At 44.7% G+C, this 288,358-nt stretch overlaps 1 long non-coding RNA gene across 1 annotated transcript; it reads left to right on the top strand.

Moving 5' to 3' along the window:
• Positions 1-135,530: 135,530 nt before the first annotated feature.
• LOC138468464 (uncharacterized) lies at positions 135,531-269,580 on the top strand. The gene is made up of 3 exons (XR_011268265.1): positions 135,531-135,670; positions 224,947-225,003; positions 268,727-269,580. It is a non-coding gene; the product is annotated as an uncharacterized lncRNA (long non-coding RNA).
• Positions 269,581-288,358: the final 18,778 nt, after the last annotated feature.

Here is a 288,358-nt window from a genome sequence, read left to right as displayed (position 1 = left end):
GCACTAACAGTCTATAATTCATTGGATCTATTTTCGATCATTTTGTATATATCGGTACAATGTTTGAGGTTTTTCCACAACACTGGAGTTTGCGCACTTATTAAAATTTGTCAAAAGCTAAATATACATTATTTACCCTTAAATATGGTTTATCTTTAAAATTCCGATTGCATTGACCATTAAGGCCCGGCCACAGAAATGACTACAATTTCTAATAACCCTCAAAATATCCTCCACCTGAAAACCCAACACCCATTTTCAGCCGAGTGTCATAACTGAATTGTGAAAATAACTGTGTGTAATAATCAATCCAGGTACATTCAAGAATTGGATTTTCTTGGATAACCGACTGCAATACATTCATTGAGTTGGCTAATTTCCAGAAATTCATGTCTGATTTGCTAGACAACATATTCAGCATGATTTCTTCATCGAAACGTGCCATCTTCCTGGACAAGGCTCTGACTTGATTTTTATATTTCTGTCAAATTTTTCATAGACATTCAGTTTACTATTCCTCAGTAAGCAAACAATTTGTAACCAATATTATCCAGTTTTATATTCCTCAGTAAGCATACTATTTTTAACCAATATTATCTGTCTTCCCATCATTTTCTTATTTTCCTGGATCTCTTTATTGAATCTGTGCGGTCTCTTTAATCTAGGAGATTGATATGATACATTCTCTTCAATAATTCATTTAACAAAGCATGGAAAATCAACATGGGAGTTGAAACAGAGCTTAAGCTCAAATGATGTACTATCAAAAATATCTCTTAAAGAAAGATTGAATTTTCAATGTTTCTCTGATGCCAGATAATGGTTTTCCTCTTCCCATCTATTTCAATTTCAGGCATTACTCTAAATTTGGAAACCTTACACAGACTACCAAAGGTTGCACTGATCATATTATGATCAGTCATTTGAGAGGAGATTATCTCCAATTTGAGGCAGCGGTTAAAAATAGTTTCCGATGTATATATGTAATCAATATTAGAAGGTTGAGTGTTTCTGTGCCGTGTCTTCTCCCCCCAAAAGTCTCCCTTTATATTGCAATTTAAACAAAATAAAAAAAGGAATCCACTGTGTTCCTCTTATATCTAATTTAAGTTGGTGTATTGACAGCTGCCCCTATTTCTATTATAAGAAGGGTGATCCATTAAGCAATTTGAATTCAAATCTCCTGCTACTATTATAAATTAATTCCCAAATGTCATAACATATATTGTGAGGATTACTGCTAGATTACTGTGACAAATACCAGGGTATTGTCACTATTTCCATAGGGGAGCCCCTTCCCTTGAGGCCAGGGTGGTGAGGCTGATACCCGATAGACCCCCGGGGGTGGTACTCAGTGGATGGATCTCATGGGAGGGGAGACCCCCTTTGGGACCAGTGATGATCACATTGGGAGAAGTCGGTATTCCCACCCAACACATGACCCTGGTGCCATTTTCCAGAATTGCCGCACCTTTCCTTCCTCCTCTCATTCCTCTTCACACTTACAGTCACATCCCATCTATTTTTCTAAGGCCACTCCAATAGAGAATACTGAGACAAAGAGGAGTACTAGTGAGTTACCATCTCAATATTCACATAGTACTGAGACGAGGAAGAGGACTATTGAGTTATATTCTCAATACTCACTTAGTACTGGGACGATGAAGAGGACTAGTGAGTTATCATCTCAATACTCACCTGGGACTGAGAAAAGAAGGGAATGTGGAAGAATACAGAGTCCGCATTGGAACCACTTTCCACAGTCTAGTGGTTCACGGTCTGTGATTGGCAGGAGAGTGAACCAAGTCTACAGAAAGTGAGAATAACGCCGTAGAGGCGAGTCTGCGACTCGCAGCCAAATAGTACATGGACTTGTACTAAAGCTTGGCAGGAGAGTGAACCAAGCCTACCACAAGTGAGAATACCGCCGGAAAGGCAAGTCTGAGTCTTGCACCCAAATCGTACATGAAACTGTGAACCAGGTCTACAGTTGGAGGGATCATCCAGGCAATGCTTTCGCAGTGCATCGCTTGGTTAAAGGGAACCAGGTCTACACCAAAGGGTCAGGAATCTATACAGCTTGGAGAGAGAATCCAGGCCATGTTTTTACACTGCATCACTCAAAGAACCCAAGGACCAGGGACCCATACAGTACGACGAGAACATCCAGGCGATGCTTGTGCAGTGCATCACTTGGTGAGAAGGAACCAGGTCTGCACCCCAGGGTCAGGGACCCATCGAGCTTGGAGAAAGCATCCAGGCAAGACCTTTCAGTGGATTAGCTGGCAAGAGTATGCCGAACCTTCCAACCAGGGTTAGGACCCCAAGGAAAGGATTTGTAAGCCTGAGGAAGGCTGGGGAAAGACAGACATTTCTCTGTCAGCCAAGGAGTGGCTGGAGTTAGATAAAGAGAAACTGACAAGATCTGCCTTTTGTCCAGGGGAAGGGAGATACCCCTCTGAATCAAGAAGACACCTCCTTTTTATTTAGTTATCTTAGTGTGGAAGGAACAGAGTTAGGATTTTGACATTGGACAGCATGACTTTTACTTTGGACATTCTGCACTAGTTATTTCTGTGGAGTCAGGGAACCCCACCTTAGAGTTAGGGCAAATTAGGAGTGTATTTTCCCTTTGCACCTTTGAATAAAGGTTTATAGCCAATACAATGACCCATCAGTGTCAGAGTCTTCTGCACCCTTACATTATCCTAAAAACATATAAAATTTCATGGAAACTTCATTATAACACACATTAATCACCATAAAATATGTACAGCAGAGAACCAAGGAATATTGTCATCAAAAGTAGTAACTTGCCAGCACCCCCGAAATCCAACACCAGTCCTGAGAATTGCTGTCTCTTATAGATTAACTGTCCATCATTTTCACCTTTCGCACAGGGAACACAAAATATCTAATCTAGATAGGCTCAGGTTATGATTAGATAATGTAAATTAGATAATGTATGGCCTATCAAGGGGTTAAAATGGAATGCTGCATCCGTATGCAAGATTATTTCAAAACCCTTTTGTCAAGATACATCCTCGGATGATAATCAAATATTTCAAATTATGGCTGATGGAACAGTGATAACCACTATATCCATTCAACAGGCCATTATGAAGTCTACTAAGACCAAATCTCGAGAAGTGATCAATCGTAGGGAGGGGATTTTGTGGAACAGCTGCAACTGAATCCCCCGGTTCAGCACAGTCTTGTAATCTTAGGGAAACATAGATTTGATCCGTTTCTTATCCTCCATATTCTGTTGTCCAGTCTGGGCAGCCTGTACTTGCTCCAGGTTTCACACTCATTCAAGATTTTTAATATCCATAGATTGCAACAAACCCTGGGCCTGTGACCTGATTCTCCTCTTTCCTCCCTTTTATTTCTGTTGGAATCTTACACATTTGAGGAATTATCATAACATTTGCTCCATCAGTCTGGACACTCGTAAACACTGTACTTGTTGGGACTAAGGATATTTTTGGGGCATTTGTTCTCTTTTCCCTTTTGTCATAATTTGCCTCCTTCTGGCCGGTACCTTCAGAAACTAACTGTGCCTCTGATTTTCCTATGTCTTGAGACACTTCATTTACTGGACCACATCATTCATTTTTAATCTTTATTCGGATTTGACCTTTAGCACAAATCCTCATACAAAAAAAGAAAATACATTTTTACAATTGATGTTAATAAAATCCATTAGAATTATACAAACAATTAAAAACCCTAATTGACACATGAGTAAAACAAAATTTGACAGTGGATTTAAAACACAATTGATACTTAAAGTAAAGCAGATCACAATTAGCTTCTTCGGTATGAATTTACCCTTTGTGAGGAGAAAAAGCTTGCAACCCACAGTACTTTCAGAGATCATAAGCACACATTACCCATCAGCCTTGTTCTTAATAGCCATGCATGATGCACATATCTGGCAGAGGCAAAAACAACTTTCCATTCCACTGTACAAGTGCATGGCTTCTTGAGTATTTCTTATCCTTGAGTCAACCAAGGGATTTTGTAAGTACCTGCATCTCAACTCAAGTGAGGCTGGGCAAATTCACAAAAAATTGGTCAGAGTTTCATCTGCTAATTTACAGAGGGGGCATACACTAGAATTCAATACTGACCATGCGGTATGCAATATCTCCAGTCTGAAACAGACATATAGGGAACATTCATAAGGGGGGTGAATTCCATCCAGAAAAGGTTTACATGTCCCCATCATATTATGTGGTAAGAATTATGGGCTAATCTTCAATGAGTATCTTAATGTCTATAGGTTGTCCAACGCTTTTCCTCTTGCAGTTGCTTCAAGGTCCACTTTTGATGTTAAACGGCACTCCTGGAGGTTGTCCCAGAAAGATGTAGCATCCATCCAGCATACCATTTTTTTTAACATGGAGCTCCCAACCACAATTTCTCGCTCCTTCCGGTTGCAAAAAGATCTTCAATGCTTCTCTGTACGGAACCAAATCCTGAGAGAAGACCAAAGTCTTACCCAATAGACTACTCGTTTTAGGGAAATCTGCTCGGCTACAGGCCACGTTTGGAGTTCCAAATGGATTAATGAAGTCAGAGCATTTTTTGGAAGTAGCAGCAATTTCTTTAAGAAAGCATTCTCAATTGGTAGAGCACTTTTGTATTGTATATCCCCAAATCTCGGCTCCATAGAGAGGTGCTGGCAAGGTATCTGTATCAAAATGCTCAGTAGCCTGTGGAATTGCCCCACTACCGTAGCTCGAGAAGAAGGAGTACATTCCCCCTCTATATTTACACAAGTTAACCTTAGCTTTTAGCAGTTGATCGGTCCAGTTTCCCATTTCATTAAACCTAATCCCCAACTAATCAAAATACTTAACTTGCTCTAATATGAGGCATGCAACCTCCCTTTTCACCTTACATGGCTTAGCAAATGGCGGTTTGAAAATCATAACTTTAGTTTAAGCCAAGCTCCTTGCATTTCCCTCCAAAAATGCTAATGGACAATTTCAGCCCCTTTGGCGACTCGGCAAATATCTCCGCATCATTGGCAAAAAATAAGATGGGAAGAAGAAGCGATTCTGGGCGCATCCAAGACACCCTCCTCCAATGCATCCACTATTTCCTGGATATATAGTGAGAAAAGGAGTGGGGCTAGGACGCAACTGTAGCGGATGCCCTTGTTCACATCAAAGGTTTTAGTTTGTTCCCCAACTAACCCAAACTGAACTGATGCTTGGGTCTTCTCATGTGATAATTTAATTGCTTCTACTAAACATATTGGAGCGTTGCTTGCCTCCAAACCTGGGAGTCTCTTGGTACCAAATGAAATGCCGTTTTGAGGTCTATGATGATAAAATATAGTTTAATTTTGAGTAGTCTAGTATATTTATGCATTAGTAGAAACAACAGAAAACAGTGATTCACTGTTCCCCTGCCAGCCAGGAACCTCGCCTGAGCATTGATTATGATCTCAGTGTCATCCACCCACCTTTGTAACTTAACTTGGAGTACTTTCCCAAAAGTCTTCCCAACACAATCAAATAAGTATTTACGGTGAAAGTTTTCAGGTCGGTCTTTTCCCCCTTTTTTATACACTGTTACTTTTATTGCTTCCCTCCATATTCTAGAGGCTTCCCCTGCCCGGATAACAGCGTTAAAAACTGATAAGAATATTTGATGTCCTGGGTTTTAGTCTTAGCAGTGCACAGTGGTGGCGTGAGTTATGGTTGCTTAGCTTACCCTTACTGTTGAATTTCTGTTTATTTTCTCGATTTTACTTGGAACCATAGCGTCCCTTTAACAAAGTATTTTCACTGAATTTCATAGGTTTCTATTAGTGCAACTAAACCATAACATCCCTTTAACAACGTGTTTTGAATGAATTTCATAGGTTTTTAGCAGTGCGCCCTAATTTGATACAACTACCTAATATCATACTCACCCTCAATATAGCAGCATTTTCAGCCAATTTACGAAGTTTCAAGTGAAAGCTGTGCCATTGCCCACCTTCTAGCAAAATTCTTAACATTTCTAACAACATTCTGCAACTTTTTAAACTGTTTGTTGTTTGCCGACGTCCACGAATATCTGACATCACCGCAGACTTTTCAGACAGTGTCAAGTGACCACTAGTGAGCATCGATGTTGACACGTTCGCAAATGGGTCTGTGCTTCGCGGACATTTCGAAACTGCATTTTCAACCGATCTAGGAAGTTTCAAGCTAAATGTTTACCCTTGCACAACTCCTAGACCTATTCCGACTCATTTATCATCTGCAATCCAGGAGAGAGCACCTACTTGGAAGAGTATTAGCACACCTATTATTTAACTTAAAACATGGCATCAACATTGGCCATCCCTGTTCCCCGGGAGCCACCAACACCATCACCAGCTGGTGGGCCTGGACAAGAGAAAAGGCACAATTATTCAGCGGAGGATCAAGAGGACCAGGAAGATGAGATAGAGGAAATGCCTACCTTTAGCGCCCAGAGAGAATCATGGGTGTGGCAGTTCTTTAAGACTGTACTAGGGGTACCAAAAGCTTGGGCTACCGATGTTGAATGCATTGAGTGTGGAATCATACTCAGTCATGGACCACACCAGCAGGTCTCTTTTTGTACCACGTCCATGCGCCGTCACACCCTCTCATACCACCCAGATGCTCTGAGAAAGGCTGTTCCTTTCTCAAGAAGTAGTAGGCTCTCTTCCTCTACCTCATCGTCATCAACCGCTACTGCCACCACACAGTCGACTTCTGTGGGGCAGAAGATCCCACCTGCTAACTTGCAAGCCATAAAAGAGGTTGTTGATCCATATCTTTCTGAGACAACAGTACTCCATATATACTGCAACACACCACTCTGCACGCAGGAGCAATTCTGAAGTGCTTTTGAGGCTGTAATCAAAGAGCATGAGAAACACAACCTTAGATTTAAAGCACGCCCAACATTTCCCCCTTCCACCTGTTCCTCTATATCTGTGGTTGGTGCCTCTTCTTTCATTTACCTTACTGCTTGACCTCTCATGTAGAAAAAAACAAATAAAATACAAAATCATAAAACACCACCAAAAGGTTCCTTTTTGAGCCATCTTTCACAGTTAAAAACTAGATTCCATCTGCTTTACATTTTTCAATAAAGTAGCTAGACTCAATAACATTATCAAGCATTCCTATTATCATTTTGGACTATGCTAATGGAAGTAATGGACAATTGTATACAAGAGAAAAAGTCAAAAGGACAGGAACCCATTTGCTGTCACAAGTACTTTTCTCTAGCATATAATAAAGACCATAATTCATGGACCTTCATGACTATCCACGGTCTCCCCATTCCCCTTTCCAGGTCAGGCATCCATAAAAGATCCGAATGGTGCATGCACGCCATTGCACAGGACAGCCCTTCCACCCTTTTCACTTTTATGTTTTTAACACTCCCTCATTGCCTGCTTTCAAACAGTCACTCATCCATCCACCAATCACTTCCAAAAACTCTGCATGTAACCCTATCATCATTTTAAACTTCCACACACCAACTGTTATTTAACATTGGACCTAAAGAAAAGGTAAAACAAAGCATCTCAGACACTCCCTTGCACACACTGAGATAGACACACAAAAAACTTCCCCACCCCGTGTTAGTGAGCCACACCATCTACCAAGGCCACAAGTTCAAATTGATAAGGAGTATTTGGACATTGCCATACATTGCTGTGAATGAATACCGTTACTGTGGCTGAAGTAAATACAGAGATGTGAAGGAAAAAATGGATCAAGACTAATTGTAACATCCTCAAAAAGGAAACAAATAAACTATAGATCCGATATATAATAAGTGTAAGTTGTTGCAATAGGTAAAAAATTGAGTATAACAAAACATAATCTTCTGCATTATTAAACATATGTTTCAAAACTACAAGACAAATGCTTCCTGCTTGCCTATTCAACAAATATCCATTATGAAGAAAGAGGTAAACATGTGCAAACCATAATATTATAGTCTCATTATTGATCCGCAAAGTAAGCTACATTTCTCAGAGGCAATGTCAATTGGAAAGTGTTTGAAAGCCATACTACATGGAAGGTGCTGTTCAAGTCCACTATAAGCTTCATTAATAAATGAGACTTAAAAAGCTCTATGTGCCATGCTCTAATTTCCAACATGTAAATGAAATTCACACATGAACACTGTCCCTAAAAAACGAATTTAAAAATCAAACACAAGCAAAAATGAAATGTCTGCAAACACGTAAAAAGGAAATGAGCCAACAAAGTACAGTTTTCCCTTACCAAAACTAGAAAAATGAAGAACATTGCACTTAAAACATACAGAAAACTACTGATAAAAGACACATTCCCTTTTTTCTGTGAAAGTGATGATTTATGTTCCTAAGGTACAAAAGCATGCTTCACACCCTCACTCTATATGCTATAATCTATTCACAACACGTTATCATACATTTATCACAAAAAACATTAAATGCATAGTAAAATCTTATTTCAAATTGCTCCTGCTAAAACGTTAAAACTGTCCCTACCAATAAAAGTACATAAGGACATAAAACAATAAAACATGTTCAACAAGCATAATGGAAAATAATGTACATGAAAGAATGCATACAGATTAATGACACATCACACGCCCACAAACATCATATAATTCCTTAAAAAATAATCATTGATTGATGCCACATATGGAAAATTATTATGCAAAAATTGTGAATTCAATCTTTCTGCATGAGTGATGAAGAAATAAATGCAAAACTATGGAATCAAGAACACCAATATCACATACTTAACCAATAAACACACACTGGCAACAAAATAAGGTTTATATCTAAGCAGAATACAAATCTGAATAGTTTGGAGTTATATTCAGCCAATATAAACGAATGTAGCTGTTCAAATGTAACCCTTCAAAAATGCGACGTGTCCATAAACCACTCTTACTTTCCACTATTCATTTTCTCACATGTCCAAATTTGATATTTCATTTTCAACGCTTTGAATTGTAGTCCAGGCCTGCTTCCAAGAAGTCATCAAAACACTGAAAAAAGAAAACACATTACAAATGATTGAGCCTCTCTAGTTGAGCAAACACACTTAATAGGAAATCACGTACAGAAGGAGCACATCAACCATGTTCTCTGAAGTCCACACAGCAATTGACCATGGGTATAATCATAAAATTGTTAAAAGCAATAACCTACCAATCAAACACATGTTTGCAATTGCATATTATTAACTGAATCCCGGTAGGTTACCGGTACATTACCTTCACTATTACAAACATATACTTGCATAACAATCCATCCATTCGCACAATCACAAACACATCATCCAAAAAGGAAGCATCTAGTATCTTTATTAGTAATATACAAAAAAAAGTGATTCGTTTTTCCGATGAAAAATGTATGTAAATAAACACATACAAAAAGTTGTAGCAAATTAACTTACAACCATATCATTATATCCCCAAAGGTTCAACCACTTTCACTGTAGATGGCCAAATCGCAAAAATGTTAATCACTCTTCAAATATTATGCAGACACCAGCAGAATACGATGCAAAATAAATCAACTACATCTATACATAATTAAAAGATTAGGAGTACAAACACATCTGTCAACATAACTCCAATAAAAATGAGAAGACTTCCATAAAGAAATAGGGCTTTTTCAAGATTTTGACTAGGCAAAACTAACCCTAACGTCCCTTTAATTTAAGTGTTTTTTTAAAATTGTTTTAATTTGTTTATTTAGTATTAATCAGCCGATAAGCCGTTCAATGTAAGGAATATGAATAAGAGATGACAGTTATAACAAAATATCAAACAGAGTAATAACAATATGAAACCAGTCAATATAAAACACAGATCAAAAGTATAATAAAGTTAAAATGTTAATATGTCTAAAACCTCTTTGGTATAAATCCAGATTGTTGCCAAATAATAAATCGACAACACTTCAATACCCCCAAAAGGGTTGTTCCCATGTGCGTTCTGATTTTTCAGGATTGAGTCCTAAATGTCCCCCTTCTAATGATGAATAGGCTTTCGCAATGTAGCAACAGATTTTTAGTAGTCTCTAATGACCTCTTTCCACAGAGCTTATAGGTCTGAGATGTTTGTCCAGACCCATGCTAGTCCCAAGGACTTCAAGCATATTCACCTGATAAAACTGCAGTATTCAGTGATGATATGATTATTAGGAAGATCAAGTAAATAGCGAGGAGGAGCATCCCATTTGTTAAACTGTAAACTACATGTTTCTGCTGTATGATTTTGTTGCCAAATCAACTGTGGTCTGATTCAGGTCTATGGCATAACATGGATGCATAATGTCACCCACCCTACCCCACTCTCTCTACCCCCAACCACCCCGCGCCCACTCTCTCTACCCCATCCACCCACCCTACCACCATTAATCCCCATACTCTAGCCCCACCCATCCACCCTACCTCTAGTCTCTCTATCCGCACGCACCCTACCACCACTCTCTCTACTGCATAATTCAATTCCCAGTCTCTCTACCCCAACTCATTCACCCTACCATCACTTTCTCTACCCCCACCCACCTTAACTCAGTCTTTCTACCAACACCCACCCACCCTATCCTCACCCTCGCAACTCCCACCAGGACACACTACATGCAAGTGCTCTACCACTACCTTCACTCTCTCTACATAAATCAACCCATCCTACCTCCATGCTCCCTCTAGCCCCACCCACCCTACCTCCACTCTCTCTACCTCCTCCCATTCATCCTACCTCCATTCTCTCTGCCCCCACCCATCTACCCTAGGCCCACTCTTTCTACCCCACCCACACACCCTGCTCCCACTCTCTCTAACCCTTCTCTCTCTACCACCTCCCACCCTACCCCCCACTCTCTCTACCACCTCCCACCCTACCCCCCACTCTCTCTACCCCCACCCACCCTCCTTCCACTCTATCTAGTCCTCCCACCCATCCTACCTCCACTCTCTCTACCACCACCTAACCACCCTACCTCAACTCTCTTTACCCCAAACTCCACTCTTGCTAACCCCACCTACCCAATCCCCACTCTCTCTACTCCCATCTACCCTAACCCCACACTGTCTACCAAAACCCACCCACCCTATCCCCACCCTCTCTACCCTTACCCACCCTACCATCACTCCCTTTACTCCCACCCACCCTTCCCCCAGTCTCTCTACCTCCACCCACCTTACTCCCACTCCCTTTACCCTAACCCAGCCTTCCCCACTCCCTCTACCCCTCTCACCCTACCCCTGCTCTCGCTAGCTCACATACCCACCTTACCCCAACTCTCTCTACCTGCAACCACCCCCTGACCCCCACTCTCTCTACTCCATCCACCTGCCCTACCCTACCCCCACTCTATCTATTCTCACCACCAACCATACCCTACCCTCACTCTATCCACCCCCAACCACCCACCCTGCCACTACTCTCTCTAACCCACTCACCCTACTCCCACTCTCTATAGATCCACCCATCGCACCACCATCCCTCTCTCTACCCACTCACCCTACCTCCACTCTCGCTACCCCATAATCCCACCCACCCAAATTCCATTTTCTCGACCCCCATTCATCAATCCTACCCCCACTCACTGTACCACATCCACCACCCTGCCTTAACCCTCTCCAGTCCCACCCATCCACCCTAACTCCACTCTCTCTACCCCCACTCATCCAACCTACCTAAATCTCTCTACACCCACCCATCCACCCTAATCCCACACTCTCTACACCCACCCACCCTATCTGGGTGCTCTCTACCCTGCACCCACTGCCCCTGCCTTGACTCTCTCTGCCCCACTCACCGACCCTAACTCCACTCTCTCTATCCCAGCCCACCCTATTTCCACTCTCTCTAACTCCACTATATCTACACCCACCTGTCCACCCTAACTCCACTCCCTCTGCCCCCACCCACCCTGACGCTACTCTCTCTGCCCCCACCCTAACACCACTCTCTCTGCCCCACCTACCCACCCTATCTCTCCTCTCTCTGTCCCCACCAACCCACCCTACCTCCACTCTCTCTGCCCCAACCACCCACCCTACCTCCACTCTCTCTGCCCCCACCCACCCACCCTACCTCCACTCTCTCTGCCCCCACCCACCCACCCTACCTCCACTCTCTCTGCCCCCACCCACCCACCCTACCTCCACTCTCTCTGCCCCCACCCACCCACCCTACCTCCACTCTCTCTGCCCCCACCCACCCACCCTACCTCCACTCTCTCTGCCCCCACCCTACCTCCACTCTCTCTGCCCCCACCCACCCACCCTACCTCCACTCTCTCTGCCCCCACCCACCCACCCTACCTCCACTCTCTCTGCCCCCACCCACCCACCCTACCTCCACTCTCTCTGCCCCTACCCACCCACCCTACCTCCACTCTCTGTGCTAAGCTCCACTCTTTCTGCTAGCTCCACTCTCTCTGCCCCCACCCACCCTACCTCCACTCTCTCTGCCCCCACCCACCCACCCTACCTCCACTCTCTCTGCCCCCACCCACCCACCCTACCTCCACTCTCTCTGCCCCCACCCACCCACCCTACCTCCACTCTCTCTGCCTGCACCCAACCACCCTACCTCCACTCTCTCTGCCAACACCCACCCACCCTACCTCCACTCTCTCTGCCCCCACCCACCCATCCTACCTCCACACTCTCTGCCCCCACCCACCCACCCTACCTCCACACTCTCTGCCCCCACCCACACTACCTCCACTCTCTCTGCCTCTCTCTGCCCCCACCCACCCACCCTACCTCCACTCTCTCTGCCCCCACCACCCACCCTACCTCCACTCTCTCTGCCCCATCCACCCACCCTACCTCCACTCTCTCTGCCCCACCCACCAACCCTACCTCCACTCTCTCTGCCCCACCCACCCACCCTGCCTCCACTCTCTCTGCCCCACCCACCCACCCTGCCTCCACTCTCTCTGCCCCACCCACCCACCCTGCCTCCACTCTCTCTGCCCCACCCACCCACCCTGCCTCCACTCTCTCTGCCCCCACCCACCCACCCTGCCTCCACTCTCTCTGCCCCCACCCACCCACCCTGCCTCCACTCTCTCTGCCCCCACCCACCCACCCTGCCTCCACTCTCTCTGCCCCCACCCACCCACCCTGCCTCCACTCTCTCTGCCCCCACCCACCCACCCTGCCTCCACTCTCTCTGCCCCCACCCACCCACCCTGCCTCCACTCTCTCTGCCCCCACTCTCTCTGCCCCCACCCACCCACCCTGCCTCCACTCTCTCTGCCCCCACCCACCCACCCTGCCTCCACTCTCTCTGCCCCCACCCACCCACCTTGCCTCCACTCTCTCTGCCCCCACCCACCCACCCTACCTCCACTCTCTCTGCCCCCACCCACCCTACCTCCACTCTCTCTGCCCCCACCCACCCACCCTACCTCCACTCTCTCTGCCCCCACCCACCCACCCTACCTCCACTCTCTCTGCCCCCACCCACCCACCCTACCTCCACTCTCTCTGCCCCCACCCACCCACCCTACCTCCACTCTCTCTGCCCCCACCCACACACCCTACCTCCACTCTCTCTGCCCGCACCCACCCACCCTACCTCCACTCTCTCTGCCCACAACCACCCACCCTACCTCCACTCTCTCTAGAAATACCCACCCAGCCTACCTTCACTCTCTCTACCACATCCCATTGACCCTAGCCCCACTCTCTCTACTCCACCCACCCTTCCCCTTCTCTCTAGCCCTCTCACCCTACCCATCACTCTCTCTACCCCACCCACCTTACTTCCACTCTCTCTATCCCAGCCCACCCTACTTCCACTCTCACTCTACCTCCTGCCACACATCCTACCTCCACGCTCTCTGCCCCCACCCACCCACCCTACCTCCACACTCTCTGCCCCCACCCACCCTACCTCCACACTCTCTGCCCCCACCCACCCTACCTCCACTCTCTCTGCCTCTCTCTGCCCGCACCCACCCACCCTACCTCCACTCTCTCTGCCCCCACCAACCCACCCTACCTCCACTCTTTCTGCCCCATCCACCCACCCTACCTCCACTCTCTCTGCCCCACCCACCCACCCTACCTCCACTCTCTCTGCCCCACCCACCCACCCTACCTCCACTCTCTCTGCCCCCACCCACCCACCCTGCCTCCACTCTCTCTGCCCCCACCCACCCACCCTGCCTCCACTCTCTCTGCCCCCACCCACCCACCCTGCCTCCACTCTCTCTGCCCCCACCCACCCACCCTGCCTCCACTCTCTCTGCCCCCACCCACCCACCCTGCCTCCACTCTCTCTGCCCCCACCCACCCACCCTGCCTCCACTCTCTCTGCCCCCACCCATCCTACCTCCACTCTCTCTGCCATACCTCCACTCTCTCTGCCCCCACCCACCCACCCTACCTCCACTCTCTCTGCCATACCTCCACTCTCTCTGCCCACAACCACCCACCCTACCTCCACTCTCTCTGCCCACAACCACCCACCCTACCTCCACTCTCTCTAGAAATACCCACCCAGCCTACCTTCACTCTCTCTACCACATCCCATTGACCCTAGCCCCACTCTCTCTACTCCACCCACCCTTCCCCCTCTCTCTACCCCTCTCACCCTACCCATCACTCTCTCTGCCCCCACCCACCCTACCTCCACTCTCTCTGCCCCCACCCACCCACCCTACCTCCACACTCTCTGCCCCCACCCACCCACCCTACCTCCACACTCTCTGCCCCCACCCACCCACCCTACCTCCACACTCTCTGCCCCCACCCACCCACCCTACCTCCACACTCTCTGCCCCCACCCACCCACCCTACCTCCACACTCTCTGCCCCCACCCACCCACCCTACCTCCACACTCTCTGCCCCCACCCACCCTACCTCCACTCTCTCTGCCCCACCCACCCACCCTACCTCCACTCTCTCTGCCCCCACCAACCCACCCTACCTCCACTCTCTCTGCCCCCACCAACCCACCCTACCTCCACTCTCTCTGCCCCATCCACCCACCCTACCTCCACTCTCTCTGCCCCACCCACCCACCCTACCTCCACTCTCTCTGCCCCACCCACCCACCCTACCTCCACTCTCTCTGCCCCACCCACCCACCCTACCTCCACTCTCTCTGCCCCACCCACCCACCCTACCTCCACTCTCTCTGCCCCACCCACCCACCCTACCTCCACTCTCTCTGCCCCACCCACCCACCCTACCTCCACTCTCTCTGCCCCACCCACCCACCCTACCTCCACTCTCTCTGCCCCACCCACCCACCCTACCTCCACTCTCTCTGCCCCACCCACCCACCCTACCTCCACTCTCTCTGCCCCACCCACCCACCCTACCTCCACTCTCTCTGCCCCACCCACCCACCCTACCTCCACTCTCTCTGCCCCACCCACCCACCCTACCTCCACTCTCTCTGCCCCACCCACCCACCCTACCTCCACTCTATCTGCCCCCACCCACCCACCCTGCCTCCACTCTCTCTGCCCCCACCCACCCACCCTGCCTCCACTCTCTCTGCCCCCACCCACCCACCCTGCCTCCACTCTCTCTGCCCCCACCCACCCACCCTGCCTCCACTCTCTCTACCCCCACCCACCCAACCTGCCTCCACTCTCTCTGCCCCCACCCACCCACCCTGCCTCCACTCTCTCTGCCCCCACCCACCCACCCTGCCTCCACTCTCTCTGCCCCCACCCACCCACCCTGCCTCCACTCTCTCTGCCCCCACCCACCCTGCCTCCACTCTCTCTGCCCCCACCCACCCATCCTACCTCCACTGTCTCTGCCATACCTCCACTCTCTCTGCCCCCACCCACCCACCCTACCTCCACTCTCTCTGCCAAGAACCCACCCACCGTACCTCCACTCTCTCTGCCCCCACCCACCCACCCTACCTCCACTCTCTCTAGAAATACCCACCCAGCCTACCTTCACTCTCTCTACCACATCCCATTGGCCCTAGCCCCACTCTCTCTACTTCACCCACCCTTCCCCCTCTCTCTACCCCTCTCACCCTACCCATCACTCTCTCTACCCCACCCACCCTACCTCCACTCTCTCTGCCCCCACCCACCCACCCTACCTCCACTCTCTCTGCCCCCACCCACCCACCCTACCTCCACTCTCTCTGCCCCCACCCACCCTACCTCCACTCTCTCTGCCCCCACCCACCAACCCTACCTCCACTCTCTCTGCCCCCACCCACCCTACCTCCACACTCTCTGCCCCCACCCACCCACCCTACCTCCACACTCTCTGCCCCCACCCACCGTACCTCCACTCTCTCTGCCTCTCTCTGCCCCCACCCACCCACCCTACCTCCACTCTCTCTGCCCCACCAACCCACCCTACCTCCACTCTCTCTGCTCCATCCACCCACCCTACCTCCACTCTCTCTACCCCAGCCACCCATCCTACCTCCACTCTCTCTACCCCACCTACGCACCCTACCTCCACTCTCTCTATCCACACCTACCCACCCTACCCCCTCTCTCTACCCACACCCACCTACCCTATCTCCACTCACTCTACTTCCACCCATCCCCCCTACCTCTACTCTCTCTACCACCACCCATCCACCCTACCCATCACTCTCTCTACCCCACCCACCCTACCTCCACCCTCGCTACCCCATCTACCCGCCTTACTGCAACTCTCTCTACCCCACACACTCTACCCCCACTCCCTCTACCCCCACCCACCATACCCCCACTCGCTCTACCTCCACCCACCCTACCAACAGTATCTCATCCTTCCTCTCACACTCTCACTTTATTTCTTACCCTCTCACTCTCAACCTTTCTCAATCACATTTCATCTTGCTCATCATCAAGGGCACCCTTTCTCAATTGTTTCCTCCCTTGCTCTATTATCCTTCCTTCTCATTCTATTGCACACCTGCACCCCTTATCACATCCTCCTATGAAACTTTGTACTCTCCTCCTTACACCCTGGTGCCTATTATTGCAAAATGCAACGGTACAGTAGTAAACGCCAACACTATTGGCTTTGCCAATGCTTGTTTACTTTAAGTAGTTGATTCTCACCCCAGAGCTCTGAGCCATACAGTAGTGATGATCTGATTTTAGCTTTGTATACCTGAAGACTGGAGTCAGTGGAGTACCCACTATGTTCACTGGCAAACCGAATAGCTGACTACTGCAGTCCTCCTGGTCTCCACTACCTGCTATGAGCACCCATAGGAAAAAACAATCCTCATCTCTTGAGCAGCACTAGATCATCTGCAAAGCGAAGCCACTGAAGCCGATTCATGCCCAGCCTAGGTGGAAATATACGAGTGTCATTAAAAACAAGGGCTAGATCGGAAAGATGTAGATTAAATAAAGTAGGGTCAAGGATGTACCCGTGCTTTAAACTGATAAATGTGGGTTTGGTGTCAATAACCTCACCAGTTTTCGATTTTCTGACTTTCACCCTAGTATGGCTGTGCAGTAGGTCCAGAGGGATTCCCCCCTTCAATAGCTTAAGCCTAAGGATCCTGTGCTGCACAGCATCGAAAGCAGCGCTTAAATCAAGAAAAGCCGTGTAAGCACTTTGTTTCAAAACCTGCCATGAGTATTCAATGGTGGAGGTAAGTGCCAATAAGCTAGTGGAGGTACCAGAGCCCTCGCAAAAAGCAATTCCGTTCATAGGTATAATGATCTGATCCTGGGCCCAGTCATTAAGTCCGCCAAGCAGGATTGGTGCAAAGATTTTAGAAGGAGGGTCAAGCATCACCAAGATGCAGTACATTTGTGGGGTTATCTTGCATGCACCGGAATAATAATACTACGCAGCCATAGGTTTACCACTGATGCTGATGCTTGTGATCATAAATAGCCTTCCCCACACAAGAGGGTTAAGTTTAATTAAGGTCCAGGAGCGCAATACTGATTAACATCTCTTCTCCTCCAGAATACACCCAACTGTCAGTGATAACAGGGATGTCAGACTCTATAGTAATCGGGCCACCTGATAGCGTTCCCAATGTGAGCCTTCTGGTCTGTTTTGTGGGCTCGTCCCAATAGAGGTTCTTCAGAGGTTTTTCTGTAACTAATTTCCAGAACCCACGACCATCGTTTTGCCTAGCCACAAGGATTAGTGAGTTCCATTGCTGGACTATTCTCATCCTGGACATGCTCTGAGCCATTGTCGGTAATGAGATTTACATTGTTTAATTGCCCTAGAGCAGTCATGACTCTCAGACAGATTCTGACAGATCCAGAGCATGTCACTTCTAAGATGGCGTTTAGCAACAGGTATATTCCTGTCATATATGTTCCTATGCTTATTGCGAGCATGATAGATTCTCTTAGTGTGTTTGTTCGTATTGTTCGGAGGGAGTTCATTACTGATGCTGGTTACAATTTCACAATAGCCCATAAGAGTACGTCTATTGTATGATTCAAATCACAATTGGTGACGTAATTGTCATCAATAGTATTCACAAGGTTGTTACCATCGTTTGTTCTCTCATGGTCGCTGCTGATAAGAGAAACTAGAAAACACTGAATTTCAATGTTTTAACAATATAAAGTATCATATCTACAGAGCCCACTTTGACCAGGCCCTTCTACATGCACTCCACTTTGACTGCAGCAGTGCCAGGTACCCCAATACCACCCAGTGGGTACTTTGACAGTGCCTTCCCAGCTGCCCCAGTATAATGCATTTGCTTTGAACCACTTGTTCGGTTGCTTTGTTGTTATGTCTTATAATCTATTGCTGACTATTTCTGTTGAACCCGTTCTCTTGTCATGAGCTTTACATTTCTTCACTCTAAGTTCTCTTTGCATTGCTATACATCTTATTTTATATTTCTTTTTCTGTCAGTGCTTCCGTCCCCCTTCTATCACCCATTTGGTGTTTATCTTTTCTGCTCCATCATAACTCTGACACTACATCAGTTACTGCATTAATCTGTGTTTATGTCTCTTTAATGCCACAGCATTGCTCTCTCTACCACCTCCTTCTGTGATGGGACCTTGCTCACTCTTTTACTCTCAAGTTGCTGCAGAATAAGGTGCTAATATATAGCATGCAACAAATCTAGCTTTGCAATGGGGTGCATCAATAACTTGGTGTCCAGCACATATGAACGTTCATACTTTACATGTCTTCTATAGAATTACTAATGCATATTCCCAGACACATAGTTAATGTCAGATACGTATATTCGAATGCCACTATTTGTATTCAGGAGCCATATATATCTCCTGGTAGCTGTTTGTGTCAGGCTGACCAGGCTCTTCGAGGCCCTATGAAGGAGCTCATTAGCTCCAAGCTCCTAGCCATTTCGAACCCTGATATAATATAGGGGTGTACCAAACTTCAGCTTCGAGTAAGTATTCTGCCGAATTCCGGCTGAAAAATAGGTATTCGGCTCCAACCTAATTATTTCCTGCTTTTCTGCTCCAACCAAAAACTTTTTTTCTCATTTTAATGCAATGTAACAACTCAGAGAGGCAAATATGGAGTACATATTTCAAAAAGAGAATGGAATTAAACAATTTCAAAAAGCATCGCTGAAGACTATGTGTACTGGAGAGGAATGGTGAGGATGAGCAGTAGATGAGCATGTTTTTTTTCTCCAAGCAGGTAGTGGTGACCAGGAGGACTTCGGTTATGAGTTATATGTCAGTCAGAGTGCTATGTCCCTGACTAAGAGGCCTCTGAGGAATTTCATGTTAGTTAATCTCTGCAGTTACCTGGTGGGCCAGTCTGACAAAGAGAGTATAGCGACATCCGTGTGAGGATTCTGTATGGGATATAATCAAATAGGTATGCTCTTGTGGGGACATTGGTTGGAGGAGAGTATGTTTGGTAAGAAGAAGACTTCAAAAGAGGTGGCTGCCTCTTCTAGGTCAATAGGACCGGAAACAAGTAAACTACATGTCAGGCAGTGCAAGATGCAACTAACATTTCTCAGCCAATATTCACCTGTTGGGAGAACTTGCTTATTGGGAAATCTCTCTAATGTTATAGGCATGTCTGTTCCAATAGCAAATGCATTAGAGGACAGAGAGTAATAGAGAACATGTTATCTGCTATTGTTGTGGTGTGGAAGTTTGAAGAGTGTAAGATAGAGAAATACCTGTAGCGCTATGGGAATGAGTTGGGGTAAGTGGACATGGTTTGAGATCTGGTGGAATTGAGCGACTGCCCAGAAGGCAACTGCTTTCTTAGAGCTTGTAGGGTTTGAGCAGACTCTGGCACATGTCGACTTACCTCTGCTCTAACCCTGTCAGCCTCTCTCAGAGTGTCCTCTCCCATGTTTGGCGTATGGGGGAGGGAGTCCCGCTTCAAAAATAGTAAGGCGATTATGTCCATTGGCCTCACCTACCCTCGACTTGTATACTGCAAAAGCAGGCAGACACCATTCAACCATTCCTGTGAGCTGGAAGGAAGGTTCAAAATTCACATTCCACATTGGTGTCTTTGCAACTCACAAGTGATTGCAATGTGTTGTGCGCACATGTCAAAAGTAGTTGTAAATTTCAGTATTCATTTTGTTCAATGCAACCTAGCACTTTGCATTCGTGAAGCCTCCTACCTTGAATAGCATTGGTTTTGCATATGCAAGATCCTTCCACGCATATGGTTCCTGGCTTTTTGATAATCAGTTATTATCTGGAGTGTATCCTTTAAGTTTATTTCGAAACATAAGAATACAAAATACAATAATTCATATAAAAGATCAAATAAATCAGATCTTACAGTTGGCATAACATAAAAGTCAATAATAAGCAATTCATATGATTAATACAATACACGTTTACGACTCTTGATATAAGGGAAGAAAAAAAGTAACCAAACATATAATTAGTCCAATTCATATCTAGATATTGTTTCCTGATTTTGAGAGCTTGTCTCGGATATGTAGGTAGTTCCCATCCAACAACTCTGGTGTCTGCCCTTAATAAATTGGAAAACACAAACGGTGCATCAAGGCTAACCCACCCTTAAACACACAGGTAATGGTACAGGCCACAGCGGCTATGGTGTATTTTCCTCAGCCATTTATGATCAGGTTAATAATCAATCAGGATTAAAAAACATATGAACACAGTTCTTTGTGTTGTGTTGTGAATTAACTTGTCAGCCATGTTTTTCTGGTATTTGTTCAATCAGGATTAAAAAAACATATTAACACAGTTCTTTGTGTTTGTTGTGAATTAACTTGTCAGCCATGTTTTTCTGGTATTTGTTCATATGTTTTTTAATCCTGATTGATTATTTATCTAGAATAAACTTCATTTTAACAGTGCTCAACTTTGTTAGCCTGATCATAAATGGCTGAGGACAATACACCATAGCCTGCTGTTGGCCTGTACCATTACCTGTGTGTTTTAGTTTGGGGTAGCCTTGACTCACCCTTTGTGTTTTCCAATTGACCCATCCCTCGAGAGTCAGGCTCCCCCATTAACAAAAAAGAGGGTACTAAACCAATTTTTCAAATGCCCTTAATAAATAACATAATGCAGGCTGCATAGGCCTAGGAAATGGGGGATGCAAGGGGCATGAATCCCCCCACCATATTATGCAGGGGGGTACAATATGATTAATTTCCCCCACGGCCCCCCAGAATCTGGAACAAGTGAAAAAAAAGGCTGTTTATTTTTCCAATTGGGAAGCATAGCCTTCCTCTTAGAAACCTGCCCTTCTTTTCCCAAGTGCTAGAAATGTAAACAGACTGTGTTTTCCTTCCTTTGAATTGCCCATTAAGGTCACTGTTCTGTGCAGTAGGGGGTGTGTGGGTGTATAGCTGGATGCTGTCGCACCCCACCAATGTGAGAAATTATGGACATTCCCCAGAGCATCTTTTTAAAGATAGCGAAAAGATGTTAATGTTAAGCCCACAACGTCACTGAGTAATATTTTCTTGGTATGATTCAGAGTTAAAAGATATTAATATTCAAATAGAATGTCTGTAATTTTGAAATCTATTAAAAGCAAATAAAAGCCATTTAACCCCTCCTCACCCCGCCACATGCACTGATCTGCTACAAAAACAGACGGGGTGCCAAATTATTTCAGACTGGCCTTCCCCATTCACTGTTGAATTGCTTTATTTAGATTTAGCAAGGTGAGAATTGCTCTCCTGTTAAACACATACTGGGTAATTTTTTGGTGTGATGGATTGTAGAGGAGACCTGTGTTTTTGTACCAGCAGGATACAAAAATGTCACACTTTAAAAAAGAGGGTACTTTATTAGCAGTTCATGCTGAGGGCCTGACTTGAAATCTGTTGCAAAACTGATATTTCACAGTTTTCCACAGAGAGAAGATGTGACAATTGTCACTGCAAGACACATTTTTAAGAAGAGGCATGACTTTTCCTAACCTTTTTGTTTGGGAGGGCTATATTAAATGGGCAAAATTTCCTCTGCAAATCATAACACACGTACAGCCCATGTACACAATGAAAGAACAGATAAAAGACAGATGCTTGAGCAAAATGTAATTCACCACCTGAAAAAGAGGAGTCTTGGCTGAGCTGCAGTTTCCCAACCTGGACCTGCCTTTCAACTGAAGGAGCTTTTCAGTCCCCAGCCCTGGAAACACTACTCTTGGTCCCATTTCCTACTGTACCTACTTGCTTGCCCGTGGAGGAGAGCTGCTGCCTGCTACCACTCACCCCAGAGCAGGGATGGTGTCAGTTGAACTATGCCATGCCAATTTGGGGCCCAGGTGTAGGTGCCTCGGGTTGGAACAGAAAAACAAACATTTGAATTTGGGACATTGCAGACCGTGACTGCCTTCTGGCAGTTTCTAGCAATATTCTTAGCACTGTGTTGCCCTTTTATTCAGAATTCCCCATCAGTGGCACCCTGCTGTCGAAAAGCAAGTAATAGCTTTTCAGCTGACATTTAGTTTTTCAGGTCCTTGCTGGCTGCCTTTCCCGTGATAATATGCAGCTATCAACCACCTTGCTGCATTATTTTTACTTTATTATAATTTAAACAGCCCACTTGCCCCTCTGACTGTTTTTGCCAGGCAAAGGGGTCTCCCAAACATCATGCTGAAAATCCCCACCAGCCTTGATACATCTTCAGCTGACCGTGTCCCAATGCCACCTGCCAGGCTGACCCAAATTCTATAGAGCCCAGTTTTGCTACTTTGCTCATGAACACATGTAAACACAGTGAGTAAATGTGTGCTTGTACAATTTTGCGGAACATTTACTACATTGATATGATGTAGGTGGTAAAATAGCTTAGTGGGTTGATGCACCAACTGCATCTCATCCCATCGGAGCCAATTCAGACTTTCATCCTACTGAAAGTGATCAAATGCGTGCCATTGAATGGGTTTTAGAAATACTTGTTATTTACAAGTGTGCTAAGAATTTGCATGGTTGTATCAGGGAGAGATTAAAAAAACTAATGTTTTGACTATACATACTTTTATTTTTAATTTTGGCTGAAATTTGGCAAAGCGAAACTTCTGTGAGAAAGGTTTTTGTTTTTTGATTAGGTAAATGGAAAGGAAATGTGTTCTCAGATGTGTTCACCATTAAGGACCTCCTTTAGTTGCTAGAATTGACCAGGGAGATCATAGCACTGCACATTCACAAACACTGACACCAGCTAACACAAACCTGTTAGCGACATACACACACAAACCTCCCCAGCATTGAGTATACACCAACCCACTGCATAGCCACATCACCCAACACATGCACCCTACTCCATGGCACATCTGCACCACCAATCACTGTGCATACACACCATCCCACTGCACTGCACACCAACATTGCTCTAGACTCAAACCACCCACTGCACTCATGCACACCACCCAACACTGCTCTGCACATGCATCATCCACACAATGCATGACTGTACACAGTCCCAACCCTGGTTTCACACACTTCCTTCCGCCCTGCACTCACACATCCCAAAACTGCATGCAGTCTCACAGCCCCACAACTGGTCTGCAAACACTGTCTCCAGCACTCATATCTTTGAGTGCTGGAGACAGTGTGTGCAGAGCAGATACTTACTGCACACATGCTGACACACTGCCCACAGCATTGTACTATACACACAAATCATCCTCAGCACCATCAAACACACTTTTTCCACCAGCACATCATACACACATTGTCCCCAGCACTTCATTGTAGTGTACAAAGACACACTAACCCGTGCACTGTGCACACACTGCCCCAACATTGCACACACAAACTGCCCCAGCATTGATTGCATACACAGCACTGGTTCAGCATGCCCTCAGCACTAACCTGCATTCACACACCACCAGCCCAGCACTGCATACACACACACACACACGCACACGCACACACACACTGTCAGAGTACTACACAGACACCATACACAGTACTGAAAACTCACACCCCACGGTTCTGTGCACACATTACCTCAGAACTGCACTGTGCACACACACAATGTTCCAGCAGTGCACTCCACACATATCTCCCTGCAGCTCCCACTGCACCCGCACCACACATAATCATCCCACTGCACAACACATGAACAATTACAGATTATGTCTTTGCAGGGTAACAGACATACTGAGATCTGTGCTTACTCTGCTGGTGATCATAATGGTATCTTGATTTACTGTGATAAAAGTAAATAATGGAATTTGGCCTCAGTATGCTGTCTAGGTGCATTTGAATCCACCATGGCTTTTGACAACTTGGCATATTAGTATCTGCCCTTTCTGTGCATAGTGGACATAATGGAATCTGCCATTGACGTCTTAGTTGGGTGTAAAGGAATCTTTTACTGCTGCGATATCTAGACATCAGGGAACCTGGCACTGCCTCCTAATTGGAATCATGGAGATTGCCACTGGTATACTAATTGAGTACATGTCATGATGCCCGCTCCCGGGGAGCCGGTTCAAGCCCTGCGTCCCCGAAAGCGGACATCCAGTCCCCAAGGAAGGACCCAGCAACCCCATATAGGGGCCCTTTGGACAGTGTCCTGGCGCCTATGGCGCCAGGCTCATAAAAGACATCAGTCCTGGCGCCATAGGCGCCAGGCTCATTATGGGAGTGCTTGGGTGCACTTACCTGATGCAGACCATGCTGCAGGATCCCGGCCTCCTTGAGGCCTGAAAGGAACTACTTTACCTGTGGGACTAATTTACCATCCGGGCGTGGTGGGGGAAGGATACATACCTGATTGGAGGAAGGATACATACCTGGAACTTCTTCCAAGGCTATTTAAACCCCACCCGAACAGCCACACATGCTTCGCGTTGTTCTGCATCTAGCAGCTGGACGCTCACCGTGTCTGCTCCTGCATCCTGACTTCTGCCACGCCTGCCAGCATCCTGGATCACCTGCAAAGGAAGAGAAGAAGAGAATAGAAGAAGGAAAAGTCCTTACCTGCTAAATCCGCATCCCGGAGACATCTCGCCGACAATCCTGAAAAGGAAGACTTTTATTTAAAAGCTCATCGCGTCGATCGCTGCAGCGCCGCATTCCACTCACCTTTACAGGGCGCCTCCATGTTCAGCAGCGATCATCCGGATTCGCAGTCACGCCCCAGCGCCTAGGGAGAAAAAGACCAGAACAAAAGGTGAGAGAGAGAAGGGAATAAGGAAATCTAAATCTCCATGTTAAGACTTACCTGTTGATTCATTCCCTCTTCATTTCGGGTCCGCGCCGCATCCTGGCATTTCCGGACCCCGGCCCCTAAGGGGAAAAAGAGACATCAGCGTTAATGAGCGAATGAAAAGACATTACCAAAAAATGCTCATTAAAGACTTACCTGATTTCTACAAGGATTTCACCTCTCATCTCGGGTCGGTGCCTGTTCCCCGGCATTCCGTACCCCGGGCCCTAAGGGGAAAAAGACACTAGCATTAGCACATTAATGCATGGACACAAGGGGAACCTCTTATCAAAAAACTTACCTGGAAGCCAAGCAAGTTTGGTTCTCACCAATCCGAAAATCCAGTGAAGTAACTGGATACCAACGCGCCCCTGCATCAGAAGCAGGATGGAGAGCTCGTCCTTCCAGACCCTAAGGTGAGACGCTACGAGGAATCACAGAAGGGTTTCGAGGAGGGTGAGAGGGGAAAGTGGGAGGCCGATTACATTACCCCGCAGACAGTTAATCCCCTATTTTCGCCTACAGAAGGATACTTCTGCGAGCCAGACAAGCCAGATTTGGGGGGCCAGTCCAGTCCGTCTTCCGAACCCTGCGCATCACCTAGAAGAGGTCACAGCAGCGCGAACCAGGCCAGCGCCTCCGTGGGAGTCAGGTGAGCGTTACAGAACGCGAAGCCTTCCTACAAATTCCCACCCAGGCGCTATGGAAATTTCTGAGACTGATCAGTTGGCCCAATTACTGGGGGAATTACGGGCCGAAGTACATGCCGCTCGTCAAGAGACTAATGCCCTCAGGAGGGAATTAATAATATCAAAGGAAAGAACTGATGATCTGGCCAGACAGCTTTTGCAAGGTCAAGCTGGGCAAACTCCTCTACCCGGTTCCGGAGGGAACCCCGCTCCTGTGGTTTCCAGTAACCCTGTGCAGATTAATCTACCTGGAAACATGCCGCTGGCCCCACCCGAACGCTTTGCTGGGGACCCCAAACGATTCGCCGTATTCATGAATCAGTGTCGTTTGCACTTCCTATGCAGACCTGGGGCCTTCCCTAATGATCAGACCAAGGTAGCCTTTGTATTGTCATATCTCAGCGGCTGCGCTGCCGATTGGTCAGTTCCACTGGTTACTCAAGATGACCCGATTCTCCGTGATTTTCAAAGGTTTCAAGGAAGCATGGAAAGGTTATTTGCTCGACACACTCAGGGGCAGGCTCTGGATGACAAACTTCTATCCCTACGACAGGGCAATCAGGACCTCCTATCCTATATTGCAACCTTTAATTGACTAATTGTGGAAACGGGATGGCCAGAGGATAAAAGAGTCACGTTGTTTTATAGAGGCCTACAGGGAGAACTTAAAGATGTCTTGGCCCAAGTTGTAAATCCGCCCCAAGAATGCACAGAGTATATAGACTTAGTGGTCCAATTGGGTCACAGACTTCAAAACAGAAAAGCAGATCGGTCCAGGTTTGAGACCCGGGTGTTGGTCAAGACCCATGCTAATCCCAAGGGAGTTGATGTCTCTGAGCCTATGCAAATTGGAGGGGTTAAAGGACCCTTAACTCAAAAGGAACGTGAAAGGAGGCGGCAGTTAAAATTATGTCTTTATTGTGGGAATTCTGGACACTTTCTACGAGATTGCCCGGCAAAACCGCCCCGAAAGGCGGTAGGAGCCGCTGATAAAAACCATGAAGACTCTGTTTCGGGAAACGACTCCGCCCGACAAGTGTAGGGGTCCGCTTGCCGAGCTTGAAAACTAACTCTCAGACCTCGCATTTCATTGTGCCAATAGTTCTCGTAGATCCAGAACAGCCTAAGCGGTTTCATGCAATAAAGGCATACATCGATAGTGGGGCTATTGGAAACTATGTGGATCGTGAATTGGTCACTAGGATTAACCTCCCTCTTCGTCCTAAAACCAGCAAAGATGCATCACCACAGTCGATGGAACTGAAATTGCCTCTGGACCGGTAACACATTCCACTACTGAGGTGACTCTTATTGGTCTCGACGGCCATCGGGAGGGTGTTGTGTTTGATGTAATCAAGGCTCCACAGTTTCAGGTTATTCTTGGAATCCCTTGGTTAGAGACACATAATCCTCGAATTGATTGGCGAGCTAAGAGAATAACCTTCCCGGATTGTACACAAACCTGCTACCCAGAAAACCTGAAGGTTAATCTAGCATCTGTAACCTCTGCCTCCATGCAACTACCTCCAGAATACCAAGACTTTCAGGACGTCTTCCAAAAGGAACAGGCCAACACGTTACCTCCTCACAGATCGTACGATTGCCAAATCGATCTGGTGCCCGGTGCACAACCCCCTTGTAGCAGGATTTATGCCCTTACCGAACCTGAGAACCTGCATTTGAGACAATATTTGGATCAATACCTAGCTAATGGTTTTATTCGCCCGTCAAAGTCCCCGGCATCCTCGGCTTTGTTCTTCGTGCCCAAAAAAGAAGGCGACCTTAGAACTTGTATCGATTACCGCGCATTGAACCAGATAACGGTTAAAAAGTGTTATCCTCTGCCTCTGATCCCTGAACTCCTTGACCAGGTGAAGGACGCTTGCATATACACCAAGTTAGATCTCCGGGGGGCTAATCATCTGGTACGAGTTAAAGAAGGCGACAAATGGAAAACTGCCTTCCGTACTAAATACGGATTATTCGAGTACCAGGTGATGCCTTTCGGATTGTGTAACGCGCCGGCTGCCTTCCAATACTTCATGAATGATGTCCTTCGGGAACTCATCGATGTTTGTGTTGTCGTATATATCGATGACATTCTGGTGTACTCCTCTTCGGAATCTGATCACAGAAAACACGTCAGGGCAGTACTTGAAAAACTGCGCCAACACGAACTATTTGCTAAATTGGAGAAATGTGTTTTCCATACCACAGAAGTCGAGTTTCTAGGTTTCATCCTGACACCCAAAGGAGTCCGAATGGACTCAAGAAAAGTGGATGCCATCCTCAAATGGCCATCACCTAGCTCTGTAAAAGGGGTTCAAAGCATGCTCGGCTTTGCCAATTTCTATCGCAGGTTTATCCCGGAATTTTCACGCGTGGTACAACCCATTACTGCACTCTTGAGGAAAAATAAACGTTTTGAATGGTCTGAAGAAGCCGAGCAGGACTTTCAGGATTTAAAAGCTAAGTTTACCTCCGCACCTATATTGAAACACCCGCGTCCAGATCTCCCTTATGTCGTCGAGACTGACGCATCCAGCCTAGCCATGGGAGCTGTCCTGTCCCAAAGAGATCCCGAAACCAACCAACTGCATCCCGTAGCATTTTGGTCCAGAAAATTCTCGGCACCCGAGGTTAATTATGCAATCACGGACAAAGAACTGTTAGCCATTAAGTCCGCTTTTAAAGCCTGGCGGCATTATCTGCTTGGCGCTCGACATACCATCACAGTGATCACTGATCACCGGAATTTACAGTATTTGAAAACCACCAAGGCTCAGTCATCACGGCAGCTCCGATGGGCTTTGTTTTTCGCTGAATTTGATTTCGTGATTACCTATCGACCTGGCTGCAAGAATGGCAAAGCAGACGCCTTATCCCGAATTGGAATGGGAGAATCTGATACAAACTCAGAACTAGTACCAATAATTCCCGAACAGAGGATTCTAGGCATGACTTCGTTACAGACGCTTGAAGACATTCAAGCCAGAGTGAAACAACTCCTGGACCCCACAACCTTACAGGATTGGATACAAAAGGGATCAGACTTCACCATAGATAATGGTTTACCTTATTTTCAAGGACGCTTATTCCTGCCACATAAGGAATTACACAAACTAGTTATTTCCGGCTATCATGATACATTAATAGAGGGACACCCCGGTATTGCCAAGACAGAGGAAAAGGTGAAACGACAATTTTGGTGGCCCTCTTGGCGAAAAGATGTTAAATCTTTTGTGATGTCCTGTGGTGTTTGCGCCCAAAATAAAAGTCAAAAGAAAAGACCAGCCGGTCTCCTTCAACCTCTAGACATACCGCCAGCACCCTGGCACACCCTATCAATGGATTTTATTACGGACCTGCCTCCTTGTTCGGGGTACAATACTATTCTGGTAATTGTGGATTTGTTTTCCAAAATGGCCCACTTTATTCCTTTGAAAGGTTTACCTTCAGCTTCTGTCCTAGCCAAAGAATTCCTCGAAAATATTGTTCGGCTACATGGATTCCCATCTATACTAATCTCTGACCGGGGAAGCCAATTCATTTCCCACTTCTGGCGCAAATGTTGTCAAATGGCGCAGATCGACGTAAGATTATCGACCAGTCACCACCCTCAGACCGATGGTCAGACCGAGAGGACAAATCAGACCCTTGAGCAGTACTTACGGTGTATGTTACAGCAATTTGAAAGCAACTGGAAAGACATTCTTTGGATAGCCGAATATGCATATAATAATTCGGTACACTCTGGAACTGGCCACAGTCCTTTTTATACTTTGTTTGGGCATCACCCTCGAACCTCAAACCTTGACTCACCTCAGAACCTCCGAATGCCTGCAGTAGAACATCTGCATTCTACAATTACCCAAGCCTTCAAAGAGGCAACTACGCATTTACAACAAGCCAAGAGAAAATACAAGGAGAATGCTGATCTACATCGGAGTGAAGCACCTGCGTATCAGATTGGCGATCAAGTGTGGTTAGCTACCAGACATTTACCACTCAAAGGGCCTCGAACTTTTAACCCAAAATATCTGGGACCTTATTCTATTACGGCAATAATTAACACAGTGGCTGTTAAACTTGATTTACCAGCTAGTATGCAAATTCACCCTGTTTTTCATGTGTCACTTCTGAAACCAGTGGTACCCGGAACCCGACTACTCAAACCTCCAGAACCTATTCTAATAGATGGGGAGCCCGAATTCGAAGTGAAGAACATTTTAGACTCAAAAATGTTTAGGTCAAAACTGTTCTACCTAATTGATTGGAAGGGGTACGGACCTCAGGAGAGGTCGTGGGAACCCAGTGACCATGTGCATGCACCTCGATTAGTCAGGAAATTCCACCGACTCTTCCCAGACAAACCAAAACCCCCGGAGGGAACAACCTTGGGAGGGGCCTTGGGGGGGAGTGCTGCCATGATGCCCGCTCCCGGGGAGCCGGTTCAAGCCCTGCGTCCCCGAAAGCGGACATCCAGTCCCCAAGGAAGGACCCAGCAACCCCATATAGGGGCCCTTTGGACAGTGTCCTGGCACCTATGGCGCCAGGCTCATAAAAGACATCAGTCCTGGCGCCATAGGCGCCAGGCTCATTATGGGAGTGCTTGGGTGCACTTACCTGATGCAGACCATGCTGCAGGATCCCGGCCTCCTTGAGGCCTGAAAGGAACTACTTTACCTGTGGGACTAATTTACCATCCGGGCGTGGTCGGGGAAGGATACATACCTGATTGGAGGAAGGATACATACCTGGAACTTCTTCCAAGTCTATTTAAACCCCACCCGAACAGCCACACGTGCTTCGCGTTGTTCTGCATCTAGCAGCTGGACGCTCACTGTGTGTGCTCCTGCATCCTGACTTCTGCCACGCCTGCCAGCATCCTGGATCACCTGCAAAGGAAGAGAAGAAGAGAACAGAAGAAGGAAAAGTCCTTACCTGCTAAATGCCGCATCCCGGAGATATCTCACCGACAATCCTGAAACGGAAGACTTTTATTTAAAAGCTCATCGCGTCGATCGCTGCAGTGCCGCATTCCACTCACCTTTACAGGGCGCCTCCATGTTCAGCAGCGATCATCCGGATTCGCAGTCACGCCCCAGCGCCTAGGGAGAAAAAGACCAGAACAAAAGGTGAGAGAGAGAGAAGGGAATAAGGAAAGCTAAATCTCCATGTTAAGACTTACCTGTTGATTCATTCCCTCTTCATTTCGGGTCCGCGCCGCATCCTGGCATTTCCGGACCCCGACCCCTAAGGGGAAAAAGAGACATCAGCGTTAATGAGCGAATGAAAAGACATTACCAAAAAACGCTCATTAAAGACTTACCTGATTTCTACAAGGATTTCACCTCTCATCTCGGGTCGGTGCCTGTTCCCCGGCATTCCGTACCCCGGTCCCTAAGGGGAAAAAGACACTAGCATTAGTACATTAATGCATGGACATAAGGGGAACCTCTTATCAAAAAACTTACCTGGAAGCCAAGCAAGTTTGGTTCTCACCAATCCGAAAATCCAGTGAAGTAACTGGATACCAACGCGCCCCTGCATCAGAAGCAGGATGGAGAGCTCATCCTTCCAGACCCTAAGGTGAGACGCTACGAGGAATCACAGAAGGGTTTCGAGGAGGGTGAGAGGGGAAAGTGGGAGGCCGATTACATTACCCCGCAGACAGTTAATCTCCTATTTTTGCCTACAGAAGGATACTTCTGCGAGCCAGACAAGCCAGATTTGGGGGCCTGGTCCAGTCCGTCTTTCGAACCCTGCGCATCACCTAGAAGAGGTCACAGCAGCGCGAACCAGGCCAGCGCCTCCGTGGGAGTCAGGTGAGCGTTACAGTACAGCCTTGACAATGGTGTGGGTACCTGGGTATTGAATGGAAATGATGCAAGAACCCGGTTTGTTGAAGGCAGTAGCTAGTATGGGTATGCATACGTGGAATTCTGATAAGAAAACCTTGAAATGGTGAGTGCCAGAGCTCTTGATGTCATTACCTGCAAGATATGATTCATGGTGTGAGTACCAGAGCACATCATAACAATACCTGACAAACTGTGGTACTCTCTGGGCTCATGATGGGAATAGCTGGTAATTTGCATTAGTGCCTAGAGTTCTGAAGACAATGCCTATACAATGCTTAAAGATGTGCCAAAACTGTTGGTTTCATCAATACTTATTCTAAGTGGTGTCTAAAGTGTTAGAGCAGGCATGGTAATAGTCAAATGAGTAATGGGATCTGACGACATTTATTGTGCACAGTATACAAATGGGGTTCTTCATATCACACTTCATGTTGATGTCCAGCCTCTAAGCATGGGACCAGGTTTTGAACCTGTGCTGCTTGGTGTTGTCTTCCTTCCAAGACATTACATTACCCCTGAGCTATCTTCCCGGCCCTAGTATCTGCAGCTCCTCTCCCTCTCTCAAATGCTCTTCCACCTAAATCCTCTTATTTCACCAACACCATCACTCTAATTTGTTAAGAACTCTCCTCCTGACTACTTACTTCTTACACCTTCCATTCTCTTCCATTCGACTATTCCACCAACTAGAGGGAGGCTCTGAAATGTATGTCAATTACCCAGAAATCAAATATTTTCTTCTCTCTGGACAGTGAACAAACTTATCCTACATCAACAAGTATTCTTCAGTCTCAGAATGGGTAGACATTTTTTGGAAGGATCCTACCCACAGAAAGAGCTTTATCTGTACAGGTGAAGCCATTGCAGATCGTCTTAACTGTTCCAGCGTCGTCCTGTGAGGCGACTGAAAGCCTTGCTACATTCAACAGTGTCTCGAAAATACTGAATCATTTTGCTGTGGGGAATATACATAAAGATAACATGGATCTGGTAGAAATATAAGCAATAGAAAAAAATTGTCAGGCATATTGAATGCCACAAAAAACTTAACAAATGGTCATGATCCTCATTCACTATGAAACAATTTGTCCTTTTTACTATATGGCTATGCTAGTCTTCCAAAGTGAGATGGTGAAGGAGAAGGCGAAAAGCAGTCAAGGCGATGGGGCTGATCATCTAGATGGAATTTCATGTTTATCGTATTTGTCATATTGTATGTATTTTATATAATTGTATTTCTGACTTATCTGTCTTTATACCCTTGTAAATGAACCAGTGTGCTATATAGCACATATGTATGAAAACAAAATATATATTGTACAATGCAACCTATTTTGTGGTTCAGGTTATTGTTTATGGATAGGTGAGATGCTTTCTCAATAACCAGATCAGCACACACCACCCTCTTAGCGTTGCCACTGAATGTTTGTGACAATGCCAATGGTGTATGCATGTAAATAGCGTGGGAAGTGTCTGCCTTGATCTCCTCTCACTCACCATGTGTTATCGCCAACATCTTGAGTGAGGTTCCATCAGTAGTGTCCTGTTACTGCTCTGGGGCCCTAGGACTCTGAACTTCCTCCAGAACTGGCACCCCTTGCAACACAAATCACACTGTGCGCTCCTTCCAACTATGCCACCTTAGTGCTGTTGGACACCGGCAGCGTGGCTTTCTCCACCAATGCATTACCAGTAACATAAGACTCCAAAGTCGTTTTTGTAGCAATAGCTCCAAAGGGACATTTTAAATATGTGTCTGGATTATTTGATTGTTGAATGTAAAACTGAATTTTGAAACAACCGTAGCTTCGCCCTCCTGTGCCCAATGTTACAGGGGTCCAGCAGTGCAGAAACACATCTCTGAACCTCATTCAATAATTGATGTTTACTCTTTTTTGCATAAAAGACAACCAATTATTGTGACCCTTTGTAAAACATTCTTCAAGTGCAACACATCAGTTAAAATAACAATATAACAATATCAAATCCCCCTCACTACAACTACATTGCGTTCTTCAAAGAGATTCAGATAACTGTTTTTCCTTAAAATCCCTGTTAGATTTCAAATGGTTGAACATTTGTTTTGGCAGTGCACACATATTTTATTTATGTTTTGATAAAAATTAGAATCATCTTTACATTTGTGTCCCATAGATGAGCAATCTACCACTTATTTGAGGTGTATCTGTGTTTTTAAAACTTCTATTATTAGGTGTTCTTGCTTAAAATAAATCTAGCACATATGTTTATAGGGGCTTTAACGCTTTTGCACTTAACACTATGGCAGTTTGGATTGAGTCTGTATTAAAGTCCCCAAGCTGTCCCCTGTCCCCTGTAGATTTTGAGTGTCTCATATGCCCCTGGTAGGGTGACATTGGTGGAGGCCAACATCTTGTAAAATTAGTCTAAGTGTTCTAGCTCTTAGTTGTGAATAAGCCGGACAAAACAGCACAAACTGCAACAGGTCTTCCCTGCTTTCAAGACAGCATGGGCAATTTGTTTCCTCTGGGTTACCTTTTGAAAGTGCCATAATAGCTTTTAGAGGAATACAGTTACATTTTGCCCTACTGATTAGCTTTGTTAGTTTCCTGCAGTTCATGAACATAACGACCAAGGTGTTTTTCTTAAAAACAAATGCTGTAGTGTATGGGCCTGGTTAGAATAATGTTTTGCTTCAATCGTTCCTAATACGTCAGTAATGGAAATGTATTACCACAAAGAACATAAAGAATATAAGGATTCCACAAATTAATAATCTAGTAAAATCAGCTTTGGCATTGGACCATATGCAAAGCCAATGGAACACTGATTCTAAGCAAAAGTCATCTCTAAGATGCACATCTAAGCATTTGCCCACTCTTGACACATGCCTTAGTGTCCTGGTGAATAAGGGTGTCAAGCAAACCCCCTGGACATTCTGATGACTTGAGCACAGATTCAGTGCTTGTTCACTTGCTTGCTTGTCACTTGCTTGTCCCAAGTCCTGAGCGGAAGCCACTCTGTATTTTGGTTAAAATATCATTGTTGCTGTCCCATTTTTCCAATTTGTTCAATAATGCCTTGCCAAATATTTTAAAATTCGGATCCAACGAGATAGGTCGGTATGCCATTGGGCTATTTCTATTTCCGTTCTTAAATGTGGGGTCAATTACCACCTGTTTCCAGCTATCTTGCTTTTTACATGCTTTTAACATGGCATTGAAGGCTCTAGTGAGAGCTGGAGCCCAAATGTCATCCATATCCACAAATAAATTGGCTGGGATGCCATCCAGCCCTGTACTAGAATGGCTTCAGCAATTTCTTTTAAGGAAAGCAAGGTAGATTCCACGCAAAGATTGAGGGCATGTTTCATAACTGTCATTTTTTGTGTGGTACCATTTATTCTTGAGATGTGGTCTCCGTCTGTACACAATATAGCAATGAAAAGTGCGTTACCCATGCCTCATATTCTACAGAACTTTTGAGGTCTTTGGATGTATGATTGTACTTTGGGCCATGTTGCCACTTGCTGCCTGCACTTCCATTGTTTGTTGCCTTTTTATTTATTATTTTTGTTTTTTCCTTCTCGCTCCGCACTCTCCTTTTGTTCCCCCTTCCATGCACTTCTCCACCTTCCCCCTCAACCCTGCACTTGCACGTTCTCAATGTCACTGGGCCTAGTAAGATCTTTGTTTTTTTTCTCCCCTGTTCCCCTTCCCTTGCCTTGTCGTGCTCTGAAACACTTGTGTATGAGCGTGATAGAAATAAAATACCAATATCAATATCAATGTTAACAAATCCCAGAAAGTCTATGAATCATTCTTAGCACAGGCCATGGCCAACTCCAGCCAAGTAATGTTGTCTAATTCAAGCTTCCGTTTTTTGATTGTGAATGTAAACAAGGTACAAGCATGGGCTATGTCTTTTTTTGAGGACAGCTTCTTTTTCTGTACGAGAAGCAGACTTGATTTTTGCTTGTTTACTTTCCCCATCAAACCAACCTCAGTTTTTAGGTGTTACTCGATTTTCTCAACAATGTCTAATACACCAATAATACTGTTGAGTCACCAGCCTGTACATATAGAGTCAAATAATTTATGTTGGACTTCCATATGTCATGATGCCTGACAGGCTTGCCAATGGACTTCCATGTTACTCTCCTCCGAGAAGATTTTAATTGGTCCAAGGCTAGATGTGGTAGAACATTGGAGGAAGATGAACCGTCATGCCAATAGATAAAATTGGATGATGATCACTATATATGAATTCTTCTAGATAGAAGTCGGCAATATTTACCCATTTCGAGTCAGGAATACAAAAATAATCAGTGGTGCAGCAACCTTGGTGTACTTAAAATACATACTTTTCTGGGTTATCATTTGGTACTCGTCCATTAATATAGCACATATTCTGTTCCAAGAGCCATAAATAAAGAGTAAGACCAGTTGCGAATGTACGTGAATCATGCATGCAAAGCTCTGGAATAACCGGCAAATTATCTTCATTTTCGTCAAGTAGAATTGCCTGTTCTTAGGTTAAAATCTCCCCCTCAAAACGATCCAGCCAGTGCTTTCTATCCATTAAATAAGGATTAGATGTTGATCAAAATGAAAAGAAATAAATGAAAAACATGGGAAGACATATTAAAAATAGTGTTTTCTTTTTTTATCAGAAAAAAGTATATTTGTCAATATTGGAACATGATTTGTTAAATAAAACAACTATTCTGCTCAGATTATCTCCAGATTGTCTCGGGAGGATAGCTCAGGGGCAATGTGCTCGCCTTGGAAGCAAGATAACATGGAGCAACCCAGGTTTGATCCCCGGGTCTGCTAATAGAAACCTCTGGGTATTACGCGCGTTATAAATAACATATCATATCAGATTCAGCTTCAGTCAAATGCTTGACAAACTATTCGGAAATCGGACAAATAGTAAATTTGCTATTTGGCTCGGCCCTAAAAATATAATCCATCGATCCAAAAGCAAAACAATTTGATAACTAAATTAGTCAAATTTGCTCTGTAACCATAACTTTACTTTAACAAAACGTTTTCACTGAATTTACATGGTTTCTAAAGCATACACTTAACCACAACATGCCATCAACTAACTTTTCTTTACTGAGTTTCATACGTTTTATACCTGAAGCTCATGGAGTGGACATCTATTAGCACTTATCATGTAGATCTGCCTGAAATAATCAATTAGTAAAAGCAGGCAGATACCATTGGAATCCATTGTAAATGCTTTTCACATTTAAACTTTTCCACCGAGATTGTGAATAAGTGAAGGATAAAGGTGATTTTGCCTATGTTTCATTCTTGAAAAGTAGAAAATTGGAAATAGGGATCAACTTGCACTTAACTGCTAATAGACGTCGTCCTTTCCGGATATACGTAGTTTGACCGTAGCAGAATGTTTCACAGCGGAACTGACCATGGTCAATTTCGCTGCAAATACAAATTTTCAGCAGTCAAATCTGGCAAAACCTTGAGCCCTCAACCCCCAATACATCCCGCACGTACCTTTTGCTTCTCTGCTTCCTTCTGACCCTGCAGCATCAGTTCCGTCCCTCTTACGTGGGTCGGATCCGACAGTGCAGGGTATGCTTTTTTTTCCCTGTCCCTCGGCTCCAGTCCTCAGGAAGCGGGGGACACCCCCGACACCTCCCAAGGCAATCACTACCAAAAATGAGGAGCGGGCGACACCCCTTCAATCCCTGATCCTCATGTGCGGTATTGATTACCAAATTTGTTCAAATTTAATTGATTAAATGGTACTGGCCAAATTCGGCCACATTTACCATAAGATCAATTAAATTCAAACAAATTGGGCAATACGATTTCAGGCAGGATTGCATAGGGATCCATAGCATTACCGCAAGCATGAAAATCCACATTGTCAGTAAGGCAGCCAGCCGCATTTGTCCCCAGCTCTGCCTGAAAAATTCCCAAAATTGAGGCGGATCAGAAAAAGTGTTCGTAATCACTTTTACTGCCACTTTTCCCAAATCCATTTAAAAACTAACATAGGGGCTGATTCACAAAGTGTTTTTCAGTGGGTAAAAATTTCACTGAAAAAACGCTTTGCGAATCAGCCTTGTGATGTTGAAAGACGTCAAAGCAAAAAACACTGATAGTTAAAATCGTTGCTCAGGTGTGACTATCTCCGGTTTATAGAACATTTTATTTGCAGCCACTTTATTGACATTGTTTGTTTGTTTATTATTTATAATGCACATCATACCTGGGGGTAACAGGGTGCAGCAGTTACAAGTATATGCGAAGCTTAGTTACACAAATATATGCAGGATACATACAGGTACAAAATATATACAGAGAGGCATATTTACAGACATGATAGCAGGAGGAGAATATACAGACCATTCCCAAAGAGGTGTATACAAAATAGAGTCTGGGAGAGGGATACTTACAAGCTGCTGTCGTAGCAGTAAGCATAATATGATGGTGGTTAGGAAAGCTGGTTGTTGGATTTTAGCCATATTATGATGTTGGCTCTAAACTTGTGGTAAGTTTGGTCTGATCTTAGGCTAGGAGGCAGAGTATTCCATAGTTTGGATGCTTTCACCGGGAAGCTATTACCTCCAATTGTGGATCGTTTGAAGCTTGGTATGGCGAGACAATCTTTATTGGCAAGTCTTACTGGTCTAGTGGACATCTGCTTGTGAAATCTCTCAGCCAGGTAGATAGGTGCGGCATTGCTCAGAGATTTGTTGGTCAACGATAGAGTTTTTAGGAGGACTTTGTCGTGGGTTGGGAGCCAATTATTCTGTCGACTAGTCTCTGAAATAAGATCTCTTCTGGACATGCCTAGGGCCGCTCTAAGAGCATTATTTTGTAGAATTTGGATTCTTTTAATGGTGGCTTTGGGTGATCGTAGGTGAAGGGCATTACAGTAGTCCATGCATGAAAGGATGAGGGCTCTGGCCAGAATAATTCAACTGCTATCAGAGAGGAATGACTTACCAGTGCGTATCAGTTTGCACGTGTAGGCTGTGGAAGATGCTAGGGAGTTGACCTGCTTAGTGAATGAAAGGTTAGAGTCGAGGTAGAAGCCAAGTGTTTTTACCTCATGTTCTACTTTTATGATGTTGCCATCAATTTTGAATGATGAGTATTTGGGACCCCATTTTTTAGGTTGGACGGGGTGCCCAGGATGATGAGTTCCGTTTTATCATCATTCAGGCATAGACCATGTGTGGCCATCCATGCCTGGATGATAATATACAAACTGTTCACCAAGGCCAAATCCTTTTCATAACCCCCTGAAAGCGCGAGGAGGATCTGGGTATCATACTAACCCGTACACTGCGCACACACTGCCCCAACATTGCACATACAAACTGCACCAGCATTGATTGCACACACAGCACTGGTTCAGCATGCCCTCAGCGCTAACCTGCATTCACACACCACCAGCCCAGCACTGCATACACACACACACACACACACACACACACACGCGCACACACACACTGTCAGAGTACTACACAGACACCATACACAGTACTGAAAACTCACACCCCATGGTTCTGTGCACACATTACCTCAGAACTGCACTGTGCGCACACACAATGTTCCAGCAGTGCACTCCACACATATCTCCCTGCAGCTCACACTGCACCCACACCACACATAATCATCCCACTGCACAACACATGAACAATTACATGATATGTCTTTGCAGGGTAACAGACATACTGAGATCTGTGCTTACTCTGCTGGTGATCATAATGGTATCTTGATTTACTGTGATAAAAGTAAATAATGGAATTTGGCCTCAGTGTGCTGTCTTGGTACATTTGAATCCACCATGGCTTTTGACAACTTGGCATATTAGTATCTGCCCTTTCTGTGCATAGTGGACATAATGGAATCTGCCATTGACGTCTTAGTTGGGTGTAAAGGAATCTTTTACTGCTGCGATATCTAGACATCAGGGAACCTGACACTGCCTCCTAATTGGAATCATGGAGATTTCCACTGGTATACTAATTGAGTACAGCCTTGACAATGGTGTGGGTACCTGGGTATTGAATGGAAATGATGCAAGAACCCGGTTTGTTGAAGGCAGTAGCTAGTATGGGTATGCATACCTGGAATTCTGATAATAAAACCTTGAAATGGTGCGTGCCAGAGCTCTTGATGTCATTACCTGCAAGATATGATTCATGGTGTGAGTACCAGAGCACATCATAACAATACCTGACAAACTGTGGTACTCTCTGGGCTCATGATGGGAATAGCTGGTAATTTGCATTAGTGCCTAGAGTTCTGAAGACAATGCCTATCAAATGCTTAAAGATGTGCCAAAACTGTTGGTTTCATCAATACTTATTCTAAGTGGTGTCTAAAGTGTTAGAGCAGGCATGGTAATAGTCAAATGAGTAATGGGATCTGACGACATTTATTGTGCACAGTATACAAATGGGGTTCTTTATATCACACTTCATGTTGATGTCTAGCCTCTAAGCATGGGACCAGGTTTTGAACCTGTGCTGCTTGGTGTTGTCTTCCTTCCAAGACATTGCCTTACCCCTGAGCTATCTTCCCGGCCCTAGTATCTGCAGCTCCTCTCCCTCTCTCAAATGCTCTTCCACCCAAATCCTCTTATTTCACCACCACCATCACTCTAATTTGTTAAGAACTCTCCTCCTGACTACTTACTTCTTACACCTTCCATTCTCTTCCATTCCACTATTCCACCAACTAGAGGGAGGCTCTGAAATGTATGTCAATTACCCAGAAATCAAATATTTCCTTCTCTCTGGACAGTGAACAAACTTATCCTACATCAACAAGTATTCTTCAGTCTCAGAATGGGTAGACATTTTTTGGAAGGATCCTACCCACAGAAAGAGCTTTATCTGTACAGGTGAAGCCTTTGCAGATCGTCTTAACTGTTCCAGCGTCGTCCTGTGAGGCGACTGAAACCCTTGATACATTCAACAGTGTCTCGAAAATACTGAATCATGTTGCTGTGGGCAATATACATAAAGATAACATGGATCTGGTAGAAATATAAGCAATAGAAAAAAATTGTCATGCATATTGAATGCCACAAAAAACTTAACAAATGGTCATGATCCTCATTCACTATGAAACAATTGGTCCTTTTTACTATATGGCTATGCTAGTCTTCCAAAGTGAGATGGTGAAGGAGAAGGCGAAAAGCAGTCAAGGCGATGGGGCTGATCGTCTAGATGGAATTTCATGTTTATCGTATTTGTCATATTGCATGTATTTTATATAATTGTATTTCTGACTTATCTGTCTTTATACCCTTGTAAAGGAACCAGTGTGCTATGTAGTACATATGTATGAAAACAAAATATATATTGTACAATGCAACCTATTTGGTGGTTCAGGTTATTGTTTATGGATAGGTGAGATGCTTTCTCAATAACCAGATCAGCACACACCACCCTCTTAGCGTTGCCACTGAATGTTTGTGACAATGCCAATGGTGTATGCATGTGAATAGCGTGGGAAGTGTCTGCCTTGATCTCCTCTCACTCACCATGTGTTATCGCCAACATCTTGAGTGAGGTTCCATCAGTAGTGTCCTGTTACTGCTCTGGGGCCCTAGGACTCTGAACTTCCTCCAGAACTGGCACCCCTTGCAACACAAATCACACTGTGCGCTCCTTCCAACTATGCCACCTTAGTGCTATTGGACACCTGCAGCGTGGCTTTCTCCACCAATGCATTGTCAGTAACATAAGACTCCAAAGTCGTTTTTGTAGCAATAGCTCCAAAGGGACATTTTAAATATGTGTCTGGATTATTTGTTTCTTGAATGTAAAACTGAATTTGTAGCTTCGCCCTCCTGTGCCCAATGTTACAGGGGTCCAGCAGTGCAGAAACACATCTCTGAACCTCATTCAATAATTGATGTTTACTCTATTTTGCATAAAAGACAACCAATTATTGTGACCCTTTGTAAAACATTCTTCAAGTGCAACACATCAGTTAGAATAACAATATAACAATATCAAATCTCCCTCACTACAACTACATTGCGTTCTTCAAAGAGATTCAGAGAACTGTGTTTCCTTAAAATCCCTGTTAGATTTCAAATCGTTGAACATTTGTTTTGGCAATGCACACATATTTTATTTATGTTTTGATAAAAATTACAATCATCTTTACATTTGTGTCCCATAGATGAGCAATCTACCACTTATTTGAGGTGTATCTGTGTTTTTAAAACTTCTATTATTAGGTGTTCTTGCTTAAAATAAATCTAGCACATATGTTTACAGGGGCTTTAACGCTTTTGCACTTAACACTATGGCAGTTTGGATTGAGTCTGTATTAAAGTCCCCAAGCTGTCCCCTGTCCCCTGTAGATTTTGAGTGTCTCATATGCCCCTGGTAGGGTGACATTGGTGGAGGCCAACATCTTGTAAAATTAGTCTAAGTGTTCTAGCTCTTAGTTGTGAATAAGCCGGACAAAACAGCACAAACTGCAACAGGTCTTCCCTGCTTTCAAGACAGCATGGGCAATTTGTTTCCTCTGGGTTACCTTTTGAAAGTGCCATAATAGCTTTTAGAGGAATACAGTTACATTTTGCCCTACTGATTAGCTTTGTTAGTTTCCTGCAGTTCATGAACATAACGACCAAGGTGTTTTTCTTAAAAACAAATGCTGTAGTGTATGGGCCTGGTTAGAATAATGTTTTGCTTCAATCGTTCCTAATACGTCATTAATGGAAATGTATTACCACAAAGAACATAAAGAATATAAGGATTCCACAAATTAATAATCTAGTAAAATCAGCTTTGGCATTGGACCATATGCAAAGCCAATGGAACACTGATTCTAAGCAAAAGTCATCTCTAAGATGCACATCTAAGCATTTGCCCACTCTTGACACATGCCTTAGTGTCCTGGTGAATAAGGGTGTCAAGCAAACCCCCTGGACATTCTGATGACTTGAGCACAGATTCAGTGCTTGTTCACTTGCTTGCTTGTCACTTGCTTGTCCCAAGTCCTGAGCGGAAGCCACGCTGTATTTTGGTTAAAATATCATTGTTGCTGTCCCATTTTTCCAATTTGTTCAATAATGCCCTGCCAAATATTTTAAAATTCGGATCCAACGAGATAGGTCGGTATGCCATTGGGCTATTTCTATTTCCGTTCTTAAATGTGGGGTCAATTACCACCTGTTTCCAGCTATCTTGCTTTTTACATGCTTTTAACATGGCATTGAAGGCTCTAGTGAGAGCTGGAGCCCAAATGTCATCCATATCCACAAATAAATTGGCTGGGATGCCATCCAGCCCTGTACTAGAATGGCTTCAGCAATTTCTTTTAAGGAAAGCAAGGTAGATTCCACGCAAAGATTGAGGGCATGTTGCATAACTGTCATTTTTTGTGTGGTACCATTTATTCTTGAGATGTGGTCTCCGTCTGTACACAATATAGCAATGAAAAGTGCGTTACCCATGCCTCATATTCTACAGAACTTTTGAGGTCTTTGGATGTATGATTGTACTTTGGGCCATGTTGCCACTTGCTGCTTGCACTTCCATTGTTTGTTGCCTTTTTATTTATTATTTTTGTTTTTTCCTTCTCGCTCCGCACTCTCCTTTTGTTCCCCCTTCCATGCACTTCTCCCCCTTCCCCCTCAACCCTGCACTTGCACGTTCTCAATGTCACTGGGCCTAGTAAGATCTTTGTTTTTTTTCTCCCCTGTTCCCCTTCCCTTGCCTTGTCGTGCTCTGAAACACTTGTGTATGAGCGTGATAGAAATAAAATACCAATATCAATATCAATGTTAACAAATCCCAGAACGTCTATGAATCATTCTTAGCTCAGGCCATGGCCAACTCCAGCCAAGTAATGTTGTCTAATTCAAGCTTCCGTTTTTTGATTGTGAATGTAAACAAGGTACAAGCATGGGCTGTCTTTTTTGAGGACACCTTCTTTTTCTGTACGAGAAGCAGACTTGATTTTTGCTTGTTTACGTTCCCCATCAAACCAACCTCAGTTTTTAGGTGTTACTCGATTTTCCTCAACAATGTCTAATACACCAATAATACTGTTGAGTCACCAGCCTGTACATCTAGAGTCAAATAATTTATGTTGGACTTACATATATCATGATGTCTGACAGGCTTGCCAATGGACTTCCATGTTACTCTCCTCCGAGAAGATTTTAATTGGTCCATGGCTAGATGTGGTAGAACATTGGAGGAAGATGAACCGTCATGCCAATAGATAAAATTGGATGATGATCACTATATATGAAATCTTCTACATAGAAGTCGGCAATATTTACCCATTTCGAGTCAGGAATACAAAAATAATCAGTGGTGCAGCAACCTTGGTGTCCTTTAAATACATACTTTTCTGGGTTATAATTTGGTACTCGTCCATTAATATAGCACATATTCTATTCCAAGAGCCATAAATAAAAAGTAAGACCAGTTGCGCATGTACGTGAATCATGCCTGCAAAGCTCTGGAATAACCAGCAAATTATCTTCATTTTCGTCAAGTAGAATTGCCTGTTCTTAGGTTAAAATCTCCCCCTCAAAACGATCCAGCCAGTGCTTTCTATCCATTAAATAAGGATTAGATGTGGATCAAAATGAAAAGAAATAAATGAAAAACATGGGAAGACATATTAAAAATAGTGTTTTCTTTTTTTATCAGAAAAAAGTATATTTGTCAATATTGGAACATGATTTGTTAAATAAAACAATTATTCTGCTCAGATTATCTACAGATTGTCTCTGGAGGATAGCTCAGGGGCAATGTGCTCGCCTTGGAAGCAAGATGACATGGAGCAACCCAGGTTTGATCCCCGGGCCTGCTCTTAGAAACCTCTAGGTATTACGCGCGTTATAAATAACATATCATATCAGATTCAGCTTCAGTCAAATGCTTGACAAACTATTCGGGAATCGGACAAATAGTAAATTTGCAATTTGGCTCGGCCCAACAAATATAATTCATCGATCCAAAAGCAAAACAATTTGATAACTAAATTAGTCAAATTTGCTCTGTGACCATAACTTTACTTTAACAACATTTTTCACTGAATTCACATGGTTTCTAAAGCATACACTTAACCACAACATGCCATCAACTAACTTTTCTTTACTGAGTTTCATAGGTTTTATACCTGAAGCTCATGGAGTGGACGACGTCTATTAGCACTTGATCATGTAGATCTGCCTGAAATAACCAATTAGTAAAAGCAGGCAGATACCATTGGAATCCATTGTAAATGCTTTTCACATTTAAACTTTTGCACCGAGGTTGTGAATAAGTGAAGGATAAAGGTGATTTTGCCTGTTTCATTCTTGAAAAGTTAAAAATTGGAAATAGGGATCAACTTGCACTTAACTGCTAATAGACGTCGTCCTTTCCGGATATACGTAATTTGACCGTAGCAGAATGTTTCACAGCGGAACTGACCATGGGCAATTTCGCTGCAAATACAAATTTTCAGCAGTCAAATCTGGCAAAACCTTGAGCCCTCAACCCCCAATACATCCAGCACGTACCTTTTGCTTCTCTTCTTCCTTCTGACCCTGCAGCATCAGTTCCGTCCCTCTTACGTGGGTCGGATCCGACAGTGCAGGGTATGCTTTTTTTTCCCTGTCCCTCGCCTCTAGTCCTCAGGAAGTGGGGGACACCCCTGACACCTCCCAAGGCAATCACTACCAAAAATGAGGAGCGGGCGACACCCCTTCAATCCCTGATCCTCATGTTTGGTATTGATTAACACATTTGTTCAAATTTAATTGATTAAATGGTCCTGGCCAAATTCGGCCAAATTTACCATAAGATCAATTAAATCCAAACAAATTGGGCAATACGATTTCAGGCAGGATTGCATAGGAATCCATAGCATTACCGCAAGCATGAAAATCCACATTGTCAGTAAGGCAGCCAGCCGCATTTGTCCCCAGCTCTGCCTGAAAAATTCCCAAAATTGAGGCGGATCAGAAAAAGTGTTCGTAATCACTTTTACTGCCACTTTTCCCAAATCCATTTAAAAACTAATATAGGGCTGATTCACAAAGTGTTTTTAAGTGGGTAAAAATCCCACTGAAAAAACTCTTTGTGAATCAGCCTTATGATGTTGAAAGACGTCAAAGCAAAAAACACTGATAGTTAAAATCGTTGCTTGGGTGTGACTATCTCCGGTTTATAGAACATTTTATTTGCAGCAACTTTATTGACATTGTTTTTTTTGTTTGTTTGTTTATTATTTATAATGCACATCATACCCGGGGGTAACAGGGCGCAGCAGTTGCAAGTATATGCGAAGCTTAGTTACACAAATATATGCAGGATACATACAGGTACAAATTATATACAGAGAGGCATATTTACAGACATGGTATGCAGCAGGAGAATATACAGACCATTCCCAAAGAGGTGTATACAAAATAGAGTCTGGGAGAGGGATAATTGCAAGCTGCTGTCGTAGCAGTAAGCATAATATGATGGTGGCTAGGAAAGCTGGTTGTTGGATTTTAGCCATATTATGGTGTTGGCTCTAAACTTGTGGTAAGTTTGGTCTGATCTTAGGATAGGAGGCAGAGTATTCCATAGTTTGGACGCTTTCACCGGGAAGCTATTACCTCCAATTGTGGATCGTTTGAAGCTTGGTATGGCGAGACAATCTTTATTGGCAAGTCTTACTGGTCTAGTGGACATCTGCTTGTGAAATCTCTCAGCCAGGTAGATAGGTGCGGCATTGCTCAGAGATTTGTTGGTCAATGATAGAGTTTTTAGGAGGACTTTGTCGTGGGTTGGGAGCCAATTATTCTGTCGACTAGTCTCTGAAATAAGATCTCTTCTGGACATGCCTAGGGCCGCTCTAAGAGAATTATTTTGTAGAATTTGGATTCTTTTAATGGTGGCTTTGGGTGATCCTAGGTGAAGGGCATTACAGTAGTCCATGCATGAAAGGATGAGGGCTCTGGCCAGAATAATGCAACTGCTATCAGAGAGGAATGACTTACCAGTGTGTATCAGTTCGCACGTGTAGGCTGTCGAAGATGCTAGGGAGTTAACCTGCTTAGTGAATGAAAGGTTAGAGTCGAGGTAGAAGCCAAGTGTTTTTACCTCATGTTCTATTTTTATGATGTTGCCATCAATTATGAATGATGAGTATTTGGGACCTAATTTTTTAGGTTGGACGGGGTGCCCAGGATGATGAGTTCCATTTTATCATCATTCAGGCATAGACCATGTGTGGCCATCCATGCCTGGATGATAATATACAATCTGTTCACCAAGGCCAAATCCTTTTCATAATCGCCTGAAAGCGCGAGGAGGATCTGGGTATCATCTGCATAGTTAGTGTAGGTGATACTGAGATGATCCAGATCATCGAAGAGGGGCTTAGTGAAAATATTGTAGAGTGTAGGCGAGACGCATGAACCCTGGGGCACACCGCAGGTAATCGGTAGAGGGTCTGCGGCAGCTAGTGGAGAGAAGACCCTCATTGTTCTGCCATTTAAGAAGGCTCTGATCCAGGTAACAGCTTCATCAGAGAAGTGTGCTGCTGTATTTAGATGGTTACAGAGGATAGTATGGTCGACAAGATCGAAAGCAGCTGAGAGATCTAGGAGGAGCAGTAGTGCTGATTTCCCACTGTCTTTTAGCTCGTCGATTTGGGTCTTCAAATCGATGAGGGCAGTTTCTGTGCCATGCTGGCTGGGGATGGAAACCTGATTGTCTAGCTCATAACAAATGTTGTTGTTCCAAGTGTTTTTGAATTTGAGTGTATGCTACCTTATCCAAGATTTTTAGAAGGAAGGGGACAGTAGTAATGGGTCTATAGTTGGTTGGCGTAGATGGGCCGAGGGTTGTTTTTTTTAAGAGTGGGATTACCCATGATTGTTTAAGGTTAGTAGGAATAATGCCCGTAGTGAAGGACGCATTAGTGAGTTTGGTGATGAATGGAGGTAGGTCACGGGCAGCGTCCTTGATAAGCTGCGCAGGGCATAGGTCTCCCTGACAGTTCGAGGGTTTAAGGGACAGAATAATTCTTTCCACTTCAAGGATGGAGACCTTGGTGAAGTTGAATTGCGTAGATTCATCTCTGCTAGCCTTACCAGTTGTGTTGGAGGCAGGGGGGATCATTTAAGGCAATTCTTTTGCATGAAATTTTATTTTTTAAAGTGGGTATTTTATTGGCTAGGGCGTATTGGATATCTTCACACCATTTTTTATCTTTCGTGCATGTGCCAGGTAGTGCTATTGGAGTCTCTATTTCTTTAAGAATGGTGAACAATTCCTTTGTGTTGGATTTGGCATAGGAGATGCGTGTGTCAAAGGATATTCGTTTTGTATAGTATAGTGTATCATTATGTATCTTCCGTGTTACATGAAGTTTGATTTACTTTTGTAGTATTTATTTGGCTTTCTTGCTTACAATGTTGTTATTGCGGCATGTAAAAGCAGGAAAATGCTTGTTCAACCCAGGGTGTGTTTATTTTCCAAGTTTAGCTGCTATTTGCAGACCTTTCAGCACACGCTGCTCTATTATGTTTAAGACAGAAGCATTGCTTATTGCTAAATCAAAGCAGGCACAAGCCTGACTGTCTTCATAATGTCAAAGGTAACACCTAATCAAAGCCGAAGCATTACCAATGTTTTGCTTACATTCATAACCATGTGGTAGCCCTGTGCAACAATGAACTGCATTTGTTCTCCTTTAATGAACGGTGTCCTCTTTCCTTAGCTGAGGGCACACACATATGTTGAAATATTGACTCGAAACCTATTGGCATGCAGCGCTACTACATTTGTTGATGGTCTGAAAAGTAAAGAATGAACACCGTTCTTCCATGTAAAAGTTGTCAAAGACAACAAACATGTACGGGTCCAGAATTCGGGTGTGGTACCTTCTTTTGGGCCTCATTACGAGTTTGGGGGTGTGGTAAAAAAGTGAGAGTAATTCCATTACCATCACTTTTTTTGGCAGTAACAGAATTTTTGCTGTGTTCACCGAACTGCTGTTTGACCTTGAAGTTGAGGATTTTCCTCCAGCATAATCTTGGAGGTAAATCCTCCACTTTAGGGCCAAAAATCAGCAGAATTACCATGGCAACATTACCACATGTGGTAATTCTACCAAAATCTGCATGCAATCCAAATGTACTCTAAAAATGGGAATTTAGACTGTCCTTCAACAACTCGTAATCCCATGATAAATCCACTGAACCAAGTGGTGATAACCGTAAATGAATTTGCGTAACTCCCAAAACTCCCTGGTTTTATCAAATGCTTAGATACACAATTGGCAGATATTGCCACAAAATCATCGGTAACATTGGGCCTCAGTGCCAAAGCACTCACACCATTGTCAAGGATATGGCTACTTAGCCCAGCAGAGTCATGTTTGCCCCGAGCAGAGCAGCGCCATATTCTATTTTGCCCTATCAGGAGCTGTACCAAGTTCAATTATGCCTTCAACAGCGGCTAGAATGTTTCTGAGCACTCTTTTTTTAACACTAGGAATGTGTTACGAACATCTTACGAACGAACGCATTTGTAAATGGACATTTTCCAAGAAATGTTAAGATTAAGATCAGTAACCAAGCAGGATTCCTATAAACGCAGTAGAAAGAGGCTGATTCATGAAGCATTTCTGATGCAAGTGAACATGAGGCAGTAGGGTCTCCCCTAATTGGCTAGAAACTAAATATGCTGAATTGACAAAGGGCACCTGAATCATGGAGGCACACTTTCTGATGCCTCTTTCCACTCTGGAGCACACTTGAGCACATCCTGTTGCAGGTGGCATGCTGGCCACACAGTGCAATACACATCCCATATTCGGGAATGTGATGCATACATGTCTGCCGGTCCAGGAAAATTGACGGTAAAATTGCTGGTAATTCCGCACGGGCAAGTTCCCAGGACCAGCCAAACAAAAGTTTGCCGGTGGGGGCGATGATTTACCACCAGCCAAAAGCTGGAGGTAAATCAGGATCCCACCAGCAAATAAATGACTGGTGCCGGTAATTCCAACAATCCCCTCCATGCAGTCTTATGGGACTCCATGGAATGGAGATTTAACATTGTGTTATCCCAGAAATTCCAGATGTCAGGTACCAGTAATGTATGGGTCAGTTCAGTATCCCACCGGAATTATCGACGGTATACCGGCAAACTTGTAATGACACCCAAGTGTGGATTTGCATTCCCCTTCTGCGCCTTGTCTTGGAACATACTTGATGCTAACCATTGATGTCGTACATTGAGTTGCCTCCTTTCCACACAGATTGAAATGCTTTTCTTTTATTACTATTTTACCATGAATGGATAATTAAGTTATAACAACAGCCACACCAGTTTCTCCTGTCCAGGGCACCAGCTGATCACAACCAAGCCATTTTCAAGTTTGTACCAGCGTTATTTCTTTTCTGGATATCGCCTCTTTCTTTTATAAGAAAAATGGGTCTGCAGCACTTGCAAATGGGCTGCTCACTGGGTGGATGAATAAGAAAGCTGAGAGAGGGAGCAGGAGGAAGTGGATCATCTCCTACTGGTGCTACAAGCACTTGCTGTAATTTGCTCTTGACAGTCCTGCAGCTTGAATTTAGTTTTAATGTATTAGGTGGTACGTTTGTGCCACCTTAATGAGGCAAATGTAATGGCATTTAGTAGTGGGCTGACTGCTTAAAATAGGCGTAGCCAGGATTGTCTGACAAGTAAGGCCTGCTGTAGTTGGGCCCACCCAAGTGACATTAACATCTGTAAATGCCCACACAAGACTGCTAAGTGGGCATTTACAGATTTTGGGTGGGCCTTGCCTGCTCAGGCCCTGCCCTGTCCACGCCTCTGGTAAGCCTGTGAACTGCATTCCTGACACGTCTCTATGCTAATTTCCTGAGTCCATCAGACAAAGAGAAGGTAATATCCTGGCTTGGCATGGCAGAGTACTATTCCAAGTTTGATCCGGGGAGGAACAGTGTGGTGACAACTGATGCCAGTAACCATGGGTTTATTTATTTATTTAGGCATTTATATAGCGCACCTAACCTAGAGGTATCTAGGCGCAATTCTTGAATATTCCAGCGATGTTACAATGAGCAAAGACATTACACTACAGTACAGTTGCATTTTAGTTGACACGCAGGCGTGTGATGTTGGCTTGCGTTAGTGATATATAGAAATTTAGATTGCAGTCAGCAGTCAGCTTTAAAAAGCGCACGATTGTGGATGTCAGAATGTTACATTACAATTCATGGGCAAAGAGCCAGATTTTCAGATTTTTTCTAAAGGTCCAGAAGGTTGGTTCAGCTCTTAATGCTAATGACAAGGAGTTCCAGAGTTCGGCTGCTAACGCCAGGAAACTGTTGCCCCCTACTTTTTGACGTTTCTATTTCAGAATCGTTAGCAGATGTGCTTGGGTTTATCAAGTCGGTCTATTGGTTAGGTTTTTTGTAAATTTGTTCGCTAGATATTTGAGGGCTAAATTTGAAAGGCACTTATGTGTTAATGAGCTGGGTTGGGAGCTGTTCTCTCACAAAAGGGTGAGTGGAAGGAATATACTATTGCATTTGAAACAGTCACGCTCTGAAACACTTGTGTGTGAGAGCGATAGAAATAAAATATCAATTAAATTCAATTCAATTTGCTTACAGAGTTTTGAGAACTGCAGAAAGAAATTACTCCACAATAGAAAAGGAATTATTGGCCATCAAATGGGCAATAAAGACATTTCGTCCTTTCCTACGGGGTGTTAGGTTTACCATCAGGTATGACCATAAACCTTTAAAGAGGTTCTTACCACAAACATTGTAAAGAAAGTGTCATAAAGGATCAGGAAATGGGTTTCCAGTTTGAAGGATTACAACTGGGAAATGTAGTACTTACCAGGTATAAAAAATAAAGCAGCAGATTGTTTATCCAGGTTGACCAATGTGGTAGAAGATGAGAGTGATGAAGAAGATAAAGATCAGCAGGTTCTCAATGTCAGTCAGGAAGTAGTGACTGAGAATGAATGGTGTGAAGCAATGTTGGTTGATCAGGTTATGATTGATGTCAAAGAAAGGTTGGAGTCAGATATGAAGGGTACCATAATTAGTAGAATTAGGAGAGAAACTATACCTGAACCTATAAAAAAATGTTTTTGATGAACTTCTTATTAAAGATGGCATGATCCTAAAAAGAGACAACATTTTTCCTACAGTTGGAGTAAGGCAGCAGATTCTTAAAGTAGCACATGAAGGTCATCAGGGGATGACCAAGACCAAACAGTTAACTAGGCAAGGTTACTGGTGGCCAGGAATGGATCTACAGGTACAAAGAGTTATCAGCCAGTGTGTGTTTTGTGAGAATGTGGCCAAGTGCTCTGTTACGAGTGTAGAGCCTATGGCTCTCATGTCCATTCTGTCCAAGCCATGGGAAAGGGTTGGACTTGATAATGTGGGCCCGGTTACTTGCCAAGGAACACGTCGGTATGGCATAGAGTTAGTAGACATGCTCTCTCATTGGGTGGAACTGTCACGGGTAAAAAATGTGCATGCAAAGGATATGATCAAATTTATTGATGATGTTTTTAGGAGGGCTGGATATCCTACTTCCATCATGACGGACAATGGTGTGCAATTTGTTGCTGAAGAGATGAAAGAATTTTTAAAGGCGAATGGTATTGAACGCAAGACCAGTCAGTCTATCACTCAGAGACAAATGGAATAGTTGAAAGATTTAATCGAGTTATCAAAGAAAGCATAAGAGTAGCTATTTCAGAAGGATCTGGTTGTAAAAAGGCAGCAGAAGATCCAGTAGTTGCATCTAGATTGACCCCTCATGTTACCACAGGCATTTCTCCATTTGAAATGTTACGGGGAAGAAACACAACACTAGAGTTTGTCCATGATGGTTGCGTAGAGCTTGTCAAAAAGACATTGAGATGGACATTGTGAAGGAGAGGATTCAAGGTAAACAGATTATAAAAAAAAGGAAGTTGTGACATAAGGAATGCAGCAAAACAATGCCCAGTTAAGGAAGGAGATTGGATACAAAGTAGGTTTCCCATCAATAAAGTGGAAGGAGGTTCAAATGGTCTAAACCAATGAGGGTTGTAAACAAATGGCATGGTGCTGTGAGAGTGACAGATGGAAAAGTCTGAAATGTGAATCAAGTTTGTAAGTGTACCAGAATGTGTAAAGATGTGCAGGAAGGGAAGAAAGGAAATGATCAGAGAAAGAAGGATAGTGATCTAACAATGCCTAAGGAAGTTTGCAAACAAACTGATCTAATGGTGCATAAGGAAGGTTTTAAGGTGCATAAACGATAGCTTCCTGTTAGGAGATGTGGGAAGCCTTTGTGTCTTAGAGACTATGTGGAGTAGCAGCGATGATGATGTCAAACCATTTGATCGTTTGATCATTTGGTGTATACCATTTGCTTTCAGTTCATGATTACAATATGGTTTATGTGTTTATGTCTTTAAAATGATGTGTTATAGTGGTTTCTTCCAACAGTTTATCTCTGTACTTTATGCTCCATAATATTCACTTGATATAAATAAAATATCATATCATATCATTCTTCCCATGTTTCTACTGTTCATAGTGTACTATTTATTAGCATCAGAAATGTTCTTGTTTATGTTACAAAGTTGCCGGTCGTGCAGATATGAATACCTCCGTCCCCAAGTACCACACAGGCAATTTTATGAACACTGCCTGTGCAATCCTTGAGGCCACAGGTGTGGTAGTTCGTCGAGTCTGGAGTCAGGAACTGCCGGAAGGACCCTTTGAGCGCTGTAAGGCCAGGAGGGATTGAGTACAGGGCGAAATGCAATATTACAGGGTATACTAGGAATAGAAACTAAACGTTCTTACCTATGTGTACTGTAGGCCCACCCAGAAAGGAAGGAGAGTGACTGGACCTGAGTCCGGGTTCAGATGGGTTTCCCACAACCTCTGGTATGGTGATGGCAAGCACTGGACTTTAGAATGCTTGAACAGGCGAACGCCTAGTGAGAGGCTATAGGCCCAGGTTCCAAGGAAAAGTCGTGGTTCGTGGAGCAATCCGTTAGTCAGGCTGTGGTCGAGTAACCATGAGATTCAGAACTAATCAAGGCAAGTTCAGGGTTTAGAGAGAGCAATCCGTTAGGCAGGCCGTGGTCGAGTAACCAAGAGTTCCGATGATATTCAAGGCAAGTTCAGGGCGTAGAGAGAGCAATCCGTTAGGCAGACCGTTGTCGAGTGACCAAGAGTTCCGATGATATTCAAGGCAAGTTCAGGGCGTAGAGAGAGCAATCCGTTAGGCAGACCGTTGTGGAGAGACCAAATCCTGCTAAGTACAGAGCGTCGCAATGCCAGAGAGAAAAACCAGCTGTGAAGCAACGTTTCTGTGTTTCCGAATGCATTTTAACCAATGGAGAAGTCACGTTATGTTCAACAGGGAAACGTTGAGGCGTGGGGGTCGTCACGTGATACCGATTGTGTTTGGTCTCCTCACGTGACGATCAGGTCCACACGAGCAACGGTGATTGCGGCCAAATGGGAACCTCCAATTACATTGCCAACGGAGAGAAGGGCGATAGACACCAAGCCTGCCATGGCCTCCCCTGACATGACGGGCGCAATGGTGCCGCCTCGTCTGTGCGCCCGGAGGTAAGCATCGGGCCCTACGTAATGTGGGAGTTGTGGGCGTGCGGAAACGTGAGCCTGTGGGAATCATAGTAGTTCGTAAGGTAGAGGACGTGGAAGATATAACAGAGTCCCCCCTCAAAGGTCCACAACCTCGTGGGCAGGAGGGATGGTCCTTATGGAAGCGAGCAACAAGAAGTGGGGCCTGGACATCCGAGAGGAAACCCAAGAGCGCTCCTCCGGACCGTAGCCCAGCCAGTCCACGAGGTATTGGAGCCGACCCCTGTGTAGACGGGAACCCAAAATGGCACTGACCTCAAAGACATCGGGTGTGGAGACCGAGACAGGAGCAGGTGGAGTATGGACACGGGTAGGGGCAAGGTAGGGTTTGAGGAGGGAAGTATGAAAAACCGGGTGTATACGCCAAGCTGATGGAATAGAAAGGCGCAAAGCTACAGGGTTCAGGACTTTAGTAATTCTGTAGGGGCCGACAAAGCGGGGCAGAAGTTTGCGACAGCCCGGGATGTGTAAATGGCGGGTCGACAACCAAACACGGTCCCCTACATGATACACAGGTGCTACCGCTCGCTTCCTGTCCGCCTTCTTCTTCATAGCTGTCTGTGCCTCACGGAGATGGATCAGGGTTTGGGCATGAACCTCAGTTAGATCGCGGGCACAAACAGTAGCAGCAGGAGTGGCAGAAGGAAAGTCCGGAAGTGGAAGGGTGCGTGGGTGTTGGCCATACATGGAAGAGAAAGGAGAAAAGCCGGTGGCCGAGTGCCATGCATTATTGTAGGCAAATTCAGCGAGATGGAGCAGATCGAACCAGGAGTCTTGATACTGAAGGGTCAGGCAGCGCAAAAACTGTTCTAGAGCCTGATTCACCCTTTCCGTCTGTCCATCGCTTTCCGGGTGATAGGCTGAGGAGAAGCGGGCATTGATACCCAGGAGTTTGGTCAGAGAGCGCCAAAAACAGGACGTGAATTGCGATCCACGGTCCGATATGATGACTTGTGGGAGGCTGAAAAGACAAAAGACAGACCTAAAAAACAAACGGGCCAAGGTCGGGGCTGATGGTACGCCAGTGCAGGGAATGAAACGGGCCATTTTTGTATCGGAATCAACGATGACCCAGATGGTATCATACCCCCGTCTGCGGGGTAAGTCTGTGATAAGGTCCATAGAGACCGTGTGCCATGGTTTATGGGGAACGGGTAGAGGTTGGAGCAAACCCAAAGGACGTCCCCTGCGTGATTTACATTGGGCACAGATCGCACAGGTGTTTACGTAGTTCGCTACATCCCTTCTCATTGATGGCCACCAACACCAACTTCGTAGTAACTCCAAGGTACGTTGTTGCCCTGGATGCCCGTTGATGGCAGCATCATGAGACCAGGCAAGTGCCTGATTGCGTACATCGCTAGTGGGGAGGAATAATTTCCCTTGAATGAATGGCAGTCCCTCCTGAAGTGTAATGTCCCATTCAGTGAGTACATGCGGGTGTTGACAGGCCCAATTTTTTATAGTGGTAAGCATGGTTGGGGACGGTGTACATAGGCAGATGACATGGCCCCTTCCCAATAATGTGTCCGGGAATGTGGAAAGTGATACCCCCCCAGGAGAACGTGAAAGCGCATCCGCTTTACCATGAGCTAGAGCTGGCCTATGCTTCACCACAAAATCGAATGCAGCGAAGAATAAATGCCAACGCACCTGCCTGCTGTTCACACATTTCAGAGAGGCAAGATCCTGCAGGTTTTTATGATCTGTGTACACTACCGTTTGATGCTTTGCCCCCATGAGATGGTGACGCCAGGTTTTAAGTGCATCCTTAATGGCTAATAGTTCCCTTTCTGTTACTGTATAATGGGCCTCGGCTGCCGAGAATTTCCGTGAATGATAAGCTATAGGATGCAAGAGCCCAGTAGCAGAACAAGGTTGAGAAAGTATAGCACCTAGCGCGAAAGAGGAGGCATCTGCCTCTAAAACAAATGGGGTTTCCGGGTCAGGGTGTTGTAGCACAGGGGCAGAAACAAACCTGGACTTGAGTGCCTCGAACGCCCTTTGATGGTCAGGCGTCCAGGTGAAGGGGACATGAGGACTGGTGAGGGCGGTCAGGGGGGAAACGATGGCAGAAAAACCGGCGAGGAATCGCCTGTAAAAGTTGGCAAAGCCGAGAAACGATTGGAGTTGTTTGAGGTTGACGGGGGTAGGCCACTCTGTGATTGCACATACTTTCGTCTGATTCATGGACAACCCACCGGGTGTAATGTGAAAACCCAGGAACTCTACTTCTTGAGAATGAAACAGACACTTTTCGGGTTTGGCAAACAAGGCGTTTCTTTTGAGGCGAGAGAGGACTTCTCTTACATGCCCGAAATGGTCTTCCAGGGAGGATGAGAAGATCAGGATGTCATCTAAATAGACCACCACGAACACATCAAGGATGTCAGAGAATACATCATTGATGAAGCGTTGGAATGTTGCAGGAGCGTTACAGAGCCCAAAGGGCATCACGGTGTACTCAAATAACCCCTGTCGAGAACAAAAGGCCGTTTTCCACTCATCCCCACGCCGCATGCAGATCAGATTGTACGCCCCTCTCAGGTCCAACTTGGTAAAGATAGAGGCGCTCGTTAACTTATCTAACAGCGTAGAAATGAGTGGAATAGGATACCTGTTTTTAATGGTGATAGCATTCAACCGTCTATAGTCCACGCACGGGCGTAGATCGCCTTCCTTCTTTGGCACAAAGAATATAGGGCTAGCAGCCGGGGAACAGGAGGGACGGATATGACCTAGACGCAGAGCCTGCTGTATGTAATCCTTCAAGGCTTGTTCCTCGGCAGGTGACAACGAGTAGATCCTACTCTTTGGTATGGGGGCATCCGGAATGAGATCAATAGGACAATCGTAGGCCCTATGCGGAGGCAAACCCTCCGCGGACGCCTTATCGAAAACCATGTGGAAATATTGGTACTCAACAGGGATGCTAACCGTGATGGCCCCTACGGTATGTAGCGTGGCAGCCTCTGCTGTGTCATCAATGAGTCGGGAGGAGGCCATGGCGCCAAGAATCGTGGCAGGAGAAACAAGGGAGTCTGATTCTATCAGGCAAAAATGTTGACATAACTCTGACTCAAACGATACGTGTCCTGTTCCCCAATTGATCAAAGGGTTATGTTGCCTCAACCAGGGAATACCCAGAATGATACCGAACTGCGGTGTAGTGATGAGATCGAATGACAGGATCTCTTTATGTGTGCCTTGTATCAACACCTCAAGAGGGGCAGTTTGATGTTTGATCGGGCCAGAAGTCAGGGACGTGCCATCGACTGCTTGTACGGGCTCAGGATGTTCCTTTTTGATTAGCAGCAAGTTAAGTGTATGGGCTAAAGCAATGTCCATGAAGCAGCCAGTGGCCCCTGAATCGATCACAGGATAGACAGTGTGTGTGATCTCCCTGGTTGGTTTTAATAAGGCCTGCACTACTATGGGTCTGATTGGACCAAAGGCGGGTTCAGCGGGGGTCAATGAAGGGCTCGCCGGTGCCCCCTCTCTCATGGGCGAGCCTTCTGATAAAACAGTCTTGTTTCTGGGACGTCGAGGGCATTCTTTTAAGTAGTGCCCGTTGAGTCCGCAATAAAAGCAGGCGTTATCAGTCCTCCGACGTTCCCGTTCAGTCAGTGTTATTGGACTGCGGATCCCGCCTATTTGCATGGGTTCGGGATTGGTAGATGGAGGTGCCGAGGAAGAGTGACTAGTGAATGCCGCTTCTGCCTTCCGCTCGGATCTGCGGGCGTCCAACTGTAGCGTGAGATCAACTAGATCCGAAAAAACAGAAGGCAGAGCAGGAACCACCGACAGAGCGTCTTTCATGGCGTTACACAAGCCTCGGTAGAAAACGATCGCCTTTTTCTCCTCTGGCCAGGAAGTTTCTGCAGCCAATTGGTTGAAACGGGTGATATATTCTATCAGTGTTTGCCTACCCTGTGCGAGGTCAAGTAATTCCAGGTCCCGTGCCTGGGCCTTGTAACGGGTATCGAATACCTTTGCCATTTCTGCGACCAGCAGATCGAAATCGTATAAGGCAGGGTGATCATTTTCCAACAATGGATTCGCCCAAGTGGCAGCTACCCCGGACAAATGAGACAGAAGCAAGGCGGCCTTAGTGACAGAGTCGGGAAAAGCCTGGGGTTTGCATAAAAAATGTAATTTACACTGATTTATGAAGGTGCAATATTTCCGGGGTTCACCCTGGAAGCGTTCTGGTGCAGCAAGAGGGGGAGTCATCGGGAGCAGTACTGGAGTAGGAACGGGGGCTGAAGTCGGGGCAGGCTGGGCTGGAGAGGCAGGACCGGTTTCGTCATCATCACGGGGTAAGGAAAAACGTGTACTCTGGAGGGCATCAAGACGGTGGTGAATGGCGGTCGTGGCAGTGGCCATGTCGGTCCTAAGGGCCTCTAGGGCCTGCATTAATGCGGTCACTGGGTCCCCAGCGGAGGGATTCATAGTCTGGACGAACCGGGAAGGCTTCACAGTCTGTTACAAAGTTGTCGGTCGTGCAGATATGAATACCTCCGTCCCCAAGTACCACACAGGCAATTTTATGAACACTGCCTGTGCAATCCTTGAGGCCACAGGTGTGGTAGTTCGTCGAGTCTGGAGTCAGGAACTGCCGGAAGGACCCTTTCAGCGCTGTAAGGCAAGGAGGGATTAAGTACAGGGCGAAATGCAATATTACAGGGTATACTAGGAATAGAAACTAAACGTTCTTACCTATGTGTACTGTAGGCCCACCCAGAAAGGAAGGAGAGTGACTGGACCTGAATCCGGGTTCAGATGGGTTTCCCACAACCTCTGGTATGGTGATGGCAAGCACTGGACTTTAGAGTGCTTGACCAGGCGAACGCCTAGTGAGAGGCCATAGGCCCAGGTTCCAAGGAAAAATCGTGGTTCGTGGAGCAATCTGTTAGTCAGGCCGTGGTCTAGTAACCATGAGATTCAGAACTAATCAAGGCAAGTTCAGGGTTTAGAGAGAGCAATCCGTTAGGCAGGCCGTGGTCGAGTAACCAAGAGTCCGATGATATTCAAGGCAAGTTCAGGGCGTAGAGAGAGCAATCCGTTAGGCAGACCGTTGTCGAGAGACCAAATCCTGGTAAGTACAAAGCGTTGCAATGCCAGAGAGAGAAACCAGCTGTGAAGCAACGTTTCTGTGTTTCCGAATGCATGTTAACCAATGGAGAAGTCACGTGATGTTCAACAGGGAAACGTTGAGGCGTGGGGTTCGTCACGTGATACCGATTGTGTTTGGTCTCCTCACGTGACGATCAGGTCCACACGAGCAACGGTGATTGCGGCCAAATGGGAACCTCCAATTACATTGCCAACGGAGAGAAGGGCGATAGACACCCAGCCTGCCATGGCCTCCCCTGAGATGACGGGCGCAATGGTGCCGCCTCGTCTGCGCGCCCGGAGGTAAGCATCGGGCGCTACGTAATGTGGGAGTTGTGGGCGTGCGGAAACGTGAGCCTGTGGGAATCATAGTAGTTCGTAAGGTAGAGGACGTGGAAGATGTAACAGTTTATCATTTCCGCTTTATTTATTCTACAAAAAGAAAAATGTCTATTGTATAATTTGTGTTTCAATGTGTAGAAAAAGGGAGATGTGTAGCATTCTCCATCCATGGGTTGCTGTATGTAGGATGTAGAATGCGGACTGTGGAATAGGGAAGGTGAAGGTAGACGTTCCTTATCAGTTGGAAGGAGTTTGATGGCAAGTCCGGTGAGGTGTACATATCAACTGGAAGATATACAATAAAGAACCTTTTATTGCACGTACCTGTGTGGAAGAATCTTTCAACCTGACATCGGAAGTGAGCACTATTTGATTTGGATACCTGGTGTTGGAGTCGCTGGTGTTTGATGGCAATACCTAGGAGCATAACACGTAGACTCTCCATAATGGGAATATATGGCATATGGTGCGAATACTTGCTATAAATATAAATTGAGAATGTGCACAGTTGATAGTATTTCCTCATATGAATATTTCACTATGTAAAAGCCAAAACAGCTTGTTTCATTGAAGCATGGTCTAATTTCACATAACAGTTTTAGCTGTAAATGCTACTTAATGGTGACACATAGATAATAACTACTACTCAGCAAGTCTGTGGGACATTCTGACAGACGTATGGCACTTAAAGTGGGAAGACAATGTATTCCTTTGTACATACCTACTTACTCAGAGACCGAAATCTAATATGTACTATGTGACAATAGTCGGCCATGTACATATCTACTATCCCATGGCTCATTTGAGGGGCAGACAATGAGGAATACAGCTTTAATACCTGAAATGAACTTGCTTTGCCAGCTTAGAGGGAAAGCTCTTCAATGTATCTCAGGTGTTTGGGCAGTCTCGCAAGCGACTGTGCTATGGGATTAGTGACTGTCTGCACGTTATAGGTGGGCTGCCAGATAGAGTGCTGCAGATGTTTTGTGTTTTCCTCTACACTGAGAACAGACTAATTAGCCAGTGCCCTCCATCACTGTGAGTGGTTCCTGAAATCTGAGCAAGTGTTTGCTACTGTTGTTGTAAACTTTACATTTTTGTTGCTCTATGGCTCTTTGTACTCACACAGCTCGAATCACCCAAGGAGACAGTGGTTGGGATTTTCTCCACTCTACGGCTAAGTTAACCAACATTGTTTGAGAACGGGTAGCACATAATCTTCCTTGTACCCCAGTGTTCTAGCTTCTTCGGTGAAGGGATGCTCTATCTTAAATGGGTGGATACATAGTTAAGAATACGTTCTTTCGGATGTGGGAAGAGCCTGACCTATTAACCCCTGACTGTTCAATTATGCCATGGACAAATGTTGTCTCCCTTAAAGGGGCCCTATCAATAACTGCCAAATGAGTGTCCAAAATTCTAGCGTTGTTGCAAGATTGCTCCTCTTGTTGGCATAGGCTCCTAGAAGGAGCAGCAAATCATGTTGCTGTGGCCTGGCCATGGATCTGTTTCCCTTGGGGCTTACATTGATACATTGGTGGTACTTCAGGCTACTCATGATACCTGGTGGCGCTAGAATACAGTGGTACAAGGGAGCACTCATGGGTGGCTACAGTGCATCACAAACATTTCAAACACATACATTCACACTGGGTATGGAGGGGTGGGCCTGATTAATTAATGCATTTTCAAAGGGGAGGTTTCTCACCTGCAGTCTCCTGGGTTCCGGTGCCAGCCTCCGCTCCACTGACTCCCTCAATTGTACCGATGTCTATTAGGGTGGTCATCTGCTCCTCCCACGAGGTGAGCTCTGGTGGTGGTGGTGGACCTGCAAGTTGTTCACCCACTTCCAGCAGTCCTCCCTGTCCCTGGGCGCATGGCCCACCACTGACACCTTCTGGCTCACTTGTCTCCAGATCTGTGTTTGCCGCTGTGCACTCGTCTTACTCTGCTGTGTCCCATACAGCTCTTCTTGATGGCCCATGACCTACTCGACAAGTATAGCAAGTTCTTGGTCAGACAACTTGGATTTTCTGACCCTGTCCAAGGCCAACTTGCCCCTGGTACGCTCCTGGGACATTTTTCTGGGTTTTCAAGAGTGGATGGCTTCCAGGGGCTGCAATTTTTTGGCAGATTGCGATATCTAAAATGGCCGCAACTTTATTTTCATCTTCCGACGGTGATGCATTTCCTGCGGCGCTAATAGTGTGCGCTAAAAGCGCATGGGCTCGATTGTAGCGCAATGCATGCTGGATTTTTGCGTTTGTTGCCAGCTTTTCCACCGGATGATATTTGCGTTAACGCCAAGGCCATGTGCACGTGCACGCCAGCTGTTGTCTGGTGTTGCTTACGCTAAACATCACGGCATTAACGCAATTAGCGCTCAGCGGATATTACGCTGGGAATACCGCCCAACTCGACCAGAAATGTTCATGAGTTTTTACACAGCGTGCACACCCAACAATAAGCCCTGTGGTTGGTCACATTAAGAAGGTGGCTGATGTAATTTAGCAATATGCATCTCCCTTATTGTGAGTATCCAGTCCATTCTATTCAAGTGTTTTTTTACATGCATATGATTATGCATTAGCTCCCCTTCTGTACAGTTACATTCCTGAAGTATTTTCAGGGCATGAGATCTCAAACTGCAGAGGTTTCCATTTGATTTAGTGGGGAGACTGCTATTTATCTCCTCATATAGAGAATGTTCTATGGGAGTTAATATAAGCCTGTGAAATGATATCAATTTCCACTCAACATGTCAGCACAGAAATTGCAAACCTAGTTCATATCTAAGACCGGCCATGGGCAGACTTTGCGGAAGATTCAAGACGTTCTCCATATTTTACCCTCCAATCTTGTCCAATTCAATGTTCTGATAGACAAATTGGTGTCCTGACCATAGATTAGAAATGGAGCGACCTTGCTAGTGTAGAATTTGATTAGAGGTGCCAGGGAAAATGTGCAGTAATCATTGTTCAGTCTTTTCATCTGGCAACTTAGTTGGAGTCATTTGCCTTCAATGATGGCTTTCCAGTGTATCTCTTATGGGAAGGATCTTAATTTAAGCCCCACCTAAGTAACGGCACTGGCCACTGTTATTGGGTTCCCAAAAAGTCTCCAATTAAAGGGGGGTGGGGTCTTTTTGATGGATGCTTAAAGACCAGGATCTTTGACTTAGATGGATTTATTTTTAGTTCATTGGAGCTTGTGTACACCTCCAAGGCGTCCAGCAATTGCTGAAGTCCTATCGGCGTGTAGTCAAGCAACACAATGTGGTCTGAATAGGTAAGCCAGTTCATCCGCTCTGAGATGATTTTAGGGCTTGCTCTCCCGCACTTGTGTAGGGAGCTGGGCAGGTCTGCTAAATAGAGAGTATAGAGACATGAGGCAAGTATGCAGCCCTGCCTCATGCCTCTCCAAGTGCTGATCAGAGCAGAGAGATTCCCACGCAGATCTAGTCCCACCCAGAAGTGGGATTGTTCATGGAGTACCACTACTATCGATAGAAGTGGCATTGGTATGCCCCATTGTCTGATTTTCGAGCATAGTCGGGCTCTATTCACTGTATCAAAGGCCTGGGATAGGTCAATCCATGCTCCAAACAACGAGGAACCTCCTTTCTTTGCTGTGGAGTTCGAGACCATGCCTATGATCAAGCCATTTAGTGATGTTGATAGACCCTGACAAAAACCTATTTGGTGTTTTGATAGTATTCTTTCTCTGCAGAACCACTGTTCTAGTTCTTTTAACACTATGCCCGCAAAGGTTTTAATATTTGCATCAAGAACGAGATTGGACGATAGTTTATCAGATTACTCCAATCTCCCTTCTTGTATATTGGAATTATTGTGGCTCCATTCCAGGATTCGGATATGGTCATGGATTTGACTATTTTATTGAATAAACGAAACAATGTTAGGACAATACTAATATATTTGACTGCAATACTTGGTTAGAAAGCCCATTTGGTCCTGCTTCTCTGGAAGTTGATGATTTTTTATTAGGTCTGTTATGTCTTGTGAAAAGTGTAATTCCCATTTGAATCTGTTTGGTAACATTTTTGGATTCTGCAAAGGCAATGTGTAGAGGGATGAGACATGTTTAACCCACACTTCCTCCTCATTTACATTGCTTTGCATAATGCATTGATTGGCTTTTCCTGAGTTTACCAAAGACCAAACATTTCTCGAGTTGGTCTTGCCAACTGCACAGAGCATTTGTTCACCGTCCTTTTGAGAGCTAATGTATTTTTGTGTCCTTGACCAGTTCCTGTACGTTGCCCGTAACTTTTTAATTTTTAAGCTGCGCTCGTCTATATTTAGTAATTCATGTTTTAGTAAATGAATTGATCTTCTTAGTTCTTTGTTTTTCTGCTGTGTGTTTTCATTGTGTGCATGCACATGTGTGGAGATTGTTTTCATACTCATAGAAATGGGTGGATTGATGGCCCACAAGAAGTCTACAAATGTATGGGGATCAAAAAGAGAGCTGAGTTCAGACTCCCTGGATAATGGAACAATTTTTGATAATTCCAGGTTCAGTTTAGTTCCTCCCCCACCAAATTTGGCCACTCGATTCTTGCCGTTATTAACTATACATTTAAAGGATGTTACTTCTGATGGATTCATCTTCTGGTGGGAGAAGGACCCATTGAGCATATCATGATTGCTAGTGTCTTTCACTTTTATTTGGAAACTGATACATTCGTCAAACATGTCTTTTGACAAGAAAAGGTAGTCAATTGTTGAACCCTTATTGCTATGAGACCAAGTTAGTATGGGTGGGACATCGCCCTTGATATTTCTGTTGGCCATACATACATTCCACTCAGTCAAGAAAGAAAACCAGTGATTTTCATTGGGAGTTGGCATTTTGACTTTGTGATGTTGTACAGTTGTTTGAATGCATTGGGAATTCAGATCTCCTGTCAAGATGATACTAGTTGGCCCATGTGTCATTTATATTTGAGTAAGTAAATCTTCCAATGATGTTAAAAATTCCATGAGTGGGGAATGTGAAGGGCTCCAGTATATGTTAATAATGATCAGAATGCTGGTGACATTACTAGCCTTCAAATGGGCTTTTATGGCCAATATTCCTGAGACAGATCAATTCAGTAGAGGACATACTAGAGTTCTGTACTGCAATTAGGAGCCCTCCAGAGGGCCTTCCCTTGTCTTGAGTCTGTGCTGGTTGGTTCATGATTGTAAAACCATCTACATTAAATCGTAAACACTAACCATGCCTCTTGGAGGGCTATTATATCATAATTATTGAAGATCTAATTTCTGGTTGCTTTATTCTTAAAGGTACTAGAGTCCCTTGTTTTCCACTCAATGAGTATGAGCTATTGAATGGCTAGAGAGAATTCTTTGATAGCTCCATCTATTGAAAGACTTGCTAAATAATTCCAAGTCCAAGTAACCAAACATTTGGTTTTGGCTCAGTATGGTGTTTCACTCGTGTGATGTTCCTTTCCTCTGGCTTTGGCTCATGAAGAGACTTAGTGATGTTCTGGGCAAGCTAGTAGTCTCTTGAGGTTCATGTGTGATGTTTTTGACCATTCTATTATCATTGAGAGGTTCAGCTGAAACTTCAGTGCTTCTTTTTCCAAAGCTTGAGTGGCTGATATAATGGCATTGGCTCCCAATTTTGTTTTCAATCCTATTTCTACAACATGTGTGTTGAGGTAGTTGGGAAAGTGCACATATTCAATGTCAGTAGAGTGAAATACGAAGAAATCCGCCACTTCATTAAAGTAAAGTCACCAGAATTCTAGTTCTATTTAATGGTTATGATTGTTTGGCTCCGTTAATTCTTCTCCTCCATACATTTGGAATTGCATAGGGATTAGATGGTTGGACGGGTAGTTTGATATTTGGTCCAGAGACTGTATCACCCATACTCGTTGAAAAGATACACTTTCTTTTGGTAGTACAGAGCTTTGATTGCTTGTATCTGAACAGAGAGGGTTTCCCCTGCTGTTTGGGTGCAGATCACTCTTCACTGACTTATGATGAATCTCGGGTTTGTATTGAACTGTTTCCTGGGTGGGCAATTCCATCAAGCGTTGTATTTGACACAACTGGGAGGAGTTTTGATTTGCATTGGAGCTAATTTTAGACCAGCTTGAGGTTTTTCTGTTTGACTGCCTACACTCATATTTGGGGGAATTGGAGTTGTGGTATCTGATTTAGTTCCAGAGCATTGCTCCAGAACTTTGCTCATTGGGCTTGTGGTTGTTGACTTGGATGCGTCAGTTGAATGAGTTTGTTGTTCAACATTTCTTAACTTCTTTGAGCTCTTAACAGAATTTTGACCGGTTTTTTTTTGCCATAATAATGCCATGCACAAATGGAGCTTTTGCTATCTTTTTTTTCGGTGGTTTTTGATTCTTTGTTTAACGCTCTGTATTATTTTGGAGGATCTCTTCCTTTGATCTGTCTTCCATATTTTTTTTCCTCTTAGTTCTACCATTGAATTTCCATATTTTGATCTGTGGATCTCAGAGGATCTAGATGATAACTGCCCTTGTTTGACGCCCTCCTCAGATATTTGGCCAAGACAGATAAACTCTTTCATAATGGATTCATTGTATTTCTTCAGTGAGCAGTTTTACTCCACAACCAACTGACTCTGCAGACCTTTGTAATACTAACCATTGGCTCTGTAGATCAGTCAAGGCTTATGTTTGTTGATTGATGTCTCATTTTAATTCCACCAAATTGTTGCTTATGAAAGAATTTACTATGGTATTTAGGCCCAACATGGAGCTTTCACATTGACTTACTTCTTTTATCAGTTCCATTAGCAGGCCTGTATGTGTTTGCTCTTCGCCTTTTAGCAACTCAATACATTAACTAAAGAGTTTAGTACAACATTTAAAGCTATTATAGTCATTTCACTTTCCTGTTTGTAAATCGCCTGAGTGATTTTGATCGCATCTGTTGTCTCATGTGTTGAAATATCTGAAGCCACTTGGACGTTCATTCGAGGAATCGATGTGTGAGCCAATATTGGGCTTAATGATAGAGTGGTCGTTGGTGACGTCTGATGAGCAGTAGAGTCAACAAAACCTGCTATATTTATTTGAGCAGACGGTTTTTGCTTGACTCCTCTTTGTGGAGTGAAATCCTAGATAGGCATAATATTTGCCATTTCTGAGAGGTCCATTTGGTCCAAACAGCAACATCTTCTCCTTGGGAAGAAATCCATGATGGTTTTCTTCATGGTAGTAGCAGTTAATGTATATTCTAAACATCTGATCTGGGATGTTCTAGAACACAGGATATTGGGATGGTTGGGTAATTTATCCCATCCAGATTAGTATGTTGACAGATGTTAGAGGTATTAGGTTAATGGGATATATTTGTGGATTGTCTTTCTGTTAACGGGTCTGCCTTTTGTGAGCTGATACTAAGTTTGAAGTGGCTTTTCATATATTTGCCAATTGGAGTTGGTTCATCAAGTTCTGGTGCCCTTAAGTCGTCATCAAGCAGTGGGTTACGCAGAAAATGAATATGCAACAAAGTGGAAGTGCTTGTAATGAAATGTAGAGTGCACGCTCCTTAGTAATGTAATGAAAGGTTTCAGGGATTTAAAGCACTGAAAGGTGATTGTACAAATGGTCAATACTGGCTCAAAGGCATTAAATCGCCTGCTGCCACCTATAACACGTATGGAGCCAGTGGTTTGGCTCGAATGAAGTGGCTGAAATCCATGATTGTCAGTCCGCAGGAAGTGGCAAGGAAGTTACTTCAGTAGAGACGGATATCTCGCAATGTTTGTGTGGCAATTACGTGATCCAGCAGTGCCTGCTGAAGTAACTCTAACCTTCTGAGCATCATTTCCTGTTTCCCAGTTTCCCCTTATGTACAGAACAGTGTGTGCTCTTTGATAATGCAGTGGTTTGGACTCAGGCAGCAAATCGCTCGGAAAGCCTGATTACTTGCGTTAATTTGTGATTGTAATTATAGACCGGCTCAAAGTCACTAACAGCCCACAGTTACCGGTCAAAGGCTTGAAGCCCACAGTTCCCGACCAGCAGAAAGGATTGGATGAAATAGACACCGAAGTGAGATTGCGCATAACGTCAGTAAAGAGAGAGCACAATGTGATCACATTTCTTATTGTGTTTCTCACCTTTAAAAGTATTTGTCGAATTTCCGAGCTTTCCGTGTGGTGTCTCGCAGAGGGGCAGCTGGCATTTGGACTGCTTGGACTGCCTCTCGTCGCCTCTCTGCACCACTCTGCGTTGTGACGGGGAGTTTGTATGTAAGCTCCTCCTCTGGAAAAAAGGAATAGTAGAGATACCCGAGATACCCGAAAGCACAAAGGTTGCTGCTTACACTGCCTCTCGTCGCCTTTCTACTGATAGGACGTCAGTTAGCCAAAACCGAAGTATCCAATGACGGTGTCTTCCAAAGAGGAATAACCATAGCTTGCTTCAATTCTGCAGGGATGGTGCCAGCCTGAAAGGCCAAATCACCGCCCCTGTGACCCAAGGGATAATGGCAGGAACAAATGCCTCTGTCGATGAAGGACCAGGTCTACGCTGTTTGTTAATCTGGTCACTTAATGCTGCAGACTCTTCGGAAGGTTCTTCCTTTTATCCCTTCTTGCTTTCATGCCCCAGTGGTCTCCTCTCTGGTTCTTAGTAGTATTGACTTCTGCAACCCTCTCTACCTGGCACAGCCAGCTTATCTGCTCTGCCGTCTTCAGCTGTTACCAAACATGGCAGTCAGAGTGATTCTTCATCCTCCTTTTGGCTCTCGAATGACCCCACTTCTACACCAACTACACTGGTTCCCGGTAGAGAAACTGTTGTAAGTGGGAAAAGGACAGAGCCCCTTTAAGAGGGAAGTTCAGGACTATGGGAGGGAGCGGGAGGCAGGAGGAAGGGGAGGAGCAAGGGAAGGGAAAAGGCAGAAACGTTATGGGGGAATAAAGAGAAGGTTAGAGTGTACAAGGGCTCCTGTGCAGTCATTTGATGTATGTGAAGCGGTCCCATGAAGGGGGCTAATAGAAACTTGTTCAATTCAAGTCTGCATAGAGCAGTCTATAAAATTGGATCCATTCAGGCAAAATGTTTCCTTATATTCCAGCTAGAGTACTGCGTTCTCAATCTTCTCTGACAGTTAAGATCCCTTCTGTAAAGTGCTCTCGTGTAGGGGGTCAAGCCTTTTCCGTGGCTGCTGCGCAAACCTGAAACTCCCTCCCCTGAGCTCTGCGGGCTGTGACGCCTCATCTATCTTTTCGCTGCTTACTAAAGACCCATCTGTTTTAGGTTTGTCCCTGCTGTCACATTGTTCTGGTCTGGGCCTGATGGTCTGTAGTGCAAAGATGACTTTGGGTGTACGTTGTGCTTTAGAAGTGTAACTAACATAACATAACATAACAAATACCTTTAACATTTAACATTTAACATAACATAACAACATAGCTTTCAATGTGGCCAGCGGGATAGCATCAGAGGGGGAAGCAAAATTCAGTCACAAAGCTGACTGTGTGACCTCATCCACTGAAAATTCAGGAAATGAGGCCCACACCCTAGAAGGAGGATCAGCCGTCAGCAGATCCCACCCTCAATCTGGGTAGAAATAGTTTTCCGAATGTCCGCCACCTTTTCAACTTTCTGAGTAAAGAACAGTTGTTTAGCCGCCTCATTGTCATGATGGTATTGATTAGTAAGCTGTCGAAGAGTAGCTTTTGTTGCTGGGGAATAGCAACTTGCCATCTATGAACCATAACAACCAGGTACAATTGTTCGCACTCTGTGAGTTGCACCACCCCTTTTACATCACTAAGGCAGCACTACAAGTCACAGAATGGAAAGCCAAAAGAGTATTCCACTTCTAAGAGTTCAATATCAAGGAACTGCTCTGAAGCAAGATTACTTGTTATGCTGCAAGGAGGTCCACACCACCACCTCTAACCATGTGTCTGTCTCCTCGCATTTACTTATGGCCCAACTTGCGTACATAAACATGAGTCTGACCTGCCCTCATTAGACTACTGCAGAGCAAGGCTACATCCATGTTACATACTCACAACCACAGAAATGCCTGGCCCACACACATTTCCACTTAGGGTAATACTGTGAATTTGCACTGTAATGAAATGGACCGACCATTGTTGCAATTTCTTCTGCTCCATACATGATGCCAGATACCCCATGCAACCATGGCTGCTAGTCCCTCTTCAGAATCCAATGAAATCCAGACACACCACTACAATACCGCCAACACACCACCCACAAACCCAATGAGTGGGCATTTGCAGTCCTCAAAAACCACTTTCAGGGCCTCCATTTGTGATGCATTTATGTATCGGCAAGAGACGGTCTGTCTTTTCGTGGCCATGTGCTGTATGTTAAACAACATTGCCACCTGGTTCAAAGTAACCATGCCCAATGTGGGTCATAGGGGACCAGATTCAGATGATGGAGCCATGGCCATGGCGGGTAAGCACCTGGGCCTGAGCAGCAACAGGACAATGTTGATGGGCTAGTCCTGCTATTCTGTGATAAACCACTCCTTCTGATAAAGGTGAGTGCATAACTTTGAACATTAACATGGGCCTCCTCCCTAAACACCCCTTCCTTTGTGTGAATGCCATGTAGCAAATGACAATAACAAGTGAGCACCCTAGGTTTTAAGTGCACAGGGAAAGGTGGGGAGCAATACTGTAGCCCCATAGGTGTTGGAGGCGACTAAAAATGAAAGGCACCAAAGATACCATCATTAAAAAAAAGTAAAGGGTCCAGAGCAAGCTCAAAGAAACTAGAGTCAAGGGTCATGTCCATTAAGACCGGGAGGATAGCTCAGGGGCAACCCGTTTGTCTTGGAAGCAAAACAATCTGCCTCATTATAAGTGAGCGGTAAGGGGTTAACGGTGCCGGTAAAGGTGCCGACCACCTCATTACGAGGCCCCCTCGTGGCACCCGCTCAGGACATCTGGTCAGACCAGGGTTTTCTATTGTTTCTGTGCATGTCAGCAGGGTGCTCGCACATGGGGTGAGGTTGGACATAATACTTGCAAGCTGTGGAACATTGCTCAGCAGTAATGTTGTTTTCTGTGCAAGTTGTATCATGCAATTGTGGGGCAGAAAGTCTGTGACTGGTCATGTATTTGACATCATGTAACTATCCTCTATGTGTTTCTGCAGGCATGGAGGCAGAAGGGTGATGTTCCACTTGTTCAATTACCATTCCCCTTTCCCCTACAACACTGTGGCATAGATCTGTTTGTTTAGGAGGTTGAGGCGATTGTGCTGACAGGCAATGGAGGTGTATCGTATACCCATATTGCTGTGTGCCAATGCAGACTGGATGGATCAGTTTGGATGGATTTTTGACAGAAATCTTGATTACAGCACGCATGGATTTATAATTGTTATTTCAAAACTTGCTTAATAACAGGCTGGGACCGGGTTCGAACCTGTGTTGCGCTGCATTGTCTTGCTTCCAAGACAAACGTGTTGCCCCTGAGCTATCCTTCCTCCCCTTGATGAGACAAATAAATGCATGTTGCTGACCACTATATCCTGCTCATTATAAGGCTGCTTTCTCACCACACATTGCATGCAGTCACAATTGAGGATTGTTGCAAGGTGTTACAATGGACATATGTATGGATTTGATGAAATCACGTGGGAATTTAATATGGGACTGTTATGTTAAGTGGTTGGTCCTTTATAATAGAGACATCACTCATGTGAGTGTCTTTATATGCCAGGACCTGTCCATGTAGAGGTGACTTGTGACCCTACCCAGGGTGGTATCAGGACCATGGTCTCCCGGATGAAAAGGAAAGGTGGCAAGTGAGGGTGGGGAAAGGGATTAGTGGGATACTCTATGCAGAAGATAATTATATGGTACAGGCTACACTCAAAACATGTTGGGCAATGAACCCATAATGGTGAGTGGTGTCCATCTTTGGGATAAACATATTGTGTTCAGTGTTTCCAACACATGAATATGTACTCAACAGAAGACACAAGAGATTCCCTTATTGGCTTCCAGGACTATCATGTAGCCCATTACTGGTGTGGTTGTGGTGTTACACTGTCATGTTGTGTGCATGATGGCCTTGAGGAATGCTCAGGAGTTCCTAGGTGTTGTCAAGGCTACTAACCAGATGATCATATTGGATCCCCTCCTGCTGATTGCCGAACAGTATTCTGCTAAAGCCGAGTCTGCTAACAGAGAGGTCAGAGGCAGGTCTTGTTGGTGTGCAGAATGAGTGCTGCGGGACATCAAAGACAATCTGGAGACCCTGAGACATACCAGATTGTACTCTGATGGGGAAGAGGAAATATTGTCCTTGAATGTAGTGAACTGGCAAGTGAGCCAATGGAATGTAGTAGGAGAGTATGGCATCACAGATAAGATTCTGAAATGAAGCACGCAGAGTACCTGGTTAACGGAAAACCCTCTCATTAGAACAAAACTCTACAAGGGTTACAGGCTGTGTTACACCTTTGAAACAGCTTTGGCTAGGAGCATTGAAGTAATAGCCAAAGGAGCAGGAGAGCACACACTGGATTCGTCCCTATAGAAAAATAGAACATAGAACAAAATGTATACATATTTTTTTATTTGGTTGGCTGATTAATCAACCTTTCAAACTCATTATCAAAAAAGAAAAACACATTCATTACATTCGTATAAATGAATACATCTGAATATATACAAAATCAACAACAATTGCTAAGTTGAATTGGATATACAATAGCACTTCTTAATTCCATCTTGAGCAAGTACATAAAATAACAACACAATGTAATTTAGATGTAACAAGGCTACCAGCCATGTTTTAGCTTTCCACATGTCATTTGCAGCTGGCATGTGTTTAATCCAATCAGTGTCAAATGCAATTGAAATGGTTTCATATGTGTTTTGTGTGTTCTACATGTCTTGCAATTAAAACATGGCAAAGCCAATAGGTATGAATTCACATAGGAGTATGCGTATTATCTTTGCTTCAACGCATATATATGCATACAGTATGCAACATCTGCTGCAGTTTCCAGCCAAATCTGTCTCTTCATACTCATGTTCCCTTACGTCACTGTCTATACTTCCTTCCTATTGTGTTGTTTGCTGCCAGACTATCTGCCATTGGTAAACCTGTAATCTATTGAGAGTCCGAGCACACGGGTCATGTGGTGACTGTGGGCAACCTCATTAACTGATTATTCCTTAACGCTCTTGTCAGTCCAACTGATTTTCCACTGTGCTTTCGCCTCACCTTTCCTTGCCTCAATGCTGCATGCCAAAGAGAAGTTGTCTACTCCTGCCCTGTAAAAGGTGGTCTCGCCCCATTGGCCTCCTCAACACACCTCATTATCTCCTTGAGGAGTGTTTGGGAAGTATGTGGGTCAGCTCAGCTCACATCAGTTGCTGTGTGGTATTGGTAACTGAATGCCTGACAGTTTGCAAGGCCATTCTCTGCACCCAAATGGACGGATGTTTCCCCTGAGTTATGACAATGAATGCCTCTGTTGAATCAAGTTTAAGTAGACATATAACATGGGCACTCTCAGACCTCTGCTATGTGTGATTCTGTCATTTATCCTAGCTTTGCCAGCTCGGATAATAGGATAAATAGTGATTATGGGAGGGGCGGGGGATGGGGGGGTTAAAGGCCAAAGCCTCTGATTCTCGTTCGTCTATCCCCACAACCGGTCCACCTCCACAAATAGATAGGCTGACTACAATCTACTACCACCAGAGCACTCTTATAGTGATGGTCCGATCTGGGCCACCCGATTACTTAGTGAGATGACCCAATTCTTGGGAATTACTCTGTATTCAGAGCATTGTTCAAAAATATATGTGCTATACCTTCCCTGTCCTAGGCAAAAGGAGTTGAAATGCTCACACTGAAACTGGTTGGAAGAGGCATAATGGCCTATACCGCACTCTTACAGATACTAGTTTCAGATCTTATCTAGTCTGTGGAATATTAAATCACAGTTTTCTAATATGGGCTTCAGGACGAAATCTATGAAACCATGGCTCATGTATAACCTTCATTGACCATCATCGATGGAAGAGTTTATCAAATTCATACTCCAAATTGATCATTGAATTCAGGATGAATAGTCGGAATGAAAGTTCTGTGTAAATGTTCAAAATAAACCTTATGCAAAAATAAAAAATATAGGTCGTTAAATATATATAATATATAAACATTAAATACACTTCACATAATCCATACATACCACAACATCAATACTTCTTGTGATTCTAAAACGTTTTTTAACAAATCCAAGTTTAGAAATTTGATTAACAGCTAAAATGCATCTCCAAAAGGCTTCCTGATCCATCTTATTGAAACATGAGACAAATGTACTAAAATAACTATTCCTCAATTCATACAAAAGAGGGCATTGAACACGTATATGCAACAAAGACTAAACTTTCAACTTATTGTTGCAATAACAACATACACTATCCACATTAACTCACCCGCTCTTGTACTCAGAATCTCCTTAGTGGTTAACAAGTTAAGCCTACATCTCAAAAATTGATTTCTCCCTCCAGAAAATGTGGGTAATTGAATTCAATACCAAGGCATCATTCCTACCCACAACTTTGTCATTAAACTCAACTGATTAGTTATGAACATTTCATTGTCAGCCCCCACAAACTCTAGGATGTATACACAATTCTGATCAAACTCATTTAACACTCTAGATGATTTATTAGATACTTCTTGTGAAAGGCATTTATCGAGGGGGGCTTTTAAAGGGTCTAGAATATTTGTATACAATTGTAAATGCTTTCATTTAATCATTTTTGACCATGGTAACAGCCCTAACTCATACCTAGTGACAGAAATAGGAATACAATTGGGCAATGACAATACCCATCCCTGCAGAATTCCCTCTAGTTTACTTAATATAAGAATAAGTCCAGGTTCACCTGTGTCCAGGCCATATAAAATTTCCGGGACCATTTTCATGTTATTATACTTAATTAGGGGCAGCATAAAGAATGTTCTACATGTTTGGATAACTCTTCTCAAATAGGCTGAGAACATCGTAACCTTAGCTTTTGGTCTTATAAACTGTGCTCTAAAAGAAACAGTATTATAAATACTGAAACCTAGATAAGTCAATTTGTAAACCTGCTCTAGCTTTCCTTCAGCAATATATACCAAGCAAAATGTGCAGATGTATTTGTTCTTCTAAAGGTTATTACTTTAGATCTTTCAGGGTTGAATTCAAACTCATGGTCTGCTTTGAATAATTTTTTTTGAACACTGCAGCCGATTTGCGTATAATCCAGTAACATCAAATTGTCTGCATGAGCTAACCGAGGTGTTTGAAGCAGGCATAGGGGAGGCGGAAATTATCTATTTCTGATGAAACTTCTCCTAAATCATAGAAAAACAGATTGAAAATGCATGGATCCAATATGCAGCCCTGTTTGAGACCTCTTTCTGTAGGTATTGTAGAGAAATAGGCCCACTATGATCTAATCTTGCCTGATTTTTTGTGTTTCTAAAAGTGCAACCGAAATACTCAAGAGACCATGCAGAATTCTCTGTTTGGCAAGCTTAGCTAATACAATGGCTCTGTTGATGCTATCCAAAGATGCCACCAGACAAATGCAGGCAGCACGTACTGGTGATCCTGTGTTGGCTAAAGCTTTATTTTGAATTACTTCAACATAAATCCATTTATATTTATATTTTATATAATAATGTTGCTAACTACATTAAGATAGGCCTATATTTCTTAGTATTAGATATATCTTCTTGAATATTGGGACTATTTAAGAAAATTGCCAAGATTCAGAGAAACTTTATCTGGCTATTATGTGAATACACAGATATTTCGGCATATCAGCCCATAAGGTGGACGACTGCTTCAACATAACACTGGCTAAACTGACAGGTCTGCAAGCTCTTCATGGTTTCATGGTTTTAATATTAGCCTCAATATCCCCAATATCCTCAATTCTACAATTTAACATCCAAGTTACTACAAGGGAATGTAGAGATTGTAAATTGTTCCAGGCAGCAGAATGTAAGTCTTGGAAATGAAAACACCATTTTGCATCAGAAATTGGTTTGGCTTGTACTTTTTTCTGATCCATTCATTATTAATAAGCTCCCAAAAATTGTGTGTACAATTATTAAATACAACAGTCAACATTCCCTCGTTGATCCTTGGACTAGACATATATCTGTAATGCCTTTACTTTACCAAATGTTTAGAAGTTTGTTTAGCTTTTTTGCAAGCTTTTTCTCTGTTTTACTCAGCTCCACAACTGATCTTATATCATCCAATCTCTAGCCATAGAGATCTTTTCTTATCCTGCATAATGGGATCAAAGGTTCCATACCAAGATGCAGGGCCAATTCTATTTGTCACCGGTGGTCTGGACTGAGACAACATAGTTGTTTTAACAAAAATAGTTGCACAATTATCTGGCGACAAATTGTCCCATAAATTCTCCTTGGAGAGTGAGTTACAAAAATAGCAAGATCAGTATTCAGTATTCATTATTTGAGCGGGTTTCCAAATGTACCTGATTTCTACCTACATTGATTACAAGGACCCCACAACTCCTTACTATGAATACGTGGATGTGAAATTGTGCCTGTAACATATTATGATAACTCAATGAGTAGTCTGAACTCACTGTATAAATCAAATAAAGCACAAGACATGAAAGATGCAATCTATTAAGGTGGAAGATGTTCTTGGAGATCATGCAAATCTACTAGGAATACCCCCTTGTACATTTCCATTCACTTTTTCGAGCTCCCATATGTAAACAAATTTAGCACAGCATAGACCCCACATTTTTGTATCACCCTTTAATACATAGGGGTGCGAGGGTGTGCCATTGAATACATTAGGACAAACCTCAAGATGCAGGGCTTAACCAATATCGCAAATTAAATGTTCCAGTTGTACTTGCATAGGGTTGCAATAAATATTAACTATAATCAAAATACCCACATTCGTTAAGGCAGTATCTGATCATTTTATTGCTAGAATACCTTGGATTGCAATACTAAATAGAGTGAGGGCCCTTATGACTAATGACTAATGACAATAAGTATACCCCTGGCTAGACGACCGTAGGGCCATTGAGTTCAGGATGTAAAAATAATGTATAGCCATCTAGAACTGGGGGAGTCTCCAACCAGGCATTTTTCAATAGTATACCAAATAGAGTAAACTAAGGTGCCCTATATTGCAACATATACGATTGTTGAGGCCTCAGGAATTACAAGAACACATTTTTGGACTACATGTGTTAAAAGTTATACCTGCTTAACATGGGCTACTTAAATATCAAATTTAGTTGCCAGCCAGGACCAATCAATCTTAGTCAATGTAATCTGATTCGCCTCAGTTTTTTTACTGTATGGTTTCTTGAGCTACCATTAAGGCAACAAATCTGTAAATCATACTTCATATTATTTGTCATTTTAAGATCACTAAACCATGTCATGTTTGATTTGTTAGCTGTCTTGTATCTCTTGAACAATACGAATTGGAATGAAACAGTTTATAGCCCAAATAGATGAGATTTTCCTACTGGGCAATTAACAATTCTGCTATCAGGCTCATATTAACATGAATACAGACAACGTCAGTTCTAGTAATGTCTATAAATTCAATTAAATCAATGTCATTGGAATTTATATAATGTAATTGGGGCACCTCTCGAAAAAGAGCCAGTACATTACCACAATTTAAAATCTTTTTAGGAGTTCTGTTCAAAACAGCTTCCAGCCCACATTAAAGTGTATGCAGTCATCTCCACAAAGGAAATTTAACTTTATTGCAACAACCAGACTTCTGGCAGCACAGTTTTCACCACAAATATTTATTGTTTCTAATCACTTGGAAGAAGAAACATTGGGCAGTTGTTTCCTGACCAGCATATTACAGGTCTGCCTGCCGGAGCCGCCGTACTCATCTGGTCTGATTCTGCCGGGCACAGCGGCCATGGAAGGTAGACCGGTCACAGAAGCACCGGCACCGTTAGCAACGGTGCCGGTGCTTCCGTGTCCCCACTTCCATAGAGTCCTTTTGGACTCTATGGGAATGGGGACTTATATTTTACCGGTGACTGACTTTCTGGGCCGCCGCGGTTGTAATCTCCCGGTGGTACTGGGAAGTCAGGTGCCGATAAATATTTACAGTCCAGCGGCAATCCAGTGGTAGCACCGGCAAGATTACCACCAGACCCGTAATGAGGCCGATTTTGTTTACGCCTAGTACATTGTGTTACAGCTCAATAAAGTATTAGATCAGAAGCTTCAAAATCACTAGCAATGCTTTTAGGAAAGGACAGAATCTCATTCACCTAGATTTACACACTCTCAGAGTTGATGTTTATTTTCTTTGCCACCGACACACTTGAGCTTGAAGAAGGAATAATGAACGAAGTCCTACTATGCATTGGACCATAAATTACCAACAGCTTTTTTTCCTCTTTTTTCTTTGTTCCATTATCTGTAACCAAAGGTTTGTTGTTACTGGAGCATAGACAAAGTGACTAAAAAACCTTTTGTGGTGCCATTACCAGAGAAGAAGGAAGCTGATAGGCACCCAGAACCGTTCTTGAGGAACCTCTATACAGCTGAGCAAACTTGTTCTTTTTGTTTCATTGCATAGATCTTTCTGGATTCAAGTTCATATCTTTAGACTTTACATCATTTCAGAGGAGCATCAGAGGTATCAAGTAAGACAGTAGAGTTCAAAGGTGAAATGTATACCATGCTGCCAAATGTATCCCTTGCTAACTCACCTGTATCCTCAGTCTTTTTATGATATTTTCAATAGAATTTAAAGCAGACATGTGGGTTTTAACCTTTAGCAATGATATTATCATCCAACCTTATAAGCGAGCATAAGATGCAGTTTTATGCTTAGATTTAATTTGAGACTCAGTTATTAGGTTCTGGCGATAACGGATCTAAGGAATTAGAGATGAAAATTCTAATCACAAGCAAACCACTTAGCACTGAATATGATTTATCCTACATTGAGTAATTGCCTTCCTTGTTCACAATTTCCTTTTGGTGCCCAGTAGCGTTAGAGTTTAGGGAAGCAGAAAAGTTTTCAGGTGCGTGAAACAAAGCAGGGATTCCAGAAAGATTTATGCAAGGCTGGAGTAGAGAAACAGTGTATTCCTGCCCATTACTCCCCACAGAGGGAGCTGGTTTCCCATAGTGTACTACTGCTATAGTGGCAGTGGCAGAAAGTCTCATATTTTAGTTTTCGATGTTTCTTTATTTATAAGGGTTTGATTGCACACCCTGACAGCCTCCACATATCCTGGTATTTCTTCATTACACAATGTACCAGAGAATACTCGCTCCACTGCTCTAGGTGGTATCCAGTGATACTGTCGCCATGAAAATGGCCACCATTTGGAAAGAATTGTAAGGGTCAGGAAAAAAGTTGCCAACCTGCCAACTTTTTCACAGCGAGTTTATCACATGCAACCCAGTAGGCGTAGCCACATGCTTTGTTTTTTTACTTACCACTTTTAGGGTCGTACCAGTACTTCAGCCTGCTACAACTGAAGCACTCTGATCTCGCACACTGTGCATGTGCCACACGTTCTCTGGCTGATCAAGAATTCAGCTGGTAAATTATTCTGCCCACTGCTGTAAACATGGAAAAGATTCAGTATCCTTTTCAACCCTCGTTTCCAGGATCAATGCTACAACTATAGCACTCTGTTCTTGCGCTACATGCTCTCGAACTATTGAAGAAATAAGCTGGTAAATGGCTATGCCCACTGCAGGAAGCACCAAAAAGATGTGATATCCTTCTTGAACCTCATTTCCTGGACCAAGCTGCTACAAATGTAGCACTCTTCGATTGCACTCTGCTACAAGAAGAAAGCATTTGACCATCCCATGCATTGCCCATTTACCATTGGCTCATCTGGGCCTCCAATACCAATAGTCACTGAGGAGTCTGAGCCCTTGCATTTGGAAATTTTATCAACTCCGCAATCTGCTTTCTCACAGGGAAAGGAATAAAAGATGCATTAAAAATATATTTCTGTATTGTGAAAATAAAGGACTCATCATATGTGAATGCTAAATATCATTTTAATGAAACGCCAAAGCTCGAAGTTAAAGGCAAACTCACCTTTGGTCATTCTAGAGTTCCCATGTTCCAGAAACCGCAGCCAGTACTATCCACTCTACTGTCCAATTTCAATCTATATCTGCAGCCCTCAGAATTGCTTGCTTGTCTCATCACAATCCCAGCATCAACTGGCCCCGACTGCAAGTGACTTTTCCAACCCAACACTGTCAAACAAGTCTTCCAGGCTCCTGGAACCACTCAAAGGATTTCCGCGATAGCTGCTGTACTCACTAAAGTAGCAACCTCAACCAATCAGATACTGATGGAATAGCTCACTTTTGCTGATGTTTTTTCACTTATGGGAATTGACAACCTACCTCCGCTTTGCTCACATGACCGCTGGATCTGCCTAGTACCACATCAGAGAATCCTGCATAGATGGATCTACTTCCTGTCCCTGGAGGGGTAGCACACTCTCAACACTTATATAAATGAAACACTGCATTCACCTGTCTACATTATTTCTAAGGGGAAGAATAATTCTACTGCATATCGACTATAGGGAATTAAATTAGATCCCTGATTTAATTGAGCAAGTAAGATGCATCATGATTTACCAAACAGAGCATGTTGGGAGCATACAACATGGTGCATATTCGTAAAGAAGACAAATGGAAGGCCAACCTTAAGATGAAACATAGGGGCTCATTCCGAGATTGGTGGTAGTCATGGCGCTATTTGCGCCATGACTGCCACCAATAACGGGACCGAGTCCGGTGTGGTGCAATGGGGACTTACCGGTCTAGTCCGACCCTGGCGGGTAATGGGGAAGGCGCTATTTACGGGCCTGCTAATGGCAGGCCCGTAATTAGCGGCGTGGTCCCCGTTAGGGGACCTCGGAATCGGGCTGTAGGGGATTACCGGCACCGGTCTCCTTACCGGTGCCTGGTATCCCCTACCGCCCGACTCGTAATGAGGCCCATAGTCATTTTGTGTAAACAGTCATGACCGTCTGTCTCTACAGTGCCCCTGCAAAGCTTGAGCACTTTATCACCAGTGTGTTTCATGATTTGTGGGGAGTTTTAATGAATGTATATCTTGACAGCAGACTTATCTCCACTATTAAAAGAACATCTTGTCACATGCAGTATGTTTTGCACTGATTATGGAAAGTTTCCCTTTATGCCAAGGTGGCAAAATATCAGTTCCACACCAGGGAAGTGGAGTATTAAGATACTTCCTGACCCCCAAAAGGGTAAAACTGGTCCCTCCGAACATACAAGTCCTCTTGGCCTACACCCACCAAACTCACAGAATTTCAGAGATTCTTATGATTCAACAGCTTTGACAGGTGATATGTAACATTCATTTCTCCATTGGTGCAACCACTTAATCAGACTACTTGGAGGACTGTTCCATTCTTTTGGGATCGTTCCACGCTCGAATGTTTCGATAGCCTCAAGAATGCCTTCTGCTTAGAAATGGTCTTGTTTAAAAAAAAAATGCTTGCAAGCTGTTTGCACTGGAAGCAGATGCTTCCAGTTGTGCCTTGGAACTGTGTTGTCTCCAAACGGAGAAGATTGGTTACTACACCTCATGCCCTATCACTTGAGAAACCTGACCCTAGCAGTGTACAACATTTACAATCTGTGCTCTTTGTCATCAAGAATTAGTTTACTCAATGGCACCATCACCTGGAAGGAGCAAACACCTTGTGGAAGTACTCACGGAGCACACAAATGTAATATTCCTGACAAAGGCCTCAAAGCTCAGCATGGCATGCCCATGGGATGTTGTTTTTGAATCTTTTTAACTATATGCTGTGCTATTGTCCTGTGAAAATACAACTCATGGCTGGTGCTTGTTCTCGCACCAGTCACTGGTCCACTGACCCAGTGAAGCCCCTACCTATTCATCAGCTCATTCATTTAACCACCATTTGAGCTCTGTTGAGCCTAACAAAACAACCCACAGCATCTCTTCAAGCAGCCAAAGTCATCGAGCCCATTAAACAACACCAAGAGCTTTAACTTATTCCAGAATGTCTTTTGTACTTTCAAGATTAAGTGTACATACCCGTGTCAGTTACATACCACACACAGCTCAAATGTTGCCTCTATTTAAAGCTATGTGTCTATCCCTGGCAAAACAGGATTTGGAAGGAGGTAGTTGAAGGTTGAATCTGGTAGCATTTCTAGGAAAATACATTGAAACTATGTCCAAGACAGCAAAGTGTGTGCAAAGCAGAAGGAAGCTCAGCAACCACCCGGTAGCTTTTTACAACCTTTGGAGGTGGCTGATAGGTCTTGGGCGATTGTTTTATATGGACCTTATCACAGTGTTAACCCATCCTACAAAAACATTATAGTCTGGACAGTTGTTGACACCTATTCCGTGAAGGGAGGATAGCACAGGGGCAACGTGCTGGTTTTGAAAGCAAGACCACACAGAACAAGAGATTCGAATCCTGGATCAGTGCTTAGAAACCAAACTCAAGTAGGCATGTTATAAAAAAGCAATTACATTTAAAGATGGGGCTTTTCATTTAATTCTCAGTTTTGCGGGTGTAGGACATCAGGGTGGTGATTTCTTGTAACAGTTTGTACAACTTCATGCCTTGCACAATAGGGTCTTGGACCCTGGAACCCTGTTCATTGTTGAGTTTTGGCTTGCCCACTCAGAAGAACTGAGTTACCAGATTGATCATTCTGCCACTTTCCAACCACAAACTGGTGCTCAAACAGAGTGAGCTGACCATGTCACAGCACAGTATCTATGCTATTGTATTCTAAAAGCCATTCTGCAGCTCAGTAAGTTTGCTCACAATAACCACCATCAAGTGGTGAAGATTGTGCAAAGTAGAGGAACTGAAACCGTTAGAAATGGAGCTGAGAACATCAGGTGGTGGAGATGGGACTGAGCAAAAGGAGGAGAGCAGTCACGTGTCCAGACAGTCCCTGAAAGGTTTTGATGGGTCAGGTTTCTCTAGGCAAGACCACGAAGTGTGTAGAGGAACACATTCGAGCAGGGAGAATATGATAAGACTATGGACATACGAGAGAAGAAGTAAGAGTGAACCCAGTTAGGGAAGTCCTAAAAGAATGCCTCTCCAGCTGTCCCTGCAAACAACCCCCTTGACCCGGCTGCTAGCAAACATATGCATGAGAGTTTTTCAGGGGTACAGTATCCTGTAAAAGCCCTTAACTTCAATTTAATTGCATCTGGTCACAAATTGCTATGCAAAAACCACCCAATACAAACCAAGGTGATCTAGCACTGGTCTGTAAAGATGTTTATAAAAAACAAATGTTGTCTCACTCAGAACTGGGTGGATGTGAATCATCTTTGTTTCAATCAATGCCCAACCCAAACATACTTTTTGTTGCTACTGTCCCGGCCGGCTGGTTTCTCTGTCAACATCTTTGAGAAAGTGGCTGATTTAGTGGCAGGAATTAATCTGCTATACCCTTATCACTACATTTATCACCACATCTGAGAGATAATTTAGATTCCTTAAAATGTAATGTGAGGAGCCAGAAATGAGACATGGACACGTAGATCTTATAATTGTGGTCATAAACTTTTACTTAAAGTATTGAAGTGGTTGGAAAATGTCCCACTATCCCTAATCTAGGAGGCATTTCCGTACCCCAACCAAGACTAATGGGTATATCCTTTGCCCAAATATTGAAAGCAAAATATGTGTCTAAAATCCTATTCTGGCCCTCACACTCTAAAACTAATTCTAAAGTTGTGAAGATATTGTCTCTTGTTCTCAAAGTGCACAAATGTTCAGATCCAACACAAAAAGGGTAAATCCAACCAAAAGGTTCCAAGTGGATACTGTTCACAGTTCCATAGAATGGCTCCTCTTCCCAGATTCCTTTAAACAAAATGCAAAGTTCCAATAAAGAATAAGCCAAGGTCCTTTTAACCGCACAAGGTTACATCTCTCCTCTTAGTGGGTTCAAAGCACTCAAGGAAATGGCTCACTTCCCCAGGGTTTCCTTTACATTCAAAACAATTCAAAATCTGTAGGGCATGTGTCTTCCTTGGGATTCTCGTTTCACTGTTACAATTTTGGCGCGGGTCCCAGACTTGCAGATCACGTGGCATACTTTCCTGCCAGGCTCTTTTCCACCTTTACAACCATTACCAATCTCAAGGGTATCTTCCTTGAGATCATTATTTTACTGTCAAAAATGTGACTTTGCCTGGTATACTCTCCTGCCAGGTCTTAGATGCAATCTCTTTCAGTTTCTTACATACACTTGGCTTTGCCTGGTATACTCTCCTGCCGGGACTTCTAGTCAATCTTGCAGTTTCTTTACAGACACTTGGCTTCACCTGGTATACTCTCCTGACATGTATTCGGTGTCATCTTTCACTTTATTCCCCACACTTGGCTTAGCCTGGTATGTTCTCCTGCCAGGACCTTTATACAGTTTTCCAAACACTTTTTTGCAATTTCTTTGTAACCACTTGACTTTGCCTGGTATACACTCCTGGCAGGACTTGCAAGCAGTTACTCTCTCTTTTATCCACAAAATATTTGCCCAATGTTGGCTTATCGCCCCTTGTTTGAAAAAGTCTGGTTCAATACTTTCTACTTTCATACACAGGGTCTCTGCCACTTTCTCAAGACCATTCATATTTACTTTGTGGTTCACTTTGGTTTACTTTGGAATATGGACGGTCCATTTGTGGCATGATTCAAATATGTTAATCTCATCAGTGGTTTCCTTTTTCCTCTCTCGCGTTCATTTATTGAAACAGTGCACACTTTCTGGCAACCTGGTAACACGTATGTCTTCCCAGGGCTTACCGGGTGCTTCCAGCATCTCTCACATTTCTTGGCTTCTGTGCCCTCCAATCTGCTGGCTCAGTGTGAATCCCATTAGCCACTGTGTCTTTGCCATGTCCCACTTTACTGCGCACATTTCCCGCTGCCTTGTACTCTCAGACTGTGGGTTTCCTGCTCTCTTGTTCCTCTTCGTGCTATCTGCATTTGCTTCCACACCACTTCCCACAGCATGCTTTCCTTCAGCATTCTGACCGGTGTCAGTACAGGTCGCGGTACCAAAAAGCCTCTGCAGCTGTCTCTCCTTGATGTCAGCTGTTGCCGATTTAAACTTCCTAACATGATTGACTAATTAAAGAAATTCCCAGACAGGGCCTCCAGAGAAATCTTTCTTAGAATGAGATTGAGCTTGTTAAAAACCAATCAAACTAACCACATTCAAGGAAGATCTACTGTCAAAACTTGCCGGTTCTGTGTACCATCTGAAGAGACTGGTCGATCAAACATCTGTTGATGTCTTAAGATGGGAATCTCTGAGAGAGTTATATCTGTCCCCAATACTGAATGAACATAAAACAATGAACATAGAGGATTGTTGGAGGACACTCATCTGTGGAGAAAAAACTAGAACAACTATTGCTGTAACCTCCGTGATGAAGTCTATCATCTTAAATTTGCCTGAAATTTAGATGTCTAAGAGACTGTGAGAGGGTCACTGTCACGAATTATTCATCTCCTTTCTCAACCTCCTACTTTCTCCTCTTTGGTTCTTCTCCTATTTTCCTCTTTCCATGCAGTTTTTCTTTGTGGCTTCCTTTTTTCTTTGTTCTGGATGAAGAGGACACAGTGATGTCAAATGCTTTTGTTTCCCATCTTGGCACTGGATCAAGAGGAGTAAGTGATGTTGAATGTATGTTTGCAAAAATTGTTAAATCAATTAACTCAAATAATACAAATAAAAAAATTGACAAATTTTCAAAGACTAGACTGGTGTGTTAGTCATCTTCATTGCTTCATCCCTCTTTCTCGTGTCAGTTATTGCCACATTGTTCGTTGTATGATACTGAGGAAGCTGAAATTGGATCCTATTGAGAGTAAACATCACTGCTCCCTGTCTCTTCTTCATCTCAGTTGTTAACATACTATTTCTTGGGTGATATTGGCGAAAACTTGAAGTAGACATTGCAAGTGTTTGAGGGAGAGTGTTACAATTTGCCATCAGGCAATGAGGAATGGAGGAAACATCTCTAAAAGGGAAAAGGGGATATGTGACTTTCTCCAATAATGCGCCATCCCCTTGAGGGTTGCCCCCTCCCAGGTGGTCCTCCCTCATATAGCCACCCCCCAGGGGCAAGATCAGGTAGTGGCTGCTGTCCCCTGGCCACATGGGGAGAAGCTACGCCTGGGAAAAGAGTGATGAAATCATCCGATTCATCACATACCCTTCCCCTAATGTTTTGGCTTCCCGGCAAAGGGCTTCCTTTTTGATAATGATTTGGGGGTTTCCTTTTCCTAATTTCCCAAGCGGAATCAAGCCAGCTCTCACTGCTGTCTGTCTGCTACCAGAATTAACTAAAGTTTTAACCAGTATTAAATTTACAATTGCAAGCTCACAAGCTTTGAAAGAGGCAACCCAACAAAAATAATTTCTTCTGGTCTTTAGGAATCCTTCCTCAGGGAAATTGACTTGCTATCACTCTCTCAGTCATATAGCCAATTTTCATGGGCTCTTCATTTTTATTTAATGGCCACTGTCTAGCCCTGTGCACAGACTTTCAACAGGCGAAGCACACAGTTAGGGGTGGTTTAAATATTCACCCTTTTTCAGATTTTATTTCTCCAATTTCTTTGCCAATTGTAATTTTGTTGTCCCCCTTCCAGGGTCTTTTATCCCTGTTTTAGAGAAGCTATCCTGACTCCTGTCTCTTATGGTTGTCCTTTCTCCTGCAGGATATGGAGGACAGGAGAAACCTTTTGGATCTTTCCTGGCCTCCTCACGCTGGTGTATCGACTTTAATTGCTTATTGGCTTTGGCATAATTCTGGCTGGTTTCCACGGCCATTGCCAGGCTAGGTTTATTTAGCTGAAGGATGGACTTCTGCAGTTAAGGTGCTAATGAATTAATATACTGTTCTATTGCTAAGGCTTATAAAACTTCTAGTAGAGTTTTCTTCCCAAGCCATAAAGAAATGGTGTTTTGCACTCAGGCACCCAATTGTACAGGTGTTTCTCCTGGGTTTAGTTTGATTTCCCTTAACTTCTGCCTGTAAAAGATGTCTGTTTAGCCACTCCTTTGTAATAGCCCTTGTTTGATTTCATTAAATGGTGCTGCCCCTGGGGGTTTAAAAGTTGGTATGAATTTGGCAATTCCCCTCTTAATAGGGCACCCAACTACCAGGTCTTTAAATCATCCCCCAATGAAATTGCTGTGCCAACCTTTCGCAAATTGAGAAAAAAATGTCCCAAGTCTTCCCGATATCTATAGGGTTATAATACCACATGGCGGAAAATCGGTTTTTGTTGGGTGGCAAAAATGTGATCCAATCCAGCCTGAAACCATGTCTCAGCTTGGATCTGATGTGCTGTTAGTTGGGTCAATAGATTGTCTATGGTGGCCATTTTGTGGTCTAGGAAAGGTTTGGTCAGAAAGGCCTCAACGGTGGTGGGACTTGTAATGGGGCTGTTGCTGGAAAGATCAATATCCCCTTTAATGCTATAATGAACTGGAACCACTTGGCTTTGCCTGGTGTATTCTCCTGCCAGGACTTGCAAGCAGTTACTCTCTCTGTTATCCACAAAATGATATTTGCCTAATGTTGGCTTATCGACCCTTGTTGAACAAAGTCTGTTTCAATACTTGCTCCTTCTTTCATACACTGGGTCTCTGCCCCTGTCTCAAGACCATTCACATTTACTTTGTGGTTTACTTTGGAACATGCGCTCCGTGGTCCGTTAATGACAGGATTCACGGATATGTTTATCTCTTAATAGGCTTCCTTTTTCCTCTCTGCTGGCTTCCTATTGATTCAATTATTCTGTTTAAATCATTAAGCCTGGTCCATAAACAAAGAAAGCAGAAAGTCAGTATCTCTCACGCTAGATTTACTAAAAATGTCCTAATGAGAAATTTGGCATCCTCACAGGCAACCTCAGAAGTTGTGTTCCAATTCTGAAATGTAAAGTAGTTAGGAGAGTCTCCAGGATGATGGTGGCCTCCCCAATATCCCATTGTCTATCAACGTTTACACCACATAAGCCACTTGACCTTCAGAAGGCTCATAAAGACATGGCTGTTCCAGGATTTGCCATTATTTCACTTAAGAATTTGTTCTTAGTTCTATACCGCTGCTACACCATTCTGGTGGAACTTACCTGATGGTAGATTAATGCCTAATCAGCCTTTCAATATAACATAATGTAACATAAAAAAGATAACTGCTCCTATCACAAAAGAAAACAAGATTTCATAATGATGACAAACTTGACTGATTGGTGTAAAGGATAGACCGCTGCAAAGCTCAACACTATATCTACATCCAAAGATGAATAAAGGTGATAGGCAAAAAGTCCTGATAGTGAAATAAAGAAAATGACACTTCGTTGGGCAAAGCCTGCACCTCTGATGTGAACTTATTTAAAACTCCACTTCAGAACTGCCCTGAAACATGAAAAAGAGCAAATTTATTTCCAATTGTTGAGCAGCTCTGGAACTGGCATGATGGGTAGGTTGATCTCAGTTGTTCCAATACATTGATACTTACAGTGAAATGTTCTCTACCACTACCCTCTGTTCAAGAGCATGCCAATCAGATACAGTGATGGAGCCAAGGGGGCAGGAGGGTTTGTCACCTCGCCTAGATCTTCCGTGGTGCCCAATTCACCCCCTAAGCCTCTCATAGGGGAGGTGCAGTGCAAGTACAACCCCTAACAGCATGATGTGTGAGCCATGTGCAGCGCACCCCTTATACATGATTGCTAAGCACCAACCACAATGCACAACTGTTGCACTGGCGTGCCCTGGGTGTCCAAGCCCGTCCGGATTGTGCCGGTGCTGCGCATGTGGGATCTTCACACCTGGCGACTGCCGATGCTGCACCTGTACCTGTGTGTCTCACTCTGCTGGGCAACGCGAACAAGACCTAAGGTGAGAACAGTAGAACAGTGGGCCTCATTCTGAGTATGGCGGTGTGGGAAAAAAGGTGATAATGCAGTGGTAACTCTGTTACCAATGCATTACTGCCACATTACCACCGTACTACTTTTGCTGTAAGTTGGAGGATTTCCACCACATCACTGCTAAAAAAACATCAGAATCGGCAGGGGTACTTCCACTAAAATCCCCATGTCATACTATGGACTCCAGAAAATAGGGACTTACAGAAGCTACCAGCACTTGTAATCCCACGGTAAATCCACTGGCCCAAGTGGTGGTAACGGTAGTTCTTTTTACCGCCAAAATACCACCAGACTTGTAATGAACCCAAGTGTGTTTTGAGTGATGTGTATGTGTGTCTGAATATAAAACATTGTGTGCGTGTGATTTGTGTGATATGTTTGGATGCTTTTGTGGCCATTTGTGTCTGAATGAATTACATTGTGTGTGTGGGTGCATGTTTGTGTCTGGGCATGAGTGTGTGTGTGTGTGTGTGTATGCATGTCTTTGTACATGTTGATTGTTGACTGAAAATCCCTTTCAGGGGCTGCAGACCTATATAGGGTGTGTCGCAGCTTCATGCATGTGACTTACAGTGACCATTGCTGGGAAACAGCGATTGAGGCAGCAGCTTTATACATGTGCTTAACATTGACCATCAATTGCATAGATAGCTTCATGCAAGTGATTTACACTAAACATAGCTGTTATGGATAGGTTGTGGGTGGAAGCAGCCTCATGAAAATAGCATAAAGTGCTCCTGTATAGTGTACTGTCATTTTGGCATTGCATTTACTGGATTTTGTCATGTGTTACCCTAGGCAACCAAAAGTAAATTTAAAAGTGTTTTACTTCTTTTTTCGAAAATAATGTTGCTGCAAAATGCATTATTTTAGGCATTTTTCTTTTTAATTATTGAGGGGAAACCCTGCTCCCCTCATCCCCCATTATTCTGGGCTTCCTTGTTATGCTTGGTCGCTCACACTAATTCTGGGAAATATTTTGGCCACCCCGTGAACCTGAAAATATTCACCAGACATGACTGATCCTGAATCATGAAAGGTATTGGATAGTTTTCATGCTTCTTTAGCGAACCAATTGTTAATTATGTGGTTTTTAACACCATTGAGACAAAAATGTGCTGCAAAATTTATCAACTCAACACATTATTTTAAAACATTTCCACAGGGGGGGAACCCCGGAACGCTTGTAATTATTTTGAGCTTCCTCCTATGCTCAGTCACTCATTCAAATTTGAGGAAATATTTAGGTCCCGTCACTGAAAACAATCCCCACCCTTAAGGGGGGTCACCCATGAGTCACTGAGAATCCTGGTGTTTCTTCAAGAGCTATACGCCACCCTTGGTACCAAAAGCTCCTTCCGTCATTGTGGGTATCGCAGAAGGTGACATCATGTTTATCTCAGAAGGGATTCCATGTTAAATTAAACAATTAGTCCTTGAAATCCAAGAAACCTGCATGTGGTTCACTGCATTGTGTTAGGGCATGTCCTGGAAATATCATCATTCTTCCTGCTGAGCATTTTATGAAGATGGAAATGTAATGTCAAATTTAAACAAGACTCCATAACTCCCTTGGATTAGCGCTTTTGGTGCCTTTTTTGGCCATAGTCGTCTTCCAAGCAACAACAAGATGGATAGAAGGTAAATATCCTGTGTCTCCTAGGGCTGATCAGCTCATTGTGTTTAGGGCCACTGGAAACCAGGTCACATGAGGAATATTTAGAAGGTGTTGCTTAGTGCATAAGAAGGACAAGTACATACCAGGTTGATCAGAGGTAAAAACAAGAGTTCATATGATCTACAGGGGCCTGAAGCTGGATGTAAGCAACAAAATAAAGAAACACAGCAATCAAGCACAGATGCTGGTTAAAAAGGTTTGATCAGAGTGAGGGGCGTACTAGTATATACGAGGAATCCGGGTAGCTTAGGGAAATCCTTGGATTGAAAGTCGACATGTTATTTCTCACAGCTGGTTTAAGGTGTGACCGGAGTGATAAGTATACTGAAGCAGGTAACACTTCAACAGACTTGGTAGAAACAAAATAAGTGTTCCCCCTATCTGATCATGAGTGCAGTGGTGTTGGAGAGTGCAAAGGTGCAGAAAGAGCCTCGGCAAGCTTTGCAGGAAATAGTAATTACAAGGAAAATCGTGCCCCTGTTAACACAGCAAATACATGTAACTGAGTTATTAAAGGGAACATTGAGTACAGGAAACAGAGGCATCACTACCTCTACAGCAAATACATGGAAGAGAGACTACAATGGGAACAGGGAATTCCAGGTACAAGGAGGCACTGTACGAAATAGTGCATTAAAGACATAAAGGGATCACCTTGAACAGATGAAATACACGGAAGCCTTAAGCCAGCCAGGAAAATGAGGATTGAATCCCAGAGTAAGGAAACCATGAATCAGTCTGGCAGGAACACGGGAAGCCTGTAATCAAGAAAGACTAAAAGCAAATGGAGGGAGCGGCAAACGAACAACAGTAATCAAGAAAAGGGCTGACAGGGCAGCAAGGAAAAGAAACACCTGGAGAGTCACCACAGTAAACAAGTGAGGACAATGATCAAGATACTGTTAGGGAAGAACAGAAAAGCCTTCCAGATTCATTACACACAGGAAAGCTAACGAGTACGAGACTCGAGCACCAAAACCAAAACTGCCAAGAATAGCAGCTGATCGACCGACATCTGGAGCAGGTGGAAATGTTCTTACGTGGGCTCTTCAGCCTGCAGCCAATACACTGCTGGGCTAGCTGAAATGTGGAACAGATGAACATAGTTAAGATCTTTCCACCCAATCTTGGTCTCAAAGTGTTCAGGTTCCAAAACTTGTCACAAGCTGACAGACAAGTACACTGTCATGATATAGTTATGAGACGGGTATTGATGACATAGACAGGATCTTGGAAGGCCATCAGGGTCAGCTTGGTCAAAGGAAGGACGAATCCCTACAATTATTCTGAAAGACCCCCTGTAGTTTAAAGTTTGTCTTCCTAGTACTCAGCATCATTATATCAAAATCAAAATATGGGATTAGTTGTAGTTCAAAGATCTTGCCAAGGGCTAGAGGATGTGTTTCCTCCTCTGGGGACATTATGTGCTCACACATCTAATCCGACCATGAAAAGACAATCGTGGCAGAAGGGAAGACAGGGAACTAAGACTTAAATAGGATTACTTAATTATAAACTCTTCCTCTTTTAAATAAATATTTTTGAAACTAGAAGGACTGAGAGAAGTCAAGTTAAAGGTACGAAGGGATGGTCTCGGGACTCCATTCTCTGTCATAGTCCCACTTTCAGCTCTTCCTTCTCAAAGGAATTCTACCTTTCCTCGCCTTACCCCAGAAGCTCAATATTACCTGAGCCCTGGCTCTCTCTAGGCTTCACTATTGCAATAGCCTCCTCCTGAATCTACCTTCTTCCACTCTGCGACCCCTCCAGCTAATTGTGAATAGGGCAGCAAGACTTATCCTTGGCCCTAAGCCCAGGGACTGCATCTTTCCTGCCCTAGAGAAGTCTTCACTGGCTCCTGGTTGTGTCACAGATTAAATTCAAATCCCTCTGTATCATCCACAAGGCTGTCTGGGGCCAGACACCACACTATCTGCAACACTCTCTCACTAAATATTCCCCCTCTAGACCTCTGCGCTCCTCTGGCACCAACTCTTTGTGGGTAAGGTATTTCGCTAAACAGAGGGTGGGAGGTTGATCATTTTACTCAGCTGGCTCCCTTCTTTGGAATAGCCTCCCCCTCCTTCTACGTCTAGAGCTGGACTTTCTTAAATTCCAGAAGCTCCTCAAGACTTTCTTCTTTACCTCCTCCTCCCCCCTCCTCACATCGGCTAATCTCACAGTTGCTTGTTTGGTGTCCAGGGCCCTGACCTCCCACACTGAATCGCCCCCAGCTTCTATCTATACTCAGCACTTGCCTCGGCACAACCCTCCATCCTGGAGGCTCGCACTTACCAGACGTTGCACCTCACCTGTTGCTCACCCACGAGCACCTCAGCACCTACCACCATTCCTCCTCCCTTCTGCACTTGCTCGTTCTGAACACTAACAAGGCATATTAGCTTCGTCCCCAACCCACTGTATTTAATATTGTTTTATGTATTTCAATGTTTCTCACCCCCATGTCCCCTCCCTGCTGCCCTGTGGACGCTTTGAAACCGAATGTACTTGCTGTATAAGCACCTAACAAGCACACAATAAATAAATAAATAGAGTCAACTTTATTAAAGAAAGAATGAGAGGGAGCGGCACCGGCTTGGGGGAATCATCATTGCCTTAAAATCCACATTTCAAGTGCTATCACAAAAATGCCTGTTAACCACCAATACAACGGAGAGACTTTCAACAACCTTGCAACAATTAATGAAATTGATGAAAATAGTATTACCAAAACAGTATAATTGAAAAGAATAAAAATGTCTACCACCTTACTTACCAGCTTTCCTCCTAGAGAGCTGTACCCTGACATCATGAACTAGGAGCCTACCCCTGCTTCCCCATGGAAAAAAAGGGCAGATGTGGCTGATGGTCAGGTTAATCAGAACGTGGGCTCTTGCACATTCCATTCAAGCGGCAAGCCCATGTTCCGAACAAGCTCTCGGCCAACTACACCCATCGCTCCCTTTTAAAAATAAAAATGAAATTAACTTTTCATCTTCTCTGCTCTTCCTATGCCACCTTGATTCATTTATTTTGTAAAGCGGTCACACAGCTCGGGGGGCATCGAGGCGCAGTTACAGGAATATGTCTTAGTTGCGTACTTATAACAGAGCGTAGACACGGGGATGGAACCTGTGTTGTTTCATGTCGTCTTGTTTCGAAGACAAGCACGTTGCCGCTGAGCTATCCTCCTGAAACTGATGCTCCTGTTGTCAGCTGTATTGCTCTACAATAATGCAGAGTGAAAGAGACTACGGCGTCCTAAGAGAGTCAGACAAGGAGAAATCACACGGAAAGCCGTTTTGTTTTTAGATAGCACTGGCACCTGCAGATTGAATCTGTTACCCGTGGTTACTAATGGTGATAATACCTGGGGAGGTGGGCCGTCCTCGTCGGTAGTGGCCATGCCAAGCCCTTGTCAAGCATCCTCCCTTCGCTCGGGCTCTTAACTCAGGCGGTGGGTCATTGCCGATTTGATACTGACCAATCGCCGATGCTCTGACTCCATATCCTACACCCAAGTGTGTCCCAGCGCCTTCACATACGGCATGCCCACCACATTCACAGGCTCCCCTTCCTAATCCTTCGATACATCTTCTTTCAGTAACATTGCAGCACACACTGCCAGCTTCATTCACAAACAGTAGGCACAGCACTAAAGAAGGATACATACAGCATGGACAGGGTTAGTGCAAGATTCCATCACAGGCATCTACGGCAGGGTGAGAACAAGCAACCCTCCCAAACAATAGGGCATGGCAAGGGCAAGCAGAAGCTTACTCAAAATAGGCACAGTGGGGCAAGGGACCAGTATATTCTTCCTGCATAAACAGGTATGGCATGTGCAGGCCCGGTGCACACTTCCCCCAAACCAGTACTGCATAATAAAAGGCAGATGCAGGCTCAGTCACAGCCTGGCATTGGTACAGCATAGGCTAGGTGATTGCAAGTTTAAGATGTCCATACTACAATAATGAACTGCACGATTAAAGTTGAGTGTGACCTAGGGTTTCATATACAAGCTTTTTAGGCAAACGGTTACCACTGCTACATGAGTAGGCCATTGTAAGGAGGCCTCTAAAATAGTAAAACGGATGCATGTGCTACATGAGAATTGTCCATGACAGCTTCCCTGGAGGGCCCGATGAGCACATCATGGACAGTGCCAGTGTAGGTTTCCTTTGCAAAGAATACATAACGGATTGGCACAGGCTACTACGCAGCCTGCATGTTTCCGCATGTGCCAAGCACCCTGCTTTTGTATGGCCTGCTTCCTCCAGCAACTCTCACCCATGACCATGTATCTTGTGTAGTGAGGGATGTGTACAAGAGTGGCACTCCACAGGCAACATTGTTCCTGCATTTGTTGCCAGCGATTCCTCTCTCATTGTCTTCCTCCTTATGTGAAGGTGATGGGGGTTTGCTTGAGGTAGGTGGGGATGAGGCAGTTAGCACAACTGCGGATCCAATTGCTAAATAAATTAGCCCAGAGAGGGTATGCATTGCCCACTGCAGAAAGTCCTCACAGACATGTCTTCACCATCTACCATCTGCCTCCTAGCCAATCGCAGATGTCCTGGAGGAGGGAGGAGACTATGTGGGCAGTCCGCAGACTGCAGGGCACAATGGATCCCCTGAAACACAAATGGTCCTTTGGACCATGAGTGCATCACAGGCAAAATGCTGTCAGCTTTCCTGTTTTGCATTGTCACCTCACTGGCCTATTGGCTGCGGCAGCCTTGCTTTTAAGTGACCCAGCGTAGATCCTCTCTTATGCTAGTTGGGGGCCTGAACACATGTTCGGTGCTTCCCCTGGGCGAGTACAAATTCCTTGCATCCTCTTCCGGTGATAATAGGTATTCTGCCATAATAGGCAACGTGGCACTGATTTCTCTCACACCAAACTGATTCACGGATCCCTGTCGCAGCAGGATTCCTCCACCCGAACCCACAATTAGACTGTCAGTTAAACTTGTGAGGAGACCAGCCCACACGGATCGGCCATCATGGCAGAATACCTATTATCACAGGAAGAGGATGCAAGGAATTTGTTCTCGCCCAGGGGAAGCATGTGTTCAGACCCCCAAGTAGTATAAGGGAGTATCTACGCTTCAAATTCATAAAATTAGAAAGGGCATCAATTAAGGAGATTAATAAGTATTGGGAGATGCTCTCACTCAAGCATTACATCCAAAACAATCAGATACCACGTGGACTAAGGATTACAATTTTTCCAGATTTCTCTAATGAAGACCAACTGACAAAATGCATTAATAAAACATTTTGAACTGGCGCTTGTGTGGAGGCATTTTAATTGATTTACCATATTTAAGGAGTGCAGTGGGAGCACTCTAAACCCCCAGACAATGCGACGGGCAAACTGCATTGATTTCTGTCACATCAAACTGATTCACGGATCCCTGTCGCAGCAGGATTCCTCCACCCAAACCCACAATTAGAGTGACATTGAGAAAGAGGCTGTTGCAGTAGTCCATCCGAGAGAGAACCAGAGCTCTGGAGACAGTGAGCTTCTGGGGAAAGGTGAGAAAAGGGAGAATCCCTCTGAGTAGGTGCAACTGGAAATGGGCTTTCTTGGCAAGGTCCGTGATGTGGGGAGAGAAGGAGAGAGTGGAATCGAACATGACCCCAAGGATCTTTGCCTCACAAGAGGGTGAGGTGAGAGGGCCCAAGTAGGTTGGCCAGAGTGAGTGAGGAAAAGTGGGAGCAGGGATCCCAATGAGAAGGATCATTAAGGCAGAGATTGTTGGAGGCGCACCATGCCTGAGTAGCGGATAGACAGTCAGGGTTGAGCGAGGAGGAGGCTGAGGGTAGCCTGAAGGAGAGGTGCGTGTCATCCGTATAACACTAAAAGTTAGAGGAAAAGGTAGAGATCAGGAGGGCCAAAGGGGCCAGAAACATTGAAGAGCCAGGGTGATAGGCTAGAGCCCTGGAGAACACCACACGTGGAGAGAGAGAGATGGTGGAGAGAAAAAAGGCAAAGAACTGGTAGAGCGTGCATAGAGGAAAGCGCAGCATTATGTCAATAGAAAAAGTCTGCAGCTTGTCCTTATGGTACAATATGTGTGGCTCATGCTGATGCTACCTAGTTTTATCTCAGAAATGGTACTTTAGCATAAACAGAGGGAACCAAGGATATTGTGGGTAGAAGGGATGTACAAAACACAAACAGTACACACTGAACGCACCTGCATCAGAATGGGCTGGATTAGTGGCAGCTGGTGATAACAGAATTGACGGATACTCGACTCATCACCCCTAACCATGCTCCTTCAGCCGTGCAGGCCATCTTTCAGTTCTCTGTGCCCGAGACATGGGAGTAGGCCAGCACAGCCAAAGATGTGCCCGTCATTAGAGTCAAAACCTAGGCAGTCAGCTCAACAGACAAAATGGCCAACAGAAAACTGATGCATCAGAAAAGTTGTGAATAAACCCTTTTTTTAGAAGATCTACTTCAACATAGTCACGGACATAAAAATATATTTTATTATCAATATATTATGTGTTAATTAGTAGCAAATACTGAAAGAAACGTTCAGATACATTTCTAGATGTGCACAATGCATATAGTTTGAATATAAAGTCTTTTGTGAATGTGTTTAATTAGGTAAATCATTGATAAATAGGTTGTGCGATGAAGATATATCACCTGGTTATGAGACGGTAGACGGCTCTGTAACACTATTCTAGGCTGCATACAATCCAGGAGTGTAACAGAGCTGGGATTACAGTGAGGCCGTGTCAGCTCAGAACCCCGAGGAGTGCCATCAGAGCCCCCAAAACATCAGCTATGGCCCGTATGGAAGTGAGGAGGCGACAGCATGTCAATTCGCCTGAGACTGCATGCGCTCTTGAATGATGCCTGTAAGCTAGCAATCACTGGACCGGACCACATCTAAAGAGCAGTAGCTATTGTTTTAAAAGGGATCTGCAGCAAAAGGTAGTAGCTGCTGAAAAAACGGTCGACAAAGAAGCCTATCATCCCAAAATTGATAATGTGCTTTGTTAAAACCAGAAGATGAACTACATTTTCTAAGCCACCAATTGTTATGGAAACATTTGCAGAGTGAAAATAAACGCATCGAACGTGGTCAAGGCAGTCAGGCAATCATGTGACGGAAAGACATAGTTTAGCTGCCCCAAGGCCTCTGGGCTCTGTGTGTTCACTTCAAACAGCGCCCAGTGAAGACTTCAGAACACCAGAGAACAAGCTATCAGCTCCCAAGGCAGCAGCAGCCTGGCACACGATATCATTGGACTGTCAAATGCTTGACCTATTTATCTATCAACGTGACTGGAGCGGGAACATATAAACAGAGGTTGTCTCTATTTCTGGACCTTGAAATAGATACTGCGAGTTACCGCTCGTGACACTACACTTGAAGCCTTGACACGCCGAACACAACCTCTTTGTACCACACAACGGCACGATAAACCTGCAACAAAATGCGTTTTGTTTGCAGTTTTTCTAATGGCACTAACGCCAAAAAGTGGCTATCACGGTTCATTTACGGTTGAAGTAAGTGTTTTTTTTGGAATGACTCAGCTAGGAGATGGTTCGGTTTTAAGTTCTGAAAAGTTACTTTGTTCAATATTTTTGCATTTTACTTTCTATTATATATTTTTATGGGTGTTTTGTAGAGTATTCATGCAAGGCACACGAGGCAGATGAGCGAAAGGTTTGCAGTTAGGCCATTGCAAGGCACCACCTACAAACATAGGCGCTAACGCAACATCACTGTGATATTAGCTTAGGAAAGTGCGCGCGTAAAAGGCCCTGAGCATGTGGGCTACGAGATAATATGAAAAATTCAATGCACTTGTATGGGAAGAAAAAGTTGGCGGCAGCCAATAGCTGCTCAGACAATGTAAGACAAGTCAGCATGGGTTATAGAAAAACTAAGATTAAAGGGGGTGCAGCTTGAGAAAGAAGATGGCGGATGCAGAGAGAAAGGGCTAGAAAGTAAACAGAATTGAGAAGCAAGCCAGAAAAGGTGGGTGTTAACAATTCTCTTGAGGGTTCAGTAGAGTTCTTTGTCTGGGGGAGTCTGGGAAGGAAGTTTCTAGAATTTTGGAGCTTGCATGGCAAATGAACGACTTCTAATACAAGGTTACAGACCATGGGATGTACAAGAGTAGAGATCTAGGGACCGGAAGACTTTCAAGGTTGGTGCTTCTTAATGGGTGAACACAGAAAAGGCTGTTGGGGAGTACATCCAATGTACCCAACGTGCACGGAAATACAAGCTTCGAAGGTCTCTGTGAAGAAGCACGCAGCATAAAGAAAGCAGCCCCGTGTGAATTGAATTCCCTGGGCCTCATTACGACCTGGGAGGTAAGGGATTACCGGTACCGGTAAGGGCACCGGTACCGGTAATCCCTTATCACCCTACTACGAGTTCCCTTTGCAGGTCCTCCCTTAATGCCTGGTTTACCAGGCGTTAAGGACAGGACCCGCAAAGGGACCTTAGAGCTAATAACGGTACCGCAATTTGCGGTAACGTTATTAGCGCCTTCCCCATTCCCATTGAACCCTATGGGGGCTTAAATGGGAATGGGGAAGGGCCCTGGTGAATGTGGAATTACCGCCCCAGCCAACCTTGGAATGGGGCGGTAATGGCTCCATTCACCAGAGCGGAGTCGGTGAGGTTTTGGAGGCAGCCATGGCGCTAATAGCGCAATGGTTACCTCCAACCTCGTAATGAGCCCCTGTGTAGGCTCAAAAGTGCACTAGTAATCATGCTTCGGTAAGCAGTATCCATGAGAGGCAAGTAAGCCGTAAAGTGTAGACATTATACCTGAGTGTAGCTACATATCCTTAATAAGTATAGCAGCATTTAACATTTTTCAGGGAACCATTGGCACTCATAATGATAGTGAACATTTACAATATTTGAACGAACACCAGACCTAGGCCTCGAAACACATTCAGCTATCACAGAAGCATAAGGAAGCACACAATTCCTCATCCGCCTACAGAGAATATCAGACAGCTTCTCACAAAGAAGCCCATGTGCACCTTCCCACAGCAAGACTGAATGGCCCAGGGTTGGTTGTGTATCCCACAATGTTTTCTTATGTCCAATAGGATCTGGTGGCTGGTACGAATCTACCGAGGTGTCTCGAAGATTTTTTCTCTTCTTTATAGCAAATCTAGGCATTGCTAGATTAACAAACCCCACGTTTAGTATATGCCAGAGTTTGAGAATTGCTTTTTGAACTCTATTGATTTTATTAGAGTAACTAAACACAGCTGTGATCAGTGGGACACCCAGGTCTCCACCAGTTGTTGCAATGTCTCTTAGGATGTTTCTTGCCCATTTCCTGGCATATTTAATCATTTTCCCTGGGTATTCTATCTCACGTAAACGATTTGTGAGTACACCAGCTTGTGTCTCATATTCGTGTAATGTTGAGCAGCTCCTTCTGTACCTCAAAAATTTACCAAATGGCTAATTGTCTCAGAGACCTTGGTGGCACATTTTCAACAAAAAGGCCATGGTGCCCAAGACATTAAATGGAACATTGTTGAGAAGGTAAAATGCCCTAGGCGAGGAGGAGACATCTCCAGTATGCTGCTCAAAAGAGAGCAAAACTGGATATTTTGCCTGAAGACAGACCAACATGGTCTCAACAAAGCCATAATCTGGCAGACATTATCCATGCTGGTGTAAGGGCCTCCATGGACAAAATAATATTCACTTTCACTATTTGCCTCCTTTTTTACATCCCTTTCTCTTCTCTGCCATATTAGATGCAAGATGATGTAATTATAAGAATAATCTCCAAGATTGTGACAACATGGTGATGGCTGTCATATGGCGCATTGTTTGGCTACTGAGGTAATCCTTCAAAATGTAAAATGCCAAATGCAGCCCCTTCTCTCATAAAACCAAGCATAAATATCTGTTTACAACACATTTTTTCATGTATGTGGTACACGCATCAAGCATACAGTATATATGCATGAGTTGGCACCACCATGAGGAAATGGAGAAAATAAATAATCGGGAAAATTATCTGATAAAAATCCTGAGTTTCTATTATCTCCATTTGTCTAGCGCATGTCACAGAAGATCCGCCTGACCTGCCTGACCAATTAGGAGTCACGTGTAATGCGTGACCACAAATCTGATGATGCGATCCGATGCTATGCGCGACTATAGTAACCCACGAGTCACGTGGCCAGCATTACGTTGGGGCACTATCAAGTGATATTGCAGCCACAACATAATATGGTACGGGAACTGCCGAGACTGAAAAGTCAGCGATACTTGTAGGCGAATGAACATTGCTACGCGTGCCACACACTACAAGCAACAGAATACCCTGATTAAAAGTAAATGATCGAAAATGAGGGATGAGTGCTTGGCTTATACACCTTGGTTCACTGGCTAACAGGCGTCTTTTCGCCGACAGATAAACACACTCTGAGTATTATGGAAACTCTCCCATTCCATGTGTTTCATCATGGGAGTGGATGAGATCAATACCCAAATGAGCTTTTTGAGTCACGAGTGTTTCCTTTCTTTTCCGGTCCTGCACGAATCAAGTGGTGAGACTGAACAGATTATTCATTATCTATAAGGGACATTCTGGTGTACCAAACCCACAACTCTATGTCTGGCCCCGCCAAAGGAATTAAACAGGTCACTGCAGGGGTGTTGCTAGCTCTGGAAAGGATCGGGGGCTAGGCTAACGGTGGGACTGTGAAGGGTTTTGACCCATGTTGAATCAATAGACTGGGTAGATGTGGGGATGAGCTGTCGCCGCCCATTATTCTATCCCAGAACAAACCAAATCAATAGACTGGGTGGATGTGGGGATGAGCTATCGCCGCCCACATTCACGCCAGAATCCAGGAGAACTGCCCAGTTGGCACAAGACCACTCTAAAGATTCAACCTTCTTGTGGGGGGGTTCCACATAACAACTCAAATGTAAGGATGCCTATCAAAATAATAGCAAAAACCTCCTGTCAAATTCAAGACAACTCAAAAATGGATGCAATACCGGTACTCACCACTATCAGAAAGCCGGCGTTTTAAAACCACCAGACTTTTGTGTAAAACTGAACAGATGAACCCAAACCAGGCCAAGGAAAGACTTGCTAAGAGGTGGATACAATGTAAAACTATATTCTGAAATGACTTGAAGGAAGTAATTATTTAATGTATATGTAAAAATTGTAAGCTTGATTTAAACTGGGAACTAAAGTGACATTTAGCTGAATTCTGCCTGACAACTACCCCCGACAGGAGTTGAACTGGCTCAACAACTCTTCCCAGGCCTGGCTGCATCCTGCTGGCCCCACCAAAAGGAGATCACATGGCCCTGTTGATTGAAAGGGGAGTGGCACCTGGGGACTACAGGGAACTGAACAATGGGCCTTCTTTGGGCCTTCTTTGGCTCAGGCAAATGTTATATTGGGGGGGCTGTAAAGTGGCTTCCTCTTGGGAGAAACTGGGAGGGGCAGTGCCTCTGCTAGCAGCTGAGCTTGGGGGAAGTGGATAAACCAGTTATTCCACCCTGTGATCTGGGAAGCCACACCCCTTTTTGACCAGGGCATAATTTTAAAAAGATAGATAACTCATAGTGCGGACTGGTCAAAATTATATAATTAATACCCTTATTCTTGGGATTTTTCCATGCACATTTTAATAGGTGTTAGGACCCTGTGGGATGTTCGTGGGGATAGTAGCGGAGAAAAGGTTGTTACTCCAAATGTATGCATGTTAAAAATCTGACACTTTATCATCTGTAACCCATATCCCTGGTGCACATTTGTGTAAAATCTGGAAAGATTTAGAGGTCGTTATCTGGATGAAAAGGGGAGAATTCTGTCATCAGTGGACACAACATCGTACAAAGACAGGGATCGAATGGTTTGGTGCTACAGAAAATATGTTAACTGGACCTATAATATTAGAAACATGGTACATAGATAAATATGTATTTGGGTCAGAAATAGATTTGTGTGCAAATTGACCAGGGGAGGATCCTCTGACCCATAAACAGACCTCATCATGATGACAATCCATTTCCTTCCCCCAATCATAGGAGAGGGGAGAATTGGGCCAATGACAAGTAGAGAGGGGCAGGCTTAGCTAGGCCCAGGCACACACCCATTTTCAAAACACATAAAAAGGGCCACTGAAACCCAGGTAGGGAATTCACTTTCCACTTTCTTGCGGGACGCTTTGCCGGGAGACTCCAGACTTCAAATCCATCAACCTCCAGAGACCAGAGATCCAGAGAGACCAGAGATCCAGAGAGACCAGAACTGTGCAGTGCTGTGAGCAGAACCAGTGCTTGACAGACCCAGAGAGCAGAGCTGACCCAGATAGCCGGGACTTCAGAACCACCCGCCGGAAGTCCCGTCCAACCTGACCATACCTTGACGGCTTATTTCAAAAATATATTGTGAGTACTCACTGTGCCAAAACCAATCTCTTAGTTTAAAATAATCTAATCCCAACTATTTTAGCCTATTAGAACTGCCTCCTAGAATCGTGTCATTCTGTCATCTTTAAAACTGAAAACTGTCATCTGTCATTCTGAGCTTTAAAATTTAAAATCCGAAAAACTACTTTCACAAAATCGTCTGTATCTCTGGAACCGTTTGTGCTAAGAGCGAGATTTAACTTTTATCTTAAAGCTAAGATTCTAAGCTTTCCAACGAGCCCGACTTCCTACTCCTTATAGTGCCTCCGTAATCGCGCTCGACGCACGCGACTAAATTTGCCGCAATTTGACATTTTGCTCAATTTCAGCCACGTGTACAAATATTTGTCCTTGCTTTGCTTGCTGAAATTCGTGTGCAACCTGCTAATCATTCATAGAGTATTGTTAAAGTGATCCTGAACTAATATAAAGTAGCCATCACCTACCCTGAACCTCTAGAGGGAATTAAAAGCATTTTTAGCACATTTATCACTTCATTGTCATCACATTCAAAGCATTTGGGCCTGTGTTTTAAAACTTCTACCTGTTTTCCTCTAAGCTTGCTGGGGGGAACTGAATTTCGTGTTGTATTTGATTGCATTCCTGATAACTGTCTGCTCCTCCTTCCATTTCTTACATTGCATGGGGGGGGGTGAATTGCCAGAGAAAAAGTGATCATATTATCTTTTGCTAAAATCATATCAAGTTATTTCTGTATTGCATTTCATTCCTCATTGCTTTTCCCTTGAAACCATACAAGTATTTTCGCTGCCTTATCCATCCTATACCAACTCCTCATTGATTGTAAAGAAGTGTGCTAGTGTTAGGTTACCCTTTGTTGATCAACATTATATTCATAAGTGTGATATCAATTATTAATTTCTTATAAAAGTGTGATATATATATATTGTTTAATTTTTAAAATAAACCTTTTAAGTTTGCAAAACAAGCCTACTTCTTGGCTCAGTGGGGTCAAGGGGGATTCTAAGAGAGGGGTGTTATACAAGGGTTCATCATCCAGATTATAACTTGCCATAAAAATATATAAATAAGGGCTTCCCTTGGGCACCCCAGACAAGGCACTGACTTAGCGGGATTGCTTGATTGGAGTCACTTACAAGACTGTCGAGACCCGGGGCTAGCTAGTCTTTTGGTTGTATCCGCTGAGCTTCTATCTGGGGCTACAACCAAAAGACCCGGAGCTATAGCCCCCTCAGCCCGCCTCTAGCAACACCTCTGGGTCAGTGTGAAATGCCTGTACAGACGACATAATAATGTGAAATCCAAAAAGATAAAAAACGAAACTGGAACTGCAAACCCCCGCTGGATGAGCTGTGGACGATATGTGTGTGTGTTTGTCAAATGTGTTGTGCTCTGAGGAAATTCCTAAACTTTATGCATATTCCTTTACCAATTGTTTTGGGGCTGCAACTAAGCAGTGAACCTGCACTATCTTGTGTCTTGCAGGTTCCTTCTTGAGCTTTTCCCTTATATGGCGATAGGGGTGTGGCAATGTATAATTTATATAGCACATCTCTGTGTATTTAGTGTAACATACCACTAGAACCGTGTGAACACTGTCCTGAAGAAAGTGGTTTTATCCACATTATACCACTGAAACCGGTAGATGGTAGTTGCTACATATAGGAGGCTAATAATTCCTTACTATTATTTTAGCAATTGTGACTCTCAAACATACTGTTGACTAACAGTAACCATCTACAGAAAGTTGGGAGTTTTCTGTCTTCTTTTTATCACAATAGATGTTGCTACTGAAAAGCAATCACCAACCGGCTTTTTAACTAGAGAAACTCTGGGTAAAATCAGTAAGTCTATGGGCTAATAAAATGCTTTGTATTTCCTACCAGATTACTGACTATATGCCATAGGTGTTGCTCTTTTACCTTTTTCATTTTCATTTACATCCATATGAATGAAAGAAAGTGGTCTAGGAGGGAAAAGTTTGAAAACTTGCTCACTAGACTGACTGATTCCAGAAGCACCGAGTTGATAGACTTAATTGATTACTTTTCTTCTTATACTGTCTACTTTTAGATAAGCGGCACAGCAGCGCTTCCTAGTATTAGTTCATCACTAGGCAGCCTTAGATAGAAAATCGCTCTGTCCTTGTGTCTTCTTGAATAACCTTCAGTTCTCCCTATGACCACCGAGTGACTGAGAAGTATGTTGCAGAGAATTTGTACACAGATGTGTTTTGCCTTTTGTGTTAAAAAAAAAAAACAGTAGTATGGTGCCAACAGGTCTTTGGGAAGAATATGTAAAAGTTACTTCATTGTCACACTGTCACATTGCACACAGTGATTGGTTGAATTCTATTAAGTCACTCACTCCAAAAATACTACTCCTGGAATGGCCAATTAACTATTGAGTTTAGGAGATACAAAATTAAAGCAGGCAGCATCCAATCAGCATCATGGGCAGGAATATGATCTCAGTGTCACTTAATAAACTAATTTCTTGTCACTATAGTACACATGATGATGTTCAATCATAGGCTGAGGATTTGTGAACAATCTGTAACATTTGTTGTCATTTCTTTCCTGATATTTACTATAAATGCAGCCATTTTCTGTAGTTCTTTCAATGTTGATAATTGCCCAGCCTAGGCTGTGTGTATGTAATACACTTTTTTGTTTTTCTCACATCTTGTGCATTATTTTTTGGCTCATTGGATTGATTTTTATTATTTGATTTGGGACTTGCCTTACATATTTGGTGGCCCGTACTGGAATCTAAGTTTCTTCCAGACAGCTGTGAGCTCCTCTGCGGCACTCCTGGGCAAGCGAGGCCCACCTGCACAGAGCAGAAGAATGCACACACCACGAGGCGGCAGCAAGTGTCGGGGTTACCCAGAGGCTTGCCTGATCACTTCAGCCCGGCCTGTCCCCTTGAGTGCATGCCATTGGGGGAGAGGCTGCCCTGGAAGACTTTGGAGGACCATAGCGAGCCAGTGGACCTGATCCGAGGATTACAATGGTAGAGTGAGTATAAATGCGGAAGTAGAGTGAGTGAAGGTGTGAACTATGTGTTTTTTGTTTTTGCCTTGTTTTTTCTTTTTTTCATTAGAAACTAAAGAGGGCTCCTGTAGCAAAGAGTGGTGGCGTCACATTAGTTATAAGACTTGGTAAGTGCAGTGTGCACATCCCTCGATGAAGGAGGGAGGGCAGCGTTCCTTTAGGAATACAAGTGGGAAGTCCTGCATTAGTGAGAACGTTACCCTGTGTCAGTGGACGAGCAGCAGTGAGGTGGAGAACATATAAAATTGTGTAAATAAATATATTTTTTTTTGCATTACACAAAAATTATATGTGTGTGTGTGTATATATATATGGTATCGGGTGATTCGAGACAACTGGTTGATGTAAGGTTTTGAGCGTGGGGAAAAGATTGGGATGGAGACCATATTTGGTCGTGTGCAAAGATGCGTTGTGTTTTGTGGCTAAGTATCAGTGTTTTCTTGTATTTTGTGTTCAAGATGTGACTCAGTGGTGCACCATAGGTGGGTGGTCTTTAGGGGCGTTATTGCAATGTTTTTGATCTCTTAGGCGTAGTAGGTACTGGTCAGTTGTGTCTGGGATTTTTACTGTTTTAAAGAAAATGAGTAATACAGTAGAGCACATGTGCAAGGAGCTCCCAATTTATAGGGAAAAGATAGTGAGTGGGTGCTGGGAAATGAAGGGAGAATGTTCACAACATGGCCTGCCGAAGGCACACCTGAGGAGAATAAAATCCAACACATGTACACCCATTAATTGTCTACGTACAAGGGTAAAAAGCTAAAGAAGAGACAGAGCATATTATAATTGTGGAAATTGTATGAGGAAGTTGAGGGTGGAAATAAAGAAAAGGGAAATACAAAAGACACAGCAGTCCTGACCCCATTAAGTAGTGCATATATGACGCAGGCTGTAATTCCTGTGAAGTCGTCCCAGACAACCCCAGAACAATGCACCCAGAACAAGGCACAGACTCCAGCACCTGTGTAGCCGACAACCCTGCCCACAACCAGACTTTATCCCCTAAAACCTGCACCAGAGTATAAAACCCCCTGATATAAACCCCCAGCTTACTTAGAAACTAACCCAGTAAGGGTAGCAAGTGCACCTAGTGACGAGCAGGATCTGGCAATAGTAAAAACACAAAATAAAGCGCAAAAGGATTTAGAAACAGCAATATGCAAATCAGAAGAGGAATTGCGAAGGGTGACTAGAAAGAGGGAGGCGGCGTGCCCTATGGTAGGTGCCGAGAAACGGGCAGCAGGAGAAATACTATTAATTGATTAAGGCAGTGATAAAAGATGTACAACTAGAAACTGAAGAACCAGAGCAACAGGATGTAGAATGTGAATCTGAGGTGATTGACAGCGAAGAGGAGCAGGAGCAAAGTGTTAAGAATTGGGAAGCCAAAGAGGATCAGGAAGAAAGGACTACTTGGGAAAGAAGATTAAGACCCCGCCCTAGAAAAATGGCAGTGGTTAGAGGGAACAAGAAGGCTAGAACACATTGTAGCCCTAGAGGGGGTAGACGGTTCCCATTAATAAAAGTGAGGGTAGGCAGATCCCAATACATACCATGTTCCCATATGGACAAAACTAATTTGATAAAGACCCTACCACCTGTTACAGTGGGGGTGGGCAAGTGGATCAATGCATTAGAAAGACATACAGCAGTGGTCACTTTGGCAGTAGGAGATATGAAAGGTTTATTAGCCATCATAATAGGGGAACAGACAAACATGGTCTGGGAAAGAGCAGGGTACCCAGAGGTCTGGTCAGAGAGTGATATGCACTATGGAGCTCCATTCAACAACTGTAGAGCCCATGAAGCATATCCCAGAAGCCTAAAAATCCTCATTCCCCAACAGAGAATATCAGACACGCTCTCAAAAGAAGCCCACATGCACAAAGTTGCAACTTCCTACAGCAGAACTGAATGCAGCTCAGTGATTGGTCAAAGCAGGTGGAAAAACACATTCTCACGCCTGCATTTCAATAGTGAGGTCATGCAAAAGCATCAGCGAAGTAACAGACCCCAGAGTGAAGGGAGAAATACTGCCCATGGTTTGGCTGAAACACATCAGTTTAGCTGAGTTCCCAAGCCTGTGTTCAAGAGCTATATAACAACTAATGTTCCTAGTGAGTACAGAAAACAATTTCACAATGAATGTCACACTTTGGCCAGGATGAAACAATGAACAGTGCACAGTGTACATGGTCGGGAAGAATGATCAAGGAGCCACACTGCCCTCTGTAGGATAAGCCTCACAGAGAAAGATCCCTTTGCTAAGATAGGAAACATACAGCACATCATCAGACACAGAACAGAATTAATTATATTCCAATGATTTTTAGGGAATGTATGAACAATCCCAAGAGCAAATACACAAGATTAGTGAAGAGGATGTCTATGATATTGCAAGATACATATACGTATTCATACCATTCCAAAAGAATAACGTATGCAAGCACCTGAGCCCACAGCTCGTAAGGTCAAAGACAGAGCAAATAAAAACATGCACAAGCCACGAGAAATTAAATGTTGGAAGGGAAGCAAGTAATGTTTCCAACAAGGAATTGCAATATTGAACTGATGATGAACAGTTCAGAAATATGGGAATGGCAAGATAGTGCCAACCAATGAGGTCTTTGGGAAGAGGACGTAAAAGTTATTTCATTGTAACATTGTCACATCGCACAGTGTGATTGGTTGAATTCTATTAAGTCACTCACTCCACAAATACTACTCCTGGAACGGCCAATTAACTATTAAGTTTTGAAGATACAAAACCATAGCAGATAGCATCCAAATCAGCATCATGGGAAGGCAAAAACCTCAATGTAACATAATTAATAAACTCATATCTTGTCTTGGTCACAAGGGTAGGATAGGCCAAAAGGGCTAAGTATAGTATACAAATGATGATCACAGGCTGGGGATTTGTGAACAATTTGTAACATTTGTTGTAATTTCTTTCCTGATATTTACTATAAATACAGCCATTTTTTGTAGTTCCTTGAATATCTTTTGATAATTCCCGAGCCTAGGCTGTGTGTGTGTAATAAACTTTTTGTTTTTCTCACCTCTTGTGCATTATTTCTTGGCTCTTTGGATTGATTTGTATTATTCGATTTGGGACTTGCCTTACATGGCCTTTATGATGACTAGGGAGGCACAGGGTTTTGGAGATGCCGCTCGAAGAGACTAGGGTTAAAGGTTCATTCTTAAGTGCTTGATGGGGTTAGACATTTAACATTAGCCTAGCCCTTGTCCAGCATAGTTTAGAGTTTGTCCTGGAAGTTCAATGTAAAGGAAGACCATGATAAGAAGGATACATCTATTAACATACCAATTTCTTGTCAGAAACATCCCCCCATATCTAACCGCTCAACACTTTGGGATAATCCAATTTATTCAACAAACACTGGTGGACAACCAAAAACTAACTGTCCTATTATAGCATTCTAATTAAGAATAGCAATTTTGTGAATGCTTTTGCAAAGATGTACATCTTTTTTGGAGGAACATCTCCCAAACTCCCTCAGTGCACCCCCCATATACTAGCCTTTGGGGTTCCCATGAGTCTCCTCACCCTTCCTTAGGGCCATTCCCAGCTCCCTAATCTGGCTACAACGATATGCTCTGCCCTCTTGAGCACGTTGGGCTGCATCCCCCAGCAATGCAGTTCCCCCACTTCTGTTCGAAGCTTTCTTAGTCCTGCTGCAGTACATCAGTCCCTGCTAGCACTTTACCTTGCTTAATCCAGTAAGGCTCTATCTCCTCTAGACCCTATAGCATACCACACTAATTTTCATGCACCAATACACACAGTCAGTACCACACCATTCAGTGACACCTTCTTGCAACTTAGATGCAATCCTGCCATGCTGTCAAATTACCCTGACTAACAAACCTATTACTAGACAGTTCAAAAGTACACTACCAGCATTTTAAATCATACCACAAAACCATATACTTGACAAACAATATGGCACATTTCAGAGAAACAACACTTTACTTACCCGTCTGCATGTCTCAATTTACAATGTTGCAGGGTTGCAGGGATATCATTGGCTCCTGCATCATATTATATCTTCACGTGAAAAGCGACTCTGAATTGGGCAGAATGGATCCTCCCAGCCCTGGGGCCCTGGACAGTTACCAGACTGAGGGCTTCATTACGAGATTGGTGGTAGTCATGGTGCTATTTGCGACATGGCTGCCACCAATAACATGTCCGTTCAATGGGGACTTACCGGTGTAGTCCGACCTTTGCCGGACCGGTAAGTCGCCATTGAAAAAGCCATTCCCTATTCCCATTTGAGCCCCCATAGGGCTCAATGGGAATGGGGAAGGCGCTAATAATGGTACCGCAAACTGCGTTACCATTATTAGCCCTGAAGTCCCTTAACGGATCCCATCCATAACGCCTGGTCAGACCGCTAAGGGTACTCATAGTAGGGCGGTAAGGGATTACCGGCACCAGTCTCCTTAGCGGTGCCCGGTATCCCTTACCGCCCTACTCGTAATGAATCCCTGAGTGTACCTTCTCACAGTAATGGGAATGAACATGGAGAGGCTGCGTGTTCCATAAGGTTGCCACCCCTGATCACCTAAGCCTGGGAGAGTGCATTCAGTAGACAGCTCGTGAGCAACATCTTTCCACCTCTGGTTTGGTGGGAACAGCTTCTCTCCGTCCACCTCTAGTAAATAGGCATTGGACCTCATTACGAGTAGGGCGGTAAGAGATACCGGGCACCGTTAAGGAGACCGGTGCTGGCACTCCCTTACCGCCCTACTACGAGTTCCCTTAGCGGGTCCCTCCTTCGACACCTGGTTTTACCAGGCATTATGGACGGGACCCGCTAAGGGAGTTCAGAGCTAATAACGGTACCGCAAATTGCATAGCAAGCTTGGTATACGTATACTATGTGTCTTGCGGTTCAGCTTTGGCAAAGAATGTCACTATAGATAGAGATATGTATGTGTGTCTGTCATATTCCTGCGTGAGTCATAAGCATGTGTTTCGTGTCTATATGCAATAAGCTAATGCATGTTTGTGTAGCTTTGTGAATGCATGGCTATGTACTTCATGTCTAAATGCGTGATGTCGCTGATGATGTCATTGATTTCTTGATTTGTGGTCAGTCGACTTGTTCGATCGATGGCATCACCATCTCCTCCAGATCATCAACTCGGCATGGCTTGAATGGCTGTCTGAGAGAGTAACGTTTTTCACATTGGCGATACATCGATGACTCAAAAATAACACCCCCAGGAAGAAAAGATGTGGGAATGCATGCAAATATCATGGTGATGACTAATACAGATATAACAAGAGAGACTGTGCTCATACTTACCTGCTGACAGAGCGGCTTGATGTGATTCCCTCATAACCTCTACCGGAAACTGTACCTCCACATTTGTGAAAGGAGGGCCAGTGCCTGGCAGAGGGCATCGGACTAGGGAGGTGAAAAGGTGCAGGGTGGACTCCCATGGAGCGCTGTCACTGGATGAATCAGTATCACTGCAACAACATGAGACATGGTATGTCACCAGCCATAATACCAAATCATGCATACAGCACATATGTGGTTAAAGTCCATCAACCAATTGTTACCTGCACATGTTATCCTGTTGTTCTCAAGGCAACCATGGCAGTTGACATCCCTATGCATGGTTGCATGCACTCAACAATCCATTGAGAGGGCAACAGCACACCTCTCAAGGATAAAGAAAAAATAAAGTCCGTCTTGGAATGCGAAACAAACAACACATGCCTCCAACCATAGACAGGGGTAATAAAAAACAAGAAAAAATTATCCTTCACCATAAAGGGGTCATGAGAAACAAAAATCAGACCACACTGGTTGGGTAAAAATAAAGAAATAAGAAATATGGCCATCCTGCACTGGGAGTAAAAACAAATGTAGGGGGAGGCGTAGGATGCATGTGCAAATCCACATGAGTAGTCAGTAAAAAAAGTTTTTTAAAAATTCATCCCTCCATGGGCTCATGGACATCAGAGCAATGGTGGTGGAGGAGGAGTGGGTGTGCTGAGCCCCCCATCCTTTGATAGATCTGCAGGTGGTTGTGGTGGATCCAATCCATGCAGTGCCAAGGCCTGGACTTCATTGGCCAGGGCCAGCTGTGACACTGAAGCATGCCCTAGCATTCCAATGGCAGCGATGTCACAATGTGCTTCCTCATGGATGGCTACAGAGTCTGTATGCGCACTCACTCGTAACGCATCGAGTGGCTGGGTCAGTGTCTGCCTCAAGGCATCCATCTCCTTGTGTAGCTGTGTCCTTGTGTCTGAGAGTTTATTATGCGGTGCAGTCCTCAACTCTCCATCTCACAGCGATTTGTTCAACATCTCATGCCTCAGGGCATCTCTATGTGCCCCAGCATCTGCATGCAGGGACTCCTGCAGACACCTAAGATCAGACCATCATCCCTTGATGTTGGCCTCTACACCCAGTCTGTGGGAGCGGCTTGAGGATGGCATGATCTACAGCAGTTGCGCATCCCGGGTCACTGATGGGGACACGTTCCTGTCCAGTTGATCCACGCCCTCTGCAATGTTATACAATACATTGCTTTGTCGGATGACATAACACAACCTTTGCTGCTTTCCACACTGTTTCTCCAGCCTGCACACGTCCACCACATGTGCGGAGTCCACAGCGTTGTGATGCAAGGAACCAGACCCGTTGCTGTGGTGCCTCCCTTATTGACTGAAGATCTTCAACCCTCCATTGGACATCAGCCCCAGAACCTGACACCAACTCATGGGAGGGTGGCCTTGCAGCCGTAACCACCGCAGACGTGAGGTCCACCACTGTCTGGCCTTGTGAAGCCAGCTTCCCGAGCTGTACCAACAGCCCCATCTGACCTGAACGCTGGGGCACTCACCTTCTCCATCACCGAGTACACCACGTCTAGTTCTGCAACCGAATCAGCAGTCCGAAGAGGCCGGAACACGACTGATAATGGCCTGTAGCACCTGTAGATTTTCCCTTGACTGGTGGACTGACGTATCATCACCTCTTCTTCCTCCTCCTCCTCTGTATAAGCTACATCACCTGCACATGGGCAGAGATAGACATTTGTATTCATGTGTGTCCTGACAAACATGCAAGTGTGCATCACAAGGCAGACACACACAAAATGGCAGAACACCCATGCATCTGACATCGTGACGTGTCACACTGTGAGCTGTATGCCACAAATATATGGCATTTGCTGACATGCAGCACCTCCCCACCCCTGGTCCAGTCCATGCCGTCAGTTGACACATAGACATGCTAAAGTGGCAGACTCAAGGATGCAAGGGATAAGGTATGTGTCTGTCATGCATTGCCCGATGGACAAATACAGGGCTATCATGTCAGACAGGTGGGACAATTTAAAACCATAAGCACAGGTTTGTAAATTCACCATGCACCTACATGACATGCAATGAGACAGGCACCAGAATGTCAAGGAACAACTGAATACCTCTGCAGGAGACCCCACCCCTCTTCCTCCTATATGTTGGAAGCCTGAGACTGTTCCGTGTTTGACACCAGCCGTTGTGCCAATACCGCAGTGTGTGATCGAAAAAAGATACCTGTTGAGACAACCTTACCAAATGTATCCCCGAAGTGATGACAATCTAAGAGAGGAACTCCCTGAAGGATATGAGAAAGAGCAAAGAAAATAAGCCAGTGACGTCATAAAAGGTATGCATGATGTCCCGAGATACTGATTGAAGAGAATGTATAGATCCTAAAGAAACTAATGACAAAGTAAAGAATCAAGGGAACTTTTAAATACAAAAAAAGAAGATCCAAAGTGCACAAAGTGCTGCAAAAAATAAACCGTTCAAAAAATGTACAGATGCTGAAACGCAAGGTAAACTGAGTCATCATAGAAGCTGGTTATACGTAGTGAATAGAACACAGCCGCTATTATATAGAAGCTGTACATTCGTATCATGAATTTAGTAAGCCAGGACTCATGAAGCGGGAAGGGAAAACTCTGTCGCAGCAAGAATAAGCAGAACTGTGGAGCTGCAAGACAAGGTTGTCTGGCCTGGATTCAAGACTGAAGCAGCCAAGGTCAGCTATCTATTCTGGAAATGAGCAAACGTGCGAAGGACGAATCATCTCTTGTTAAAGTGCAAAGAAGGAACACCAGGAGGGCCAATTTTAAATCATTTAGAGCATTTAAAACCTGCAAAATGGACGAAATCATGGTCTCCTGTCACATGAGCCAAGGATGGAAATAGAGTTCGAACTTGGAGTCCCAGACACGATAGTGCGTGCTCTCACTCCCGTGCATTCTCAAAGACAAGGATACTTTGCAAGGCCAAGTACAAAGACAATCTTCAAGGCAGAAGGCATAGGCAATGAGAGATGCTGGGCTAATTAGGTGGTAGGGTAGTGTCAGGTGCCATCTCCTTGCACCTTGATTTGGGCTTACATGCTGCTAAAAGAACCGAATGTTCCAGGCATGGCACACCCGTGGCAACCAATTACATTAGTCCATATAATGAAGGACCTTATAGTTTGAAAACCATTGAGAAACTGTGTATCTAATGTTTCTGAAGATGACATGTTTTAGAGGTAGGCAGATATTGTCCACCTGATAGTGGACAGCCAATCACAATCCTAGCTCCTATAGAAAAGTATATTTAGTTGTTTCCCTTAGCAAATCCCGACCCTTGATAGGTTTTTCATTAGTGCCACGTAGTATGACGTCACTTCTCACTTCTTTTTGGTATAAAAACTATGTTTTGTGTAAAGATCACTGACAGACTGAGCGTATGTCTGTTGATGTTTGTTGTTAACTCCCTGTTTTAGATAATTGTTAATAAAACAGTACTTTGCCATCTTCCTGAGTTGGTTCTGTTATTTGGAATCAGAATTGTTCTGTATGATCCCATCCATTACATATGCACAATCCAAAAGGGCCGTAAGATAAAAAAACTCTGGCAAGGAACAATGCATGTGGCAATGTTTCCCACGATACACAGAGGGGTGCCCTGTGGTGAAATGTGCCTGTCAGGGATGCACAACATGGGGTGTGGCAAATAGCACATGTGTTGAACTACTTTCAAACCCTGCACGTATGTACTGGAACAGCTATGTGGGCCAGCCGGCGGTGATGTGAAAAGTCACGCTGATATATGCCACACATGTGGACCACACAGGAAAATTACTGAAGGCAGGCCATGTGACAGAAGTATACATGTTAGCAAATATGCATTGCCATGGATGGCTGCCAACTGCAGCTAGCTATACAGCTACACAAATATGGTTTGGATAACCATGACTGTCCACACATTTTATGCACAAAAATGCCACTCACCAGATGTGTCCTCAAGGGTCTCCACTCCTCCCACACCTTGCGCCTGCTCAATGCTGATGAGTTGACTTGTGGCCTCTTCAATTGGAGTCAGCTCCTACTCCTCTGCTGGCCCCCTTCCAGTGGCCAGTGCAGAGGCCGCATTGGTACTGAGCTTATACTTGGTTCTCTGTGTGAGATCATTCCACCGCTTCGGTGCCTGTCCAGCATTGCGCATCTCCAGAGTTAAGGCGTTGATGAGGTCAGTGATATGCCGCCAATGCACCAATTGATGTGCGGCTGTGAACATGTTCCCTGCATATGGGGACATCTCACGATGGGGTTCAGTCAAATAGTCAACGAGGATCTGGAGCTCCTCATAAGTGAAGCGCCTCTTCCTCTGTGGACCCATCTCCTTGGTCCTAGTGGCCCCAGGTGGTGCTGCTATTCCTATCTGGCTCTTACCACCTTAACATCCAGGTGCCGGGTCACATGTGGGCTGTGCCCCACCGCGTCTTCCTGGGGCTGGGGCTGGGGCGGATGTTTCCTCACCATGACCCCGACCCTCTCTACTCCTTTTGCCTTTTGGGGTCTTTCCACTTATTTTTCAGATGTTAAGGAGAAATGGAAGGCACACCAAGATATTGTTCTGGGTAATATGAAGAAGGGAAAAGTCTACGTGATGTGCTACGTAGATGTGTGGTCGGTCAAGTCTCTAGTGTAGCCCAGTAGCAAATAATATATGTTCACGATATGCAGAGGCACACCATAGCTCATACATTGCGTATGCAATACCCAGAAAGCTTCCGAATGGTGAAAAAAGCAGTACGCGATATGCAGAGGCACCCTAAAACCAAAAATTGCGTGCACAACAGACCACAGGCATCAAAATGGAGAAAAATACATGCCAGTATTCGCAGAAGCAACCCCCAAAAATATAAATGTGGTATGTGTTACCTGAAGGAAACGGCTTGCATAGCACCCCCAAATACGTGAATGCTATACTCAGCCAACTTGTACCTCTGAGCGCACAACCAGTGATGCGTGTAGCTGCACCTTATATTACACTGTCATTGCCGTGAGCTGCATAGTTGTGCTGTAGTAACTTACGTTTTAAGGGCCTTTTCTGTGTTATCGGCTGCTACGGATGAGAGACACACACCAGAGATCCTCCTGCATGTGAATTGGTGATTTTGCCTCCTCCAACCCTGCTTTGCTTAACTCACTCCTTATCTGCTGCTGCTTACTTGAGTGTGAGTGTCTGCTTGCAAACAGCTATGTCTTGGAGTGCCAGCTGTCCTACTTTTGCCTGCCTGTACTCCTGTGTTGTGCCTGTGACCACCTCTTCTGTACTTGGGACTTCCACCTCTCCCTGCCAAAACCAACACAGCTCCACAGCACCTACTCAGGACTCTGTTAAGCTATACCTGCCTCAGTGGTGCCATGTCAGGTCCATCAATTTCCTCAAAAGAGTGCAGCACCCTATGTTGAGGCAGAGGGCTGCCAACTTCACCTCCACCAAAGTTAGCATGCTGGTGGATCATGTCCTGGGAGCCTTTGATACCCTCTTTAACCCAGCACCACCGCTGGGCAGTGGTGCAAGGCTGAAGATCTGGGATGACATCACAGCTTCCATCAACAAGGAGGGCGTGGCAGACCGCACAAAAAACACAGTCTGGAAACTTTGGGATGACCTCAAGGCCTGTAGCCATTCCAAGGAACCCACCGTTGCATGCAATCTGCCACCGGTTCAGCCAGGTAGAGCTGCAGGTCTTCGAGAGGTTCTATCCAGATCTTCATGCCCAGATCTGTGCCTGGAGAAGCCGCTGGTGAATACCCATGTTGAGCGATGCTCTACAGTGTATGTGTGGCATGCATGTTTGCAGATGCCTCATTCTGTTTGCAGCTTGTGCGTGGTGTGAGATGCAGCAGCTTGCTGCCCCATGCCAATGATGGGCTTATGTGGCGTCAGAGAGTGTATACTGGCATATGCATTAGTATTGGCAGTTTATTCATCAGTGACTTGCTGGACTTGGACACATGCTGTATGAGATCATGGACCAAGTTCAGTGACAGTATGGCTGCAGGCATGCTATGCTGTGGGCATGTGAGGGACGTGCAGGGACGACACCTCCCTGTATGGCACACCTGCAAGTGCATCCATGCAGTTAAATCTGCTGAGGGCGACACATGTGCATGGATGTCTGTGAATGTCAAGTTGTTGAATTGACAACTCCCTCCAGGACAGGGATGTGACGTCTCATCCCACTGGATTTGGAGCACATCTATACATGTGTACATGCAATATGTGTATGCTGTGCCACACAACATGAGCAATTGATTCACAGATGTGTGTGGCGATACATGTTGCTTGCTTGCAGGTCATGCTGCCACATATGCATGTTGATGAATGTGTTTGTGTGGGCAGGCGGCCTAGTGCAGTTCCCATGCCGCTATACTTGTGTTTGTTGGTCAATGGTATGGTGGCGTTGCTTGTTTTGTGTAATGTGTTGGTGGCCACACAGCAATGTGCTGTGTTTACATGTGCGTGTGCCATGACTGTGATTCATCCTCCACACTACACTCATGCAACAGTTGACCTGCAGTTTGCATGGGCACGTACATGTGTGTGTGTCAATTCCTGGTTGCAACATCCTGCATGATTGGTGATGTTAATGTTGTGTATGCCACTCATGCATTTACAACGATAACTGATGTCAATGTCTTTTGTCCATTTTCCACAGTTGCTGCAGCACATGAAGAGGGCGGAGGCATCGCTGTGGAGCAGAAAGGCAGGGGCCGGACCACCTGATCAAATCGCATACCCCAGCCAGCCAACATTGAGAGAACCTCACCTAAAGGGAGAGTTGGCTGTGGGAGCGCATGTAACATTGGACAGAGTTGCAGGGGGTACGTCCCAGGAGGTAGTTGTGGTGGGGACTCCCCAGTGGCTGTGGGCCAGGGTGCAGTAACTGAGGGGCCATCCAGGGAAGAAGGCTCGCTGGTGGAGTCTTCCGTGGAGATGGAGGAGTTGGTGGAGGAGGAGGCATGTGAAGACCAGCACACAGGGCCTGGTGGGGACATCCGGGAGGGTGTTCAGGCTGCACCGCTAGGTCAGGGACGCGAGGATGTGCTGTGCATCATGGCGGTAGCTGCACAACCTCCTGTCCCTGGTCCATTTGCTGCAGCACTGCCCACCGCATGGATGCTTCCACCCAGACCAAGCCCCCCTTGTGCCCAAGGAAACTAGCTGTGAGTTGGTGCATGCCCTGCTGGCAAGACAGACAGCCATGATTCGTGATGCTGTGACAGCTCCTCGTAAGGAGCTGTCACAGCATCACAATTCCATGTGCCTCTACCTGGGCCTGCTGGCACATGTTCTACTCGTGGGTGATCTCTGTGCGCTGGCACATTCACCTGCCCCCTCCTTCACTGATTGCTCTGTGCCCCAGTCGTCCTCCAGGGAGCCTTCCTCGCAAGGTAACATCAAGGCACCCCCTACGCTTATCCCACCCACACCGCCCAGTCTGCCTCCGGTGAAAGTCCCAGCTACTACAGAAGCAGTGGTCACTGTGCCTGCCCAAGCACCAACACAGGAACAGGCACCAGTGGGACAGTTTACACCTCGGGACAGCGGGGGTACCTGCACAGCATATGCTCAGCCAGACAGCAGCAGATAAGGAGTGCCCAGAGGCAATCCTCGCAGGGCCATCCAACATTCAGTCACCTGGAAGGAGGAACGGAGGAGACTCGAATAAATGGTGTGCATCAGAATGGATTTCAGAAGGCAGCTGATGGCAGAGAGGAAACCGGCTAGGGAGGCAAGGATTACTAGGGCCAGGGGAGAGGTGGTGGAGAGAAGGACTCTGAAGTGGAAAGCCATCCTGGAGGAGGCTTGCAGGGATGTGGAGGAGGCGCAGAGCAGCCATCCAGGAGAGAACGGGCGCCTGCCGGCATGTGGAGGACGAGTAATGTGACTCTGCCCTGGAGGACGTAATTGTAATTAAATATTTGTACAGCGCTTATGCACAAGTGAAGTGCTTCAAAGCACTTTAAGGCAGGAAGGGAGCAGGGGCCTTGAAGTTTCCAAATGATCTAACAAAAAGTAACTAGCATTTTAGGCCTTACAGCATTTCCCCTAGTGCAAGTGTGTGAAGTGTAACAGGCCCAACCAGATTAAGGAGGGGAGACAAAGGAGGACAAGAAAGAATTTACTAGGCCTAGTAAATTCAGGACATGCAAAGGTACAGACAGAGGTGCAAGGGAGGGGGGACGGTGAAACAAGTGAGCCTAGTTTAGCAGGGCCCTGAGCTAAGTGCAGAGATGTTACCTCTCTCATGGAACATAGATGAAGTGCACTAGGGGTTGCCCCTCACATGGAAAGAAAGCTAAAAGTGCAGTAGTGCTGCTCATAGTGCAGAGGTCGGGAGGCAAGTGCAAGGACTGGCAGAGCAGCCTGGGACCTGTGAGGCTCTGGAGGTGACACTAGCGACCAGTCAGCAATAACTGAGCAGAGTTAGGGGAGAGATGGAGGAGTTAGGCTGGAGAGAAAGAGAGGGGAGGATAGCAAGGGAGAGAGGAAGAGAAAAGGAATGTCTTGAGGAGTGTCCGGAACTTAAGGAGTTCCGGCTCATGGCAGAGAGAGGCAGAGAGGCTGTTCCAGAGGGAGGCGCCTGCAGAAGATAAAGATCTACCCCCAAATCTCTGCTTGGAAAAACGGCTCACACGCAGAAAGCTGGAGGAGGCCCATCGAAGGGCTCTAGAAGCAGAGTATTTAGGTAGAGAGCATTGTAGATAGTGCGGGCCCCGGCCCCAGAAAGCCTTGTGGACTATGCATAGGGTCTTGAACTTTATTCTAGCAGCCACGGGGAGCCATTGGAGGAATTTCAGATTTCAGTGATGAGAGACTATGAAGCCTGCTGCCTGCTTATATAGTTATGTGTGTGGATTTCTTTTTTCATTTTTGTACATTCTTGCCCTTGGACATTTCCCCATTCCACGTAGTAGTTTTTCACAGTGTACATATGTTTAATACAGATTTGAGTGGTTTATAGTCAAATTTCGAATGCACGTTTTTCTTTTTTTTGGGGGGGTACACTCTCAAACCCCCGTTTTTTGGGGAAAAACCACTATTTTTACTATACAAAACCCCCAAAAAAATTAGATTAAAAAAATGCATTCGAAAAACATTTTTTCAGTGCTTTTGTTTCGAAACTATTTTTTTCTAAACTTTAACGGGACACCATTTGAGTTTCTTGATCACACGGTTGTCTCTTTGTTCATGTGCTGCATTTGGTTTACCATAGTTTTGGTGTGCATTTGTTCTCTGACTGTAACTGTAACGTGGGTTGGGGTCTCACTGTAGATGTGTGGGATACACTCATCACTTGTGCAGTCGTTATTCAGTAGGTGTGTCCCTCCCGATGCATGGCCACCCACTTACACACATGAGCTATTACCCAGTAAATGCTCTCATGTCATGCTGCACATCTGCCCCTCATATGCTCCATCTTCACATGTGAGTTTTTTAAGTCTGGCTGTAAACAACATCCATCTCCTTGGCTCACACACTCTCAGACATCCTTCATATCACCCAAACACATGCCTGTTCAACTTGTGTTAGTTGCAGGGGCTTTGACTGTTATGCCTTCCTACCTGACTCCCTTCATTCATTGATTTTCACATGCTACTATGCATACAAATTGCATGTGACTCTGTCCTATCAGTGATGTCTTGGGCGTGTGTCCCCCTAGGTCATTCACCTACAGCACTTTGCGGCCATTGCAATGGCACATGGGCACAATGATACGTCACATTGCATTACATTGCTTTACTATGTTAAATGTTCATGGTGCATTCACACATTCAGCTGTGTTGTTGCTGTGCAACTGTTTGTAATGTATGAGGGAGTCCTCTAATGAGCTACTGACATAGATTCTGCACCAGTGCCCCCAGTTGTTCAGGCTAGGGGTTGGCATGTGACCGTTGTGCTTCATGTTGGAAGCAGGCCAGTGGAGTTGAGGTAAGTTGTTGGTCAACATTGGACTGGTAGGGGTGTTATGTGGCAGGCCAAGGCTGGGGTAGTGTCAGAGGTGAGGGGTTCTGGTGGGTGGTATCAGACCTGATGGGCTGCCTGAGGATGGTGTTGGAGTTGAGGAGCAATGGTGGTTGGTGTCAGGGCTGCCTGGGGTGTTGTTGGAGGTGAGGGGGGTGGTGTGTGGTGTCAGGACCTAATGGGCTGTCTGGGGAGGGTGTTGGCAGTGAAGGGGGCTGGTGGGTGGTGTCAGGACCTGAGAGGCTGCCTGGGGGTGGTGTCAAAGGTGAGGGGGCTGGTGGGTGGTGTCAGAGGTGAGGGGGGCTGGTGGGTGGCCTCAGGACCTGGGGGCATGCCTGGGGGTGGTGTCAGAGGTGAGGGGGGCTGGTGAGTGGTATCAGGGCTGCCCGGGCCGCCCAGGGGTGGTTTCAGATGTCAGGGGACTGGTGGGTGGTGCCAGGACCTGAGGGGCTGCCTGGGGGTGGTATCAGAGGTGAGGGGCACTGGTGGGTGGTATCGTGACCTGAGGGGCTGCCTGGGAGTGGTGTCAGAGGTGAGGGGGCTGATGGGTGGTGGCTGGGCTTGAGGGGGCTGCTGTGCAGTAGGGGAATATGACAGCACTTTGGGTGCTTTTGGGAGTAGGGTGGACGGTTCGCAGTTTTGCAGGGGTGCAGCCATTACTTACGCGGGACCTCACGCTAAATAACAGGGGTGCAGCCATTACTCACATGTGACCTTGTGCAGATTGCCAGAGGTGCAGCTGTTTACTTACGGGGGACCTCGCACAGGTGCATGTAAGGCATGTAAGTGGGGGGTGGTTGGGACATGACATGCAGGTGGGTGTGGTGGGGTCTGGGGGGATGGTGTGTCTGAGAATCGGGAGGGGTGCACCCAGGGAATGGTGGAACCCAGGGAAGGGCTTTGCAGGGCTGAGAAAACACAGGCGGTACACGGTGTGATCTCGCAGTCGTTTCCAGCCATCTGATTGGCTGAATGCTATTCCCCGGGTGTGAATGCTCTATTACTAAAGTTACTTGTCCGCAAACAGTAACTTGCAGACTACTTGGAATATTTATGTAAGAATGATGATTTTAGGTGTGAGGTACAGTTGAGCCAGGGATGAACAAAGGTGGGAGGGGAAAGGCGTGAGCTAGGAGGGTAGGCAGTAGGCATTGATGAGAGTGAGAATATTGAAGTAGGGTGGGTGTAGATTAAGCTGAGGTAGCATGAGTAGAAAGGTAAAGTGAGGTGGCAGAGAGCAGGTGGCAGTAGAATGGGATGAGCTAGGGTGGGTGGGTTTTGTCTAGAGTAGGCTGCTATATTGTGGGTAGCAGTACAGTGAGGTAAGGTAGGGTGGGTGGGGTGGGGTAGATTGAAGTGAGGTAAGGAGGGTAGGTAGGTAAAAAGTGGTGACAGTGGGTGGTGATAAAGTGAGAAGGGGTGGGGAAGGTTGGAGTAGAATGGGGGATGGTCGGGTCTGAGGGTTTAGAGTGGGGTGAGGTAGTACAGGGGTTGTGTCAGAGTAGGATAAGGTAGGTAGAATGGGAAGTAAATCAGTTGTGCACAGCATTCTAGTTTTTAAATGAGAAAAACAATACAGTGCATGCAATTATGATGCGCCCATGCAATGTCGTCGTACCCTTTTTCGTAAACATGGTGGTGACCTGCGAATTCAGAGTAGACATCGCTGATAGGCCCCAGACCCCAGGAAATCAGGACTCACGGTGCTGACAAAGTGGAGGTTCAAACTGATTTAGGTGTCAGGGCGTCGTCACCGAGAACAAGGGGAATTCTGTGAAAGTTCACTGTACCATAACGAATGTTGCTGTGGTACAGTTACATATTCAATTACATCTCATATAAACCATGCTTTTAAAGTATACATGGGCTAGGGGAGCTAGTGTGATCTCTAATCAAGAAGGAAATGTTTGACACAATTCAGTTAATGAACAAAACCACATGAGGTAAGCATTTCTGACCAAAATAAATTATACATAAAATGAATTATTAAAAAAAATGGAAACTCTGCATATAGTGTCACTTTGGAGTACCCGACCCTGCGCCCCGTGCTTAAATAAAGGAACACATCCTGACCCATCCAACTGTATTGCCACACTAGTGGACCCAGCAAACGCCAAGACTGTATTTATGTATCTGCTTAGTGGAAGCATAAGCATAGCAGAAGCGCGCACTTTCTGAGGAGATGCTTGCTTCATGCAAGAATGATTAAAAGGGCACGAGCAGGAACTATCATCCACTGAACACTTGGGACATGGTGTGCTTAACGTATTACTCCAGTTTGAAAATGTCAATAATTGTATGCCTACCCATTCGCCAAAGAAACCTAAAGAGGACAACGATTGTACTAAAATATATTTTTCGTCACGAGGAGATCACTTTTCCTTGATGAGTTTCATTCCCATCTTCCTAATGTAAAGCAGGAAAGTGGTGGTGACTGCAAAATTCAGCGCATGGTTATATTCATAAGATGTTGGGCCTCATTACGAGAACGGCAGTAACGCGCTACCGGTGGGTTGCCGCCAGACTCGTAACATTTAACCAGCGCCTGACTTCTCGGTGCTAGCAGGACATTACAAGTCCTGCAGCTCTGGAAGTCAGACACCGGTAAAATCTAAGTCCCCATTCACTTAGAGTTCCATAGCACTCTATGGGACTGGGGACTCAGAAAGCGCCGGCACCAATGCTAACAGTGCCGGCGCTTCCCTGAAGAGTCCGCCTAACGTAGCCGCTGTGCGCGGCAGTGTCAGACCTGTTGGGCGCAGCGGCCCCGGCAGGCAAACTTGTAATGAGACCCATTGCTTTTTTTTTTAGATATCAATACTACTGTAAATAAATACGGTCCGGAAGAAGATAGAGGTGGCGATGTTATAGACCATCAAGCACAACGCATATAAACCCGTATTAAGCTAATTTGCACGTGCAAACTCGTGTCATAGCTGTTACACGTGAACCTCTTGTAATGTGTGCCATAGTGGACGAAATACGGTGTGGTGGAGCGACCTACATTGTATACTACAGGCGTCAGGTGAAAAATTAAACTGTGGTCTGGTGCAGCCAATAAAGTATTGTGCATCTCATTCGTTTTTGTCAGCGTAACTGCAAAATGTGATGACATTTAGTGTCATCTGTCCCATGGATTTATTATAATAATACAATTGGCGGCACAGTGGTGTTAGGCCGCCTTTGTGTTGCAGATTTACGCAAGCAGTAATTCTGCAACGTACATGCGATGATTTTTAGCAGTAAGGCAGAGGATTTGCTTTCAGCTTCACAGTACAGCAGCGCTGTAATGTGGAGCTCGTCGCGTCTGTAAACAAGTCCTGCCGCTTTACCACCACTTTGTATGCTACCCCTGTACTCACAGAGGCCCAAGTGATTAAAGCAAACCGCTGGCATTGAGTGCCTAATAATAATAATGTAGCATTCATATAGCGCTACATTCCTTCAGGCACCTGAGCGCTGTTTATTATTCACCACTGTGCGTGGTACTCATTTATCGACCTCAGAGGGATTCGAACCCACGTCTGCACGGAAATCAAAGCAAGCGCTCTACTCTCTGTGCTATCTGTCCTAATGAGTCGGACACTGTTATTGGCAAATAAGGGGTTATGTGGAAGATTTATTTTGGTGTTGTGAACTCAAAATAGCCCAATACTGAACTCAACTGTATGATACTAGAGGCCAATAAAGTAACATGGACGGTGTTCCAAATCCATTTATTTGCAGAGCCCATCTAGTTTTAGGTTAATCTGAACCAAAATCAGCTCAATCAGAAATACCAATATGGACCAGTAAAGACTGATATTGACCAGTTCAGATAAGTGTATTATCGTTTCAGATCTTCAAGGGCATGTTAGAAACACAGATTCATCCTAGACCTTCCCAGATCTTTCCTGATTGGTCCGACCATTTTTCCTGCTTAAGCTTAGCCTGACCTAACCTTCTGAGTGGCTCCTTACTGACGTTTTCTAGGCCTCATCTGGTTTCCATTTGTGAAATAGTTTGATTTCCTGCCTGAACTTGCTTGGTGACTAAACATGCTTGGTCCAGCCTGGCTTCTAGTTTTCCTGTTGGAGGCCAGTGGGTCTCCAAAAACCTCATTCATCTGGACTTCATACCTACTTTGGTGAAGGCTGGACTCCGTTGGCCCAAACGGTACTGAAAAGTCATGTACTTTTATTGAATTTAAAGAAACACAAGCCGTTAGGTATTGTGGCACAGTGTCTGCCCCCCCCTATAATATGGCTTAACTGTATCAAACAGCTACCAGTGACTTTAACAGAAATTGTATTAATTAACATCCAGTTTGCCTCTAGACATGTATGTATCATCAGTATTCAGTAATCAAGGAGAATAATTGTGTGATGTTTTAGCATGTTCTACCCGTTGTATATTCTAAAGGTATGTGTACTTATGTTGTTCCCATACGCACAATTTCTACCAACACATGGTTATTCATTCACCTCAAAAGGGATCCTTTTCTGTCAGAGAAACTCTTATAGAAACATCTAGCTGAGTTCAAATGCAGTTATTTCTTCCATGAAATATTCAAGATGATAGAAAATATCTGTTACCTCAAATTGCACATTCCCTTTACATATCTGTATTCAGCTCCAATTCACGAGACTGCTGTTTTACTAATTGGGAGATTAATTCAGAAGCATCAAAACCTCAGAGTTCATACTTTCGTCCATGGAATTGAGTGCCTAATGTTGTGCTTAATTCCATAAATGTTTTTGTAAAATTACCGGTTGCTCTGGAAACCACTAGAGGCAGTAGGCTCTCAATTGGACAAAGCGTCTTCAATTGTTCTGAAGAAAAAGAATGACTGGGACTACTATGCGCAGCCTCACAAAAAGTAATGACTTTAATTCTGAAGTCAACATATTGCTTCCAACTGTGTTGAGCCGACTTCTTTCCTTGGCCTCAACATCGAGCATCTACACTAAAAATTTCCTTTTTCTTAAATAATAATAATGATAATAATAATAATATTTGCTTCCACCTCTTCTTTTCCTCTAAGTATAGAGCACGTTGTATGCTTCACAATCAATGGACTCCTCACTCTTTATTCTTGCTCTTTTGCTTTTACTTTCATTAGTCCTAGACGGTGACTTTCTACCATTTTTTGCTACAATTCCTCTTTTAGAAAGTCACTGATTTGATTGTAGATGTATCTCAAAAAGCTTTGGTAATTTAGTGGTAATTACCACATCTGACACATATATTAGTTGCACTCTCAATCTCTGGCAAAAGACTGTCAATTTGGCTCGTCTTATCATTGAACTTCTGGAAATATCTTAAATGGGCCATATAACATTTCAAATATTGAGGTACCTGTTTAAAACTTTGAGCCGTTGGCTGCAAACTCCCCCGCCCTCAGGGTCCAGGCACATCATTAAAAACCTATGTTTGTTTGTGGTGTCTGTGACTTGAGGGCAGACAGATTGCACCTCTGCCCCGCATATATAGCCTAAGGGTAAAATGGGACAGATTTGTTCCATTTCAATATACATCCCAAGGGCCGTCAATGGTTTGTTTTCAACAACTCTGCTACGTATACTGCGATTTCAACTTTTCTGAAACCATGTTGAACTATTTATTGAACATTGTGGTAGGCTGTGAATCATGTGGCTCAAGATCTTCTATTCATTCAACACAAGATAGGTTGAGATTAACATCCAACAGTTTGGGGGGGCATGCATCAATACAAATAATATTGTTGGTTCTTAAAAGATTTGAGGGTCAGGATAAATGAAGTATAGTGATCCAACAGGAATTGTCCTCTCCCCGTTGTGGAATGTCCTATTCTTAAATGTCCTCGTCTCCTTGAAGTGTAATACCTTGTATCTATGAAATATATTTACATATATAGTTGTGGATTCATTTTATGGAGACATATCCCTTATGTAACACCCCCACCATAGCAATCCCTCCCCAAATATGGGAAACGAAACACACAATTTTTGATCTGAATGTTCTGTTTTATTTAAAATAATAAATCAACAAATTAAAGGTGGTCCCCTTCAATGCTGAGGAAGTCACCCACATATACATGCAGCTTGCCCACAGAAAAGAAAATGCAGCCTGCATGCACCAGCCTCACTTCTGTTTACATTCACAATACACACAAATATTCATGCAAAGAAAATCAAATATGAATAATTATTTTATGGGAAGAATAAAGGCATCGCCAATAGAAAGATGATAGTGCCATCTGTTGTTAGATTCAAAAAGATAACTCCTTTCTGAGAATCAGGTGTGAAACATAACAATTCACGTAGTTTCCCCTAAAACCATCAACACGTGTTGCCATGATGCAGAAAAGGAAGAGAGCCTGTTTGACAGGAGAAAATCATATTGGGGTCCAACCTGCATGTAGCTGTTGGAACATCTGCCTCAGGAGGCCTTTTTCAGATGGGGTTGAATGAAGAAGTCTTTCTTAAGACAGAACCAACATGCCTGAGAGGAAATTTGGGAGCAAGTGGAGAGACTTGAAGCAATAGCCTGTCTGGCGGTGATGCCCAGAGACGGTTGATGTCCATACCTGTTCAGCGCCTTTAATAGATGAATCAGAAGTGAGCATAATAATCGCAGATCATTTAAACCTTCACCCAAGAATTAAATAAACCCCAAAAAGCAATTGAAAGTATTTTTGGGGACCCCTGTTTAAAAGCTTTGTCACTGAGAGGGGAAATATAGTACAAGGTGAATATGTATGTTAATTAAAATTGAAAACCTGGATAGTTTTACTTTACTAAGGCTTTTCTCCAGCAATTTGGGATCTATGCGGGCCCTATACATCTCTGAATGAATATGTTAAATGTAAGCCTTTCTGACTTGTGTCTGCCCTAGTCAGTCTGCAACATTACATAATCACTGTTCGGAGCGTGCATCTCTTCTAGCTTACCCTTTACACTTTGAAAACAACTTGTTAACATAAAAAAACAGCTGATTAATGGATTTGTGAAGCCATCCCATCTAAGTCTGTTGGACAAAGCATATCTTCTCCTCTGCTATCTTGGGTATCTTGGAACACGGAAGGCTGCAAAACCATCTTGGGGTGTCCGATGGGCTTGACATCCTTAACATCATCATTGCGAATTTTAACATTGATGGCTATAGTGTTTTTTGTAATCATGCTTTGGGTTCTCATAGAGGTCGCCTCTTTGGCAGCTTAGTCATCGGAGCTTGCACTCGTTTTACCCTTGATCCTTTCAATGAACTCCATTCCCTTCCCCAAGTCCTTTCAGCTTCTCTTGCCGTCGCGCAGACAGATGAAAGAGTGCAAATTGTCAATGTATGCAACCATCCTAATGGTTTGGCTAAGTTGAAAATTCAGCAACTGATTGCATCTCTTTTACTGAAATGGTACAGTAGGTACTCTGGAAAATCTGACGGTGTCTCTCTGGCTAGTCCCCGGGGATCTGTCATCCAGGTGGCCATGGACCAGTGAGGGCGGATCACCTGGATGGGAGTCCTCGGGAATGGGAGTGGGACACCAACGGGTGAGACGTGGTATCCCCCTTCTTTCAACACCTTTTCCCCATCCTATCACATAGGATATTCCAAAACACCGCCCTCTGCCTTTTCCAACACGAACACTTTTGCACAACAAAAAAAGACAACAGACTAAGAAAAGAGCTGTTTACCTGACATGTCCCAATACCAAGGGTCAGGCAAAGTCAAGCAATTGACTAGGATCACACACACCTGACGGCCCTTTCCCTTCTGCACAGGGATAAAAGGTGGGGCACGAGAGCACAGGTCGAGCAAGGCAGATCGCACAACATGAGCGCTAACTCAGCAGGGCAGTTCAAGAGGAGGAGAAAGACTGTGCTGACCAAGAGGGTAACCAGGAGAGAAGCAACTTGCCCTTTCCGACCAAGGCCCGTGAAACCTTGGCAGAAGGAATTATAAGACCACAAACAATATCCAGCGTGTATTGCAGCAGATGTCAATGGTACATGAGATCCTTCCCTGCTGATTACCAAGCCAGGGAGAGACGCTTGTCTCTGTGGTACCAACCTTGACTCCAAAGAGGAAGAAAATCAAGCGGTTCATCACAGTCGGTGAGTCGAGGGGAGAGTCAATAACATATAGAACTGTGTTGAATGAAAAGTAGCCAACAGCTAATTTAAACTTTGAAAGGTTTCCAGCACCATGTGGGTAACCAGAAGGCCTTGGGAAGAGGTGAAAAGAGGCCAAAGTGGTCATACACAGGTCTTGTAAAATCCTCTGTACCATTGAAAGTCTTTGACCGCTAGATGATTGTGAAAGAAAGGCGTATAAATTCTGCTTCGTGAAATTAGCGCATGAACAGTGTGTTATAAAAGTTGGCAAGAGCTAACCCAGGTGGAGGGTTGCTGACAAAAATGGGTGAAGTCTGAAGCCCCTATGAACAATATGTTGACAGGAGTGAACCTGGCTGAGGAATGTCCACAGTGAATTGTTTGAAAAGACATTAAAACTCATAAAAATAAGAACAGCCAGAGTGAACCCGATGGAGGGAGGCTGGAGTTTGAATTGTTTAAAAAGACCAGTGATTCGTGAATGCAAGAAAAGCCATTGTGAACCCAAATGAGGGAGGCTGGCATTTGAAAAGGGGTCCAAATCCGAAAGAGGGAGATCTAGTGGTGGAAAGTTATCACCCAAAGTTCATTGAAAAGGGAACTGTATAAATGATTTGTTGAAAAGCGCCCAGAAGAGGGGGACCAAGGGGTGAAGCCATCACCCAAAGTATACGTGGAACAGAACTTTATGTTTGTTTGTTGAAAACATCAGGCCCTCAAAGGCAAGAGACTTTTGTTAAAATAGACTTAACCATTGAAGACCCCGATAGCTGGTACGGAACTGTTGGCTTGTGCTGGGAAAGCTCGAGCGTGTGTTGTGCTCCCAAGACGTGGGGAAAGGAGAACTCATGGCCGTCACATCCTGACTTATTATTTGTGAACACTTGTTTCTTTATTGAAAACCCTATCCCACACGTTTTCAATAATTAGTTGTAAGGATTTGGCAATAGGTTTTATTTTAGTATATGCCTTTTACTTTGACAAGAAGCCACAAGAACTGCCTTATTTTTAATTTGATGGTCAAAGCTTGATCCCATCTTAGATTTAGGTTTAGGTTTGGTGCTTTTCCACCCTGCATTTCCAGTTTAATAAACACCATTGAACTGTGATCACTTATCTCTGTCTTTACTGTTGCCACCATAAGTGTGGAGACATTTAAGTCTCATCCAATGTACTCTGTTGGTATTGCGGACCGCGGATGGCATCGATTTCTCATGGTACATGATCTAACATGCCTCTCTAGAGCAAATCCTTGCCTCCCTCGTTCCAAATATACCTTGTCAAATGGTTGCCACAAATGTTTCCTTGATTAAGTGGTAGTTAATGCTAGAATGCTTGGAATTTGTGAACCTTTAAATATCTCACAATGTGCGCACAGTGCACTTCCTAAGTAATAGTAGTAAACAAGAATCTAATCTTAATGTCAATGTCAATGGTAAAAATAGAACTCAAGGCGCGGGGGAGAAAGATTGATCCTGGCACATCGTTCAAAAATGCGAAATGCAAACAATAGAGTTCCCAAGCATAAGAGAACTCCCGTCACCTGCACTCTATCACAAGCTTATCAGAAAGCCAAACAGTTGTGAATATTTTTATACCACATATATAAAGACTATGTAACAAATATGCTTGTAAATCCATAATTTAAGTGATCATGCGATCTTTATGTGGCTTTCCAGGCTTGGTAATCCCCATATCATATCTTGCCTTACCACTGCAGTTAGTAAAAACCCAACCGGTAATGGCATAGTGTGGTCTGAAAAGAAGACCACAAATTACAACAGTGTTATTACAAAGGATCAAGATCTTTTGTTATCCTGGCTGGCAGACCTTCTTGGGATAGTCAACAAATGACTGTCAGCCTGGCTCCCCTTATGTGGACTAGAAACCATTCCCCATTGATCAAAATCGCCAAATACATTAGGGCTCCCTTTGACGCCCTTCTCCACCAGAAGGGCCAAAGAGAGGGTCAGAAGCCAATCTGCCCTCCTCCCTTACAAGAGGGAGTTGCAACTCACTTCCCTGACCACTCGCTAAAAAAATTGGTTGAAAGCACATACACACTCGTTAGATCATTCAAATTGGCTCTGGCTCTTTAGAACCGTGAGAAGTAATGACAATCCTATATTTTGGTCAAAGTTCAGGGGACATTTTGCTGGGGCGATCCCCATTGAATTACATGCTGTATCTGAATCGCAATGGGTAGCATATATTTCCAATTCATATTACATTAAACTTGATACTAAATTGGAAATGGATTTACATTTCCCAGCTCAGAATTTATTTGGAGAAAGTTTTGAGGTAGCAGAGACTATAATTAAAATAAGAAAGCTTAAATCTTCTGGGACTCCAGGCGCCGATTGCATGGGGAATGTAACTATGGAAGCAAATCCAGTATTCTGGGCATATGGGCTGCTAAACTTATTCAGGCAGGTGGAGAGAAGTGGCTACCTCTCGCAAAGCTGCCGTAAATCTATACTTATTCCGGTGCATAAAAAAGGAGACAGACACAGTCCCACTAACTATAGACTTCTAGCCATGCTCGATACGAGTAAAAAGATATTTTCCACCTTTCTTCTGGCAAAACTCAATGATGGGCATTAAAAAGAGAACTCTTAAAGCCGTTCCAAAGAGGTTTTCAAAAAGCAGAACGCTCTTTATGTAGTATATGCGCTATATAATACCTCATGGCAGAGGCTAGTGGTCGTCCTGATTATAACTTATATTGCTGTTTTATCGACTATAGTAAAGCCTTTGATTTGGTTTCTCACCAGCGACTATGGGATAACCTTGCCTCATGGGGGATAATCCCTCATCTATTGGTTTAACGGCTCTACAGGGACACAACTGTAGCCATTCGCCTGACTCAGGATGTTGAGATCACTGGTTTTATCTCTACGAATTCAGGATTGAAACAGGGGTGTGTATTAGCACCCTTTTGGTTCACCCTTTATATATCAGATATGTCTAATGTATTAGAGAAAGTAAGACATCCCTCCAAAACTAAATGGGGTGCCCCTATTATTGCTGGCTATGCGGAAGACACCGTCCTGTTTGATCAGACCCCACTAGGATTACAGCAATCACTCAATGTACTTGCTAAGCTCGCAAAGGTTAATAACATGCGATCAATGCTAAAACAACAAAAGTCATGTGTCTCGCAGGTAATCTGGCCAGAAAGTTTCCCTTCACATGGAAACTTGGAACGGACAAGCTCGAAGTGGTAGACACTTACATCTACTTGGGCTTCTCCCTTAAACGTAATCCAACTCACAATTTCCATAAAGAATTTATAGCCACTAGGATTTGGAGGAAGTGGTTGATCATCACGTGCTATATGGCCAGCAAAGAAGGTAATATCCTGTAAGGCCTGCTGACCATCTATCGAATGAGCATCATTTTAGTGATACTTTATGGTCTCCAGGTACTCCCCCCAACCCAGGTTAAGTGGCTTTACAAATTCGAAGCCAACATTTTGCGCTCAATGATGAACCTTCCTAGCTCAGCCAGGTCGAGGCTATGAGAATGAAATTTGGCCTTTGCTCCCTTATTACAACTTGGCTGGTACAGCTCTACATTCTCTACCTTAACATGATGTTTCCTTTGAATCATGTGAATGGGCTATTGAGCATAGTGGCTAATAATAAAGATGGAAAAAGGAAAAAATATTTTACCCTTGACCTGGAACAATCGACACTACACCTATTGACATCTTTAGATCTAACAATGGGCTGCATCAGTGATGCATCTAACAGGGATCAAACTCTGAAACATAAGGCCAGAGAGTGGCATAGAAGCAACAACATTGATAAACTGGCTCAGAAGAAGAGATATAAGATCTTCTCAAGTCAAAGCTTTCTTCTTAATTGGCATTGTGCCTATTTCACTAAACCCTCCTTCCTGGCCTTAAGGAGATTCATCATCTATTTACGTTTTAACCTTTTACCAGTGTTAGAGTATCAGGGTACCTGGAGGAAGATCACTGTGGAGACTTTGCCGTATTTGCCATTCGGAGATTGAATCTGATCGAGATACTTTAACTAGGTGCTCTTCCCTGTACCCCCTTTATGTAAGAGGCTACGTGGTGCATATTGAAAATGTCTAGACGGACCAATTTTGGAATACACTGTATCGAGCAGAATCTATTGTTATTACTGTGGCAGCCCATAATATATGGAATTGTATTACTAGATGCTTTTAAACTCTTCTGATTTTATACACTGATCACTGAAGAATTGATATTAATATTGATGTATTGTGCGTGAGCAAATGGAGAAATGGTTTATGACTATATTTTAGTAAGTATTACCGAACATTTTGTATAATTTTAAAGTGATTCAATTTTGTATGCAATGTAACTGGGTTTGCTTTAACCAAATGCACAATAAAGAGAAAAAAATCTTTGTGGGAGGTTTAAATGATGATCTGCGATTATTGTGCTCATTTCTGATTCGTCTATCAAAAGTGCAGAACAGGTATGGACATCAACCGGCTCTGGGCATCACCGCCAGACAGGCTATTGCTTTAAGTCTGTCCACTTGATCCAAAAATTCCTCTGAGGCATGCCGATTCTGGCTTCGGAAAGACTTCTGTATTCAGCCCCATCTGGAAAAGGCCTTCTTAAAGAGATGTTCAAAAAGGCTACATACAGGTTGGACCACAATCTGCTTTTCTCTTGTCAAACAGGTTCTCTTCCTTTTCTACATCATTTGATTCAGCAATTTGTGAGCGTAGGATAGGTTTCCTTCATTCACTTAAACCCATGAATATCCTCCACTTTAATTCGGTTGGGCCACTGAATTCTCTTTTTCATAAGGAGATATGTTGGCCATGAGTTACCCCACCCATTGGGAATGTGAAATCAAAATTGGACTGAAAAATGTATTTCCCTGATAATGTTCTAGTATGGACCTATGCCATTATTAAAAACATATACATCCTTTATGTTTCTTTGGTTGTGTGTCCAAAAAGGTCATTAAAATGTGAATAGTTCATAAATTGTAATGTATCATTTTAACATTTGTGGGTTATTCATATTGTTCTGCAGAATTCAAAGGTATTTTTGAGTTTCAAATCAGACAAGGGTCCGAAAACTAGAACCAAAAATGTATTTCCCATTTCTCCTCTTTAAAGGCATTATTCATTGCACACTTCTGTTGTAGAATTAAGCTGTGGAATGTTTCTTGCTAGCATTCTGGTATTATCAGAAACATACGTCATCGTGAATAAGAGGCCTTTTTAATAGGCTACTTTAATGGAGCAGTCATATTCTGCAAGAGGCTTTATGACTCTGCCAAATCGGAGGTCAGAGTCTGTTCGAGGCTGCTGCTTTTTGAAGTTGTCATTACCAGGCTGGCCTTCCAAATACACTTAAATAAATGTAAAATGTGAAATGGGTAATTTCGCTATCTTTGTTGCCGTCTAGAGGAATTGTTCCTGTCACACCGCTGGAAGCAGGAACCAAAAAGCAGACTTATAACTGCTTCAAGGCGTGCACAACGCGCAGCATATAAATGCAGACGGCAAGTGCAGTTGCCTTGTCATTACGCAACATTTGTTGCTGTGAGGAGGACTTTTAACCTCAACACTGCTGTAAACAGGAACCAAAAATCAGCCTTATAACTGCATTCAAGCCGCACACCATGCGCCGCGCATAAGTGCAGGTTGCAAGTGCGGTTGCTGCAGTTGGCACTGAGGACGTGCTGAGCCGACCGTCAAAGCCTTGGCCTTCAGGTGAGAACATTTGTAGTAAGCCCCCCTGCACCCATTCTACTCCTTTTGCCTTATTCACACCATTATATCATTCCCTCACTGCATTCAACTCTTTACAATCTCTGTAGTGCTCCTTTAAAACCTGCAGGTTCTGCAGCAGCCCATGCTGCCTCTCCACTCTTTCCTTTGGACTTAATGCTTCTTAATGAGTCTGTTTCTGGCCTGCAACTTGTGAACACCTCCTCTACCATACGAGAAAAAGGGGGATCTGGCAGACCTCCTACAGTACTGTCTATCCCCCTGGCTGCTGCCTCCTTGTCCTCTTCGTCTTCTGCAGTGTTGCGCATCAACTTAACAACTCTTACTGAGTGGCCCCTTGAGGACGTTGAGAATTCAATGTTACAATTATGTTTAAGTTTGGAGAGTGAGACAGATAGTGCCCTGAGAAGTGAGATTGAGTCCCTTTTAGCTACTCCTTCTCTTTATGATAATTCCTCTGCTGAATCTTCGGTCCTTGTGTACACAACTATTAAAGGTAATCGAGGACAGTTTTCAGGGGATCCTGTCTATCCTGCTTAAGACAGAGGCTCATCTGTACAAGCAGCCTTTTCTGTTCTTCAGTCTTTGGTGAGACTCTATGATGTTATAAATGGAAAATTGAAAGCAAATTCTTACATGTTACAATTTTTCCACCACCAATGCCAGCTGAGACGGTATCCAACAAACGCCTTCCCATGGTGGATGGTCATATTCCACTGTCTTTGGCTTTGACTTCCTCATCCCCTAGCCCCCATCCGTCAACTGTTGAGATCATTCAAGATATGGCCTCTTCCAAGTCTCCTTCGATAATAGTTGGAGGTGACACTGCATTTGAGTCTCAACCAGTGCAACCAGTGCAATAATTTCCTTTGGCAAATCACTGGGAGGCTTCCAAATCTAAACCGCGACAGAAAAAGAGGACTTCCCCCCTACCTGCTGCCAAACAGAGACATTCAAAAAGATCTTTTAGCTCACTAAATCCAAACAATTCCTGTGTTATGCTACTACCAGACACCATATTGAGTCCCGCGAAGATAGCTGTACCCATACGAAATCTTCGTAAAACCTGTTCATCAGTCTTTTGTGAGACTGTACGATATTTTAAATGGAGAATTAAAAGCAAATTCTTACATGTTATGATCCATATATAAAATTATGTTTCCACCACTGATGCCTCCTGAGACTGAATCCAATGAAGGCCTTCCCATGGTGGATGATCATAGTCCATTGTCTTTGGCCTGGATTTCCTCATCTCCTAGTCCCCTTCCGCCAACTGTCAAGATAGAGATCCTTCAAGATATGTCCTCTTCCAATACTCCTTTGATATTAGTCAGGGATGACACTACATGTGAATCTCAACCAGTGCAATCATTTCGTTTGTCAAATCGCTGGGGGGCGACCAAATCAAAACCACCACACAAAAAGAGAACCCCCCTCTGTGTGCTGCCAAACAGAGACATTCAAAAAGTTGTTTTAGCTCACTAAATCCCAACAATGTATGTGCTATGGTACTTCCAGAGACCATATTAAGTCCCAGGAGGATATCTGTGCCCATACAAAAGCTATCCCCAACAGCTGCTCTGTTAACTCGCCATCTCCTCTCACAGTGTCATGTGCCTCTATTTCACCTATATCTGCAAGATCAAGTGGGCATTACATTCTATACAAGCCCCTTCCATTAATGATCCAACTTCTGTTCAGCCTTCAAAATTGCCTTTAACTAGGGCTTCTCTGTCCCCTTTTGGCTTGCTTAATGGGTTTAAGGATCGATGCTTTTTAAGTCAAATTCGTTTATAGTAGCCTTTGAAGCTGTTTATAAAGATGCTGGTAATTTATTTTTAAATCGGGCTATGATTTTGTCTTTGTTGGCTGAAATTCCTGCACTGTGCCTTATTGACTCTCATGACCTACAACAGGTGATTTCGTGGATGGGTCCAGGACTGCTTTTTGGTTTTACATGTGTCCTCTAAATTAATCTCTAACCTTATTTTCCCAGAAATTGAAACCTTTTATATTTCTTATAGTCAGGGTATTTTTTAGTCACTGTCTGTGATTTCTGAATGTAATCGTTTAATTTGTAAGCATATTCATATGCAATCTATTTTTATCTTGAATAATGCTATAGATTCTACTTCCTTTTTAAGGTTTTGCAATTCCTCTCTAAATAATTGACGTCTTAACTGCCCGTCTGTAAGTAAAAGGAACTTTGTTAGGTCCCAAGTTTTTGATCGCCTTGTTTATGAGAGAATGCAAATGTTGCGATATTCAGTTGGAGAGGTTAATTGGTGTGCTGTGTCATCTGTGCCCCTTAAGATTTCTTTTATCAAAACCAAGAAACAAAATCACAGGAATTTGTGAAAACACTATTGCATGAATTTTAATATCGCAGATAGTCAATGTATGTTGGCCATTGCCAATACATTTAACTCATGCTCATTCTGGAAATTAGAAAGACATGTGCTCTAGAGAATGTCATCACTGAGGGCACATGGAGTGAGTATTATTCAAAGAGACTTGGGATCCCGATTGACACTGCGCTTTCGCTGAGGCCCTCTTCAATCGGATCCCGGCAAGGCCAGTTCTCTACTTTTGATATTGAACGTTTGCTAAGCATCTCGAGCCATGGGCCCTGATGGTCTTCCGAACCTAATTTTAAATAAGTATCACACTCTATGGGTGAAAACATATTGTTCAAATGATTTGTATATATCGTCATGGAGGGTACCTTTCCACATTCTTGGAGTGCCCATATTCCAAAAAGAGAACACCCAAGATCATGATAATTATCGGCCTATGACCCCTCTAAAATGTGTTCTTCTTTATTATTGGAGGCTCTGAACAAGTGGGCTTAAACCATTGGCAGATCTAAAGTTCTTCTGACCGGCTTCCGAACGCAATGTCGAACCTCTCTTAACAGTCTATTACAAGAACAGGCTCGCCGTAGGGATCAATCTTCCCTGTTCATGGCCTGTGTAGATCTCACCAGCGCATTTGATTAAGTTGACTGATTTCAATTATGGTACAAACTGGATACATGGGGTATTCCCATGGATTATTGAAACTGATAATAGAAGTACATTCTGGTAGTAGTATTCAACTTTGGCTCAAAACCTAAGAGAACTTGGGTGCGTAAGTAGATACCTGCATGGGTCTTCGACAGGGATGCGTACTAGCACCCTATCTTTTTAATCTTTATTTATCAGATTGCATTGATGAATTAGCCCCATGCAGATGACATTATTTTGCTGGGTAAAACTCCAATAGAGTTACAACAGCCCATGTTGACAAATGTTGAGTCATTTCCTCTCACTAGTGAGTCGGCATTGAGTCGGTTCAAAGTACAGATTCCTGCTATGTTGCGTCGGTGTTCTCAATGATTGAATCCATGTCTACCAATGGTTCGGGACAGCGGTTGTTCTGCTACCTGCTTGTGAGTACAATCATGTCTTTGCTCAGCCCCTCCCTCACCATGCAATACTCTTACTAGCTCTTCCTTTGTCTTCTACTTACTTCTTCATTCTCCTCTGCTCAAAAGAACCCTGGATTTCTTATTCAGGCCCTGCAATCCGTACTGCCCTTCATGACCCTGCCAACACCTTCATGTACTCTCCCCGCCCAACTCATAAGGGTGGAGTTGTTATACCGTTCACAACTTCCAAAATTCCTATCTCTCCTCCTCGCTTATATCCCACAATGTCTCCACAATCCTGCTTCCTATGGCATTCAAATTATATCTCTCTATTGGCCACTTGATCCCCCTGGTCAATGTATTGACCACCACTTCCTTCCTCCTCATCATCACCTCGTTGTCCCTGGTGACTTTAACCTCCCTTCTCTTTCTACTCCTCTATCCACCGACGTTAGAACTCTTTTCCTTAACCACTCACTCTCTTCTGTCCACTCTCTGCCCTCCAATTCAAATGGTAACTCACTTGACCTTATTCTCACCTCTTCTCTACTCTCTTCCTCTAATATCTCCACCACACCTTCTCCCTCTGATCATTCCATCATCTTTGCCTCAATCTCCACCCCTCTCTCTCCATCTACTACTTCCATGCGCAAGTTTCCCTCCTCCAAATTCCCCATCTACCTCTCTGACCTACACCACTCTCTCTCATCCTTGTAAAGTGGTTCCACATGTTTTGACTGTGATCATTTTCCATGTTTGCCCTTTATCTGTGGATTGTTCCCCGCAATCGTTTTGGTTGATTTTTTTTAAATGGGAGGCATACCCTCTAACACTCTATCTAACCCACCCCCACCACCTCACCCAGCCGCCCAACACCTCCCAATCCTGTACCCCAAACACACATCATACAAATATGTGTTCATGCACTGTGCACTTTACTCCATGCATCTTTGCATAATTGCAGATTTGCATAGACACGTGATTCGGGGCATGTTATTCACGCATTTGTTGACAGGTAATTAAATTTGCATTTTGCATTTTTTTTTAAAAACCATTACCCATTATTCAGGTTTTGACAGTACGGCCAGCAAGTGCACCCTGACCTGCATGCTTGAGTCACTTGGTTGAGAACGTAGAATCCGTTTATTTGGGTGCATACTTATCTTGATTTCATCCCTGACCCATTACATTGTGGGCCTTGTGTTGGCATTTTCTTTGGCAATTATGAAATTTTTGGAACTGAAAGTACCCTCGTTTTATGTCATCTATGTCTGTTAATCTTGGAAAGGATGTTCTCTCCTTGTGCCCATATTTGCATCCTTTTGATATTTGAAATGTAGAAGCAGGCAATTTGAGTGCTATGTGTGGATTGTGAATACCATGCTAAGATGGCCGCCATATTCCGCTAATCATAGAGTGGTACATGTAGAAAAGAACAGGCATTTAAATGAGCACTCGAGAGAGAAGTGCTTGTGTGGTCAAGCGCCCAGCAGGGCATGAAATGTGTTACATGTTTTTTTTCTGTCATGTTTCCAGATATTCCAATTGATGAAATAATAAACATTCTACTATTTGTGTACAAATTGTGGATTATTGAGCATTTATTTTGGATGCTGCAGCAGAGTGCGACCTATGTGTGATGAGGGGGCCGTGGAGCTGTGGGGCCGTGCCGGGCATGGAAGGCTGGAAGTGCTGCAGGCAAGCACGTAATGAAGGCACTGACACGCTGGCCCTGGTATTAGAGCAGAGAGTGCCCTTTGCGGGCTTTCTCCCTCACCTTTATTTCCTTTCCCACAGTGCTGGCGTCCACCAGTAGCTCTGTCTTGCGCGACATGACGAAGAATGCCATGGAAGGAACTTGGTATGGGAAGAGCCTTCCCTAACCAAGCGGCCTCTAACTGGAACAAATTGCCGAAGTACCTTAGATTCGAGTCCAATCATTTGGTCTTCCGCAAAAAACTAAAAACAGAGCTTTTCAAGTAACACATGTTTAGGACCCAATGAATCAGCCAACCTGTAGTTTTATGTATTTTGTCCTGTTGCTTCTTCAGGCTCCACCTTGAGCTATGTACATGTCTACATGTAAGCGCCCGATAAAATAAAATGGTTGCGTCGCTGGATAGCGAGTCTTTGATCTTCTGGAAAGCATTTTCTTCGGTCCCTCCCCAATCCCATGTTGGCTTTGCCTTTGTGAGCTCTCGCAGGAGAGTGGCAGTGGTGGCCAGGTCAGGAAGGAATCACCCGCAGTATTTTGCCCCACCTAGGAAGCTGGAGATTTTGGTTCCCGTGGTGGGGGCTTGCACATTTTTTACGTCTTCTACCTTTCTGAAGAAACCCTTTTCTCATTAAAGACATAACCAAAGAAAATCATTGTGGATTTGCTGGATTCGCATTTTTCTTTGTGTAGTGTTAGCCCTGGCGCTTCTAGTCGCTGTAGTGTGGCTGCTGGTCGGCTGTTGTGTTCCTTTTCAGTCTTACCATAGACCAGGATGTCATTGCTCACATTAGTGACTCCTGGGAGTCCCTGAAGCACTTTGCGTATTTTGTTTTGGAAGACTTCTGCTGCCGACGGGTTTCCAAAATTGAGCCGGCGATATCTTCTCAGCCCGAGATGTGACGAGAACGTTTTGATGTACCTTGAGTCCTTTGCTAGAAGACAGTGGCACCTGTCAAGTCCACAATCAGCTCATCCACCGTTGGTGTTATGTGTCTTTCCCACCCTATTGCCACGTTGGGCATGCGGATGTCAATACATATTCGCACCGGCAATTGGACACCTTCATCTGTCAAGAGCATTATACCAGGTCCTGATAGCATTCCTCGCAGCAAGGCTTTCTTTCCAATTTCCAAAACTGTAGGGTCCGTTTTTGGCGGAAAGAACTGCATGATAGCATTGCATCGCCATGGAAATGTACAAATGCAGAGACCATAAAAGTATCCTGCTATCAAAAAAGGTGGATCTTCATGAAAACTTGCCAAAAAAGCATTTCAAACACATCTGCACATCATCTGCACACGCTGTGACTCAGCAGCCCAGCATCAGAGCACGTGCCCGCCTGCTTCCAACCAGAGCCTTACACAGATTAGATTCAAACATATTTTTTTTTGTTTTGCATGGAGGATCTGATACAAGAATATGGGCCTGATCACGACCTGGGCGGTAACACTAACGCTATTAGTGCGGGGGCTATTAGCGCGACCACCATAGCCCCCGGCGCTAATAGTGCGGGATCACGAGTTGGGCGGACTTGGAAGTCCCCATTCCCCATTGAGCCCATTCGGGAATTCCCCATTCCCCATTGGGCTCAATGGGGAAAATTCACGCTCTTACCGCCGGCGGATTTCCCGCTGGCGGTAATAGCGTGAATTTTCGGCGGACCCTTAAATCCGGTGGTAATAGCGCTACCGCCGGATTTAAGGGTTACCGCCGAGGTCGTGATCAGGCCCTATGTCTCTTAGTTGCATATTTATAACGCGCTTAATAGCCGGAGGTTTCCAAGCGCAGACCCGGGGATAGAACCTGTATTGCTTTGTGTCGTCTTGATTCCAAGGCGAGCAAGCTGAGCTATCCTCTCGGGACAATGTCCCGGCACATATAAAGTTGTTCATAGGAAATACCGATACATATAAATAAACAATGATCGTTTCTGGTTGTACCTATCCTATGTACCTTTCCTCACATCAGCAACATGAATGCACTATTTGGAACCGTAGTTCGGGTTTGCAGGCTTCACCGCTGTTCCTGTTCCAGATTCAAGCCTATCTTGCAGACTCCCTGCTTCCAGCTTGAAGCATGCATGTAGATCCTCCGTTCTTTGGTGCCTTTTTCCTCCTGAAGAATCTTGCCATACTCTTCGTGTTTTGATGCCAGTGCCAGCAGGAAACGTGCTTGTAAGCTCTTTGCTCTTTTTTACTTGATCCCGTTTACTGCCTGGTCTCTTTGTTTGCTGAATATTTGCTTTAGTTTATAGACTAGTGTAGGTCACATACCTTATTAGTATATGCTGGGGAAAGGATAAATATGTGTAGAATACAGTATTAAGCAAGTGTGTTTGTTAACATTCAAAAGAGAAGTCTCATCTATTTCTACAAATCTCACTGTAAATTTAGAAATATTGAAATGACTCGGACATCCTGAGAATGGAGCACTAGTGCATTCAGTAGCAGGTTCTGCCCAGCACACTGGACAGATGTTATTGCATGAAGTATCTTGCAGTGTGGAAAACATACAGTACATCAGTGCAACATGGTGTCTGCTCAAGGAACCTTAGACATAGGTGGAGGCATTATGTCAAGGACTTGTTCCAAGTTAGTGGATCCTGTGTAGTGGGGGAAAGGAGCATGCAGCTTAGCAAGGCAACCCAAAGGGCCTGATCGCACAACAGCGGTCCCATCACTTGTGTATGTGTGCCTGTAACTAAGGACAGCAAGGGCAGAACTCATCATGTGACTTAGTCGGTTGCCTACCATCAGCTGTTCTTGTGGCACCCCTAATGGAATTCCCATGAATTCCTCTTTTCCTTTGCAGATGGGGAGCAATTGCAAGTGGATCTAGGTCACCTGGCCTAAGCCCCGCCCACCTGGTGCCTTACTGTTTGCTGCTCTTTTTCACCACTTAGCAAGCCCCGCCCTCCTGGTGCCTTCCTGTTTGACGCTCTTTTTCACCACTTAGCAAGCACCACCCACCTTCTTAGCCCTGCCTCTTCCTTCCTGCTCCAAACTATTAGATCAAGGGCGTCTCTTGCCCGGGCGTCCTAAGCGAAGGGCAGATGAAGAAAAGGGGAATTCCTGTTTGGACCTGTTCGGACCAGGAGGACCCATGGCCCGAACCCCTGCTCAGACAGCAGGTAGGCATGCACCAACATGTGTTACTCCCTTTGGTCCCCCCGTGATGTTCCCTTGTGCCCCCCCATTTTCGCACACAGGTGTTGCCTGTTTTGCTTGATTCTTCTACCCTGCTCCCCCCTCACGCCACTCAAGCCTACTTCTGCAGGAGGCTGCCCTGATACATTCTGGTTTCACCATCACCGTCTTGTGGACAATACTGGATTTGACTTTTATGGACTTCATTCATTCATGGTGCGTCACCCTTTCTCAACTCTCATGCTGAACTTCTTTTGCATCTTGTACTCATGGTGGTCCTGAATCATGCTGTTCCCATCTTCATCTTGTATCCTAGCTTGCAACATTATGCGTTACTACTGACTTCAGCAATTGTATTCACTCTCCCCTCTTGCTTCTCCACTCTTTTGACTGCTAACTCTCTGTTCTCTCCTCCTTTCCCTTCTCCCTTTTCCTATCTCCTCCCCTTACTTTCTTCTATGCACTTACTCTATCAGAATTGTCCCTGGACCTAGTATGATAGCAACCTTGTCTGTCTCCTCCTCCCTCCCCTTACTGTTTTTTTCCTCCCCAACCCCCCTTCAGCACTATCTGAAATGTCGTCAGGCCTAATATGATAGTCGCTTGTTTTTTTCCTCCCCTACCTTTCTGCACCCCTCTCCCTCACCTCTTGTTTTCTTTCCGGCTCTACCAGAAATGTCGTCAGGCCTCGTACGGTAGTCGCCTGTCTGTTTCCATTTCCTTCCCACTCTCCTCCTCCCTTCCTTATCTATTTCTTAGCTCTTGCACTATCTGAAATGTCGTCAGGCCGAGTACAATAGTTAATTTCACATCCTTACTGTTCATGGCCTGTAAGAATGTCATTGTTTTTCCCTTGTTCCCTCCCTTGCCTTGAAGCGCTTTGAAACACATTGTGTATAGGCGCTATATAAATAAACTATCATATCATGGTGTCCGGACATTTGGTCGAAAAAAAAGGTCGACAGGACAAAAGGTCGACACCATTTGGTCGAAAGCCAAATGGTCGAATTTCTTTTTTTATTTATATATATATATTTTTTAGGTTTTTGTTTATGGAAAAAAAGGGTTTTTTTAGAAAAAAAAGGGGGGTGCGGGGCCCAAAAAAAAAAAAGTGAAAATACAAAAAAAAATCGACCATTTGGTTTTCGACCAAATGGTGTCGACCATTTGTCCTGTCGACCTTTTTTTTCGACCAAATGTCTGGTAACCTCATATCATATCATACCATCACTCCACAGCAATTACCTGATGACTCAATGTCCGCCTCTCAACACGGCACATGTAGCGAATCTTATATGGTGGTGTGATAGAACAGTCAGGTCCACTTCCACTTGTTAGAAGTGAAAAGGCGAAACCAGGAAAGGGAAGTTGTGCATCAAGGAACGCCCCTCTCGATTCATTCCCAGGTCTCCAGACATTGCCATTGCTTCCACGTCACCTGTGCAAGGCAGAGATCTTGAGAGCACCTCTCTTTTATAGTCTTGTACATTGCATATGGTCAGGATTTCGCAGACCCACAGGGATAGCTTTCCATAACTTTTTCTAAGATAGCTGGTTAGACCACCTTTTCCCCCTGTCTTTTTCACCTTATGCTACAATGCTTTGGCTTGATGGTACTACTGCCAGCCAAAAGTATATTTCTTTGCCCATCACCCATTCTCTGGTGTGTGTACTGGAAAGTGCCTGTATGCTGTTGTGCATTTAGTCAAAATGTGACTTTTTACACATTTACATCTAAATCAATGGAAACAATGCTATTCAAAAATCTATTTGATCAAAAATCTTTCATAAAATATTTTCATTTCTACAAAAATCAGGCCTCATCTTAATAAATTTGCTAATTCATCAATCAGTTTTCCGTAATGCTGATAGTTTGATAAAATGTAATTAATTCAAAAACCTTTCATAAAATACTTTCATTTCAACAAAAATCATGGCTCATCTTTATAAATGTGCTAATTCATCAATCAGTTTTTGATGCTGATAGTTTTATAAAAATGTAATGCTGTACTTTCCAGAGTCCAGATGTCTCCTTGTCCACTCCCCCTCAAAAAACAAGCTAGCATGTTGAAGCATGCCTCACCACAGAATTACGAATATTTTTACCACATCACCCCCATGCTCAATGAGCTGCACTGGTTACTTCTACATCCTTTCAAGACACCTGGTATTTCCTACAAAGCTCTCGCAACCAAAACACCACTGCTTTAGGTCGAGAAACTAACAACCAGAAGTCACAACATGGAAAAGAAAATATTGCAAGAAGGTTAAATGTTGAAAGCAGGCCTTTTCCTACTATGCAACTTGTCTCTGGAGCTAGGTATGAATGCAGATCAGACTGCCCTTTTTAATGCCACACTTCAGGAAAGATCTGAAGACACCTACTACTCAAAGAACATCTCAACAATTGCCAATCTCACCGCTTAACCCTTCTTCTCTTCATGTACTCAGTAGTACCCCCTGCTCGAATCTCCGTACCCACACATGAACGTTTACTACCCCACACCCATCCTCTGGCCCCCTCGGTGCACCCCACATGTACAGTGTTCCACTGCTTCACAATTAGGTTGGTGCTTCATACATCTCAGTTCAACATTCCATGAGAGTAGTGGCAAAGAGAAGTGTGAGCAAGATCTAGTATGGTGTCTGTTGTGTTCCTGTTGTTGATTCAAATAAAGTGTCTGTTGTAAAACCCTCAAGCATAGGGTGGGTTACAACACACATCACAACAACCTATCAGGGCCACTGCATAGGACCAGCCCTACCCTTCAAACAATGTAACGCTCCGGAAAATAATGGTGCATCAAGTGATTAATATGTAGATTGCTCTCTGTTCTTTGATTGTGTATTCAATCCAATACTTTGCCCACATTTCTCTAGCAGGCAGGGGTGCGTCATACACGAGAATAACCTAGTAGTGCCTCCACCAAGTAAAACCACTACCATACAAACCGATTTACAATCACCTAAATAGTGTCACACTCAAATGCAAACATACTCTAGATTGCTTTGTACAATCTGGAGTATTGAATTAAGATGCCTTGTGCAGAATCCTCAGTCAGGCAAAATTGAACCCTGGGTTCTCTGTGCTTCCAACGCAGGCCACTTTTCTCATATCCAGGATCCTGGTTCACTTTTATCACAGCATGTCTATCCTTTTGTTCCTGCTCTACTCCTCTGTTCTGTTAAGCACAATAATGTGGGGGATAATACCGCAACCTATGCTTTGCCCTTGCCAACCCCACCATCTCCCTCTGTGTGTGGGGTAGAACATCGCAACCCATCACCACCATCTTCTGCCACATACCCTTTTCTCCTCAGCTGGCGCTTCCTGAGTTGTATCACTGGCTCACCTTTCTCTACTTCGCCGCTGGGCAAGATTTCCCCATGCACTACACACCCGGACCCATTTTACATTTTGCTACAGCAAGCTGTCTATGTATTATTAGGAACTGCCATCTGGTAAGGATATGAAAGACCTAGCTTTTTTAAAATGCTTATTAAGTAATATAATGAGGCAGGTAATTCCATCTCATAAAGAGTGGGCGGCTAAAGAGGGCTCTTTCAGAAATCTCCATGCTGAAAGGATAGTGTACTCCTGTGTGCTGCTGCCTCAGTCTCCCTAATCTGCAATTCCTGCTCTGCCGTGGCACATAGCAGGTTGAAAGGTCGCAGCTGCCCTGTTTGAAAGCTGCTGTGACAGCAAAGTCACCTCAGGCAGAGGTGGCATTAAATCTGCACAAAAAACTATGATAAACTATCGTCCGGTGGCAAGGCAATCTGGAAGTATAAGCCATACTTGGATTTTGGTATGGTGTCTGATAGTTCACATAATTATCAAAGCCACGTCTGATTTGTTTCATACTCATGTCAACACTATACGCCCAGGCCATGGACCCCTTAAAGGCTTACTTTTACCAAATCCTGAGCGGCCTTTTGCCTTTACAATATAGGGGTCACTCACTCCCTCACTAATTCATTTTGGACCTTCAAGGTCTTTAAGAAGAGTTTGTTTTGACCCTGTTAGGAGAGCAGTCCTTTCTAAAGGTATCCACTTGTGAAGGAAGCCAGGTGTTTCAAGGCTGTAGTGTTGGGGGTCCAGGAAGCTGACAGGAGACATTGATGACACTGTAGCCGGCAGGTATGAGAAGTAGTAAGCTTTAATCTTTATTACAGGAATTATGACTACAATAGGTGGGGAGCATAAGGTAGGCATTTATTTCCAGCTTCAGTTCTCATCCTGCTGATCCCAACTGTCATTCCTGGAACCCTCAGGGGAAATCAGGTTCCAGGCCACTCTAACACTCTATGGCTTACACTGCCTGGTGCAATGTAAGCCAACACTACACATCCCCCTCCTTCAAATGAAACAAAATGAAAAGGAAACACAAATCGTACAGGACACAAAACGCTCATCATGTACACCCAATGAAAACAAAACGAAACGTAAACTCAAATCATAGAGGTCACAAACAAAGTGTCCATCCCATGGCCATTAAAACAGAATTGCCATCCCATGGCCACTCAATAAACAACTTCCTTCCTCCCGTAAGAAACTATCAATGAACAATTCCATTCCTCCCTTGAGAAACCACTAGAATACTCATCTCCCATGAGTTGAATTCAATAAACATGTTCATTCAATAAACAAGATCAAGGCTTTGGGTCAGGCGTATGTGGCAGGGAAGGAAGGATGCAAGGTGTTTACGGACGGTTCGAAAGATCCTGTGTCTGGGAGAGTGGGTATGGCGTATTATTTGGAAAACACTGGGGAGTATAAAGTGGGGCGACTGACGAATGATGTGTCTATTTGTACGGCTGAGTTGGTGGCGATTGCATTGGCGATTGATAGGGTGTGTGAGTTGGGGTATGAGAAGGTGGTGGTGTTCTCGGATTCATTGAGTGGGTTGCAGGCGATTATGGCAGGGGATGGTGATAGGAAGGATGTGATTTTGGATATCAGGAGGAAGATTGATCAGTGTGTGCGTGGGGGAATGGATTTGGAGTTGGCGTGGGTCCCCAGTCACAGTGGCATTTTGGGTAATGAGTTGGATCTGGCGGCGGGTGAGGGTATGAGGAGGGGAGCGGTTGATGTGAGGTTGCCTTTGAGTGTGGATGAGGTGAAGGCTGTGATGATGAGACGGGTCATGGATGAGTGGCAAGAGAGGTATGTGAGTGGGGTGAGGGGCAGGTGGATGTTTGGTGTTCGTGGAAAAGTGTCGGTGAAGGTGGATGCGGGGAGTCTGGAATGGAGGAGGGGGGAGGAGGTGATGCTGAATCGGTTGAGGATAGGGCATGTGGGGCTGAATGACTGTCTGTTTCGAGTGGGGAAGCGTGAGTCGAGGGACTGTGCGGTGTGTGGGGTGCCTGAGACTGTGGGACATTTTTTGCTTAGGTGTGAGAGACATGTTGAAGAGAGAGAATTGATGAGGGTTCGGTTGACTGCGCTAGGTGTGGCTGAGCTGAGTGGGAGGACTTTGCTGGGAGGTGACGGTGTGAGAGGCAGGAGGAGGAGCAGTGTGATGTTGGATTTTGTGAGGCAGACGGGGCGGTGGGAGGAGTTGTGAGTTTATGTAAGCTAAGTAATGATTGGTGGGTCTGGTGCACATCATCCTTTAGGATGGGGAAGCACCTGCGTGGTCCGCCCACGCCTCCGATAATTGAAAGAAAGAATTTAATTCCTTCCTTTCGAAACTATCAATGAACAACTTCGTTCCCCCTTGAGAAACCACTATAATACTCATCTCCCATAAGTTCAATTCAATATCACAAACATACCAAATTATTCAATATTCAATTAATCCTCCCTTGAGAATTTAATTCCTACCTCGAGAAACTACTATTATAATACTCATCTCCCATTGATAGTAGTTTCTCAAGGGAGGAATTAAGTTCTTTATTGAATGAATAACTTCATTCCTCCCTTGAGAAAACCACTGTAATACTCACCTACCATGAGTTCAATTCAATATCACAAACATACCAAATGATCCAATATTTAATTAATCCTCTCTTGAGAAACTCTGAATTCAATAGCACGAACATTCAAAATACTGCAATGTTCAATTAATCCTCCTATGAGAACATCAAAAACTAAGGCACTCAAACAGATGAAATGTTGGAACCTTCTCATGCAAAACAGCAGATGTAACATCCCTTATAGCAACAACACTTGCTGGATTTAAACTTTATTTATATACGCCTACATATCCATGTTCTCTGTACCTTTCAACAACGTGTAGTTAATCATCAGATCGGAACATTTTCCCAGAACAAACTCACAAACTACTCACACACGGAGCCTTACCTGTATATGAACAATTCACAACCACACACACACACAGAACCTGATCCGACAAACCACACACACACACACACAGCCTCACCCGTATATATATATATATATATATATATATATATATATATATATACCCCTCCAACATGCACAGCAATCAATATGCTCTTAATGAACCAGGTGTTACTGGATGGACCGCGAAAGCAAATGTAAAACGCATCCTCATAAATATGTGCATAAATACAACATATATCCTCTAAAGAGCTTAACACAATGGAAACTACTTGCATATAAATTGCATTTTTTAATTCTATATGATTCAATACATGAGTGGTGCTGAAATCCATATTACTAAACTCATCTGCACGTGCGGTCACAAAACATGACCATAAAATACATGAATTCAATCCTCCTTTGAGACATCCATCGCACTCATTACCAATGAGTGTAGTACCCAAATCATTGGATCTCTCCTTCCAATACCAGAGGTGGCAACATAACAATGTGAAACGATATAGAACTATGTTCACTGCATCAACCTGTACAGAAATGTAATGCCCATAAATATCAGCAGGTCTCCCCTACAGAGACAGTAGTGATATGATACAATAATATCATAAAACCACAACTCAATTTCATGAATTGCATAAATTAATACATACATCCTCAAATAACCTAATAGATACTCCTTGCATTCAAACTGGCATTACACAATTCAATGGCCAATACCAAAACAGTCATCCATATAAATTGCAATTTCCTTCAAGTTCTGCATACTGTGGATGATAAACCACGAACAGAGAAGTTGTTGTCCCATCCCATCCTCGTCACCAAATTTGTAGTGTCGGGGGTACAGGAAGCTGACAGGAGACATTGATGACACTGTAGCCGGCAGGTATAAGAAGTAATAAGCTTTATTCTTTATTACAGGTACTATGGCTACAATAGGTGGGGAGCATAAGGTAGGCATTTCTTTCCAGCTTCAGTTCTCATCCTGCTGATCCCAACTGTCATTCCTGGAACCCTCAGGGGACATCAGGTTCCAGGCCACTCTAACACTCTATGGCTTACACTGCCTGGTGCAATGTAAGCCAACACTACAAAGGCAGATGGAAGCTCTGTTCCCTACCCATCTCCAAGACACATTGGGGCTGAACTTCCGTTGAACTAAGACTGCCTCTCTGCAGCTACACCGTTACCCAGGCCGCTCAGTTCGGTAAAGGACTTCTGCAGGTGCTAGCTACCCTTCCTGGGTTGTGATTGAAGAGATCAAGGTCCAATTTAGCCTCTGAGTCTCTGGATTAGAACTCACAGTACCAGAAGACGTAAACCAGCTGGTCTCCTACATTTCTTCTGCTTAGATTTATCCTCGAACTAGAGTCGACTGTGTCCAAATGTCATTGACTCACCAGGACCCACAATGCTGATTATGGCACAAATCTGAAAATGTTTCAAGCCACAGTTGGTCTATTCATCAAACCAACTCGACTGTCACACCATACCCATAGAGCATGTTGCCTGTTCGGGTCGAACACAAGTCACCACTGTAGAAGACTTTGAACCACAGCCTCTACGACATTTCCATCGGACCATCAGGATCACAGCTGCAAACCGACTGGATCTTGACTCGAAACCACTGAAAGCATCACTTCACTCGCTGACCCGACCTAGCGTTTACCAAAATCCTGAACTGGCTTGACCTTCGAACGGACTGTCATGAGCCCTCTAAACTGCATTGTTGAATGCTGCCTTCGAATCACACTGAGCTCTGCTTCAAACTGACTTGACCGCCATCTTTCTAGCCCATCTTGCTACACCTAAACATGTTTTGACTCGCACCTAGCACAACTCTAAGCCTGGTTTAAACTGTCAAGCCACCAAGAACTGAGAAAGGTGTATATTCTGCATTATTTCCAGAGTTTTGGGTTTTTGTTGGTGTTTATACAGTACAGTTATATTGCATATTATGCACTTAATTCAAATATATATATTTTATAGAGCCTTGATTGGACAGTTCTTTGTTTTGGACTGTTCTACTATTACCGTTTGGGTTGCTACTACTATGACATTCATGCCCCTCTTACGAGTATAGCCTGGTCCTGGCCCAGGTTATCACACAAGGCACTGGAGGTATACCTCTTGACTGTGCCTGTTTCACCTTATGATTGGGACCATTGTTGGTTTGTAGTAGTGTGAGGGCTGAGAAGGCAGTTTAGCCATTACTAATCCTTGTACCCCTGCAGAGCCCTAGCCAATTCTCACATGCAAATTTTACACCTGTGCCCTTTTCGATGAAAGAGGTCTGTTGGGAAAAGTTATCTGGCAAATGTGTGCACCTATTACCACTCCAAAACAATATAAAGTTCCTTGAAAGATGTGGTGAAAAGAATAGTGATCTAAATCGAGAGTGCTCTGTTATGTTACTGTGCATTGAATTCAAGCAGACGATGTTTAGATCCTCAATCACACCATAATAAACTATCAGTGTCAATGTTACTGCCAACCACCGACCAAACAATGCTCTCTCTCTCTCTCTCTCTCTCTCTCTCTCTCTCTCTCTCTCTCTCTCTCTCTCTCTCTCTCTCTCTCTCTCTCTCTCTCTCCCTCTCCCTCTCTCTCTTTCTCTCTCTCTCTCTCTCTGTAAAAGCAAAAAAAAACATATATTGCTGCTCTATTTAAACAATCACCCAGACCCTGCCTTTTTAGATTCTCCCTTCTAAATACACGTTCCATTTCAGATATTTATTTCTCACGCTGTTAAGATAACATATAACAATTTATTCTGTGTTGCTATAAACACGATTTTCAGAAGATGGCCATGGCAGCTCCAACTAATCTCTAAAACAACACGTAGTCCTCTCACTGCAAAGTTTCCAGAGACTATAGAAAAGTTGAAAATGCCTGTTATAACCTGACGAATCAGCTCTTTTATCTGAACTTCTTGAAAGTTGGAGAAGTTCTGCAAACCCTGTATACAGTGAAAGCTGCTGATTCAGCCTCCAGTAAAATTATTTGATTGAGCCGAATGACTGATCTCCATGTATGAGGTGCAGTGCTGTGTGGATACCATAATAATCTGTATGCAACTGTAGCAGAAAATCTGCTAGTTCATTGTCATTTTTCAGTGCATTTCATCTGTAAGTAAATCCCTACCGGTCATGTAGCCACAGGGGCATTTGGTGCAAGCTCCTCACCACTTTCCCTGTGGATACCCATGTTTCAGAAGTCAATAATGATATCTCTTTTCACCCCATTCGCAATTTGACGCTTAGATACCAATGCTACACTTATGGGTTCTGCCCGTTAAGTACAGGTAACCCTCAGCCCTTTTGAATAATTGTATAGTTACAATACTTTACAAAACATCATGTCATCATCATACTATGGGCCTCATTACGACCCAGGCGGTAAGTTACCGCCTGGGCCGTGACTTTACCACCATGGCCTAAACTGCGTTTACGCCATGGTGGTAGCGGACTTACCGCCCCATTCCGACCTTGGCGGGGCGGTAAATCCCCATTTTCCCATTTTCCCTTCCCCATTCCCATTTTGCCCCATAGGGCATAATGGGAGTGGGGAAGGCGTTAATTACGCCACCGTATATTACGGTGGCGTAATTAACTCCATGGTCCCTTAGCGCCATGGATTTTAACACCTGCTAAAAGCAGGTGTTAAGTCCGCCATGGCGCTAAGGGACCTCGTACTCAGGCGGTAAGGGTCGGCGCTGTTTACGCCGCCGTAAAACCCTTACCGCCTGAATTGTAATGAGGCCCTATATAATAAAAGGCCAGATGTATGTTTCCTCTGAAGCCTTCCTGCCTGCTTCACTTGTTATCACCGCTAGAGGGAGCTGTTGACTTATGTATAGAACAATAAGACTTCCAGTTTATCTTCCGGGCAAACAAAATGTGTATTTCATGTTATCACCACTAGAGGGAGCTGTTGCCTTACGGATACAACAATAAGACTTCAAGATCATCTTCTAGGCAGAAAATAAGGTATATTTCAACAATGATAACATAACATTAGCTGCAGAAAAAGCCCAAAACGGAGATACCAGTTAAACAGCATACTTTAAGTTACATATAATAAGAAAATATATACTTTAAAAAAACATATAAACAGAAATTAATTTGATTAAGCATTATTTCTCTAACAAAATATATTTTTTTTAAATGTACACATGTATTATGTAATTATTCCTTTTAATTTGTCTTGGTATGTAATATTATATCAATAATATTCTTCATGTATGTGTTAAACTTTGACTTCAATTTACCTTATTTTATTATCTATATTACTTTATTTTATGATCTAATATATTTGAGTCTGAAACCCGCAAGTGGAATCCAAGACAATGAGGAGCAGATACAATAATTGGCCATATGTACCATGTTGAACTTTCAATGGATTCTGTGAGATTTTGTTTGGGGTTACTACTCCTCCACGTAAAAGGAGCAAGATCCTTTACAATTCTTTGTCTATTAGCATAAATTACATTAAAATACACCACATACTATATTTAGAGTTTGAAAATGTCTTACTTTATGCCCATTAGCCTGTGTATACAGGCTTTTCCACTAGTATAGACATAATGTACAATGATTACAGTTATGTGAAACCTTGTGAACATTATCTGTTATTACAATATACAGCTATATTAACTGAAAAAGCATTCTATCTATTTCAGAGAAATCCTACCAGCAGTTAAAGCAAGGCCTTTTCTCCTCTCCTATGTAGCCCCTCCCTATACAGAAATCTGAATGTTGAAAACCCCATGGTTTATCCATTTTATTGCCGCACTTTTCTACAGATAATCTGCTGCATGTGGTTCCCTAGGGCCCTCTTAAATAAGGGCTGCGCTGACCCTTCTGCTTTTAAAATGACTGACAGCAAAAATCTCATATTATCACAGAAGGTAAAATTGTCCTTCTTCTGCTCAACTTAATTACAGGCTTCAATTGGAAGCAACGGGATGCTTGCTTCTCAACAGGGTTCCTCTTTTCAGCCCTTTGTTAATATGGCCACAGCTTGATGCAATATTTAATTCCAATGTATTGCCTGCTATGCCATGTAGGTACAGATTATTCTTGTTTAATACGCGGCAGGCCAGTCAAGGCTGTATTTTTGCTTTTGTTACATGGCTAAATACAGAGTATATGTGAAATGTAATTAATGCCTCTGGCGCTCGTGCCCCAGTTGAAATCAAGGCAATATTCCTTTGCCAATCACATACATAGTAAGAACCGTAGGTTAAGCAAACGGACACCAGAGCATTTAACTAAGCAATCGGAAAAAACAAATGTCACATGACCATCCCTTTGTAGCTGTTCTTGTACAGAGGATTTTCCAAGTATTGATCAAAGCATGACCCCAAGACGTGAATCGCCTGCATTATGGAGGCTGCTAGGATCTGTGCCTCACAAAGCATCTGAGGGTCCAGACTGCATTGGTCTTAAAAAAGAACAAGTTGCCGAAAGCATCCACTCAAAGCACTGGAATACAAATATTCATGATACATTGTGCCACTGCATCAAGGATAAAGAAAAACACATACATAATAAACATTTCTATTAAATGCCCCTATAGGACTGCAGAGATTGTATCTCAGGGATGACAATTCACCAAAAGGCCAGTGGTTTCAGAAGTAACACTGCCCGGCAGATGGAATCATGGGAAGGTGGATCACGTGACACGTGGCCCACATGACATGAGAGAAAGTGACAACACAGGATCTTTGGCATTTCAGGAAGTAATGTGCAGATGTGAAACACATCTTAAGTAAGCTTCAGATAAATAGAAAATAAATAGTTACTAATTCAAACACAAAACATACTGTGGCAAAAGACACCCTCATATTAAATTGCAGTTTATATTATATTGCACGGGATGTCCAAAGACTGCTCAAGTGGGTGGGCGAAGTCTGAGACTGCCAAACCTGAGGCTCTAAATGTGGGCCACATAGTTGGTTCAGCTAGCCAGGATGAACTTTGTTGTGTTGGAAACCACAATGGGGTTAGATTTGAAAGAAGCATTCTAATCCCATTAAAGACTCTAAATTGTCTTGGTAGTCCAGTCCTCTTGAAACCATGTCCTACAGGTAACTCATACAAGTGGGTCAATGGGAGGCAGTTCATCTCCTTTGACACCCTCAGAATGACATTCCAGATAGGCAATAAAGATGTGTGAAAATATCTACAGATCTGCCATTGTACCCAGTTGAGGCTGATCTAGTTCCCAATCCCTGGTAGCTATATGCAGTACTGGCAGGATGAAATGGAGTTTCCTGAGCATACCTACTAGGTGTGCACCGATCTTCAGCTTTGAGTAAGTATTCAGCCATATTCCAGCTGAAAAATAGCCCGTTGGACCCTGGAAAGTAATTCTTTGCTATGCGGTTCCAGCTGAATAATTTGTCATCTCATTTTAGTGCAGAGAGTCAAAAATTGCGATGGGAACGGAATCAAACATTGAACGCATTCCTGATTAAATGTAAAACTAAGGGGCATATGTTTTTGTATTGGAGGGGAGTGGTGAAGATGAGTGAGAGGTAAGCCTGGTGTATTCCCATTGGAAATGCCTACGGAAACACTTCAATTCATAACAGGAAGTGTAGACCAGTAGGGCTGCAATAATTATAATTGTTCTTTTAGAACGCGCTTAATAACAGTAAGTGGTTTCTAAGCTCTGGATCAAGATTCGAACCTGCGTTGTGCTGTTTTGTCTTGCTTCCAAGACAAATGCGTTGCCCCTGCGCTATCCTTTCTCCCCAAATAGTCAGACAGACAACAGACAGACTGATGTGGCCCACCTAAAAGGCCTCTGAGGAATTTCATGTTAGAAAATCTCTTCAGATCCCAGTCGGCCAGTCTGCCAGAGGGAGTATAGAAACATATGTCTGAGGATCGTTTAGGGGGCATGGTCAGAGAACTATGTACTTTTGGTGAAACTGGTAGGGGGGAGGATGTTTGGAAATCAGAAAATTTTCCAGCATGTTGGCTTACTCTCATACATTAATAAGGGATAAGGACGAGTCAGTTAAATGTCTGGCAGCATAAGCTGCAGCCAACATTCCTCAACCAATATTGACCTATTGGGAGAACGTACCTTTTCTGAAATCTCTCAACATTATATGCCTGTCTGTCCCAACAGGAAACGTGTGAGCGAGGACAGCGTGACAGAGAGCACTGCATCTACATAGGGCATAGAAAAGCCAGAGAGCATTGTATACTCTAGTGCAGTGGGAGGCAGGCGGGGTAAGTGCATGTAGATTGAGATGTCAGGAAACTGAGCGTTCGCCCGACAAGCTAGTGCTTTCTTTGTGCTTGCAAGATTTGGGCAGATTCCGGCACATATTCCGGATTTTCTACATGTGTTAACACATGCTCTAACCCCATTCGTCCTCTCCCATGTTTAACCTATGGGGGATGGTGTTAAAAAATAGTAGAGAGCAGGCGGTCCTCTTACCTCACATGTACCCTTGACTGGTGGGTGTCTAGGCATGAGGCTACAGAACCCATTTTATACATTTGTGAGTCAGCTGAAAGGAAAGTTCAAAATTCACTTTCCACGTAAGCTAACTTGATACATGGGAAAGATAACAATAAGTAAATAAATAAACGGCCAGCATGTGGCAAGTGCATGGGTAAGTGTGTGTCAAGGCAGGTGTCAAGGGCTGGTAGGGGGAATGTAGGGATACAGAAACAGTCCCCAAGTGTGGGGGTTGCCAGGTGGGCAGTGCAGGTGTGTGATGCTGGCGGCCGAGTGACGTGGCCCGAGATCAGAGAGTGTCCAGGTAGCCAGTGCAGTTCCGGTTACAGCCAGGAGGTCAGCAGAGGAGAGGAGGAGAAAAGGCAGAAGCAAAGAGAAAGGTTTTGAGGTGCTCCCGGAACCGGAGATGGTTCTCCTCAAGTTTAAGGGAGGCAGGGAGGCTGTTCCAGATGGAGACATCAGCGGAAGAGAGATATCTACCACCAACTCGTTGCTTGGAGAAGGGACTGACCCTGAGGGAGTTGGAGGCGGATGAGCGAAGAGCTCGATAAGGAAGATATTTAGGAAGAGAGAGTTAAAGGTATTGAGGCCCCAGGCCCCAGTATTTGCATGCTGACACAAAGATACAGGTCAGGCTAAACACAGAAGGCCTGATTACGAGACCTATTACAATGGGTAATGTATTAAGGCAGGGATGTTTATTTGCACCGACACTATTCAACCTATACATGACGGATGACGGGAAAAGTCTTGCGGAAGACCCTTTGTTTCCCACAAAATCGGTGAGACAAAAATTTCATGGGTCACCTACGCTACGCGGACCATTTGTCCTAATGGATCATACCCTCATTGGTCTACAAAGATTAATACATGCTTTTGTGGTCTATATGGCAGTAAATAAACTTAAAATAAATCTCTCTAAGACTGTTATCCTAAGGATGTCCAAATCTAGTCATCCTAAAAAAATCAAAACATATTGGAATCTTGATTCAATTAGATTGGAAGCACAGTTCAATATGCTCTATTTAGGAAACCCAATTATTGCCTACCCTCTAAAATACTTCTGTAGGAAATACCTGAAAGAAAAAGCAACAAAATTGGCCATACATCTAAGATATGTGGATAATAATCTGGTAAATTCTTGGTTTGCCCAATGGTTAAGTACTACATTGCCAAATTTCTACCTAAATTATTTTATGGCCTTGAATTATTTCCCTCTTGGATACTAAATGAGTTAGAATGGTACGAGGCACTTATATGGTGATCGGTATTGTATTATATCCCAAAATATGTCACTTTTGTTGCCATACGTTATGAATTGGGTTTACAATCTATACAAAGCATAAGAGTATGGAAGACATTAAATCTGATGCAGAAATTGCAAGTAGAATCAGCAAGTTCCATTTACTATCTGCTGGGTAAGGATGTAAAGGTCGGTAAGCTTAAAAAGGGTTTTGTATTTGAATTGGTAGAAGAGTGTACACGTTCTAAATTCCGCAGGTTTGTCAATAGAAATTGGTAGAAGAGTGTACACGTTCTAAATTCCGCAGGTTTGTCTATAGAACTACGTGTGGGAAATCCTGTAAAAATTAAGAAAATTCTTAAAATAAGAGACTCGGCCGACACCGTGGAGAAGGTTCTAAATACTAAACTTTTTGTCCAGGTGGTATCTGGGTTTAAAGCATCTTGCATGATTGAAACCTATCTTCAACGTTTTCCAAATAAGGAATTTAGAAATCAATTCATGCGTTTCAGATTAAATGTTCTTGTCGTGGTTCAAGAGGAATGATCTAGCAAAATATTCCCAGTATGAGATTGCAGGAACACAACAATTGCAATCTATTCTTCAGTAGACCGTAGACAAAGAAACCTTCCCCCCAAGAGCACGGCCTGCAGGATATAAACAACCTGACAGTCTGAGGGCTTAGGTGGAAAGTCGAGGAGCAGCAACAGAGCTAGAGAAAAAGACAAGGTTCGTGGATTACCACACAAGTCAGGTAAAGATCAACCAACTGCTCACCACACCTCCCCTGAGTCCCCCACTTGTACCTGCCAAGTCTTGTGAAGGAGAGGATAACCTAGTTGAAGAGGGAGACTCCAACAAGGGCCAAGAAACATCTAAAAGGCGTTCCTTAGTGCTGGGAATGGCACAGATGGGAAGATCCGTGAAGCAAAATAAAAATCCCAATGTCAATTCCTTGTGCAGCAAAGCGTCCAAATGTGAAATCCAGGAAAATATAGCAAAGCGTCCCAAAACCAATTCCTTGATACGGCAAAATGTCCAAATGTGAAATCCAGGAAGATACAGCAGAGCGTTCCAGAACAAATTCCTTGATACTGCAAAGCGTCCCAAGGTGCACTCCGAAAGTCCCAGAACAAATCCCTTGATACTGCAAAGCGTCCCAATGTGCACTTCTAAAGTCCCAGAACAAATCCCTTGGTTGCAGCAAAGTGTTCAAATATGCAATTTGGGAAATATAGCGAAAGCGTCCCAGACCAAATCCTTTAGAGAGTTTACCGGAATCTGAATACCGTGGGCAATATCCAGAGAAATGGCAAAAGAAAGAAATTGTACATGGACAAAAAGGAGGGCGAGTACTGGGAAGTAAACGAGCTGGAATCAGAAGCATCGAAAACAACCAGTTGAAGTGTCAGGCGGAAAGTGATGTCGAGAGAATCTAAATACCAGGAAGTCACGAAACAAGGAACCAAACGTCGGAAGCAGACGAGGGCAAAACCGGAGTCCGAATCCAAAACACAATCCAGGGTCGGAAAACCAGGAAGAACACAGAAGTAGTCGCGACTTAACTTGAAGACAGGGCAACAGTTAAGGAGCGTTGAACCTGTGTTCTTTCCCCATATTTGTAACAGCACTTCTGGTCGAACGGGAATCACGTCGCGTGTAAATCACATGACCAATCCCGTAGCAAGAATTTGGGGAAATGTAGTTTGCCTTTCGTTGCCGACGCTGTGTTAAACGCGAAGGCAGTCCCCTATATCTAGGAAAGACGGCACCCTGCGGTGGACGGAGGAGCTGAGTCATGACAGTACTCCTTTGCAAAGAACGGCCACCCTGGGAAGTACGGAAATGCTGTAACCAAAATGTACGAAGGAGGTGGGGAGCATTCAGGTTAGAAGAAGGCTCCCAGGTTCTCTCTTCTGGGCCATAGCCCTTCCATTCCACCAAATAATACCTGTCAGGTTTCATGGGGTTTGGTTGAATGTGGTGGAATGAGTGCATGATTAACATAAAGTATGGTTTGGGCCTTAACCTTTAGTGCAGAGTGTGGAGAGCTTCCCAAGCCAAAATGGAGACTTCCAAAAGGATCAGTGATTGGTCAGAGGTCAAAGAAAGGCATTGTTGGAACATTCTAAACCGCCTTTCATTGTCAGAAGCTCAGCTGGAAGGTCTTATGTTTGAAGCTCTTAAGATTTAGAAACTTAAGATAGGCCCTTGTGCCTAGGATTTGTTATTTGGATCAAGAAAGTGTTGGAGAATTTAAGAAGAAACTCAGAAACGTTCCGGTAACAGAAAGAAGCAAGTGAAGTGACTTTATTAATTTTTTACGGAACTTTGTGAAATTCAAGAAGGAGTTAAATTTCTATACAATTTATTAACTAGTTCCTGTTTTCTTATTCTTTGTTTAAAGAGTAGTTAGTTTTGTTCTTTTAAGACTTTATTTTTGGATTTCTTGAACAGTACTCTTATTTAATGAACTGCATCACATATTTTGCGCGTGGCAAGTTGGTGTGTGGAGGTCTGTTCCTCGTTTCAGCGTCATGTGTTTTTTCGGCCGTATAAAAATTATTGGGCATTGTTCCTTCTAACGGTAACAGTGCTTTCTTTTAACATTGGGCTCGCATTAGAAATCTTACACTGTCTGCGCAAGTGACAGTGTTATAGATACGCAATCCTGATACGTTATGTTTTAATTACTAACATTCTAACCGGGCGCGCATACCCCATTAAGCTGCCTCTTCAAGGATTAGTGTCCAGAACTAAGTAATTTCCTCTTTACTATTTGAACAAATAAAATTAAGGAGAGAGAAATACTAATCAACTACGCATGCGCATATGCCATTTTTGAACTCTATTTTCTGTTCCTATGCGCACACCATTTTAGAAGGAAAAGGAATATCTTCACGCATGCGCATAACTCTAGTCAAGTGAACTCTTCTTTGAAGAGCGATATTTTTACGCAAGCAAAAGATCCAATTAGTGAACACTCCTATCTTTCCACATGCACAAACAATTTTAAATGGAATATGCCAGAGTGTCATATTTGGAATTTGTGTTAAAGCTAGAGATTCATACAAAAGACGGATCTAGCATTTCCAGATGGGCGTGTGTGTGTTTTGGAATTTGAACTGCTAGAAGATTAATTCATGAACTGAGAGAGTGAGCTAAAGATAGCAGTTTTCCAATACTGAATTGAAGAAGTTAGTAAGAGCATCAGAGACTCTATTTTTTCTTCAGTAGAAATCAAACACTTCCTCTAGGTTATTCATAGAGGAAATTCAGGTATGGTGGCGTGTTATTTACTCAATTTGATAAAGAGAAGTCAGAGCCTAGGAAAAGAAAGGTTAGTGACTAAAGTGTATTTGTTGTTATTTTATCTACAGGTTAAAAGATAAAGAAGCTGAGCAAAACCTGAAGTTTATTATTTTGTCCCATTTTCCCCCTTTCCCTTGGGGATACTCTCAACTGAACTGTTTGTTACCAGTTAAGAGGTTAGCATCCAAAGGGGACTGCGGGGGTTCAGCAGCTTCCAGGGACAACATCCTGATTGAAGATAAGCCTGTCAATACTGCTTGCCACGATGAAGACGTGTGTCAAGAATAGCTTGGACCTCATACTCCTGTTCGCCCCGAACTTTGATAGGGGAAGGAACAGGAGGAAGCCGGGTACCAGGTAACACCGGATGTATTCGCCAACGAACCGGCAAGTCCAATTTAACTGTGACAGGATTGTGGCATTGTACGATCTTATAGGGACCCACGAAACAGGGTAACAATTTACGATTCCCATGCATAGACAAATGTTTAGTGGAAAGCCACACTTGACCGCCAACATGGTAAGACGGAGCTGTAGATCTGTGTTTGTCCGCCTGTTTCTTTGCCCGGGTCTAGGCATCACGTAGATGTTGAGCAACTGATAGGTGGACTGATACAAGGGTGTCCCGAATGAGACTGGCCGCAGGGGTTCGTTCCAAAGAAGGCAAAACGGGTGGTAGCATTCGAGGATGATGACCATACAGAGCATAGAATGGGGACCAACCCACCGAAGAATGCCTAGAATTGTTATAGGCAAACTCAGCAGCCCCCAAGACCGCTAACCAATTCGTTTGGTACTGTAGACACAAGCAATGTAGAAACTGCTCCATAGTGGCATTGGTGCGTTCGGTTTGTCCATCTGTCTGAGGATGGTAAGCTGAGGAAAGACGAGCATCAATACCCAAGGAACTGCTCAGGGCACACCAACAACGTGACGTAAATTGTGCACCACGGTCAGATATCATCACTGTGGGTAACCCAAAGAAGCGTACCACGTGATCAAAGAACAAGGCAGTCAGTTGGGTGGCTGATGGTATGTCGGAACACGGAATAAATCGTGCCATTTTTGTGAAAACATCTACCACAACAAGAATAGTAGACATGTTATTGATCACCGGCAATTCCACCACGAAATCTAAAATGATTGTGTGCCATGGGTGTGGAGGTAAAGGCATTCTAATCAGGAGACCCACTGGCTTACCGACTGGTCTCTTGCACTGAACGCAGGTAGAACAACGGGAGAAGTATTGCTTGATGTCTTCTTTCATTCTTGGCCACCAACAACACCGATGTAACAGGTCGTAGGTCTTAGCATGTCCAGGATGTGCAGTCAGTCGTGTATCGTGACACCATTCCAGGGCCATCTTCCTGGTATGTGTATCAGGCAGATATAATAAGCTGCGCACATATGGAAGTCCTGAGACAAGTTTGGCACCCAAACCATCAAGGAACGAGACATGATCCTTTGCCCACTATTTCAATTTCTCGGTAAGGCAAGAGGAGATGGAACAGACACAAACCACTGACCCAGTAGGTAATATAGACGGACTGGTTTTAGGCGTATCCACATCAAGACCGATGCGAGATAAAGCATCTGCCTTACCGTGCAATGGGCCCAGTCGATAGGTGACCGTAAAGTCAAATAACATGAAAAACAAATGCCAGCGTATCTGCCGAGCATTGGTGCACTTGGCATGTGACAGCGCTTGGAGGTTACAATGGTCAGTATAAACAACCACCAGATGCCAGGCCCCTAGGAGATGGTGTCTCCATTCTTTGAATGCTGCTCTGATGGCTAACAGTTCTCTCTCCATGATGGTGTAGTGACGTTCGGCTGGAGACAAAGACCTAGAGTAATAGGCCACTGGGTGCAAATGTCATGTGGTAGGACATACTTGAGAGAGAATAGCCCCAACAGCAATAGCAGAGGCATCAGCTTCCACAATAAATGGAAGAGAGTGGTTTGGTTGTTGCAACACAGGAGCAGAGGTAAACACTTCTTTCAATGCTTGAAAAGCCGACTGAGTATGCTGATCCCAATGAAACGGGACTGAAGGACTAGTAAGGCGCGTAAGAGGGGCTGTTATTTCAGAAAAAGAAGCGATGAAGCGCCTATAAAAATTTGCAAAGCCCAAGAAAGACTGCAGAGCTTTTACTGAAGTTGAAACAGGCTATTCTAAGACGGCTCGCACTTTGGAGGAGCACATTTGTACCCCTTCTACAGAGATGCGAAACCCCCTGAATTCCACTGAGGAAGCATGGAATATGCATTTTTCTAATTTGGCAAACAATGAGTTTTCCCTAAGATGCTGTAAAACAGAGCTGACATGTTGCACATGTTCTTGCATAGTGTCAGAGAATATCAGAATATCATCAAGATATACCACTACGTAACAATCCAACATGTACTGGAAAACATCATTGATAAAATGCTGAAATGTGGCGGGGGCATTACAAAGCCCGAAGGGCATGACACAGTATTTGTAAAGACCATATTTGGGCTTAAATACGGTTTTCCATTCATCACCCCTTCGCACCCGTACCAAGTTGTACGCTCCTCTCAAGTCCAATTTGGTGAAGACACAAGAGTAGGACAATCGGTCCAGAAGCGCAGATATAAGAGGTAACGGATATTGATTTTTTACCGTGATTTTATTCAAAGCCCTGTAATCCACACAAGGGCGTAAATCCCCCTCTTTCTTTGGCACAAAGAATATAGGCGAAGCAGCAGGAGACCGAGAAGGTCGTATGTGACCCAAGCGTAATGTTTTATCCAAATATTCCCTTAAATATTGTTCTTCTGCTTGAGTGAGGGAATATATCCGGCCATGTGGAACTATGGCCCCAGGCACTAAATCAATGGGGCAATCATAGCTCCTATGAGGAGGTAGTTTCTCAGAAAGACCCTGATCAAAAACATCAGCATATTCTGCATATGTCAAGGGCAACTCAGGAGCAGGCGCCCGCAACGTAGCACTAACTGAAAGAGCGTCCGTTACTAGGGCCAAATACGGTGAAAGTACAGGGGCTGGCTGAGACTGCAGACAATGTTACATGCAATATTCGGAAGAGAACTGGACGGTTTGCTTTACCCAATCTATGGCAGGGTTATGTGTTCTTAACCAGGACAATCCGAGTATAACCCTGAACTGTGGGGTCGAGATAAGGTAAAAAAAAATCATTCCCGAATGACACTCCTCCGTGGACATGGACAAAGGACCTGTGTATTCTATAGCATGTCTTGAGACTAAACAAGAACCATCCACTGCCTGTATCTCTTCCGGTTTGTCTTTCGGAAGCAAAGCCAACCCGTACTGCTTAGCTAGTTGAATATCCATGTAATTGCCACTGGCCCCCGAGTCGATCGTGACGGGACAAGTGAAAGAAACATGGACTGAAGTGGAAAAAGACATAACCAAGTAAACATGTGAAGACAAGAAGACCCCCTCCGAACCGTCCACAGAAAGACTGATCCTCCCGGTTCGGATCAATGACGAGTCTTGGCGTTTTCCGCAGGTTTAACCGGCCTTTTGGGACATACCATGATGAAATGACCGGTCTGACCACAGTTCAAACACAAGTGGTTGATCATAAGTCTTTCCCGCTCTGCTTTAGACAGAGGGCCTCTCACAGCCCCGATTTGCATAGGTTCTGGATCACCTGAGGGGGAAAGAGAGGGGTGTCCGATTTAGCTGAGCGCATATCAGGAAATCTTCTCTCCCCCCGTTGTTGCCGAATCCGGGCATCCACCTGTAATACCAAGTCCATTAACTCAGGAAAACCTGATGGAATGGAAGGCCCGACTGAAAGGCAATCTTTTAGCTCCTCAGACAGACCTTTATAGAAGACAGTCGCTTTCTTGTTTTCAGGCCAAGTCATTTCCGCTGCTAATTGATTGAAACGAGCAAGGTAAGGTAAAAGTTCTTGCTTTCCTTGGTTTATCGCCAGAAACTTCAGGTCTGAAGCCTGAGCTTTATAGCGGGTATCAAAAACAGAATTCATGACTCGTATCAAAGCATCAAAATCGTGCAGGGCCGGGTCATCGGCTTCTAGCAACGGGTTGGCCCAGGCTGCCGCAGTCCCCCCTAAATGGCACAGGGCAAAAGCCGCCTTAGTAGCGGCATCTGGAAAAGCCAAAGGGCGGCAAAGAAAATGTAGGCGGCATTGATTAATGAAGGTCCGATGATGTCTGGGATCGCCCATAAAACGTTCTGGGGGGGCCAAAGGAAACGGACCAGGAAGAACCACCGGGGCAGGAGTAGGGGGTGTTTGAACAGGAGCATGTGTGGCAGCTGCAGCATCACCAAACTCCTCATCAGGAGGTAGGGGCTGTACTAAGCTCTGTAAAACATCCATGCGTTGATTAAGTGCTGCATGGGCTGCTGCCATATCGGTGCGTAAGAAGGAAAAGGCCTGCAGTACGGTAGCCATAGGATCTGTCCCAGGCTCCATAACGGTAGGCAGCACAGGGCTCCTTAATCTGTCGTGGTTCAAGAGGAATGATCTAGCAAAATATTCCCAGTATGAGATTGCAGGAACACAACAATTGCAATCTATTCCTCAATAGACCCTAGACAAAGAAACCTTCCCCCCAAGAGCACGGCCTGCAGGATATAAACAACCTGACAGTCCGAGGGCTTAGGTGGAAAGTCGAGGAGCAGCAACAGAGCTAGAGAAAAAGACAAGGTTCATGGATTACCACACAAGTCAGGTAAAGATCAACCAACTGCTCACCACACCTCCCCATCAGTCCCCCACTCTTACCTGCCAAGTCTTTTGAAGGAGACGATAACCTACTTGAAGAGGGAGACTCCAACAAAGGCCAAGAAACACCTAAAAGGCATTCCTTAGTGCTGGGAAGGGCACAGACGGGAAGATCCGTGAAGCAAAATAAAAATCCCAATGTCAATCCCTTGTGCAGCAAAGCGTCCAAATGTGAAATCCAGGAAAATACAGCAAAGCGTCCCAAAACCAATTCCTTGATACAGCAAAATGTCCAAATGTTTAATCCAGGAAAATACAGCAAAGCGTCCCAGAACAAATCCCTTGATACTGCAAAGCGTCCCAATGTGCACTCCGAAAGTCCCAGAACAAATCCCTTGATACTGCAAAGCGTCCCAATGTGCACTCCGAAAGTCCCACAACAAATCCCTTGGTTGCAGCAAAGCGTTCAAATATGCAATTTGGGAAATATATGGAAAGCGTCCAAGACCAAATCCTTTGGAGAGATTACTGGAATTTGAATGCCGTGGGCAATATCCAGAGAAATGCCAAAAGAAAGAAATTGTACATGGACGAAAATGAGGGTTAGTAACTGGGAAGTAAAGGAGCTGGAATCAGAAACGCCAAAAACAACCAGTTGAAGGGTCGGACGGAAAGCGATGTCGAGAAGATGCCAGAATCTAAATACCAGGAAGTCACGAAACAAGGAACCAAATGTCGGAAGCAGACGAGGGCAAAACCAGAGATCGAATCCAAAACACAATCCAGGGTCGGAAAACCAGAAAGAACACAGAAGTAGTTGCGACTTAACTTGAAGACAGGACAACAGTTAAGGAGCGTTGAACCTGCGTTCTTTCCCCATATTTGTAACAGCACTTCTGGTCGAATGGGAATCACGTTGCATGCATATCACGTGACCAATCCCGTAGCAAGAGTGTTGGGAAATGTAGTTTTCCTTTCATTGCCGACGCTGTGTTAAAGGCCAAGGCAGTCCCCGATATCTGGGAAAGACGGCACCCTGCGGTGGACGGAGGAGCTGAGTCATGACAGTTCTCTCTACAAATGAAATTCTATATATAAGAGGGACGTCTGGTGTTGTTAAAACCGGGTGTAGAAATTGTAAAGACAATTCGTAAGTGGAAACACTGCCTCATTTTTTACTATGTTGTCCGGCACTTAGAGCTCAAAGAATAGTAAATGTTAGTACATGTGTACCAGAAACCAGAGTGGTATTTTTGGATTTGCTTTGGGTAAAAATGATGCACGGGAAATCAATAACACTGATGTTATCGTTTTGAGATTTTTTAAGTATATATATATATATATATATATATATATATATATATATATATATATATATATATATATATATATAAGATTGGTTAGTTGTTTAATGAGTTTTGAACAGAATACTGTATTTCATTCTGATGTTATAAATGCAAAAATTTGATATGTATCTATTAAGTTACCTTTATGTCTAATTCCTGTATGTTAAATGCTTCTATTTTTAATTAATTATATGTAATATATAAATCTGTACATTGTATTTTGTAAAGGTTTATTTGAACGAAAAACAAATAACAATAAACAAAAATAGATAATGATCAGTTGCAGGCAAAGTCAGCGTTTCCAAGGAAGACTGTTGACACAAGTAAGCATTGAGGATCAAGGGACTTCAGAGAAGACACCGTAGGAGGATTCAGCAGTGGTCCTGGATGAACTAGGTGGGTGACCTCCCAAGCACAAGAAACTCCCTGAGGCTACACAGGAATCACTAAGGCTTAAGATTAGTAACCACCCCAGCCAGCACAGTACCCTATCACGGAAGAAGAGTTCCAGCAAGAAGACTTCAGGATCTGCAGCAAAAAACCTGGTTGTTGAATACCTTTGTCATGAAGACAAAAGACAGGACACTGGAAGGACTTTTGCAGCAGGGATCACATGAAAGACTCTAGGCAAGAGGATAGTCGCATGGTTTACTCAGCACAGAAGAAGAGATTGCCATGGAAGAAACTCCAGGATCTATAGCCAAAAACCTGGTTGCTGAATTCCTTGTTATCAAGACTGAAGACAGGATACTGGAAGGGCTTCTGCAGCAGGGATCAACGGGGAAGGCTCCAGGAAAGAGTTTCTTTTTGGCTGGATGTGGCTATGTGGATTTTGGTGCTCTTTTCAGGAGCCAGAAGAAGACTGAATATCGCTGGTCTGATTCTCTTGGTTTGCAAGGTCCAGCAATCTGGTGAGGGGACTTATCAGACTTGATTCAAGTCTCTGGAGGCCCAGCAGGAGGCCTACAAAGTTTCTGCAAGATTTGGAATTCCGAAAACCATGCACAGCAGTAAAGGTGCACCAAATTAATAACAAGGTTCACTGCCACCAGCCATTAAAGGTAAGTTTGTCATTGTAACATAAATGTTGCATTTAGAATGAGGAAGGGAATACCCAGTATCTCCCCAGCACTCCACATGAGGTGGGGGGGTGCTGGTCTCATCTAATAAAATGTAAAAGGGAACAAACGTTCCTTTATACCCTTCAGAACTGTAGTTCTCACAAGGTTAGCCAGAGAAAGTTAAAGGGGAGCCCAAGGGCAACCCTGCACAGTAAAAAGGTATATACCAAAAATTATTAAAGAGGATAAAATTAAAAATACACTATGGAGAGTCTTAAAAATGACACCCATAAAAAGAGTAAAAGATTCTGTGAGTGTGGAAAAAGGTTTCCACTCACTGAGGTATAGGGAAAAAGAATCAATCAGTAAAGCAAAAAGTTCTGGGATTGACACAGGTCAGGAAGATTTGTCATTGCTATGAAAATCTAACCTAACAAAATCGAGCCAGTCGTGTCAACCCCACGAATATGCTGGAGTTTTAGAGTCATAGCCCTCAGCAAGGTCTCATTGCCAGAGGAAATGGACTCAGCAGTGGCCATCCTTTTCGAGGCCCCCTGATCGGCATCCGCCATGGACTGAGCATGCCCCAGGTGTTCCTGTGCAAAGGCCTCCATGCAGTCCTACCTCTACTCAATTCGGTGCAGTCTCTGCCATATCACATCCAGTGTTGTTGTGGGAACTGGCACTGGTGGGCCATGGGGCATTCCCCCCCCCCAGATGCATGTGGCCCACCATCTGTAGTGTCATCATCATCAGGATTGGAATCACTCTCCTGATCATGATGCCACTGCAGAATCTGGAGAGTGAGGGAAGTGTTGGAGAGTCCAGCTGATGGGGAGTACCCTTGTGATGGCAGGAGTGTGGGGAATGTTTGCCTCGATGTCCACTGCCACCCTTGTCGCTGACCTGATCTTTGGCACATCAGTGGCTGGAGCCACAGAGACAGTTGCAGTTGTGCCGGTGGTCGCCACTGTGACTGTTGTTGAGGCACATATGGTTGTGGTCATGGTGATGGTGGTTCTGGCACCAGTGCTGGCAGCTGCAGCTGCTGTTGCTGTCAGGGCATCTTGGACCATGTTGGCTGTAGCAGAATTCCTGCCTTTCTTCCCTTTGTCAGCACTCTGGTCTGCATCCCTGGAGGTGTGGCTGGACGGTGGCACTGTGGTTTTATTAGTAGTGCCACAGGTACCTGCTTTGCTGCTTCCTTCCTGTTGCTCCTGGTTGCCATGGCTACCTGTGAATAGATAAGTGACATGCCATCAGATGCAATGTTCATAAGGGGATGTTTGTGCATTGCATTACAGCGTTGTCCTTAGCCCACTCACACAATACATTTCACAGCCGGTCCAATAGCGCAGCGAGTAGAGCACTCACTTTGACATCTGTGCAGAGCCTGCTGATGCAGGTTCAAACCCCAGCAGGGCATACTCAGCCTTTCAACTTCCGAGGTCGATAAATGAGCACCACACACCGTTACCTGAGGGTTCGTAGCGCTATATAAATGCTAAATTTTTATTATTATATGAGGAAGGGTGTGGGTGTTTCACATGTAACGCCAGGGGATTGATGGCTTTGTACCATTCAACTGCGAAATGCATATTGACTGCCTGAATGCAGTAGGTGGCATGGCCATGAAGGAATTGTGTGCTGTCAGTGAGGTCGGTTGCAGCATTTCTTTGAGTATGTCTTCACAGATTTGTGCAGCATCCCTACAGCCCCTCATGAGACTTGCTTGTGTGTGGATAGGTGGCATATGCCCCACATATATCTGACCCATATCATTGCATATTTGCCTATGCATATGGTTGTGTGTGGACAATGCTGTTTGCCCATGGAAAGCAGAGTTGTTGGTCCAGTCAGGGTACATAGGGCTACTTATATGTTACACACACACTAATTCTTTTACATCATTGTATTCTTAATGGCATCAAATGTTCTTAGGTTTGAGTTGGCAGGTGATGTGTGCCATTGTGCATTGTATTGCAAGCCCCATAGTCAGCCGGTTGATGAGCAGTGGAGGCAATGTGAATGTGTTCTTTGTTGTGAGTCTGATGTTTCACGTTGCACTTTTCAGTCTGAAGTTGAGCTGCCACCTCTGTACTCAGCTGCTCCTATTACCTCCAGGCCGGCCAGGTGGAGGATGCTGCTGACTGTCTCCTCCCAGGGGTCAGCACCCAGGGCACCAGGGTGCCTCCTCCTGTGGCAGCTGGAATATCCTGGTAATATTGGGACATCAGGCACCGGTAACAGTAGGGTCAGTTTCCCGCCATTTGGGCATTCTAAATAGGATGCGCACCATTTTTGCCTCAAGCTTATTCAACACCACCGTGAGTTTAGACCCCCAAACTTCAATTCCATACAACATGCAAGGTATTATCTTAGCTGTGTACAACATTAGAATGGTCTTGACAGAGCAACCACCTTGGTTCCCAATTAAGTGACTGAACACATAGGCCATGTTCATGCACTGTGTCTTATTTTCCTCCCATTGTGTGGTCCAATTCAGTTTATAATCAATGTAGACACGCAAGTCTTTATAACAATCTACTATTTCCACATCATTTTTATCTATTTTCCAATTCATTCGATTCGATTTTTGGGTTTTTGCTTTTCCCATAAAAGCCCCTATTTTGGTTTTGTCAATATTGAAATGCAAAACGTTGTCTCCCGCGTATTTGCACAACGTGTCCAGTTTAGATTGTAAAACCTTTAGGGTGTAATCTAACAACAGCAGATCATCTGCATAAGCATGCCCATTCTATTTCAAGGTTCCAATCTTGACAGGACGCGTCCCTATATTGTTCATAGCCACTGCTAGAGCCACTAGATAAAGGTTAAAGAGCGTGGATGCCAGAATGCATCCCTGCTTGACACCGTCATCGTTGGAAATTGATTGGTCACTGTCCCCTTGCATCTAATCTTACTCTGACCATTGTGTCAGTGCATAGCAGCCTAATCATAGACAACAGTCCTTGAGGAATATTCCATGAAACACCTTTGTTCCATAGCCTATTCCTCATGAATGTGTCAAAGGCTGCTCTAAACTCTATAAATGTCCCATAGACTGGGAGTTGTCCCCTACCCCATGCATACTCAATGGAGGAAACCAAGGTCAAGGGATTGTGGAGAGTAGTTGATTCACCTCAAAAACCAGTCTGATTTGGGGGAAGAATCTGATAGTCTGTGATCCAATGGTTCAGTACTTTCAACAGAACTTTGGCAAAGATCTTCGCAGGAATGTCAAGCATGGCTAGCATACGATAATTGGTTGGATCTTGCCAACAGCCCTTTTTGTGAATAGGTAATATCCTGCTTTCTTTCCAGGTTTCAGTAACCTGTCCGGAGTTACCAATATAAGAGAATAGTATGTACAGAGCATGCACCCATAGTCCTTAGACAATGCCAGGTTTCATCTGGCCCAGCAGCCTGAGAGGGCGGAAGTACCCCAATCAACTTGGCTATATCACCCACTGTGGATTCACATTGCCATCTCTCATCATGATTTTCATATCTCCATTGGGTAATTAACAACCAGAGTGAGTCCTATACGATTATTTCACTTTTCTTCAAAAACACTATTGATCGACAGAATTTTCTGCTTTGACCCATTCACAGTGGACCATATGCCCCTATTATTATTACTTCTCACATGGTTAGCTAAGCACATCCACAACACATTTTTACTTTTGGCCTTATGGGTGCGCAGCCATCTGCAGTAATTTCTCTTTACTACATGGGGTAAAGCCTCAGCCGTCATTAATTTCCTCCCCAATTTGATGGTTTCAGCAATGTCCTGTCGCAGCTTCTTTTTAGCCCCTCGTAGTTGATGGTCATAGGGGTGCTTACTACTATTTTCTCCAGTCCACCGTTCACTAATGCTCTTATAGCTTCTTGTTTTTGCAGTGACATCTTGTATTGAATTGATCATTTTAGCGAAATCCTGTATTAATAGTGATTCATGGATATCACCTCCACAGCCCCATCTCTGCACAAGCAATTGGAGAGTAAATTCTGCAATTAACCTAGCCTTCTCCATATTGACTGGATTCCACCATATACGGTTAGCACCATTGTTTAAGTATGTGTCACCATTTAGTTCTAGTTGGCTACTGCATTTCCTTTTAGTTATTAGAGCACACACAGGCAGATGATCACTCTCTTCACGTGTCACTGTGGCCATGTCTAAACCTATATAAAGGCCAATGCCTCTTTATTAACAAATATATAATATATAATCCAAGGAAGAACAGCCATTTCCACTTATTCGGGTGAATGCTTTACTAGCATCACCCATGCAATACCCATTTAAAATTGTCATATTATTCAGATGTAACAAGGTTGCCCAACCTTTCTCTTGTTTATTAGATACAGGCTCTGACTCATCCACTTCATCTTGCCATGCTGTGTTTAATCCTGTTATTGCATTGGAATCTCCAAAAACTATGATAGGGACGCCACTTCTGCACTCCTCTAATATTGTTTTACCGTGGCTATATTTTCTTATTTGGCAATTGCATTGGAAGGATCATAAATGTTCATCACCAATAGATTGCTGCTCTGGAGCAGATCGCATTTGCACATAGCCGCTTGAACCATTGTCGTCGACCGTTGAGTTTCGGTTATTGTCCAAGGGTGGCAAACAGTGACCATCAGGCCACCTTTTGGTCTACCAATCAGCCCCTTTACTGCCTTGATCTGTTGGGTACTGTGTCTATCAATTTCACAGCATCCACATCCATTCTGTGCCACAATACAGAACAGATTCATGTGCGCCAGGAGACCTTCATCAGCTGACAGATGGGCACTCCGCCTGATGTTCCATGAGCATATCACATCTCTGTCATCAATGAGTTTTGGAGAAGCAAGCCTTGAAGGCCATCAGCAACCCTTGCCAGTAGCCCTCATAATCACACACTTCATCTTGGTTAGATATTGTTTCACCTTCTTCACCATGATTGTTCATTGCCCCTTTCTCGCTTACTCCACCACTTGGCATGCATACCTTCTGTTCTAGGCCCAAACGCCTTTCTTTCCTCCTCTCATTGTCTATGTCAAAGATCTTCCCATATTTGACTCTCTTCACCTGCACCTCTGAACAGGTGTAGACTAATTTAAAGAGTTCATTCTCACGTTGAAGAATGTATTCTAATCTGGATTTAGATCTACCCCACATATTGGACATCACATTAATTGTGTTATCCAATTGATCCACTATTAGAATATAATTGGTTGTTATAACCCGACGTGGGACAATTGCAAGCAGTATATGTTGTCTTTGGCAGTGCCTTGCCACCCAATGTCGGTGGGGCTACATTGCCATTGAACTTTAACTGTGTAACATTGATGGGCCCATCTATGTCAGCTTCCTGTTCACTGTCATCTATAAATATGCATTTTACTGCTTCTTATACACAGTCAAACACTCCTGCATTCTCTTTCAATTTCATTTTCCTAACTTTTTTGATTGATTGGCACCACCAGATACACTGGGTGTGCCATTCAGTCTATCCAGGGCTTCAGCCGTCCCCACCAAGTAATTTCGAATTTCATTTACTAGATTGTAATCTTTAATTAGAACACTGTCAGGGGGATTCTCATACTGATGTATTTCAGCAGCATGGCACCCCACATTATTAGACATTACAGTCAGCATAGACCCTTTATGTGCATTTTGAGAGCGCTTAGCTTTTTCCGAGATGTCACTCGCACCTCCCCCTTCAGCAGATATTACTATGTTATCTGAAAGTGAGATGCACCCATTAGCAATCTTATTTATACATTTAGGGCAATTCATTACTGCCTGTGAATTTTTCCTTTTCTGCTGGTTAGATTTCAGGTTACTTTTTTGAGCTTTCGTCTTGTTACGCTTATTACGTTAATTTCGATAGTCGTTTCTGAAACATTGTACACATTGTTCATCGCACTCTCACTAAGTGGCATAGCTTGCCACCCCACATCAATAGTGCTTTTTAGTCTATTGTATGACTTAGGTTCAGTGTTCGTGCTACAGTCTCTATAAGATTGTCTTCCTCTATTAATGCTCTTGTGTAACGGAACCAATTGAACATCAGTTTTTTTCTCTCCATACTTTCGCATTTTGTCACTAATAATGTGAATATGTTTTCAAACACCTCAAACATGGCAGACGCCACGTTTTCAAACACCTCAAACATGGCAGAAGTGCAGGTTAGTTCTAGTTCTACATTAGGCGCCTCTTCTGCTTCATGTATTGGGGATCTGCATATTCACCATGCAGCTCATTTCACAACAGGTCTCATCAACCCCATGTCTCAATGTTTCGTCTGTGGCATGATGGTTGTGACTTACCCTGTCACTGTCCCTGTGACCATGTTACCATTGTTATCAAATATGGGAGTGGACTGTGTATTCCAGCAGAATCCCCCCTCTGGTGCTCCTAACTCAATTTCTTGTAACGTGTCTAATGATATGTTATTCCCTTTAGATGATATGCTGACTCTCATTCGTTTTCCTTTCAATTCACCTAATTTGTTTCTCATCTCATCTACATCATTTATATTCTCTTTAAGATTTGCATGCATATTCACATTCTCATTCTCATTCACTTTTTAATTCTCATTCACTTCACATTTATTAATTTCAACTTGTGGGATTTGTTCAACTTGCAAGTATTCTTTCGTCTCAGCCACTGACCCAGAGATGGAACATGGGATCTCCATTTTACCAATATCCATTAGGCACTCCACTGTGTGCTCACACGAGGTGTTCATTAAAATAGAGATGAGCGGGCACATAACATTTTCAAGGAGCTTAAACCCTATGCATGGCAGAGATTCTCTGAGATCAACCACAATGGGCCTCATTCCGAGTACGGCGCTAACCAATGGCGCTATTAACGCCTTGGTTGACGCCGTACCCGGACCGGCAGCGCCTTGGTGGTTGGCGGAATTACCGCCCCATTCCAAGGTTGGCGGGGCGGTAATTCCCCAATCCCCATTTACCCTTCCCCATTCCCATTCTTGCCCCATAGGGCATAATGGGAGTGGGGAAGGCGTCAATTACGCCACCGTAAATTACGGTGGCGTAATTAACATCAAGGTCCCTTAGCGCCATGGTATTTAACGCCTGCTAAAAGCAGGTGTTAAAAGCACCATGGCGCTAAGGGAACTCGGAGTATGGCGGTAAGGGATTACCGCCACCGCTCTCGTTAGCGGTGGCCGCTATCCCTTACCGCCATACTCGGAATGAGGCCCAATCTCTTTCAATGCAAGCTCTTCCTCTATCGCATTGAGTTCCAAAACATTACCCCCATTCCTCTCATTTTTCTTCAGAAAAAAGTTAGTCATGTTTTAGGTTTTCTTGACATTTGCATTACCGGGCTTTGTGATGATTTTCTGAGTGCAGGCTCTACTCCCCCGGTCACTCGCTTGTTGACTCTACAGCTGACTTAACATTTGAGGTTGCATCAAGGGCTTCAGAGGGTTCCACCTCCACCGCCAGCACTTCCACACTCCTCATGGGAATGATTAAAGGTCTTAAAGGTATTTATCCAGGGAGTAGGGAGCACCATTCTGCTTAGTTTTACTCATTTTCACAAAGTTCTACAAATTTGGCATAACTCGTTTTACTCTTGGCACAGCTCTGCCACACACCTAGGCACGGCCAAACAGCCGACAAACAGGCAGACTACCAGTTGGCCAAACCTAACTCCGGCCCCTCGCCCCCTGCACCGTGCAAACAGCCAAACAGCACTTCCGGTGCACTTCCGTGAATGCGCGTGCATAGATGCACGCGGCCCCAGTGTTTTGTAGCTGCTTCCTGGCAAACAGGTGAGCTAGGCCAGAAGATCTAAAAACAAATAAAACAAGGGACAGATGTAAGTCTATATTAGGGGTTAAATACAAGTCAACTTTTCTAAAGTCCACTTCAGTGCTCTGGCTGGCTAATGTAAAGTAGAGGGGCAAATTCACCCCTTTCCAATTACAGTCTCTCACAGCATGGAAAGTCCTCCCAGCACAAACAGCACTTCCAGTGCAATTCCGTGTATTCACAAGCACGGATGCACATTGCCCCAGTGTTTTGTAGCTGCTTCCGGGCAAACAGATGGACGGGGCCAGAAGATCGTTTTCCAATTACAGTCTCTCACAGCATGGAAAGTCGTCTCAGCACAAACAGCACTTCTGGTACACTTCAGTGTGTTCTCCTTTTACTGTTTCATGAATCGGGTGCGGCTCCAGGACTCGCAGGTCACCTGGTAAACTACTCTGCCAGGTTCTTTCCATAATAACAATAGCTCAAAGTATCACATGTAGGATTCTTCCTTGGGCTTTCTTTCTACATAGGTTTATCACACATGTTGGATTATGCCTGGTGTACTCTCCTGCCAAAACTTGTGTGCATCTGTTTTCAGCACTGCGTACCAGTACATCTCATTTGCTCATATTATCATTCATGTATGCTTGGTACTTTTCCTCCGTTCATTCATCTTGTTTTACAAATATCTGGTAGACCTTTTTTTTTATCACAGTTCAACATTTAATGTCTCGCTGTGTTTAGTCACCTTGGTCTTTCCCATGGTTGTTTTGATGGTGACAGACCACAGTCCCACTGTCCAGGGCCTTCGTGACACTGCCTGACAGTGCTTCGGTGTTGCAAACTTTTCCTTGAGCTCACCAGCTTTCTGTGTATTGCATCTTAGCCTTCTGACTCCAAGTCAGGTGTTTCTATGGCTCTCGCAGCACCCCTTGCTGCCGTTGGTGTCTTCGGAAAGCGGCATCACTGCTCCCTGCTTCTTCCTCGTCTCAGTTGTTAATAACCTAGTTTTTAGGGGGTAGTGGGGAACACTGGAAGCAGACTTGGTTAGAGGTTCAGGCAGAGTGCCACAATATGCCATCAAGGCATGAGGAAGAGAGAAAACATCACTAAAAGGGAAGGGAGGGTATGTGACTGGTTCTGATGATGCCATGTTATTTACCTGAGGGTCGCCTCCCCCATGTGGTCCTCCTTCATATAGCCACCCCCAAGAGCAGTATCAGGTAGCGGCTGCCGTCCCCTGGCCAAATGAGAAGATGCTACAACGAGAAAAGGAGTGATGACATCATCAGATTCATCACATACCCTTCCCCTAATGACGCTGGTTCTTTCAACCTCTATTGGGAAATGGGAAAGGAAGTCTACGGTCCCCTGATTTCTTCCTTTTCGGTGTCCTTCAACAAAACTGTAACGCTTACCTCTGGTGCCCTGCATGAGTGCCTGGTCCGGATCCCTCTCTGTGTGACTCCTGGTGCTGTGCTGCTTGCCCAAACCACTCCTCACCCACTGTTCTGCTGAGAGGCTAATTTCCTAGAGTACAGCTAAATTGGGAGTGATTTGGAAGTCTGGAATAAGGTGAGGAATATGGTATTGTGGCTCAGGCCCCTGTAGAGGTATCTACAGGTGAACAAAAAAGAGGAGAGGGTAAGCGCTGTGGTTTTTTCTTTCCCCCAACCACCCTGACTCTCTCCAGAGCGCACTGGTTGGCAAGGCTGGGGTTGTGCTTACCTTTGTATTCAGGCTGTTGCAGAATGTCAAATGGACATCGTGTCCCAAATGCTTCGCTAGGAATGGAGGCCTAGACCTGCTGCAGCACTCGTGATGCCAAAGGAAAGTGTTCTGCCTTGCACGTTACAAATAGTCTGTGCGCATAGTTTTAATATGTTCTGCTTTGTGCGTTGTAGTAGTCTATGTGCGTAGATTTAAGGTTCTGCTTTGCACGCTACAAGAACAGTCTGCACATGTAGTTGCTGTGGCGTTGCCCCGCAAGGGCTGCGCACGCGGCGGCGTGACGTTGCACGTCGCCGCGTGCAGCTTTAATAAACGGGGCGTTCCCGGAAGCCGGCAGAGCGACCGGGGAGCCCGAAGCCAACAGACGTGTGTGAGTGTGCTCTGTCGGGTTGGGGGCTCACGGGCACGCATGGGGGGCCAAAGACCAACCCCCAACAGTGGCGACGAGTGGTGACGGATGCCCGGGCCCGGAGGTGAAAGGCTTCCGGAATTTTTCATCATAACGGAACGTTCACGGACGTTTCGTTTCACGCCGTGGCTGCGGACCGCACACGCGGCTGGCGGCCATTTTGGACACAAGGCCGCGGAACTTCTCGGGGCTCCGGTTTGGAACGAGAAGGTGATCCGGGTCTAATTTTTGGATTTCATGGTAGCAGACTGCATAACCTGCACACCCATGCCGAATTTGTGTGTTTAACTCACATTTTGGGACTGTTACGTCGAATGCAAGCTAGGACAAGGACTACTATGGCCGGGCCTGCTTAGTCCAGTCCACCCACACAGCTTAATTTTTGGGACCTCTACACTGCGGTGCATTGCTGCAAGGTGGCGACAAGGCACTTCCTCGCCCCTTTCATCATCAGGACACTCTCTCTTGATCCTCTTCATCATCACAAGGTAGTGGCAGTTGGTGTTTTTCTTTGTGTGCAAGACTTGGTGGGGCTCAGGGAAGGGGACACACTTCACCGTCGTCTCCGCTCTCATAGGTGGACCATTGCTGTGCCGGGCATGGGGTGAATCCACCTGCATGGTGATGGTGGGGATCTGAGTTGCGGCCCCAGGACTTCAATTGGGGGTGCCTGTGCGCTCAATCCCATGTACGACAGCGACCAGGACGGTGACGCTGCAGATCCTGTGGAAGACTCTCAGGACGAAGGTCAGGCGGCCCAGCCTCAGCAGGGCCCACAGCGTCCAGTGCAACAACCTGCATCACTGCAACCGTTGCCACCGGGGAATCAGGCGTCTGCACCCCAGGCATTACTAGGAGCGCAGCCAGCCGCTCCACAAGGGGCTCTCATCATGGCTCAAGCAGGAGCCCAGGCCGCCCTGCAACCGATACCAGAATTTGATCCAACGGGCCCCCCGTCCAGCCTGGATGGAAGAGGTGGGTGGCCCGCCTGGATATGTACTTTAGGGCTGCTCGGGTGACGGATGACGACAGCATGGTGGCCACCATGCTGTACTCAGTGGGAGCCGCGGTTCAGGAGATCTTCGAGTCGCTGACACCGGTTGACCAGACCTATGGTGAGGCCAAAGCGGCTCTCCTCGCATATTTCCTTCCCCTCGCCAACGTGGACTTCGAGAGGTTTGTCATGCTGTCGGCCAAACAAAAGGAGGATGAGACCCTGGACACTTTTTACGGCTGCCTGCGCCGCCTTTCCCAAGGGTGTGCGTGGGGAGACGCAGATGATATGATACGAACAATGCTGATCCAAGCATGCTCCTCCGGCAAACTGAGGAGACAGGTCCTCAGAGAGCCGGGGATCACTCTGCCCCGCATACTAGAACAGGGTCGATGTCACGAAGTGGCCGAGGCACGGGCAAACAAAATGGAGGCGGGATCACGCTCGATCAAGGCCGAAGAGGTGTGCGCTGTTTGGCGGGGCGGCCGAGGAATAAGAAGGCCTGGTGGAAGCCCCCGCGACAGAGCCGGAAGATCGGGGGAGTCATGTCAGAAGTGTGGCTATGACCTCCCCCACACAACAGAGTGCCCAGCCGCAGGAAGAACATGTGGCCGATGTGGACTGCCTGATCACTTCTCAAGAGTGTGTAAGTCGGCTCTCCCTGTTATGGTACCGAGAGGCCCTGCCCGGATCTGGACTCCACGCCAAAACAGGCCATACAACGTGGCCCAGGTAGATCAAGCGGAAGAGGAGACCCAGATGGAGGGGGCTGAAGAAGAGGAGGAGGAGAACATCTTTTTCGTCTCAAGCATGGGGGTCCTGAAAGGCAAAAGCAGGAGGCAGCCAAGGTGCGTGGTGGAGGTGAACCGCTCGCCTGTTCCCGTGTTGGTGGACACAGGGGCATCTGTCAATGTAATGGCGAGGGGACATTATGAAGCTCTTGACCCGCCACCCAATCTGGCTGTGCCAAGGGCTCGCATATTCGCCTTTGGTGGACTTGAGCCCATACCGCTGGACGGGGCGTTCGTGGCGAAGGTGGAACATGAAGGCTCGATGATCAGGGCTCGATTCTACGTGACCCCTATAAGCAACAACACCCTGCTAAGCTGTGCGGCTGCGGAGGCACTCGGGATAGTCAGTTTTGCGTACTCGGTATACCTGGAGGACATTTACGATCTACTTGGCAAGTACGCGGCCCTGTTCAACGGCATTGGGAGAATGACCGGTGATCCAGTCAGGCTGCACATTGATAATTCAGTACAACCCGTTGCCCTGAAACACCGGAGAGTTCCCTTCCATCTGAGGGAGCAGGTCGACAAGGAGCTGGATAACCTGGTGGCCTTGGACATCATCGAGAAAGTGGAAGGCCCCACACCATGGGTGTCCCCCATTGTCGTGGCCAGAAAACCAAAACAGCCGGACTCAGTTCGCATCTGTGTGGACATGAGGCTGCCCAACAAGGCCATCAAAAGGGAGCGACACCTGACTCCGACCACTGACGACATAATCGCTGAGGTGCAAGGGGCCAGATTCTTCTCCAAGCTCGACCTCAGAGCAGGGTATCATCAAGTTGTCCTCCATCCCGAGTCCCGGTATATAACAACATTCACCACCCACCGGGGACTCTACAGATACAAGAGGTTAAGTTTCGGGGTGTCGTCGGCTGCGGAAGTGTTTCAGAACATTATCCGAGGTGCCCTTGCTGATCTTGAAGGGGTGCTCAACATCAGTGACGACATTTTGGTGTTTGCCACCACGGAGGTGATCCACCTGAAACGCCTGGCCAAGACTTTCGAGAGACTGCAGTCATTGTGCCTCACCCTCCATAGGGACAAGTGCGAATTCCTGCGCCCCTCCATAGAATTCTTTGGGTTCGTGTTTAAGTAGGGAGGAGTGTCACCCGACCCGCGGAAGGTCCAGGACATAAAGATGGCACAGCCCCCGGAATCGGTGTCAGAGGTGAGAAGCTTTCTGGGCATGGCGACCTACTGCGGTCGGTTCATCCAAAACCTGGCCTCAAGGTCTGAGCCGCTCAGAGCTCTTACTAAGAAAGACACGGCCTGGCACTGGGGTCCACTGGAGCAGTCAGCGTTCGAGGACATCAAGAGCGCCTTAACAACGGAGGACACCATGGCGTTTTTCGACCCAGCGCTACCCTCGAAGATCATGGTCGATACCAGTCCGTTTGGCCTGGGGGCGGTTTTGACGCAGGTGGACCGGGATGGAAGCCTCCGTCCCGTAGCATATGCCAGCAAAGCGCTCTCGGAAACGGAGCAGCGGTACTCCCAGATTGAGCGGGAGGCCCTGGCGGTCCTGTGGGGATGCAGACACTTTCGCCTCTATGTGCTGGGGCGCCCGGTGACTGTGGTGACTGACCACAAGCCCCTGCTCCCGATCTTGGCGGGCTCGTCCTCAAAGCCCCCGGCCAGAATTGAGAGATGGATGCTCGCATTGCTGGAGTACGGGGTCACGCTGGTGTACCGGCCAGGAGCTAACAATGCAGCGGACTACCTCTCCCGGCATCCCGGAGTGCGTGGGGGAGTGGCAGGAGACACCTGCGCGGAAGAGGCGGACGACCATGTCCGGATGGTAGTGGAAGGAGCAACACCAAATGCGATGCCCCTGTCGGAGCTGGAGGCTGCAGCGGCCGAGGATGGGTGCTTCCAAATACTGAAGCAGTCGATGCAGAGCGGATCCTGGAAGTTCGTCTTGGAAGCTCTCGCGGGGCGGACCCATGAGGCGAAGGCCGCCCTTGAACAACTGTGGAAAGTGAAGGACGAGCTGTCATTCTCGGAGTCGGGACTCCTGCTCCGAGGGGATCGCATAGTGGTCCCCCACTCCAAAGTAGGTGATGTGATCACGCTGGCCCATCACGGGCATCAGGGTGCCGCCAAGACTAAGGCAAGGCTGCGGATGAAGGTCTGGTTCCCGGAGCTGGAGAAAAGGGTTGACAACTTTGTGGCAGCCTGCGTATGGTGCCAGGCAGCCTCCCCGGTGCAGAGAGAACCGGCCATCGAAGCCATGCCTCGGGGGACCCGGCCCTGGGAGGTCGTTCATGCGGACTTTGGGTCCACGTCCGTGGGCACCCACTTTCTGGCCATAGTAGATGAGTACTCCCGGTACCCCGAGGTGAAGTTTGTGGAGTCGGTGGCGTTCGAGCATGTGGTAGTCGCCGTGGAAAAGATATTTGCAACCCATGGATTTCCCCTGACGCTATGCTCGGACAACGGGTCGCCATTTCAAAGCGAGCGGTTCTCAGAATTTCTAGTCAGCTGTGGAGTCAAACATCGGAAGATATCCCCATTGTGGCCTCGAGCCAACGGTGACGCAGAAAGGCTGATGCGAACCCTGAACAAGACATTTCGGATTGCACAAGGACAAGGTCAGCCTCTCCAACGGGCTTTGTATCAATTCCTGAGAGTGTATCGCACCACTCCACACGCATCCGCTGGGGTCGCCCCGGCGGAGGCATTATTCCGGCGATGCCCCCGGGGGCTACTGCCAGAAGTACAGGAGAAAGAACCCGGTGTGATCAATGACCAGCAGGTTGAGGCCGACGGGCTGGCCAGGATCAGCCAAGAGAACTTGCGCCGGGGTCTTCGTCCCCAGCGGCTGGAACCCGGGGATGAGGTGCTCATCCGGAACCGACATCCTCACGGGAAGCTGTCCCTCCCTTACGAACCAGAGCCCCTGGATGTGGTCGCCGTGAAGGGGTCGATGGTGACGGCCTCAGATGGGCGATCGGCTGTCACCCGAAACGTCAGCTTCTTCAAGAAGTTGGGGGACTCGAAAACTGAACCCCCTCTGGACCCTGGTGTCGCTGAGATACCGGAGGATGATGGGCCCCCTCTCTGTGCCCTGGCCTCTCCGGTTCGAGGAGCTGCTGCTGATGGACTGCCGGTGCCGGAGGTGAGCGGGAGGTACCCCCAGAGGGCTGGGCGAGGGAAACCCGCATACCTCAGCGAGTATCTGTTGGGACAGTTGGAGAGTCATCCGGAGTGAGGGGACCCGGGTGGCTGACATTAAAGGGGCATGGGCTCAGGACGGGCAGTTTTGTTTTGTTGTGTGATGTGTCGTGTTTGAATAATGTTGCAATTGTGTTTCCTCCTGGAAAAGGAGGAGTGTGGCGTTGCCCCGCAAGGGCTGCGCACGCGGCGGCGTGACGTAGCACGTCGCCGCGTGCAGCTTTAATAAACGGGGCGTTCCCGGAAGCCGGCAGAGCGACCGGGGAGCCCGAAGACGACAGACGTGTGTGAGTGTGCTCTGTCGGGTTGGGGGCTCACGGGCACGCATGGGGGGCCAAGGACCAACCCCCAACAGTTGCTAGCGTCCTTTCCTTCCTCCGTTCAAAGTTACTGGCGATGCAATGCACGGTATGGAGGTGTCATTCAGAGTTCGTTTTGAAGTTTGGAATCCGTTCCATGCACTACTAATGTGTTTCTCTTTCTCTTTAGAGGCTGTCTGCAGCTTGTGGTTTTCGGATGGTGCCTACCGGTGAGGAATCAGATGGAGCAGAGAGGAATGTGACTGTGCTGCGATCGGAGGTAAGCAGGAACGCACCGGGGCGTGCTAGAAAGGCTCCAAACTGACAGGAGCTTAGTGAGTGTTGTTTCTTCTCTCGTAGGTGATGCAGCGCTGGATAAGAACCCTCCAGAGCGGATTCAGGAACTCCCACTGTGAGTGTGCTGGCTGGAACGGCTCCCTAGTCATGAACCGTAGAACAATGGTATTGCAGGAAAGCCACGAAGCACGTGGAGAGTTCTGTGGATGGCAAGCGTTACGCTGCTTGCACTCTGCAGCCAGAGAAAATGCTAAGCACTGGGTGTGGCCCAGGGCGGGGCTTATTTAGCCCTGGGCTGTACCCAGCACCACTAGATCACCAGGGTCACTGTAGATGAGGATTGCCAGGGGCCATCTCGGTTCCCATATGGCATCCTGCTCTGGGGTCCATTTTGGAGGTGGCAGTTGTCCACATAAACAGACTGCAACTTGTACCTGCGCCAGTCAGCAACCCTTAATTTCCAGGCACTGCCTACACTATGTATTCGTGTTTTGGGGGCCCTGCTAGGGCTCATGAGAGAATCAATAGGGTTGCATGTCTAAGAACCAGTGCATGACTTGTGCATTGTTGTCTTTACGTAGGCTCATCCAAGTCAATGGAGAATGATCGGTGGTGAATCTACATTTTCTGCCCGTAAAATAGTATTTGAGATACGAGAGTACAGCTTAATCATGGCATTGTTGTTTTTCTCTGGGATATAGTTATTGACTAATAAAGAGAATTATATGCTCTTTACCATTGTGATCTTGGGAAAGAATAGCCCCTAGAACGATATGTGAGGCGTCTGTCTGTATGATGAATTTGCTTTTAATGTCGGCTACTTTTAACACCGGCTCACTACCTAATATTTTTTTAAGTTTGTCAAAACAGGTTTGGCCTTTGGGACTCACCTTTATCTTTTGTGGCTCTACGTTCTAAAGTTTATCCATGAGGTGGGAGGTAATAGTGGAGTAACTGGGAATGAACAGTCTATAACACCCCACCAACCCTAGGAAGGCCCTCAAGTCTTTCTTGGTCTTGAGTATTGGGGTTGCTTACACAGCCCTCACCTTTTCACTTTAGGGTTGGGCAAGTCCATTTCCTGCAAAAAAACCAAGATACTTGATGGCTGACTGTGCCGAGTGACATTATTTTGGGTTGGAGGTAAGGCCGGCTTTCCTTGAGGCCCTGATAACTAAATAAACATGGTGCAAATTTTGTTCCCAGGACTTACTGTGAATAATTAGGTCATCAACATAAGCCCCACAAAAAGACGAGTATTGCTGAAGGATTTGGTCCATTAACCTTTGAAATATGGCTGGTACCCCGTGAAGCCCAAATGGTAACACTTTAAATTGGAAGAGCCTAACAGGGGTGGAGAAGGCTGTTTTCTCCTTGTTGTCCGAATTGACGGGTACTTGTCAGTAACCTTTAGTCAGATCGATTGTGGAGAGGAAAACAGCAGCTTCCAATCGATCAATTAGATCGTCATTCTTGGGCATAGGATAACTATCGAATTGGGACACTGCATTTACTGTTCTGAAATCGATACAGAACCTCCACGACTGATCTGGTTTGGTAACAAGTATGATCTGAGAGGACCAAGGTCTCTGGGATGGTTCAATTATATAAAAACTTAACATCTTCTCCACATCCTGTATGACTTCTTCCTTCCTTGCTTCAGAGATCCTATAGGATTTTAAATGGACCTTTGCTAGTGGTGTGCGGATCTATTGAAAGACCACTTTTACTCTCCCTGGTTCATTGTTAAAGACATCAGGAAACTGTTCTACTAAGTCCTGTAGATCCTGTTTTAGTGTTGGTGTTAAATGGGCAGGAATCAAAGTATCCCTGTCTGACTCTTCTGCCAAGAGGCTAGTCAGTACCACGGTTGTGTTTTCTACTGGATCCTCTCTCCATTCCTTAAGGAGGTTTATGTGATATATGCAGGTCTTATTTCGCCTGTCTGGTTGAGATACTCGATAATTGTAGGGGCCAGTTTGTCCGATCACCTCACAAGGCCCATGCCATTTGGATAACATCTTGTTTTCAGATGTTGGTAGAAGAACAAGAACGTTCTGTCCAATGGAAAAATACCTAAGTGGAGATCTTTTATTTTGGCAAGCCTCTTGTTTTCCCTGAGCTTTAGTTAGGTGGGTTTGAACTATTGCTCTTACGGTGTCCATGTGTTCTTTCAACCTTAGAGCTGTTTGTGAGATTGGCGGAAGGGCTTCATCTCTCTCCTCCCAGGTCTCCCTTAGCATGTCAAGGACCTCCTGTGGATCACTACCATACAGTAATTCAAATGTTGGAAACCAAACCCCGTGGAGGATTGTGGTGTCTTTCGGATGGAAAAAAGAGACCAGGGTATAATAATATCCCCATTTTTGCCCTCAGCGTCGACTAGTTTCTGTATAACATTTTTAAGAGTCTTATTGAAACGTTCCACTAATCCGACGGTTTTTGGGTGGTAGACAGAGGTCGTCAAAGTCTTAATGCATAGGATCTCTTTTACTTCTGGGATCTCTTTCGGGAAACCAACTCATGAAAAAATGGCAGGAGATGTTTCAAAATCTGTTGAGATGTGTTACGTAAAGGGAAAGCCTCTGGGTATCGAGTGGCATAATCAACCAATACTAAGATGTATTGATTTCCCAACCTAGATGTCTGAATAGGGGCCCCACTATGCCCAAGACTTTGCGAGAAAAGGGCACATCAATGATAGGCAAAGGTTGGAGTGGAGCTGGGAGAGGTATTTGGGAGCTACTTGACACAGGGTACAGGTGATTACGAAGTTCTTCAAATCAGCACAGATACCTGGCCAGTAAAATTGGCTCATGATTTATCCCTGGATCTTGACTGTTCCTAGGTGACCACAAGTTAAATTGGAGCGAGCAATCTCCAGTACCATCCTTTTATGACTTTTAGGTATCATAATCTGGGAGCACCATCAGGGGTGAGATGGCCTCTCTAAAGTAACCCAAGTCTCAAAAAGAAGAATGGTCTCTTTAACTCTCCTCTCTTCAGATACTGTGTGTAAAAGGGTTCTGCTAGCTAGAGGTCATTCCTTTCAGCAAAGGCTAAGTTGGAAATTATCTCCACTTCTTCAATGAGGGTTTTAGGTCTTTCTGCCCAAGATGTTGGGTTTTTTACAATTGCCTCCCCAAGGCCTTTTCCGCTCTCTCGGTTTTATCCGCCCCTTTTATTTCTTCCATTTTGGGGAACAAAGATCTTTCTAGGATTCGCTGAGCTATTTTCTCTCCCTGTTTCCCACTATTTTGGAGTAGTATCTTCATGTCATCTCGATTTTTGGGATCTATGATGCCTGCTAGGATGTCTAGGCCATTTCGCCAAGCCAGGTGTCAAAACTCTCACCTTTGGGTTCTCTTTCCACCAACTCCTCCTCTGGTAGAGACCTGCTGACAAAGGGTCTGGTTCTCTGCCTGAAGCTTCTGCATGTCTCTTGTATCTGTTCTGGAGTGGCCATAGTTCTTCGTTTTTGGCGTTGTATACTGTCAAATCTCTCACCTTGGGTTATCTTTCCACCAACTCCTCCTCACCTGATTCTTCGATGGATTCGGTCGGGGAGTCTGTCTCCTTTTTTCTTCTAGATTTCCTGGATACCTTCTTCTTTTTGTCCTTCTTATGATGTAAATAAGGACACGACTCCCCGGAGGCCACCGTGACCGGATAGGAACCAAATTCCAGGTGCCTCCCAGGAGCCAGTCCCCAAATTCAGGGAAAAAGCCGTAAGGCTGGAAAAAACCCTGGGTAGATTGCGTTCCTTCATGCAAACTGGTGAGTTTGTGTAGATTTGTCCAAAAGTTCAAAGGAGTAAGGACTCTGGTTCTGGAAGGCACAGAAGGGTGAGACTGCTCTGCAGGCTCGTTCACTGTTTAAACATGTATTAACATACACAACGGTCTTTGAGGTAATGGAACCGTTAACACCGGCTGAATGGAAATGAGGCAGATAGAACAGTCTCTGAAATGCAGCCAGGCAGAGGCGCCTAGGAACAAATAGCGCTCAACTGGCTGGGCAAGCAAATACCAGTGTGTCGTTATAGGCGACACAGTTGTGTTGATCCGTAGAGAAAGATGAAGCTGAAGCGCCAAAGAAACCAAAAGCACTAGGACCGCTAGAACGGCTTAAGACAGACCGTTCGAGCAGAAGACTGAAAGAAGCAAATGGAAGTAAGAGGCAAGGAAAACAAAGCAACAGCAGAAAAAGGTAAGAAATGGAAAGAGAGCAGTATAGATAAACAAACTAAAGTATAGAAACAAACAAGGAAGTGGATAGCGACTGAGGAGTACGAGAACGGAAATATTTGGTACGCAGAGATAGAGTTCCAAGAACTAGTGTTGGGAAAAACTTGAAAGTATTACGATACAATGCATCAGAGTACCTGTGTGTGCCACGTAAATACGTGCTGGAGGCCATCTTGGATGAGGCATAGACCGTTAAAACGGGTTTACAACCTCCATGTTAGGTGTGTCTCCAACGATACCAGACCTTCCACGGCTGGTGCATTACACCAGGCAAGACTTAGAGGTTAACTTAAGTTACATGTGTGGGGGTGGTATTAGGACCAAGGCAGTGGGAATTCACATCTGCTCCCCAGGTTGTACTAATTCATCCCTGCTACTGCAAAGGTAGAATCCAACAGATTTTTCTGCAGCTACTGTTCGGTCAAAGGCTCGGTTTCCTGGGGGTCTGCCAGTTTGTATCAATTGAGCCCGATCCCACTGCTGACACCACACCATATAGACAGAGCCAGGAAGGAGACGCAGAAACAAGGACTCATTGTTTTGGTTACAAACTTTCATTAAACGAAAAGAGGAGTGGGTAATGCCTCACTATCCCTAATCTAGTAGGTGTTTCCGCACCTCAACTAAAACAAATGGGTCTGACCTTTGTCAAGATGAGCCAAAGTTAGAATAAGTCCTGTGACCAAAAACCTATTCTGGGCCTCACACTCTAAAACTAACTCTAAAGTGCAAAGGATATTGTATCTCATGTCCATACGTGTCCAAATGTTCCAATACAACACAAAAGGTATAAATCCAAACCAAAAAGTTCCAAATGTTTAATGTTCACAGTCCCAGAGGATGGTTCCCTTCCCCAGGTTCCTTTCATCCAAACCAAAAAGTTCAAACCAAGAACAATCAAGTTTCTTATAGTTCGAAAGGATAGCTTTCTCCTTATGATACTGCAATACACTCACGCGGAAGTGGCTCCCATCCCCAGGTTTCTTTTCACAATCGAAAGCAGGTTACAATCCTAAGGGGATGTGTCCTCCTTAGAATTCTCCTTTTACTGTTTCACAAAAGGGTGTGGGTCCCAGACTCGCAGGTCACCTGATAGGTCATCTGCCAGGTTCATTGGAGATTTACAACAGCTCAAAGTCTCACGTGTATGATACTTCCTAAGCTTTCATTCTTCAGCGGTTTATCACACATACTGGACTATGCCTGGTGTACTCTCCTGCAGGACTTGTCTGCATCTCATTTCCAACACTTGACTCTGCCTGGTATACTCTCCTGCCAGGACTTGTATGCATCTGTTTTCATTTCTGCGTATTGGTACTTCTCATTTGCTCATATTATCGTTAATATCTGTTCAGTACTTTTCATCCGTTCTTTCAGCTTGTTTTACATATATCCAATAGACTGTTTCATTACGGTTCAACATATAGTCTCTCTCTGGTTTCCCTCCTTGGTCTGTCCCAAGGTTATTTTGAGGGTCCCGGACCCCTGTCACACTGTCTAGGGCCTTTGTGACACTGCCCGACAGTGCTTTAGCATCACAACCCTTTCTCTGGGGTCACCCGCATTCTGAGTATTGCTTCTCAGCATTCCCAACATCAAGTCAGGGGTTTCCCTGGCTCTCGTGGCTCCGCCTGCTACTGTTGGCATGTTCGGTAAGCTTCTACTCTCCAGACGGCATCCCCACCTCTGCAGCTCTCAGGAGGTACAACTTGTTTTCTTGCAATCCGCTCTGCATCCTACAAGCTTCTCCAATGCACATTGCTCGCTGGGGCTGCCTTCTCACACCTTGTAGCTGTCTGGACTCCTGCGTCGCTGCCAGTATCTTGCTGCGCCGTGAACTGAAGAACTCCATTCTCCTCTTCCTGGCATGGTTTTGAACCATGTCAGGACAATGGTCTTCTCCCAATGACTAGACCGCTGTTCAAGGTTCTTATGGGGAGTGATCATCATCACTCCTCGCTTCCATCTCGTCTCAGTTGGTGCAGTGTTTCTGATGCGCTGTTGAGAAGGTTGACATTGAACTTCATAGGAAGTAATCATCACTGTGCCCTGATTCTTCCTCATCTCAGTAGTTAATAACCTTGTTTTTAGGGTGTATTGTGGAATACTGGAAGCAGACTTGCTTAGAAGTTCAGGCAGAGTGCCACAAAATGCCATCAAAGGAAGAGAGAAAACATCCCTAAAAGAGAAGGGCGGGTATGTAACTGGTTTTGATGATGCCATGTTATCCTCCTGAGGGTCACATCCACTATGTGCTCCTCCCTCATATAGCCACCCGTAGGGTCAGAATCAGGTAGCGGCTGCCATACCCTGGCCACATGAGAAGAGGCTACCTCAGGAAAAAGAGTGATGACATTATCAGATTCATTACAGTATGCAAGACAGCCATGCAGGATCTGGTGGAAAGAGCCTGGCATGCGGATGAGCAGATTTTATCTGTCCTATAGCACTGGTTTATACCCAGACAGTCTGTGGTGTATGACACAATTAAAGAGACAGCAGAACAGCCTAAGAAGGGTTCCCAGATCCAAATTGTGTGGAACTTGTCAGATATGAATGGCCACTGGTTGATTTGACCTTCTCCCCCTTTCCCTCTTCAACCATTCTAAGCCTCACGCCTTCACCAGTTTCTGTTCTGTAACTAGCGCTTTGATGCCTCTGGGTTTATCGCGCTGCTATACATGTACAAGATTTGTGCTTTGGAGGAAAGTTGGTTCCTTGTCACCTGCATTGAAAAATAAAAGTGTGAGACTACATGTACCAGAATCCTTAGAGACTTTAATGAGAATTAACCAGACACACCTGAAAAGGAAATGGAAAACAGCCTCCCTGAAGATTGACAGAGTCAAGAAAACTTTTGGAGGAGAAGACTAACTGTTGCTTTAGCAGGTAAATCTGACTGGGAATCAGGGAGCGTGTCTCATCTCCATTTCTTTATACATGTACAAATAAATTAAATAAATGAATAGAAAAGGAGGCAACATTTTGAATTTTGCGTGCTACTTTGGAGCAATAATCACCAACTTGACTTTGATGTCTAATCTTGTGGTATGGTTGGTTCTATTTGATCCCCTCTATGTGATTAGTGACAACTTTAAATTAGTTATGAAGGAGAATCAACCCAACTACACTATCAAAAAGGATTAAATAAAGGGCTGGATTACCTGATTTAGCAGTGTTTGTGGTATTTGACGTAAGTAAACTTTTGACATTGCCAGTTTTACATACTGATGACATTAGACCGGGCAGTATCTTTTAAGACTTTATTTTATGCTTATGTAAATTGACATGTATAACATGCACACCAAAAACTGACTTAGCTCTTGTCACAGTCAAAGTGACAGGGCAAGTGACAAGTAGGGGAGAAAAAGGGAAAGAGAAAGGAGAAAGAGAACAGGGTAACATGAATGCCTGGGTTGAAATGAGGAGGCGTCTGATACCCCATGAACTTCCTGAGAGATATAGCAGCTCTCAAGTGGGGGAATAAAGTGTTCCAGAGTCGCTGGCTGATAATGTAGAAACACCTGTTGCCACTGTACTTGCGATGAAAGGAAGGAAATACAAGAAAGTTGGAGTCAGCAGAATGAAGGTGCACCCATGCTGTTTTACAGTGAGCCATATAACCTTAAATTTGATTCTGCAAACCACTGGGAACTAGTAGTCGCTTTTCAGATCAGTGGTTATTGGATGTTGTTTAGTCAATCCATAGATAGGGTGATCAGCCATATTTTGAACCTTTTCAAATGTTTTACGCCAAGTGGTTTGGATCTTGCATGTTAGCCTAGTTAGTGGGGTCACAGTACTGCAATTCTCTTGGTAAGGCTTGTTTAAATCATGGATTCCAGTTTTGTCACATTAACGTGTTGTGAGAAACTCATGGTGACACAAGTAAGGCAGACACAAGTGATCACAGTTCAAGGGTGTTTATTGAACAACGAAAAATGGTATGCGGGTTGGAAAAACGCCTAATCTAAAACTAAATCTAAGATGGGGACACGTGTCGACCATCAAATGAAAATAAGGCAGTCCTAGTGGCGTCAAGTCAAATAAAAGGGCCTATTCTAAGAAAACCTATTGGCAATTCCTTACGCTAAAAAGTCAGGAGGCGGTAACCTGGGTCTCCCTTTCCCACGTTTTGAGCACAGGGAAATGTGGAGTTAATGGAGCATAATACAGTCTCGTGTTTCTCTAGCACTAGACAAAAGTTCCATTAACAGTTCTCAGGACCATCAATGTCCATGTCTCATTTCCTTAGAAAGTCTCTTGTCTTCGGGCCTGATATGTTCAGCTAATCAAAAATAAAAGTTCCTTTAACAAATGAAAGTGTGTTACCAAAGTTCCATATCGGTGATGGTTTCACCCCTGGGTCCCCCTCTTCTGGACTGACCCTTTCTCAATTGTATTCCAAAGTTCAAATAGGGTGATGGCTTCACCGCTGGGTGTGGCTCTTCTGGGCTGACCCTTCTCGTATCATTCTCCACATAAAGCTTTGATGAAAGCTTCGCCCCCTTGGATCTCCTTCGGACGGGCTTTGACCTCTCTTGACGGTCAGTACTCGGGTGACGATTTCACCACTGGATCTCCCTCTGCCGGGCTCAGACCTCTCTTAACTGCTTGTACTTCGGTGGTAGCTTCATTTGTTTCTCAATAGTATTTCTTTGTATATTTTCAAAATAGGGTGAGTGCTTCACTCCCGGGTACCCCTCTTCTGGGCTGACCCTTGCTCAATTGTTTCTTAGGTGTCTCTTACTCTTTTCTCATTAAACATTGGGTGATAGCTTCACTCCTTGGATCTCACTCGCTCAGGCTCGGAACTCTCTCGACTGCCAGCACTTGGGTGATGGCTTCACCGCTGGATCTCCCTTGTTCGGGCTCAGACCTCTCTCAACTGCCAATGTTGAGTTTAGCTTCACCCCGGATCTCCCTCGTCCAGGCTCAAATCCTTCTTGTCTTTAAAGAGAGTCAATTCCCTTGGTTTCTCAATGTTCAGTTCCACTATAGGATTCACTTCCCTTTCTTTCACCGTGCTTGTATATCAAAGTCTTTCGATTGTACAGGGATTTTGCTTGACCCTCTGTATTTTGACCTATTTCGCAGGCCTTACTATGGCATTTTGGTACTTGTAGTTTTTCTCATGTGGGGCTCGACCAGAGTCTCTCAAGTTAGCACCCGCGTGGTGCCGCTTTTCCTCTGCAGCTGCTCTCGCTGGCTTTTAACAGTTCATTCAAAGTCCAATAGCTTTGGTTTTAAACTTGCAACTTTGTGATTCTCACTCAACAAAGCCCGGTGCTTATCGATTCTCCACTCAACTGGCTTTGTTGAACCACTGGGCATTCGGCTTCTTTGGATTCAAGGCTGGTACCACAGACACAGAAGCTTCCCTCGCTCCTGCTTATCGGCATAAACTTGCCCCGTGTACCGTTGACATCTGTTTCAGGAGGCAGTAGCCTGGGTCTCCCTTCCCCATGTTTTGATCATGGGTAACACTTGTGTTATTGTTCGAGGCCTTAGACTTTCCTCTACGAAGGTTCCACGGGCCTGGGATGAAAAGGGCAAGATCACTTCTCTCCTCCCCACCCTCTCAGTTTCCGCCGCATTTCTCCTTCGTTTAAACTGCCACCTTTTAGCCGTCTCATTGTGCTGTCTGGTGTACTCGCCTTGCTCGTACTGTGTTGTCTGGCTCCACCTTTTATCCCTGTGTAGAGGGGAAAAGGTCTTAGGTGTATGTGAATCTGATCAATTGCTTGATCTTGCCTGATGCTGGGGTTGGGATGTGTCAAGTAAATGGTTCTGGGATTAGTCCGTTGTTTGTTGGGGTATGAAAGAATGTTTGTGTTGGTCTTATATGGAATAAAGGCCTTCGTATTCAGGCTGGTGGGGATCTCGGAAGGGTAGGTAGCATTTGACCAAGAGTTTAAAGATTGATATTCAGATGAACGGGATTGTTGCGGTTTGTGAAATTAACATAGGGGATTCTGGGACCAGAAGTGAGTTGTCAGGGTAGATGGAGTGTTTGTAAAAGAGTAACCCAAAAGATGTTGGGAAAAATGGTTGAGCGGTTTCGGGAAGGAAGTGTGAAAGCAAGGTTTCTGGGAGATGTGATTTTCCACCTTAATATGGCTCGTGCCCCTCGAGGATTTCACGTACGTTTGGAGGATAGGTACATTCTGATACAGAAGACTTTATGGGAGAAAGGGGGACAGATGTTGCATAGCCCACAAAGGTCACCGGAACCTCACCTTCCTCGTCCTCTTCATTTGTAACATACCGTGTCTCACCTGGGGTATTTCCCCAAGCACAACCGCAGGATCCCCTACCCAGGTGATCCTCCCCCACTGGTCCACCCCCAGGAACTGGATCCAACAGCGATGGCCGTGTCATGGCTAGCTTAATAAGGGTTTCCCGAGGCTGTATAGGGATTATACCCTTATGTTTCTCACAGTGCCCTCACCATCTCTTTCTCCAATGGTCCAGGGAACCTGGATATTAATTCCCAGTATGGCACCCTGAAGGGATAAGACTCTTTCTCACAGACATCTGGGAAAGTAGACCATTGTTCTCTGTGTGCTATCTTGAGGAGTTCAATCATTTTTTCTCAGAGAGTTCTGGAAACCTAGACTTCAGTTCACAGATTGCAATGTTAATACACATTAATGGATTTTGCATATACTGTACCTCAGTGTCAATATATACTTCCATTCTCACAATAGAATGTTCATACATTTGAAAGATTAAAATTGATGGCCCATCATTTAGAGGTTTGGGGAAAATTATTTGCTGCATTCAATGTTCAGATACTTGAATGATTTCTTCACACTCACTCTACCTGAGAGAAATTGCTTATTTTAGATGTCAAGTCTCAATGCAGTATACACATGGCCAATTTCCCACCACATTCTCCCCCTTACATGCAATTTAAATGTAGTTTTCAATTCCTACAGTTGAATGATTTCTCCACAAGTCCACCCTCTTGTTGCAATGGGAACATATTTTATTCTCACAATGCAATGTTTGGGTCCTCAGAGACTCTTTTCAATCTCAATTCTCCCATCTTGCCTCCTCTTATTCTCTTCAGCATTGGGTCTTCAGTACAAGTTGCTATTTTCCCAGATTGTGTGCTCTGCTTCTCAATGCAGAATGGATCAGCATCTATTGTCAATGCTACAATGTGTCCATCCTGGCCTGTCCCTTCTTTCCACTTTTCTCCTATGGCGCCTTCCGTGCTCTCAGAGTTTTTGAGTCTTGACAGGATATGTCCCTCACTACGGGTCAGCTCCAGGCCTCGGCATCACAGTGGGTGTTTCCTAATTTAGCATCTTCACCTGTCCACATTGCTTCAGTCTTGATATGGAAGAGAGCTATGTTTCTCAAGTTCTGTCTGGTCTGTGAATGCATACTTAGGTTTCATATTAGACTGCATGCAGCTGTGCCAATGATGGCATTTCCCTAACTCCACATTCTCTTGCAGATGAGCCCTTCCTCTTGGGGTCTTCTCCCTTTGGATTCTTCTATGAAGGCATGCTTAAGGTTACTTGATAGTAACATCAGAAAGAAGACTGTTCATCGTGTTGATGTTCGAAGGAATCCTCAGGCATTTCACCAAACAACTTCCCTTTGACTGTCTAATCTTTTCTTTGGACCAAAGACAAATGGGAAAGTGCGACAGAAAGTCTGCATTCAGATGTTTCCTTCCACTTCTGTGTATAGCAGGACAATGGAATGGGTGAAATTCTAGGGGCCACGTTTCTTACTTGAGGATAGCCAGACTAAGGGTTCATGTTCTGCCCCTAAACTGATGTGTCTCCCTGACAAATAATGCCAGAGAATCTCCATAGCCACTTGAAGGACAGACAGTCCTGTTCAAATGATGACTATCAGGTCTCCTGAGGAAAAAAAACAATGGCTGAAAAATGATGTAGGCCTTTCCTCATCATGTTGAGGTTGGGATAGGATGGTACCCTGGCAAAACCGTAAAATATCTCCTTGTAAATAAAGAGTTGAGTGAAGTCTGGATGGTATTGTACACTGGTGGATTACATATAGTACTTTTCAGATCTTGTAATGCCTCTGTGGTGAGTTCGTCCCATCTGGAAAATAGGGGGAAAACTCATTGTTAATATCCTACTAGGCTTTTAGATGACTTTCGATCCTGTTACTTTGCCAGCTAGCTCTCGTTCTGCATATCCAGGGCTTTTGTGACTTGTTGTTGGACTATACCCTCCCAACATGGTATTCAAAGTATTTTACAGAAGATATTGTGAGTTTCGAATATTCCTCTCTGGCGTGGCTGGCGGGGTATAATCATCTAATTATGCACTGCATCGTCCCGGTTTTGCTGCAATAGATGATCCATAATTCTTTGGAAAGTGGTGGGTCGAACATATAACCCAAACAGTAACAGCACAAACTAAGAGAAAAGAAACTGAGATGTGGCAAATTATATCTTTTCTTTATCATGCCAATTGAGTCTGTTCATACATGCATGGGATGGGGATGCGCCAAATTTTGATTATGGAGTTTGCTTTCCTTAGATATTGACTAAACAATATAAAACTGCCAGGTGCTATCTGGTATTCAGACAAAGCAAAAGAAAAAGAGAATTCACTCATATATATTTTAATTACCTTCAGCTTCAAATAAATGACCACTAAACAGGACTTTGATGAAAAAAAGCACCTCGGTTGCACAATATTAATGAAATATGCTCTGATGCAATGACTCTTCCTGGTTATTCGGAAAAGAAATATTGACATCCATGGAGGAATTATTCCAAACATTTCCCTTAGAATGTGTCAATCTGATAGGAATTCTGGGTGTGCTTTCCTTTGTAATTCCATAGAATTTCTGTTGTTCTCTTTTCTGGTTGTGCAAAAGGATGTGCATCATCTTCCTGGCGTGTAGATTATGTTATCCAGCTATCCTGCCGAATCTGACTGATGAATCTGATGAGTCCAATTCCTTAGGACTTCTGCCAGTCTCGTGATAGAATATCGCTGTGTGGAGAGCTTTAATCTTCAAGAGAGCTTTAATTTCTTTCTTGACTTTTGACATTTGACATGTTGTTTTATAGTCTGCCAGCATACTCCTGTGCAGTAGGGTATACATGACGCATCATTGTATTTGACCATCCTGCTCCCTTACTTAGATGAATTATCCCCTAAATTGTTAATTAGCTAAGACCTAGCAATGGGTATGTTTTGCCTCCAGGAGTCCCTCGTAGCAAAGGACACTCAATTAGCATGATGGAAACTAAACACCAGCTTTATGTAATACCTAACTGAGAGAGACCAAACGAATTCAGTGGCAGAAACAGAAGAGCCGGTTCCAGGATTCTTGAGGCCTTGTGTGGAACAAGATGTCAATGCCACCCTAAATGTACATATATATATTGATATCACATAAAGTGACATCACAGAATATGACATTACACGTAGTAACAACAGGAGTTGATATTTGGTGGCATCATTGAAAGTAAACATTACAAGAAGCTGCTTTGAGTCAGCAACAGACAAATAACTGTGAAGTTCAATCTTTACTGGGCCACTATCATTATTATTAAATATGGAGAAACATTACAATATAATAAACCATGAGTGAGCCTTGTTTTGTGTAGTATTCGCTGCAAATGTATTCAATTCGAAGGACTTGTAATTTTGACAGATAAAGTAACAATGATTTCAAATGAATTTCCGAGGGTCACTTACTTTAATTCATTGTAGAAGTCCGGATTGAGCCCAATCTACCCTTTTAAAATGTAATCATCTTTCCTCTCTGCTTTACTGGTACAAACACATGTTCATTCTGGCTTTAATGGGAAAAATATCTTTTTTAATCTAGAAGAACTGAAAAGATGCACACATCCCATAATAGACCGAGCTTGAAAATATGTAACCCTGAATGTGAACGTGAAGCAAAAGGAAAATGATTGTAGCTTCATGTTTCCCTCTGAAGCCTAGTCAAGAATGCAAAGTAATGTTACCCTAAACAATCTTATGTAGGTTTTGCAACTGTCATTTTGGAACTTAAAGAGATGCTGCTCTCTGTTAACAGGACAAGATAACCACTGCCTAAATAGAGAAGGGTATGGAAGGTGGATACTGCAGATTGTTATTATTATTATTATTATTATTATTATTATTTTTATTATAGCATTTGGTAAATAGAAACTTTTTGCCATTACATAGGCTTGTGAATCAAAAATTGACAGAATATACAAATAAGAAAGAAGAGTCATCCAATTAATATAAGAGAAAAAATGAAAGATCCAGTAAGAGAAAACAATGGCAAGCTACAAGACGCATTAGAAGAATAAAAAGAAGTAGTAGAAAAGGAAAAGAACGATAAAGAAGAATGTCATAGATTGATTAAATATCCAAACAATTTTAGGTTCTCTTTTTTTCTTCAAATTTGGCAATGATGATTTATACTAGTTCTAACAGAGCAAATGTCACAGATAGCCTAGTCCCTTACAGCCAGAATAACCAAATGTCTTTCTTGGTTAAAGTTTGATTGTCCGCAAAGAACCTGCGTAAAAGATTACGTCGAATATGGTCGACGACATGGCAGTTCATAATGAGGTGGCGTAGTGATTCCATTTTGTGACCACAAAGCCTATATTCATAATCTCTTGTGGCTTTCGGTTTCCTTACTTCAAGGATCTCCTTAGTTGGTAAAATGTTGAGTCACAGTTTTAAGAATTGCTGGCACAAAGCTGCGGAGGGAAACTTCCTCAGATATATAGGAATCGTTCCTCGTTAGCTTTGTGCTACACAGTACTTTCCAAAGAGTTTGGATGACAGTGCAAGCTCCAGCATGTCTATTCAGTCATACTCATACAGTTGCTTTTTGACATAATCTGGATTTTCAACGAGTTCTAAAATACTACAGATTAGCTCCCAGAACAACACGGTCTCAGTCCAAGAGAAAACTACATCCCACCCCATTGTAACCATCTCCATGAAGATCCCAGCAGTTCTCAAGAACGTTGAGGAAGCCCAGTACCCAGAGACGCAACAGTTCAAAACTCACCCTCATTTACATGTGCCTGTAGTTCCTCCCAGCTTTCCTGACTATGGAACCCAGAACTCTGTGGCCACTCAGGGCCTAAGGAGAACATCAAAGGCTGTTTGCTCTCCTTTTCCCTTGTGCATGGTGAAGGCAAGCGTCCCCAGATAGCACGATCCTCCCCACAAAGAGAGACAATAATGGACGCTCCCAGGTTAGGAATAAGGCCAGGACAAAGTGCGGGTGAGCTTAAATGGGAGTTAATCGATCAGAATAGGGCATGCAAAGAACTCTGCAAACTCCGAGAGCGCTCTGTCTGACAATAGCAAAGACAGGCGTATATATTTACAAAAAGCGTCATAAGAACCTACATGCTATAGGTGGCACAAGTTAGTGGGGATTGGGTGGCGATGACTAGCTATAGGTGCTGCTGCGATGTGGTTTGCCGCGGCTGGAGGACGTCACTGGTTACCCTCGTCGGTTGGGCTGGGCCTGGCAGGTCAGCTGGGCTCATCCGGACGGTGTTGTTGTGCCAACCGTGACCAGTGTCAGAGATTAATGTCTTTCCTGACTTTCTGCCCTAGGGCCACGCACACCGCAGTCATTCAACATTGCAATATTATCTTCTCTGGTAAATCTTCCAATAGGTTATTCTACAGGTTAATGCAACACAGGAGGAATGCACCTAGAGGGGGGTCTTGTGGCGATACATCAATACATGGTTACCATCGTCCTGTTGACCAGGTATCATAGGTCGCGGGGTTGGGTCTCAGGGCATGGGACAAGTGGTCCGCGTTATCATGTCTTGTTAGAAGTTATTATGGATGTGTTCCTGTAGTGTTGCCATAATATTGGGTGTCCTAATTTTACAGGGGCCATTAACCTAAGGTGAGCCGGTGGGTCGTGTAGCCTAAGAAAGGGCGCCTTTGGATCCGTGTTTTAAGGCCGGGCTTTACTGCTGGGTTGTAAATAATTCAGGTGGCAGGCCGTGGCCTTGGGTGCTGCGGGGGAATGTGAATGCTTGAAGTGGCTCCAGCCAAATTGGGGGAGGTGGAGCAGGGAAGCACAGGCCTCTGCTTTTCCGTCTGGCAGGCTTCACTGGGGGAAGGGGGAATGGCCTTGGATGTGCTCGCAAAGGTATTTTCCTCGTGTGTTGCATATTTTAGGTGGAAGAGACATAAACATTCATATAATATACAATACTCATTGAGTCTTTTCAAAGCTTACGTTTTTGACGTTGCTAGTGCCATCCATATGGCCAATTCGAGCATATTACGTATACACTAAGTTTCTAATAACTACAACATTTTGTTATATGCCTATACATGCGCGGTAAGTGAGGTAGTAATAAGGTTGGTGGAGCACGCAGGAACAACCCGCCAATGAGACTGGCGGCAGTGGCACATGGTGAGCTTGGACATACATATGGTGCATTTTCGTGCACCCCTTGCGTGAGCTCTCAATATGGTTACATTTGTCTTCCTTTGCACTCTAGCAGCATTAGTTCATTTATGGCACGGGACCATGGGGTGCAGTCTTCTTGATGAAACGCATTACACAAAAAACCCCCGGAACACTTTTACTATTTGCGCATAGCTATATGGGTGCTTCATCCCTAATGTCATGTAAACACACACACTCTGCCATTTTTATGGAGTTTACAGGTTTTTAGTCAGAGGGGCCGTGGAGAGAGAAGTTTCACCACAGGTGGTTTGCTCATTAGTATTTGGGGATTCTGCTTTTTGTCAGGGGACCGTTTTACAGTTCTTTTCCACCCAGGCCCTGCTGGCCGGGTCATGCTGGAAACAGCGATACACTGCGGAAGGTAAAAGGTTACAGTGTTGGTATCTAACACTAGCTCATGTCTGTCTGTTGGTGGGAACGGACTCCCAGCGGATCTGCCAGAGAGCTGCGGCCGCAGGGGTAATTGAAACTCTCCAAGGGTGGGGGCCACGCTGCGGTGCACAGGGCTCAAACCATCTTTACTAGACAAAATGGTTTCCAGGGCCTAGCTAAATTCAGCAGGTTTGGTCAATGTCTTCAGCCAGTGGCCCATCCACCACCTGGGCCCTGGTGGCAGGAAGGACCCCTGACGAGCCATGGACCTCACCGGGGGAGAGTATGCAGGGGAGGGGGATCTCTTGGACCAATCCTCCCATACATTTACCCCCTTTCGTTACTTAAGTAACAAATTCTTTAAATCCTCCAATCTCCTGCACTCTTCCTCATCAATTATTGCGTCATCCCATGCAGGTGTGCCTTTTATGGGCATCCATGCTCTGCACACCCCTCGCAGGCTCTCACCTCTCCTAGCATATTCATCTGGGGTGCAGGTCAGGTAGATACATCCGCTCTCCCCTTCCAAGTCCACCCACACCTCCTCGTACCATTCCAGTATACGGGGCTCTTTAATTGTAGTATGCCATAATTTATCTACTATATCCTTGTCGTGGTACCTGGGCACTATCTGGTATCTTGACGTGTCATCTGTTCCTGTTTGTACCTGTACTTCCTGCATAGTTTGTATTGTACCGCGGGCGTTGCCCATTGTCACCATCATCATTGCACCATTCGGCACTGCGTTAGCACAACATCGAAGACCCACATGGCACAGGCAACAAATGAAAAGGAGGAACACTACTGCCGGCATCAAAAATTTGACAGTCATTCCCAGCCACGATGGGACCCAGGAGAAGATATTGTCGAACCATGTACTTTCTTCTGCTCCACCTTACATTCTCATTCTTTCTCCTAGGTTATGTACTGCTTCGATTACATGGGACAGGGAGCCGTTATCTGCGTCTTCGGAAGGTACGAAAGTGCAGCAGGCACTTCCAATTTTTTGGCAAACACCTCCGTCCATTGCTGTCAACAGGTCCAAGACATACCTGTTTTGCATGGTCATTAGCCGTAGTGCTCGCAGTTCCACTTTTATTACATTAAACCCTTCTTCAGTGTCATTTGCCAGCTGGATCAGCTCCCAACGTGTGATTTGGAGCCACTTTGCATTTGCTTGCGCCTGGATGCTTGGGATGAGTGAGGCGAAGAACGTTTCTGCAGAGCTGAATAATCGATATCTATCCGGGATCTGTGCCAGCAGTTCTGATGATGCTTTTGATATGTAGTTCGATGATCGTTTGTTTCGGGACAGCACCCCTTCCTTGTTCCCGGAAGACAGGACATATACTTGTGAATCTGCAGTTGGCTGGGCCTCACTCTGTTGAGATTTTCCTCGCGTTTTCTTGCTCCCATCAATGTGGCTTTCTGGGATTACCATTAGTGCGCAGTGTAGGGTGGCCAATGAACAGCTGCCACCCCAGGATTGTGGGAGGTGTAGGTATGCCTGGTTGCCACATACCCAATAGGTATCCATTAGGGCCGCTGTCCCTTTTCTCATATCTGGGATGGTGAGGGTCTTGTTACAGTTCTTGTTTGCCCCCATGGTGGTTCTCCCGTCTCCCTTGAAACACAGTTCATAGTTTATTTCTTTCTGCAGCTTGAAGGGTTTTTCAATGGCCATTACCCAAGTCAATTTTGAGATGTGTTCCTTCCATACTGGTGTGCATGTCTCTTCTATCCATTGCAGTTTCTCTGGTGCCACACCCCGCAGTGCTTCAGCCTTGGCCATTATTTCTTCGTCCTTCGACTTGTTGTCTGAAAAAAGTGTCCCTTGTATTATAAAAAATGGCTCCTCCAGACATACCACTCCTACTGCCTTTGGATAACAGGTCTTCTCGTTCTGCAGCATTCTAAAAGTTACCTCATGTGCCTGGAAGGTGTTCTTAATCCTGCACAACGTGAGATGAAGGAGACACTGGGCATCGACAATAGGCAACTCTTTGGGTAACAATACTTTGGGTGTACCTGAAGCATGGGGAATGAGGGAGCAGACATAACAGCTCTCATTTGTTGTTTGCTTAGCCGTTGCACTCATATCCGCATACCATTTATTTGTCTGGTGGGGGTGTCGTGGGTCTTCCATTTTGTCTAATCCTAACCCATAATAGTCATCATACTTCCTCCTCCCCGCCTCCCTTTTCCGTCTGTTATTTCTTTTTCTAAGGTATTTCCCAGCTTCATGGGCGATGGACAGTGTGGGCCCCCCTTTCTCCCTCTCACCCCCCCTTTGCCCAATCATCGTATAATATTGCATATCTCGCTGTCATTTCTTCATTCTCTTTCTTCATGCTATCTAACAGTGTGTTTATTGTTACGGGAGCGGGCCGGCTGGTGGGGCTGTTATATAACCAGGATATAGCAGAGGGATTACGATCATTTAGACTGCGGGCATAGTAATTAGATACTTTTGGCGGGGAAGTTGTGCTGTTTTGCATTTTTCCCTGCAGGCCTTCCTTTTGCGAGATAGCAACATTAGATGGTGTCGTGTAATATCCCCATGCCAGTTTAGTTCCATCCCATACCAAAAAATCACCTTCATTAGTATTTACAATTGCTGTTTCATTTGTCACATTAGTCCCGTTAATCCCTCCCCCCTCGTTCATCTCGATAGAGATGAACGCTATGAAACAATACGTAACCAGGCCAAACATAATTGTAAAGAATAATGTAATGCAAACAGACAATCCACACTCATACGAATATCTACATCTCTCAGCTAAAAATTCTCTATATCTAATAAATCTATCCGTTGCAGGCTGCCCGTTAGTTGCCATGGTAGTTCCTGTTTGAGATATAAAAGTGCATTAAGTGCATGCATGTAAACATTTTTGTTGGCACTACCAGTGCCAAGATATCATGGAAGGGGAATAGGATTGGGTAGGGGAGGGGGGTAGGGATGTACAGAGAAGGGAGCAGACAACATACGTATTCTTCAGATTATTATTTATACATAAATCCATTATTTTTTGTATTTTTTTTCTTCAATCCTTCATCTTTATTGATAACCTGTAATATAATGTTTCTCGTTAACAGTTCTCTCTGTCCGGTACACTTCTTCCACTCACATGTTCACATTCACTCGTCATTTTCATTAGTATTGTTTGCTGTTGTCTGTGCCTCCTCATCCACCTCTTCCTGCACACTATTATATGCCTTTCGCACATCCGTCAAATGTATCCAATACTTGAGCCCCTTAACTTTTACAGCTGTAGGGGTACAAAATACCACTTCATATGGTCCGTGGAACCGTGGCGCATTCCACTGGCGCACAAAGCTCCGGACATAAATGAACTCTCCTGGCATCAGTTGTACCAGTGTTTCATGTTCCGTAAGGGACTCCGTTGTATTCCCTTCTTCCCTTGTGAATGGTTTTGAGAGCTGCTTTGATATTGCGTGCGCTGCCCTAGTTAGCTTTTTCAGATATTCTGTGAACTCATCTCCCAATATCGCGGCGCTTCTGTGCGCGTCTGAGTGTTGGCGCAGTGGGGAGTGTGCTGTGTGCATTTGTCTCCCGGTCACGATTTTGTGCGGGGACAAATGGTGGTCCTTGCTTGGCTGATTCCTCAGCTCAAACAGCGCAAGGGGCAAACAGTAGATCCAGTTTTTCTTTAATGAGAAGCACAATTTGGACAGTCTCCCTTTTAACAGTCTGTTCATCTTTTCTACCACGCCATTACTTTGATGATGATAAATTGAGCACAATTTATGTTTTATTCCCAATAATGTGGTCACTTCTTTGAAGAGCTCGTTCACAAAGTGAGTGCCGTTGTCTGAGCGAATTACGCCGCAAATTCCCCACCCCGGGAACACTTCCCTTACTAGGAACTTTGCAGCGCTTTTAGCATCTGGTCGTACACATGGGCCTGCTTCCACCCACCTCGAGAATGGGCATACAACCACAATCATATAGTGTGCCCCATTACACCTATCCCCCATATCCGCGTAGTCTATGTGCAGTTCCCTGAAGGGTCCTACTGGTTTTGGAATTGTTCCCCTCAGTGTACGTAACGTCATTCCAGAGTTGTATATCTGGCACGTTGTGCACTCCATTGTCAATCTTGATACGTGCTCCTGGAGACAGGGCACGAACCAGTCTTCTTGTATCTCTGCTGCAATGTGTTGTTTGGTGTTGTGTGCTGGAAAGTGTAATTGCTGAAATGCTATTTCTAATAGCTTGACCGGCATTACCACTTTCCCTGAGTTATTTTGTCGCCATAGTAAGTCCATTGCTGATTGGCTGCATCCTCGTTTTACCCACATCATCTTTTCATCACTACTTGCTTCTTCCTGCAGCTCTAGTATTTGTGATATGGGCATCGCATTGTATCCTTCTGTGGGCTATTCGTTTGTCTTGTGCTGCAGCATGTACTCACCTGTTTCATGTTTTTCAAAGTATGAGGCTTCCTTGGCAGCTGCGTCCGCTGCCGCGTTCCCCAAAGACACAACGTCTGTGTTGGACGTATGTCCTTGGCACTTTACTATTGCTACCACTGTTGGATCTTTTAGGGCCTTAATTAACTCCTTCAGTAGTTCTGCATGTTGCACTGGGGTCACATCTGCTCTTCGAAACCCCCTCCGCCCCCATCTTGCCAGACCTCCATGTACTGTTGTCGTCATGTAAGCTGAATCTGTGTATATTGTTACTGCACAACCCTTAGCTGCATGTAATGCTTCTATTAGGGCAATAAGTTCTGCTGCTTGTGCTGAGAAATGTGATGGAAGGCGATACTGCACTAGTGTCTCATACTCACCTTCTTCTAACCTTACCACTGCCAATCCCACATGTTTCTCTCCCGTGTCCATGTCAATCGATGCTGACCCATCCACAAAGTACACCTCCCCCTCGCTCAGGGCATTCTCGCACACCACCGTGTCCTCCCCTGTTTCCCCGGTGTAAGTCGCACAATTGTGTTCCTGCATGTCCTCCAATGAGCACACTTCTGTAATGAATGTTGCCGGATTCACTGTCCTGGACAATATTATTTCATAGGCAGTTGCTCGCTGTGTGGTCAGTGTACTTTTTGATCTCTCAAGTATTGCAAATAACAAGTGTTCCACAAACAATGTGACAGGGCATCCCATTACTATTGTGGCACTTTTCTCAATGGCGAACGCGGTGGCGGCGAGTGATTGTTCGCACGCGAAATGTCCTTGCATCACTGCATCCAAGGTGCCACTATAGTAAGCCAATGGTTTGTGTCCTAGGGAAGTCTTTTGTGTCAGTACAGCTGTCATGAGTGTTCCCTTACAATGTGAGAATAGGTAAAACTCGTGTTCATAATCAGGGTTGGCGAGTACTGGAGCACTCGAAATCAATTCTTTTAGTGACTTGAATGAGTCACTCATCTCTTCTGACCATTCTATTTTCCTGTTCTCTTGTTTTGCTTCCTTGTGTGCTTGCAGTAATGGTCTGGTGTAGGCTGCATAATCTAATATCCATGCTCTACAATAGTTGCACATTCCCAAGAATTTCTGCATCCCCTTCACTGTTGTGGGTTCTCTTACTGATCTTATTGCTTCTACCCTGTCAGGGATTATTCTTTTTCCGTATTTTGAAAGCAGCTGCCCCAAGTACAGGACCTCTTTCTGACAGTATTGTAACTTTTCCTTGTCCACTTTGTACCCCTTATTTGCCAGCAGCGACAGGAGTGTTACTGAGTCTTTTCTGCATGTTTCTTCATTCTGTGCGCAGACGAGCAAATCGTCTACGTACTGAATGATTGCGCTTTCAACTGATAAATTACTCAGGTCTTCGTGTAGTATGCGGTTGAATATGCTTGGGCTTTCACAATATCCCTGTGGTAATATGCAATGTTTGTATCTCTTTCCCCCTAAGGTGAATGCCGTCAGATATCTGCTTTCTTCTGCTAAGGGGATGGAGAAGAATGCATTTTTCAAATCGACCACTGTGAAATGTGATGCCGTTTTTGGGATACTGCATAATATTGAAGCAGGGTTCATGACCAAAGGGAACTCTTTCTGTATGGCGTCATTTAGGGGGCGTAAATCCTGGATCATCCTCCAAGCCCCTCCCTTTGCTTTTTTGATCGGGTAGATACAGGTGTTGCATGGTGAGTTTGAAGGCACTATTATTCCCTGTGCGAATAACGCATTTATTGTCTCTTTTATCCCCTCCTCAGCTTCACGGGACTATGGATATTGTTTCACTCGGGGCAGAATTGCCCCTTGTTTGAGCTTTATTACCACTGGTGTCACTCCATGCAACAACCCCACATCATGGGGGCTTGTTGTCCATAAATTGTTTGGCACCAGTCGCATGTCATCTTCAAAAAATGACAGTGGTGTTCCCACCACTGCCATCAACTGGACGGGAATTTGTCTAGCCTGAATCAAAATGTCACAGGGCATTGCTATTTCCATTATTATTTCGCCATCATTGTCTGAATCAGAGAAGAGATCCTCATCAGATAAGTCTCGTAGAGCAATGTTAGCATTGGTGCACAGTACTGTGCGCCATTCACACCCGTCTATGTCCATCCCAATTACAGCAATCCTTTTCGCTGATACCTGTACAGCATGCAAGTCTAAGGATACCACTGACCCTGGTGCTATGTATGGGCACACTATTGGGCGGAAGATGAATTCTGCGGGTATTCTCCACTCCAGCTTTTTTAGCTCAGGAACTACTTGGGCCAGTGTTTTCAAACCTTCAATGAACATTCTTTCGTCCACTGGCAGGCCGCGTATTTCCGGAGCAGTTGTTTGAGCCTGTACTACCAGCATTACACGTAATGGGTATATTCCTGGTGTTGTACACACTATTCCTATTTCTGTGAATGATATTGTCATGTTAAGCTTGCTAAGAAGGTTCCTTCCTAGTAAGTTTATTGGCGATTGTTCATAATACCGCAAGGGTGTTTTTACCGTTTTACCCCCCACTGTCACATCCAAAGCTTCTGTGTAAGGAACTTCAATTACAGCCCCAGAGAACCCCTGCGTCTCTAACTTCCGGTTAGATAACGGAAACTGGCCCTCCCTAATGCATGATTTCTATGCTCCCGAATCCACCATGAATATGAACTGCTTGTCTCCTATCTGCGCCCCTACCAATGGTTCCTCTGCTGCATCGTAGGTGGTAGATAGAACAGGACACGCAAGTGTTCTCTGTGGGCTGTCCTATGCGGGGTGTCTCATTGCACCTCCTTGGTTGAACACACTCCCTGAAACTACTGATACACCAGTATAAGGGGCTGGTGCTGGGGCTCCATTTGCTGTCATTGCGAAAGGGTTGCCTGGGGCGTAGTGCATAGTGTCGTTGTTCTGTGGGTGATTCTGTGTTCTGTATTGGTGTCCCTGTCTTTGCTCAGGGTTCCCCTGCCCTGGGTCTCTTTGTTGTTGTCCCATTGGGAGACCATATGGGCTCCCCGGATGAGGATGGCCATATACTTCTACCTCTGGAAACCCATTGTTTGTTCTACTCCTGCACTCTCTGGAAAAGTGTCCCCACCTCCTGCAGTTCCAACAAATTTCTTGCGCACCCCTGGGACCCTGCCATCCATTTCCTCCCATTCCCCCGTACCCTTGTCCACCCCCTCTTCGGCCCCTGTACCCACCTTGTCCCCCTCGAGGGGCCCACTCTTGCCACTGCGGACCACCACTCTGCTCCTGTTCGTTCCACTGCCGTTGCCTTGCACCTGCCCAACTCGTTGCCATCCTCCCTTGTATTGCTACCAGCCCCTCCTCCTCCTCATCTCCCTCCCTGCTGTGTGGGAGTGCGGCTAGTTTTGCCTCGTCTGCCAATCTCCTCTGTGCTACCTCCTTTTCCCTTTCTTTTATTCGTTTACGGTGGTGAACTATTATGCTCTGTATTTCGGGCCATCCTTTTGCTTCAATACCTGCTATTTTGTCAAGTGCTTTTTGCACCTCTTTTGGGAGACCCCTCTTTATTATGAAGTAGAATAGTGAGGTCGATTGATACCAGGGCGTGCCCGTTTCCGCTCTCCACATCTCTTGGACCCGAAAAATGTAATCCATAGCATCTTCCCCGTCATTCATTGTACATTGCATTACTGACTGCGAATCTGGGGTATCTGGAAATGTTTCCCGCAAGGCATCCCACATCCTGGCACGTACTGTGTTAAAGGAGGCACCATCATGACGATCGCAGTCTAACGTTACTCCCGGGAAGCCAGCTTTTACCCATACTCTGTCAGCCTGATCCCCAACTGCTGATACCAGTAAACTTGTCACGTCGCCTATTGCTAGAGGTACCCCGGCTGTGTGTTTCTCAAAGGCATATATCCACTTGCTTGCCCCTCCTGATAGCGGGGGCAATAACTTTAACAAATTAGCCTTATCCATCTGAGCCCAAGGTATGTAATTCGGCCTCCCTCCTCCCATGTGTATTAATGGGAGTTGTAACTTTCCCTTTGTTGTTGTATCTGCACTCACCTTCACTCCTGATTTTCCTAATGGTGCCATTTTTCCCAACCTGTTCCTTAGTCATCCTGTCCACTCTTCGTCCATGGTTCTGCCTGAACATGCGCCATCCAACCCCTTGCTTCCCCCTCCCATTGCCATACTTAGCCTTTCACTTTCTTCTAAATCTTCTCCTATATCACACAGTGGCTCCTCTCTGCCTCCTGTGGATCTTATCTCATCATCAGTGCACCCCTCCCTTCCCTCTAGTTCAATTATTCGTGTCGGTTCTTCTTGTATCCTAAACAGTATCTCCCCTTTTTTCCATCCTTCTTCAAATGTTCTATTCTCACTCTACGCTCTTGATGCAGGCTCGGATCTAGCGGTATTGATTTCAGGCCGCTCGCATATGCTTTTTATTCTCGAGAGCTCGTCTTTGGCTATAGAGAGCCTGGATTCTAGGTCTCCTGTTAATTTCTTTATGTCCACCCTTGGTGTACTTACCTGCTCTCGCTCCCTATGACTCTCATATGGTGGGGGTGCTGTTGGCCCTTGAGTGGTAGTGTTTGTTGTTGGGGGTACATAAGTTGGGTCACTGTAACCCTCTGCGGGCACTGGCTTATTTAGTATTGGGTACAACCTAGTTACCTCTATCGGTGGCTCCCCTTCTGGCAATACCTTGTCATCTTTTGGTATCAGTAATGGATTGTCAGTGGTAGATGGTAGATCAGTATCTAATTCCCTTTTCTTAGGCGGGGTATTTTTTTCAAACAGTCTCCATAGGTCTAATATTTCTCTCCTATTGTGTAGCTGCTTCCCCTTGTATTTCAAACAAATGCATGTGGCTACCATATCTAAGACACTCTTGTCAAACGGTCCCCCTTCGGGCCATATCTGAGGTAATCCTTCTCCCTTCAACTCTGTGATCCACTGGTCATGATATTTCTTAATCCGTTCTGCGTACCCAGGTAGATTCTTACAAATATGTGATAAGGGTGTTTCTGCCCCCATACTTCATACTTGCTCGATACTGATGTATCTCTATATATCTCTATATCTCAATATAAATGCATCACCATATGAGTTCACGTATTTATGTCCTACTAAACGTGGGGAACTGTGTGTTTTCCCGCCACCTGTACAGTATGAAAATGGCTGCGCACAGCCTCTATTCTATACACTTTAGGGGGCACGTACAAGAGCAAACCATCAATAATTTCGACAATTTTACCTAACAAATCAAAGAAATAAACACTCACTTCACCACGTTACTCTCTTCTTTGTGTTATTTCTTCTGGTCACACTTACCATGACCATACCATAATTATGCATTTCTGACCACCTTTACACACTCATTATAACAAATATGTTCTGACACATACGATGCTTACACATCCATAGGCAGCACTCTATTCACAGCTCAGTTTGTCCTCCCTTTCCTCCCTTGCCAGCTGTCCCTGTCTGTCTTACTCTGATATATATTTGTCTCCTAATTTGATGTAAAATTGTCTTTCTACTTAGATTATATCTTTGTCTGCACTAACCCACTTTATTTTCCCGTAAATCCAGAGAGAAGAATAGAAATAATAGCAGTCACTAATGTATTCTCCGTGTCTTCCTTTACCAGACACCTTTATCTCATTTTCCACTTCTTCATATATCCCCAGTACTAGTCAAGATAGCACTATGCGGCGCCGCCTTCCACCCCCTCGCGGAGCTAGGTTCCCGTCTCTTTATCTCTGTTCACCTCTTAATCCTAATGGCCATATGCGAAGAAAAAGCAAAGTAAGTTTAGAGTGGCCCTTAGTAGACCCAAAGTGTCCCCTTTCAACCAGCCTCGTTCCCTGTCCTATATTTCCTCCCCTTCTCCCTTTATGGTCACTCGCACTCAATACTCACGTGCCCGTCTTGAACCGAGAGTCTCCGAAACTGGGTCCGTCCAGGCAGTGTTGCCGTTCGCTCAACGGTCAGCCCCCGCTCCGGCGAGCGGTATTCAAAGGGAATTTTTCAACCGGGATCCCGAACCCTCTCTCTGTTGAGTGTACACTTCTGAGCGTACCGGTCGCCGTTGGCGGGAAGCCTTCCGGAACCGGCGCACCGTGCGTATCCCTTTTCGACCGGAGATTTTCGTGCCAAAGGGGACGGTAGGGATATATATATATGGTAGGAAAAAATAAAAATCACGCTTTCGGGGTCACCACTGAAGGCAAGCGTCCCCAGATAGCACGATCCTCCCCACAATGAGAGACAATAATGGACTCTCCCAGGATGGGAATAAGGCCAGGACAAAGTGCGGGTGAGCTTAACTGGGAGTTTATCGATCAGAATAGGGCATGCAAAGAACTCTGCAAACTCCGAGAGCGCTCTGTCTGACAATAGCAAAGACAGGCATATATATTTACAAAAAGCGTCATAAGAACCTACATGCTATAGGGGGCACAAGTTAGTGGGGATTGGGTGGTGATGACTAGCTATAGGTGCTGCTGCGATGTGGTTTGCCGCGGCTGGAGGACGTCACTGGTTACCCTCGTGGGTTGGGCTGGGCCTGGCAGGTCAGCTGGGCTCATCCGGATGGTGTTGTTGTGCCAACCGTGACCAGTGTCAGAGATTAATGTCTTTCCTGACTTTCTGCCCTAGGGCCACGCACACCGCAGTCATTCAACATTGCAATATTATCTTCCCTGGTAAATCTTCCAATAGGTTACTCTACAGGTTAATGAAACACAGGAGGAATGCACCTAGAGGGGGGTCTTGTGGCGATACATCAATACATGGTTACCATCGTCCTGTTGACCGGGTATCATAGGTCGCGGGGTTAGGTCTCAGGGCATGGGACAAGTGGTCTGCGTTATCATGTCTTGTTAGTATGGATGTGTTCCTGGAGTGTTGCCATAATATTGGGTGTCCTAATTTTACAGGGGCCATTAACCTAAGGTGAGCCGGTGGGTCGTGGAGCCTAAGAAAGGGTGCCTTTGGATCCGTGTTTTAAGGCCGGGGTTTACTGCTGGGTTGTAAATAATTCAGGTGGCAGGCTGTGGCCTTGGGTGCTGCGGGGGAATGTGAATGCTTGAAGCGGCTCCAGCCAAATTGTGGGAGGTGGAGCAGGGCAGCACAGGCCTCTGCTTTTCCGTCTGGCAGGCTTCATTGGGGGAAGGGGGAATGGCCTTGCATGTGCTCACAAGGGAATTTTCCTCGTGTGTTGCATATTTTAGGTGGAAGAGACATAAACATTCATATAATATACAATACTCATTGAGTCTTTTCAAAGCTCACGATTTTGACGTTGCTAGTGCCATCCATATGGCCAATTCGTGCATATTACGTATACACTAAGTTTCTAATAACTACAACATTTTGTTATATGCCTATACATGCGTGGTAAGTGAGGTAGTAGTAAGGTTGGTGGAGCACGCAGGAACAGCCCGCCAATGAGACTGGCGGCAGTGGCACATGGTGAGCTTGGACATACATATGGTGCATTTTAGTGCACCCCTTGCGTGAGCTCTCAATATGGCTACATTTGTCTTCCTTTGCACTCTAGCAGCATTAGTTCATTTATGGCGCGGGAACGTGGGGTGCAGTCTTCTTGATGAAACGCATAACACAAAAAAACCCTGGAACACTTTTATTATTTGCGCATAGCTACAGGGATATGGGTGCTTCATCCCTAATGTCATGTAAACACACACACTCTGCCATTTTTGTGGAGTTTACAGGTTTTTAGTCAGAGGGGCCATGGAGAGAGAAGTTTCACCACAGGTGGTTTGCTAATTAGTATTTGGGGATTCTGCTTTTTGTCAGGGGACCGTTTTACAGTTCTTTTCCACCCAGGCCCTGCTGGCCGGGTCATGCTGGAAACAGCGATACACTGCGGAAGGTAAAATGTTACAGTGTTGGTATCTAACACTAGCTCATGTCCGTCTGTTCGTGGGAACGGACTCCCAGCGGATCTGCCAGAGAGCTGCGGCCACAGGGGCAATTGAAACTCTCCAAGGGTGGGGGCCGCGCTGCGGTGCACAGGGCTCAAACCATCTTTACTAGACAAAATGGTTTCCAGGGCCTAGCTAAATTCAGCAGATTTGGTCAATGTCTTCAGCCAGTGGCCCATCCACCACCTGGGCCTTGGTGGCAGGAAGGACCCGTGACGAGCCATGGACCTCACCGGGGGAGAGGATGCAGGGGAGGGGGGTCTCTTGGACCAATCCTCCCATACAATGGTTTCAACAATGACACACTGCCGTAATCAAAGGCTTAAAAGTCTGACTACCGCTTGGCCAAAGACATGCTCACATCATCATTTCATGCAAGAGATTGAAAGGCGTTTGCTCCATGCTGTAAAACAGATACCTGTCCCTTCTGTTGCTACCTGCCCGGTTTGCCATGTAACCACATTGGCCTTCTCACAGTCTAATGAACACAGCCAGCATAGAGACCTCTTGGTATATATTCTGACTAAGTGTACCTACTACATTTCTTTGCTAGCCTGCTCCCAAGTAACAAACCCACTGTCCCACCCTGAACTAAAATAAAATGTAGCATCACTTGACATGAAACAAACTCTTCATAACAACCTTTGTTACAAGAAGGTGCCAGGATTTTCAATTTTACTTTATTGGTTTAATCACTCTATACCCTTACCTTCTGTTACCACCAACTTCCACTTATACACAAGGTCTATTTTTGACTAGATTACATTTGGCTTAGGATCGGCAGTTCCAGAACTAACATTTTGTAGTTTGACCGGGGGCACACTGTATAGCGATGTCTGGGAAAATAAGCCACCAAACTTCCAGTCTTGCCTGAGCACACCCTGGAGCCTCCCATGCATCCAACATTATACTATGTACTAACTAAAGATTCTACAAACCTGCCTTTGATACACAATCTTATGTGAGTAACCTGGAGGTGACTCACTTGCTAGTCCCCAGGGATCTGTCATCCAGGTGGCCAGGACATGGCTATCGCTATTGGATCCAGTTCCTCGGGGTGGACCAGTGCGGGAGGATCACCTGGATGAGGGGTCCTTGGTGCTGGAAGTGGGGCACCAAAGGTTGAGAGGCAGTATCCCCTTCCTTGTGACACCTTTTCCCCATCTTGCCTATTAGGATACTTAGAAACTCTACCCCCTTTCCAACATAAACACTTTCTCACCGCGTGAACGACAACGGTCTAATATCCGAGCCGTTTACCTGACATGTCCCGACACAAGGGTCAGGCAGAGTCAGGCAATTGCTGACAACTACACACACCTGACTATCCTTTCCCTTCCCCATTGAGATAAAAGGCAGAGCACAAGAGCACACTCCCAGCAAGGCACAAACGCACAAGGAAGCAGCCATTCCAGGAATGCAGTTCAAACGGAAGAGAAAGGTGGCGAGACCTGAGAGGACGTCAAGGAGGGAGTTGCCCTTGCCCTTTTAAACCCAGATCCGCAAAGCCTCTGATGAAAGAAACATAAGACTGGGAATCGCAGCTGGTAAATGGTGTGATGGATGTCAGCAGTACATGGAACACTCCTGCAATGATAGCCAGGGTGGGGAGAAGTGGTTACCATCGTGGTACCATCCTTGACTCCAGCGGCAAAGGAACCGCTGAGTTCAGCACAGCCAGTGAGTCACAATAACCTGATAGTCAACCGGACTGTGTGAGCCTCAAGGTTGCAGTGGCAACATTAAGAAGATAATGAGACACAAGGTCTTTTGTGAGCAAACTTGGTACCAGAAGTAGAGTGGTCCGGCGCCACCTGGCTGCTCAGTTGAAGGTCTCTAGCGAGTACCCCTGTTATGAACAAAGAGACTGTATTGAACATTGATGTATGAAGAAAGAAACTACAAATAGCAAGAGGCCGTAGGGAAGGCCGGCATAAAGTGTTAAGGAGGTCATACAAGGGTCAAGCCAAACCCCTTGATCAGTCGAAAGTCTTTGGCCCATTGCAGCAGTTTTGACATGTGAAACAGCCGTTTGCACTGCTGAGGGAAATGCAGTGCAAACTGTTTGTGTGAAAACCTGCACCTGCTGTAGCCTAACAGAGTGACCCACTGAGAGGAGATCTCCCTTCAGAAGACTCCATTTAAGATTGACAAGTACTTTGCAAGATCTGAGCTAAGATGAGGTGGACCTCACTAAACCAAAGGGTTTGTTTAAAAAGACATTAAGTCTTGTGAATATTACAAATAAGGAGATTGAGATTGAAGGAAAGTGAATCCCATATTGTTAAGAAGCTACGTGAACAGCATTAAGATGACAAGTATGAACCCGACTGAGGGATGTCCACAGTGAGTGGTTGGTCTGAGCCGGAATGAGGGAGGCCAATGACTGATAAAAGTATCAGTGTCCGGCTGAGGGGGATCCAAGGGTGAAAGGAAATCACCCGACGTAAAAGGACAAATCAAAGAAACTTTTGTTTTGTTGTTTGATATATCAGGCTCTTCTAAAGCAAGAGACTTTGCATGGGAAGAGACTTGGATACAGAAGGCCCTGATATAGAGAAAAGGAACTGTAAACTTGTGCCGGAGAAGCCCAGGGGTGTGCTTTGCTCCTGCATTGTCCCATGATAAAAACATGGGGAAAGGAGACCCCGGCAATAACATGATATGATATGATATGGCATTTGTAACGCGCCTATACACAAGTGTTTCAAGGCGCGACGAGGCAGGGAGGGGGGAACAAGGGGAGACAGACAACGATCCTACTAGGCCAGGTGTCATTCAGACCGCGCAAGTGCATGGGTGGGGGGTACGGGAAAAGTGCAAGGGGGAAGGGAGAGGGGAAAGTGCAATGCAGGGTTAGTAATGAAAGAGGGCCAGCTAGTGGCAAGTGCAAGATAAGTGCAGAACAAGTGCTGGGGGGGGCTGTAGGGATACAGAGACAGCCCCGCAGTGCAGGGGTAGCCAGGAAGGCAGTGCAGGGGAGAGTGGCTGGGCCAAGGACCAGGGTTAGTGAGTGGCCCAGTTGCTGATTCAGAACAGTATCAGTGGTTTAGCAGGGGAGAGGGAGAGAGAAAGCAGAAGCAAAGAGGAAGGTTTTGAGGTGCTTCCGGAACCGGAGATGGTTCTCCTCAAGTTTGAGGGAGGCAGGAAGGCTGTTCCAGAGGGAGGCCCCTGCTGCGGAGAGAGATCTCCCCCCAACTCATTGCTTGGAGAAGCGGCTGACCCTGAGGGAGTTGGAGGTGGAAGACCTGACTTTGTGAACACTTCTTTCTTTCCTTGTGAACATTACCCCACACTCTTTTGTAACATAGCAGTATGGATTGGCAATAGGTTTCTTAGTATAGGCCCTTTTATTTGACTAGACTCCGCTTGGATGGTATTATTATTATTTGATGGTCGTAGCTTGCTCCCATCTTAGATTTAGGTTTAGAATAGGTGCTTATCTTACCCATTTTACAGTTTAATAAAAACCCTTGGACTGTGACCACTTGTGTCTGTCTTAATTTGATGCCATGCCTTCCTTACACTTATCAAAACATGTAATGACATTCCAAGATGGCCACCGGAGAGTGAATTCGCACACTCACAAGCTCCTGGCCAGGCCCACGAAAGGAAGAAAAAAAAAAGCATCCCAGAATGCAGGAAACAGAATATTCACACCCCTGTGAGAAAGGCTTGGTGAGATAGTGGCAGAGGGATCGGAGCCGGTGACCGAGGTCCAGAAAGTAGCAGAGCCTGGCATCTTTGAAAAAAAAGAAGCTGGCCGGGGACGCATCGTGGAGAGGAAGCAGGTTGCCGGAGGAGCGGAGCGGTCGATTGCAGTCGTGGAGAGAACCCGACAAGGCTAAAGATCGCGGGTGGCTGGCTTTCTACCCCAGTAGGTGGAACGTGAGAGAGAGTAGCAGCGGAGACCTGGCCGTCAAGAGGTGAACTGTCACGGTTAAGTAAAGGCAGAGGCCAAGCTCTGACACTCAGCAGTGCAATGCAGAGGTGCAGGAAAGCGAGAGGAAGGCCCAGTGCGGTGGAACCGCAACAGAGAGAAGACTGAGGCACACAGAGCAGAGTGGTTGTGCGGCACACAAGCGTAGAGGCAGACTGGCCCAGAGCAGGGCCCCCGGCACTTACATACCAGCCTTAGACATCTGCGTGCCCCTCCCCCAAGGTGAGTGAAAAGATTAATTTCCCCAGCTCCTCTGGGGTTGCCAACAAAAAGAAGGCAATCACTTGCAGCCCTGGTGGTGGTCCGGCTCTCCCTGGAACCCAGTACTTGGGCACCCCTGCAGAGGCTCACCAAAACATAGACAAGGGCAGAGGGTGGGCCCAGGGGTGAAGCCAGGCCCCCCAGCAAAAGAAGGGGGACTCCGGAGGATTGGCTGGGCGGCATAAAGAAGACAGAAGTGGCAAGTTGTGGGAGCGGGGGGACTACCAGTAAGAGTGGCCCAAACCAACGTGGAAGGAGGTGAACCAGAACAGCTGGACCCCCGCGATGGCGCAGACCAATGAGCAGGCCCGGGGAGAGGCACAGATCATTGGTACACACACAATTGCCCGGGAAAAAGGGGAAGCAGACCATAGTGGCACAGAATTCCGATAAAGGCGCGATAAAGGCGCAAGGAGGGGCCAGTTAGAGAGGTGCTGGCAGCGGTCCCTTGCAGGGACGGCATCTGCAGAATCGGGCCAACAAGAAAAAAGGGGGTCAGATCCGCCTCACATCAGAGGAAATGGCCCTCAGTGAGGAAGACCTGCTGTCCAGTCTAAAGGGCATGGTGGAGAGGTTGACAGCAGCTCTTCAGGAGCAGGTGGCAAATCTAAAGGAGTAGTTAAAGAGCTCCTTGAAAGTCAGAGAGGAGATCAACTCCCTGGGAAATAGATTGGATTTGACTGAACTAGGCCTGTCAGAACAGGACAAGGAAGTGCGCCAGAACTCTGAGTTATTGGAACAAATTGCCTCAGCCACGCATAACCTGGAAATTCAGGCGGAGGAACTGAAGAACTGATCAAGACGATCCAACATAAGTAGAAAAGGCCTGGCTGAATTAAACTCTGAGGCAGATCTGAAAACAAGGGTGCAGCAGTGCTTTGCAGCACTTCTGACCGATACCGCCCCAGAGTAGATACAGATCAGCTGGATACATAGGGTGGGTCTCAAGAGGGGCGGTGTGGGCACCAGGCCAAAAGACCTGTTAGCTGCGCTGGCATCCTACAAAGAAAAGGAAAAAATACTCAGGGCAGCCAGGGGGCAGGCTACTATATCTATCAAAAGCTTGCAGGTGAGCCTATTCCACGATCTGGCAGCTACCACACTCCAGAAAAGAAGAGCTATGGGGCCGGTAACGAGAACTCTAGTGGAAAAAAATCCCTTACAAATTGACATTCCCTTTTGGGTTACTGTTCCCCTGGGACGGGAGACAGCAAAGAGCCACCACTTGCACCAAAGGTTTGGTGATACTGGGGATGGAGGAAGGAGAGGATGAGCCTGTAGATCATAGATGCAGGACCCAACTACAGAGACACGGGCTATGGGAATGGGCCACCACGCAAGGAAAAAAAGGAGACTAACCGAAAGGCCCCCATGGAAGAAGAAGGGATGAAAAGTGAACCTGATTCGACATACAAAATAACATACAATAACAGCAGGAAATGTCTGGAGGATAGAGAAGAATGGGCGGGCGAAAAACCTGAGGGAAGAGTGACAGAGGAGGCATCGATTAGGGGCCATCCACTTCTTGATTGATTGAATAATTGATTGTTTATTTTTTAGCACCTATACACAATAGGACGATTTTATATGATTTAATCAACATGTGTAAAGTTTAAATATAAACTGTAACACATTATTAATAAATAAACAATGTGTTTCAAAGCGCTTCAAGGAGGGAGGGAACATGGGAAAATACAGTTACATTCTTAAAGTCCTTGAAACAATGCAGAATGAGAAAATAAACTATTGTGATACAGCTGGCGACATTTCAGATAGTGCAAGTGCATGGAACAGTTAAGGCAAAGAGGGAAGGGAAAAGAAGGAGAAACAAAACAAGCAGTAACATTACTATGCCTGACGACAATTGATGTAGTGCATGAAAAAAAACAAGAGGAAGCGGAAGGGGGGTGGATTGGAGTGAGGGAGAAGGAGAGGAACAAAACAAACTACTGTAAAAAATAGGTCAGAGACAAATTTTATAGAGCGGGGGGGCGGTCGGAGAAGACAGGGAGGGAAGGAGGGGAGACAGACAGCTGCTATCAAACGTCATGGGACAAATGATAAAAGTGCACAGGACAGTGAAAATATGGGGTGGAGGAGGGGAGGGCAGGGAGGCTGCGAAGCCAGGCAGGCTATGATTACTATGCCTGACGGCAACTGGGATAGTGCCAGGCTTAACAGGAAAAGGAAAAAAGGGGGATAGGGGAGGTGAGGCAAAGTGGCTGCAAAGACAGGCAGCTATGGATTTAGTAAACCTTACGGCAGTTGAGGTAGTGCCGGAAGTTAACAAGGGGGAGGAAAGGGGGCGGGGAGGAGGGAAGAGTAGGAGAGGATGGAGAAAAGAGTGGGTTGAAGAGTAGGAAGGGGGGAAAAAGGAAGGGGGATTTGTGGAGGAGGGAGGGGGCAGACAGGCTGTTCAACAAGGGGCAAGGGGGGCACAACAGACTCTCAAGAGAGGCAAGAGAGGCAAGAGGGGCACACATACACTCAAGGGGGCAAGAGGGGCACAAGACACTCCTGAGGGGCAAGAGGGGCACACAGACATTCAAGGGGGGCACACGTGGCACACAGACACTCCTGAGGAGCAAGAGGGGCACACAGACACTCCAGAGGGGCAAGAGGGACACACAGACACTCCCGAGGGGCAAGAGTGGCACACAGACAACAGTTTGAGTTTCTGTCTTCTGTTCCAGAGGTATATGGTGTTCTTTGGCCCAAGAGATATCCATGAACAAACCAGCTGCCCTGGAATTGAGAAAAGCAGAGGTATTCAAAGGTTCTGTGGATGGTCCTCGAATAATCACTTTAAGGACCAGAAGTCGATCGTCCAAGGGTTGGGTGGATGTTGCTATGTGTACGTAGGGACTCATTACTTCACCTCTGTCTCTGGTCCCCTCTAGGGCCGAGGTCTGGAGTTTCCCTGCCTCCTAAGAGATACCTCAGGACATTCTCTTAAAAAATGGTGATCAGATCCGCAGTACATAAAAAGACCTTAATCAGGTTGCCGTTGTCTCTCTGCGGGTGTCAGGCTGTTCACCCTCACCACCCTTCTCCTCACCTGTGGCTTCCTCTTGTTTGTCCTTGGAGTGCTTGGAGGGTCTTCGGGGAGTCCTGGTATCTTCCTTTGTGGGCTTGTATCTGGACTTCCTTTCATGCAAGTAGGGCCTGGCTCCCTCGGAGGCCACCTCGACAGGAACTGGGACATGTCTTGGGGGGCCCCCGAGGAGCCAAGGCCCCGCGACAGGGAAAAGACTGATGGACGGTAAAAAACCCTGTGTAGTCTTCCTGAGATTGTACTGAGTAATAGACTCTCCAATAGCGGATGTGGTTGTGAGTGATCCGGAGTGAACCCGGAAAATAGTGGATCAGGTAAGTTCGTTCTGTCCACCAATATGAAGATGGCTTGAGGAAAAGAAGGCAGGATCCGATCCGTGAAGACTTGGCAGGATACACGGTAAGTAGCAAAGAGGAGAGATGCGGGAGGAAAGAGAAGAGGGATAGAGCCCGGAACGGGGAAACGGTCCGAGCAGAGTGGGATAGGTAGGAATAGAAGAATAGAAGGAGAAGCAGTTAAAGTCCCTACTTACCAGAAACGGTTGGATCCACGAAAGGCACAGGGAGGAACACGTAGATACGCGAGGATGGCGGCGGGCCGCTTGTACGAGTGGCAAGGTGCCGAAAGCAAAGGAAAAGACTGGGAAGGCGCAACGGTCGAGAGCCGTGAAAGGACTAAGGAAGTAGGTAGACAGAAAAACAAAGTTAAGCAGAGAGTAAAGGCAAGCGGGTAGGGGTAAACACTGCAGGAGGCACTGAAGGAGCTAAAACAGAGTTTTAGCCGAGCGCTGGTATCACAGGAAAAATAACACAGATACAACGCGCCGGGAGGTGGGCGGGGCTTGCTTAAATAACAAAGGCAGCCATGTTGGATGAGGACTGGACTGCTAACTGAAAGTTCTTCGCGGCAATAACTTCCACTTCTGCCATAGCTTCCAGGGATGGATCCTGACAGCGGGTGTCAAGGGTCCTCTTGTCATACCTACTTGCATGGGTTCATCCACTGGGGGAACTTCCTTAGGAGAAGGAGGTACGCCTTGTCTAGGCATGGAAGGTGGTCCTCAGGTTCTTCTCCTTTCCTCCTTTGTTTCCTGCTGTCAAAATTTGATCTGAAGAACAACCGAGATTAGCTCTGCTAGGTAAGGTGGTCGAGGAACAAGGACTAACTCATCCTTAATGTCTTCGGACATTCCCCTGTGAAATATAGTGTATTGTACAGACTCAGGCCACCCAGCTTCTTGAGCCAGCTTTTTAAATCGGGTCACATAAGCTAAGACCTCTTGTGACCGCTGCCTGACATCTAGTAAGGACTCATAGGCATGGAATGTCAATTTCTGCCTTTCGAACATGTCTTTCAATGCTTGAGTAGCAGTCACAGAACTGCCTGATATGACCAGCTGAGTAGCCCAAGACAAAGCATTCCCATTCATATTTGTGACCATAAAGCCTATCTTGGTTTTGTCCAAAGCAAAAGTCTCATCCCGAAACAGGAAGTGGACAGAACAAGCGTCTGAGTATTCCTTAAGTTTTCCTGTAGGGCCATCAAACATTACTGTGGTAAGGATTCGTGTTGGTGCATCAGATCGGATGGCCTCCCTTGCCGTTATCATGTGTCTGAGCACGTCATTTTCATCCTTCAATGCTTGCACTTCAGTAGATAATCCCTGGACGGCGTTTACCAGCTCCTGCAATTGCACCATGTTTGTTGGTTTTTATGTGCGTTGCAAGCTCTCAAATCTCTCACCTGAATCAGAAGAACTGGAGTTTTTCTGGGACATCATCTTCTTTTCTACCTTTGTTTGGTTTTGGATTTGTCCCTCAGGCGATCCTTGAAGAGATAGGGCCTATCCTCTCCAGCCGCCACTATGACCTTCTCTGTTACAAACCGGGTAGGACATGGGGGCGACCAGGTCGGAAGTGTCCTGCAATATCGGAGGGGAAAGCCAAATGGCATAAAAACTCTCAATGGAGAAATGAGTCCAGAAGAGTGGGGCGGAGATACCAACAAGTCAAGTCCAAAATACCTCTCCTAGGCAATTTTGAATGCAGGAATATGAGTGCTGCTGCAATGAGATGCAGTGAAGGATTAAACACGAAGATAGAGTTCAGGAGGTAGAAGATCCAATGTGAGAAAAGGGTCTGCGCAGGAGCTTGGCACAAATGTCAGCCACCAGAGAGAACAAATGCCTTTTTTATAGAAAAGAGACTTAAAAACCTGTGATCCTGATACCTGAGAACGGAATTATAGTCTTGTGCTGGTAAAGCTCGAGAGTGTGCTACACTCAAGAGTCCCGCCTTGTCCCGTGCTCAAAACATGGGGAAGGGAGATCCCTGGCTATAACATACTGATGTATAATTTGTGAACACTTCGTTCTTTCTTTCTTGTGGACACTATCCCACACTCTTCTTGCGTTTAGTTGCAAGGATTGGCAATAGCTTTTTTTTTTGTATAGGCCCTTTTATTTGACAAGACGCCACTAGGACTGCCTTATCATTATTTGATGGTCGTAGATTGCTCCCATCTTAGATCTAGGTTTAGCTATACAGTTTAATAAACACCCTTGAACAGTGATCACTTGTATCTGTCTTTACTGTTGCCACCATCAGTTCCTTACAGTATACATACTAGCCCACTTGACTCCACTGTTTAAATCCTCTAATTTCCTTATGAACTTTCCCAACCACATTTTCCTCGGCTTTAGTGTTGCACTACAGCAAATCAACCAATGGTTTAGCATTTCTGCTATCCCGGGCTTCTTATAGAGCCGACTGTTTCTTTCTTGCCAAGGAATTCCTCTCATGGGACCCCCACCTTTGTTAGGAGCCTAGTAAATTAAGACAAAAGCACATATAAATGTAACACTATTTCAGACCTGGGGATCTCTTCACGGATCACTGCATCTCCCTCGATGTCCTCATGTGTGTGGTTAGCTCCCTTTGTAGTTTATACAAAGACATTCTCTGTATATCTTTCCCCATTTCACAATATTCATTTTGTTGTACCTCTTCACCGGGCTTTCCATCAATGTAAGCTTGTCTGAGTCCATTTCAGTAAGAATCATGTCACAGCATTTCCAAACATTTCTCAATGCTTTGTCAAAATTATTGCTTAAAAATATTCCAATCTTCAAATAGTGAACCCGAAGGCGGAGCCGATATTGGCTCGTCCTATGTTGTATTATTGTGTCTAACCCTATTATATCATGACCCCATCAATGGCATATGAGGGCAGCATCGTTGTTAAAATGTGATTGGTATCTAACATATTCTTGTCTGCTTCAGTACGTATTTGGTATTTGAAAATGTTTACGTTTATGTACTTTTTTACTCCTGCAGGCCACTTTCAGTAATGCCACCAGTGTTAAAGAGGAACATATGTCATCCCGGCAAAAGGTAAAGTGACATCACTTCCTGTGCTGTAATTAGGTCTGTCATGTCACGTCCGCTACCACTGGCAGTTTGTGAATCAACGCCCCTACTCCTGTCTCCAGCCACCACTGGGATTTTATCTTCGCTACTATTCTCTCCTCTGCAGCTATCACAAAAAGCTTCCACCCTTAGGACAAGCCACTAAATGGCAATTGCCTGCCTCCAGCGAACTATCTCCCCTCGTATTCTCTGGCAGCAAATGACGTCTGCATATATCGTGCAAGGTGGTCACTAGAATCCTGCCCCTCCTATGAGGTGTCAAACACATATGGCCCGCATAGTGACATTAAAAGAATGGTAACCCCATGCCTGCTACCAAAACATTCTAGGAATTTTGTTTTAAAAAAAACAACCTACCCCATTTCAGTTGTCTTCCTCTCCATCAACCAAATCCTGGTTCAATGTTCTTACTTCCATTAATCCTATTTTAGAGTTCTACCTCTTCCTCATATAGCCCAGTGGCCTGTTGCCTCTGCATGACGTATATAACCTATGAGGCTAAACTTGCTTGAACCTCGAGGGCAGTTTGTGAAATTTCAGTCAGGACGAACCAGTGGAAATGTGGGTGATTCAGAGTTTACCCGAATAAGTTGGCCAAGGAAGCTCTCACGAGGAGCCCCCCTTTTGTCACAGCGCAGTATAATGGTGAACTCTGAAGGCAGGTTTAAAGGCAAACGTCCATAAACGATGTTCTATTGTCACAAACATTCTCAGATCTACACAAGAGGAAGCAAAAATATACCTCGATGGATATTTTTTTGCACTACTTACTTAGGTTTAAAAATATGTAACATTTTAAGAAGAGATGACACGGACTAACAAGCAATTAATAGATGCAGATGGATTTGCAAAACGGGTGCAGTGCGTTAGAAAATATAATAAGGCTAACCTTTAAAACTCAGGGACAGATTTATTTTCTCAAAAGTCAATTCTGCAAACGCCAAAATTCAACACATGCATGTGCTCAGTTCTGTTCAACTGATTTCCAGGCAACGATTCCCCAGAGGGATGCTGGGAAAAAAAAGCCCAGAGTCTATCTCTGGTGTCTTTCCGCAGTAATGAGGATTTGAATTCCACATAAAATACACTGCTGTGCTCACCATGGCAACCACTGCCTTACCATAGAAAAACATGTTCACACAATGCAAAGAATCCTTCTGAGCATCCCTCCATTAACGCGAAAGAGACAAAAGGACCTGCCACACGGGTACATCTACCGTTTAACCATTACATGCTATGAAGTTAGAAAGTGGAGAGCGTACATATAGATGTGCAGCCATATCGGTGTTTGAATGAATGCATCCAGTGGTGGGCACTGAGATCCCATGGAAACAAAGCAAAACAATAGTGTCTGATTGTACTGTGTTATTATGATTCTGTTGCTCTCTGTAAGGAAGAGCAATGTAGTGACAGGTTGAATGTCATCTGCTCTTCCTGGCCTAGTAGGTTGATGTAAGTGCACGAAAGACAACTCAGAAGAATGTTGACGAGTGCCTGGTGTGTGAGCGTGAATGTGTCAGTTAGGAGCCTGAACTAGAATGGATGAGGTTTACCTGTGGGTGGTATTATATGTATAAATCTCAAGAGTAATTTAATCATGTAAATACCTGTATATAAAGTAACCTCGACTTTCTTAAGGAAGGGGTCACAGCTAGTCTGTATCTGGTCTCCATCCATCCTTCTTAAATTACTATTGTGGTGACAATTAGTAAAAATGATCAAAAGGAACATAAGGAACTTAACTATACAAGTTAGGAGTGGTGTGGTGGGAGGGGCAACAAAGGTACAGCACCCACCGGCCCCCAGGTGTCACCCAACCTCAGGGTTCCGCCCCCACGGGAAACTGTAGCGAGCAACGGTGGGACTGCACCAACATTCAAAGGAAATCTCCTTCCCATGATATTGTATCAGCTCCTCCAGGAGTGGGCAGCTCAGGGCCAAAGCCTTATGTGCCGAGCAAGGGGCGGGCAGCCCAAAGGAAACCCTCACACCCTTGTGGAATGGCTCTTTGGCAGGAGCCCTGTGATCAAAAGGACCCTCAGTGAGCAAGGGCTTCTGATGCACTGGAGGTCAATGAAATGCAACAGACCCCGAGGTAAGGCCTTGTTCACTCTTCTCTTCCGACTACACCATCCCCGATCCAACAAGCGCAGCACATTCCAACTGGTCCGCTCTCACCGCTCCAGCTGGTCCCCAGCTCCAATCCCGGTTGCACTGAGCAACGAAGGAAGAGAGAGGGCGAATCTGGACTCCATTGCCCGGTCTGCCCTGCTCTGCCAAATTCTAGGGTTGATTCTGCCTCCCTCCTACCACCATTGGCCACAAGCAGACCTGCCCGCTTGCAGCCAGTCTCCTTCTAGCGACAGACCCTGAAGTGAGGTATGGTTCTCTCTGTCCCTCCGATCACACCACCCATGATCCAGCAAGCATGGCACCGTCCAACTGGCCCTCTCCCACCACTACAGCTGATCCCCAGCTCCCATCTTAGCTGCACAAGCAATGAAGGAAGAGAGAGTCTGCGTCCGGACTACATTGCCCGGCCTGCTCAGGTCTGCTGACCTCCAGAGTTGCTGCTGACTCCCTCATTTCACCGTTGGTCATTAGCAGACTTTGCTGCTATGACCCTGCCTCCTTTTTGCTCATTCCCTCCTACTTCACTCCTTACTCCTGGGGCTACAGAGACCCAGGTGACACACCTAAAGGGTGATCAACTAAGGGCATTCTGCATACCTTTACTCCCTGCCTCTGTGCCTCTTCACCACTGAGTTATTGTTTTGCCCTTCCCTCCTACTCAACTGCTCATAACCACTACTCCATCCTCTCAGCATCACCACCATAATGCACTGCTCATGCTTTCGCTGTCTTTCCCTTCTTATTCTCCCCTCGATCTCTGTTGCTGAGACCCATACTCGCCTCTCTTACCATCCCTATACTATCTTTTCCATGATGTCAACCCGCCGCATGCTCCACTTCTCTTTCCAAACTTAACAAAACACACGCCAACCCTAACTCTCACTACTCTTCTTCTTGCATCTACCCTCTATGCCTCTACACTTCACAGACCCTTCATCAATATACCTCCACATCACACTCTCTTTTTATTGCACTCTGGAATGCCCCATCTGGCTGCAATAAAACCTCCTTCACTTCCGACTTCCTGCTTTCTCATTTCTGTGCTGTTGATCTGATTTCCATCCCTGAAACCCTCTGACTCGGCTACTCGTCCAACCCTCCATTCTGGCTACTTGCCTGTTCCTTCATCCACTCTCCCCGATGATTGGTAGATGTGGGAGGGAGGTAGGACTGTTTTCATCTTCCAAACCCTCAACCACAGTTACCCTGTATCCCCCTGCAACTCGCCCTCTTTCAACCATCACAGCCCCTCAGAGTATTCACATCATCTCTCTTTTTTGGCCACCTGGTCGTTTAGGTCAATTCTTCGACCACCTCTCTCAACTAATCGACTCACTGTCTTCCACTCACCACCTCATTGTTACTGGTGACGTTAACCTTCCCACCCTCTCTGCTGCCTCATTCACTGATTTAAGATCCTTTCTCCTTGTCCACTCTCTACCCACACATTCAAATGGTAACTCCCTTGACCATATCCTCATCTCATCTCCTCTCTAAGCATACAATATCTCTATTGCCCCTTGTCCCTCTGATCACTCCATTGTTTTCACCTCTAGTTCCACTCCCACCTCCTCCTCTGTTTTACCACCCACTACAACTGTCACCAGACGCACGTTTCCACCTTCCAAACTCCCTATCTACCTCTCTGACCTAAAACACTTGCTCAAATCCTACACTACTCTCACATTTCCATCCACTGAAGAAGCATTCTCTGACTTCAACATTTCTCATCATGCTCCATTCTCCTCTCACTTCCCTCTTTTTACCTGCACTCCTAAACCCTCCCCTCCACGACAGTGGAAGCCTCCTCTCAAATTCTCTGTAAAGACTGGGGTGGATGGGGGGGCGGGGGGTTCTTTACTTCTGTCCTCTATATGGTAGGGTAAAGGCAGAGAACACCTCAGCCCCGGCTCTGAATTTTGTAGCAATGGACGATCAGCCAGGCTTAAGCTGTCAGGAGGTGATGCAGGCAAGTACAGTGAGTCCCCAAGGAAAGGAAGGTGCACACACTATGTTAGGTGATAACACAGCTTCTTTATATAAAATAAGGTTCAGTAATATATATGTATATATATATTACACAGCCACAGTAGTGGCTGTGTAGTTATGGTTAAGTTGCTGTTTCCATAGGAAGAGCACTTTTTGGGCGGCCTATAACTCTGCTCCGCCTGGATGAATCCTCACCAAACTTTGCAAAGAAAGTATATGGGCCACTCTGAATTTATACGCAAAGTTTGGTGAGGTTCGGTCCAGGGGGGGAAAAGTTATAGGGGGTCCCAAACGTCTTTTTTTCCCATAGAGTGAATGGGGGAAAAACTTTGCGCACGGCTACAGGTCAAACCGCTGGATGGATGTTCACCAAATGTGCCGCAGGTACAGGGGCTTGGTCCAGAAAGCGTGCTTTTGTAAATTTGGTGACCTTCCGTGCAGTACTTTTCATAAAAATGACCAAAAAGTAAGTCTGAAAAAATTAGTGATATCTATATCCGCTTCTCGGTCACACTTCCCTGTTCAGGCCACGGACAAGATACCGATTGGCTAAGGGGCTGGCGGCATGACCGCGGACACGTGACGTCTCTGCCGATTGGCTGCAGTGAGACGTGTTCTGCGTCAGATTGTTTGGATGCGCCCGACATCTTGGATCCGCCGATAGCAGAGCGACAACCAGCGCAAACATGCTATATTTATAAAACTGTTTTGCTGTGTCATAGAGCGTTGGGAAAGGTTCAGACAGTAAGACATGGGTGATCAATGCATTTGTTCTGGCGGTCGGTCTTCATGATGTATTTTCTATGGCCACTTTGTACGCACAGAAAATGAGGGGTCCAATAACGGTAGTATTTCAGTCCATGCAGTGCACAGGCAACTTGTAACTGTTGTAAGGACACGCGTGGTGTTAGCGACCATTGAAATTGACAACATTGCTCGGCCTGCTCAGGTCTGCTGACCTCCAGAGTTGCTGCCGACTCCCTCGTTTCACCGTTGGTCATTAGCAGACTTTGCTGCTATGACCCTGGCTTCTTTTTGCTCATTCCTTCCTACTTCACTCCTTACTCCTGGGGCTACCGAGACCCAGGTGACACACCTAAAGGGTAATCAACTAAGGGCATTCTGCATACCTTTACTCCCTGCCTCTGTGCCTCTTCACCACTGAGTTATTGTTTTGCCCTTCCCTCCTACTCAACTGCTCATAACCACTACTCCATCCTCTCAGCATCACCACCATAATGCACTGCTCATGCTTTCGCTGTCTTTCCCTTCTTATTCTCCCCTCGATCTCTGTTGCTCAGACCCATACTCGCCTCTCTTACCATCCCTATACTATCTTTTCCATGATGTCAACCCGCCGCATGCTCCACTTCTCTTTCCAAACTTAACAAAACACACGCCAACCCTAACTCTCACTACTCTTCTTCTTGCATCTACCCTCTATGCCTCTACACTTCCCAGACCCTTCATCAATATACCTCCACATCACACTCTCTTTTTATTGCACTCTGGAATGCCCCATCTGGCTGCAATAAAACCTCCTTCACTTCCGACTTCCTGCTTTCTCATTTCTGTGCTGTTGATCTGATTTCCATCCCTGAAACCCTCTAACTCGGCTACTCGTCCAACCCTCCATTCTGGCTACTTGCCTGTTCCTTCATCCACTCTCCCCGATGATTGGTAGATGTGGGAGGTAGGACTGTTTTCATCTTCCAAACCCTCAACCACAGTTACCCTGTATCCCCCTGCAACTCGCCCTCTTTCAAACATCACAGCCCCTCAGAGTATTCTCATCATCTCTCTTTTTTGGCCACCTGGTCGTTTAGGTCAATTCTTTGACCACCTCTCAACTAATCGACTCGCTGCCTCCCACTCACCACCTCATTGTTACTGGTGACGTTAACCTTCCCTCCCTCTCTGCTGCCTCATTCACTGATTTAAGATCCTTTCTCCTTGTCCACTCTCTACCCACACATTCAAATGGTAACTCCCTTGACCATATCCTCATCTCATCTCCTCTCTAAGCATACAATATCTCTATTGCCCCTTGTCCCTCTGATCACTCCATTGTTTTCACCTCTAGTTCCACTCCCACCTCCTCCTCTGTTTTACCACCCACTAAAACTGTCACCAGGCGCACGTTTCCACCTTCCAAACTCCCTATCTACCTCTCTGACCTAAAACACTTGCTCAAATCCTACACTACTCTCACATTTCCATCCACTGAAGAAGCATTCTCTGACTTCAACATTTCTCATCATGCTCCATTCTCCTCTCACTTCCCTCTTTTTACCTGCACTCCTAAACCCTCCCCTCCACGACAGTAGAAGCCTCCTCTCAAATTCTCTGTAAAGACTGGGGTGGATGGGGGGGCGGGGGTTCTTTACTTCTGTCCTCTATATGGTAGGGTAAAGGCAGAGAACACCTCAGCCAGGGCTCTGAATTTTGTAGCAATGGACGATCAGCCAGGCTTAAGCTTTCAGGAGGTGATGCAGGCAAGTACAGTGAGTCCCCAAGGAAAGGAAGGTGCACACACTATGTTAGGTGATAACACAGCTTCTTTATATAAAATAAGGTTCAGTAATATATATGTATATATATATTACACAGCCACAGTAGTGGCTGTGTAGTTATGGTTAAGTTGCTGTTTCCATAGGAAGAGCACTTTTTGGGTGGCCTATAACTCTGCTCCGCCTGGACGAATCCTCACCAAACTTTGCAAAGAAAGTATATGGGCCACTCTGAATTTATACGCAAAGTTTGGTGAGGTTCGGTCCAGGGGGGGAAAAGTTATAGGGGGTCCCAAACGTCTTTTTTTCCAATAGAGTGAATGGGGGAAAAACTTTGCGCACGGCTACAGGTCAAACCGCTGGATGGATTTTCACCAAATGTGCGCCAGGTACAGGGGCTTGGTCCAGAAAGCGTGCTTTTGTAAATTTGGTGACCTTCCGTACAGTACTTTTCATAAAAATGACCAAAAAGTAAGTCTGAAAAAATTAGTGATATCTATATCCGCTTCTCGGTCACACTTCCCTGTTCAGGCCACGGACAAGATACCGATTGGCTAAGGGGCTGGCGGCATGACCGCGGACACGCGACATCTCTGCCGATTGGCTGCAGTGAGACGTGTTCTGCGTCAGATTGTTTGGATGCGCCCGACATCTTGGATCCGCCGATAGCTGAGCGACAACCAGCGCAAACATGCTATATTTATAAAACTGTTTTGCTGTGTCATAGAGCGTTGGGAAAGGTTCAGACAGTAAGACATGGGTGATCAATGGGTTCTGGCGGTCGGTCTTCATGATGTATTTTCTATGGCCACTTTGTACGCACAGAAAATGAGGGGTCCAATAACGGTAGTATTTCAGTCCATGCAGTGCACAGGCAACTTGTAACTGTTGTAAGGACACGCGTGGTGTTAGCGACCATTGAAATTGACAACATGCCGTAATTGCATTACTTTTTCCTATGGGTATTGTATTCATTAGTACACCGCCATGGGTGTGACATGCTACGGTGGTTGTGGCCAGGGCCTAGAGTCTTGGATGCATGGCCGTCGGCTGAAGGCCGAAGGCCTTACTTCTAAAACTGTAGGCCCTGGCCACAACCACCGCAGCATGTCACACCCATGAATACACCTGTAGTACTGCGTATCGATTGCCTGGTTGTGGGGAGTGTGTACACTCTTGGGTGCATGGCCGAAGGCCATGCACCCAAGAACATAGTTATAAGCACTGGAAGTCCAAGCCACTGCACACCTATCCCATGTAATATCTATGGACATACAGCTAGGAGTGCAGCCTCTTGCCAGAAGCACTGAAGGATATCGCACCTATAGAAAAAACCCAACTACCACACATCACTGAGGTGGTTGTGGGGAGACCCTGCATTCTTGGGTGCACCCAACAACAAAGTTATAACCTCTTCACTTAGAAGCCAACATGGTTTTTATCGAGTGCAGTGGTTGTGGCCAAGATGTATACTTTTGGGTGCATGGTTGCAGGCTGTATGCCATACACCCATGCATGTACACACTGCCCACAACCACTGCAGTTTATCACATTTATACTTCACACCCACACAATCGATTATGTATCTGGCAGGTGTGGCCAGGTCCCAGAGTTTTGGGTACAAATTCAGTACATGCTACATTTACAATGTTTCCTTCTACGAGTGTGCTACTGATTTTTACGCAACCATGAGTGTAATATGCTGCAGTGATTGTGTCCAGGGCCTACAGTCTTGGGTGCATGGCCGTAGGCCGGACGCCATACTTCCAAGACTGTAGGTCCTGGCCACAGCTATGCAGCATGTCACAGCAATGGGTACACCTGTAGTATTCATTATTGATCAGATGGTTGTGGGGAGTGTGTTCAGTCTAGGCTGCATGGCCAAAGGCCATGCACCCAAGAAGAAATTTCTAAGCACTGGAGTTATAAGCCACTTCACATCCATATATTGAAATGTATGGACATACACCTAATATTTTAGGATCTGCCCACAACCACTGCAGCATTTCACAGCTACAGAGACACCCCTAGTATTGAACATCACTCAGGTGGCTGTGGAGAGGTTCTGCAGTCATGCGTGCATGGCCGCAGGCCATGAACCCAACAGCACAGTTATATGTAGTGTACTTACAAGGCACAATGGGTGTGATATGGTGTGGTAGTGCATGAGTCAGGCGGCTGTGGGGAGGGTCTGCAGTTATGGGTGCATGGCCAAAGGCCATGCCCCCAAAAGCACATTTGTACGTAGTGTTGTTATATGCCCCAATGGATGTCATATGGTGTGGTAGTAGAGTATTTGAACAAAGTAATACGCACTGCAGTTGTAAGCACCTACGGATTTTATATACTGTATACCCATTAATTGATAAATCTATGGCCTCACACTCACGTCTGTAGCCTGTGGCTACAAACTACTGCAGCATATCACAGCTATAGGTACACTTGTACTATGCAACATCATTAAGATGGTTGTAAAACCAACTTTGTACGTAGTGAAATTACAAGGCACAATGGTTCCGATATGCTGTGGTGTTTCTGCCCCGGACCCAGAGTGTTGCCTGCATGCCCAAAGGCCATGCACCCAAGACTGAAGTCATAAGCAGTTGGGTTATAAGTGAATATGGGTGTGGTGTAATGCAGTAGTTGTGTACACATCCTAGCGTCTTGGCTGCATGGCTGCAGACGATGGTCCCAAAAGTTAATTTAAAAGTAGTTAATTTACAAGGACCATGGTTTTGATATGCAGCAATGGTTGTGGGTAGGAACTATACTCTTTGTACCTTGGTCGTAAGGCGTAGGTGGTAGGTTACAAAACCAAGATGCAAGGGCCAGCCTACAGCCACAGTACCATATGGCTACCATAGATTTGATGTGTAGGTTCGCATGTGTACAAAATGACTGCTAATATACTTACGCCTTACTTTGTTCAGAATCCATATATGTTTAAAATGCCTTTAGTACTTGGCGGGAGTATCCTTTCTTAATTTCTGTGATAAAAGAAAAAGGTATGTTAGTCTTTGCATTTTATGAAAACTTACTACATTGCATAATAGAGAGTTAACTTTTTTTTTTACCCTCATATTTAGTTTACAAACAAGTGTACTGTGCATTCCGCTCAGTTTCTGTGTTTGCTTTTCTAATCCTTCGGTCTGGGGAAAAAAATCCTTGTCGGATTAAAAAAAACTTTATGTGCTATGGTACTAACTACTTCCTTGTTTCCTTTGAGTGCTTCCTTCTTCTTTCTGATTAATGTTATGTGTGTTGCCTTGCTGCCAATTTTTAACAACAGTTAGATACCTGTAGGCGTATTCTAACTGTGCATTTGTTCTTACAGATCTGTGGTATTCATTTATTTGTGTCGTTGTTATATCCTCTTGGGCAGTTAGATACCTGTAGGCGTATTCTAACTGTTTGTAGCCTTTCACATCATTTTTTGGTAATCTTGAAGTACACATTATTTATTAAATTTTGGCTTTAAGAAGATTAAATACGCATTTCTAAGATTAGCTGGCAATCTCTGCTTTAGAGTAATGGTGCTATCATTACATCCGAACCATCCACATTTCTTTTTAATGTATGCAGTGTAGTGACCTGCATTGGTTGTAGCTCCTGCATGTTAGATAATACCTATTGTTGTAAAGGTTTTCTTTCCAAGTGACACTTGACCGTGTGTGAATCCAGTCAGTTTGCAGTTGTTTTTAGTACCATCTGCATTATAACGTAGAAGCATAAGTATTATGTAGGCACTATGTGATTGTATCAGTAAGGTGGAGCGATTGTCTGAATTGCAAATAGTACATAATCTGCCATGGTTTGCATTCTGTACAAGTTGCTGAAATGGAATTGATTCACAATTAGGTATGTAAACATACACAAATCGCTCATTTGGGATTTGTTCCTGTATCACATTGCTACAGAGAGTGCATGTATGTTTCCACATGTACGTAATCTGCAAGATTTCATTTACAGGTATGCTTTTGTTTTCCAATACTAGTAGTAAGTACATTAGAAATTCTTGTAGATCTTCTTGTGAGTTTATAGTTAATCTCACCATTCTAGCACAGTGGTCCAATTCTTGCCTTATTCCATGCACACTGTACGTGTTGTCAGGATTGTTTGTTGCGTTTCTATGAAGCACTCACATTGGCAAACACAATTGGTCTGTACTGTGTAAGTAAATATTGTTAACAATTGGTGGCAATTGAAATAGAACATTCATTGCTACATTTGCATAGCAACTTACCCCAGTTAAATTTGCAAATTTGAATGGACCTGACAGCTCTGCATCTGAGTGCATTTTTCAGAGTTTCTGTTCCTTCTTTGAAGACGTGCCTAGTTCACAATCCCTAATAGCTTCTTCTTTGTTTGAGGTAATTGATTAAGCTTTAGCTTCTTTTGTTTTCTTTGAGGGATTTTCTGTTGGATTCTGTTGCATTTCTGTTTGATTTCGTTTTCTTTTACCATGTTTTACTTTATCTGGAACAGGATATTGTTTCAGATGGGGGGTGTACAGTGAATGCAGTCTATTGTATTCTAGAATGCAAGAAATATCAGCTTTGACTTTACTTGCATCAAAGTTTATTAGCAATAGACCGTCAAGTGTACATAAGCGTGATAATGCTACGTAGCTCATGCCTTTTTTAAAGACTGTGTTTCCTATATCTATCAATGCTTTGTCTAGGGTAAGACCTTGGGATTTATGAATGGCAACTGCATATGCAAGAGTTAGAGAAAATTGCTCTCTATGTACATACATGTCTTTGAAGAGAAGGAATCGAGCAATTGAGCGCCCTATCCTTTTCACTTCTGAAAGTTTATCAAAGCGAATATTGACAAACTGAATATTGCTATCACGTGGGTATGATTGAAAGCCAACAACTGTACCCAGTGCTCCATTCACTAGCCCTTGCTCGATGTCAAGGTTACGTTTAAGCATTACTCTACAATTTAAGGATCATTTTAATATTTTTTCCAACCCAGCTGTGTTGGAGATTGAATTTTCTGAACTATTTAGTCTTGTTGTGGCTTGCTCACACATGGGTACTGTCATACCATGTATGTCTAGTTTGTCTGTAGCCCTCATTTCCATTATTGGTTGCATTTCTTTATTTAACATTGTTTCATTGAATTTGAAACAGCTTGCAAGAGTTAGCATTAAGGCCATACAATTGACATTTTTGTGCGCTAATTGTTCCATGACATCAGTTGCACATGCATTATCACCATAAAGTGCATGAATGTGCCGGTTTTTCAATACTACTTGTGCTTCTTGCGAAAGTACACCAACTCTAATACTTTTTAAGATATTAGCATAAGTGAGACCTGCAGAATGCTGCATGTTCTCTGTTAATTCTCTGTATTGGAAATGTTGCCAAAGGTTGACATTTCCTATGCTGCCAACAGTTTTACAACAGAGTTTGCGGCCTAAGGTTTCAAAAATAGGTTCACCTTTCACTGGTGGCAATTGTAGAAGATCTCCGAAAATGATAATGTGTTTCCCTGCAAAGAGTTCTTCGTTGTTATTTGTAAGTACTTCCTGCAATCTGAGGTGAATCAAAGCCAACATTAGGTTGGAGACCATGCTCATTTCATCTATTAGTAGCATTTTCATTTGTTTCAATACTCTGCGTACTTCCATTGCAGCTTCTGCAGAAAGTTTGTAATAGTCTAATTTATTTTGATGCTCTACTGGAAGCAGTAGTAATCGGTGTAAAGTGACACCGCCCATGTTGTAGACAGCTAAACCTGTGGGGGCCGTTTAAACAGCTGACAGTTTGTTGTTTGTCAATTGTTGAAGAAACTTGCTGATGATTTTGATCAAGAATGTTTTTCCTGATACAGCTTCACCACTCACGTACAGCAGTATAGGGTTGTAATTATGACAGTTACATTCTTTATTTTCGTGTTGTACACCATGTACAATTTGCTTTGTTACGTCTTCAAAAATGGTGCGCTGATCTTTGTTAAGTATTGCTTGTTGTACAGTTAAGTCTTCTGTATCTTCTTGATACTAATACATGGTGTTTTCTACTTCTGCCACAGCTTCTTCTGCCTCATTTGCTATAAGTGGTTGTCCTAGTGGTTCTTGACTTCCTGTTACAGAAGGTTGACTACTGTCGGAAGAGTCCTTATCTAGTTGGGCCTGAAGTTCTTCTTCCTGTTGCTGCTCATTGTGTATCATTGTTTTGTACTGCGTAAAGTTCACATCGGTGATAGCGCTTTCATTTGCTTTGAAAGCATCTTCATAGCAGTGATAGTTATCTAGTATGTCTTCCTCTTTTCTCCATGGTTTAAAAAGTTGTAACAAAGACATGTAATATAGTTCTTTCTGTTGAGGAGTTTTTAATGACAATTTTACATGATTAATTAAGCTTCGTTTGGTAAGTTTCACTAAGCTCCCTTCACAATCGGTCACTCTATATCTACGTTTGCTTTCATTGGGTTTTATATTATTTTTGTATGCAAAGTTTTGAGCTATGTGGTATAGACACATGCTTTCCAAAGTGCTACTCCTGTTCGGATAGTATGTGTCCAGTAAATTGTTTTTTAGAATGTCTTGGCTGTTGGGATCATTTCTGGCAATTGTTTCTATGTTCTCATATGATTTCAGCACTCTTTTCCTAGATTTAGCAGGACCAAGACTTAGCCATACTATGTTGTCTGATTTTCCATACAAAGCAGTACTGGTTAAATGATCTGCTGCTTCATAGGTGCCACATTCTCTATGAGAGAGCATTTTTATGCCTAGGCTGTACAATTTCTGTGATAGTGTTTTGTCTGATGCTAGGTCATCCCAGAGGTCTTGAAGCTCTGATTCTTCTGCTTTTGTTAAGTAGGCTGTAACATATTGTGCAACAGCAGTAGAATTGTCTACAATGTACTGCACATCTATGTTTGCATTCCATAAGAGGGCAATGATTGCATTGTAACCATACATATATTTTGATTCTTCTGTTCTTTTTATGTAATACGTGTTCTTGGGTGATTTAGCTTTAACACTATGTCGAACTGAAGACATGAAGTTGTTTACTTCACCTGTTGTCATCCGCAACCGCTACCGCGGGTGGCGGCTCCTTCCACGTTGGAGGCGCTCCGGCAGGTAGAGCTATTTAGTCCCCTCTTTGTGTCTAGTACCAAGCCACGACCAATCACAGCACTGCCGGTAGTTTATCTGCCATTCAAGCCGGGCAGTCGCTGCGTTTCAACCGTTGCTGGTTCTCGCTCCAGCGGCTCTGGTTTTTGCGCTCTCCAGCGTTTGCCCTCTGCTAGCCTCGCCTTGCAGCGGGTCTGCCTTGCTTGCTCGTCCCTCCTCTTTGGGATAGGAGTTCTTTTCTTCTTACCTGTCTGCCGTAGGATACAGCGGCGGCCTTTTCTTTCTGCAGCATTTTCCTTGCCGATCACTCGGCACTTCTTCGCTTTATCTTTCTAGTCTCGCCGCTCCGGCGGCGGGCGTTTTTTGTCCTCCCGCTTTGCCGCTCTTTTCTCTCACGGCTCTCCAGTTTTTCCCTTTTTTTTTTTCTCTGTCCATTGTTTTCTCTTCTGTATTTCTCTTTTTCTCACCGCGCCTATCATATCCTTGGGCCTGGTTTCCTCTACCTCTCTTTGGAGTATTGGACTTCCCTCCTGAGTTTCTACCCGGTGGACCACTCATCAGCTTCCAGTTCCTACTGTATTCCAGTTCGATTGTCACCTACCTCATTGCCAGAACATCCTAAGGGTTTTTCCCACTTGTGGGTTTTTTCCCCTTTGTCCGGCCTGTTCCCGGTCAAGGGGTCCCAGGATGGCTGTCAAGTCAGCGGTCACTGTGGCTTCTCACCGAGACAGGCAAGTGCTACCTAAAAAAGAACGGGACTACCTGAGCCGGCGGAATCTACAGAACGCAGGCGACTCTGAGGACTCAGGTGAGGAGAGTGTGGAGGGAAGGGAAGAGAAAGGAGTCATACAGCTTTCACAGTCACAGATTGAAACGCCAATAAGGACCAAGATGTCAGCCGAAGAACAAGTCCAAGAATTATGGAAGGCTTTTCAGGCCATGTCACTGGAATTACAGGGGGTAAAATCGGAGAATGCCCTTCTAAAACAGATGGTAGCGGTCCGGGAACCCTCACATCCCCCGGAATTGCCTCCTATGACTCTTTCGTCAGGAAGATTTGATGGCTCACCAAAGAGGGTGAAGGAATTCCTGGAAGCCTGCAATGTATATTTCACTTTCAGACCACACACCTTCTCCACGGACCAAGCCAGAGTAGGGTTTATGATCTCGAATATGACAGGGAATGCTTTAGCCTGGGCTACTCCGCTAGTTATGAGCAGTAATGCCATTCTACAGGATTTCTCAGGGTTCCAGAACCTACTGAAACAGACTTTCGAGCGACCCGAACTATCTTTTACTGCAGGTGAGGACCTGCTGGATGCACGACAGGGTGCTCTGGACGTGCTGTCATACATCTCCTCTTTTAAGACACTGGCGGCAGGAGCAGGATGGTCCGAACAAGCACAATACGCTGTATTCCGGAGAGGGTTGAGAGAGGAGATCAAAGATGAGCTAGCCAGATCTCCACGCTCTCCCACATTTCCAGACTTACTTGCTGCCGCTCTCCACATTGAGTACCGTCTCCAAGAGAGAAGGACAGAACGCAGGAAGCAAAGAGGACCAGGAAATCCCATGAACCCTCCTTCACACTCTCCTTCTGGACGATTCACCTCTACTCAGAGCGAAGAACCGATGCAAATCGGAGCTACCAGAGCACCTCTGTCGTCAGCGGAGAGAAGGCGAAGAAGAGAAAAAGGGTTGTGCGCCTATTGTGGTTCCGATCAACATGTACTGAAGGATTGCTCTGAGGTACCGGAGAAGAAGGCGGGAAACGATTACCCTCGGCGCCAATAGGGACGGGCAGCCGGGGGTATTCAGATCTTTTTCAGCGTCCCTATGTCACACTTTCAGTATCGGCGTCAGAATCCCAAGAGGATTCCAGACTGATGGTACTATCTGTTACCTTGAATCTGAATGGAAGACTGGTGGAAACATTAGCCTTATTGGATTGTGGAGCGGCCGGGAACTTTGTGGACACTCTGTGGGCAGACAAGATGGGGCTCACACGGATAGTTCGGAAGGTGGGTCAGAAGGTGGAAGGAGTGGACGGTACACCTTTGTCGTCCGGATTAATCACTCATACCACTGAACAACTCTCCATGGTCATCAACCAACACACAGAAACCCTGCAGTTCGACATCATTAGAGCCGCACATTTCCCCATAATCTTAGGCATTCCCTGGCTGCGCAGGCATAACCCGTATATCGACTGGACGGAAAATCGACTAAGCTTTTGCTCTACGTACTGTTCGGTCAACTGTCTTCCTCCCGATACCAGTGAAGATCAACAGTCAGTCAGAGTTCTCTCCAAGGATCATATAGGTGTTCACGCGCTTCCTAATTTCTGTGCTAGATACTTCGGGGTATTCCAAGAGAACCTTCACGCGCAGCTACCTCCTCATCGGCCAGAAGACTGTTCAATCGATCTCGAACCTAATGCACTGGTGCCATTTGGGCGCATGTTCTCTCTCTCTCAGGCCGAGAAGAAGGTATTAAGAGTCTATCTAGATACCAACTTGGAGAATGGTCTTATTCGACCTTCGAAGTCACCAGCTGGCGCCTCTCTGTTCTTCATCAAGAAAAAAGACACGACTGATCTTCGACCCTGTATCGATTACCGGGGCCTCAATAAGGTTACAATCCGTGATCGGTATCCCATGCCACTCATAACCGACATTATTGAGGCGGTACAAGGGGCTCGAATTTTTACCAAATTGGATCTCCGAAACGCATATCATTTGCTTCGCATCACTGAGGGGGACGAATGGAAGACGGCTTTTCGAACTCCATACGGTCTGTTTGAGTACAGAGTGATGCCGTTCGGCTTAGTGAATGCACCGGCTGCATTCCAGCGATTCATGGATAGGCTATTCTCTGATCTGCTGTCGGTCTCGGTCATAATATACCTCGATGACATTCTGGTTTTCTCCCCTAACATGGAGGATCATGTTCAACATGTCACACAGGTACTGTCTCGCCTTCAGGAAAATCAGTTGCTGGTCAAGGGCGGGAAGTGTAAATTTGCAGTATCCTCAGTTCACTATCTCGGATTCATTCTTTCAGAGGAAGGGGTGGCCATGGACCAAACCAAGGTGGATGCGATTCTGGATTGGCCAGCTCCTACTTCAGTCCGAGAAGTCCAGAGATTCTTAGGATTAGCTAACTACTACCGCCGATTTATCTCAAACTTTTCGGAGGTAGTATACCCGATTACGCGCCTACTCAAGAAGGAGGCTATTCCTTTTTTCTGGTCTGATGAAGCAGAGAAAAGTTTCAATTTTCTCAAAAGATTGTTCTGCACTGCTCCCATTCTCCAGCATCCTGATCAATCACAACCATTTGTTCTGGAAACTGACGCTTCTGCGGTAGCTGTAGGAGCGGTATTGCTCCAGCTTATCCAAGGAGTGGAACACCCCGTAGCCTACATGTCAAAGACTCTTTCTCCTAGCCAACTCAACTATTCGGTACTGGAGAAAGAACTTCTGGCCATGAAACTAGCCTGTGAAGAGTGGCGCATCTCCTACTAGGAGGCAGACATCCTTTTCTGATTAGGACCGATCATAAGAACCTCAAGGTACTACAAGAATTGGAGTGTTCTAATTCCAGACAGGCCAGGTGGGCACATCACTTTGCACAGTTTGAATTCCAAGTCTCGTATATCCCGGGATCCCAGAATAGTCTGGCAGATGCCTTATCCCGCAAAGACTTCACCAAGGAACACCTGGAAATAAAGAGGGAGTCCATGTTCAAACGCAACCAAATCCTGTCCTTTGTTGGTTCTTTCCTCAAAGAGGTGAAAACTGCCCTCACTCAGGAAAAACTTCAACTACCCCTACGTAATACCTCTCCTTTTCAACAAAGAGGTGACTGGTTTTTCTACAAACAGAAATTGTACATTCCCAAAGGTCCTCTTCGTTCTAGAATTCTGAAGTGGAGTCACGACTCTCGCTCGGCCGGCCATAGAGGACCCGAGAATACCCTGGAGCTTCTCTCTAGAACATTTCTTTGGCCAAATGCTAGAAAGGAGACATACGAGTATGTCAACACTTGTCCAATTTGTGCCAGAGCCAAGTACCGCCTGGGAAAACCGTTGGGTCTGCTCACTCAGGTCGAACTTCCAACGCGCCCCTGGGGTCTCATATCTACCGATTTCATTGTTGATCTGCCGGTATCGGAATCCTGTACCTGCATTATGGTCACGGTAGACGCCTTTTCCAAGTTGGCACAGTTTTCTCCCCTTCCGGGTCTGCCCACTGCTGCGAAGATGGCGGAGGTTTTCTCTCGAGATATATTCAAGCTACATGGTCTTCCCGATAAGATAATCTCGGATCGGGGAAGTCAGTATATCTCGAAGTTTTGGACCGCCTTCTGCTACCGTTTGGGCATTGAAAGAGCTCTGTCTTCAGGGTTTCACCCAGAGACCAATGGTCAGACGGAACGCCTTAATGCAACACTGGAACAATACCTAAGGTGTTATATATCTCAGCATCAAGACAACTGGGTCTCGCTGCTTCCCACGGCGGAATTCTCATACAACAATACTAGACATTCCGCCACAGGACTCTCTCCTTTCTACTGCACTTACGGGGTTCACCCTCGTGCCGTATTTCCGGAGGTTCCCAGTTATACCAACTCCCCGACGGTGGAAGAGGTATTAGGGAATATTAAGGAGGCCCAGACTTCTGCTATGCGGAGTTTAGAGATTAGCAGAAGACGGACGAAATCCAGTGCCGATCAACATCGGAAAGAATGTCCAGTTTGGAAGCCAGGGGATCAGGTGTGGTTGTCCACCAAGTTTCTGCCTAGATGGACAAGGCCTTCTAAACTGTCTCCTCGTTTTCTGGGACCTTTCACTATTCTCTCTAAAGTAAATCCTGTAGCTTTTCGCCTTCGGCTTCCCTCCTCTCTTCACCGCATTCACCCGGTCTTTCATTCCTCTCTTCTCAAACCTTACCACCCCGACCTTCACCAGAGAACCATTCCCAGATCTATCCTAGCACGGTCCTCGGAGCCTGATGAATATGAGGTATCTAAGATCCGTGATTCCAGGTATTATCGCGGACGTTTTGAGTACCTTCTGTCCTGGAAGGGATACCCGGAGTCGGAGGACTCATGGGAACCGGCTTCTCAGGTTCATGCACCAAGGTTGTTGGCTACCTTTCACCGCCGCTATCCGGGGAAGCCTGGGGCGGTTAGGTGGGGAGGGGGTCATACTGTCATCCGCAACCGCTACCGCGGGTGGCGGCTCCTTCCACGTTGGAGGCGCTCCAGCAGGTAGAGCTATTTAGTCCCCTCTTTGTGTCTAGTACCAAGCCACGACCAATCACAGCACTGCCGGTAGTTTATCTGCCATTCAAGCCCGGCAGTCGCTGCGTTTCAACCGTTGCTGGTTCTCGCTCCAGCGGCTCTGGTTTTTGCGCTCTCCAGCGTTTGCCCTCTGCTAGCCTCGCCTTGCAGCGGGTCTGCCTTGCTTGCTCGTCCCTCCTCTTTGGGATAGGAGTTCTTTTCTTCTTACCTGTCTGCCGTAGGATACAGCGGTGGCCTTTTCTTTCTGCAGCATTTTCCTTGCCGATCACTCGGCACTTCTTCGCTTTCTCTTTCTAGTCTCGCCGCTCCGGCGGCGGGCGTTTTTTGTCCTCCCGCTTTGCCGCTCTTTTCTCTCACGGCTCTCCAGTTTTTCCCTTTTTTTTTTTCTCTGTCCATTGTTTTCTCTTCTGTATTTCTCTTTTTCTCATCGCGCCTATCATATCCTTGGGCCTGGTTTCCTCTACCTCTCTTTGGAGTATTGGACTTCCCTCCTGAGTTTCTACCCGGTGGACCACTCATCAGCTTCCAGTTCCTACTGTATTCCAGTTCGATTGTCACCTACCTCATTGCCAGAACATCCTAAGGGTTTTTCCCACTTGTGGGTTTTTTCCCCTTTGTCCGGCCTGTTCCCGGTCAAGGGGTCCCAGGACGGCTGTCAAGTCAGCGGTCACTGTGGCTTCTCACCGAGACAGGCAAGTGCTACCTAAAAAAGAACGGGACTACCTGAGCCGGCGGAATCTACAGAACGCAGGCGACTCTGAGGACTCAGGTGAGGAGAGTGTGGAGGGAAGGGAAGAGAAAGGAGTCATACAGCTTTCACAGTCACACCTGTTTCTGTAACTGGTATGGGGAAACCAAAGTGGCATTTGGTGTAGTATTTACCTTTGTTTTTCTATTTGCGGTGACAATATTTGCCACATTTGTGTCTTTGAAATTGTACAATCTGCCCATGCAACTTTCTATGTGTCTGTTGTGAAGGGATTTCGCAAGTGACATATTTTTGGATAAACTGCAAACAGTGCTATCACTGTCGTGACCAAATTTAGGTGCACCTTTGATCCATAACAGCATGTAAATATGTGGTGCTCCTCTCGCTTGATATTCTTTTCTCCAAAAGAAGTGTTGCACTTCTCCAAGGGGAGGAACAGTTTTATTGCAAATAAAGTGTAGCATGGCAATGAAACGATGATGGAAATATCTTGACACATTAACTGGATCTAGAGAGCAAAGTTCTCCAGGTGTTAATCTATCTATGTTGTTTTTGTTGCTGTTTGCTATGCGTAGGAACTCATGTAAATCTTCCCATGAATATTCTGCACAACTTAGTGTAACAAACCAAGTCGGTGGTCCAAGGTTTCTGATCATACAACGCACGTCTCCGTGCCGTCGGAACCAGTATTCCTTTGTACCACGCATGTTTGCAAACAAATTTGTTATACTTGATTGTAAAATCTCATCTTTTTCCTGTACTTTTTGTATTAACTGCGTAGCTGCATATTTTGAACGTGGGTTCCAGATTTTAAAATGTGTGCAACTCCGTAACATAGCATTGCTAATTCACTTTCATAGAGTAGGTGGAATATGTATTCCACATTTTGTCTAAATCTGGGATCTTGCGAATACATTCGTAATGAGTGGTATTCTGATGCCCCTATCTGAGTGGGTCTATCATCGTATCTTCCACCTTTGCCAGTAGGAAATAGCAGTGGAAAAGCACGTGCTTCTATACTTTTTTCCCATATACTCATTGGTGAACCTTTGGTTTGTCGCATTTGGTAGGTTTCTAGTGCATCATCTATGCTTTCATTGGAATGCAATGGATGAATTGTGTACTGGTCCAAAAGAGTGGATACTGTAGCAGGATCCAGAAGTTCGAATTGTCCAGTTTCTGATGGCTCTTGAATTATTTTAGTTGTTTCCCTTAAGCTTTCTTCAATATTTATTTCCTTGTAGTACTCGTTATTGTCTTTCAGATATTGCAATGCTTGTCTAACTTTATGTAAGTCCACCAGTTGTTGCCAAATTTGTTTGTCTTTTGTTGGTACACCATTTACCAAGACTATTAAAGAATGCTCTATTGAACATTGAACTCCTAGAGTGTGTACATTTTCGGTTAGATCTAATGGCAAATAAACTACTTTGCCACAAATGCTTTTCACCAATTCAGAGGGAGGTAATTTTGCTGTTTTTGGATGAAGGGTATAATTGCTTGAAATGGGTGAACTGTTTGAATTATGATGCTCTCATACAAATTGAGTTGTTGCAGGATTTTTGGTAGTGGGAACAATTCCAAATTATTTGTAATAGCACGTGAAGGAGTGTGGTTGTTGTCTAATTTTGTAGTGCAGTAACTGCAACATATTAAGCGTTCAGTTAGTTCATATTTGTGTTCTGATAAAAGGTAGACAGCTAATTCAAACCATTTAGAATCTTCATTGTTTTCCATTTTGTATGCTATGTCTATATTTTTTGTGTTCCTTTTGTAAAACGTTCTGCGGCAACACACACACACACATGGTTTGGTACTTCAGCCGATGCCCTTTTAAATTTGAGTATTTCTTTTCTGTATGTGTGTAATAGAAGGTTGCTATGTGCAGAATTGTTGCTACTATGTTCTAAAACTATTGCATTTTGTAAGTGGCTTTCACTTCCAAAATATTTTCTCTGAATACGGTCAATTTCTTCTTGTAAGTATTTGGGTGTACCATGCAGAAGAGTATTATTTAAATTGCCTAATTCTGAAGATGGACTTTTTGCATAGTGTAATAGATACACTAGATTTCTTACATTTGAATGATGTACTGATATCCTTTTGATATCATGGAAGGTGCTTTTGCAAATAGGCCCAGAAATGCAGGCTAATGAATGTCCTTGTAGACCTGTGTATTTGCGCACTGGACAAATATCCATATTTTGCTGCACTTTCATTTTACTTTTGTTTTTAACTTTTACATACTGATTGAGGAACTGACGTAAAAATTTGAAAGATTTGTTTGGAATGGCACACATTGATGTGCACGGACATTTGTATACTGGACAGTGTGGTTCTGTCGAATCGAGAGGTATTTCTGAGTTTTCAGGGGATACTTTTGTAAGCAGTGTTTCTTGTTCCATGATGGTATTATTGATTTTTTTTATACCCTTGTCCACTGCTATGGATGGCAATTGTGTTTGTTTGATTTTGTTTGTATACTTCTTCAATAATATATGGTTCTGTGGTTGTTGTGTGACTCCATTCACCTCCACAAACATTAAAGAAATTATTTTTGTTCACATTTCGTTTATTGCTGAGTTTCTTTTGTAGTTTGGTACTTAGTTTTGTTAGTGCTTTCATCCTACTTAACACTAATATAAACAACTTCCTTTTGAGAAGGATTGCACTGTCCACGAGAGCTTGTAGGATTAATTTTCTACGGTAGGTTTTAAGGGTTGAGGATGATTTCGGACCTCTTCTTATTAGATTCTGAAGGACTCTGTGGCAAAACATTTTTGCTAAAATACTTTTTTTACTGTGGGTTCTTGTTACTATATCAGGATTATTAGGAGCATTGCTAGCTGTACTGGTAGCCGATTGTTTGCCGAGATTTTTGTGTTTTGTGACACATTTTGGTGGAGGAGGTAAAGTTTCGGTAGTGGAAGCTTCCTTTGTTTTGTTAAACGGCTGTATTAGCTGGTTTGTTCCTACGTTCTCTCCAAACTCTACTACAGATGGATGCTTAGATTGAACACTTTTCTTTTTATTTGCTCTAATTCTGCATTCCTTTCTACAGACTTGCTTTTTGGTAGGCATTCTTTGGTTTCTGTTGAAAAAAAGAAGGCATGCTTTTGTCTGTTGTACAATGTATGTGAGTTGTGTGCATGCATGCATGATTTTGATGGTGAAGCTGTTTGTCGTGGTGTGGGAATGTGCATTGGACTCTTACAATGATTTGGGAAGGCTATTTTTCTATTTATATAGCACTACAATGTGCTTCAGATGACAATACAAATTGGCCTTGGGGTGACGAGAAGCATTATTTGTAAAAGAAATGGCATAAAATTGAATAACCTATTTCTTTCCTAGTACTAACATTCTAATGATTCCGTATGTTATTTGAGTTCCAAACACACAGGGATTTGTGAGCCATTCATCCTGTTATTCTTTGTTTAACAAATGGGGAATTGTGAGTAGAATGGTGCAGAAATCAATGTTTGCTTTGGTGCCCAAAGTTAACAAATAAACCATGCACCCTCATTGAGGAATAGTTAGATTATAAAGATAGTACTGTACTTACTTTTTTTGCGAAAAGACCAGGTTTCTTCGGATATGTCGTTTGCAGTGTAGATGCTGTTGCTTCCCAGGAGAGTAGTCATCACGGCGATTGAGAGAAAAAAATTATTGACTTTGTGTGTTTAAAGCAGTGATGATACTGTACACGTTAATTGTGCATCATTTGTTAGAGTATTCTCCTTTCGTATTGCAACACAGTGCATGTGTGCATTTCACTTCACTATGTGCTGTCTTTGTATGTTTTTTGCAGTATGTTACTTGCAAGTCCTTCAGAAATGAGAACAATTTTAAAGTAATGAAAATGCCTTGTTTTTTTTAAAGCTCTTTTATCTATAGGAGAGAGGTTTGTAAGCTATAGGACATTATAGTAGATGGGAAAAAAATGTCTACTTTCAAATTATAAGTACAATGCCGAAAAATCGGGAGACCCTCAGAGGGAGATGTCACCACAGCAATCGGGAGCACTTATTTTTCCCATACGATCGCATTGCAAGTAGCATTACTGTAGGCCGTACACAGTACACAACTTCGACATTTTGTAATGTAAACTCGAGTTTCGCGCTAAATTGGCATGCCTGTAACATATGTATAGGTTATGTGGGAGACAATAAGAGGTAGTGCGGTTTGCCAATGAAAAATCGGACATCTTGCACTTAAAATGGGAAGCGTTGGTATGTATTGCCTATGCAGATTTAGCGGCATTAATTTGTTTAAACAAAATCATAAGGGTTGCTCATCTTCTCTGATTAAAATATGCATACCTGTACTCTATACTCATGCATGTGCGCATGCATGGAGGTGTACGTAGAAATCCGCGACACTTGCACAGTCGTTTGTGAGCTAGGTGCTTTGCAACGATATGCAACTTCCATTCAGAGTCATCAATAGTAAATTTGAAGTGCGCAATGTTGCTGACGGAGTTAGATTTAGCGATATTTAATGTGATTGGTGGATGGTTGTGCGACTGCTTAGTTGTGTCCAATGAGGGACTGGATTTGCGACTGATGTGGAAAGGGTAGAAGGACTGGGTAAGAGTTACGTGCCGCACGTAGACAACGCTTGTCCGGGGGTAGGGCATGTCACATACGGGTTTCTACAGCAAATCCAGCATGGAAAGGGGACTGTAGGCATTAGCCAATCATAAGTTCACATTGCTCTTTTGTGTCAAAAGACGGTGCGTATACTGAAGATTGCAGAGGTGGAGAGGGTCGGGCTTTTGGTGCTTGGAGATATTTTTGCCCATGGCTTACAGCACTATGTCGAGAGTAGGCATGTGGCACACCATTTCGATGTGAGAAGAGAGGAGGTGGTGTGGAGTGCTGAGGCTGATGGCGATGTTGCACCAATTCTGCAAGTTTGCAGACAAATGCGTACGATGACCTCTCCTCATGTGGTACTTTTACACTTTGGTGCTTGCCATTTGGGGTACGTGAGTTCACGTACTTTGTTGGAAGATTTAAGAGAGTTGGTTCAAGCACTCATGAACATCTTTCCAACTGCAAAAGTAATTTTTTCCGGTTTACTCCCTAGAGGAAAATGGGACAACAGTTCTGTTTTCTGTCGAGATCAAAGTATTGGGAGGTGCAACATCAATCGCGGCATGCGTGCTTTCATGTTACGAGCTGGTATGTTTTTCTGCAGCCACGACAACATTGATCCCAGTAATGCGGATTATTTTGCAGCAGATGGTGTTGCACTGTCTTCTTTGGGAAATGCCATGTTCTTTTGGAATGTACGGCTTGCTTTAGAGAAGGTTCTGTAATGGTTGTAGGAGGAAAGTAAGAACAAAAATGTTTAAAAAACCCACAAAATAACAGGTGTCTGTAAGGCACCTGCCCAACATTTTTTTAAAAATCGCCTCTTTTCAGAGCCCACCTTCAAGGGGAAGAGGGGCTTATTACTTAACTGTACAGTCGCCACGCTCTGATCCTGTACTTCTCCGCAGACATGGCGGTAGTTTGCAGGCAGCGCATATTACCAACGGGGATTCTGGGGTGGAGACGCCTGCAAATGAGAATGAGCGCAGCTAGGGATTGGTCAATACAGTTCAGGAGGTGTGTTCTGAACTGAGAGATTTAGCGAGACCGTCCTCTCCCTGACAGGAGACCACTCAGCTATGGCTCTGTGTGCTCGAAAACAGATTATCTGGATTTTGGGAGACTCATGGATAAATTGGTTGAAGGTGCGTGCAGAAAGTTGCCGTCTATTTACAGATCTTGGATTGCCTTATGCGGAAGTGCACTGGCATGGCGTGCGTGGAATGAGATGGCTGAACCTGGTACCTCTCTGTGTTACTTTACTGACAGAATGTGCAGTGTTTTTTGGTTTCAATGTGAAGTGTAACATCCCTTTAACAAAGTTTTTTTACTGAATGGACATATATATGTATGGCAGTGAATGAAAACAAAGGGGCTAAACATGTGATGTCGTCAGTGATGTCATCAATGACATTTGTGATGCCATCTTTCATGTTCTGGGTGTTAGTGTTAGCAGTGCACAGTGGTGATGGCAAGTATGGTGGCTTAGTTTTCCATAACTGGCGAATTTCAGGGGGTTTTCGGATTTAATTTGAACTATAATGGGGAGGTGGAAAAGTTTTTTTTAGTGAAGTGCACAGGTTTTTGGTAGGGCAACTTAACCATAACGTCCCCTTAACAAAGTTTCTTTTGTAGTGATATACATATATTATATAATAACACTTTATACTTTGGCAATACTTATTCAAATAATGGCAAATATATGCACTCTATGTGGTACCACACAATACTTAAATTCATTAATAGTTGCATTAACTGCAGACAGTTTTAAATAGACATGTGAATTCTTAAGTGAGGTAGAGCAGCATAGAATAGGGAAGAAGGGCAAGTTAGTTATGAACAGTGGCAGAATGCTTTCTTTACACTAGGTAAGTAATTCTGAGTGAGGATCCACCCACCTGGGCAACCTGTAAAGGAAACATTAGGGAGTAACTTATCTTGTCTTTTACAGCTCAGTCCAATAATGTTCAATACCTAAAAAGGTTCTACCATCCCAAAGTACCTGAGAGGCCACAGGAGAACAGGATCCAAGATGAATCTGGGACCCCTGGATGACTCTTGAGGCTAGCAGATGCTCTTCCTCGTCACAGTACCGTTGGTGCCTTGGCAGGCGAAGTGGAAGAGTTTCTCGGTTTCACTTTACGATTCCCTCTGAGGATAGACCCCCCCCCTTTGGAAGAAGGAGCCACTGGGATGCTGAGTCCACGAGAAAAATTGAACCAAAGTCTTTCTGAAGGGCAGCAGTTTTACTCCCTTTCATGGTGCTCTGCTTTGGTCGGCGATTTCTTAGACTGTAGAAGTCCTGTGAAGAAGAAACTTGCTGTGGGCTCCTTAAAGGCTTGGCCCATGGGAGTAGGACCTCTGGACCCTTTGATGACTTCTGGCGGGGACGGGTGCATAGGGAATATTGCGGTTTTCCCTGTTTTGGTTCTTCGGTACTGCGTTGTAGCACATACGTCTGGACGGCTTCTGGTGACCTGGACTTGACTACTGGAGTGGACCACGGACCTTCACAAAGTCTGGACCCTCGGGATGTCTCTGTTATCTTCTGGTGACAGGAAACCCACCTTCCAATGCATTCAGCAACTCTGCACTCTCTCTGGTGGGAAAAAGTTGTCAGCGATGATGGCAAGGATGTCCCTTGAAATGTTGCTAGGCAGTTTGGAACTTTTGCAGCTCCAGGTGTCCAGCAGCACTATGCCAGGCTACCCCCTCTTTTGGGCGGTAGACAGCAATGGCTTCCAGCAGTCAAATAATGTACCCCCGGACTCTGGATGACACCATTGAACTTATTTGACTCAAGACGTCTGGGCACTTCTCTTCAATACTGATGAAGATCCCTTCTCTGGACGGCAGGCAAACAGGAGTGGCTTCCAAGGTACTTCTGATGAAGAGTAACAGTTTGCCTGATGGTCCCACATAGCTCGGGGAGAGGTCTCCTTTGCAGGTCCTCTCTGGATCAGTCCTTGGAGGAACATAGCAGCTTTTGGATTACACAAAGAAAATGCAGCAGCAGACTTCTCCTCCAGCTGGGCTTCATGGAACAGTTTTGTCTTGCTTCAGCTTTGACTTCAGCTTCTGAACAAATTGGTGAGTGAGAGGTCTCCTGTTATACACGTTGGTTCCCATTCACTCAGGCTGAGCCAGGCTGAGGCAACCAATCACGCAGAAGGGCAGTCATGCAGGCAGGCAGCCAATCACATATTCAGTCCATTATCTCCACCCAGACACCCATTATAAAGAATGTGGATTGTGTTAAGTACCCAGCCTTTCAGCACACTACACTACATTCATGTCAATTTCAGTCAGGACTGTCTCATTCACTGTGTCACACACACAGACTCTCATAACACCGAATGTGAGTTCACTTCAGACTCCATTCATAGAGGTCCCACCCCTAGGGTGTACCCACAAAACACAGCCTCTGGGAAGGTTGCAGCCAGTCTGACAAGAGGCAGGCCCAGAGCCATATATGGTATTTCCACCCAACAGCCTGTCAGGAGGAAGGAACCGAGTCACGACTTCCCAGGACTTTAGGAAACAAGGGGAAAGGCAATAGAAACCAAGAGGCCACAGGGGCCATTTTTCCTTCCTGCATGAATCCATTGATTCCTATGGCAGGGCCAGGTTGTTCCAAAATGTAGGAAAATCAGAACCACTGCCAAGTTAGCATGTAGCTGCCACCAGCCCATACCCTGCCCTGTGGGTAACACGCAAGGGCCCAAAACACACATAAGGGGTAAAAGGGTGTACCCCCACCATGGGTGCCATAAGGGTAACCCATGGCTGTTGTTCACCACAAGGAAAACATGAAGAGCCACACTGCCAGAGGTTCAGGCTGGACTTCAGTGGCAGAAAACATAGAGAAAAAAACACATACAGAGTAGTGGTAGGACAAGGAGTAGGAGGCCTTGTCCCTCCATAAGGCATGTCCAGCATCGCACGCTCCCTCAAAACAACCATGCGAAAAAAGCGTTGCACCTTGCAAAGGTCTAGACACTCCTCCGACCTCCAAATCTACATCTCAACTCTTCAGAACTACTCCTCTACCCTCGACACTGCTAAACTTGTGTCATGGTGCTTCCTGCCATGATGCTGTCTTGAGGTCACATGACCACATCACAACAGCTGGGGATGATTTTGGCTGACAGCACTGCTATAAACCAAGGACCCAATTGACCAATCAATCAAAGTCGTATGACTCATGCCTTCTTTTCATTGACATCAACATCTTTACATTCACTCAGCTTACTCCGTATTACATCAGAGTGGATTACTGACAAAATATCAATGTGTCCTCATTCTTACAGCTTTTCTATGACTTCCAAGGATCGATGGTCAGTTGTGGAACTTGTAGTGGATAGAGAAGGAAAATTGTTAATGGAAACTGTTAGGGAAGAATTTTCCTTTTGCATTTTCCTGCTGTAGATTTCAATGGCACCTCCAGCATATGTGTCAGTGTTCTGGACCCCTGCCTGACTTTTGAGGAAAATAACACTCTGGGCCACTAGTCATGGAGGGTCAGCACTAGAGCCTAGGGAGAGGGGTGATGCGGACAGGAGCTGAAGGAGTGTTCCTCGTGTGAAGCACACAAAGTGTACTGACTGAGCTGCAGTCTGCAGCAGTCCTATCGTTGCTGTAGGTTATGAAGGAGAATCAGCACTAAGACCATGGGGAAAGGAGTGAAGAGAACTACATCTTAAAGAGTGTTTTGCAGGCATAGAATGGGAAGGGCCCTGAGCGAGCTACAGTCTGCAACAGGTCTCCTTGTGCTGCTGGTGATGAAGGTTCAGCACTAGGTACCTGGTGAGAGGAGTTGAGAGGACCAGAGCTAAAGAATTTCCGTACATATAGCATATAAAGCATATGAAGTGTGTTAAGTGTGTTTAGTTTAGAGCAGTCCATGGCAGAAGACAGAACACAGTAACCTGGAGACAGCCATCAGCCTTTAACTACCCCAACTACCTCTACCTCAAGCAAAGATCTCGCTCCCGCCACTGCAAAATACTACAAATATGGAACACAGAGAAGGAGGCACAAAAATGTTGTAAGCAGGTGCCAAGGGATGCACTCAACATCCACATGTTCTGCTTTCTCTCTTCCTCTCCCTTGCTGACCCACCAGTCTGATGCACAGACTGGTTGCCTGGCTACCCTCTGAACCCTATGGGCACCAGACCCATCCATGACCTGCAAGCACCTGTATTGCCTCTCGGCAGTGCGCACTTAGGGGCTGTATCTGTTGCCCTACAGTCCCCCCCCCCTGCACTATCCAGAGCTGGCTCCCCTGGCTGCATTTACTCAGAGCAATCGCTGCCCTGACCGCATTTACCCTTTACCTCTCCCTGGCAATTCTCCTCTGATTGATTTCTCTTTACCCTTTTCCGGACCTGCGCTACACCACCCACTTCTTATACTGAGAGGCCGTCAGTACTGTGGATGCTTCAGCCTAACGCTACTAGCATGCTAAAAGGAAACATTGCAACACACACATAAAGGAGAGTATCACTATGCAGCCGCCTTACTGCAATGTTAGTGAGGCCTTCTTAAAAAGGACAGTAACAGAGATGGAGGATAAAATTAATGAGACAGGAAGTCGATTTCTATCTGGTTTGCACCCTGTTCTTGACAAGGAGGTTACTAAAAAAAGCAATGAAGATAATGGAGGCGCTAGTGGTGCAGGCCCGGCTCCAGCAGGAGGGCCAAGGGGTCTGGGTCCCCACAAGCAACTTGTCTGGGCACCCCTAAAAAGGAGGCCTCTAACCCCACAAATTTGGGCTGTTTTCTTTTTGTTTGCATGTAACAATTTTTAATTTACACAATGAGCGGCCATCAGCACCACTAGCATAACAATGGCTCACAGAGCCCTTAGTCAGTACTAACTTAAAAAAGAAAGTCACTTTAAAAAAGAAACTGATTAAAATAAAAAAAAAGTGCGAGCCTCCATGCACAGCCTGCAACATTCCCTCTGCTGCCTCTATATAATTTAAATCGCTGCTAAGCAACCAATATCCCACCTGCAAGTACCAGACCTCGTTAGTTCCGGAGGTTCAGGCGCACACCATACAGCTGCAGTTGTCGGTGCGCATGTTTTTCCCCTGCCCATATGAATTTCGAGGACACCAAGTCAGCAGTGAAGGGAAGCATGGAAAGAAAGCAGCAGTGAAGTGAAGCACAGTAAGTTGAAACAAAAAGTGCAGCTTGTGTATTTAAATGTAGGGTCTGTTAAACATGTGTAATGCATGTCCGTGCATTGTGAGCGCATGGCTAGTGAATGGTGAATAGTGAATACACGTGTTTGGCTGGGGGAGCCAAGGAGAGGGGGGAGAAAGTGTAAAAGACAAGTCATTTGCTGTTACCATTTTCGTTTATTGACCTATACAAGGTCTCTGAGATTAAGTGCCCTTGCCTGGCGTGATTTTAACCATTTTAATTGATGGCAAGTGATGAGTCAAGCACTAAGAACTGCAATTGATGTGGTGTGAGCGAAATGCATGGCTGGAAGCATTTTAACGCTGAATCAGGACAGCCACCCTAAGGCAATGGCTCTCCAAATGAGTATATATATGAGTGGAGGTTCTCAGTTATTTTACTCTTTGGGTGTTATCAAAAATCAAAAGATATCAGCAGGAAGGCCAGTATGCTGTAGGTGCTCAAAAGGGTTGCAGGCTTGATATTGCAGTCACAGATATGTCATTTATAACAATAAGTGTGAATTCTTAATTTCCCAAAATTCTATTTGATCTTATGTAAAACAGCAAGTTTATTACATTGGCACTATGTGTCGTCCTCCTCCTCCCCTTTCTCGTGAGTTATTTTAGGGTGTTCCCCTTCCCTATCTCATGGGAGATTTCATCTTTGGCTGAAGATCTATTGGGGCTCATGGCGGCACATTTAAAAATGATGTTTGGGGGCCCCATAATCCCCCCTCTGAGTGTAGGAATAAGTAGTGTGAATTTCAACCATGCAAGAATTGTAGCGGCACCCAGGCTCCTATAGAAAGTGTATGAGTGTATGCCAGTGTACAAACAATGATGGTGTTGCAGCCAGTGTGTGTGGCTTAGCCCTGGTGTGAGACACCAATGAGAACCGTACACACCAAAGAAAGAAGTTGGGATTTATAATAGCATAGGTAGCATGGTAGTGTAGTGTAGGGGCTAAAAATGAACCTGACTAATTATTATTCCATTAACCAATAAGCTTAACAGACTAAATTATTAGAAGGCCACAATGCAAGCCGTGGGTGAAAAGGCACTATTTACACAGTGATGTGGGTTTAGAAAGAAATGCAGAAAAATTTCATGCAGTGTATGTGGCAGACAGCAGAATGCATTTGCGATTCATCTGGGTTTGAGAAAGAGTGATGTATAAAGGTGAAAGCAGAAAGGATTCTGAAAAAATCCTACATGAGGCAACCGTGTGGTGCACAGGTTAAAATAGAAATGTTTCCTACTGGGTGATTCCCCTGGGTTTATGATTGAGGGTGCACAACATGAGCCCCACCTTCAACTTAATTATTTCCCAAAATATACTTCCTGCCCCAGACTAAAGAGCTGAAAGCAGGCTTAAACATGTCAGTGGTGATAAGTTAACATTTTTATATAGGTCTATCTTTCGGGTTTTGACAGAAAAAGCACATTTTAAGCGACAGAGCCTGTAGTTTGAGAAAACCGGCGCCTCCCTAGTAAATATGTGCATAGCAGCCCCTCCTATCATACTGTGGCAAAATCAGGAATAAAACAATGGAGTTAATAGCTGTAGATTGTAACCAGACAATGTGTTTGGCTTCTGCACAGCGTAACAAAGAAAATGCCCAACAGGGGAATTGAAACCCTAAATGAGCACTTATGAATGCTATTAAGCACACTTGGATTACTGGGGGTTGGCCAAATTAGGGGAGATGTTTCATTGTTGAAGATGGGTGGAGAGATCCTCTTGGGCTCTTTATGAAGGTATAGGCAAAGTGGGACAGAAGGAAAAATGCCTTAAAAGTAGCAAGGAGGATTAAACAAGAGGAAGGCTGCTGACAGAAAGGGGTAGAAGAAGGAAGAGGCGAGAAGGAGAACATTTTTGGAGTTCGGTATGCTGGCTCTTTGGGTGCTGAGCCGAGCTGCTGGGAGACTGAGCCGGGCAGCACACACAGGAGAGTGTCGGGTAATCTGTGCTGAACGGCAGTAGCTGACAGTGGCAGAGAGCATGTGTGCTTAGTGGAAGGGATCTCACTGTCAGCAATGCAGACAGAATTTCCCTAAGCTCTTGGAAAGCATAAGTGACAACATTACATTATTCCTAAGTAAGGGTGATATTTTAATTAGTGAAGTGTCATATTAGGCACGGGGGAAAAGAAAGACCTCATGCTCTCTTCATGAAATAGAATATAGCAGTTTGTTTTCTGCATGCGGTTAGCCACTTGCAGGATTGCGAAAGTATCAAATATATTTCAAAGTTGTACAGATAACTTCACATCGACTACCAAGTTTCTCTTATGGGAGGTTTGGTGTTAAAGCAAAGGAGGCTTCAGAATCTATTCGCATTACTGAGCTATCTGTGAATATGTAGACTGTGAAATGCTTCATTTTCTCCTCGGTACAAAAGAGACACCCACATTTGCATTTTAGTGTTTCATGCTGTACTAAGAATTTCCAACTGCATTTTCAGAAGCTGTATTTGGACTTTGTCCTATTTTTAACAAATGATAAAAGCCAAAGAGGGAAATTGTAAAAACTTTGTGTGGCCTGTCATTGTGTGAGCTGTATCCTTCATAATAAAAAGGTTAGTGTGTCTATCACTGCACCAAGTCTGGCAATGGTATCCGAGGGTCCCATATACAAAAACATAACAGCAAGCTAATTCCCCATATGTTAGCAAACTAAAATCAGGAAAATATATTATGGCAATGCTAGTTTTGTTGTGGACAAAGCCCTCATGAAAATGTTGCAAACATGCTCCTTTGTATGGTTGGTGCAATGTCATTTACAGGATCTTTTCAGGTGTTATCCTAGAGAACCAATTGTACATTGTATGGCTTTTTACTCAATGTTTCTCAACATCTGTGCTGCAAAATGCTACATTTCAGGCATTATTTTAAATCCCCATTTCTTACATACTACCATACCCTACTTCATAAGAGATGGCAATGCCTCTCCACTAAAAATAATCACCTGCTACTTATTACCTTTTAACCGCTTAAGCTATTAAGCACACTGGGATTGGGCCATTTAATTAGACTGAAGGTGGCATGGCCTGCGCTTTTTTGATGAATTTGGGAGGGCCTCGTATTTTCTGTTACGCCACTGGCCATCACTGCAGCCACGTAATGTACCTGTGTCTGACTCCTGCCTCGCAGCATTCATCAGCAGTCTGTGCCCATTGCCCATTCAGGTTAACCTTTGTACTGAGGGTGGGTCATGGCCCCTAGTATGCCTTCCCGAGGCCTACAGTAGAGAGGCATCTATCAGAAATGGATTTTCTACTGCGCAGTTTCTACTACACCCTGGCTGTTCTCAGGTCTTCTTTCTGGCTTGAAATTGAATGACGTGTTTACTACTCATTGAGCTCTCCCGTGCACCTCCTGCTCGATCCCTACTGTGGCTGCCTTGAAATCATCCGGACTGGTACGCTTCTGCTGTTTTACAGGTGCTGGCTGGCTCGACTCTAACGAATTCCTCCCGAATGACTGACTGAGGCCTTTTGGAGTGAGCGCCTATTTCCGTCGTGTTCCTGCTATCTCATTTAAATACTATTGAAGGCTGTATTGTTGTTGTTTTTAGTTGAAAGCAGTCTCCCAACAAATATCTGTAAGTGTAGTGCAATGAAAATGACTAACGAGTAAGTACTATCAAAACGGTTGCCACCTAAAACTTGTGTTTAGGTAATGATCCTTTAAAAAACACGACCTATAAATAAAATGACCTAATAATATTTCAGCATCTTGTATGAAAGCGGGAAACATTATTTAAAAAGAAGTTTTAAATATAATTAATCTGAATTTAACATGAAAAAAGACATACAACGTTAGTGCAGGTTCTAATACTAATACCTGTAAGCTACCTCAGAGTGTTAAAGTGTGTGCCTCAGCGATATGGTGATATCCCCAAGGTCACAGTGCCCATGCCAGCTAAAGTGTTACTGCTGCAGAGATATACTTGTACAAGACAGATCGCAATTTCCCTTGCCAGTAAGTTACAGCAGGAAAAGAGATGTTTTGCAGGATAGGAAGGGAAAGAGGTGTTACAGGGAATTATAACCCTCACATTGGTGATCTCGAAAGGATAGGTTTTGTAGGGTTTGTGATCTGAGTAGGAGGGTTTGTGAAACAAATGGGAATAAGAGGGATCGTGAAATGAACAAGGGGGATTGTGTGAACGGTAGTTTTTGGTCCTAATAGATTGGGTTTTCAGAAAAGAATATCCAGAGGCACGTGGAGTCGAAAGATGGAGTATTCGAGTGGAGACTGGAGAAACAAGGAGTCTGGGAGTTAGGGGTTTGAGGGTAACAGGGTGGTAGGATGTTGTTAAGGGAACTTCTTTAGATGGAAGGGAGGTAGATGTGCAATAACCCAGGAAAGCCTCACTCTCCTCCTGAGTATAATACTGCATCTCCCTTTGGGTATTCCCCTGAGCATAACCCTGGGGTCCCTTATCCAGGTGATCCTCCCTCTCTTGTCCACCACCAGGGTTAGGATCTGAGAGCACCAGCCCTCCCCTGCCCACCTGAATAAGGGTTTCCCGAGGTCTACTTGGGAAAATACCCTCAGGTTTCTCACATGCCCTTCCCCCATGCTGGTTGGACTTCAGTATTTTATGTGGGTGCTCCATCATGGAACACCCAGATTGCTGGTCCAAGCTTTTCAGCATGTAATTGGGATTGTCACCATCAGGACTTGTAACCCCGTCTTGGTCTATCAGGGATTGTCCAGAAGATGGGTTCAAAGGTTCTCTCACTTCCTTAGCTCTTTCGATCTTTCTTGAATTCTTCCTCTATTGCTTCCGGGCAGATCGCTATACCATGACCTCTTCCTCCACAGAAAAAGCATGTCTCTAATTATGAGGGTTCTAATATATCCAGTGATATATCAGAGCTTGATCCTTGTTTATATTTATTCACGGGATAAACACAAATTCCCAGATGTTATAGTTCTCTGGCTTTTGCTCCCCTGTGTTAAAGGTCCTCCTTGTAACCTCTCACTTGAGTTTCATATCCCTTCTCTTATTTGCCCACCCTCTATTTTCCCTTCTGAATAGTAAAGGTGGGTGTTTGAGATGTTATTTTCGGTAGAAGGGTTTTTAATACCTCTTTCTGATGTTTCACAAGATATTTTCCCCATGATCTCATATATTGGGTTCTCTTTGGCCATTTCCCTCAACTCGGAGTCGCTAGGTGTTCCCTCCACCAAATATACCTCTTCCTCTGTCCTAAAACTGTGGGAGGGGAGGCATACTGTACATCCTTCCCTCTTGCTTGGAATGAGGTCATGAGTAAATTCTCTAGCAGCGGTATTGTGTACTTCCATTGCCAAGGGAGGTGATGATCTAGTAACGGTCCTACCTCCAGTTTTGCTGGATTTGGTTCTTCTGGGGAAAGAAAGGGAGGGTCTATCTGAGACTCGTCTAACCTTCCTGGGTTTTCAGGGGGTCCCTTAGAGGGGGGATTCCACATGGCCTCATATACTAGGGTTCCCAGTATTTCACCTCAGTGAATATTTCTTGGAGTGGAGGAGAAATTAAGTAGTTCAAATTTTAGCTCCTCTCCACAAGCTAGAAGGGGAAATCTCTCTATACCCCTTTTCTTGTGGGGTAAGAAATAGATGGATGAGGTAGCAGAACAACCCATCTGTATTTCCAGAGGGACTAAAATGTTATCTTTCCCTGCTATCTGATAGTTTTGTGACACGGGAGATAATAATTATTGCCCTCCACTGTTTTCCGTTCGGGGCAAATGGCCTGGGGGTTTAGAGGATAAAAGGCAACCCCCAGCCCAAAGGTGAAGTTCCGGTGAAGTTGATCTATTTCCTCTGAGGTGGCTCTCCTGAGATTCTGGACTTCCTTTTGTCAGGGTCCCCAATTAGTTTCAATTGAGTCACATCTCACTCCTGACACCATATTTAAGGAACTCATGGTGACAACAGTAAAGAGAGACACAAGTGATCACAGTTTAAGGGTGTCTATTAAACTGTATGCAGGTTGGAAAAACACCAAATAAAAAGGGCCTATACTAAGAAACCTATTGCTAAACCTTACAACTTATACAAAAAGGGTGTTGGGTAGTTTTCAAGGAAAGATATGATATGATATGATTGTAAAGACCGATCTTTATATAATTACTATTCAAGGTTATGTACAATATCACAATAACTCACTTTGTACTCGATTATCTATAATGGCAAATATACAGTTCTACGTGGTACCACTATTACTATAAGATCTAAGTGCAACAACTGTATGGTTAAATGTCACACAAATCAGTTTGTAAAGGAAACCAACAATAGATATAAGAAGAAAGCAGTTGGTTAGAACAATTGGCAGAATACTGGCCCCTACTGTTAGACACAGCTCTGTGTGGGGATCCCCCCACCTGGGCAACCTGTAGAATAAAGATATATCACAAGCCCAGTCCATATATTGTTCACAAGAGTCTTCCCAATAGTTTAGCAACCACAAAGTACCTGGTGTTGTAGAGTTCCTCGTTGGGAAATCGACAGCCCTTCTTGAGTGCACTCCCTTTAAGGCAGGAGCCATGGGTCGTCGAACGTCGGGAGATGAACACGGTGAACTACGGCAGTGAAGTGGCAGCTTCGTTCCTAGCGGTGCTCATCGATAGGGAAGCGTAAACGTCCTGCAAAGAAGAGGCGTGCGGGGCACCTCGATGTCGATAGTTCTGGACCGCAAAGAGTTTGAAGAACTGTGGCCCTGCAAGGGCGTCGAGTCGTCGGTGTCTCTGTGGTCTTTGAGTGGCGGGAAAAACACCGGCGGATGCTCCTGGGCTCGTCGACAGCCTGCCCTTCTCCGGCGGGATAAGGCGGGCAGCGGAGCAGACAAGCGCGTCCATGAATCGAAAGTTCTTAGGCAACGGGAGCACAGCGGCTCCGGTCAGCGATGGCGGTCGTCGCCGGTGGCGGACAACAGTCCGGTTGCTTCTCTTTGGGATTCCGCGGCAGTCCCCATCTCCGGTCGGCAGCCTGTCGTAGGTCTGTCTGCCAGGGAGCTTTGGCAAAGATCAGCTGGTGCACGATGGTCCCTTGTAGCTCAGGAAGAGGGTGCCTTACCAGGTCCTCTCTGGGTCAGTCCTTGGAGACACAGCAGCTTTCTGATTGATGAAGAAGGGCAACAGCAATTCTTCTCTTCCAGCAGGGCTTCAAGGTTAAGCTTCAGTCTGAACTCCAGTTTCTCTTTAGCTTCTGAACAAGAATTCTAGCAGTGAGAGACCCCCAGATATACTAGTTGATCTCCCATTCATTCTGCTGGGTCACACTCAGGCAACCAATCGGTCAGAAGGGCATTCATGCAGTCAGTCAGCCAATCAGGCATACAGTGCATTCAGGCCATACTCCTCCCTCTCAGACACTCACAACAAGTAATCTATATTGGGACAAGTACCCAGCCATTCAACACCACACACTGCATTCATACCAGTTTCGGGCAGGGCTATCTCAGTCATTGTGTCATAAACCAGAAACCAGACATCCACAATAAGAAGTGCATATTGGTCACACACTCCATTCACCCAAGTCCCACCCACAGGGTGTACCCACAACATACAGTCACTAGGAAGGCTCCAGCCAGTCTGTCCTGGACTTCACAACAACACCATATATGGAACTTACACCCAACAGCCAGTCAGGGGGAAGGGACGTCAGGGCTTCCCAGGACTTTGGGAAAACAAGGTAACAGGCAATAGAAAGCAAGAAGACACATGGGCCATCTTGTTTCCTATCAGGAATCAACTGATTCCAATGGCAGAGCCTGGGTATCCCAAAATGGAGGCTACTCGGAGCACCTGTCAAATTCAGCATGGAGCTGCCACCAGCCCATAACCTGCTCTGTGCCCACACACAGGTGCCCAAAAACATACACTAGGGGCACAGGGTTGTACCTCCACCCATGGGTGCCATAAGGGTATCCCATGGGTCTGTACACCAAACCGAAAGAGAGAGCTGCACTGCCAGGAGTCCCACATGAACTCCTGCATGGAAAACACGACAGAACAAACAATAAAAACAGTAAAGGACAAGGATTCAGAAGCCCTGTCCGTCCGATGCATTTCCAGCATCACAATGATATGATATGATATGATATGGCATTTATGACACGCCTATGCCCAAGTGCTTCAATGCGCGACGAGGCAAGGGAGGGGAACAGAGAGAGCACAGACAGCGATCCTACTAGGCCAGCTGTCATTCAGATTGCACAAGTGCGTGGGAAGGGGGCAGCAACAGTGCAGTACAAGATGATAACAATAAGTAAGAAACGGCCAGCAAGTGGCAAGTGCAGTACAAGATGATAACAATAAGTAAGTAGCGACCAACATGTGGCAAGTGCATGGTTAAGTGCGCGACAACAGTTGTCAGGGGCTGGTAGGGGACTGTAGGCATACAGAAACAGTCCCTGAGTGTGGGGTTAGCTAGGTGGGCAATGCAGGTGTGAGACGATGGTAAGGTGGGGACCTGGGCCCGAGAAGGAGGGTGTCCAGGTAGCCAGAGTGGTTCAGGTTTCAGCCAGGAGGTCAGCAGAGGTGAGGAGGAGAGAAAGCAGAAGCAAAGATAAAGGTTTTGAGGTGCTTCCTGAACTGGAGATGGTTCTCCTCAAGTTTAAGGGAGACAGGGAAGCTGTTCCAGAGGGAGGCACCAGCCGATGAAAGAGATCTACCACCAACTCGTTGCTTGGAGAAGCAACTGACCCTGAGGGAGTTGGAGGCGGATGAGCGGAGAGCTCGAGAAGGAAGGTATTTAGGAAGGGAGAGTTGAAGATATTGAGGACCCAAGCCACAGAAGGCCTTGTGGACGATGCAGAGGGTTTTGAATTTAATCCTTGCAGCCACTGGGAGCCAGTGCAGAGATTTCAGTCCTGGGGGGGGGATACAATCCCTGAGATTGAGGCCAAGGACAAGTCTCGTAGTCCTGTTTTGGATAAGTGGCAGAGGGCGGAGAGTAGAAGCAGGCAGATTTAGAAAGAGGCTGTTGCAATAGTCCAGCCTAGAGAGAACCAGAGCTCTGGAGACAGTGAGCTTCTGGGGGAAGGAGAGGAAAGGAACAATCGCTCTGAGGAGGTGCAGCTGGTAGTGTGACTTCTTAGAGATGTCAGAGATGTGAGGAGAGAAGGAGAGTGTGGAGTCGAAGATGACCCCAAGGTTTTTAGCCTTGCAGGTGGGAGCAGGAAGAGGGCCAAGAGAGGCCGGCCAGAGAGCTACAGGGTGTGCCGATGAGGAGAATCTCGGTCTTACTGGCATTAAGGCAGAGCTCATTGGCGGCACACCACTCCTGGATAGCAGGCAGACAGTCAGAGATGAGGGAACGAGAGGAGGAGGCCAAGGGTAGCCTGAAAATGAACTGGGTGTCATCCGCATAGCACTGAACGTTGGGGCAGAGAGTGGCGATGCGGTGGGCAAGGAGTGCCAGGTGTTAGTTGAACAGCCAGGGAGAGAGGTTAGACCTCTGGGGGACACCACAGGTGTAGAAAAACATAGCAGAGAGGAAGGACCAAAGCTGGACCTGGGAGGGTCGGTCAGAGAGGAAAGAAGTCAGCCATGCCAGAGCCTGACCAGTGATACCCAGATTATCACGGAGACGGTTGAACAGGATGGTATGGTTGACAGTGTCAAAGGCAGAAGACAGATCAAGCAAGATGAGGATGCAGGGGGTGTTAGAGTCAGGGTTGGAGAGCAGGTCTTCACAGATGTTCAGGAGAGCAGTTTCCGTGCTCTTGGCAGCTCTGAAGCCAGACTGATGTTCATGAAGACTACCAAAAGATTCAGTGTGGAGATGAAGTGTTCTCAAATAATATGTCAGGATGCGGTAGCTTGGGACTCCCTTTCCTGTGTTTTGAGCATCGGGCAAGGTGGGATCTTGGAGCATAGCACAGTTCTCGAGCTTTCCCCAGCATGCGACGACAGTTCCGGTTTCAACTTCTCAGAAGCCTTGACGGCCAAGTCTCTTTTCTCTTGAAGTCTCTTGCATTCGAGGATCAGTAAAATGACAAACAAACACAATGTTCTTTTTCAAGTTTTCTTTCGGTGACGGATTCACCCAAGGGTCCCCTCTTTCAAGCGCTTTCCCTTCACAAATCGTATTAGATAAATCAATAACAGTTCCTTTTCTCAATGGGCTTTAGATGATGGCTTCACCCATGGATCTCCATCGTTCAGGCTCTGACCCCTCTTGACTGTTGGTCTCCCTACACTGGGTCACTGTGGCTTTCAACAAAGTCTTTCTCTATCATTTTAATACAATTCTATCATTTTTTACATTGTCTTTTCAACAGTTCACTGTGAACCTCAGTTTTCCGGGTTCACTTGATCACGGTGATAATGGATCACTCCTCTTTACTTTCAGACTCCCTCCTCTGGGTTCACTATGGCTTGTCCTTTCACTTACACATTTTAATGTCTTTTTAAACAGTTCCAGAGGACATCCCTCGGCCGGGTTCATCTTTGTCAGCACACTGTCTCTTGGGGCTTTAGACTTCTTCCCCTTCTCATCAGCATCTCTCTTCCGGGTTCACTCTTTCCAACTTCACCTTCACATTTACTTTCAATGTTTACAGCATTCACTTCCCTTGCTTTCTCATGTGGAGGTATTCACTTCCCTTGCTTTCTTTATAGTTTGTCGGTCCAAGACTTTCGACTGTACAGGGATTTTTCTTGACCTCGTGTACGACCACTTTGACCTATCTTGGCAGCTGTCCTAGAGCCTTCTGGTATCTGTAGTTTCACTCTGACGGGCACTGACCAGAGTTTCTCGGATCAGCACCCATATGGTGCTGGTCCCCTTCTGCAGCTGGTCTCCCCTTTACAATCTTACAGTTCTTTTAACTTCTCTTACTTTGCCACTTTGCGACTTTCATTCACCACAGCCCCGTTCTTATAGGTTCTCCCCTCAACTCAGCAGCTGCGATCAAGCACTTGGCTTTCCTTGTAGCTCTAGTCAAGGCCGGTAGCAGGAGTTTCCCTCGCTCTGGCTTCTCAGCTTCGATATGCTGCATGTTTCTCTCTTGGCACTGTGCACCTGGCCACCCTCTGTCTTCTGGGCCCAGGTACCTGCTCACCTTTCCACCCTTCTGCACTGCCTCCGGACCGCCCCTTGCACTGGGGTCTCTATCTGTACCCATACAGTCCCTGATCACCTTTCTTTTCTTTCTGCACTTATCAGACATACCTTGTCTGCTACCTTAAACCCAACACTTGCCACTTGCTGGGTGCACTACCACTGTCTATATTACCTTTATTATTTATTTTATTTATTTATTATTATTTATGTGTTTCTCCTCTGCTCTGCACTTTCCACTTCTCCCCCCTTCCATTCACATTTCCCCTTTTACCCTTTCCCATGCACTTGCGCGTTCTCAATGTCACTGGGCCTAGTAAGATCGTTGTTTTTGTTCTCCCCTGTCCCCCTCCCTTGCCTTGTCATGCTCTGAAACACTTGTGTACGAGCGCGATATAAATAAAATATCAATTGAATTCAATTGAATTCAATGTACCGTTGACATCTGCTGCAACACACTTAGGCTATTGTACTCGGTCTTACGATTCCTTCTGCGGAGGTTTCGCAGGGTTTTGTCAAAAAGGGCAAGGCCGTGTCCCTCCTCATCAGCCTCTCGAATGTTCGCCGCCTTTCTCCTCCTCTTAAACCACCGGATCTGGATAGCTGTTTCATCGTGCGGTCTGTCTTGCTCGTACTGTGCTCTCTTGCTCCACCTTTTATCCTTGTGGGGAAAGGAAAGGGCTGTCAGGTGTGTGTCATTCAGGTGAATTGCCTGACTTTGCCTGACTCTCGTGTCGGGACATGTCAGGTAAACAGTTTTCAAATGAGTCCTTTGTTGTTTATGTTGGGAGAAAGGGCTTGTGTTGGAAAAGGTAGAGTTTCCGAGTTTTTTGCGGAGTAGGAAGGGAAAGAGGTGTTACAGGGAATTATAACCCTCGTATTGGTGATCTCGGAAGGGTACGTTTTGGAGGGTTTGTGATCTGAGGAGGAGGGTTTGTATAACAAACGGGAATAACCAGGATTGTTAAATGAACAAGGGGGAGTGTGGGAATGTTAGTTTTCGATACTAATAGATTGGGTGTTCAGAAAAGACTATCCAGAGGTACGTGAAGTCGAAAGATGGGGAATATTCAAGTGGAGACTGGAGAAACAACGATTCTGACAGTTATCGGTTTTGAGGGTAACGGGGTGGTAAGATGTTGTTAAGGGAACTTCTTTAGATGGAGGGGAGGTAGATGTGGAATAACCCAGGCAAACCTCAGCGACTTCGTCCAACTCACTCTCCTCTTTGGTATAATACTGCGTCTCCCTTTGGGCATTTCCCTGAGCATAACCCCGGGCTCCATTACCCCAGGTGATCCTCCCTTGCTCGTCCACCCCCAGAGTTGGCATCTAAGAGCACCAGCCCTCCCCTGACCACCTGAATAAGTATTTCCCGAGGTCTACTTGGGAGAATACCATCAGGTTTCTCACAATGCATAATGCCGTTCCCATACCTGTACAATTGCTAAAACTGCTGCTTTGTCAATGTTTGTTCATACCCAATTGGGTCCTTTTTATTGTTTCAATAAGTCCCAGGTATTAAAGGTTCATCCTTGTTGCTGCAAAGAGAGCAGCATCTCCAGAATGACAAAGAGGAGGTAGGAAATCTTCTGGTGTCTCTGAATGGGGCATATGGCAGGCCCAGTCTCAATGCACAATTTAAAAGCCGGCCGCTGGGGATCCAGCACATTTAAGGCCCTGTATCAGGAGAGTCTAATCATAGTAGTTGTATTTATAAAGATCTGGAGAGCTGCAGGTTGCAGACCCATTGCCTAATCATTCAGTGCAAGGTTTCATTGATGCAAAAGAGGGGTTTCATTTTAATAACCAAAGACATGCCTCTTCAGTGGGTAAGCAGATTGGAGGTGTTCATGTAACGCATGTAACGCATGGCTCTATTTTAATTGCACCTTTTCTTTCGCATAACATTATCAATGATCCATCCCAGATCTCAAGAGAGCGGAGTGTTTTTCGCTTTTGAGGAACAAAACAATACTTTGGGCAGTGCTTGCCATAAAAGGGCAGGCGCTCTGGCCTGCAGGTCACTCTGGAATCAATTCTTCTGTGCTTATTTCATAACTAATCGTTTATTTTTTATTTTTTATTGCAGGTATTTACCCTAGCTCAAGCGCCATGGACTAATTTGTCATTAGAAGAGGTTCTGCAGAAGCCACCCACAATGCATCACAGTTTCCATCAAGTCTTCTGTTCGTACCACCATTTGTTTGTGCAAAAGAGACTAAATGGCGTGATCAGCTAAGCACAGCATCAATCTTGTGCTAACACAGACAATACTAATGATTGGAATATGGAATCAAAGGTTTTTTTAAACCATATAACAATTAATAATAAAACCAAATGCATTAGAAATTAAAGTAATTGAAAACAATATTACTTAAAGAGCATTGAAGAAGTGATTCAGTTTCGTGTTGTTAATGAATTTCCTCTTTGTGGTGACACAGAAGATGTGCTGGATTTCGCAGGTTTCTTGTTTTTAAAGCTATTCCAGCACACTTTGAAGACATATTTAAAGAATTGTCGATATTGCACAATCTGTTCCCAAAAATGCTGAATATACCTCAAAAAATATTAAAAATGAAGTAATAGATAATTTAACAAGCATGGTTCTCTATAAAATTAAGCAAAGGTATAACAATTGTGATTCAGATTTTTTGTATCAAAAGGGATGGTACTCGTGATGAAAGCAATATTGAAAATGTGTCACTTATAGTGCGTTTTGTAGGTAAAGCCAAGCCACAGGAGCATTTTCTCAGTCTTTTAAAGTTAGAACAGTTGGATGCAGAACTCATTACCTAACAGATTTTTAGGACACCTCTAATTTTAGACCACAGCACAGTTTAGCTCAGTGCTATGATGGAGCATCAGTGATGAGTGGCTGTAACAGGGGAGTTCAGGCAGTCCGAGGAGGCTGATAAATCGAAGTATACCCTATATTCACTGCTATAATCATCATCTCGATCTTGTTGTTTTACATGCAATTCAGAGTGAACCAAGTGCAAAACATTTCTTTGATTTATGTAATCTTTTGCATACTTTCTTTCATCGCCATTACATAAGCCAACAATATAATGGGCCAGTTCTTAAGAGATTGCTTGAAATCAGATGGACTAGTGTTTGGAAGGAGAGAGGGTCATCCCACCGCCCTAGGCGATTCTGAATGAGAAACAAATTATAAACTGCATTACGAGAGAGCAGGAGAGAGGGATGCGTGCATGCAGTAGAGTGCACAATTGCATAGTGCATGTATTAGGAGCTACACAGTAGAGGCAAGTGTAAACGCCATCTTAGTTATTGGCAGCCATTTTGTAACGTAGGCCCAAGCGCTGCAAAACCACCATACACATTAGCATTAGACTGGTATTATCAGCGCAGACATAATCCACACCACAAGCGATCTTCAGGGAGTTAGAAGCCATTGATTGTCTCAGAGGCTGCAGACCTTTGCAGCAGGAGGAATGTACCATCCCACAATACAGATAGCATGGCCCCTCAGCCCTTTGCAGCAGTACTACAGACCTCCTATGCTTTGATCCCAAGACACCCACATACCACGGTGCCAGCCAGGCCCATACCTACGACCATAAAACTGTAAGACCCCTGATCGATCAAAGAGATCAGAAAAAAGGCTATCTTGGCTTCACATTTGGGTCACATGATTTGTGCTACGAGGTGCCAGGAAGGGATGACATTGTAGCCTAAAAGGAGGGTGGAAGACCATGGGAGGTTACTGGTGCATCTGGGAATGAGTAAAGTATGCAAGTTAGTATGGCCTTGGCTCTCCCCCTAGGCCAATATCTGTGTCTGCCAGTCTGCCAGGTGCACCGTTATAGTGATTGAGTAGCATTGTTTTTAGAAGTAACTAATTGCTTATTAGGTTCTGTTTTTCTGCATATGACGAGCCCAGCAGCACCCACATGGATGCAGATGGACAAGACGGCTGGGACCAATGGTCTATCCCCCCTATGGAGTTGCCCGTCTATGCATAGGATCTCGCCAACCAGCCTCATGGGTTTTCACTGTATGGAAAGATGTCATCGATGATGGCTTGTACTTTGGCAGAACGATCCGCGGCAGCAGAGTTCTTTGCTGATGCACATCTTTTGTGTGTATGAATAAAACTTTTTATCCTTGCAAGCGCGGGCTTGGGCCTTTTTCCCTAGTGGGTTGTATTTTTTCTGGTGTGAGCGTACAGGGGTGTGCCTTCACTAGTCATTATGAGATAACTAAATGTGTAGCTGAAAACATAGATACAATTTATGATCTTTTATCAGAAATATATAATGATGAAAGTGGTTCATCTGAATTGTGTGCTGAGACGCGTGGCATATTGTCTCACATACGGAGAGGAAATATAAATATATATATATATATATATATATAATTACTGGTAACATTGTATTACACTTGTTGTTAATCATGAAACCGACTAATTCTGCATTCGAAACAGTGCAAACACATCTTTCAGTTGCTGTAAAGATTGTGCCAACAACACTCAACTATCTAAAAAGCATGCACGCTGATCCGATGTTTCATGCTAAATATTGCTCTCCTTCTTCCACTGAAAATATTTCAGCTGATGTCACGCATGTAGACAATGGGCCTAAAAAAACTGCTGATTTGGCGATTCTGTTGCATTTACCACAATTGGACAATCTGGAAATGTCAATGATTTTTCAATTTCAAAACACAGAGTTCTAAAGAAAGTACTGCTTCAGATTCTTGATACAGCAATTGCCGAAATGGAAACCAGATTCTCGCAGAAAATAACGATGCTAATAGAAGCCACATTTTCTGGATGTCAGTATATGTTCACCTCTTTTAGTCCTAAAACAGGTCAGCAAAACCACTTTGGCAGCAGAACCTGCATGGCAAGACCACTGCTGCTAAAAAATTAATCACTGCGTGTTCAGATATTGCCCCAATTTGTGAACTGGTAAATGGTAAATAATCATGCAGATGCTTTTCCAGGACTACATGAGATGTATGTCTCTGCACTGGTCATGGTCAATTCAACTGTGTCCTGTGAGAACAAATGTTCTACTATGTCCCGTGTAGTCACACCCTTTCGGCGCTCAATGCATCATGATCGCAAACCAAACCATACTAGCAAACGAGAAACACCTGACAGAAAATTTTTGTATGGATGACTTCATAAGGTCGTTTTCATAGAGAAAGACACAATTAACACTTTAAAGCAATTGCCAAAGGACAATTCTCATTTGCCAAGAATACAGCTTTTTTTTTAAAAAAAAGTCTTGTTAATTTTTTACCTTGTTTTTTAAAGTATTTTTGTTTTTGGGGAATGCACCTTGAGTGTGTGAGATGAAACAAGTCTAACCTAATTGAGAATAATATTTATGCAGTTTGAATTTAACAAATGAAAGAAAATGAAAAGAACACAGATAGGCTGCTTGGTTAAACAAGCATTGGCAAAACCAACAGCTTTGGCTTTTGTTTAGGTAGGTGATAGACATTTGCTAGACACTACTATGGTACTACATAGCCATATGATTGCAACAGCTGGAAAATTGTGTGCTTGCCTAGACATTTGATAGCAGTGCTTGGCAAGTGGCTATTTAGTACATAACCCCCCTTAACCCCTGGCTTTGTCAATGCTTGTTTTAACAGGACTTCAGTGCAAAGGACAGATAATAATCAAGTGGCTAACAGCACCACTGGTTAAGACATGTTTATTATGCCATTAGCCTCTTATTGCTGCAATTAAGCAATTAACTCTCAACAGACTGCTTAGAAATAACTCTAGCAGGCAAATGTGTGAATTTCGGATTGATAGAGTGAGTTCAAGGAGATTTCAGGAGGATGTGTTTTGGGTGGCCAGGGGCAGGTAGGGGTTGGGAATGACCATAGGGATTAGCCTGGCCACTGGCAAGCCATTAGTAGGTAAATAACCAAACAACACCTACAAGCTATGTGTCCTTCCTCACTTGACAACTCTCGTGTAGCTGTATTCTAATGCAATATATTCGGCTTATAGGTGGCAGTGAATGGCCACCTAATAGCCCAAACAAAACAAAAAAAACAAGATGTGCAAGTATGGACTTTGTAGAGCCCTTACTTTTTACACAAACTGCCTGCATAGTGCCAAACTAACAACAATGCAGCAGCTACAAATTAATTATTTCCCTAAAGGTGTCTGTTTGAATGCCTGCCCTAACTGAAGATGCCAAGAAGAGGACAGGAGTACTTACCTTCAGAATGTATCTTCTAATTTTAGGAGACTGCCACTCTGCCCTGCATGAAAATGTGTCAAGGCAAGAATGGTGAGTTTGGTCCTCTTCAATCTAAGGGTACCTCTCTTCATGGTCCATAACTAATCAAAATGTATCCTTTATACTGAGGTGTTTAGCAGCTTGCTCTGCCTGCTGGCACTAGAGCAAGATGGTGAATATAGATAGTGTTTCAGTGCTTCTTGTCATGCGTACTTACCAGAGGGAGGGTTTCTGACCAAATGAGTGTGGAAGACTGCCCGGGCAGAGGATATCACGAATTGGGACTTATTATTTAGTACTGATCTTCATTAGCTCATACAGTTTGGGTAACTGTCCACATTGTCTGTTGTGACAAATCGAGGGGATTCGCCACCTCTCTAGGGGTCGAGGCTAATGGCAGCTCACTGAGAGAGACCCCCTTAGGGGACTAGGACTCCCGTTTCCGTGAGGAACTCCCTAAGGCTCTGCACACTGTGGCCTACATGTCACGCTCTACAAAACCAGAAACTATTAAATATCACGACTGTAATGAAAAAAAAACCTAATAGAGGCCAATATCTTACAGAAAAGGAACATGTCCCTTTAAAGCCAAATACCAATACAATGGGACGAGTATGCTAAATAAGGTGCACTTAACGAATCACAGTGAGAGAAGAGTGAGAGAGTCGCATACGCAGGTCCTGTGCTGTGTAACATCTGAAGTAGGCAGAGAAAACACAAACCAGGGAACCTGCCTGCTTGAAACTTACCCAATACTGCAGATGGGGATGATAGAGAAACGGCACAACCCCAGCACGGGAAACCAGTCAGGCTGCAGCCCAAGGGAAGAGACTGGTACGCCAGAGTCACGGTGCGCTCCCACCACAAGAAACCAGCAGGGAAGAGCCCAAAGGAAGAGACTGGGATGCCAGAGTCACGACACAACCTTAGCATGAAAAAGCAGCAGGGGGGAAGCCCCCTCAACCCCCAAATAAATAATTCAGTATTTTTTCGGTATTTTGGTTTCAGTAAAACTAACCTTGTTTAAACATTTTTCGTTTAAATCACATACAACCGATAATTATATCCTGCAAACCGCTCATCTCATTGGAAGTCACTAGATAAAGTCACCCTTGAAGCAAATAAAACTAAATTGTGCCACTGACGCACCAATTGGCACCCATCGTGGACGATTTGGGACTCAATTGTTTCCGTAATACTCCCTGGACAACACCTATTCATATTATTGTCTTTACTTTCCATTTGCAAGGCTTTGGAACTTTCGTATTTACTTTTACAAACTACATGTCCCATAATGCACTTTGTGGCAGTCCCATTTCCTGGTTATTCCTATGCAGCAGTTCTAGCACTACACTCCCCAGAAGCCTTAGAGAGCAGTGCAGCTTTCGCTTTCCCAGGATGAGAGAGGGTGGAGGCCAATTACATTCAGGTGTGCTGCTCCAGGTGCTGCTAATTAGCCTATTTCAGCACAGGGCAGCTCAGTATTTAAGCAGATGCCTGCAGGAGCACAGGCCTCTTGCATTGAGCTTTCTACCAGCCCTTTGTTGCCCTGTTCCTTGGATATTTGCTGTGTCCTGTGGCTTCCAGTTCCTGCTCTTGTTCCAGAGCCCTGCGCTTCCTGCCTTGCTGCCCTGCTTCTCAGCCCTCTCTCCCCTGCCTTTTGCCTGCACTTCTGTGCCTTCCATACTGCAGCCCTGCTTCATTGTTTGCAGCCCTCTGTTCCCTGGCTACAGCCCCCTTGCTCTCTTCCTTGTTTGCAGCTCTTTGTTTCCTGGCTATTGCTCCCTTGCTCTCTTTCTTGCCTGCAGCCCTCTGTTCATGATTCCTGTCCTTGACTTCCTTGAGTCTTCTGTCCTCCCCTTTGGTTATCCACTTCAGTAATACTGTTTCCTAAATTTCTCTCTGCTAGCTTCTCTTGTCTTTCCAGCCCTGAGTTACTGTTCTTGATTCCCGTGTACAGTTTCTGGTCGCCATTCCCTGCATTTAGATACTAGGTTTCTGCCCTTCCTTTCTTACGGTTCTCTGTTCTGAACCTTGCTCTCATTGACTTCCTTTTCCCTGGATATTTCTGTTCTTGTCTTCACTTGTGTTTTATGTAAATCATATGTACAGAGTTTGACTGTTGGATTCCAGCAGGCAATCTCTGCCCCTTCCCTTGTCGCGTTTCAGTGTTGTACTTCGTGCCATTGTTTACAGTGTACTGGTTCCTGTTTCAGGAAGCAGTCATTGTTCGGTTCCTGCTGGACCTGTACAGGCTTCAGTCTTGTGAGTACTGTTACCTTGTTCGTGCCTTAGGGTTCAGGTACAGTCACTCATGGCTGTTGCTCCTAGCCATGAGCATTCAGAGTGGGCCCCTGTAATAGAAATCTGTGCAGAAGGCTGGAGTTTCCCAAGGTCCGTGGAACACTCTTTCCCCATTCTGCGTACACCCCAAGAGGGAATCCAGCGTGTTTGCATCTTTGTATTTCCTGCCCCTTTTTGCTCACAGCCTCTGTTGCCTATCCTTTCTTGTCTACAGGACTCCTTGTAGTCCAGCTTCTTGTGTGCCTTTCTCCCTTTGACTTAGTGGGCACGCCTCTGCCCTCAGGCCGCTTCTGACAGGTGGGACACAAGTGGGAGAAGTATTATTAAGAGAAAGGTACAGTTGACCTCAAGGTCAGGGGAAAGCCACTAGACATTTTGTACAAGAAGAAGAGAATATAAAAAGAAGATAATATTTTGTGCAAAAATTCAGAGTAACTATAAAATTGAACCCAATAAAGAATCAAGTAGGCCAAAGCAAGCTGAGTTATAATTGGCCAGGACAGAAAGACTGTCAAAGAAATACTGTCTTCCCAACAAATGTTGGAAACAGCATTGAGGAAGCTATAGCTTGTAAAAGATTCCCAAAAGGGACCCCCAAGGAGAAGGGAAAACTCCAGGTTGCATCCGAGGAATTAAAAAGACTAATCCAAGAAATTAGGAGAGACTATTAGAGGATAACATATTGTTAAAGAATCCTATGTCACTGGTACTAGAAATCCCCTCAGGAGAAGGGAGTCAGTCTCCATATATAAGTTAGTTTTCATAGTAATAGGATCAGTTTGGGTAGTTTTGGACAGCAGACTGTAACCTTTTGGACATTCACGACTGACTGACGAACACATATAGGCAGGGATCTATCATAGAGATAGGCAAGTTAGGTCTTATATAACATTTGAATAAAAGATTGTGAACCATGTCCACAAAGTGTTTCAAAAAAGGTAGCAGGCACTCTTCTCCAGAAAGAACATGGCATGATAACCTGTTCTGAGATGAGAGTTTGCAGCACACGCTTTTTGCTCACTGTACCTTTCACAGATGGGAAATATCCATTTGCACATCAGTCTTTGTCCCGCCCACATGGGCAGTCCAGCACGGAAATGCTATGGCAATTCCTCTCTGAACAAGAGTACCAAAAGCAACCCCACACACGTGTTTCAGCCTTGTTGGGCCTCATCAGTGAGGTGAAGCTTTGTATCTCTGAGCACAGTAAGCAGGGAGTCCATGTCTGGTTGTCCCAGGTAACTCAGGGTGACCAACCCCAATTTCCTTTCAAATGTTTAAAAAAAGGTAGTAGGCGCACCTCTCCAGAAAGAACATGGCATGATAACCTGTTCTGAGATGAGAGTTTGCAGCACACGCTTTTTGCTCACTGTACCTTTCACAGATGTGAAATAGCCATTTGCATATCAGTCTTTGTCCCACCCACATGGGCAGTCCAGCACCGAAATGCTATGGCAATTCCTCTCTGAACAAGAGTTCCAAAAGCAACCCCATACACGTGTTTCAGCCTTTTTGGGCCTCATCAGTGAGGTGAAGCTTTGTCTCTCTGAGCACAGTGAGCAGGGAGTCCACGTCTGGTTGCCCCAAGGTAACTCAGGTTGACCAACCCCAAGTTCCTTTCAAATATTTCAAAAAAGGTAGCAGGCGCTCCTCTCCAGAAAGAACATGGCATGATAACCTGAGATAATCTGAGATGAGAGTTTGCAGCACACACTTTTTGCTCACTGTACCTTTCACAGATGGGAAATATCCATTTGCATATCAGTCTTTGTCCCGCCCACATGGGCAGTCCAGCACCGAAATGCAATGGCAATTCCTCTCTGAACAAGAGTACCAAAAGCAACCCCATACACGTGTTTCAGCCTTGTTGGGCCTCATCAGTGATGTGAAGCTTTGTCTCTCTTAGCACAGTAAGCAGGGAGTCCACGTCTGGTTGCCCCAGGTAACTCAGGATGACCAACCCTAAGTTCCTTTCAAATATTTCAAAAAAGGTAGCAGGCGCTCCTCTGCAGAAAGAACATGGCATGATAACCTGTTCTGAGATGAGAGTTTGCAGCACACGTTTTTTGTTCACTGTACCTTTCACAGATGGGAAATATCCATTTGCATATCAGTCTTTGTCCCGCCCACATGGGCAGTCCAGCACCGAAATGCTATGGTCATTCCTCTCTGAACAAGAGTACCAAAAGCAACCCCATACACGTGTTTCAGCCTTGTTGGGCCTCATCAGTGAGGTGAAGCTTTGTCCACATCCTCCTTCTAACTCGACACACTGCATGGAAACAGAATCCTAACCTGTGTATTGTGCCAGAAGCTTGGAAGGCTATATGATGTAGCTTGTGGGAGGTTAGGCTACTCTCACACAAACTGGCAATTGAGCCCACCCCAATAACACCTCTGTCCCATATAGATGATACATTCTGAAGGCAGGTCTCTACTGCTTCAATCACTGGTAACAATATTGACTTACTAGCTGCTCCTACAAATCAGGAAGCACCAGTAGTGCATCAGGAGTCCATTATTAACCTAAACGTTGATTTGTAACCGTTGTCTGTCTAATATTACCCTGACCGTAACCTCAGTTGTACGAAATTAACCTTAGTGGCTTTGGTTCAACAATGATCTAATCACTTTACTGAACCAAATGTAATGATAGAGATTTTTATTCTGAGCTTTTTGAAGTCACTTCCTGTTCACTCTGTGCCTACTGACTGTTGAGTAAGGTTTCCAAAGTGCCAAAGGGTAAGCTCCTGAAGCTCCAGAAGGCTGAATGGAAAGGAGCTGAACATTCGACAACTTAGTATGCTTCTAAAATAAAAAATAAAACATATCGGAGGGCCTCCTTTCATTTAAAGACTAAACCTATTACCATCTTCTATTTGCAAACCTGACTACTTCGGACAGGGATTGGCCTGGATTTTCTCAGATAAGTCATTTTTAAACAGCTAGTGTCTGACTTGCAAACACTTAAGCAAATATCTTCAATTTCGAGCAATGTACTGAGCCTGCCAGCGGAAGAATTTTCATTGGATTGGAAAATTGCTAAATTAATCTGTAATACATGCTCTATAATATGACAATCGAGCAGTGGTTCGAGTGGGATCACTACTTTTGGGGTGGACAGAGGCGTTAGACAAGGCGGTGTCCTTGCCCCACTTTTGTTTTATACTTCCATTAACTAGGCTATCAAGGACTTGCTAATCCACTGCACGCACCATCCTATATTGGGCAGGGACAGATTCCCTGTGCTGTTCTAGGCAGATGAGCAGTCCTCCTGTCCACCACCACAATGGGCCTTAACTCTTAACTGAACCATGGAATACTGTTTGACCAAATGTAAAGAGCTAGGCTTATCTTTAAGTGTTGGGAACACCAAGATCTTATGTTTCCATCTAGGTTCACTCAAAGTCAAGAGCTGTGCATTAATGTTGATGGCTGCTGATACGATGACCCTGTGTAAGTCCACTGTCAAACTTGATGTGGTTTTTTGGGTGTCAAAATATATCCATAGGGCATGGTTGCATCTGCGTCAGGTGATCAAGAGTCTCAACCCTAGATAAATTGGGCTTATACCCAAGATAACTGAATTAAAATTAAATGTACACAATTTACTGTTTACCAACTGTAAAATACCAGCGCCTGGTATGTTTGTAATGTTTGTATAGATCAATTTTAAATGTAATTAATTTTTTTTAACAATCACAATTCTATGTGTTATTTGTGTATACCTAAAGACTTAATGCCGAATGAAGGTTAATGAACGAACAAAAGAACGAGATTCTATATCTATTGCTTCTGCTATGAATTCTTTGGGTGCTCTTTATCCTCCCAATCCCAAATCATTTACAACTCTGTTAAAACAGATTATTTTGATGAACTTTTCATTAACAGGCAATAGCTTATTTCAATACACTGTCTCTAATTTATTATCAGCTGCTTCAAGACAAATGAAACCGCCAAGTAAAGGGGTTCAAAACATACACACTCAGGGGATTTCAGAAGGTAGGGAGGAAAAGAGTAGACATTGTAAGACTTTGTTCCATGTTCGGACAGTGCTCCATTGACATCTTCCACCCAAGGCACATCTCTTGGTGATCTTGGTCAATGTTTGCACTTGTTTCTCCAATTCCCAGAAAGATATTCTTTTGTGCACAAGGAAAGCAGAACACTGACTTGACGTGAATTCCACTTTTGGTGTCTCTAACTCTTGCCCTGAAGAAGAGTAACTCCCCCTCAGGACGAAGATTACAAAGTTCCTTATCGAAAGCCAAAAGCACTTTATATTGTTCAATTTGTCTTCTTGACTCATCTGGGAGCTGTGCTTAGCAAGAAGTCACATACAGTTCTAATTAAAATTTAGCTCAATCAGCTGTCAACAAAAGATAGAAAGACAGGCATGATAATATGCGTCTGTTGTGTCTCTACTTCCTACACATTTTATACCATGATTCTCCCCAGACTGTGCTTCTAATGCTGGGAGGAAATGGCAAATCTAGAATTTGAGACTTCACACTAACGTGCTTGAAATTGTTCCTTCCATCTATATACTTAGTGTATTGTGTAATAAGAAAAAGAACGATCTAATGAGAGCTTTTGAAATGCTCCTTTGTATCACACTAGGAACTTTCAAAATACTTCCCTCGAATGCCTTTCCTTGTACCTCTTTGAATAATGTTAATTATTAATTGAATTTGAACAGCACGTCTCCTTCTAAAAAGATCATTTAAAAAATAATCAGTTTCTATTCTGCTCGGCTTGATCATACCCATATCTTCAGTTGTTATCAGCTGGCATATTTTTCTTGAATGTTTCTGTTATTCTTCTCCCATCTTCACATCTTCCTCTTCTCTTTGCTCTTCCTGCATGTCTGTGTGTTAGCACCTCAATCTCCTTCTTCTTAGGTTTTTCTGAGGTTGCTCTCAAGCTAATCTTATGCCCCCTTTTTATACTGTTTTTGGGCTCATTAAACGTAATCTCGAGTGAACAATTGCTGGGTCTTCCATTATCTCAAGTTTTTAAGGGCCAATCCTTACATCTCTTCTCCTGACACTGATGTGGTTGCAGTATCTTGTTCATTTACTTGTTATTTTGTTTGTTAAAAATGTCCCTACATAATTGGGTCTTATAATACCTCACTGGGCACTTGACGTTATCCCAGTGTCCTGTCTGCTGTTGGTTTTCATATTGGTCCATGAGAATAGAAAATTGACTTTTTCCAAACTGCGGATTTCCTGACTGTGTGACAGCAAATTGCAAAATAACCCTTTGGGCCTTCGAATTACTGAAGGTAAAATTATGGCTTTTTAGTTGACTTCCTATGCTTTTCACCATAGATCAATCTTTAGTATATGTATTTAAATAATATTCTCAATAAGAAAGCTTTTTCTAAGTGCTTTTGAAAGGTATATATGTATGCATTGAACTCATAGTTACTTGAGGCTTTGTGTTGGTATTATAGCAATGATATATGCATCTGTAGTGAATGCATAGCTACTTGAGGTGTTGTGTTGGCGCTATAACCTCACTACAAAGAAAGTGTAATACTTAACAAGATGACTGAATTGATATAAGAACTAATGACCCACCTTCGGGAACACAGGGATCAAGACAGCTGAGTAGAATACAAGAATCTCCCTGTGAGCCCTGAGCCTCTGTGCCACTGAACGGCTACTCAACCCCAGGCCCCCCAGGGAAACCCTTTGGGGAAAAATACCCTGGACGACAGTCACGGGAAGTCTTCTCTGGAGACAGTTTGTTCAATGGAAGGATTCTTCTTCCGGGAAGATCCGCTGGGATTGCAGAGGTAGGTGATAACTGGAGTGGGAAATAAAGGATTGTCAGAATATTTTGTAATTGGTGTAAATGGAACAATAGGATTAAATCTGTGGTTAATATGTTATCACCTGTGACAAACCTATATTGAGTGTGGATCAATGGTTTAAGTAACCTGAGAATGGAAAGGGAGGAAGGATGTCCCTTCTGTGGAGTAGAAATAGAGGAAAGGAGTTAGTAGAGGAAGAGTTGAGGTGATAGAAATGAATCCCTCTTTCCCAATACGATAGCCAGAGAGATGAGTTGGAGTTCGCGGAGAAGGGGGGAGGTGGAGCCTTGGTATAACGCGGAGCATGGGATCCGGACGTTCATTTCACACTTTCCAACTCTGTGAAATCGAGGAGAAACAAAGAATAATGCTAAGAGGAATCTTTTTTAGAGGTTTTGAAGGAAAGTGGAGAGAGTTTTAAAATGTATAGGATACCTACACCGCAATGCACCGAGAAGCTTTTGGGAGGTAGTCTAGTGAAGAGGAAGTGCGGGAATGGCTCCAGAGCTCTGCAGGGAAAAGGGAGACTTGTAGCAAATGTTAGAGAGACAGAAAGATGTTACTACGGGCAATTGAACTCACATAGCGTTCACTATACAGAGTAGCAACGCAGCGATCCGTTGACGTCTCAGACTGAAGTATTCCTTCCGACAGCGGAGCAGGAGCCATGCAGACTGGTGGCCACTGCACGACTGCACAGTCGATCTGACTAGAAGCCGCCATGTTAGGAGGAGAAATAGCGTGAATACTGGCAATGCCTTTCCACCTGTGCCTCAATGTCCTACGAAAACGGCGTTGCATGACAGAAAGAGACATCCAGGTTTTGCAGTCAAACAGTGCTTCTCTCACATTATGTAGCTAAAATGTCCTGCATTAATTGACCTATTCATTAGATACTTTTCAATAAAAAATGTGGTTCTTTATTATGCACCATTATAACTGACTATGTGGACGAATGTATGGATTTATTGTCAGATGAAACTATCAAAAGCTAACAGTAGATCCCAGGGGAGCACTTACTGATATGATTAAAACTAAAGTGCGTAGAGCCCTGGAGATGGAGATAAGTAAAGAAGTGGCTGAGTGTTTGGTTATGGAGAATGGTAGAATACCTGTGTTCTACATCCTCCATAAGATCCACAAGAGTCTTATCAAGCCCCTGGGTAGAACGATTGTTTCTGGGGTTAATTACATTCTAGAACCACATTCCAAATCTGTGGACCATTATCTTCGAGATTGTGTCTTTTACAGGAAGAGCTACATACTAGATACTAAAGATGTCATAAACAAAATTGAGGGGTTAGACTTTAATCCAACCATCATTTTAATGTTATGTCTGGATATTCCATCCTCGTACACATGCCTACCCCAACAGGCTACCCTGCCAGTAGTTGATGACATGTTAATGAAACATGAGGATAACCACCCTGCAAGTAACTCTTTCATTATTTTTGTGTACTGAAATGGCACTAACAAATATTTTTTTCCAGTTTCAAGGTCAGCTGTATTTACAAACAGAGGGTACAAATCTATGTCATTACTGAGAATCCCATTACTGCGACCTCTAAAATGCTGACTTATTTCAACCCCTTTTACACCACATATATATGCAGGGGGAGACCCCCCTCAGCCCCATCTACTTGTATTAAATACCATACCCCCTCCCACATATAGATGTGGTGTAAAGGGAGTGCAAAAAAGTCACAATTTTCAGCAGTCATAGTTCTGGGGGCTCAGTAATGGTATTATTACGAGGATCCGGCTATGGGGGCGGCTATGACACCAAATCTGGACAACCTCTATTTAGAGATGTTTGAAGAGACTGTAGTTTTCATAGACGCAAACCAGTTTAAAACTCATATAAACAGATGGATTAGATATATTGAGAACATTTTTGTACTATGAGAAAGGTCAGTGACCATTGCCATTGAATTTTTTAACTGGCTTGACCAATAACATCGATACGTGAAGTTCACTGTTAGTCTAAGCAATTCTTTGCCTTCCACTCATGCAGATGCAGCAAGACAGGATTCCCTGCAATGCAGCAACTGCCGGATTACATATCAGATGGCAACCCGCTTCACAGACCAGATTGCACACATGTCTGGCAGGCAATGATACGGTACTGCTCACCTTTGTTGGAAGATTTCACCCCCCCAGTCAACTCATGAGCAGTTGTTTTGCCTATGTTTCAAGCCGCTATATATTTACAGGGCATTTTTATGCCTTCTCTTTCAGAGCTGACTTCTTCCATCATTGTGGTTTAGATGGTTGTGGCCCATTCGCTTCCCACAAATAATCTTCCCCAGTGCACATTTGCGACCAGCCAGGACTCACCAACAGATGTCCCAGTCGTGAACGGCATGCAATGTGCCCAGCTCCCCGGACTAGGAGATATGGAGCTCTGTTACCTAGGGTAAGTTAAATCCCTTGGTGACCCACCCTGAGCCGAAACCCACCCTTTTAATGATTGATTCTTAGCAGTAGACCAACAAGTGCTGAGCCACACTAATACACCCATATATGTATTTGCAGGGTCCCTCAATTCACACCCTGAGGAAGGCAGCAATGACCTGTTGAACGCTGCTGAAACATGACCATTGCTGGGCATTTGACCTTTGCCTACAACATCTTCATCCCAGTCTATTTTGGTTCCACTATTATCTTGTATCACGTTGGCAGGCCCAATGATTCTCCATCTTTAAAAGTCCCTTCAAAAACAAAAGGGACATGTCGACTGAACCCCCAAGGAGATAGGAGATATGAACATTTACCTCCTACCACTCAAATCAGTGTTGAACTACATACGATTTTTCTCTGTATGTTCTCCACTCATAAAAATGATTTTCTTTTACATGTGTTACGTTACTAAATATTTTACAATTTACATAATCATTTATGAAGTGCGTTTCAATATTTGATGATCAATGTATATGTTAACGAGACCTTTCGGAGCTGTTTTTTGTTAACGACATCCAGCCTGTCCTTTGGCTTTCGATTATTTTTTCGCTGGGTCTCACCCCTTCTCTTCACTTTCCTCGCAATTCCCTTTTTCTTTTGTTTGCTTTCTTATTCCTTGTTGAAAGGAAGTTTTAATGTATCAACCGTTTCTTTTGTTCAATAACCACAATAAAATGTCTTCATATTCCACACATAGTATACTGGAGTGCTCAAGTGACACAGTATTGGTCTAAATGTTTGGGAACTTTAAATGTCCTAATATTTTGATACAGCTTGGTCAAATCAAGGATCAATTGAGTATCATTCCTGTTGGCAGGGGTCTTTTTGTTTATTCTCAGTCCATTTTGCCCTACCTGCCTCCAAGTGTTCAGGGCGCCCAATTTTGTGTTTATCATGTGAGTTACGTAGATATCACCATTTACCATCATGAAGGTACACTTTTGATCAAACCATACAGTACGGTAACAGATAAGAATGCACTTCTCCATTGTGCGAGTCATCATGCCAACCACTTGAAAGACAACTTTACAATTTTTGGGGCTGAAGCATAATAGTAGCACTAGGGGGCCTCCCGTCATTCTCCCTGAGAAGTGTCCTACATGTGCCCGCATTCCTCATGAAGGATCGACGCAGATACAACCACATCAACTCGGCCCTAACCGACCTTCACTGGTTCCCACTGTATGCATGAATCACCTTCAAGTCCTGCTGCATCATCTATAAGGCAGTCGCCCTCAAGTCACCCAGCTACCTCACGGAGAAACTCTGCTTCCCGTCGGACAGTGCACCACCAGAAGCCCGGACAAGACTATGGAACCTCCTCCCCATCAGCATCAGACTCGCCACCACAATCCTACAATTCAGAAAATAACTCAAGACCCACCTTTTCAAGGAGTCTCTCCTCCTCAACACCTAGGCCATTGTGAGGGACCAGAGGGGTCCGCTCTCTATTTGGTAGAGGTGAGGCAAAGAGGAACCCTGCCAAGATTCTCAATATTGGTACGTGGTCGAGCAATCAAGGGCTAGCTTCTCAGGAGGTGATGCGGTGTGGTTCTTAAGTACAGTGTCGTCCCCAAGCACCCACAAAGGAATGTCCGCACACAGTATTCGTTAAAACACAGTCTTTATATAATTAATATTCAAGGTTATGTACAATATCACAATAACTCACTTTGTACTCGGTTATCTATAATGGCAAATATACAGTTCTAGGTGGTACCACAATTACTATTAGATCTCTTTAAAGTGCATCAAATGTACGTGTCACACAAATCAGTTTGTAAAGGAAAACAACAACAGAGATAAAAGGAAAGCAGTTGGTTAGAACAATTGGCAGAATACTGGTCAGTACCGTTAAACACAGTTCTTTGTGGAGATCCCCCGCCTCATGATTCCTGCCCCTCATGTCCCCAGCCCCCCAAGATGTCAGGCTGGAGCCAGGCCATGATCACCTACATGGCCCTCAAGAGCCTCTCCATCCCTCCAAAGACCCACTTGGAGTCAGACTTGGCGCTTGTGGCACCAGACTCACTCACTCCCATAGTATAACATTGGGGATTGGTCTTGTAGTGCATTGATGCGGACAAGATGGATGCCCCACATATTTCGGTTCCCAGAACTGCATGTGCGGTCTAGTCTTTTGGGTGTGGTTCAGCCCAGAGACACCTGGGATACCGAGAGACTGTTTAAGCCACACCCAGGCTGAGAAACATGCTTTGTGTTTTCTGCACTGTCAAGGGTTTTGACCCATGTTGAATCCTTAGACTGGGTAGATGTGGGGATGAGCTGTCGCCGCCCATTATTCTATCCCAGAACAAACTAAATCAATAGACTGGGGGATGTGGGGATGAGCTGTCGCCGCCCACATTCACGCCAGAATCCAAGAGAACTGCGCAGTTGGCACAAGACCACTCCAAAGATACAACCTTCTTGTGGGGGGTTCCACATCACCACTCTACTGTAAGGATGCCATCAAAACAATGTTAAGCAAGGGTCCTATACTATCAAGCAAAAGACCACTCTATTGAAATGCAGTAATTCAAGACAGATCTCAAAAATGGATGCAATACCAGTACTCACCACTATCAGAAAGCCGGCGTTTTAAAACCACCAGACTTTTGTGTAAAACTGAACAGAGGAACCCAAACCAGGCCAAGGAAAGACTTGCTAAGAGGTGGATACAATGTAAAACTATATTCTGAAATGACTTGAAGGAAGTAATTATTTAATGTATATGTAAACATTGTAAGTTTTGATTTAAACTGGGAACTAAAGTGACATTTAGCTGAATTCTGCCTGACAACAACCCCGGACAGGAGTTGAAATTTGATCAAACTGCATTCCCAGGCCTGGCTGCCTCCTGCTTCCCCACCAAAAGGAGATGACACCTCTCTGATTAGATTAGGGGAGGGGCACCTGCAGGAGGTTGAACAAAGCCTTCTCCTGGACTCAGGCAAATGTTATATTGGGGGGCCGTAAAGTGGCTTCCTCTTGGGAGAAGTGGGAGGAGAAGTGCCTCTGGCAGCCACCCGAGCTGGAGGCGGGGACAGACAGAAGCTTCCCCCATGTGCTTTGGAACCTAAACCACACCCATCTGGGCCAGAGCATAATTTTAAAAAAAGATGGATAATTCATAGTACGGACTTGTCAGAATTATATAAGTAATATCATTATTCTGGTGATTTTTCTGTGCACGTTTTAAGAGGTGTTAGGACACTGTGGTGTATTCTGGGGGGTTGCTAGCGGAAAATAGGGTCTTACTCCAAATGTCTGCATGTTAAAAATCTGACACTTCATCAATTAATGTGCATACTCCTTGGGCACATTTGTGTAATTTTTGGTAAATGTCCGATATTGGTAAACCAGTCAAAAAGCGCAAAATGTTGTCATTTTTGAATGCAAGCCCCCAGGAAGATCAGAGGCGGACAAGCATGGACCATAAGGAATATATAATGTGTACATGTAAATTCAACAAATTGTGTATCTGGGAAATATGTATTTGAATCAAATATAGATTTGTGGGCAAATTGACCAGGGGAGGATCCCCTGACCCAATAACAGACCTCATCATGATGACAATCCATTTCCTTCCCCCAATCATGGTAGAGGGGAGAATTGGGCCAATGACAAGTAGAGAGGGGCAGGCTCAGTTATGCCACACACACACCCACTTCCAAAACACATAAAAAGAGACTGCTGGGACAGGTAGAGACATTCAATTTCCATTTCTGCGGAGCATTTTGACGGATGACATCCCATCCAGACAGAGACCAGAACCAGGGACCCATAGACCACAGAACTTTGAACCTAGAAGGCCCACTGCAAGCAAAAGTATTCTCAGCAGGCCTTCAGAATCCAGCAAACCTAACCAAACTATTCAACAGCCGGGCGAGCTGCTTGAATTATTTGCCAAGAACTTTTGCCAGAACCGCAGACCAGACCCAGACCGCTGTGAGCAGAACCAGAGATCCGGATCGCTGTGAGCAGAACCGGTGCCTGATTGACCCGCCGAGCAGAGAGAACCGCCGCTGGACGTGTTGACCAGATCCGTGACGAGGCCCATTCATTTCAAAATTAGGAGTGAGTATCCGCCAGAACTGTGCAGAACCCAATCTCTTAGTTAAAATAATCTAATCCAAACTATTTTAACCTAATTAGAACAGCCTCCTAGAAATCGTGTCATCTGTCATTTTTAAAGCTGCGCAACTTTCACCTGTCAATTCTGCAGCTGCAAGCTGTCACCTGTCATTCTGAGTTTACTTTAAATCCGAAAAACTACCTTCACAAAATCATCCGTGTCTCTGGAACCGTTTGTCCTAGGAACGTAGAGGTAGAGGTGAGGGAAAGAGGAACCCTGCCAAGATTCTCAATATTGGTACGTGGTCGAGCAATCAAGGCCTAGCTTCTCAGGAGGTGATGCAGTGTGGTTCTTAAGTACAGTGTCGTCCCCAAGCACCCACAAAGGAATGTCCGCACACAGTATTCGTTAAAACACAGTTTTTATATAATTAATATTCAAGGTTATGTACAATATCACAATAACTCACTTTGTACTCGGTTATCTATAATGGCAAATATACAGTTCTAGGTGGTACCACAATTACTATTAGATCTCTTTAAAGTGCATCAAATGTATGTGTCACACAAATCAGTTTGTAAAGGAAACCAACAACAGAGATAAAAGGAAAGCAGTTGGTTAGAACAATTGGCAGAATACTGGTCAGTACCGTTAAACACAGTTCTTTGTGGAGATCCCCCGCCTCATGATTCCTGCCCCTCATGTCCCCAGCCCCCCAAGATGTCAGGCTGGAGCCAGGCCATGATCACCTACATGGCCCTCAAGAGCCTCTCCATCCCTCCAAAGACCCACTTGGAGTCAGACTTGGCGCTTGTGGCACCAGACTCA

Source organism: Ambystoma mexicanum, chromosome 4q (assembly GCF_040938575.1).
Source record: "Ambystoma mexicanum isolate Mex_15411 chromosome 4q, UKY_AmexF1_1, whole genome shotgun sequence".
Taxonomy (NCBI): Eukaryota; Metazoa; Chordata; class Amphibia; order Caudata; family Ambystomatidae; genus Ambystoma; species Ambystoma mexicanum.
Note: the sequence above shows the minus strand (reverse complement) of the source record. Positions and strands in the feature narration are given on the sequence as shown.